This window comes from Oryctolagus cuniculus, chromosome 8 (genome assembly GCF_051225735.1).
Source record: "Oryctolagus cuniculus isolate XC-2025 breed Fujian yellow rabbit chromosome 8, ASM5122573v1, whole genome shotgun sequence".
In the NCBI taxonomy this organism is placed as follows: domain Eukaryota; kingdom Metazoa; phylum Chordata; class Mammalia; order Lagomorpha; family Leporidae; genus Oryctolagus; species Oryctolagus cuniculus.
The window spans coordinates 28,907,875-29,151,667 of NC_142874.1; the positions used below are offsets into that span (position 1 = coordinate 28,907,875).

At 43.2% G+C, this 243,793-nt stretch overlaps 1 protein-coding gene, 3 long non-coding RNA genes and 4 pseudogenes across 6 annotated transcripts; 3 read left to right on the forward strand and 5 right to left on the reverse strand.

Moving 5' to 3' along the window:
- Positions 1 to 7,300: 7,300 nt before the first annotated feature.
- On the forward strand, positions 7,301 to 8,597 carry LOC127490015 (cyclin-dependent kinase 14 pseudogene; annotated as a pseudogene).
- Positions 8,598 to 36,715: 28,118 nt separating this feature from the next.
- On the forward strand, positions 36,716 to 188,403 carry LOC103346233 (protein transport protein Sec24B). Its single transcript, XM_089302220.1, has 10 exons — positions 36,716 to 36,939; positions 38,649 to 38,718; positions 161,772 to 161,862; positions 165,740 to 165,885; positions 172,339 to 172,449; positions 176,092 to 176,267; positions 177,175 to 177,312; positions 178,100 to 178,191; positions 179,956 to 180,048; positions 185,372 to 188,403. The coding sequence occupies exons 2-9, from the start codon at positions 38,664 to 38,666 to the stop codon at positions 179,999 to 180,001; spliced, it is 855 nt and encodes a 284-aa protein (XP_089158346.1). The 5' UTR covers positions 36,716 to 36,939; positions 38,649 to 38,663; the 3' UTR covers positions 180,002 to 180,048; positions 185,372 to 188,403.
- Positions 108,634 to 110,643, forward strand: LOC127490000 (lysosomal dipeptide transporter MFSD1 pseudogene; annotated as a pseudogene).
- On the reverse strand, positions 121,000 to 123,030 carry LOC149124949 (structure-specific endonuclease subunit MUS81 pseudogene; annotated as a pseudogene).
- Positions 141,140 to 143,388, reverse strand: LOC127489981 (coiled-coil domain-containing protein 8-like; annotated as a pseudogene).
- LOC103346232 (uncharacterized) lies at positions 148,373 to 190,487 on the reverse strand. Its single transcript, XR_016211783.1, has 5 exons — positions 190,250 to 190,487; positions 153,518 to 153,640; positions 152,765 to 152,961; positions 149,877 to 149,994; positions 148,373 to 148,525 (listed from the first exon to the last, which is right to left on the reverse strand). It is a non-coding gene; the product is annotated as an uncharacterized LOC103346232 (long non-coding RNA).
- Positions 190,488 to 214,627: 24,140 nt separating this feature from the next.
- LOC149124950 (uncharacterized) lies at positions 214,628 to 220,581 on the reverse strand. Its single transcript, XR_016211784.1, has 3 exons — positions 219,704 to 220,581; positions 217,248 to 217,288; positions 214,628 to 216,396 (listed from the first exon to the last, which is right to left on the reverse strand). It is a non-coding gene; the product is annotated as an uncharacterized LOC149124950 (long non-coding RNA).
- Positions 220,582 to 221,267: 686 nt separating this feature from the next.
- Positions 221,268 to 235,668, reverse strand: LOC103346930 (uncharacterized). 3 transcript variants are annotated; one of them, XR_016211787.1, is made up of 4 exons: positions 235,533 to 235,668; positions 225,848 to 225,885; positions 223,454 to 223,491; positions 221,268 to 221,702 (listed from the first exon to the last, which is right to left on the reverse strand). It is a non-coding gene; the product is annotated as an uncharacterized LOC103346930 (long non-coding RNA). The 3 variants fall into 3 exon arrangements; XR_016211786.1 differs by lacking the exon at positions 235,533 to 235,668 and adding an exon at positions 232,217 to 232,328; XR_016211785.1 differs by lacking the exon at positions 235,533 to 235,668 and adding an exon at positions 233,875 to 233,992 and having other exon boundaries at positions 221,270 to 221,702.
- Positions 235,669 to 243,793: the final 8,125 nt, after the last annotated feature.

Sequence of the window (243,793 nt, forward strand, 5' to 3'; positions counted from 1 at the left end):
TATTACTGTTTCAATTTCTGTCTCAGTTATGGGTCTGTTTAGGTTTTCGATGTCTTCCTGGTTCAATTTAGGTAGGTTGCATGTGTCCAGGAATCTATCCATTTCTGATAGGTTTCCCTGTTTGCTGGCATACAAGTCCTTGTAGTAATTTCTGATGATTCTTTTTATTTCTGTGGTGTCTGTTGTTACATTTCCTTTTTCATCTCTGATTTTATTAATTTGGGTCTTTTCTCTTCTTTTTTTAGTTAGTTGGGCCAATGGGGTGTCAATTTTGTTTATTTTTTCAAAAAACCAGCTCCTCGTTTGGCTGATTTTTTGTATAATCATTCTCTTTAGTTCAAAAATCTGTCAATTGCACACCTGGTCTTCAAATATATCACTCTAAGGGGAGTAAGTTTGTGTTCTGTTAAGTATCTGCTCCTCACAGTGCTGTGCAGTATTTGTTCTGGGTGAGAATTTGTGGTATATTTTGCTTACTCTTTCTATTAGCTGTTTTTGTTCTCTTAATCCTAATGGCATGTGAAAATCCTTGTTAAATGTGAATTGAGCACTGCTAATAAATGTGAAAAGGATTTCCTTTAGGGAATCCTTTTATTTATGATTATAGTTAATAAAGTGCGGATACACAGTACCTAACTCAATGTCCCCCTCTGCTCCTAAATAAGAGCCTTATGGCCTTGTGAAACAGAAATCAATTTTCTTCTCTTATCTCTTAGAATTCCTTATTGAAAAGGCTTGAACAGAGAACTCTTTGGCAAGGCTGTTAAAAACAAACAAACAAATAGCCTTTGTTGGCAAAAAGGGCAACACCACAACAGAGAAAGTACCCCCAAAGTACATGGATGGCTTTTGCTAACTGTGTCCTCCCCTTGACCCAGTGGGATCCTTGGATTGCCCTGTTCCTGTCAGCTGCATAGCGGCACTGCATATAATCCAGAATGGGAGCCAGGTTGCTTCTTCAATCCCCAGCGACACATATTAGACCTCAAAAGAATTTCCTATTATGAATTTAACTACCCTCCCTCTTCAATTTAATATAATGCTTGAAATGATATAAAATATCTTTATAATATTTTCTTCCAGACAGTTAGTTCATTTTTTCACAGTAATATAATTATTTCTTCCTTTTAATAATCTGTTGGAAAGCTAGACATGTTTTCATATACAATTTCAAAATTGAAGCAAAATCCACTAAGGATTTGTAGATTTTTAAAATAATTAGATATTAAAATAATGATATATTACTATGGTTGCTATGTATGTAACAGCATTTTCCTAGTATAAAACAAATATATCCTCATGTACAATTATACATGCTAACTTTTTACTTATAATAAATAATTATTGATACAAGTTTCTATAAATTACAACTGTGAATTTCTCTTTCCTTTTATCATTCTCTCTTTTGGCTTTCTTGAAATATAAAATCTCTCCTCAATGAGTGAGTAAGCAAACAATTCCCCAGGAATATGTGTCATGGCAGTTCCAAGTACTGCACAGCTGTTAATTTTATTTAAATACCACAATCTTAAGGAGACACTGTCATTCTGGGATATACGATGTGTGCATAGTGTAGAGCTGTTCTAGAAAGAGTTAAAGCAAATCCCATTTTTATGGCTTCAGTTTTTAAATCCCAGGAAGATTTTTCAAAAACAGACTGACAAGAGGGACAGGTGGATATTGGCTCCAACTTGGTGACAAGTTTTCAACCTCAGCTGCATTCTTACAACAGGGGAGTAAAGAGCAGCTGGCAACCTGCAAGCCACTGTTCTAGGGCTGGAATTCCTGTGGCAGAGCAGAGAATGTTCTATCTGGCTCCTCAAGCTTTATGAACTAAGCTCCTGTCAGATCTCAGGGGTGGGGCTCTCCTCCCCCTTCCCTGTCATCTTTTGTATTCCTGTTCTGATGATTGATGTTTGAAAAAGAATGTGAATTTCCCCAATTAATTCTTAGTCTCTGATGTCTTTCAGCTCAATATGTTCTCCTTAGGCCCACTCTTCACAATTGTGAGATTTGTAACAAGAAAATAGAGGTGCACCCATCATATCCCTAAATGTGTTTACAGGTTATAAGTAAGCTAAACAAACTGTAAAATAAGAGAGGTTCTTCCTCTTAACCTGAAATTCCTACTAGAACATGGAGCTATGAAAGGAGCCAGTCCCCTTCTTCTCACAGCGCTGGCTGCCTCTCGTGCTGCACAGGGTTTCACGTGTGTATGTGTGGACCCTCAACTGATATATCCAGGTTCCACCCACATTCCCTTGGTGGTAGTTATCCTTTGGTCATCCTTAGGTCTAGAAATTCTGAAAGCACATTGAGGACTATTTGAGAAAGGACTTCTGAAGTCCTGAAATGCAGAAAGGGGTCCAGAAGGAAGAAATGGCACAGGCTCCAAGTGGGTACCTCCCCTTTGCACAGCAGACAACTTGCAATGTGGGGAAGGGAAGGGCTGGGGTAAAGGGGGCCAGAGTGAAACCTTCTACAGCCTGGCCTCAGGACAAGGGATAATTTACTTGGGTTTAAGAACAATACAGTATTTTTCTTTTTAACCTCAAAGTAGTATCTTTACCTCCATAATCAGATAAGGAGACCTTGGAGGTCAACTCAAAGTTTGCCATTTAATTATGATAGGTTAATGCCAGTAATAGTTTCTTTACTGTTTATGCCCCATATGCTCTCAGGCTAGGAATGATTTCAGTAAGCATCAGGCAAATTCCTTACTGCTGCACATAAAATATGAAACCTCATGGTTCCACATGAAAACCACTCTTTCCTTGCTTTTCTATAGCATTTGGAAGGGTAACTGCATCTGTGGAATGAGCTCTTCTGAGTTAGTTATATTTGACAGAATTTGGGTCTGAAAATTAAATGTAAATGTGGGAACTTAGAAGTAAGAGAAATTGAAAAACTTTTTACTTTATGGTTACTGCAAAAACACAATAAAGTAAGTAGCCAGTAGGAGATGCAAGAGTTCCACCTGTGCTTAGAAGGCAATGAAATATGGTTGAGGTAGAACACAGAACCAAAAAGGTCTGAATAGCATCGCCTCCATGTACATCACATAGAAATTCAACGGCAAGGAAAGAGGAAAGAATCCCTATTTGCATTACTCAACTATTACCCAAAATTAGTGGCATGAGGTAAGTAGAATGGGTAAAATGTTAGTGGGAAAGCTAATGTTGCATGGATTTTTACTGTATGGTCTGGGGGACTCAGACAAGTGGACAGATATCTGTTATGGTGGAAAACAGTCACCTTGTTAAAACCGAATAACCACGTGTTTAGGAAAAGAACAGCATGAGACTGTTTGCCTTCGCAGTCATCCCCTGTGAACACAGAGAAAAGAGATGTCTGTTACAAGTAGAGAGGAAGACAAAGGCGCCTATTTGCCTATTTATAAACCAACCTGTGTCACAAGCCCACTTCGGATTTCACAATATAACCAAAGAAAGCTACTTTTTGAGCTATAGTTATGCTATATGCTCTGCAATATCCTTCATAATTTGAACTGGGATAAGTTTATATGTGAGTGTAGCATATATTTGCTCACACGTTTCTGTGTGATTTTTGTCCTAAAGAAAAGTGAATTTCACAGAAATTTATGGGCACAGATCATTCTTATTTCCAAATGAAGCCTTGATGAATATATTATGATAGTGAATGAGATGTAGAAGATCATAGGTCTTGGATTTTTAAAAAATATCATTGCCAAAGAAAGATACTAAAAAATTTCACTTGAAAATATAAAGAATATTTATATTTCTTAATATAGAATAAACACTCTTCAGTGGCTTCTTGTTGCTTTTGGCAAGGAAGAGCTGCATGATCTAACCCCTTCCTGCCTATGCAGTCTCATTTTTCAAATCCCTCTCCACTCTTCTCTAGCCACATTGACCTTCTTTTTGTTCCCTCAAAACCTATCTCCCTTATGTCCCATGCACAATGACTTATTCTGCCTCAGCTGATCCCTACGAATTCCAGTCTCAAGTAAAGTGTTATTTTGCAGGGACTTTTCATTTGACCACACAGTTAGCTCTTCTTACTGAGCACTCCTGTTAAATCTTGTAGTTTCTTTCTGTACAGTAATGAAAATTAATATCATAGGGTAATCACAACCTTTTCTTTCACAACTGCTAAAAAGTGTACTGGTTTTCTTATTCCACTTCTACCTCCAAGGAGGATTTTGGTCTATTTTGTTGAAAAAATGATACAGAGAAGATATCAGGGAGAGGGAAATGGGATACATAGAAGTAAAGAGGTGATGAGGCTAGAAGTCGAGATGCTTCATGGGTCAAAGGACTAAAGCGAGCAGCAGAAGAGGGGACTTTTGGAAGTGTTGCTTGCTTAAGGATAGGTATTGGTTTCCATTGTTCGATTGGAATTACCCATCAGCTCCAGGACTGCTTTCTTTGTAAGAATGCTGACACTGGATCACATTTGTGCTTGTGTAGCAGTTCTCGAGGTACATCGTGTTTATAATTATACAGCAGTTTGTGTAATTGTCTCCCTCCACTCCCCACAAGGCCACAGAGGCAGGAATCATGTCTGTCATGTTCTGAGCTCCAGCTCCAGCACATAGGGCAGGTAAACACTCAAGAAGTGATGACTGACTACATGAATGACTGGATGAGTAAATGATTTTTTTTTGACAGGCAGAGTGGACAGTGAGAGAGAGACAGAGAGAAAGGTCTTCCTTTGCCACTGGTTCACCCTCCAATGGCTGCTGTGGCCAGCACGCTGCAGCCAGTGCACTGTGCTGATCCGAAGGCAGGAGCCAGGTGCTTCTCCTGGTCTCCCATGGGGTGCAGGGCCCAAGCACTTGGGCCATCCTCCACTGCACTCCCTGGCCACAGCAGAGAGCTGGCCTGGAAGAGGGGCAACTGGGACAGAATCCGGAGCCCCGACCGGGACTAGAACCTCATGTGCCAGTGCTGCAGGTGGAGGATTAGCCTAGTGAGCTGTGGTGCCAGCCGAGTAAATGATTTCTAATCTCTTCATATCAGCCTTGGGCTCAGTGATGAAATTATCCTCAGTGAAAGGTCTCTAGAGGAAGGTGTTCTGAGCTGGTTTCCAAATGCCTGTAATTAAAAACTTTTAAAATATTGTTGTTTTTCTCACCACATTCCTGAGCTGTTAAGAGGTGCAGGGGTTGAGTACTGATATGATTTATGTAATCGAAGTGAAACTGCCCATATACTTACATTCTTTTCGAAGTATTTTAAGATCTTTGCTAAAATAATTTTATCTTGGTATAATGTTCATTCAGAGTTTCTTCAAATTGAAGAGAAAACTAAAGCCTGGGAGTATGTATAATTCCTGTCCCTTACTGAGAACTGACTTTAAGCCTAGCAGTGTAGTGCTTGTCATATTAAACACCTAAACAACATTTTGAGACAGGCATTACTCCCTAATTTTATCAACTAGGAACCTAAGGTTGGGTGACTTGCCTATGGCTTTCATGTTAGGAAAGAGTGGAGCTGGGATTCAAACTTGAGTCTGCTGATGTTAATGCTGTTGAGACACAGATTTTGTTTTAATTTTGAGGAATAAAGCACCTGATACATTAAGAGTTTATAATATCAGATATGATCTGACAGTCTTGCTCTGCCCTCTCTTTTCCAGAGATTACCTCTAACCCTTGTCTCCTGTCTACACTGCCAATTCTAGAGCTAAATTCTTTTTTTCTTTTTGACAGGTAGAATTAGTGAGAGAGAGAGAGAGAGAGAGAGAAAGGTCTTTCTTCCGTTGGTTAACCCCCCAAATGGCCGCTATGGCCAGTGCTGCGCTGATCCGAAGCCAGGAGCCAGGTGTGTCTTCCTTGTCTCCCATGCGGGTGCTGGGGCCCAAGCACTTGGGCCATCCTCTACTGCCTTCCCAGGCCACAGCAGAGAGCTGGACTGGAAGAGGAGCAACCGGACTAGAACTCAGTGCCCATATGGGATGCTGGCGCTGCAGGTGGAGGATTAACCAAGTGAGCCACAGCGCTGGCCCCCAGAGCTAAAATCTTAATTACTACAGTGCCAGATGTAGAAAATTTGCATAGTTAATACACTTCCCAAGTAGTTGTGTTAGTTGAGTAACTTGGTAGAAGTTTATTTTTTACCTTTTTAAATTTTTCATGTATTTATTTGGGGAGGAGGGGACTAGCACACTCATCTGCTGGTTCACTCCCCAAATGCGTGCATGGGTGGATTGGGGCTGGGACTGAAGTTTGGAGCTGCGAAGTCAATACAGAACCCAACTACCTTGAGACATTGCTGCTGCTTCCCAGGGTCTGCATTAGCAGGAAGCTGGAATCCGGAGACCAAGCCAGGAATAAGCCCAGGTACTGTCATATGAAAAATGGGCATCCTAAGCAGTGCTTTAACTGCTCACCCAGAGGCTTGCTCCTGACATAACTTAAAGCAGCACAAACAATGTCATCCAGGAGTTCTTGATTTTCATTTCACGCTCTCTTCTAATCATCTGGTTCACCAACTGCCTGTTTTCACAAAAAATCCATTTTGACTTTTGAAATTTACTCCTTTGTGTTATTAGCCCTCCAGGTTCATCTTCAAATCTCCCTCCTCAAGGAAAGGATCACCAATTAATCTATAACAAAAACATTTAAGTGTAAGGCAGCCATAAATTGGTCCTAGGAGATGCCATATTGCTTTATGTACACATGTGTGCATGCGCGCACACACACACACACAATGTCAATCCTCATTTGTGCTGCTTTTTATATTCTATGATATTGGTGCAAACTCTAAGTTATTGAATACAGAACCTAAGAGAAATACAGAAGAAGGTTCCTTTGAGCTTCTGGTAACATTTTTGTCCACTGCTTTTGTTTCTTTCTGTGTTGTTGATTTATTAACATTGAACTCAGGGTCAACAGAACTATGACGCATGGCCAAACAATGCTTACCTAGCACATGCACTTTGTAAGGCATATCATAGCTTTTGTGCACTTAGTAGTTGGCACTTTAACACTTTATTTGAGGGCCATTTTAAACAATGTAATCGCCCAACAAGAAGCACACAAATGTAAAATTAAGAAGACTGAGAAAAGAACATTTGTTCACAATTTGACAACTGAGGAATGAAGGCAGGATGTCACTAGTTCAACTCAGTGGTGGGTGTGTGCATCAGGCAACTCAAATTTTTCACTATTTTGTGCGTGCCCCAAAATGGCCACAGAAGCCCTTGAATAATCATTGTGGAGTAGAAATAAATTTTGATGAGCAGGTGAATTTGTAAATATAAGCTGTACAATTAAATATGATTGATTGGCGGCAGAGCCTGCCCGGGCCGCTCGCCTCCCGAGCCCTGCGCGTCGCCGCCGGCCGGGGAGGCGGCAGTGAGGAGGATGAGCCGAGGCGCCCCCTTCCCGCGCCACGCGCCCTCGCCGTTGTCTGCGCTCCGCTCTGGACCAGTTTGAGGGAAGTTGCCCGGGCCCCGCGTCGTCCAGATGTGCGACCTCATTGAGCCGCAGCTGGCTGAAAAGATAGGCAAGATGAAGAAGTTGCGGAGAACTTTGTCGGAGAGTTTCAGCCACATCGCTTTGAAGAAAGACGATACTGCCTTTGATGAGATATGTGTCACCAAGATGTCCACACGGAACTGCCAGGGGATGGACTCAGTGATCAAATCCCTGGATACAATGCCTGAGGATAAAAAAGTCAGGGTTCAGAGGACACAGAGCACTTTTGACCCATTTGAGAAGCCGACGAATCAAGTAAAGAGGGTGCATTCTGAGAACAATGCATGCATTAATTTTAAGTCCTCCTCTGCTGGCAAGGAGTCTCCAAAAGTTAGGCGGCACTCTAGCCCCAGCTCGCCGACAAGCCCCAAATTTGGAAAAGCTGACTCATATGAAAAACTGGAAAAGCTAGGGGAGGGATCCTATGCTACCGTGTACAAAGGGAAAAGCAAAGTAAATGGGAAGTTGGTAGCCCTGAAGGTGATCAGGCTGCAGGAAGAAGGTACACCTTTCACGGCTATCAGGGAAGTGTCTCTGTTAAAAGGACTAAAACATGCTAACATAGTGCTGCTTCATGACATCATCCACACCAAGGAGACACTGACACTTGTGTTTGAATATGTGTTTCAGGATTCATACTCAAAACATCAACTACATCTGCCAATTACGTCAAGCTTCTAGCACACTGATTTATGTCAGTACATGGACAAGCACCCTGGGGGGCTGCATCCAGAGAATGTGAAGTTATTTTTATTTCAGTTGCTGCGAGGGCTGTCTTACATCCACCAGCATTATATTTTGCACAGAGACCTGAAACCACAGAACCTTCTGATAAGTGACACGGGGGAGTTAAAGCTGGCAGATTTTGGTCTTGCACAAGCAAAGTCCGTCCCCAGCCACACATACTCCAACGAAGTGGCTGCCCTGTGGTACAGGCCTCCGGATGAGCTCCTGGGCTCCACAGAATATCCCACCTGCCTTGACATGTGAGGAGTAGGCTGCCTCTTTGTTGAAATGATCCAAGGAGTTGCTGCTTTTCGGGGAATGAAAGACATTCAGGATCAACTTGAGCGAATATTTCTGGTTCTTGGAACCCTGAATGAGGACACGTGGCCTGGAGTCCGTTCTTTGCTGCATTTTAAGCCAGGTATGTTTCACTGACTGCAAATCGCCTGTACGCAAGGGTGGATGCACAGGTGTTCCGCTCGAGTCACACACTGCCTGGGGAAACCCTGGCTACTTGTGCCACTGTGTATCGCATCCATGCGTGGAGCTGCCCTTTCCATTTTCACAGTTCATTCGTGAGTCAGTAAGACAGACTCACTGACATCCCTCCAAGACGGTGTCAGCATGTCTACTTGGATTTGACTGCTCATGCAGGAATTCTGTGTCGTCATCAGTTAGCTTAGCATCCACGTCTGTCACGAATGATAAATTGGGGTACTACAATCTATCTCTGTCATGTCTGATAATAATATACTAGGAGAAGTTTCAAATTGTAAAAAAGGAAACCACATTTTATTGGAGTTTGTACAGCGTTTGATGCTTTTTAAGGTAAAATATGTAAACCTCTAAACTGGCAATCTGAGAGAAAACGTGAAACTTTAAAAAAAAAGTATGACTGATTGTATATGTTTGCTACTAGTTAATACTTGTTGAGCATGTGCTAATGGAATCTCCTTGTGTGTGTGTGCGTGGTTTTTTTTTTTTTTTTTTTTTTTTAAGAATCTAGAGTTTTCATTGGCTTTTTCAGTAACTAAAAGTTTTCATGATTCATGTCCATCTCCTCTGATGTATTTTGGGAAGAAGAAAGCTAGGTGCCTTCATACATCTTTTATCTAAAATTTTTTAGGTAATGGGTCCCTGTTTTACTCTGGAGTTTCAGCAGCAAATTATGGTAATAAAAAGCAAATCCATGCAGTGTTCTCTTTTGGCGTTATGCCACAATGAAATCTTCCAAAATGCTGCCAAAAGGTGAAAACAATTTTTGGAAGATAGTTAACATTTTAATATTATTATAATTAAGACTTTTATTAACCTGTATAATACCCTGGAAAAAGGAAACTGTTCTGAAAGAAATTGGTTCTTGCACTGATTACATGGAAAAGGATTAAGTATTGTAGTACTTTATGTGAAATTTTTAGATAAAAAATAATTCTTTTCACGATGCTTTTAAAAAATCTATGTAACCCAAAGTTTTCCCCAATTTTAATTTTATCATCTATACATGAATCAGTGAAACATCCTGGCAGGAAGCAGATAAGTACACATGAGTTAAATGGAGCTAAATGAAGAGACTGTTTAGAAAGACATGAGTATGCTTATGGGAACCAACAAGAAATGGTAACCCCCTAAGGACTGGCATCACTGGCAAACTGTCGCAACCCTGAGGTCCGAAGTACAAATGGAGGAAGCAGCTTTGTAGGAGCTGGTGAGAGCTGTCGCCATGGCACAGGACCACTCAGCGGAAGTTCAGCCATATGTGGAGTAACACATGCATTTTCAAGCCAGAGCCTGACAGGGAGGAGGAGGAAGTTAGATAGAAAGACATACAGAATGCTCCCCCCGATTTCTTCCTCCTTTAGCTCTTTCTGATCTGCTGACTGTGCTTCCTGTAAGGGAATAGGTCTGTAAGAATAATAATCAGTGCCGTGTATAAAAGTGATTACAGTCATTTGAACAGGTCCATATCTCAGTCTTCTTTGCTGATTAATTAATGCCTGTTGCAATCATTAGAATTATGATTGTGTTATGCATTAATATTCATAACCTGGATGCAGTTTAGTTTTCAAATGAAAATTTCAGATACATATTTCTAGTTTTAGAATATATTATCTACTTTTGGTTTTTGTTGTTTACTTATCCCTGAAAATGATGATAGTTTTAAATAGCCATGTTAGTATTAAACATAGCAGAGGTAGAAGAAAATTCTCCTAGTCTCCATGACTTGGCCACTAGGATGAATCTGTTGGGTTTCTAGCTTTGATCCCTTATCCTCCCACTTCAGGATGTTAACTAGAGATTGGTGGAATTAGTAATGGATGAGTGTTGCTATTTCAGGAAATTTTCCACAATTTCTCTGTCCTCAAATCATTCTGTCATCTGGTTTTTGCCATCACTTCCTACATGAAGTGAAATTCCCACCACTAGAGAACACTCTTTCGAATGAGAAATGAATGAGAAAATTGTATGCCCTCTTTCTAGAAGGAAGCCCATGGTGTGAACTAGGATGAGAGTGAGACCTATTTACCTTCTGTTATTATCCAAGAGTTTTATTTCCTTTCATAGGACTTGGTTTTCTTTTGGCAGGCACTGCACGATGAAGCAAATGTTTAGGGATCTTGGACAGGCAAGTTTTAATGCTTGAGACAGAGAGAATAAACACATATGACTAAGCCAAAATGAGTTGGCAGTGTGAGTGGCCCAAAGAGTTATAGAAAAGAAGACTGAGTATGATTTTTTTCACATGCATTATTACATTTTTCTTCCTTGATCCTTATCACCACCCAATGGATTAGACAGAAAATAGATTATTTCTTTGTTAAAGGGTCAAAGAATAAAAAACAAACCATACACAGCAGAGGTCCATGTAGGCCTTAATAAAAAAAAAAAAAAAAAAAAAAAAAAAAAAAAACAAGAAAAATAGCCCAGTAGGGTAGGCCAAGAACAAGAAACAGTAGATCTTCCACATCATGTTTGTGTGGCTAAAGGTAGACCATTTTGCTTTTGTGGTTCATTTCCTTTTCCTCCTTGTAGAGTGAAAACTCTGAGAAATATGCAGTGAAAAGTCCTGGAAATCCTTTTTTAAGAATTTGTGTAAAATATTTGTAACCCAGCTTTCTTGTCCTTTGAATTAAGACTCATCTAATGCTTATGTTTCTTTCTCTCACTTACCCAAAGTAAAAGCAACAAGAAAAGCCAGGGGAGTACTGGGAAAGAGTGTCACTGAGGAGAGTTGGAACCCAGGCTGGGGTGTGCTCAGGACCAGCCTAACACTCCAAGAGCCTCTGTTTCTTTATGCCTGGATTTTATTACTCTGAGCTCTCCAGAGGAACAGAACCAAAAAATAGGTAGGTAGGTAGGTAGGTAGGTAGATAGATATAGATAGATAGATAGATAAATCAGAAGAGATGTGCTATGGGGATTGGCTCACCCAATTGCTGAGTTTGGGAAGTCCAATAATATGCCAGAAATACCAGCAGTATAATTCAGTTACAGTGTGAAGGCCTGAGAGCTAAGTGAGTCAATGATTTAACTCCCAATCAGAGACCAGACACCTGAAAACTGGGGACACAGTGGAAATCCTGTAGTCCTAAGGCTCAAGAGCTAGGAGCTCTGATGGGCAGGGCAATAGAGGATGGATGTTCTAGGTCAGGAAGACTGAACAAATTCATGCTTCCTCTGCCTTTTTGTTCCATTTGGGCCCTCAGTGAACTGGTTGATGTTAGTGCCTACACACATTGGGGAGGACAAATATTTGTACAATAAGTCACTTTATTGATTCCAATTCTAATCTCAAAGACCCTCACAGGCACAGCCAGAAATAATCTGGGCCCTACTAGTGGGGTGATCAACCACTCTGGTTTTCCCACTCTGGTTTTTCACTCTGGTTACCTGAAGAGCTTCCCAGAATGTGGGAGTTCTCACACTAACACCAGGAAAGTCCTGAGCAAGGCAGGATGAGTTGGTCACCCTGTTCTTCTATGTTCTCTCTTCCCACAAGCTAATTTCCAGCTTCCCATCTGTCTTTAGAAAGGATGAGTGTTTCTTCAGTAAGAACAATGTGCATTTCAGCTTTCATTGGGGGCCTTTTGCATGGAAAACGTGTATCTTTACACAATAGCTGTAGGTGAGGTGAGATGCTCATAGTGTGAGACCATATCAGGAACCGAATATGTTCTAGGAAATAGCAGATCCTACTTGAGGTTCAGGATGACAAATACATCAAGAGGCATGGTGATGGAACTGCAGGTATTGTGTAAACTGCTATCTTCTTAATACCCCTAATCTTCACTCTACAGGCATGAAAATCTAAATTCACATAAGTTAACTCCCTCCACTGAAAGAGGCAGCAGGGTATAGGAAAGACTGACCCAGCAAAGACTTCAGTGAATGAGGAGAGCGCTTTGGAAGTGAGCAGTTGTTTGGAATAAGCATAACACAAAATAAGATCAGTTTTGGCTGAGCCTCCAAAGCTGAGAATAAAGTGGGGACTGCTCAGTCACTGCCACATACTAAAGGAGATACTGAGTTTCCTGTCCAGGACATGCTACATGGAGGTCAGGGAAGCTAGGAGTGAAGATTGCTTTGGGGTGATTGTGAGGTGAGTAACCAGTCTTTCCACAAGAGAAAGGTTGTACAGTTCACATTGTGGTCTAGGTGAGAGAGGTTTTAACAAGCCCACCTGGGTCATATGTCCCCTGGGGATGCATGCATAATGACACTAACCCACAACTGACAAGGCTAAAATAAAGAGCCATGTACTTACAATCACTTTAAGGCAAAGATGCATGAGTTTTCCTGTGAAGCAACTGAAACCATTGAGCTTAGTACAGGAGGGTAGACTCAGTGTGGAGTGAACTTAGAAGTCTTTCTGCCAATTGGGCTGGATGGTGATGGAACCCCTACAGAGTCTGAGGTGAATTGCCAAGTGCCCAGGGGGGTAGAGTTGTGGTTATTAGTGACTAGCCATAGCAAAAGGCTCCTTCATGTAAAAACTGTAAACTCCTGAGAAAACTCCAAGACCACTCTGTTAGAGAAAGTGCCAGTTCTAGCTAACTGCCAAGCCCAGAGCACTCCAATGCCAGAGCACAACTGTATGAGCCAGGAAGATCATTATTGGATACTCTTCTCTAGTGCAGGTCTTGGAAGGGACAGGGCTGCTGACACACAGGCTGGGACAGAAGGAGATGAAGTTAGGAGGGGGGTAGGGTAAAGGCTGATCATTCAGTCCCCTCCTGCCCTGTCCACCACACAAAGCCTTCTCAAGACTTTTAAGCTGGGATGGAGGAAAGTTCTAAGATGAAAGTTGGAATTGATAATTTTTATACTGTTGGACATTTTATTTGTTCAAATTTAATTTGTTGCAACAGAGGATATTTGGAGTTATCAAGAAAATTATGAAAAATGTATAGGTCTAGTTTAAAATTTCATCCAAGGGATAGGAAAAAGCATGTTCTTAAGAGAGAGGGACAGAGAGAGAGAGAGGGAGGAAAAGAGAGAGTGAGCACGCATACCTATTGAGTTCATTCTATTTCAGTAAGAGCTGGCATTTGCAAAGTACTTACCACATGCCTGGCACTGTAGTGATATACATATGATATACCAATTATATTCATAGAAATTTTTATCAAATAGGTACTATCATTACCCTCATTTCTAGATAAGGAAACTAGGGCCCAGAGATGTTAAATAATTTTCAAGTTCTTACATGCAAACTGTCTAAAGCCTGAGGTTTAAATCCAGGGACATAGCTCAGGAGTTTGTCTTCTTCATCATGCTATGCTTCACTTATTCTAAGTGGGGACTGCTCAGTCACTGCCACATACTAAAGGAGATACTTTACTGTGTCTTCAAAAAATATTTTTGGACACACAAGAAAAGCATTTTGGAAAAAGCAGGCTAGAACAGTGATCTGGAAGCAGGGTTGTATAGACAGAAGCCCATGACAATGCTTTGGAACCCCCCACTGGAACCTGGATGCAAAGGGTTTTCTGGGGCTCTATAGGTTTCATTCTCAGAGGACCTGGTTGACCCAGTAGGGTGCACTTCCATTCCTGACAAACAAGTAAAACATCCTAGAAAATGGGGCCACTTAGGGGTGGGTATTGTGACTCAGTGAGTTACGCCACAGCTTGGGGTGTGTGTGTCCCATATCAGAGTGCCTAGGATGGAGTCAGGCCTCTGATTCCCATCCAACTTTCTGGTGATGCACCTAGGAGGTAGTAGTGATGGCCCAAGTACTTGGGTCCTACTACTTATGCAGGAAATTTGGATGGAGTTCCTAGATTCTGACTCCAACTTGACCTAGCTCCAGACATTGAGGGCATTTGGAGAGTGAGCCAGCCGATGAAGGATCTCTCTCTTTCTCTCCCTGTCTCTCTCTGCTACAGTGACTTTCAATTAAAAAAAAAAGAAAAAGAAGAAGAAATAAATGGGTCCATCTAGTGTCTTTCTTTTTGAAAAGTACCTAATCTATCTTTCTTCCCTTATAAATTATTTTGCTTCTGCTCTGGCCTCTATTATTTGTGCACCTACCTCTCCTGCTTCATCAAGGGGCTAATGTTAAAAGCCATTATTTAACTAAACTCTGTCAACTCCAAGATGACAGTGTCTTGAACCTTAAAGTTTTTCTAAGTGGCTACTAAATGCCATATTTTATGCATAATGCTCACTTTGTATGCAAGAACTCCAGACATCACAGTTCCAGAATGAATCCCAAATTATTTGATCTGATTAATTATTCTGATAAAGACTTTATTTCCATTATAAATTAGACATAACAGAGAATTCATTAATGAAAAAAATATGTAGATACATTATTGCACAGAGTTAAAATTGTCCTACCTTGAAAGAGAACACAAAGTCAGTTTTCATGAAGTCTATTACACTCTTACACTTTTTATATCACTACAAAATAATGAAAGTGATTTCATTGCATTCACATAAAATTTAAAGTCAAAATAATGAGGTTACATTGAGGCTTACAGCAAAAAAGCTAAGGAATTTGAACACTGTTCTCTTTTCCCATTCATCCTGACCAAAACACTAGAGTGCCCCATTCCCTCCTTCCAGGAAGCTGTGAGGAAAAGGAGGCTGGAAGTGGTGAGGGGCCAGAGAAGGAAAGGCAAGATTGAGAAACTGAGTTAAAGTCACCCAGGAGGAACTTGGCTTTCCTTTCTTACTCTTCTTTGCCTTTCACTTTCCAGACTGCAGTTGAGTTATTTTATTCACATCTCTAACAGGTTTATTTATTTTATTTGAAAGGCAAGGTTCAGAAAAAGAAAGAGAGAGTGAGCATGCTCCCATCCACTGGCTTCCTCCCCAAATGGAGGGTAACAGCCAGGGCTGGACCAGTCCAAAGCCAAGAACCAGGAGATTCATCTGGTCTCCCACATGAGTGACAGGAGCCTAAGGACATAGGTCATCTTCCATTGCTTTCCCAGGCACATTATCAGGGAGCTGGATCAGAAGTGGAGCAGCTGGGACTCGAACTGGCACCCACAGGGAATGCTGGCTTCACAGGCCGTGGCTTTACCTGCTATGCCACAATGCTAGCCTCAGAGTTATTTTTTAAAGGAATGACTTGAGAGGGAAAAACTGGGCAGGCAATTGTGGAATAGAAAATAAATATAAATGTATGCTGTTTGACTCATTATTTTATAGCCACAACTAGTAAAGAGAATGCCCTGTACAAAACACAGTAATGATTCAGAGGCTGAGGTCTTCCCCTAGCAAGGCTGAAGATTCAGGTTCTGGGTTTTGGAATGCAGGCAGCAGTCCTTGTTTTCCCTTGTTTCAGTGGGTCTGCAGCAGAATCCATGCTTCCAACCAGGTAATAGCCTCTATGTTTAAAAAAATGAAAAGGAGGAGGGGGAAACAGTAACCAAATTGGTTTAGGGGTATGGTCAATCAGATTTTGAAAAACTCTGTTGGGGCCGGCACAGTGGCTTAGTAGGTTAAGCCCCTGCCTATGGTGCCATCACACAGGCACCGGTTCAAGTCCTGGCTGCTCCACTTTTAATCCAGCTCCCTACTTCTGCCCTGGGGTAACAGTGGAAGATGGCCGAATGCTTGGGCCCCTGTAGCCATGTAGAAAACCCAAAATAAGTTCCTGGCTCCTGGCTTTGTTACTGGAGAAATTGCAGGGTTCTTGTCTTTGCGCAAGAAAGAATTCAGGCGTGAGACAGAAAGTAGTGGGAGGTAAAATAGCAAGGTTTATTAGGGAAGGGACATCCGTAAGGATGGATGGGCACCTCCAGACAGAGCCTGAGAGACTGGGGGTGGGGAGGTGAGGTTACATGATTGAGTGGAGAGATAACACCTGGCCAGACCAGGCGGGTGACTCAGCAGAGAGGGCTGAGCATGCAGTCTGGTTGAGGCTGCGGGTTTTTAAGGAGATGAGTCTTGCTTCCCCACCTCTGCTCCTCTAGGAACAAAGTGCTTTTTGGATGTAAATAGAAAAACTTCTCTCTTGGAGGTCTGAAACAAAGGACTTTATGGATGCAAATGTTATCAGACAGGAGGAATGGTGGGCAGGACCCCCTAGAGAATGGGGATCCAGAGCAGGGTGTTTGAAATGCAGATACTGGGCTGCACCTGGGAGATTGTGGAAAATTTGTCAGGTAGAAGGGGTGGGGACCCCCACCTGGCAGGTTATCAGGTAGAAGGGGGCAGGGCAGGGCAGGATGTGAATACTGGGCTGCCCCTGAAACACCATCAGGATGACTTTGAGATGCAGCATATGCTGGACATAGATGTCTTCTCTTTAGGCTTTATGTCACACACACATAAGCTCATAACTGACTTCCTACCTAACAGCTTCGGATTGGCCCAGCTCCTGCCATTGTGGACATTTGAAGAGTGAACCAGCAGATGGAAGACCTCTCTGTCTCTCTCTCTGTCTCCCCCCCACCCCGCATCTATAACTCTGCCTCTGAAATAAATAAATAAATCTTCACCAAAAAAAAGTACTTATTCAGTTTTTCATATATTTATCTTGAATTCTTTCCACATGCACCATCGTATTTCTCATCTATCAATTTTATTTTCCAAATGCTCAAATACATCAGAATGTCATCTGCTAATAATGTATATTTAAGTTTATCTCCAGGGTGGTATTTGATCAATACTGGGTATGCTGTACTCTGTTGCTATACCAAAAATGAATGAGAAAACAAGACTGCTTACTCACATTAACACATTTCTAAACAAAAATATTATTGTTAGCATATCCATTGGAAGTTCACTCCTGCAGATTGAAGGAAGAGTTGGTCTTCCTATTCCTTTACTGTTCTAAATTTTTATTTATTTATTTGACAGATAGAGTTATAGACAGTGAGAGAGAAAGAGAGAAAGGTCTTCCTTCTGTTGGTTCACTCCCCAAATGGCCGCTACGGCTGGCGCTGGCTGATCCGAAGCCAGGAGCCACGTGCTTCTTCCTGGTCTTTCATGTGGGTGCAGAAGCCCTCCCAGGGCACAGCAGAGAGCTGGACTGGAAGAGGAGCAACTGGGACTAGAACCCAGCACCCATATGGGATGCAGGCACTGCAGGTGGTGGATTAACCAAATGAGCTTTGGCACCAGCCCCCTACTATTCTAAATTTGATTCTGGGGCCGGCACCGCAGCTCACTAGGCTAATCCTCTGCCTTGTGGCACCAGCACACCGGGTTCTAGTCCCAGTCGGGGAGCCAGATTCTGTCCCGGTTGCCCCTCTTCCAGGCCAGCTCTCTGATGTGGCCTGGGAGTGCAGTGAAGGATGGCCCAAGTGCTTGGGCCCTGCACCCACATGGGAGACCAGGAGAAGTACCTGGCTCCTGCCATCGGATCAGCGCGGTGTGCCGGCTGTAGTGCACTGGCCGCAGCGGCCATTGGAGGGTGAACCAACGGCAAAGGAAGACTTTTCTCTCTGTCTCTCTCTCTCACTGTCCACTCTGCCTGTCAAAAAAAAAATTTGATTCTGATGCTGAAGCCCTTTAAGATAGGTACTTTAAAAATGAAAGAAACCTCTCTTAAGTGTAAACAAATAAAAATATTACAAAATGAAAGAGTCTGAAAACTTGCCTATTTATTTTCAGGCAACGTGCAGAAATGTTTAGCCTACTAGATAAATACACATTCATTGCTTAATTTGCTTGTGGCTTGCAAGTCTTCAGGAGAATAAAAAATAGCCTGTGAGTTATACATATTTGGTGGAAAGTAAAAGACTGGAATGAAAGCAACATCTGAATTTCACCGTGAAGCCAGAAAATCTAATACAGTAGTAATGATTTACTCATGCTGTTTCCCCAGGAAGGATCAATAAAAGAGGGGAAGTCAAATTCTACTTTGAGCACTGTGTTCATAACGAATAAAGTGTAAGAGCTGAAAAAGAAATCAGAACTACATGATTTGGAAACACAAATTGATAAGAGAAGGTTCAAACAGAGGAGTGTGAAGAGGAATGGAAAGAAAGAAACTGTTCCATTAAAAAGGTGTTTAAGGGACTTATTCTCCCTTGGTGTGCAAGTGTATAAATTCCATTAGTGTTAATAGGACCTAAATACATGACTCAAGGGGAGAATAGAGTGACTTGTGTATCTATGGTTAAATGAAGTCTAGGAAAAGTCAGTTAAAAACCACAGAGTCATTTAGGAGTCTAATGGACTTATAGGAATCTATGAGAGACATATTTAAGTTTAACTGCATAACATGTTTTTCTTTCACTAAAGACAATGATAAAAAATGGCTAAGCAAAAATAACTTGAAATAAGCCCAAACTTGGCTCTTAAAATTGTGGCTTGAATTTGACGGTTTAAAATCATATTTGAGGGTTTAAAATCATACTCTTGCACTCCAGATGGTGAAACTGACTCTTTATGCAAGGCTCATAATTCGAATTCAAATTAAAATATTGAGTTATACAGTTAAAATCCACTGCCCATTTTTCCTAGTATGTGTGCATACGCGCGCGCACACACACACACACAGAAAGAGAGAGAGGGATTGATTCATTTTAATAAAAACAAAACTCTAGCCTTTGGTTATTTACAAAAAGGAACACAATCAGGCTGGATAAAATGAATACTAGAGGAAATATACTGAGGGAGAAATCAATTTTTGAAAGAATACTTTGAAATTGCTTAGCTGTAGATACTATAGAATTTTTAGTGAACATTTCTTTCTTTTTAAAGATTTTTTTTTATTTATTTGAGAGGTGGAGTTACAGACAGTGAGAGGGAGAAACAGAGAGAAAGGTCTTCCTTCCATTGGTTCACTCCCCAAATGGCCACAACGGCTGGAGCTGTGCCGATCTGAAGCCAACAACCAGGAGCTTCTTCCCAGTCTCCCATGAGGATGCAGAGGCCCAAGGACTTGGGCCATCTTTTACTGCTTTCCCAGGCCATGGCAGACAGCTGGATTGGAAGAGGAGCAGCCAAGACTAGAACCGGCACCCACATGGGATGCCGGTGCCTCAGGTGAAGGATTAACCTTCTGTGCTAGGGTACCAGCCCCTTGAGTGAAGAATAAAGTTTTTTATCCAAAAGATTTAGAAAACTAAGGATGATTTTCTTCATAGAGAAAAGTTGAGGTTACAAATAAAGGTTTTTGTTGTATTTATTATTATTTATTTGTTGTATTTATTATTCTTGTAAGCTGTAAGTTATTTGAAAACAGGTATATTGTGATCCTCTGCTTCATTCTTCATAATTCTACACATATTAAGTAGGTGCTCAAACATTTAGGTAAAGAAGAACACATGAACATAAGGGCAGATTTGAAGAAAACATAAGGTTTTTCCTGAATTGCTTTCTTTGAAGTGTCTCATCTGTCCTCTACTTTTGGACGAAGTTGAGTTTAGCACTGAGCAATGCCTCAGAGGGAAACTGAATACCTCAGAATTTATGTGATCTCTTTTCTAGTACAAGAAACTACATTTAGGAAAGAAAATATGAGTGAATTCTCTTCTGGACAAGTTTAATAAGAAGCAGATCTTTGAGAGACTTGATATCATACACTTGTATCACGCTTTAATCTTCACTCTATGATGTTTCTAATAGTGTGGTGCTGAAGTCATCCTTCTTGCTACAAAGAACTAAGCATCTAATATTGCTATCTTAACTCCATTCATCATTTTAAAAATGTCCTTTATAGTTCAGGATGGAATCTAGCAGGATTTTAAGAGAAGAGAGTTCATAAAATTTGCACATTCAGAGACTAGCATTAAGTATAAATACATGTGTGTAAGTACTTACACATGCCTGCAAATATCAAAAAGCTCCAGGTGAGGAAAAATTAATAACTACATATAGGAACTCTAAGGAGAATATCATAGTGTGCAGTGCCAGTTCTTTGCTGATAGTCTATAAAAGGTGATACCAGACAGGTGAATTTAATTTGATATAAATACTTATTAATGCATTAATGTATGTAAATACTTATTAATACAGGTATGTATTAATTTACATCAAAGGACTCTTGCCTACGAGTGAGAAGTTGGAAAACTTGTAGGGTTTCTATAAAAGGCTGGAGGAAAACCTGCATGACTTACCATTTTATTTATGACCAATGGGGTCATGTTTAAATTGCCTTGTTTTTCAAACTGCTCTGATTTCTGCATGTAGCACATGGTGTATCAAATACACCAGCTTTTATTGATTCCTTGAAATCCTAGTTTCTCATTAACATAAAGGTATGATTAAAACTGAAAAATAGGGACCAGTGCTGTGGTATAGCAGGTAAAGCCACCGCCTGCAGTGCCAGCATCCCACATGGGCACTGGTTTGAGTCCTGGCTGCTCTACTTCCAATTCAACTCTCTACTGTGGCCTGGGAAAGCAGTAGAACATGGCCCAAATCCTTGGGCCCCTGCACCCACAAGGGAGACCTGAAGGAAGCTCCTGGCTCCTGGCTTGGATGGGCTCAGTCATGGCCATTGCAGCCTTTTGGGGAGTGAACCAGCAGATGGAAGACACTCGTTTTCTCCCTTTCTCTCTCTCTTTCTCTCTCTCTACCTCTCTGTAACTTTGACTTTCCAATAAATAAAATAAATCTTTTAAAAGAATAAAGACTGACAAAAAACTGACTAATACACCGTGTGAACACGGAGAACCCAGAAGTAGACCCGCACATGTTGTTGGCTGACTTTTGACAAGGTTGTCAAGGTAATTTCACAAAATGAAAGGATAGCCTTTTCAACACATGTGCTGGAATAGCAGGATATCTACACAGCAAAAAATGGGATCTGGATCCTTATTTCATATCATACACTAAATTGAACTAGAATGAGTCATAGGCCTACATACTTAGAAAACTATATCTACAAAATTTCCAGAGGAAAACCTAAGAGAAAATCTTCATATTCTTGGGTTAAGAAAAGATTTCTGAGAACACTTAAGGTAGAAATCATACAGGGAAACATTGATAAATTGAATTTCATTGAATGAACCTTTTCTAATCTTTAAAAGACACTTTCCTGGCTGGCGCCATGGCTCACTAGGCTAATCCTCCGCCTTGCGGCGCCGGCACACCAGGTTCTAGTCCCGGTCGGGGCGCCGGATTCTGTCCCGGTTGCCCCTCTTCCAGGCCAGCTCTCTGCTGTGGCCAGGGAGTGCAGTGGAGGATGGCCCAGGTGCTTGGGCCCTGCACCCCATGGGAGACCAGGAGAAGCACCTGGCTCCTGCCATCAGATCAGCGTGGTGCGCCGGCTGCAGCGCACCAGCCGTGGCAGCCATTGGAGGGTGAACTAACGGCAAAGGAAGACCTTTCTCTCTGTCTCTCTCACTGTTCACTCTGCCTGTCAAAAAAAAAAAAAAGACACTTTCTAATATTCAAAAGGCAAGTTAAAGATGCAGAGACACAAAATTGAAATTCACATGTCTGACAAAGAACTTGGATGGAGAACTTGTGAAAAACCTCTTACAGCTCAACAAGGAGAAATGAAAAAAATCCACTTAAAAATGGGCAAAGAATATTTTCAACAGCTTTTTTGAGATTCGGTGGCAAACATCTGATTCCTCTCCACTCTAGGGTGTTGACTTAAACCAAAGCTGCTTGAGTGTTTTGGTCCATTTGTTCCCAGTGCTAATGTTGCCTGAGCCTGACTCTGTTCCACGGGCATCTGATTGATGTACTTCCTTTAGCACAGTTCTGTTTGGTTCTTTAAACCTATAGATACTTTGCATTTCCAGTCACTGTGCTTCTTGCTCCTTAGTTCTTCCTTACAGTGTGAGAGCTTAGAAATTTGCTACTTTTACTTAAATCCTCTGTGTTGGAGACAATCTTACTCATCAATTAGATTTACTATACATGTCCTGATGAGCCCACTGTAAGGGACAGCTCTTGATGGAGATGCCCAACTTTGTTTGACTAGAGGCCCCTCACAGAGAAAACAACAGGAGTTGATTGCTAGAATCGAACAAACTTTCATAAGTACATGGAATAGCACTGTCCTTAACTATGGTCACAAATTACAAATATGTACTTTATCTCTTCCACATTTTTCCTCCTCATAATTTCACCAGTTAACTAATGCTCCAGGAGTGTGTTCACAGTTGGTGTGACGCTATAGCTAAACTCTCCGATCTCCTACAGCTGGGTGTCTATTCCTCCTCCACCTCTGGGCTAGACTACAACTCTCCCTCTAGTTAGGAGTGATCAGATGACTATGGATGCCCTAAGGACTGATGGAGGGATACTGGGCTGTGATACTCAAAACTCCACATGCGTCATAATAGCAAGGACACAATCCCTATACCTCACCTTGAATCAGATCCCTTGGTGGCTTCCCCTGAGAAGTCTCTGGCAATAAAACTGTGGGGAAGGAACTTTGTCAAGGGCTGCCACCTTCCCCTGCCTTCTGACCATGGTGCAGAAACAGGAGAGACACACAGAGGTCATGAACTTAAGTGTCTACAGGAAGGGTATTTAAATGACTGAAAGGTGGTGGTGAAGTCTTGTGGTCTAGATTTTCCATATTTAAACAATGGGGTTAACAAAGTATGTTTTAGGGATGGGTGGATTGAAGGTCTAAATTAACTCCCCGCTCCAAAGGGAGGGACTGGAGGCTGCATTTTACAGGACTTTTCATTAGGCTGAGAAAGTGGCACTTGCAGGGTGTGAAGCATGATGGTTGGAAGGTGGCTGGGAAATGTGGTAAATGGAAGAAAATAGGCCGCCCCTAAGGGGGCAGCCCCTACTCAGCTCCAGCTGACGCTTGCCAGCGGTCATGAAGACAGTTGCCAGGTCTATGAAATTTTCAGAAGATGGAAATTCAGAATTTTTTAATGGGAAATCTTATTTTTAAAACATGGTGTGGGCCAAACAAAACACATTTGTGGGCTGAATTCAGTCTGTGGCCTACCATTTTGAGACCTTTGACTTATAGTTCTTATAAAACACGACATTTCTGTTCCAGGTTGAAATCTTGATGCTTGTTTTTTCCAGACTCAGTTAATTTTCTGCACTTCACCTTCTTCCTTTATTCCTTTATTATTTACACACATCCGACACACCCTCGAGATTATATATTTTTTAAGGGCATAAATTGCATCTTTCTCATTTCTGAACCTTCTTGTGGTTCACTACAGAGCTTTTAAATAGTAAAACACACCGTAGGTGCTGATTAAACAACTGTTTGTTAAATAACGTGATTTCAAAGCTGTTCAAAGAAAACTTGGATCTCTACTTGGGGTCCATTCACTGAAACTTAACTTGCCAAAAACCAAAAGTCCAAAAGCCAATTTGGGGCTTTAATTTTGAGAAAAAGTTGACTTTGGTTCAAAATTTTAAAGACCCCTAGACAAATTATAGAAAACATCTTATTATTAGCATGAAAGACCTAATGAGTCAGGGAAGAATTAACTGGGAGAGAACAGGGAGAGTGTAAGAGCACACACTGCTGAACTGCTAAGTGCTTTCTCCTGGGGACATTTTCATCACTAGGAAGTGACAGAGAAGAGAAGGGGAATCACAAGTGGGGTGGGGCTGGAGGCAAAGTGGAAAAGTTGGAGGCCCCCCGCTCCCCTTGCTGGGACTCTCCCTTTCTCCTCAAGTTCCTGCCGGCCTCCTCCCCACCACATCTTCCACCCTTAATGTTAGACATTTGACCTTTTGGGGAAAACACGTGAGCAGTGTTTTAGCATTTTAGAATGACAAGAGAAGCCCAGAAATATCTGGAGTCAGAAACCTTGTGTAACAAACTTTTGTCCCTGGAACAGGTTGGTGACCTGTCTTTCCTAAGTCAACTTTCTCGCCTTGTAATTCACTCAGGTAAGGCCAATACCAAGTGGTAGGATTCTTGAGCCTTCCATTGATGAAGCTGTTTAAAGCTATATGAAGTGCACCAGACATTAGCTTGAGGCAGTACCATTTTTATTCTCTAAGCCTGACCTTTCAAGGTTTCCTGTTTTGCCAGCTATTTTTCTCATAGAGTGAAGCTTACTGTCTATCCAGTTCCAGTGCTGCCCCCCCTCCTCTTCCCCCAACCATGCTCAGGGTAGTGGACAGTGGAATGCCCTACCAAATGGTGCCAAGCCCATTTCCCGGGCTTCCACAGGCTTTTTCCTCAGGCCTGCTCTCCAAACGTTGTGCTTTAGCATTGATGTGTGCATCCTAGGCCCCAAGGGGGTGCCATCGGGCAGTTGTGGGCGTATGTGAAGGGGGAGTGTGTGAACAGGTATAGCCAGAGTTTGGCTGTGAGATTGGTTGCCCACAAAACCTCACATGGTGCTTGATAATACAACCCAAATCATGTTACAGAAAGGAAACAAACTATCAGTTGTTCTAGGAACTTTGTATAACTAAGGCTGTGTGAGGTTGCCTGGACTGGACTTGTTACTGTGGTAAGGAAAGCACTAAACCATAATGACCAAATGGTACCTAAACCAAGTCTTGTAAGACTTGGATACCAAATTAGAAAATTTCTGTTTCAACACCTATGTAACGGGTGGGCTGGAAGACTTAATTAATTAAGTGATTAAAATAGGTAGCCTGCCTGCAGATGTGCAAACTTTGTTCACTGTGTCCTGTACCAGACCCTCCTGATGCCTGGTCTACCTACCTACAAGATTTCAGTCCATTGCTATCTTCTAGGAGTTTATGTAATCATGTTTCATAGACAAGGCATGTTAGTGACAACAGTAAGAATATATACACCATGTCGCCAATGAGCTAAATAGTCTGTTAATTGTAGTAAAAACATCTCAGCCAGCGCCGCGGCTCACTAGGCTAATCCTCCGCCTTGCGGCGCTGGCACACCGGGTTCTAGTCCTGGTCAGGGTGCCGGTTCTGTCCCGGTTGCCCCTCTTCCAGGCCAGCTCTCTGCTGTGGCCAGGGAGTGCAGTGGAGGATGGCCCAAGTCCTTGGGCCCTGCACCAGATGGGAGACCAGGATAAGTACCTGGCTCCTGCCATCAGATTAGCACGGTGCGCCGGCAGCAGCGTGCCGGCTGCAGCGGCCATTGGAGGGTGAACCAACGGCAAAGGAAGACCTTTCTGTCTCTCTCTCTCTCTCACTGTCCACTCTGCCTGTCAAAAAAAATCTCAAAAACTGAGACCTCAAATATTTCAGGAAAAGGCGTATGCTTTTCACAAGCACTTCTGACTTTCATAAAATTTTTAGGGATGTTGGAACACCGTGCCAAACACATTGAGTTGGGAGGTCTGAGTAACACTTGTAAAAAATTTTGTTCCCTGAATATCTAAGAGCTCTAACTGCATATATTCTATTTCAGTTTGAATACATGTCTGTATGGGTGAGATGCTAAATCTTGATGATTTTTTAAATGCACTGAATTTGTAGGATATGTGGTATAACACAAAGACATTTAATAAGATTTTTGAGGTAAAATTCACATCACATATATTTAATTAATATAAAGTTTACAATTCAGTGTCATTTAGTGTCCTCGCAACACTGAGAAGCAACTACCTCTCTCAAGTTTCAAAACTTTTTTATCACCCCAGATAATTAGCTCCATATGCACTAAGTAATCATTCACCATTCTGTCTTTCCCCCATCTCTTGGTAACTGCTAACCTGTTTTCTATATCTGTTTGTGGATTTGCCTAGTCAGGATATATCCATAAAAAGAAGCCAAACAATATACGACCTTTTGTATTTGACTCTGTAAACTTAGCATGATGTCTTTAATGTTTATCCAAGTTGTTGTACTTGGTTCATTTTTATAGCTGAATAATATTTCACATGTACCATTTATGTGGTATCATAATTTGTTTATCTAGTAGTACATTAATAGGCATTTGGATTGTTTTTCTCCTTTGGCTAATATAAATGGTGCGATGAGATTTATGTGCAAGTTTCTTTGTGGCCATATTTTATTTACTTTTTAAAAAAGATTTATAGATTTATTTATTTGAAAAGCATAGTGACAGAGACAGAGGGAGAGAAAGAGCTTCCATTCACTGGTTTACTCCCCAAATGGCCACAACAACTAAGGCTGGGCCAGACTGAATCCAGGAGTCAGGAACTTAATCTGGGTCTCCCACATGAGTGGCAGGGGCCCAAGCACTTGGAATTGCTGGGTCATATATTAACCCTAGGCTTAATCTTTTGAAGAATTACTCCAGGTGATTGTTTTAGGAAGTGGGTCCTTTGGGGGAGACAATTAAGTCCTGAGAGAACAGCCTCATGATTGGATTAGTGTCCTTATAAAAGAGACCTCAGGTGGAGTCCCCACCCCTTCTGCTAAGTAAAATTACGGAAGATGGTCATGTTGGTGCAAATTTTGTTTATAAAACATCTAGACCATTGAATATTGTTATAGCAGCCCAAGCACACTAAGAAATTTGATAATGCTTATTTTTTTAACTTTTACTTAGTAAATATAAATTTCCAAAGTACAGTTTATGGATTACAATGGCTTCCCCCCCAAAAAAACTTCCCTCCACCCACAATCCTCCCATCTCCCGCTCCCTCTCCCCTTCCATTCACATCAAGATTCATTTTCAATTCTTTTTATATACAGAAGATCAGTTTAGTATATATTGAGTAAAGATTTCATCAGTTTGCACCCACACAGAACATAAAGTGTAAAATACTGTTTGAATATGAGTTATAGCATTAACTCACATTGGACAACACATTGACAGAGATCCTACATAAGGAGTAAGTGCACAGTGACTCCTGTTGTTGACTTAACAATTTGACACTCTTGTTTATGGCATCAGTAATCTCCTTAGGCTCTTGTCATGAGTTGCCAAGGCTGTGGAAGCCTTTTGAGTTCGTGACTTTGATCTTATTTAGACAGGGTCATAGTCAAGTGGAAGTGTGGAAGTTCTCTCCTCCCTTCAGAGAAAGGTACCTCCTTCTTTGATGGCCCTTTCTTTCTACTGGGATCTCACTCGCAGAGATCTTTCATTTAGGTGGTCGTCTTCTTCTTCTTCTTTTTTTTCTTGCCAGAGTGTCTTGGCTTTCCATGCCTAAAATACTCTCATGGGCTCCTCAGCCAGATCCGAATGCCTTAAGGGCTGATTCTGAGGCCAGAGTGCTGTTTAGGACATCCGCCATTCTATGAGTCTGCTGTGTATCCTGCTTCCCATGGTGGATCATTCTCTCCCTTTTTTATTCTATTAGTATTAGCAGACACTAGTCTTGTTTGTGTGATCCCTTTGATTCTTAGACCTATCAGTGTGATCAATTGTGAACTGAAATTGATCACTTGGACTAGTGAGATGGCATTGGTACATGCCACCTTGATGGGATTGTATTAGAATCCCCAGGCACGTTTCTAACTCCACCATTTGGGGCAAGTCTGATTGAGCATGTCCCAAATTGTACATCTCCTCCCTTTCTTATTCATCACACCAAACATCTGATTTTCAGACATGGAAAGCAGGAGCAGGCCAGTGGCAGGAGTCAGTTACAGTCAAGAGTCTCATGATTGCTTGACTGGAAAAGTAATCATCTGGAGACCATTCCAGGGTTTGGAGGATTCTTCCCTGTTCTTATACTTTCATTCAGTCTGCATCAGATTACAAGGTGCTTCTTCCTTATGGGGAGTATGAGCTATGCTTTTAAGGGTATGCTTCATTTTAAGGTTCACCAATGTTGCATGTGTGCTAAGGTGGTCTTAACTCCTGAAATCTTGGGGCCACAGTGAGAAATCTCCAGGCCAGTTTGCATCACACACAAAATGACATGTAGTGTCCATTCTGAGAGATGTTTGCGTCAGTTTTATGGCTATCATTAATCTTATAGCCATGATACATCTCTTACAATATACCACAAAATCAAAAATTTCATCATCTAAGCAGATCTAGCTGTGAATGAGGCTCTTCACATATGGCTCCTTGATTAGGAGCCTCAAGTCCCCCTTAAGAACCATTACTCTCCATGTAAAGACTTGTGAACTGAAGAGACAAGTTATATGCGCCACATCTGCCCAGTACACAGCAGTTGGACAAATGTAGAATAATGGTTATAGTCATCGCTGTTTAAAAATTGGGAGGAACGCCGGCGCTGTGGCTCAATAGGCTAATCCTCTGCCTAGCGGCGCCAGCACACCAGGTTCTAGTCCCGGTCGGGGCGCCAGATTCTGTCCCAGTTGCCCCTCTTCCAGGCCAGCTCTCTGCTGTGGCCCAGGAGTGCAGTGGAGGATGGCCCAAGTGCTTGGGCCCTGCACCCCATGGGAGACCAGGAGAAGCACCTGGCTCCTGCCATCGGATCAGCGTGGTGCGCTGGCCGCAGCCTGCTGGCCGCGGTGGCCATTGGAGGGTGAACCAACAGCAAAAGGAAGACCTTTCTCTCTGTTTCTCTCTCTCTCTCACTGTCTACTCTGCCTGTCAAAAAAAAAAATTGGGAGGAAAAGACCATGGGAGTAATAGTTTACAGAACTTCTGATACTCAGTTGGGCAAGTGTCGGAAGTTCTTTGATTAGGATTCAGGCCTTCTCCTTCTGAGAATGATTTTCTGTGGCTCTTGGCTCTGTCTTCAGATCTCTTTTTTCTCATGCTCTAAGTTTTTCTTCTTTTCTACAAAACAACTCCAGTGCATGCAGCTCTGTGGTTTCTCAGCCTGATTCCTGCCTAGAGAGGTTTCTGAGGTTCAAAGGCCTCTTCTGTTTTATTGTCACCACTCCTTTCAGTGCTTGTGTGTTTGCTAACAGGATTTTCCTGAAACAGTTTTTGGATTCCCGTAAATCTTATTGGCGTTTACTTTACTGAGATATAACATACACCACTTAACTTTTTGTGGGGATCACTGAGGGACAGCATCCTGAAGCTTCTTAGATGCTCTGTTGTTTGATGAAACAATTTTATATGATGTCACTTTAGGTATTTTGAGGTCTTAACAAAAGATTTTCTAGTCATACTCAGTTTCTCCGTTTTCTTGAGAGGCTCTTGATGCAGTCCAAAAGTAATTTCTTAATGTTTGTATCAATTGTTATTTGGTAAAGTTGAGAATTTTTAATCCTAAGAATTCTTGGTTTCTTTTTTTTTTTTTGTAGTCATTCTTTTATCTTATCTCCTTTTGCATTTTATTAAACACAGAAGGAAGAAACGTGTTGGCAGCATCAAGATTCTGAATGCAGTCTTCTTAGGTAGGGTGGGCCACACAGCTTATTAAGAACATGCTAATCTTTTCATGTGAACACTGGCAACTGTGTTACATCTGCCTCAGCACAGCACAAATCTCTCCTTACAGTTTTCTCCTTACAGTTTTCCTCACTAGTCTTTACCTCTCACCCAAGGCACTTCTCCTGTGAGGCCAGCAGGCATCTATAACATACTTTGCAGAGCTCCCAGTCCTTGGCCATTGCTCTTTTCAAAGTCCTTCTACAAAAGTTTTGCATATGTTTAGTTTACAATTTTCTAAAAAACTTATGGAACTTTTTTTTCCATCCAGCACTGTGTTCCAGTTGCTCTATGTTTGCATATGAGCACAAACATTCTTGCTTACGTTTTTTATTGTCTGTCTCTCATTTTAGCCAATTTGGTGGGTGAGTAGTGGGATCACATACTCACCATAGTGGTTATAATGTGCATTTTTCTGATTAATTATGAGGTTGAGCATGTTTAAATATTCACTAGCTATTTTTAGTTTTCCACTTTGAAAAGTGCTTATTCAAGATTTTGTTCGCTCTTCTCACTGTTACAAGAATTTTTATATATTCTCCACAACAGTCTTTTTTCATTTTTGTGTTTTATAAATATCTTTTTCTATTTTGTGGATTGCCTTTTCACTCCTTTTAGGTTTTTTAATAGATAATGCATTCCAATTGATCTATCATTTCCTAGTAACTATTTCTTCATTCATCTGTCTTATGTAAGACAATATACCTTAACCTAAGGTCACAAAGATATTTTCCTGTATTATTATCTAAATGCTTTAAGTTATTACCTTTTAAAGTTAGGATTAAACCATCTCCCTTTAACTTTTGTGTCCTCTGTGAGAAAGGATTCCACTTCATCTTTTCCCGTGTGAATGAATGCACTGCATCATTGACTGAAAAGTCCATGCTTTCTGCCCCACTCTGCAGTGTCATTTCTTTGCCACTTTCAGTGCCTGTACAGGTGTGGGCCTGCTTCTAGGCTTTTTATTTTGTTTTGTGGCTTAGTGTCTGTCCTGAAAAATATCTAACTGCATTGATTATGATGTCTTTACAATATGTCTCACTATCTGATAGTTACATCTTTTTTTTTTTTTTTTTTTTGGTAAAAAAAAGTATGCTGGGGACCTGCACTGTGGTGTAGCAGGTAAAGCTGTTGACCGTAGTGCCAGCATCCCATATGGCTGCCGGTTCAAGTCCTGGCTGCTCCTCTTACAATCCAGCTCCCTGTTAATGTGCCCGGGAAATCAGCAGAGGATGGTTCAAGTCCTTTGGCCCCTGCACTGACATGGGAGACCCGGAAGAAGCTCTTGGCTCCTGACTTCATATCCACCCACTTCTAACCATTGTGGCCTTTTGGGAGTGAACCAGTGATGGAAGATTAGGGTCAAGATTAGGATATACAGGTGCTCCATGGTATAGGAGCACACTATTGTTGCCTTTCGGTGTCTGTGGATCAATACTTTAAAAATAATAACAACAACAATTAGAGCTAAACTATATATTTAACTTAATATCTACCAGGCATTCTATGCTTTCACATGCTGTCCCATGTATTCACAGCAAAAGATGCTAATGGATAAATGTTATTATCCTTGTTTCATAGATGAGACAACGGAGTTAAGCAATTTCCCCAAAGTCCTATAACTATTCATTGACAAAGTTGGATAATGAACCCAGGCAGTCTGGCCTTGGAGGCCATGTTCTTCACCATGAGCGGACTGAATGACACAAACATACTCTCACTACACAGCCTCACACGGAGGCTCAGCTGGAACTTCAAAGAAAAGTCACCACTTGTTTGAGTTAGCAATGTAATTGGGAAATTTGGAGAAAACCCTATTAGGTAGAGCTATTACCTTGTTATTTAAGGTTCGAGGGAGATTTTTACCTCTCCCCTCCAAATAAAACAAAGCAACAAACATAAAACTCACTGCATAGAGGACTGGGGTTTTGGAGGGTCTGTATTATCCAGATTATTGGATTCATACAGTTATAAGTCCTTTGCTTAACCAGGCTTGTGTAAATAGGATCAGTCCCTTGATCTGAGAGAATTTTTTAACTTGTCACTAAGAGCCAAATCCTTTTCTGCTCTGAAAGATATTTATAATTTGTTTGTGATTTATTGAAATTTGCTTGTCTGTGAGCATCTGAAAACTTTAGTTCACTTAACTCCTTGCTGCCCACTTCACACTCCTGGAAAATTCTTCAGAGACGTATCTATGAGATATTATTCTTTGAAGTTCATAAAATGGCATGCTTAATAGGACACACAATTCATGTGGCCACTAAAAACCATTTATTTATTTGAGAGGCAGAGAGACAGAGTTCACATCTCCTGGTTCACTCTGAAAATGCCTTCAAGGGCTGGAGTTGAGCCAGGCTGAAACCAGGAACCAAGAACCCAATTCAGACCTCCTGTATAGGTGGCAAGGGCCCAATTACTTGAACCACCCCTACTGCCTCCTAAAGTCTGCCTTAACAGGAATCTGGAGTCAGGAGTACAACCCAGGCACTGAATCCAGGCACAGTGACGTGGGACATGAACATCTCAACAGTTATCTTCATCACTAAGCTAAATACCACCGACTCCTTTTTCTTTATTAAGGTCCTTAGTGACCACAACAGGTGGTTATGGATTACAAAGATGGCCACAAGTCCCCCATACATTTGCCTCTTTTTGGTAACTTTGGTCAGGGAACTTTGGTTAACATTGCAGTTTTAGGAAATTTATTAGCCTCAAAAATTAATGATGCTCAAAGACATTTTCTATCTGAAGTATCTTTTATGATTAATATCTAAAAACAGCATAACATGACTACCCCAGCTACTTCCTTTGGTCAGATAATCTTTCTAATGTACATTAAATGTCAACACTTCAAATACATTTTAGTTTTTCACCTCTGTACTTTATATCCTTTATTAATCCATCTCTTAGAGGTAGATAGGAAATTATGCCTTGTAACAAAAATTACCACTTCTCACTTAGATATCTTAGATGTGGGGAGCAACTGGAAGCAACTCGGACTAGACTAAGTTACTGGAATTAAGACTTATTCTATGCATCTGCTCTCCCACAATATGGCGCTGGAGAGGAGGAAACAGCTTCTACACAGCTGCCTCCAGTTTAACCAATAAACTGTAGGACCTGCTCCTGATTGGAGGAGAGCAGCGTACTCGGCGTGTGGGTAGCAGAGTTGGGATTGGTGGAACAGGACTATAAAGGAGGAGAGAGACAACATGCACCAGGAACATCTAAGAGGAACACCTGTGCAGCCCCCGAGAGAGCCGGCCGATGGTGTGCCGCTCCCCCGTGGAAGTGGGGAAAGTGGCAGGGGGAACCGCCCTTCCACGGAGGTGGAAGAGACAGTAGCCAACCCGGGAAGAACCAGCAGCAAACCTGGGGAGGGCCGAGCAGACAAAAGAACAGCGCAGGGTCCTGTGTCGTTCCTCCGCGAAGAGGGGGAGCGACATAATGGTGCCGTGACTCGGATATGAAGCCTAGGCAGGGTTTAGTGTCATTCCTCCACAAAGAGGGGGAGTGACATAATGGTGCCGTGACTCGGATATGAAGCCTAGGCAGGGCTTAGTGTCGTTCCTCCATGAAGAGGGGGAGCGACACTTAGATATCTTGTTTCCCCTATTATCCCCTGCTTATCTTTGTTTGTCTTACTTTTCTCACAGGCATCTTCTTTCTTATTTTAACTTCCAGCCATACTTCTCAGTAGTAAAAGTAAAAGTAGTAAAAGGTAGCCTGCCCCAGGTATTGTTATAGTAACAGAAAGCTGACGCCATTGGTCCCCCTAACAAAGTTGGAGAGTGTCTCGCCATCTCAAGATCCCTAACTGAATAATGTGCTAGAACACAGTCACAGGTTTTGGAGATTAGAATGTGGCCCTCTTCAGGGATCTATTATTCTTCCTACCTCAAAGCTGTTCTATGGCCAGCTGCTTGTCTTTTACGGCTATCAGTATCAGTCTTAGGCAAATTGGAGTCAGCTGGACTATTGCGATTTGAGTTCTATTTTTACCTTTTTTGAATCCTTCTCTGCATGCAAACCCAAATAACAACTGTGCACTGATGAATCTACAGAACAACACGGGTTCAAACCCTCGGGGCTTTGTTGGTCCATGCATTCTTTGTGCTTGATGCAGAGAAGCTACTGGGTTTTGAAATCTTAGCACTAATGGCTGGTGCATTTCTGAGGTATTGTGGCCACCAAACACATGAGGCAAATGTAATCCTCTGGATAAAGGCTCCAAATCCACACAATCCCTATGCTCTCTCGCCACTAAGATCTGATAGTTCTGAGAGCTTGTAAGAGTTGTTAATGTTCCTTTTCATGGCCAATTTACACAAAGCATGCTATAAGAACATCACGTCATCCACATTGAATGTGTAACCAACCATCAGTGTCAGCCACAGCAGAAAATGACTTTTCTACTGACATTTTAAGACAGGGTGCCTTGTCACCATACTTATAGAAACCAGCGTGGAGAATAAGAAGGACGGGCTGCTGAGATGACAGACTCCAGGCAGTGGAGTTGGGCAAAGAGGGTTGTAAGACATAAGGCTAAACACGGTGTAAAAAGTATCAAAGGAATTCAGAGAGATGAGGAGAGAAGAACAAGGGAGAAGTCAGGGCTTGCTACTCCATAGTTTGGCCTGAGGACACTGGATGGATGGCAGTTTCATTCATTGAGCTGGGAAACCAAAAGACTAGCCAAGTATGGAGGTAAGAAGGCAGGGGGTGGGGGCTGGCTGGATTTACTAGCAGGGCATTCAAGTGGAAATGGGGAACAGGGAATTGAATATGAGGCTCCAGAGGGAGGTCTGGGCTTGGAACCCTTGTTTGATGACTCTTCAGTATCAGTGTGGTAATTGGGAACTCTACAGGTGAGAGTATACCGGCTTCAAAGAGAAGACTGAGATCCTAGGAGCAAGCGGAAGAAAAGCTTGCAAGACAGACTGAGGAATAGTTAGAGAGGTGACTGGAAAATCAGAAAGAGCTGACTCCACAACAAAAATCTGTAGTTATGGTTTTGGTCCTGATCTTTGAAACCCCTTTAGTCACAGTTAAAGGTGCCTTGAAAACAGTTTCTTTGTATATAAAACTGGGGCCATAATTCCTCACTTGCAATACAGTGTTCTGAGGTTTGGATAAAAAAGAAAAAGTCTTTGAAGTGTGACACCAGTGGTTTCCAAACTTGGATGTGCATGAAATGAACAGACGGCTTGTATAAATACAGATCGGTATGTATTTGTTTAAAAATTCAGGTTTTTTTTAAAGATTTATTTATTTATTTGAAAGAGTTACACAGAGAAGGAGAGGCAGAGAGGGCCTCCATGCACTGGTTCACTCTCGAATTGGCTGCAACAGCCGGAGCTGTGCTTGCACTGCTTTCCCAGGCCATAGCAGAGAGCCAGATCAGAAGTGGGGCAGCCAGGTCTCAAACCGGTGTCCATATGGGATGCTGGCACTGCAGGTGGCTGCCTTATCTGCTGCGCCCCAGCGTATTTGATTCAGTATTGGTAGTTTCTGATTCAGAAGATCTGTGCTGGGATCCTGGCATTTGAATTTCTGTGTCTCAGGTGATACTGATGTTACCTGTGAGCACGACTATGTAACATGAATGTAAGGAATTCAGTCTTATTTTATTTTTTATTTATTTATTTTTTGACAGGCAGAGTGGACAGTGAGAGAGAGAGACAGAGAGAAAGGTCTTCCTTTTGCCGTTGGTTCACCTTCCAATGGCCGCTGCGGCCGGCGTGCTGCAGCCGGCGTACCGCGCAGATCCGATGGCAGGAGCCAGGTACTTATCCTGGTCTCCCATGGGGTGCAGGGCCCAAGCACTTGGGCCATCCTCCACTGCACTCCCTGGCCACAGCAGAGAGCTGGCCTGGAGGAGGGGCAACCGGGACAGAATCCAGCGCCCCGACCGGGACTAGAACCCGGTGTGCCGGCGCCGCAAGGTGGAGGATTAGCCTAGTGAGCCCCGGCGCTGGCCCAGGAATTTAGTCTTGATTTGACAAAATTCCCTGCTTCCCTCCAATGTGACTCCTGTTCCGTCCCCTAATGATGCTGCCACCCTGCTTCTTACCAGCAATCATCCTTTCACCATTGTGAACCATTCGCTTAGTGCAGTAGCCAGCAACCGCCCGAGGGTAGCCTGCTTAGAAAGCAAACATTTATTTCTCATGGGGAAAAGGAGGTGAGAGCTCTTAGGGTAAAAGATGGGATCCCAGGCCCCTCTCTGCCCCAAAAGTCAGTCCCATGTGAAATGTTACTTGTTACCAACTTTCAGAATTCTCACTAGAGACCTTGTAATTTGAGCCAGATGAACTGCAGGAGAGTCAAAGAGAAAAAATTGACCGCGTGCTTCAGTCCAACACTTCCCTTTCCAAACCCGCAAAGCAGGGACTCAGGAAAACGTCGTCAGCACCCCAGTATAGGGCAGGAACGCGGGGCTGGAGCAGACGCAGCCCCGTGGAGACAGGCCAATCGGGGCTGGGGGTGCGAAGCGCGCCCTGGGCAGAGACGGGAGTGAGGACCTGGACGCCCCAGACAGGGACAGAGCTTTGCCTTGGGGCGCGCGGGTAGATGAGGGAGGACAGGAAACGCCGCGCCAGAGCGCGGGCGGTGAGCTTCATCGCAGCCCTCCCGGAGGCCATTTCTCCATTTTCAACGGGATAAAGATGGTGCGCTGGGCTAGGCTGGTCGCAAGCCGCAGCAGGCGCCTCCTCCACCGCCAACCTCGCTCCGGCCCCAGGCCCTGGAGAGCGAGGTGGCCTTCGCGGACGCCTAAGTTACTCGGCAAAGGGGGCGGGGTCTCCCAGCTGCCACCCAATCACGGCGTTCGCTCTCGCTATCTGCATATATTATGCTAATACGGACCTCCCACTCGGAGGCTCCGGCGCCCCGCCCCGCTCGCGTTGCGCGAAGGTGAATATATTATAATGAGGCGGGCTCCCGCGGGGGGTGCTCTGCGGCGGGAGCTGCTGGGCGGGGGTCGGGGGAGGGCCCAGGCGCTCGCCGCGTGCGCACTCACACCGGAGCATCCCGAAGGGTATTTAAGGCTGGCAGCCAAAGGAGCCGCGGAGAGACTGTGGGTAGTGGCAGCTCGCGCCCTTTGGCTCTCCTCTTGCCTGACCGCCCTCTGGCGCCCCTCTCGTGGTCTCTCGGCCTCCCAGCCTCCAGCCCAGTCCAGGTGGGAAGCAAGCCGGCGTGCGGAAAGACACCAAATAGGTGGAAATAAGGCCAAGTAGTGGGAACGCAACAGCTCCGCGCTCCGCGGCGGGGCGAGCGGCAGCCCCTCATCCGCTGTCCCTCGGACCCGGCGCGGCCGCTCCCGGGGACCTCGGAGGAGGTGTCCGGTGGACTTCCTTTCGGTTTTGACGCGGTCGCCACCCAGTCCCCCGACGGAGGTGCTCTTCACGCCTTTCTGGGAGGAGGGGAGTAGGCGGAGGATGGTCCTCGCCCGCGGCCCGGACGCTGAGCCACGCCGAGGTCCCTCTCCGCGTCCCGCTCCCGCGCCAGCTAGCTGTGCGGCCACCGGGACTGAACTGCGGAGGACTCTCCCCGTTTACTTCTTTTCACAATTATTGGAGGTGGTCGAGGGTGGAAGGTGAAGCTGAGGCAGCCGACCCCGCCACGATGCTGGTGAAGAAGCACACGGGGAAAGGAGGAGGCCGGGAGCCCAGACCGGCGGACGCGAGCCCCGCAGGGCAGCGCTGCGCTGCGGCCGGACCCCAGTGCGCGGTCCTGGCAGCCCTCCTGTCAGTGGTGGCCATCCTGTCTTGTCTGTACTGGGGGTGAAAACCAACGACCTCCAGGCGCGGATAGCCGCTCTGGAATCGACGAAAGGGGCCCCTTCCATTCCTCTGCTGTCTGATACCGAGGATCAGCTCAAGGCCATGGTGCAGGAGAAAGTGGAGCGCCTTCTGGCTCAGGGGTGAGAGGCTGGGGTGTTCTGTGCGTGGGTAACATCTTGCAAAGGGGGCATTCTGTGTGCTTGGCTGTGTGTGCGGTGTTAGGCGCCCATCTGCGCTCCTTGTGGCTTGTGTTTGTGTCTGCACATCCCTGGATAAGGCCGCCTCCGTCTCTGTCATCTTCACTCACTTTTCCTCAATGTTGGCTAAACATGCATGGAGATCTAAAAGGGCAAGGTTCTAGTTTTGTAGCCTAATGAAATGCGTTGCTAACTGTGTGGAGACTTCCTTGTCTAGCTAACATCTGATAACCTTCACCTGTGGTAAGAAGGTTGGGGTTATAGGTGTTAGTAATACACAAAAAAGGTCATCACTCTTAAAAGTGAGATTATTCTGATTAAACATTTTACAATTGAACGTTCTCATATTAAGAGTTTAAACTTTATTTTTTTAAAAATAGCTTTATTTTTGGTTATGGGTACAGAGCTTGGCGTACTTAGGAATTCGCAGTCCTTTCAGTTGGGAGTTGAAAAGAACCTATGTTGTGTTTAATGATGGCTTTAGAGTTTGCAGGTTTTCTAAAACTTTTCCAGCAGAGAGGCTGTGTGGCAGTGGTTGCCACACAACACCTTAATGCCTTTGACATTCATATATAAAAGACTAGCTATTCCTGATAAGCTACAGCTTACCTGGAACTGCAGCATGTGAGTGCTGGGTTTATGCATTGAGTGTGTATGCTTGAGCCAAGGGAGAAGGGTGGTAGCAGTTGAAGAGTGGAGAAAAATGTTGTACAAATCCAGCAATCCTGATACCATGTCAATGACCATTTTGTTTTTTTTAGGGCTTGGGTACTGTTACCTTTTGACTAAAGTCCAAGTACCTGTAATGTTATGCAGGCTATGAAATGCTGATCAATCAGGCATACAGCCAGAGAGTACCTAATTCTCTACAATGCTACTGATGATTGTTAATACTTCTCTTCTTACAGAAATCCTATGAAGATATGGCTAAAATAAGAACTGCAAGAGAAGCACCTTCAGAGTGCAACTGCCCAGCAGGTAAAATGGAACTTATTTAACGAGGTTGTCTCCAGAGCAGAGCATTTTAAAACAAAGGTCTTGAGTCTGCCAAGTCTACCTGTAATAGTAGTAAAGAAAGAATGCAGACCCAACTTGCTTTAATAAAATCAACATGTCTCGGGCAAAAGGATGGCAAAGAGGGCCTCAAATATTATTTTAAGAAGCATGCTAAAGTCTGTTGTGGTATAGCAAAGGACACAGATAATCATGAAGGAAAAATATAGGCAAAAGGATGTATACAGAGAAAAGTTCTTAGATTCACAAATTGAAAAATATTCTTTGAGTTGTATGAACTTTTTTAAATATCTGTGGTAAAGCGGGCTGTAGAACTGTTGGATTTAAATGCTTTGGTGGCTAATGTTGCGTTAAATGCAGGTTTCTTTTATGTGCCCAGTGGCATGTGATTATATTGGGAATCCCCTCCTACTTTTCATGTCCACATTTTTCTAGTCTACAGAAAAGTTCTCTATCCTATAACTAAAGCTAAGGACTAAAAGCAAATTAATTCTTTATCTGGAGCTTCTCACTACAAACCATTTCATTCACAGTGACTTCTCTGAAGAGCTTCTTGTGTGTTTACCGTTTTTCTGTGTAGCTTCAGGGAACTGTATAAAGACAGCATGTGAGAAGGACAGAGACCTATCAGTCAATAATACCCATGAAATCTTCCTTCATAGACCTTTGAAGTTTGGTGGTCATCTGTCAAACTAACATTTAAAAACTCTTGGAATACGGCCATTGGGAAAATCTAGTGAAGTCAACAGAGACAAGACATTAACTAACACTCCTATGAGATGTCTTGAGATGTTTATTTCAGATAAATGCTGTTGGTTTATTTATGGACAATTCAGTTTCTTTTATCACACATGTAAAGTGTTTCTTTTAATGTTAGGAACATGATAGATATTTAAAATGCCATGAATTATATAGTGATGTTTCAGTGAATGCTGGACCACATATACCATAAGGGTACATTGCCTAGTGACAACGACCAGCCATCCTGGTTTGTCTACGTACACTCTGATGTTGGTAGAACAATGCTTAACAGTGTAATTCTCAGAATGTATCCCTGTCTTTAAGCCATGCATGGGTGTGTATGGAAAGGCTAGTTCCTGTAGTTTTTTCATAGTCTGAGATTGTTTTCTTTCCCCTTAATAACTTGTTTTGATATAGCCCAACCAAGCACCATGTTAAATTTTAAGTGCCAACTCCAGCTTGTACATCATAAAATTTTTTACTGTGTATATTCTACTATGTTGTTAATCATAATGGAGCTGTAATTTTTAAGTAAGACTTTTGATCAGAAGACATGCACCAAGTAACAGGAAAACAAAGAGTTAACACTTGACATTGTAGGATTCATTCTTACTTGTTTTAAGTTGGAAAAGACCTCAGAAGTCAGATATTCAAGGAAGGCACTTTTCTAGTGCAGGAATTAACTCACAACAGCCTCATCAGCCTGTGGGGATTATTTAAATTCCCAGGACAGTTGGTAGAGGACTTCACTGATCACACCAATTAGAGTCCAGCATTGTGTGTGTGTGTGTGTGTATGGTAGCTTTTACTAGCTGTATGAAAAGTAGCTAGTGTTTATAATTGTTATAATTCTTAGTGAACTTGGTATAAAGTAGAATAGTGAGACCCCTAACACTGACTTCAATTTTCTGAAAAAGATGTAAATGCTGCACAATGTTTAGTTAGGCTAGTTATTGAAGACGAGCTTGTGATCTGGAAGAAAGCTGTTACATTTAGAATTTACTTTATCATGGAAGATTATTTTGAACTAGTTTTCACATCAACACGTCAACATAATAATGAAGGGTGACTTTCTTGGCTTTTTTTGTTGGCTCTCACTAGCAGCTGCTTTACTTTCTTGCTACCACTAGAGGCCCACATTGCATCAGGGTTTACTTGGCAAGTTGCGAGGTAACCTTTGGAAGGTGTGCATTCCGTGACACAGAATCAAACCAATTTGTTGCTGACAAACCTCTATTGCATAAACACTTCCTTTGGCCTGTGGAATAATCTGAATCATGCAAATAAAGGCATTTTGTTGAAAATAGTATACTGGGGGAAACTAGTTATTTTAAGTTATGGTCAGTCAGTAAGGCATTGTCTTAGAGAATGAATGGCTGGCCAAGAGGATTAGAAAGGAGACTGGGCACTTCCCCCTAGGTTTACTGTAACCTTGGTTTGCAGCAACTGAGTCGTCACCCAGACATCTGTTTGTAGGGCAGAGAGAGACAAGTCTGTGACCTCAGCTCAGTTCCTGTGGACAGATGCCCACCCCTTGAAGTTGACACTCTTGTTGACAGTCTGCATCACAAAGCCAGAGACCAATTCTGAAGAAATAGCACTGTGTGTTTATGTTTGTTACAATTGCTTTTGATAGAATTCAACTCCAGTGAGGTTTATGCAGGTAGGCTGTAAGGGAATCATAGATTTTATAAATAAAAAAAAATACACAGGAAGGTAGCTCTGCAGCAGGGGGATGAGAAAGACACTTTACTGGATGTCTTCTATTTACAGGAGACACTATAATTTTCCCAACTGCTAAATGAGTAAAGTATTGATAATGTCATTTCACAGATGAGGAAACTGGTACTTGAAGGAAGTGATTAACTTAACATACTAAAGGCAAGGATTCATGCCCATATCTGACAAACTCAAAAGCCCAAAGTTTAATGAGAATAAGAGTGAAGGGCCAGCGCTGAGGCATAGCAGGTAAAGCATCCACCCATGACGCTGGCATTCCATATGGGCACCAGTTCATGTCCCTGCTGCTACACTTTTTTTTTTTTAATTTTTTATTTGAAAGTCAGAGTGTGAGAGAGAGATCGAGAGTGAGAGAGAGCGAGAGATACCAAGATCTTCCATCAGCTGGTTCACTCCCCAATTGGTTGCAATGACCAGAGCTGGGTCAATCTGGAGCCAGGAGCTTCTTCCAGGTCTCTTACCTGAGTGCAGGGACCCAAGGACTTGGGCCATCTTCCACTGCTTTCCCAGGCCATAGTAGAGAGCTGGATCAGAAGTGGAGAAGCCAGGACTTGAACTGGTGCCCATATGGGATGCCGGCACTTCAGGTGGTGGCTTTACCCACTATGCCACAGTGCCGGCCCCTGCTGCCCCACTTCTGATCTGGCTCTCTGCTAATGGCCTGGGAAAGCAGCAGCAGATGGCCCAAATGTTGGGTGCCTGCTGCCCACTTAGGAAACCTGGAAGAAGCTCCTGGCTCTTGGCTTTGACCTGGTCAAGCCCTGACCATATGTGGCCATCTGGAGAGTGAACCAGCAGATGAAAAAGCTTTCTGTAACTCTGACTTTCAAATTAGCAAATCTTTAAAAAAAACAAAGCAATAAAGGTATGTTTTAGAGCTGGTAATCTTGGATTGGAATTCCACATCTGCTCCTAAATAACTGATCCTGCCCAAACTAGTGAGATTCTCTATTTTCCAGTTTCTTCATTTGCAAAAAATGGCCAATAATACTTTGCTTATAAGGTGATAATACTTGGACAATCTAACATATTACTAGCTGTTCATTAGATAACCATTGGTATTCTGGTACTGTGTACCATTTAATTCTAATCTAGTCCACAGAGACACATGATATAAATGGGAACAATGAGACTTGAGATGTTATAAAACTTGTTCAAAACCCAGTGGCTTATTAATGGTAGGTTTTGGACTAAAACACTATGGTTAATTAAACTAGTACATCTGTAGTTCATTTATGCAGATAATCATACATGTCAGTATCTCTCTTGCTGCTATCTCAGTGAAATTTGGTTCTTTACAGGTATTTCTGTTAGTTCCTACATTATTTTTTGCCAAAATCACATAGAAGAATTTTGACCTTTTAAATATAGCATCTGAAGTAGCATGGGGATAGTAAAGAATGTCTTTACAGTTTTTCATATGAGATGTTTACAAGACATTATGTATCTACCTCATTGTCAGACCTAGGTTTTAACAGCTTTATTGAAGTATAACATAATATTTATCCATTTTAAGTAAATTTATAGTTGGACAACTATCCCCACAACATAGTTGTAGATCTTCTGTGTCACCCCCAAAATATTCCCATTTTCTTTTTTCATGTGCCCAGGAGAAGCTCTATTTTTAAATGTGTTTGCCTTTAGGAAACTCCCACATAATTTTTGAAGATACAAATTGAAGCTCTGTTTAGCAGAATATTTGATTTAGCAGTAGCTGAGCCATAGAAATTCCATTGGCATTGGTGGCTTGGCTGATGTAAAATTTGACTCTGATGTGAGAGAATGACTCTTTGCTATGGCTGTAGAATTCTGTTTTGGGTTCTGTGTTTTGAGTCCTGCATAAAGTATGTATAACCCAGGCATATTTCTGGAAGAGTTCACATGTTCCAACTGATAAAGAGCAGTGGGAGCCAGGCAGCCTACCAAATGGAGTTTAGACCACAAAGGTCTGTACGGTATTTATCAGTCATGTTGCTGTCCAGGGTATTAGATGTAAGACCCTCTGTTGTGTAATAGAGAATGGGAATGGGGACTAAAGAATCCAAAGTTCTGATCCTGGCTTTGTCATTAATATGCTATACAATCTTGGGTGGATTATTTCCAAGAACAACTTTTTGAGACTATTTTCATATCTCCAGAATAGGAATGATGTACAGTAATGGTCTGTGAAGCACATTTGTCAGTTCTCTATAGCTGAAAAGCCTACCATAAATATACCAAGTACTGCACTAGAAAATAAGGAAAGTGCTGATGTTCAAGGTCAACTCAATATCTGCCCTCATGGAGTTGCATATCAAAGAGGATTATGGTTATTTTGAAGTGACATGAATATACAGGTGTGACAAGTACAGCTCAGAAAAAGCATAATATAATTTGAAGCACATGACAAGTTAGCATTTTTATTTTGTAAATACTACAGATTTTTTTTCCATTGGGAGGAAAAAGAAATGTATACTTCTCTTTTGAAATTCATAGTAGTGGGAAATCTGGCTTCTGATGAAAAATAAAAGCTCTAGTAACTAATAAAATGTTGACTTGCATAGCCTCACTTGGCTTTTGGCTTTCCAAGAATTTATGGGTGGATAAAGGTACAGTGAATCTTGTTCTACTTATAATGATACTGCAACTAAAACAAGTGCACACACACACACATACAGAAAAAAAAAAAACTTTTGCTATGGAGAAGGTTGTTGAGACAGAAATGATGAGAAGGATGCATTCTACTTTTCTCCTGAAAATAGATTTATGTTGAATGTCTGTGGTGTGGAACAGAACTGCCGGACCTGCACATTGCATGATAACTGTCAAATTGACATAGCTGTGTCCTCTGGAAAGTTTAGTTAGAGACAACAAAAGATACACTAGAGAACTTGGGATATCCTTGTATGCCCTCCAAGTCTATGCAAATGATTGTATGTAAAATACAAGTAAATGCAGGCAAACAAAAGTACCTCCCATTCATAAATGTGAGTGATAGAGCCCCTGAGTACTGACTTTATGGCATCTTCTCGGTTTTTGGAAATCATTGTTAATGATAGCTCTAAGATTGTCCATTATGTCCCATCATTTAAGAAGAACCTTTAAATTACCTCACTGATATAAATTTATCATAGAATACCTGTATTTCCTAACATGATTTTTATTTACCCTGCATTTTTTCCCCTAACAAATTGCACAATGAATACAAAAAGTATATCAAGTAAAAGGATAATAATGTATAGATTTCACTTATATGAGGTAAAGAATAATCAGAAACAGTTTGCAGAAATAAGGCAAATTAAATATTGTGAATGTTACTTAAATGAGAATAGCAGGTGTTCTTCTCTTGTAAGGCCAAATGCTACAGTGTAACATCCCAGTACCTCCAAGCATTCATATTAAATTGTGTAGGTCCCAATGAGTAAAGACATTGGGATGTAACACTCAGGTGATCCAGTAGTGATGGCTGGCAAAATACCCTGTTCCCTGAAGGACAAATTGCCTCTTGAAACCATGTATTTATTTCTTAGCTTTTCTTATCTGTAAGTAATTAAGAAACTAATTCTTCAGATACGTTTCCCTCTCTCAGCCTAGTAGTTCTATTCTTCCATGAGCTGGAAATTATTTAAGAGAAGCCTATAAATTCTGCACAGCATTAGATTCCTTCTAGCTCATTTGAAGAATGTGTAGGTACAAGTAGCCTCTGGGAGTCCTGATAAACTACTCTGCTTCCAATTGTTATGTAATTGTGCAAAATCAACTACATGGCTTTAAAAACCCAGTGTCTTGGGCAAACATTTGGTGCAGCATTTAGGGTGTCACTTGAGATACCTACATCTCATATCCGAGTGACCAGGTTTGGGTACTGGCTCCTCTGCTTCCAGTACAACTTCCTGAGACCGTCCATCCTGCAAAGCAGCAGATGATGGTTCAACTACTTGGGTCTCTGCCCCTATATAGGAGACCTGGATTGAGTTCCAGGTTCCTTGCTTTGCCTAGACCTAATTCTCGGTATTGCAAATAATTGGAGGATGAATCAGCTGATGCAAGATCTGTTGCAGGCATTTGGGGTTGAACCAGTGGGTGGGAGTTATCTCTTTGACTCTGTATTTCTCTTTCCCTCTGCCTTTCAAATAGATAATTAAAATAAAAAAGAAAGTAATACAGAAGAGTAAAATACTAAAGTGGAAATCACAAATTAAAATTGAGTATTATTTAGCATCATCTCTGTCTTCTTCAGTGACCATTTTGTGAGTCATCTAAATGCTAAGATTCCCTGAGAAAATACCATGAGATGGCAGGTGCCTCTACTTTGTGCCCACAAAGAGGAAGAACTGAGCTGAATGGCAGGACTTTCCCTATTCTTGCAGCTCCTTCCCAGCTGAATCCCTACTTGACTTCTATGTCTTGACCTGTCTTTGCAATTGAAGAGATTAATGGTAGAAGCAAATTTCTTCAACATATTTGAAAACTAGAGTGTCCTATCAGCTTTAAGACATTTAAAAGAATCTAGTAAGTTTTACATTCAAACTACTTGAAGACATTTGTTATTTAGTAGATAAATTTACAGATCTGAATTTTGGATAGAATTCCAAAAGCCAGAATAAATGAACTAAATGTAATTGAATTTACAAGTTCAGGATTGGGTGCTTCCCTTTTATAATTTCTGAGTATATAGAGTCACTTCAAATTGCTAACGTGCTTTTGATATCATTTCATCTGGGGTCTCCCTTTCACCTTCAGCTGGTACCTAATATGATAGTTAAATTGCTTTCTTTGTTTCATCTCTTACTGCTTTTCGTAGTCCTATTTCTAAATTTTTCTTTTTGCCGTAAAGACATGTTTAGTGGGGGTAGATCTTATTTGCCAAGAAGGCAAAAATGGTGTCTGTTTATTTGCATATTGATTTTAGAAGCATTGGTCTCTTGGATTATGTGTGCAACATTTTCATTTTTGGAATTTAAATGTGGCTGACACATTTTTTAAACACAATTTTCACATTTAGAATAAGTGGCTGAGTAAATTGTGTGAGTTGTAGCCAGCTCTTGTTTGTACATTTAGGTATATAGAAAGTAATGATGTAGTTAACTAAAAGCAGTCAGGTAAGGTGGAAGAAGGGCCTATTGTTTCCTCTTTTTATAACCAAAGAGTTAACATATTAGAAGAGTAAAAGAGGGGAGGAAAATGTCACCTGTATTTCTTAGTCTCTCAGAATTATATCTCCTGTACTACCATGCTTAAAAAGCCTGGTATTTTAGAATTTTTATAATAATGTAATTCTGAACAATAGGGAGCCAGAGAAATTCTCCATTAAAACTGCATTGTGGCTCCCTTTTTAGCCTTAATTTGCTATGATTAAATGTGTCATGAAAGTGGACAAGTTCCTTACCTGGCATTCCTGTATCTTAGGTCAGCTCTGAGAGTTGTCAAAGGTGAGTTTTTTGTCATTCCAGTAATTCCAAAACTCTCAATTTGTGGCCTCATAGGCTCTAGAATCTTGCTGGAATTTTTTAGATATATATTATGTGATCATAAGATAAAAGTGATTTTTACAAACAATACATAAAAACGAACCTTTAACTTAGAGTCATGCCAAAAATGCTTGTAAGTTCTGGGACTCCTAAGTGAACTTTCTAAAACAATTATAGCACAAGATCAGAGAAGGGAAAGTTGGAATGGAAACAAGATTCTTAAATAACTGTCTTTCTGAAGATAGTTGTCTATGTGATTGGGGGTCAAGTGGGTTAAGAGGGTCAAAGAATGCATGACTTTCATGGGCAGATCCTGATACCTGCTAAGTGGTAAGAAGTCCCATGATATAATTGTATTCTACTTGCCAAGGGAGTGGGTTGAGTCTACCAGTCACAGTTTGGAGCTCTTTGGCTTGACTCTGGTTTGTATTTGTGTATATTTGGGGCTCATTGTAGACCTCTCTATGGAAGATTCTCTATAAAAGTTGATGATCAATGATGATGATGATGATGATGATGAAGGTCTGAAGCCTTGGCTTTGTTGAGGACTTTTCCTGTGGTTCCTCTCTTTACATGCACTGCTGCCCTGAGCTGCATGTATTTTAACTATTTCCTTTGAGGACCTTGTGAATCAGCATGCATAGAGAAGCCCAGACACATCCTGTAGATCAAGCAGGTCAGGGGTTTTACAACATTTTCCTTAGAAGTTGAATCTTTGGACAAGTGAAGTCTTATGAGAAACCCCGGTAGATGAAATTGGACACAATGTTAGGTTGCTACACTTGTTGACCTAGGAGGACGGAAGCCAAAACCCTACAACTCTTCCTTTCTGCTGCCCATTCCTTTATGTCATGGTGGCCCATAAGTCATCTCCATTGGGCCTTAGGATTCTATGGGACACTGTGAGAAAATTCCTATGAGTCCAGTTCCCACTGTCATCCAAGTTGCTATGTCTAGAGGAACCTTCCACTTGTTAACACAGACCTTATCTTCAAACTTCTGCCCTAGAAATATTGCTAAAAATCAGTGACAGAGTCCAGAAATGACTATTAGTTTATTATCTCTCTAAAGCAGGGGTGGGGAATTTCTGGCTTGTGGGCAGTATAAGGCCTGCAGATTCATTTATTCTGGCCCTGCCAAGGCAACCACAGGGAGCATTCAAAATTCAATACATCTCTAGCAGGCTGATTTTTAAGTTGACACTTTTGTATGACTTGTGAGTGATGTTATAAATATCCAAATGGCCCTTGCCAGGAGAAAGTTTCCCTACTCCTGCACTAAAAGGTTGTAGTGTTTCGGCAAAAAGGACATGTGGTCACAATGGTAGTGCTGGAAAGCTGGGACTTGTATCATGTAGCTGAGCATGGTAGTGTTCATGAGAAAATTGACACTTCGTTCATCCTTTTTCTTAAAGGCACTTTTTTTAAAGAGATTTTTTTTGTTGTTTATGTGAAAGGCAGAGTGATGGAGATCTTCCAGTGCTGGTTCACTCCCCAAATGGCTGCAACAGGCATAGCTGGGCCAGACTGAAGACAGGAGCTGCCAGGACTCTTTCCTGGTTTCCCTCATCAGTAGCAGGGTCCCAAGTACTTCTGGCAGCTGAAGCCTTCCCAGGCACATTATTAGGGAGTTATATTGGAAGCAGAGCAACTGGAACTTGAACAGGTACTCCAATATGGGATGCTGGAGTCATAAGCTGCATCTTTACGTGCTGCACCACATTGCTGGCCCCAAACCACTTTTTCTTTTTTTAAGCCTTCTAGTTACAATATCGTTCTTTGATTCCAGATCCTCATATGAGGCTTTTTTTTTAAATAAAGAATTACTTATTTGAAAGGCAAAATTAGAGGGGGAAGGAGAAAGAAGAAGAGGGAGATCTTCCATCTGCTGGTTCTTTCCCTAGATGGCTGTGATGGCAAGGGCTGGGACAGGTGGAGGCCAGGAGTTGGGAGCTTCTTCAGGGTTTCCCACATGGGTGCAGGGGCCCAAGAACTTAGGGCATCTTCTGCTGCTTTCCCAGGCACTTTACTAGGGAGCTGGAGTGGAAGTGGAGTAGCTAGGTCTCAAACTAGTACCCATGTGGGATGCCAGCATCACAGGTGGCAGCATTTTATCTGCTATGCCACAATGCCAGCTCCCATATGTGGCTTTGTCACCAAATTACAGCAATCTATTGCCTTTTAAATTTATCCATATTTATTTAAAGCACTTGATTTTTTGACTGATAGCTAATACTTGTTCACAAGGTATTATTTGAAGAATAACTTGCCTGTCGCTCCCCGTCTTCAGAGAAATGACACAGGACCCTGCGTTGTTCTTTCATCTGCTCGGCCCTCCCCGGGTTTGCTGCTGGTTCTTCCCGGGTTGGCTGCTGGTCCTTCCCGGGTTGGCTGCTGGTCCTTCCCGGGTTGGCTACCGTCCCTCCCTCCTCCGTGGAAGGGCGGTTCCCCCTGCCACATTCCCCACTTCCGCGGGGGAGCGGCACACCGCCGGCCGGCTCTCTCGGGGGCTGCACAGGTGTTCCTCTTAGATGTTCCCCTTAGATGTTCCTGGTGCATGTTGTCTCTCTCCTCCTTTATAGTCCTTTTCCACCAATCCCAACTCTGCTACCCACACACCGAATATGCTGCTCTCCTCCAATCAGGAGCAGGTCCTACAGTTTATTGGTTGAACTGGAGGCAGCTGCATAGAAGCTGTTTCTCCCTTCTCAGCGCCATATTGTGGGAGAGCAGATGCATAGAATAAGTCTTAATTCCAGTAACTTAGTCTAGTCCGGGTTGCTCCCCACACTTGCCCCCAAATTAGAGTTGTCTGTCAGTATCTGAGGGGGGAATTGGTTCAAGCCGGAACTCCTTGTGGATGCCCCAATCTGCAGATGCTCAAGAACCTTATAGAAAGTGATATATTGGGGCCAGCATGGTGGCGCACTAGGTTAATCCTCCATCTGCAGCACTGGCATCCCATATGGGCGCCAGGTTCTAGTCCCAGTTGCTCTCTTCCAGTCCAGCTCTCTGCTGTGCCCCGGAAGGGCAGTGGAGGATGGCCCAAGTGTTCGGGCCCCTGCACCTGCATGGGAGACCAGGAAGAGGCTCCTGGCTCCTGGCTCCTGGCTTTGGATTGGCATAGCTCCAGCTGTTGCGGCCATTTGGGGAGTGAACCAATGGAAGGAAGACCTTTCTCTCTGTCTCTCTCTCTCACTGTCTGTAACTCTACCTGTCAAATAAAAAAAAAAGAAAGTGATATATTTTTATATAACCTAGGCATATTCTTTTATATACTTTAAGTCATCTCTAGATTACTGGTAATGCCTTCCAATAAACTCTCTGTAAATAGTATTTTTAAAAAATTTCTTTGATTGATATAGGTTCCTATCTGCCAGACATTCCCCAAATACCTGCAAAGCCCAAAATAGGGGAGCTGGGAACTCAATCCTGGTCTCCTGCATGGGAGGCAGTAACCCAATAATGATCCATCACCTGCAATTTCTCAGGAACTGCATTAGCAAGAAGCTGAAATTGGGAGCTGGAGGCCAGTATTAAACCAAGGTACTCCAGTATGCAATACAGGCATCTTTTTAAAAAATATTATTTAAGTAATGCAGTTTTCATGTATTTCATGTGTACAGGTTTAGGAACATAGCAATACTTCCTCCCTCACCCTCCCTCCTACCCACTCTCCAACCCTTCCTCCTCCTCTTTCTCACATTCTTAAGTTTTACAGATTTATTTGTAGTTAACTTAATAATCATATAGTTAACCCTACACTAAGTAAAAGAGTTCAACAAATAGTACAAACAGAAAAAGAACTGTTCATCAACAGAAGAGGCAAGGGCTATAAATAATCATTGAATCTCAAAATGCCTATTTTACACCAATACCTTACATTTGAGATACTCTATTAGTTACCTGGAATGAGGGAAAACATGATTTCTGTCTTTTTGGGACTGGCTTACACTAAATATAATGGTTTCCAGTTGCATCAATCTTGTTGCAAAATACAATATTTCTTTTTTTTTTCTTAAACAAGTAGTACTCCGTAGTATATATACACCATAATTTCTTTTTCTAGTCAACAGTTGATAGACATCTGGGTTGATCCCATATCTTAGCTATTGTGAACTTTGCTGCTATGAAAATGGGGGTACAGCTAATTCTTTAAGATGCTGATTTCTTTTGGTTTGGGTAAATTCCCAGGAGTAGGATGGCTGGGTCGTATGATAGGTCTATATTTAGATTTCTGAGGTACCTCCATAGTGTTTTCCACAGTGGCTGTACCAGTTTACATTCCCACCAACAGTGGACCAGGTACCTTTTTCCACCACATCCTCACCAGCACTACTATGAGAGCCATTCTAACTGGAGTGAGGTGAAAGCTCATTGTGGTTTTGCTTTTCATTTTCCTGATGACTAGTGCTCCTGAACGTTTTCTCAAGTGTCTGTTGGCCATTTGAATGTCCTCTCTTGAAAAATGCCTGTTCATGTCATTTGCCCATTTCTTAACTGGATTATTTGTTTTGTTGTTGTATTTCTTGAGCTCTTATATTCTGGATGTTAACCCTTTATCAGTTGTGTAGTTTGCAAATATTTTCTCCCATTCCATCAGTTGCATCTTTACTTTGCTGAGTATTTCTTTTGCAGAGCAGAAGCTTATCAGCTTGATGTAATCCCATTTGTCAATTTTGGCTTTGATTCCATGTGCTTCTGGGGTCTTTTTCAATAAGTCTTTGCCTATGCCAATGTCTTGCAGAGTTTTTCCATAGTAATTTGATGGTATCAGGTCATAGATTTAGGTCTGTGATTCATTTTGCGTGAATTTTTGTGTAAGATGTAATGTGTCAGTCTAGTTTCATACTTATGCATGTAGAGTTCCAGTTCCTGCAGTACCATTTGTTAAAGAGACTGTTCTTGCTCCAGGGATTGATATTAGCTCCTTTTTCAAAGATAAATTGGTTGTAGATGCTTGTATTGATTTCTGGAGTTTCTATTCTGTTCCATTGGTCTATAATTCTGTTTTGGTGCTGGTACCAGGATGTTTTGATTATAATTGCCCTGTAGGATGTCTTGAAATCAGATATTGTAATGCCTCCAGCTTTTTGTTGTATAAGATAGCTTTAGCTACTCAGGGTCTCTTGTTTTTCGATATGAATTTTAGTATCATTTTTTCTAGATATGCGAAGAATGTTATTGGTATTTTGAATGGGATCATATTAATCTGTAAATTGCTTTTGGACATTTTGATGATGTTGATTATTCCAATCTGTGAACATGGAAGATTTTCCATTTTTTAGTGTCTTCTATTTCTTTTAGTGTTTTGTAATTTTGATCATAGATATCTTTGATATCCTTGGTTACATTTATTCCAAGGTATTTCATTCTTTTTGGAGCTATTGTGGAAGGGACTGATCTTAAAATCTGTTTCTTAGCCATGACATTGTTTGTATATACAAAGGCTATTGATTTTTCTGTGTTTATTTTAAATCCTGCCACTTTACCAAACTTTTTTATGAGATCCAATAGTCTCTCGTTGAGTCTTTTAGATCCCCTATATAGAATCATGTCATCTGCAAATAGGGATAGTTTGATTTCCTCCTTTCCAATTTGTATACCATTGATTTCTTTTTATTGCCTGATGGCTCTGGCTAAAACTTCCAGGACTAGATTAACTAGCAATGAGAGAATGGGCATCGTTGTCTGGTTCCAGATCTCAGGGGGAATGCATCCAGTTTTTTCCTATTCAATAGGGTGCTGGCCATGGGTTTGTCATAGTTTTGATTATGGTCAGAAATGTTCCTGCACTCAATTTGCTTATGGTTTTCATCATGAAAGGATGTGTATTTTATTGAATCGTTTCTGTGCATCTATTAGGAATATGGTTTTTGTTCTTCAATTTGTTGATGTGATGTATCTCATTCATTGATTTGCAAATGTTGAACTACCCCTGGGATAAATCCTACTTGGTCCAGGTGAATTATCTTTCTGATGTGTTATTGGATTTGATTAGCCAATATTTTATTGAGGATTTTTGCATCTATGTTCATCAGGGACATTGGTCTGTAGTTCTCTCTCATATCTTTTTCTGGCTTAAGAATTAAGGTAATACAGGCTTCATAGAAGGAGTTTGTGAGGATTCCTTCCCTTTCAATTCTTTTGAATAGCTTGAGAAGAATTTGAATTAGTTCTTTTTAAAATGTCTGGTAGAATTCAGAAGTGAAGCCATCCTGTTCTGGGCTTTTCTTTGACGAGGGTGTCTTTATTACTGATTCAATGTCTGTCTTTGTTATTGGTCTGTTTAGGTTTTCTATATCTTCATGACTCAATTTTAGTAGATTGTATGTGTCTAGGAATATATCCATTTCTTCTAGGTTTCCCAATTTGTTGGCATACAAGTCTTTGTAGTAATTACTGATGATGATTCTTATTTCTGGAGTATCTGTTCTTACATTTCCTTTTTCATTTCTGATTTTATTATTTTGGGTCTTCTCTCTCTCTCTCTTTTTTTTTGGTTGGGCCCATGGTGTACCAATTTTGTTTATTTTTTCAAAAAACTCTTAATTTTGCTTATCTTTTTATTTATTTCAATTTTGTTCTCTATCTTTCCTCCTAATTTTGTGTTTGGTATGTTGCTCTTTTTACAGGTCCTTGAGGTGCACTGATAGCTCATTTTTTTTGATACTCTTCCAATTTCTTCACATAGGCACCATTAAACTTCCCTCTTAACACTGTTTTTGCTGTATCCCATAATATATGACCTATTGTCATCTTCATTTGTTTCCAGAAATTTTTTAATTTCTTTTATAGTTTCTTCTGTGACCCACTGTTCATTCAAGACCATGTTGTTGAGTCTCCATGTGTTTGCATATGTTCTAGAGATTCCTGAGTTGTTGATTTCCAACATCACTCCAATGGGGTTAGAGAAGATGCATTGTATGATTTTGATTTTTTTGAATGTGCTGACACTTGCTTTACAGCCTAACATATGGTCTATTCTAGAGAAAGCTCGATGCACTGATGAGAAGAATGTGTATTCTGCAACTGTGGGGTGAACAGTTCTATAGATATCAGTTCTCTTTCTGTGTTTCTGTTTGTAGCACATCCTTCAGCACCTTTTGTAAGGCCAGACAAATGGTGACAAATTGTTTCAATTTGTGTTATGGAAGGTCTTTATTTCACCTTCATTCATAAATGAGAGCTTTACAGGGTACAGTATTCTGGGTTGACAGTTTTTTCTTTTAAGGCTTGGACTATATCTAGCCATTCTCTTTTAGCTGGTAGGGTTTCTGATGAGAAGTCAGATTTGAGTCCGACTGGAGATCCTCTGAAAGTAATCTGGTGTTTTTATAGTGTACATTTTAGAATCTTTTCTTTATGTTTTACTGTACAAAGTTTTACTACAATATGCCATGGTAACAATCTTTTCTGGTCATGTCTGTTAGGACTTCTATGTGCTTCCTCTACTTGGACATCCCCTCTTCCTCCAAATTGAGAAAGTTTTCTGTAATTATTTCCTTAAGTAGGCTTTCTAGTCCATTCTCTATTTCCACACTTTTAGGAACTCCTATGACCAGTATTTGATAATGTCCCATAATTCTCCAACACTGATTTTAAGTTTTATATTTTCTTTGGTCTGACTGTAAGATTTCCACAGATTTGTCTTCTTGCTTGGATGTTCTTTCTTCTGCCTTGTCATGTCTGCTCTTAAGGCTGTCCATCACATTTTTTATTTGCTCTATTGAATTGTTCATTTCTAATATTTCATTTTAATTTCTCATTAAAATCTGAATTGCATGGAAAAATGTTTGATTCATGTCACATAGTGTTTTCTTTAGCTTGTGGATTTGTTTCTGATTGCTTTTGAGTAATCCTGGGATTAAGTTTTTTTTTTTAACTTTTATTTAATGAATATAAATTTCCAAAGTACGGCTTATGGATTACAATGTCTTCCCCCCCATAACGTCCCTCCCATCCGCAACCCTCCCCTTTCCCATTCCCTCTCCCCTTCCATTCACATGAGGATTCATTTTCAATTCTCTTTATATACAGAAGATCAGTTTAGCATACATTAAGTAAAGATTTCAACAGTTTGCTCCCACACAGAAACATAAGGTGAAAAATAATAGATGATTTTTTAAATGATGATGAAATCAGATCAGACCTATTGTCATGTTTAATCCCAGTGAGAGTCAAGTTGGGAATTGATAATTTTTTTTTTTTAACAGAAGATCAGTTTCGTATGCATTAAGTAAAGATTTCAGCAGTTTGCACCCACATAGAAACACAAAGTGAAATAAACTGTTTGAGTACTCGTTATAGCTTTAAGCCTCAATGTTCAGCACATTAAGGACAGAGATCCTACATGAGGAGTAAGTGCACAGTGACTCCTGTTGTTGACTTTGCAACTTGACACTCCTGTTTATGGCATCAGTAATCTCCCTATGCACCAGTCATGAGTTTCCAAGGCTATGGAAGCCCCTTCAGTTCTCCAACTCTTATCTTGTTTAGACAAGGTCATAGTCAAAGTGGAGGTTCTCTCCTCCCTTCAGAGAAAGGTACCTCCTTCTTTGAAGACCTGTTCTTTCCACTGGGATCTCACTCACAGAGATCTTTCATTTAGGTGTTTTTTTTTTTTTCCAGAGTGTCCTGGCTTTCCATGCCTGAAATACTCTCATGGGCATTTCAGCCAGATCGGAATGCCTTTAGGGCTGATTCTGAGGCCAGAGTGCTGTTTAGGACATCCGCCATTCTATGAGTCTGCTATGTATTCCACTTCTCATGTTGGATCACTCTCCCCTTTATTTATTCTATCGGTTAGCATTAGCAGGTACTAGACTTGTTTATGTGCTCCATTTGACTCTTAGTCCTTTCATTATGATCAATTGTGAACTGAAATTGATCACTTGGACTAGTGAGATGGCATTGGTACATGCCACCTTGATGGGATTAAATTGGAGTCCCCTGGTATGTTTCTAACTCTACCATTTGGGGCAAGTCAGCTTGAGCATGTCCCAAATTGTACATCTCTTCCCTCTCTTATTCCCACTCTTATGTTTAACAGGGATCACATTTCAGTTAAATTTCAACACTTAAGAATAACTGTGTATTAATTACAGAATTAAACCAGTCATATTAAGTAGAACAGACAAAATAACTACTAAGAGGGATAATGTATTAAGTTGTTCATTAACAGTCAGGGCTATGCTGATCAAGTCACCGTTTCTCATAGTGTCGATTTCACTTCAACAGGTTTCCTTTTTTGTGTTCAGTCAGTTGTCACTGGTCAGGGAGAACATATGGTATTTGTCCCTTTGGAACTGGCTTATTTCACTCGGCATGAAGTGTTCCAGATTCCTCCATTGTGTTGCAAATGACTGGATTTCATTGTTTCTTACTGTGGTATAGTATTCTTTTTTTTTTAACTTTTATTTAATGAGTATAAATTTCCAAAGTACGACTCATGGGTTACAATGGCTTCCCCCCCCATACCGTCCCTCCCACCCACAACCCTCCCCTTTCCCACTCCCTCTCCCCTTCCATTCACATCGAGATTAGTTTTTGATTATCTTAATATACAGAAGATCAGCTTAGTATACATTAAGTAAGGATTTCAACAGTTTGCTCCCACACAGAAACATAAAGTGAAAAATAATAGATGATTTTTTAAATGATGATGAAATCAGATCAGTCCTATTGTCATGTTTAATCCCAGTGAGAGTCAAGTTGGGAATTGATAATTTCTTTTTTTTTTTTTTTTACAGAAGATCAGTTTAGTGTACATTAAGTAAAGATTTCAATCGTTTGCACCCCCATAGAAACACAAAGTGAAATATACTGTTTGAGTACTCGTTATAGCATTAAGCCTCAGTGTACAGCACATTAAGGACAGAGATCCTACATGAGGAGTAAGTGCACAGTGACTCCTGTTGTTGACTTTACAAATTGACACTCCTGTTTATGGCATCAGTAATCTCCCTATGCACCAGTCATGAGTTTCCAAGGCTATGGAAGCCCCTTGAGTTCTCCGACTCTTATCTTGTTTAGACACGGTCATAGTCAAAGTGGAGGTTCTCTCCTCCCTTCAGAGAAAGGCACCTCCCTCTTTGAAGACCTGTTCTTTCCACTGGGATCTCACTCACAGAGATCTTTTTGCCAGAGTGTCTTGGCTTTCCATGCCTGAAATACTCTCATGGGCTTTTCAGCCAGATCCGAGTGCCTTTAGGGCTGATTCTGAGGCCAGAGTGCTATTTAGGACATCCGCCATTCTATGAGTCTGCTGAGTATCTAACTTCCCATGTTGGATCACTCTCCCCTTTATTTATTCTATCGGTTAGTGTTAGCAGATACTAGACTTGTTTATGTGCTCCCTTTGACTCTTAGTCCTTTCATTATGATCAATTGTGAACTGAAATTGATCACTTGGAATAGTGAGATGGCATTGGTACATGCCACCTTGATGGGATTGAATTGGAATCCCCTGGTATGTTTCCAACTCTACCAATTGGGGCAAGTCAGCCGAGCATGCCCCAAATTATACATCTCTTCCCTCTCTTATTCCCACTCTTATGTTTAACAGGGATCACATTTCAGTTAATTTTCAACACTTAAGAATAACTGTGTGATAATTATAGAATTAAACCAGTCATATTAAGTAGAACAGACAAAAAAAAACTACTAAGAGGGATAATGTATTAAGTTGTCCATTAGCAGTCAGGGCTATGCTGATCAAGTCACCATTTCTCATAGTGTCCATTTCACTTCAGGAGGTTTCCCTCTTGGTGTTCAGCCAGTTGTCACCGATCAGGGAGAACATATGGTATTTGTCCCTTTGGGACTGGCTTACTTCACTCAGCATGATGTGTTCCAGATTCCTCCATTTTGTTGCAAATGACTGGATTTCATTGTTTCTTACTGTGGTATAGTATTCTAAAGAGTACATATCCCATAATTTCTTTATCCAGTCTACCGTTGATGGGCATTTAGGTTGGTTCCAGGTCTTGGCTATTGTGAATTGTGCTGCAATAAACATTAGGGTGCAGACCGCTTTTTTGTTTGCCAATTTAAATTCCTTTGGGTAAATTCCAAGGAGTGGGATGGCTGGGTCAAACGGTAGGGTTATCTTCAGGTTTCTGAGGAATCTCCAGACTGACTTCCATAGTGGCTTGACCAGTTTGCATTCCCACCAACAGTGGGTTAGTGTCCCTTTTTCCCCACATCCTCGCCAGCATCTGTTGTTGGTAGATTTCTGTATGTGAGCCATTCTAACCGGGGTGAGGTGACACCTCATTGTGGTTTTGTTTTGCATTTCCCTGATTGCTAGTGACCTTGAACATTTTTTCATGTGCCTGTTGGCCATTTGGATGTCCTCTTTTGAAAAATGTCTATTGAGGTCCTTGGCCCATCTCTTAAGTGGGTTGTTGGTTTTGTTTTTGTGGAGTTTCTTGATCTCTTTGTAGATTCTGGTTATTAACCCTTTATCTGTTGCATAGTTTGCAAATATTTTTTCCCATTCTGTCGGTTGTCTCTTCACTCTCCTGTTTCTTTTGAAGCACAGAAACTTCTCAATTTGATGCAATCCCAATAGTTGATTTTGGCTTTGACTGCCTGTGCCTCCCGGGTCTTTTCCAGAAACTCTTTGCCTGTGCCAATATCTTGAAGGGTTTCTCCAATGTTCTCTAATAACTTGATGGTGTCAGGTCATAGATTTAGGTCTTTAATCCATGTTGAGTGGATTTTTGTGTAAGGTGTAAGGTAGGGGTCTTGCTTCATGATTCTGCACGTGGAAATCCAGTTTTCCCAGCACCATTTATTGAATAGACTGTCCTTGCTCCAGGAATTGGTTTTAGATCCTTGATCAAATATAAGTTGGCTGTACATGTTTGTGTTGATTTCTGGTGTTTCAATTCTGTTCCATTGGTCTAAACATCTGTTTCTGTACTAGTACCATGCTGTTTTGATTACAACTGCCCTGTAGTATGTCCTGAAATCTGGTATTGTGTTGCCTCTGGCTTTGTTTTTGTTGTACAAGATTGCTTTAGCTATTCGAGGTCTCTTGTGCCTCCATATGAATTTCAGCACCATTTTTTCCAGATCTGAGAAGAAGGTCTTTGGTATCTTGATTGGGATTGCATTGAATCTATAAATTGCTTTTGGGAGAATGGACATTTTGATGATATTGATTCTTCCAATGCATGAGCATGGAAGATTTTGCCAGTTCTTGGTATCCTTTTCTATTTCTTTCTTTAAGATTTTGTAATTCTCATTGTAGAGATCGTTAACGTCCTTGGTTAAGTTTATTCCAAGGTATTTGATTGTTTTTGTAGCTATTGTGAATGGGATTGATCTTAGAAGTTCTTTCTCAGCCATGGCATTGCTTGTGTATACAAAGGCTGTTGATTTTTGTGCATTGATTTTATACCCTGCTACTTTGCCAAAATTTTCTATGAGTTCCAATAGTCTCTTAGAGTTCTTTGGGTCCCCTAAATAAAGAATCATGTCATCTGCAAAGAGGGATAGTTTGAGTTCTTCCTTCCCAATTTGTATCCCTTTAATTTCTTTTTCTTGCCTAATAGCTCTGGCTAGAGCTTCCAGAACTATATTGAATAGCAGTGGTGAGAGTGGGCATCCCTGTCTGGTACCAGATCTCAGTGGAAATGCTTCCAACTTTTCCCCATTCAATAGGATGTTGGCTGTGGGTTTTTCATAGATTGCTTTGATTGTATTGAGGAATGTTCCTTCCAAACCCAGTTTGCTTAGAGTTTTCATCATGAACGGGTGTTGTATTTTATCAAATGCTTTCTCGGCATCTATTGAGATAATCATATGGCTTTTCTTCTGCAGTCTGTTAATGTGGTGTATCACATTGATTGTCTTGTGCACATTAAACCATCCCTGCATACCAGGGATAAATCCCACTTGGTCTGGGTGGATGATCTTTCTGATGTGTTGTTGCATTCTATTGGCCAGAATTTTATTGAGGATTTTTGCTTCTATGTTCATCAGGGATATTGGTCTGTAATTCTCTTTCAGTGCTGCATCTTTTTCCGGCTTAGGAATTAAGGTGATGCTGGCTTCATGGAAAGAATTTGGGAGGATTCCCTCTTCTTTGATTGTTCTGAATAGTTTGAGAAGAATTGGAGTTAGTTCTTCTTTAAATGTCTGGTAGAATTCAGCAGTGAATCCATCTGGTCCTGGGCTTTTCTTTGTTGGGAGGGCCTTTATTACTGTTTCAATTTCTGTCTCAGTTATGGGTCTGTTTAGGTTTTCGATGTCTTCCTGGTTCAATTTAGGTAGGTTGCATGTGTCCAGGAATCTATCCATTTCTGATAGGTTTCCCTGTTTGCTGGCATACAAGTCCTTGTAGTAATTTCTGATGATTCTTTTTATTTCTGTGGTGTCTGTTGTTACATTTCCCTTTTCATCTCTGATTTTATTAATTTGGGTCTTTTCTCTTCTTTTTTTAGTTAGTTGGGCCAATGGGGTGTCAATTTTGTTTATTTTTTCAAAAAACCAGCTCCTCGTTTGGCTGTTTTTTTGTAATGTTTTTCTTGATTCAATCCTGTTAATTTCTTCTCTGGTTTTAATTATTTCTCTTCTCCTACTAGATTTGGGTCTGGTTTGCTGTAGGGTTTCTAGATCCTTGAGGTGAATTGAAAGCTCATCTATTTGGTGCCTTTCCAATTTCTTGATGTAGGCACCTATTGATATAAACTTTCCTCTTAACACTGCTTTTGCTGCATCCCATAAGTTTTGGTATGTTGTGCTGTTATCCTCGTTTACTTTCAGAAAATTTTTGATTTCTCTTTTAATTTCTTCTATGACCCATTGTTCATTCATGAGCATGTTGTTCAATCTCCATGTGTTTGTGTATGATCTAGGGATTCCTGAGTTGCTAATTTCCACCTTCATTCCTTTATGGTCTGAGAAGCTGCATGGTATGATTCTAATTCTTTTGAATTTGCTGAGACTTGCTTTATGGCCTAGTATGTGGTCAATCCTAGAGAAGGTTCCATGTACTGCTGAGAAGAATGTAAAATCTTTAGCTGTAGGATTGAAAGTTCTGTATATATCTGTTAGATCCATTTGGGCTATAGTGTCATTTAAATCTACTGTATCCTTGTTGATCTTCTGTCCTGTTGATCTGTCTATTTCTGAGAGTGGAGTATTCAAGTCCCCCAGTACTATTGTATTGGGGTCTAAGTCTCCCTTTAAGTCCCTTAACAAATCTTTTAGATAAACTGGTGCCCTGTAGTTAGGTGCATATACATTGATAATTGTTATATCTTCTTGTTGTATTGATCCCTTAATCATTATACAGTGTCCCTCTTTGTCTTTGCCTAACAGTTTTTGTGGTAAAGTTTATGTTGTCTGATATTAAGATGGCTACGCCCACTCTTTTTTCATTTCTGTTGGCATGGTATATCTTTTTCCAGCCTTTCACTTTCAGTCTGTATGGATCTTTGTTGGACAGATGTGTTTCTTGTAAGCAGCAAATAGATGGGTTTTGTTCCTTAACCCAATCAGCCAATCGGTGTCTTTTAACTGGACAGTTCAGGCCATTAATGTTCAATGTGACTAATGAGAAGTGGCAACTTTGCCCTGCCATTTGCCAAAGATAAGTTCTAATATATGCTTTGAATTCCCTGTGATCTTTTACTGTGAGGTTTCCTTCCTTTACCTTCTTTCATATTGATGACCGTGTTTCTGTGTTTCTGTGTGTAACACATCTTTAAGCATCTTTTGCAGGGCTGGATGAGTGGCAACAAATTCTTTCAATTTCTGTTTGCTATGGAAAGTCTTTATTTCACCTTCATTCACAAATGAGAGCTTTGCAGGATATAATATTCTGGGCTGGCAGTTGTTCTCTCTTAGTACCTGGGCTATATCTCGCCATTCCCTCCTAGCTTGTAGGGTTTCTGATGAGAAGTCAGTTGTGAGTCTGATTGGAGATCCTCTGAGAGTAATCTGATGTTTCTCTCTTGTACATTTTAGGATCTTTATGTTTCACTGTGGAGAGTTTAATTACAACGTGTCGTGGTGAGATCTCTTTTGGTCGTGTTTATTAGGGGTTCTGTGAGCTTCCTGTACTAGGATTTCTCTGTCCTTCTCCAAACCTGGGAAATTTTCTGCTACTATCTCACTAAAAAGGCCTTCTAATCCTTTCTCCTTCTCCATGCCTTCAGGAACTCCTAGAACGCGAATGTTGGGTTTTTTAATAGTATCCTGAAGATTCCTGACAATAATTTTTAGATTTCTAATTTCCTCTTCTTTTCTTTGGTCTGACTGTATCCTTTCCTGTTCTCTGTCTTCTAAGTCTGATATTCTCTCTTCTGCTTCACCCATTCTGTTTGTAAGGCTCTCTATTGTGTTTTTCATTTGATCTATTGAATTCTGCTGCAGTCTGGTCTTCCCTCCATCTCAAAGCTGCTACCTGCTCTGGCTCTCGGTTGCTTTGGTTATGTGTTGTATTCATGTTCATGCTCTGTGTCTGCACCTTCCACACAGGTCCACGGCATTCCTCTTCCTCTTGTAGGATTTCCAGTGTGGTTTTCTTTCCTGTTCTCCTCTGAGAGTGCACTTCCTACTTTTTTTTTTTAACTGTTTATCCCTAGGTTAGCTCAGTATGTGGTTCCCTAATCTGCTATCTTGGAATCCCTTGTGATATAGACATCTTAACTGCTAGGGCAAACACCTGTGTCTTTGTAAATAATTGATGTCCTGTATTCTTTAGAGAATAATGACAGGAAAAAAAAGTTTGTACATGTTAAGAATAGATGCAGGGTTTTTTTCCCCCAAATATTTTCCATTGAGATTGGCTGAATCTACAGATATAGAACCCATGGAGGGCCATATAACATTTTTTTTTGACAGGCAGAGTGGATAGTGAGAGAGAGAGAGAGAGACAGAGAGAAAGGTCTTCCTTTGCTGTTGGTTCACCCTCCAATGGCTGCCACGGCCGTCGCACCGCACTGATCCGATGGCAGGAGCCAGGTACTTATCCTGGTCTCCCATGGGGTGCGGGGCCCAAGCACTTGGGCCATCCTCCACTGCATTCCCTGGCCACAGCAGAGAGCTGGCCTGGATGAGGGACAACCGGGACAGAATCCGGCGCCCCAACTGGGACTAGAACCCGGTGTGCCGGCGCCACAAGGCGGAGGATTAGCCTAGTGAGCCGCGGCGCCACCACCATATAACATTTATTTATAGAAAAATCTATATTGTGATAAAGCTGTTATTAAGGATGTGTCTAAGATCTTAGAGACTTATTTGATTAGGTTTTTGGTTGTGTGTAAAATGAGGATGTTTATATATTGAAATTTAAATTGACAGCATAATGAGAGTATATGAATTGCATGTATATTAAGATAATAAGAAAGATCTTTGGCAATTTACATTACTTGGATGAATAGTGAATGAAACATACATTTCACAGAGAAAGTTGAAGTCTAGCTACAACCATACTGTGATAAATACTTCGGAAGGAAATTTGAAAGCTAATATTGTACTTCCCGTTGAAGTCCATGTCCACTGTCATCAGCAGTGCTATTTACTATTTGAGTAGCTAGTTGTGGACAGTTGTTTGGCTGAGTGGAGTCCCTTCACCAATTGTCTTGTAGGGTGTACAACACAATGAGTCAGCAACTGTCCAAGTTCTTGAGCTTTGGTGAGCAATTCAGTTCCTGTTTACACAGTCTTTTTCTATAGATTTCAAGGAAGAGAAAATGACTTTATTCTTTTACCTAGTTACTTAATGTCTGAGAGATGTCAGTTGTCAGTAAAGAAACAAAGATAGGAAAGGAGGCCAAATGATAAAGATTGGAAGAATCATCCATGGCAACTAAACCTACGTAAACTACAAAAAAGATTTCACCAAATGAATTGTGTCCCCTAAATTTACCCTGTAGACACCACAGATATGCTAACAGTTTTCCAGGCATTTAGGTAGCAAGCCTGACATTGGACTCAGTACTGCTATGTGTGTTAGGCATCTGGAAGTTTTTAATAAAGCAAAAACTCTAGCATTGAGAAATTACTTCCGTAAGGAAACCAGGGCTTTTATGTTCTTGTATATGGTTTCCTTCTGTGCAAAGTTATTTAATGCTCTAAATTTCAGCTATTTCTGAGGATTCTTTCCTTAATATTGGTTTGGTTCTACAATCAAGTTCTCTATGAGGAATGCAATGTGTTGGCGGTAGAATTTATGTCACCATTTTTGGAATATTAAAGGAAAGGTTAATTTATTTTACAGCAAAAAGTAACCTTGACATGAGAGGTCCAAGGAGTATGTTGTGTTTTCTCCATGTGAGCCCATGTTATATTAGACTTAGAATGTGTTTTACTCTTTTAAATCTTCATCTTTTTGAGCAGCAAACCCTTGCTTCCATCATCAATCCTTGAGAAGAAATCCTAGACCAAGGAATTTTATAATCAGTCACATATCCCATTTTCAATTTATTACAAATCTCCATTTTGCTTAGTTGTAATCATATGCTGCTAGCATTTTAAACATTCACACTGTTTTCATCTTTATAGGATGTGAGGAGATTAATAATGTTCATTCCATTCCTGAAAACCTGGGGTAAATCCCGCAGACCCAAGGCAATGATGCTACCAGACCCTTGGTTGATAAGCCCTCCCTCACATGAGCCAGTGTTGGCAGAGTGGGCAAGATTGTCTTTGGGCCGTAGCCATACAAGTATGACACCATAAAAATAGAGGATCTTCTGTATTCCTAAATAAGAACCCTGTGTTCCAGTTAGGCCACTCTCCTGTCTGTTCTTCCTTTTTTTGTATGAATATAAACTCTGGCTTCCATTCTATTGATGGATACTTTTCCTGTGCTCACACAGGACTTCAGTAGCCATGGGTCCCAAAACCTCTGGATGTTTCCTGGACAACAGCTGTAATGGGAGAAAATATTTGCAGACTATGAAAATGATAAGGTATTATATCCAGAATCTATAAAGAGCTCAAAAAACTCAACAACAACAAAACAAACAATCCAGTTAAGAAATGCTCAAAGGACTTGAACAGGCATTTTTCAAAAGAGGAAATTGAAATGGCCAACAGACATGAAAAAATCTCAGGCTCACTAGCCATCAGGGAAATGTAAGTCAAAAACATAATGAGGTTTCACCTCACCCCAGTTAGAATGGCTTTCATACAGAAATCAACGAACAACAAATGCTGCAGATGTTGTGTGCATGTGGTGGGGAAGTTACCCTAATCCACTGTTGGTGGGAACGTAAACTAGTACAGCCATTGTGGGAGACAGTATGGAGATTTCTCAGAAATCTGAAAATAGATCTACCAAATGGCCCAGCAATTCCACTCCTGGGTATTTATCCAAGGCAATTAAAACAGCATATCAAAGAGTTATCTACCCCCTGTTTATTGCAGCTAAATGCATGTGATCTACATATATATATATAGATATAGATAATAGATATAGATAGATATCTGATATAGATATATCTATCATATATGATGTATAGATACCTATATATCTATATGTCATAGATACATAGATGATGGTCTGAGTACTTGGGTTCCTGGCTGCTGGCTTCAGCCTTGGCCTATCCCTCACGGCCCAAGCAGTGGGGAGAGTGAGCCAGTGGCTAAAAGATTCTCATATTCTCTCTCTTCTCTCTCCTTCCCTCCCTTCTTTTTTTTTTCTTTTCTTTTTTCTTTTCTTTTTTTTTTTTTTGACAGGCAGAGTGGACAGTGAGAGAGAGAGACAGAGAGAAAGGTCTTCCTTTGCTGTTGGTTCACCCTCCAATGGCTGCCACGGCTGGTGCGCTGCGGCCAGTGCACCACACTGATCTGAAGCCAGGAGCTAGGTGCTTCTCCTGGTCTCCCATCCTCCCTCCCTTCTTGTCTACCTCCCTCCCTACCTCTCTGTCAATCTGTGATTCAAATAAATAAACTTAAAACATAAAAAATTTGCTTGCATAGATACAAGTTGAAGAGAGAATTTAAAGAAAGAGACTTTTATCATTGAGGAGAGTTGAAACTCATGTGAATTATATCAGAATTTGCATGGCTACAGTTATAAACCAGCTACTGAAGACTCAGAATCATGTACGCATGCAGATGTGATTTAGACAATACATAGCTTTCCTTTGGAGTACAAACTTCTCCCTACATCACTAGAACTACACAAAAAAACAGCTCTTTACACAATATTTTTCTTTGTTCCCTTCCTATGGGTTATATTGTATTTGATTTTTCTTATGGTTGTTAAAATTAGTTAAGGAACAATTGCTTCTAGTTTGGGCTTTAAATACTTTATATGCTAGGCCAGTAGGGGTAGTGCTTATTGTTTTGCCTGCCTTAACAGCATTATTCTTGTGAATGGCCTTTGAAATTGTAACACTCACAGGTTGTTACAGGCAAAGACATTTTGGAAGTCTCAGGTTCCTGCATGTAGGTACCAATGAGTAGTTTCACTAATATTAAAAGTTGCTGACTTTTTGCCCTTGTGTTTTGGGAAAATTATGTCCAGGGAATTACATTTTGTTTTTCCCCTTTTCTGCATGTCCATGGAACCACCCTGATTAATAATAGTGGTCATTATAAATGTTGAATATAAAATAACCTGAAAAGTACAATATAATAAGGAGCTAAAGAGATTGTTTAATCATAACAGATGTTGCAAGGGATTGTTTTAAAATTTGAGGAAAAAGTTGTGAATATATCAATTCTATACTCAAGTTTTATATTTTTCACTACGTTTACTTAGCAACAGAGCATGTTCTACCAGTTCTGTTACTGTATTTAAATTTTTGGTTCATAATGGTATTTGTTCTGTAATCTACAAGAATATCTCCTGTTTTCCTCTATCAGGGAATATAGAGGAACTAAACTAGTTATTTCTAGATAAGCCTGCTTAAAGCTGGTGAAGGGAGGCTTGAGGGGCCTTTATCTTAGGAGGAACCATTCTCTCACAGGTCCCGCTGGCCTAATGTGGGCCTGTTTGACTCTGGGATTTTTGTGCCACTATTTTGCAGCATCCTGGCTTGGGACTTTAGGTATCTCATGTACTAGTCTGACTTGTCTTTGGACATTTCCATACAGTTCCCCTCCTGTTCATTCGTGTGTTGCTGCTTTAGATGACTTTGCATTTAGTCCATACTTCTGAAGATTTATCTGCCCATTCTTGGCCAGCTAGTGCTCCTGTTGGCCCTGCCTCTACCTCTGCATGTACGTGCTCTTCACTTTCTCAGTACCACAAGCAGCTTGGCCCCCAGCTCTTGCCTGTCTCAGTTGCTGCCACCTTCTTGCTTAATCTGCTCGGCTTTTGGAGAAGAATGACTAAACTAGATAATGGTATTATCCATGAATTCTAGGAAGAAAATATGGCAAAGGGAGCTGAGGGTGCGTGAGGCTGTGCTGAAATCATGTGGTAATTTGGTGGTTTTTGAAGGGAAATACTTACCTTCATTTAGAAGCAGCTTATGTTCTAGTAGGCTCATAATACTAGGAGAATATTAATTATAAGCATGAAATATTTTAGATATATGTATCCATGTATGATTTATTGTAGGTAGCATCAGATCTCTTGTATTCCCTAACTCCACTTAACTGGCCAAGGTGAAAATGTCATGTGCATAGTAGTCTGAAAATTTTTTAATTCAATTAACTAATTGAATATTTAATGTAACTTACTAAGCTCTTGTGAAAGACTAATGTATCAGATGAGAAGGTTGAAAGAGAATTAAAGTTACAAAAGTGTATTCTGTAGCCAAGTGTATCCAGTATTAATGGATTTAAACTATAATTAACTGGTATTCAAAAGCAATATCAGTCTACTTTCCACATATTTAAAAATAGAACATTTGATTGGCTTTTGGTATTTGGAATTTGATTTTTTTTATTGTTTTCTATGAAACTTAAAAAGTATAATACTTTGCAGAAATGTGGTGGCATAGCAGTGGCATAACAATGAGATAGCTTCTCTGAAGATAAACTGTCTCTGTTGGTTGCTGGGTCAAGTGCTGATTTTTTTGACCCCTCCCCTAGGCCACCTTCTGTAAATTATTTTAGTACTCTTATACATTGGTTCAGGTTCCAAGTCAAGTTTTCTAGTACAGACCACATCTCTGGGTCTTGGTTAGACTCTCTTGAGTAGTTAAGAATGGGGAATAGCTAGGTAGCCTTACATAACAGCTCAACTTTACCATTACTGTTATCTTGGGTGGGATAATTTCTTTGTTCAGGGTGGGGTGCTATCTTGTGTATTGTAAGATGTTTAGCAGCAAACCTGACTTCTGTTCACTAGAAACTCTTGAATCACTTGGTTTCCATAACTAAAAATTTGTGCAGACATTGTCAAATGTCCCAGAGGGATTAAAATTGCCCTCCATGGAAGAGCCTCCTTGTAAGCAAACCCGGTAGATAAGGAAGACAGGAATCACAACTCTGCAGTTAGTTCTTCTGGAAGAACAAAATGAGGAGTGTGAGTGGTCAGAACAAAATGGTCTGTGTTCTTCCCCTAAACAGGAGACATCCATTGTAGTGTATGTGGGAGAAGTGGCAGTGGGGCACGGCTTTAGAATTCTGTTTCTGTTGCATTTGTCAAAGCTGCCTTTTTCTCCTCCCAGCCATGTGGACTGCTCCTGTTGCCTTACAGACAAGCTGTAGCTCATGGTCAACCTCTTTCTTTGTGTTTGATTACAGCATTTGTCGCTCCCCCTCTTCGTGGAGGAACGACACAGGACCCTGCGCTGTTCTTTCGTCTGCTCAGCCCTCCCCGGGTTTGCTGCTGGTTCTTCCCGGGTTGGCTACTATCCCTTCCACCTCCGTGGAAGGGCAGTTCCCCCTGGCCACATTCCCCACTTCCGCAGGGGAGCGGCACACCGCCGGCCGGCTCTTCTCGGGGGCTGCACGGGTGTTCCTTCATATAGATGTTCCCCCTAGATGTTCCTGGTGCATGTTGTCTCTCTCCTCCTTTATAGTCCTGTTCCACCAATCCCAACTCTGCTACCCACACGCCGAGTACGCTGCTCTCCTCCAATCAGGAGCAGGTCCTACAGTTTATTGGTTGAACTGGAGGCAGCTGTGTAGAAGCTGTTTCTCCCTTCTCAGTGTCGTATTGTGGGAGAGCAGATGCATAGAATAAGTCTTAATTCCAGTAACTTAGTCTAGTCCGAGTTGCTCCCCACAGCATTGTTGTATGTATTACTAAGTCATGAATGCATGTGCCAAAAATAGAAACACATGAATGAAAAATGGTACATAGCACCCTCTCTTTCCAGAGCATCTACAGTTATGAGTTTGTTGTGTAACTTCCCAATACAAAGTGATTTTCATTATTCTTTGTAAAGGCTGCAGAATATTCTATTGTATAAATATCCACATTCTAATGAGAAAGCTGGTCTCTTTTTAAAGTGCTTCCTCTTTCTGATTTTCCTGTTTTCTGAAGAGTACTTTGATTCCAACTTTTATCCCACCCAGCCTCAGGCTGTATTTGTGGGAGCTTAGTAAATATTTCTTGACTGACTGCTAATGTGTGTGCTTCTGCTGAATGTTTCAGCAACCACTTTCAAAAACAAACAAACAAAAAACCATTCATAGTACTTGTAGATTTTTAGAGTATAAAAATATACCAAGAGGGTCAATTTTAGTTAACACAGTGATATAAGTGATGGTTGAGTATTTATTAGCTTTGTTTTTAATTTACTCTAAGCTTATGTAATTTAAGTTTTAATAATCACAGGTATTATGAATTAGATGTTTTTGTTATAAAAGGAGTACACATTCACTGTAAAACATTGCTAAAGCTTTGTATATTTAATCAATAGCAACTTTTTTTTAAAAAAATTATTATTTGAAAGTCAGAGTTTTACAGAGAAAGAGCGAGAGAGAGGTCTTCCATCTGCTGGTTCACAATGGCTGGAGCTGTGCTGATCCAAAGCCAGGAGCTTTTTCTGGGTCTCCTATGTGGGTGCAGGGGCCCAAGGACTTGGGCCATCTTCTGCTGCTTTCCCAAGCCATAGCAGATCTGGATAGGAAGAGGAGCAGCTGGGACTTGAACTGGTGCCCATAAAGGATGCTGGCACTGCAGGCAGTAGCTTTACTGGCTGTGCCACAGCATCAGCCTCGCAACTTTTTTTTTTTTTTTTTTACACATTTGGGTCATTTTCAATACTTTTGTAAGTAATTTTTCAGAGAATAACCTAACATATGGGTCTGTGTGTATTGCTGACACATGTGGAAATCCTAATTCAGATGTTTCAGACATTATACAGCTCACAGTGCAAACAGCCAAAGTGTGCTTATAAAGTGAATGACCATGCTAGTGCGTGGCATTGTCACTGACATTGCAGTGAACTTTGGAGGGGAGCGAACATAGCCATGCTTTAAAAGAGTACCAAATGAATGATATTGAAGAATAGTTTTTGCAGATCTTCATTCTATAAATAGTTACGTGAAATGCAGAACTCCTAAAATCTGTTCATTTTTTTCACTGTTTACCTCAAATCAGTGATGTTTTGTGGGTACAGTCTTTCCATTGTTTTTCTCCTTGTTTTACTTTTTTTCTCATTCATATGCAGCAACTTTTATCTACTTTCTACTTCTAGCTTCTGGTTTAACTTTTATGCTATAGAGAGAAGAAATGTGGTCCTCTAACTACAAAAGTGTATTTTAATTTCAGTAATCATTGTTGAGGTTTTGTCTGGAAGGCTTTGTAGGAACTTTGGTTTCTGCTGTTTTTACTCTTTGGGGAACTGGATTTAAAACCCAGCCAAAAATCCATCAGCAGTCTACTGTGCTTTTTGGAGTAGCTGAAGAATTGCTTAATACAAACTTTACTGTTCACATTAAAAAAAAAAGGAAAACGATTTCATTGAGAGATGAACTAGCTTTAAAAACAAACTCAAAACAAAAATGTGGTTTAACTGTGTGAATCATCAGTTTTCCCTATTAGGTGGTTTTCTGCTGCCTACAGGATGTCATGCTGACATACCCCTTAGGCTCAGCAAGGAGAATTTATGATTGTATTAATGATAGCACATTTGACCATAAATTTTAAAAGAAAATTCACTGTTGTAGGAGGCAAAGTATTTTTAAGGAAGAAAGTTTAGTAGAGTGACTAACAAAAGTGCTTATCTTGCTATAAAATAAAGTAATAATTACAAAAAGAAAACATCTTCTATAGCTGTCTTTGCTTTGCCATTGTTGCATATTAACTAGCTAGGTATAATCTTTTAAATCAGGTTAGTAACTATAAATAAACCTGGAAGTGGTTTTTCCTATTCTTGAATACTACTTAGCTTTCTGCATGTAAAATATGTTTTGGGGTAGATTATCAGCTAACAACTACTAAGTTGTCTTTTAGGTCACAACCAGCTCACATCCAGATACTACCTAGAAGAGACCATCTAGTCACTTAAAAATTCTAAAAGTAGTTTGGAGTCATGAATAGTTTACTGTAATAAAGAAATATAAATAAAGAAATCCCAGATTAAGTATATGGAAAATAAGGACAGGCTCTAGAATGTACCAAGTTCTCAAGTTTATCTATTTATTTATGCATGGTATTGTTTCATCTGTTCCACTATTTCTTGTGTTACCTGTTAGCTTGGTAAGACTTAGGTTAAACATTTTTTGGAATTAATATTTTATAGGTGATGCAAATTGCATATCTCATACCTTATTGATATATATAACTTAGTAGAATTCCATTGAATATATGTGTAAATTAAAAAATTATTTCAAAGGATGAGTATTGGGCCTGGGTTTTGGCTTAAACCCTCTCTTGAACATATCGTAGTGTATATTGGCAACCCAGAGAAGGGAGCACTCAAAATGTGCTCCAGGAACTCCAGTTTCCTCATAAGACAATGTGAACCCTTTGCCAGGTCTTAGAGCCTGTCCTATTTTTCAGTATCTTTAGATTGAGACTACTAGAGCAGACTCTTCATGTTCATACTCTTACGTGTGGGATTTTCAGAACTGATTTGGTCTGTGAAAGACAGATGTACAAAATAAATGCCCAGAATACTGGAGTCAGAGAAGATTTAGATGCAAACCAAGACAAAGAACAAAGGTTCACACTGTCATTCTGTATGTCAACAAAAAATAATACACACATTTTAAGAGTTTCCTTTCTTTATAAGATGTATTGATTATTTGAAAGGTAGAGTTACAGCAGTCTTCCATCGACTGGTTCACTCCCCAGATGGCCACAATGGTCAGGGCTGGGCTGTACCAGGCCAAAGCCAGGAGCCAGGAGATTCATCAGAATCTGCCATATAGGGTCCAAGTATATAGGCCATCTTTTGCCTTCACAGGTGCATGAGCAGGGAGCTAGACCAGTGGTCCTCATGTGGGATGCTGGTGTGAGAGGTGGCAGTTTAACCCACTATACCACAATGCTGACCCTTTGATAAAAGTTTTGGTGTGTGTGTATGTATGTGTGTGTTTATATATGCATGTATGTTTATCTTTTACGTTAGGTTGGTTATTTGCTTTTGTAAACATTTTATCTTGAAAAAACTGTTTCTCGTTATAAAGTATATTTCTAAAAATTCATTAAATTCCCTTCTTTTGAGTTAAAAACTAAAGCTGTTGCATTCATTGGTGTTTATGAAAATCTTACAATGAGTTTTACAGTTAAGACAGACATTGAAATAGTTTTAAATCATTTACAACAAATTGGAGGAATAATTTACATTCTGCTATGGTTTGAATATTTTCAGTCCCCCCATTCATTTGTTGAAATCTAATCCTCCAAGGGATAGTATTATGGGGTGGGGCCTTTGGGATTAATGTCCTTACAAAAGAGGCCCCATGGAGTTACATTGCTCCTTCGTTAAGGTGGTGGAAGAAGGCCCTCCTCAGTTGAGTCTGTCAGGACCTTGGTCTTGGGACTCCCCAGCCCTAGAACTATAAGAAATACATATTTAATAAGATTTATTTTCTGGTATTTTTGTTATAACAACTTAAATGGACTAAGACAACGTTCTTTAGAAATTTAAACTCAGGTGTCTGCTCTGGGGCGTAATGGATAAAGCTGCTGCCTATTATGTCAGCATCCCATATGGGTTCTGGGTGGTGGTGCTGATGCTCCATTTGTGATCTGACTGCCTACTAATGGCCTGAGAAAAGCAGCAGAAGATAGCCTGAGTTTGGGCCCCTGCTACCCACATGGAAGGCCCAGAAGAAGCTCCTGTCTTAAGCATGGCAAAGCCCTGGCTGTTGCAGTTATTTAGGAAGTGAACCAACAAATGGAAGTTCTCTCTGTCTCTCCCTCTCTCTGTAACTCTTGCAAATCAATAAATCTTTAAAAGAAAGAAAATCAAGCCTACCAAAAATTTAAATGGCCAAGAAGCATATGAGGAAATTCTCAGTGTCTTTAGCCATCAGAGAAATTGGATCAAAATCATAATGAGGTAATACCTCATTCCAGTTAGAATGGCTATTATAAAAATGCCAAGAAATGAAAAATGCTGGTGAGGAACTGAGAATAGAGAACATTTTATACATTGCTGGTGGGAGTATCTGTTAGTGTAATCTTTATGGAGAACAGAATGTAGATTTATCAGAAAACTAATAATGGATCTACCATATGACCCAACTCTCCCCCTTTTTGGTTTTATATCCAAAGGAAATGCAATCAGAATATGAAAGCACTCCCATGTTCCTTGCAGCACGATTCACAGTCAAGATATGAAATCAACCTAAGTGTCTGTAAGTGGATGAATAGATATAGAAAATAATGGTATATATACACAGTGGAATATTATTTGTCTATAAAAAAGGGTGAAATCCTGACATTTGTAGCAAAATGGCTAGAACTGGGGAATCACTATGTTAACTGAAATAAGCCAGACACAAAGACAAATACCACATGTTCTCTCTCATATGTGGAAGTTAAAGTCTGATTTTAGAATAGTGATTATTGGAGGCACGGAAGATTTAGGGGAATAGGGGTAGAGGAATATTGGATAAGCAGAAGTAGTAAGTTTTCACATTCCACAGCACAGAGGAGTGACTGCAGTTCACAATAGTGCACTATATATTGTGTAAAGAACTGGAAGAGAGGGGGAAAGATCATGCAATGGAAATACTGGTTGCCTGATTTGATCATTTTATGCTGTATGCATGTGTTGAAATATTGTACAGTACCTTATAAAAATGCAAGTATTGCATGTTAATAACAATTTTAAAAAGTTTTCAAGAGAGTCCTCCAAGGAATGTGAACATCATGTACAGTCACTAAATTTCATGAATAGAATTGAAATGATATGAAAGGTTCTGGAGTAGGAAGACATCATTAAAGGAAGATGATTTCTCACAATTAGTCATATATTATAAATTTTTCTCCTATATTTGATAGTGTATCTTATTCTTCATAATGTTCTAGGCACTGGTAAAGGGCCCTTCAGCTTTAAAAATTAAACTTTCATAGAAAAAACTAAAATATTTCCCAGAGACTTATAGGACTACTTTCAGTAAGAATTGATAGGTTGAAACATCCAGCATTTTCTTAGCTGAAGTTGCCAAACATTTCTTATTTTAATATGCAAGTTCAATATATAAGAAATAGGAATGCTAGAGTGTGTATGTAATCATTGTACATTTATAAAGCTACAGAGTTGCATGCTTGGGCTGACATTGTGGTATAGTAGGAAAACTGCCACCTGCAACATTGGCATTCCATATGGGTGTTGGCTAAAGTCCTGGATGCTCCACTTTCTATCCAGCTCCCTGCTAATGCACCTGGGAAAGCAGCAGAAGATAGCCCAAGTGCTAAGGCTCCTGAACCCACATGGGTCTTGGTTCCTGGCTTTAGCCTAGCCCAGCCCAGGAAATTGAGGACATTTGGGGAGTGACCAATGGATGGAAGATTTCTCTCTCTCCCTCCCTCCCTTCCTCCCTTTCTCTCTCTCTCTCTCTCTCTGCCTTCCTTGGTGTAACTCTGCCTTTCAAATAAATACCAAAAATCTTTTTTTTAAGTTGCATGCTGTATGACTAGTAGATTATACTGAATTTGAAATTGTGTAGATGAAGTGCTGTCACTGTACTGGAGAGCAGTAGCTGGAACAGGTGTGTTGATTCTCCTTATTCTCATTTAAAATTATAGCACCTATTGTTCATGGAAATGAGAAATAGTATTTAGATGTAACTCATAGTATAATATAATGAAATATATCAATTTGTCCAGAAAACTCAAATATTGGGCTGTGGAATCAGAAGTAGGTGTATGGAAATGTTGTCAAATCTAAGTTTTCTGAAAGGTTCTGAGTTATCCAAAGTATTTGCTTTTGAGAGAAATTCCTGGGATCTATTTTTTTTTCAAGGAAAACTGTTACTTGTTTGAAAACAGATTGTCTTAGGATTGTTCTGACACCATAAAGAATGCATTCAAATTAGTTACTATATACTTTCAGTATCTAAAAAAAATTTTAAAAATTGAAATTTGAAGAATGCAGTTAAGATTGCTCCTTGGCTCCCCACATTACCCCACTTCTACTTCTTGTCTTTCAACTAGGCTAACTGCTTGAAGCAACTGCTTGTAATCTTGAGATTTTAAATAAAGCTCTGAATTAGTATGAATATGTAGATGGTGATGGACTTTATACATGGTTCCTCTGTGGTTAGATAGGTTGGCCCTTGAGAAAATATTGAGATCAGCCCTCATCCTTTTCAGAGCATGTGTGGAGAGACATGAAGAAGGTGGCTAATTGCTGCTTATATTAATAAGCCTTATTCCTAGATCACAGTAGGTAGAGTTCTGTGTGATGCACAGTTTGAATCATGAATGAGGCATTTGGTTTAGTTGTAAAGAAAATAAGGAACTAGAGCAGTTCTAGAGTAAGGAATCAGGATGAAAAGCACCTAAAGTTTATCTTACAGGTATTACAGCAGGAAAAAATGGGATCATTTAGCTCAAGAAAGAGAAAAGCTAGAGGGGATGGCAGTGATGCTAAGGAAAGTATGGTGGTTGTCTTCCAATTTCAGTGTGTAGTGAGCCATTTCTACTGAGGGCAGCTGTTCAGAAGTTAATGGGCAACAAAGAGCAGAAATTAATGGGCAGCAAAACTCTATTGAAAATAGAGGAACTCTCCCCTCCCCCGTGGTTGATTCATGGACTTACCACCACTGGAAGAGTTCAAGAATTACAGTATAGACCAATTCCTACCTAGACTACACTTACTAACTTTCACCCTATCATTAACATCATTCCTTAGAGTTCTGAGTGTTTCCTTCCCTGACCTCCTCCATTTTGGAGACTTTGCTAAGATGTCCCCCAGGTGGCACCCTCTTTACAAGTTTGAGAGAGCCCAGTTTTGTAAAATACCCCTTTAAAAAAGAATTATACTACAAATAGTTATATTAAGAGCCTGATCTTTACCAAGTGCTGAATTATATGTACAGAAAATATCATTGAGAGCTTTTTATCTAGTAAGAACATACTAACAAGTCAAATGTATCAGTTCTTTAAGAGCTGTATTCTGGAGAAGAGTAAGCTGGGAAGACCCTGTAGAAGGGTTTGAGTTGAACATTAAGCAGGGGTAGCAGCTTGACCGTGAATTGAATGGCTGTAGTGGAGGAGGGGAGGGTGAGAGGTGGGAAAAGCCTCACATGAATTCTTGGTATAGATGCTGTGGAAATACTCTGGCCATTTTGGCATCCTGGTGGTAGCTGGACAAGCCCTGGGGTGTATTATAACTTTACAAGCCCACCAAGTCATTGGCTTCTACCAAAACTTGTCAGAGAGAAACTTAACATTTCATTCTATTCTTAATTTTTCCTAGGACCCACTAGAATTGGCTATTACTATGGATATTTCTCATAGAAGTAGTGAAAGCAACAGGACCATTACAACAGTAAGAGAAAATGCTCTTTGGCATTAAGGAGCACTGGTTTCCAAGGGAAGATAGTTCCCCTCATCAATCTTGACTTTTCCTTCAGGCATTTCTGTATGGTTTATCCTTGACTACATTGACTGCTCTCCATTCTGTGTGGCAAGATATTACAAAGGCAGTCACTCACATCTCTCTCTTTGTGCCTAGACACACAAACTTATCTTTTTGATAGGACACACTTGGGATTTGGGGTGCGATGAAAAGTTTTTAAACTATACCCTTAGAAGTAAGTCTGTAGGAATATATGCAAAACTATACAGCTTTACAATTACAAACCTCATACACTTCATAATTACAACTTTAGGAACATGGTGATTCTTCTCACAGTGCCCACCCTCCTACCCATATTCCCAACCCCTCTTCCTCCTCCCTGTCTTATTCCCACTCTTATTTTTTACTGAGATCTATTTTCAGTTGACTTTATACAAATGTTTTACTCTATTATACTAATAGCATATAGTATTTAAAAAAAACTGTTTCTCAACAATCAAAACAGGGGCTGTTCAAGTCACTGCCTCTTGAAGTGTCAATTTCATGTCTACAGATTGCTTTTTAGGTGCTCTACTGGTTATCACAGGGCAGGGAGAAAATGTGGCATTTGTCCCTTTGGGACTGGCTTATTTAATTAATCTGTTTTCCAGAGTCATGCATTTTGTCGTAAATGACCAGATTTATTTTTTATTGCTGTGTAGTATTCCATAATGTACATAACCCATAATTTCAAAAAGGAATTTTGGTAAAACACTGACTTCACAAAGAGGGCCATTGTATATACATGAATTTTCTGTGTAAAAACTAATTCTGTATTTTAAACACGATCAAAGGGAAGTTCAACAACCAGTAACTCAAAGTCTTGATTATTTATTATATGATCAGTGGTTTTTATTGTGCTAATGCATGCTGAAAATTTTCTTAGAAGGGCCAGTGCTGTGGCTCACTTGGTTAATCCTCCGCCTGTGGCGCCAGCATCCCATATGGGCACCAAGTTCTAATCCTGGTTGCTCCTCTTCCAGTCCAGCTCTCTGCTATGGCCTGGGAGGGCAGTGGAGGATGGCCCAAGTGTTTGGGCTCCTGCACCTGCATGGGAGACCAGGAGGAAGCACCTTGCTCTTGGCTTTGGATTGGTGCAGAGCCAGCCTTGGCGGCCACTTGGGGTATGAACCAACAGAAGGAAGACCTTTCTCTCTGTCTCTCTCTCTCACTGTCCATAACACTACCTGTCAAAGAAAAAGAAAATTTTCTTCGAGAAATTAATGTGTGTTATGTAAGAATATATACAGTATAATGTACCATTGTTCCTAAACAATTTGTATTGTAGTTGTACCTTTTATACCAATCTACTTAAATCATTATGTCAGTTCACTTATTTAATTTGGTAATCACTTTCTGGTTACATATAAAATGTGATTTTCTCATTCATATTTTCAATTCTTTTTTTTTTTTTTTTGGACAGGCAGAGTTAGACAGTGAGGAGAGAGAAAGAGTGAAAGGTCTTCCTTCTGTTGGTTCACCCCCCAAATCCCAAATGGCCGCTATGGCAGGCACGCTGCACCCATCTGAAGCCAGGAGCCAGGTGCTTCCTCCTGGTCTCCCATGCGGGTGCAGGGCCCCAGACTTGGGCCATCCTCCACTGCCTTCCTGGGCCACAGCAGAAAGCTGGCCTGGAAGAGGAGCAACAATCAAGATTCTTAATTACTTAGTTTACATTATATATTTCTCTGGATCCTTAAATTATTTAAAAAATAACAAGTAATTTTTAGTATTTTGAAGTGCCTCTTTACCTTAGGACATTTTAGCATATTTTTCAGCTATTCAGTGATATTAATGTAGAATATTAGATAAAAGAAGCCGTATTTTTTATTACATGGAAGAAAATAATATGCTGTCTTTTTTGTTAACTGATATATGGAAATGACTTCTTCTGTAAACCAGTCTAAAGCTAAAAATAGTAGTTATCTATTCATTAAGAGCTTATTAAAACAAAATTTTTTCTCTATCTTTTGGTTATGTCTCATATTACTTGAAAATTTTGAGATGAAAGTAATTGTGAACAGCAAATTAGAATATTTCAATTACAGAATTAGAAAGGTAGATTTTGAATTTTTAAGATTTTTTTTAAATCAAAAAGGTGGATGCAACGCCTATTGAGAGAAAATACAAGATACTTTAAAATATTTGGGATAGTGCAATGTATATATAAGGAAACCTAACCTAGTGCACAATTGGTTTTCAAGCTGGTTCTGACTCTACGTGTTATAAATTTGGAGGAAAGAAGATTGATGGCTTGTGTGTTAGGGAATCTTGATTTTTGCCTAATATAGAAGAAATGACTTTTAAAGTATTCCTTAATTTATTTTAATTTTAAAATTTATAACTAATTTCATACTATTTCATTTGTTGCCTATATCAACCTAGACAAAAAATCTGATGGACATTACTTTTATAATGTGCATCTAAGGTAATACCATTTTCAACAGGTGTTGGTCTCTTCTTTTTCTAACTTTATAATGATGGGTTTTATGTTGATTCACAGGGATATTATTAGCCTGGAAATAAGGTTTGAGACCAACTGGGAAAGAAACCTTTAGTGTTTGATAATAATTGGAAAACATTGGGATGGGTGAAATGCAATTACTTTCAGTGAACTAATATCTCTATTCAGAAGTAATCATATGCAAACATAATATTTTGACAACTTGGCATTTTATTATCTTCTGGGAAACAAGAACTATAAATGATGCATTAATTTTATACGTACTAATTATTATTCAACAGCCCAGTTTGCTGGTGTAGTTCAGGGACAGTTTGGTCCTTCCACAGAAATATATGAAGCTCTACATAGCACTTAGCTGATTTGAGTTCAATTTAAAATTTCAATTTTAAGCATCTAGTTTAATAAAAAAATTTCTTAGAGAATTGTTTTAACTTAAAAATCTCATTGTGTTTTGGAAGACATCTACTTAGTAATTCGGATAATGACTTTTTGATAACCCATGCACACTGGCTTTCTCAGTTTATTTTAGAGGAACTATGACTGTAGGAGCCTATAAAATAATACTGCACTTAGCATTTGATCTCTTCATACTCTGTCATGGACGTAGTTCAGACATCTTTCTTTCCTTTCCTTTTCTTTCTTCCCCTGTTGATTCTTCACAGAACATACATTTCTGATTTATTTTATTTAGTTGAAAGGCAAAGTTACAGAGAGTGTGGAACAGAGAGACAATCAATCTTCCATCTGCTGGTTCATTCCCCAAATAGCTGTAATGTCAGGACTTGGCTGGGCCAGGCCCACAGCCAGGAGCCAGGAGCTTCATCCATGTCTTTTTTTTTTTTTTTTTTTGACAGGCAGAGTGGACAAAGAGAGAGAGACAGAGAGAACGGTCTTCCTTTGCCGTTGGTTCACCCTCCAATGGCCGCTGTGGCCACCGCACTGTGGCTGGTGTATTGCACTGATCCGAAGCCAGGAGCCAGGTTTTTCTCCTGGTCTCCCAAGCAGGTGAAGGGCCCAAGGACTTGGGCCATCCTCCACTGCACTCCCGGGCCATAGCAGAGAGGTGGCCTGGAAGAGGGGCAACTGGGACAGAATCCGGCACCCCGACCGGGACTAGAACCCAGTGTGCTGGTGCCACAGGCAGAGGATTAGCCTATTGAGCTTTGGCGCTGGCCCATCCATGTCTTTCACATCAGTGCAGAGCCCCAAGGACTTGGGCCATCTTCTGTTTTCCCAGGCACATTAACAGGGAACTGGATTGGAAGTGGGGCAGCCAGGACTTGAACTGGGCTCATATGAGATGCCGGGGTGATGCAGGCAGATGCCTAACTCATTGAGCCTCAACTCCAGCCTCTAAGACATTTCTAAAATATACTTTTATATCATGCTTGTATGCCTCTATTTCTTCCCTACTGCTTTTTGAATAAAGCCCAAATTGATACCACACAAACATTTGAGTCCTGCTTGAGGCATCTCTTAGTTCCTTTCCATTGGAAGCCTCCCAATCCCTCAGATTGGCTTTGTTCATGTCCCTGTCTCCTCCACTTTTGTGCTCTACCTGGTAAATGCCTATGTATTTATGACCTAATGAAATGGGAGTTGAGATGATAAACCTATATCTGCCAGGCAGAGTTAGCTCTGTTAGAACTGACCTCCACAGTACTACCTCTTCGCAGTTCTGTTGCTAATTTCTGGCCCTGTCTGGCCTATACAGTGCCTCACCCATAGTACATACTTCATATCCACTTGATTGACAAATTCTGTTTTCAGAGCTTCATAAAGAGTTGGGGAACAAGTGAACACTTATTTGCCTAAGCCTTGCCAAAATTCTCATAATTGCCTGTGTTCAGCACTCAGTCATGGAGTTGGGTTAAGTGATGATTTTCAAAGTGTATTCTTTTTTTAAAATTTGGCCATATAAGGGCAGGAACAGTTTGATGTGTTTTAATGATTACATGTGGCTGTTGGTATTTAATTTACACACTGGGTTGTACAAGTTAATGAAAAATTTCACCCTTTATGCTGGAAAGATAAGGCTTAGTTCTTAATTTTATATATCAAGTTGAATGAGAATTTCCTGAAGATAGATAGAATTTACAATGAAAACATTGTTAGAACATCAAGAGGATTTGGCAGTGTTTTCCCTATAAATTCTTTGAAAAAGTTCAGTATGAGTACTATAAATGTTACATACTCTCCCTAGGTTCTCAACTTCCATTTTAACATTCAAAATATAAAGGAAATCAGGATGAAAAATAACTATGGTGCCCAGGGTTGAATGTTTATATGTATATGTGTGTGTGTGTGTGTATATGTATGTATGTATGTATGTCTATAAAGATCTCCCTGGAAAGATGGTCAAATTTCTCTTCTACATACTTCCTAGAGTCTGACTGACACTCAGTAATATTTAATATAACAGATTGCAGAGGCTTTGAAAAGTTAGGCCTCTGAAGAGCAAATTCAAGATGGTAGATGGGATTTTCACATTACTGTGAAGACAAGGTAGAAGTTGACATAGTTTGTCCCCTGGGGGTGCTTCATCATGTAAGTGCAAGAACTATAATCTCCTAATTTATTTTAGCAAAGGAAGGACTATTCTCTTTAATAGTCTCTTTATTTTAGGTCAAAGAGAAAAGAAGGGAAAAAGAAATGATATAATTTTCAGCTAGGTAAGGAAGAATTTGGTTCACTATAAAGTTGGGAATTTTTTATTTAAACTTCTTTCAACAGCTAAGATTATTTCTTGATGATTAAATCTACATTTTAGCTTTGCTTCTGTATATTATTAGGAGTTTTCCATCTAAGCATTTTAAGTAACAATAGTAATGAAAAGTGGTTATGTTCAAAATTGATGCAAAAAAGAAGTTAACTATTTTCAGTTGAGGTGGGAGCAGGGAGCCAGTGGAAGACACTGAGGCTTTGGATCCAGACAGAACTGGCCTTAATTCTGCCTCATCCACTTAGTCACTGTTTGGACATAACAAATTACTTTTCCTTATTAATATTTGTTATGAATTAAAAATAATGTGTAGTAAGCATTGAGAACAAGGCTGTCACCTAGGTAGTCCAATAAAGGAAATAGAATAATTATGTTGGTTAAGTATTAGATAATTATGGTCTTCAGATTCCAGGTTTATAAAAGAATTATATGCTGCAGGTTTTATAATGCCTAACAAAGGCCCTAACACATGGTAGAATTCAATGAATATTTACTGAATAAATGAATTGGTATGGATTTGTGCAAAGCGGGCTTGATTAACTAGACCATTAGCGTCTCATGGTATAAATGTGAGACTGAGCTATTGAGAGCAAAACTTGAGAGGGAAGAGGTAGCCACATGTGCTGGAATCTCTAAATTGCCCTGATGCATTATCCGACTACATTCTCCTGAAGGTCCTAGCAGAGACATGCCCCTCTAGGCTCCATCAATTTATAGGGATGGGGAGAAGGGTGGCACCCTTGAAAGTGGGAACTAAGGGAAGCCTCCTGGTTGACAAAGTGGTCTCCTTACAGAGGAAGAGTCTATGAATCTGAGGCTGGCCAAGTTGTCCTTTGGTTGAACCAACTCACACTTAGCTGTAGGGCCATCTCTTTGCTGAGTGCCAAGGAATCTGGGTTTGTCTCCCTTGAGCAGTGAAAGAGAAGTATAGGTGGATACCTCAAATCTGAAAATCAAAATCTGAAATACGTAAAAATTTGGAACTTTTTGAGTGCTGACATGTGGTGCTCCAAGTAGAAAATTCTACAATGGAATTAGTAAGTATCTGAGCCAGAATTAGGGTCATGAGGTCAGTTGCCACAGGTTGCAGTCAAAATGCAGGTACACTAAAAATATTGTATAAAACTAGCTTCCAGTTTAAGGATGATGGAATTTCATGTTTTGACTTGGAGCTCATCCTCATGAAATCTGATTTTGTATATGCAGATATCCTCAATCTGGAAAGAAATCCCAAATCTGATCCCAGCATTTCAGATAAAGGATACTCAACTTGTGCTTCTCAACATTACTCTTTTAAAAAGATTTTTAAATATATTTTAAAGATTTATTTGAGAGGCAGAAACAGAATGGTTTCGCATCCACTGATTCACTCCCCAAATGGCTGCAAAGGCCAGAGCTAGGCTGATTGTAGCCAGGAGCTTCTTCTGGGTCTACCATGTAGGTGCAGGGACCCAAGCACTTGGGCCATCTTCCATTCCTTTCCCAGGGCATCAGCAGGGAGCTGGATTGGAAGTGGAACAGCCGGAACTCGAACCAGTGCCCATATGGGATACTGGCACCACAGGTAGAAACTTAACCTACCACACCATGGCACCAGTCCTTTTGTTACTCTTTATGATTTATACATATTAGATTATCATGATTAATCCATAATCATTGTCTAACAATTGATAGTATTCAATTTGGTGTATGTCATTGGCTATATATACTTTATTTTAGAAGATTCTGGGGTCGGCTTTGTGATGTAGTGGGTAAAGCTGCCACCTGTGGTGCCAGCATCCTATATAGGCTCCAGGTCAAGTCCTGGCTGCTTGACTTCCAATCCAGCTCCCCTGGGACAGCAGCAGAAGATGGCCCAAGTGCTTGGGCCCCTGCCACCCACGTGGGAGACCCAGATGAAGTACCTGGCTTCAGTCTGGCCCAGGGCTGCCTATTGCTGCCATCTGGGAAGTGAACCAGCTGATGACAGATATCTCTCTCTCACCCTCTTCTTCCTCCCTCCCTCCCCCCTTTCTCTCTCTCTGTCTCTCTCCTTATTCCCCTCTTCCCTTGTAGCTCTGATTTTCAAAATAAATTTTTTTTAAAAAAAGGAATGTTTTGTCTCCTCCCTTCAGAGAAAGGTACTGTCTTCTTTGATGGCTCGTTCTTTCCGCTGGGATCTCACAGAGATCTTTCATTTAGGACCTCTGTCCTTAATGTGTTGTGCAAATTAATGGTAAAACTACTATCCAAACAGTACTCTATACTTTGTGTGTCTTTGTGGATACAGTCTGTTGAAATCTTTACTTAGTGTATACTAAGTTGATCTTCTATATATAAAGATAATTGAAAATGAATCGTGATGAAGAATGGGATGGGAGAGGGAGTGGGAAATGGGATGGTTGTGGGTGGGAGGGAGGTTATGGGGGGAAAAGCCACTATAATTCAAAAGTTGTACTTTGGAAATTTATATTTATTAAATAAAAGTTAAAAAAGGAATGTTTTGTTATTTCTGAGTAGGTTACATGTGTTCATTGCTTAAGAACAAAAAGCTAGAAGAAATCTTTCTCACACCCAACCCCTAAGCCAAACTTCTCACTTACCCAGTAGAAATCTTAGTAACTGATGGCTCCTATATCTTTCTAGAAGTGGGCTATGCATACTAGGGCTATGTTCCATGTGCTTTGTAAACTTGAACAGTGGTCATTTCTTTCCAATCTCAAACAGCATTAATTCTCAACATTAAATATTAAAAGGAGAAAAATACTTTCTGTAATTTTCACTGGGAAAAAGAGTGTAACATAAAGAAAAATGCTTGATAATAAACATACTTTAGTCACCCAAATCTCTGAAGCTTATGACACTATGTGTGTCAAAAGTAATCATGTTTTGGCTGGCGCCGTGGCTCAATAGGCTAATCCTCCACCTTGCAGCGCCGGCACACCGGATTCTAGTCCCGGTCGGGGCGCCGGATTCTGTCCCGGTTGCCCCTCTTCCAGGCCAGCTCTCTGCTATGGCCAGGGAGTGCAGTGGAGGATGGCCCAGGTGCTTGGGCCCTGCACCCCATGGGAGACCAGGAAAAGCACCTGGATTCTGGCTCCTGCCATCGGATCAGCGTGGTGCGCCGGCTGCAGCGGCAGCCATTGGAGGGTGAACCAATGGCAAAGGAAGACCTTTCTCTCTCTGTCTCTCTCTCTCACTGTCCACTCTGCCTGTCAAAAAAAAAAAAGTAATCATGTTTTGTTCACTGTTTTCTTTGTAATATTGCAGAGATTCACACCTTTTTTTTTAAAAATTAAAAAGTGAATTTTTAATGAGCATGATGATTACTTGAAGTCCAGATTTTTTTTTTATTTGACAGGTAGAGTCACAGACAATAAGAGAGAGAGACTGAGAGAAAAGTCTTCCTTTCCATTGGTTCATTCCCCAAATGGCTGCTACGGCCGGTGCATCACGCTGATCCAAAGCCAGGAGCCAGGTGCTTCTTCCTGTTCTCCCAAGCAGGGGCCCAAGCACTTGGGCCATCCTCCTCTGCCCTCCCAGGCCACAGCAGAGAGCTGGACTGGAAGAGGAGCAAACCGGGACTAGAACCCAGTGCCCATATGGGATGCTGGCATGGCAGGCAGAGGACTAACCAAGTGAGCCACAGAGCCACCTCCTGAAGTCCAGATTTTATGTAAATTATGTTCAACATTTAAAAGCATTATACTTCTCCCCAAATAATTTCTTCTACAATGCACAAATTTTCCATATTAATGAAATGATCTTGATGAATGTGTGTTATAACTAAGGAAAGACAATAAAATGAACTAGATCCAAACCTCAAATGAAGCCAGATTTGATGAATGCTGTTTTAGGTTATTTATTTAGTTTTATTAGACAGTTACAGACAGTGAGAGAGAGAGACAGAGAGAAAGGTCTTCCTTCCATTGGTTCACTCCCCAAGTGGCTGCTATGGCCAGCGCTGCATTGATCCAAAGCTAGGAGCCAGGTGCTTCTTCCTGGTCTTTCATGTGGGTGCAGGGGCCCAAGCACTTGGGCTATCCTCCACTGCCTTCCCGGGCCACAGCAGAGAGCTGGCCTGGGAGAGCAGCAATTGGGACTAGAACCCGCTGCCCATATGGGATGCCGGGGCCTCAGGCGGAGGATTAGCCATGTGAGCCATGGCGCTGGCTCCTGTTTTAGGTTATTTTATACTGTGTTATTCACATGTGAGCTATACAAAGTTGTAGTAACTAAAGAAAAAAGTGGAGAATTCAAATGTTTTGTTCAACTATTCTCAAAATTTGTGATGAAATTTTGTTTAGTTCAAGGTGTAATGAACATTCTCTTTTTTTTTCTGATTACAAACTTTATTTCTTAGATAGTAGATGTTAATATTGATTTTTCACCATCTGTTGAAAGATAATATTCTCTTTTAATTGTATTTTCTATTTTTTTTTTGATTCCTGGATCCTTATAAATACAATTGAATATGAAAGAGTATTTAATGCCATGGATTTAAAATGTTTTATGTACCATGCATTTTGAAAGTCCTTATTTAGACAATATATATGGGGATTTAACTAATTTATTAGCTTTTTTAAGTTTAGTAGTGAAGGAATGAAATTTACATGTGTATTTTCACTAGTAGTGCTAGATGAATGAGACTTGCTGATTGTGTATTTGGAAAGGTAACTAAATTGACCATTTTTCACAATTTCTCTCCATCTCTGTGTGTCGGTGGGGAAGCGGCTTTCCCCATTTGTTTTTTTTTTTTTTTAATTTTTTTTGACAGGTGGAGTGGACAGTGAGAGAGAGAGACAGACAGGGCTTCCTTTGCTGTTGGTTCACCCTCCAATGGCCACTGCGGCTGGCGCGTTGTGGCCGGCGCACCGCACTGATCCGATGGCAGGAGCCAGGTGCTTCTCCTGGTCTCCCATGGGGTGCAGGGACCAAGCACTTGGGCCATCCTCCACTGCACTCCCAGGCCACAGCAGAGAGCTGTCCTGGAAGAGGGGCAACTGGGACAGAATCCGGCACCCCGGCCAGGACTAGAACCCGGTGTGCTGGCGCCACAAGGTGGAGGATTAGCCTAGTGAGCCACAGCACTGGCCCCCTACTTGGTTTTAAGAACTGTAGCTCAGCATTTGGGTTCATTAGCTTCTCTACTTGTGATTTAGTATGATCTCAGACTCAAGTGATGCAGTTTAATCTAATTAAGACATAAGGCAAAATAAGCTGGGAGTGCAGTAGTGAAGGCTGTCAGAGAACTCCTAAAAATCTGACAGCCCAAAAGTAATGGGCTGAGTTTAGAACTATAATTGCTACTTGATTTTTGCTTAAAGAAACCATGTAATTCAACTGTACAGAAAATTATGTGCACATTTTTCTATCCTCTTTTCTATAGTTGAGAATAAACTTCATCCTCTCTTCCTACAGTGAAAACTTTATTAGATGGTGATAGTGCACACACAACACAAACCAATGATGTCATGCTGGCTGCTCAGGAGGCAGCTGTTTGTTTATGAAGCCAGTCCCAGATTATTAGCACATCATCCCCTAGCCCTCATCTCTTGATAAAGTTAGTCCCAACAAATAAATAATCCAGAAAGTATATTTTGAGGTCAGTGGAATCTTCCTAGGATGCTGAAAGTTACCTTGCTGAAGACATAAGCTTAATATGGGCATCCTTTCTTCAAGCCATTGCACTGTCATGAGAAGATTTATGAAGGTCATTCTTCCTCATAATGATGGGCAACTGTAGTGTGTCCTTCCTAATTTGCTCACTCATAGACTTCCAAGGAGATGATATAATGAGAGCTGACAGTCATTGTTCTACCTACCAAGCACTGTTTTAAGTCTTTCTTTTGTATTAGCTTAGTTAATTCTTATAACAGCTTTTTATTTCAGATATATGGGTAGAATAAATGAACCTTAAAGAGTTTAAATCACTTCCATTTAACACATAATTTACACCTATTACTCCTGAAGAAGAACAACTTATTTAAAACAAATACTTTAGCAAAGGAAATGTTTGAAGGCAGTGATATAAACAGGAAGGATGAGTAGGGAGTAGGAAAATGCTTAAGAGAAGGTCTAGGCCAAAGTATTAGATTAATACCAGAAGAACCCAGATAAAGGATTGTATGCACTGATAAGATGTGGTTTTAGCTTCTGTTTTAAAAAATATATACCAGTAAGGTTTTTTATAGTCTTTATTTTTTCTCCTATTTTCTAAATATTTATCCTCTTAATGTCTTAGGTTTTAAAAAACCATTTTGTAGGTACCTAATAAGAAACAGGAAATCAACTATTTTGAAAGTATAATGTAGTGAGTACTTATGGCTCAGGACCACAACAGTGGCTGTTGTGGAAGAAGCTGCTGACATTGATGTTCTTAGGTTGTTAGATCTTTACAATTTCTTATGCAATTCAAATGACAAAAAGGACAAATGCTTTTTATTTTCTTCAGTAATGCTGTTGTTATAGAAAGAAAATATAGAGTATGCATTTATTGCCTTAATATGTTTATTTTAATGGGAATTATAAGAATAATTTCACTGTTAACTAAAAACAAATACGGAAGATTCATGTAAACGAAGCAGCACCATTTACATTGTCCTTTGTCTACAGTTTTGAATATTTACTGCATATGTGAGCATTCATCCAAATGATTTAGCCTCTGATGAATATGTTGCGGTGTTTCTGTTCCCTAACGTTAATAGATGGGACTAATAGTGTTCCCTGAAAACTTGAGAATTTTCTAATTAAATATTGGAAGATCAGTGAGCTTTGCTTGACTTACTAAATCATGAACTTTTTCCATCTAATGACATGGTTAAAATTGGAAATGTCAAATATGTCTGAACAAGAGCATGATTCATGGGGTTGAACCTGAACTTTCAATTTTCCTTATTAAAAAATATTAGAAATAGATTAACTGGCAATTATGATGCATACCTGTTAATGTTTCTTTTAGCAAGATTGTTTCTAAGTTGAAAAACTTTTACTTCTTTCAGCAAAGGTTGATGTTGGTCTCTATAAGATTAATTATCTAACAACATGGGCAAAAAACAACATAGTTCAAAATATCAGAGGCCAGAATCATTCCTGTGAAAAAGTGAGGTTGCTGAAGATGGTTGGGAATCATTGGTACTACTAATTGTGGATTTCATTTGAAATATACTTAGGGGAACTCTAGGAACTAGGGCCTGATCTCAAGTTGAGCATCTGAATCTAAAACTGGGTCAGACTGAATTTATTACTCCTCCATACCCACTCAATCTGTTCCTCCCCTTGACCTCTTTCAGAGAATGGTGGTCATTGTTCAACACAGACACAGGACCACTAGCCATCAGGATAATGCAAATAAAAACCACAATGAGGCTTCACCTCACCCCAATTACAATAGCTGTAATCCAAAAATTAAAAAGTAATAAATGCTGACGAGGATGTTGGGGGAAAGGCACCCTAATACATTGTTGGTGGGAATAGAAACTAGTAAAACCATTATGGAAGACAGCATGGAGCTTCCTTAGAAATCTGAAAATAGATCTACCATATAACCTAGCCATCCCACTCCTGGGAATTTACCCAAATGAAATGAAATCAGCATATCCAAGAGTTATCTATACCCCCTTGTTTGTTGCAGCTCAATTCACTTTTTCCTATTCCTTTGGCTACTGCTGTAGTCCTACTAATATCTTCCCTTGGGTGATAATAATGATAGTCTACTGGTGGGTTTCCCCTATTCCTCTATGCTGTTCTCCATCCCAAGGCCAGAACAATCATTCTGAAATGAAAACTGTTAAATCTTGAATCAACACAAATGTGGATGTGTCTAATATGATCTTTGACAAAGGCTTTGTTAGGTGTGCAGGTTTCTCTCTCACATCTCCCTCTCTTGGTTGCCCTTTGGCCACATTTCATGTTTTCCTGTTCTTTCCCATCCTTTTCTATAACTAGGGTTTTACCTGCGGTGTCCTGGGATACTGTTTATCCTCTCAGCCTTCAATTCCTAGCTTAAACTGCTCCCCTCAAGCTTTTGCTCTCCTGCTCATGTGCTGCTATAGAAAGCTGGATTCCATCGTATCAATGACTTATCATCCTTTATTTCTTATTTCTCATTGGATGGTTCATCTCTTCTAGGACGGTCTATGTTACATGAAGGAAAGGAAGGGATTCTCTTGCTCACCATTGTATGTTGACAGTTTCTCATGGCATCTGGTCCACATAGCAAATATGTATTTAGGGAAAGTGAGCAGTGGAGAGCTAGAGGACTCAGTGACAACAGGTAGGGCAGGAACCTGGTATAAAGTTCCAGAGAGGGTTTTTTTATGAAAATTTTTTTTATTTGACAGATAGAGACAGAGAGAGACAGAGAAAGGTCTTCCTTCTGTTGGTTCACTCCCCAAATGGCCGCCACGGCCAGAACTACGTCAATCTGAAGCCAGGAGCCAGGTGCTTCCTCCCAGTCTCCCATGTGGGTGCAGGGCCCAAGCACTTGGGCCATCCTCCACTGCCTTCCCGGGCCACAGCAGAGAGCTGGACTGGAAGAGGAGCAGCTGGGACTAGAACCCGGCACCCATATGGGATGCCGGCGTTGCAGGCGGAGCATTAACCAAGTGAGCCACAACACCAGCCCCCGAGAGAGGGCTTTTTTTTTTTTTTTTAACAGTGTTCAGATTATCAGTTTGTACATCATCTTCATAACAATTTGCAGTGAAGCAGAGTCTTTCACACAGCAGTGGGTTGGAGGAACCTACAAGCTTTAAATTGGATAGTTCTTTCTATTAAAAAAAGTTAAAGTTTTTATTTATTGGATTTTCTTAAAAGCTTTGTGTGTTTGAAAAGGCAGAGTTAGAGATCTTTCATCTGATGGCTCATTCCCCAAATGGCCACAATGGCTGATTCTGGTCTAGGCTAAAGCCAGGTGCCTGGAACTCCCTCTGGATTTCCCATTTGGGTGACACGGGATAAATACTTGGGTCATCTTCTGCTTTCTCATGTACTTTTGCATGAGCAGGTAGCTGGATTGGAAGCAAATCACCCAGATCATGAACCATTGCTCAAATGGGAGCCTAATGTCACAGTCTGTGGCCTAACCTACTGTGTCACAATACTGACCCCAGGTTTATTTATTTTTTCTTTCCCCAAAAGGTGAAGAGACAGAGTCAAAAATCTCTCATCAACTGTTTCACTCCCCACTCTGCAAATGCCTACAACTGCCTGGGCTAGGTCAGGCTGAAGCCAGGATCCTGGAACTTCATCTAGGCCTCCCAAGTGGGTGCCAGGGACCCAACTACTTGAGCCATTACCTGCTGCCTGCCAGGGTATGCATTAGGAGGAAACTAGAATTAGAAGTGGATATGGAAACTAAGGCACTCAGATACAGGATGCAATGGTGTCTTAATTCCTGTGTCAAATGCCTGGCCCTAGCTGGTTCTTTCTAATTTCTAGCCTGGACTTATTATCTGTGCTATCATGAAGTCCTTACTGATCTTTCCTAGCTGATATCAAGAGCCCTGTGGGTTTATATTGTCACATGTTTTTCCTGTATCCTTCCAATTTTTCTCCCCTTTTATATCAATCTAATTTTCTAATCTTTTAATAATTCATATTGCTAGTATTTGAATCTTAGTATTAGCACCCTTCTAGTCATAAGCCTGCACAATCAAAACCTGATCAGTAGTAAGTACAGTGAAATAATTGCCTTTCTTTTAAAGACTAATTATTCCATTCTTTTGAAATATATCTGAAGCAACTCTCTAGTAAGACATATTATAAAGGACTTCATAGTTTGCCATTAAAACAAATTATTACCCTTAGTCTGAGAGATTTTGATAGACAAATTGCCAGAAAATCATTCCTTTTAATAAAACACTATTGTGCATAAGGAATGTAAAATCACCTTTTGTAGTCCATGGGGATGTTAATATGTTAACTATTTCAGGATTTTGTCTAGCTAATGATAATTTTTGTCAAAAAAATTCTAAAGAAAGGAATATGCACTTGCAAAATGGTTGGCATTCTTTTTTTTTTTTGAAATGAATAGCTTTTGCTGATGAACTGAAAGGAATGACTCTTTGGGTCCTACAGTAGGTACAAATACATAGTATAATGCTGATTCTTTAAAAAAAAATTTGTTGAACTCTTTACTTAACATAGGATAATCATAGGTGTATTAAGTCAATTGAAAAATAGATCCCAGGTAAAAATAAGAGGGGGAATGAGAGAGGGAGGAGATGTACAGATCAGTCCACATACCCACAGACTTACCCCTAAGGGTGAAGCTAAATCTTGCCATGGGACTCCAAATCCCATTTAGCTGGGTCCCTTTTTATGTGAGAAAGTAATCATATTAAGTATGGAATTGATCATATAGATAGAACCTTAAGTCAAACCATAGGTCAAATAAATAAGACCAAGTACCTAATAATAACCTTAGATAGAATTACAAAGGAGAGAAAGTTCCAACATGGGAAGCTGTCCACACAGCAGATTCATAGAATGACAAACACCCTAAACCACATTCTGACCTCAGAATCAACCCCTAAGGCATTCAGATCTGGCTGAAAAGCCCATGAGAGCATTTCAGGCATGGAAAGCCAAGACATAGTGGCAAAAACTCTTCTGCATGGAAGATCTCTGTGAGTGAGACCCCAGTGAAAAGAAGGGGCCATGAACGAAGGATGTACTTTTCTCTCAAGGGAGGAGAGAACTTCCACATTGCTTATGGGCTGTCTAAATACCAACAGAGTTTGTGGACCCAAAAGTCTTCCATAACCTTGGTAACTAATGTCAAAGAGCCTAGGATGATCACTGATGTCATAAAAAAGAATGTCAGTTGTTAAATCAACAGGAGTCACTGTGCACTTGTTCCCCATATTGGACCTCTGTCCTTAATGGGTTGTACTATGAGAATTAATGATAAAACTTGTCTTCCAACTGTACTTTATACTTTGTGTTTCTGTGTGGGTGCAAATAATTGAAATTTCTACTTAGTGTAGAGTTGGTCTTCTGTATATGAGTCAACTAAAAATTAATCTTAATGGAATATGGAATAGGAGAGGGAGTGGAGGTGGATGGGAGTGGGGATGGAGGGTTGGCAATGGGGGGAAGAAACACTATATCCCTAAAAGCTGTGCATATGAAAATTTGTATTCATTAAATAAATACCTAATTTTTTTGTTGAAGGTTATCTTACTTATGGATGGCTAAAATAGAGTTTTAGAGCTTGCATTATACCATATCTTTAAGAATATAGTTGGTACATATGTGGGAGGATGGGGAAATGTCCTAAAAATGTACATGTTAGGGTTCATGGTCTTGATGGCCACGATGATGTGTTCTCTTATAGCTTCTTACATTGATCAAAAATGTCCTGATGTAGGGGGGAAATAGCATGGGCCAATTTACTGCATACCAGATTATTGGATTATTAGTCTCTGTGTAAGTTAATAATGATTTGCTATGGGAGAACTTTGATAGATTTTTTACAGAGATGCTCAAGTGGACCAACTTTGTGAAGAAGCAAAATTTATTTCTATGTATTTAAAAGTTGACTTAGGGACAGGTGTTTGTCCTGGTGGTTGACTTGGGTTGTGATGGCTGCATTTGATATTGGAGTACCTGGATTCAGCCCTTGTCTGCTCTCAATTACAGCTTCTCCCACACCCTGGGAAGCAGCAGGTGAAACTGTACTATGGGGAATGCTGTTTTTGACTTTAAGAAGTAAAATACAACCAAATTTCAAAAAACATACTTTGAAATATGGTTTAAAATAGTTGTTTAAACACTTTATGGTTTTTTATTGCTGCCAAGCTTTTATATGAATTATCCCTTCATTGCTTTAATTTAAAATGATAGCAAATCAACAGTAATTTAAATGATTCTTCATAATTTACAGATTGTGTTTATTACATATAGAAATAAGCTGGGTTAGTACTTTCCTCTTGAACTAAATTTTGAAAATCTTTTTCTTTTAATTATGATTTCTTTTTTCCCTGACTATGAGGATAATAAAAGCTTTTTGGGAGAAAATATAGAATATAAGAACTTACAGAAAAGAAAGTCATGAGAACACGCTTCTGGAATTGCTCAACTGTGAAATGAGGGGTCTGAGATTGGGTGGGAGCCAGAAAAATAGAAAGGAAGATTCAGTTGGGTTCTGGTAACTGATGGGGGAGAAGAAGGCATCACTGATGATTTATTGGTGTTTATTTAGGTTAATGATGATCTCATTAACAAGTGGTCAGTCTGTTCTGTTTTAAGCAGCTTTCTGATGCTTAACATTTTCGTTCTTTCTTTTGAAATTTTCTTTTCTTTGTGTTGGTAATTGTAGGAACTCTTGATTCTCCCCTTAACTAATTCTGCCTCTTGTGTTGTTTTCTGAGGTTGAGTCTCTAAGCCCTCAATTTCTTTTACTTTTACATGCTCACTTTTCCAGAGTGGATCCGTTGTCCAATTACCTTGAATATCAGGGCTGCATAACCTCACGAAGTGAGACAGAGCTGGGCCTGAATCCCAACTCCACCATTTTTAGTTGTGAAATAACAAAGTCTTTGATATTAGTTGGCTTCATTCATAAATGGAATGATGCCTACCTAATGGAGTTATTATAAATACTAGCTGAGTCTAGGGAAAAGGCTCCAAGCGTAGTCATAGTCTCTTGGCAAGTTTTGCTTGCTCCTTTTTTCCCTTTTTCTCCTGTCCAAGAATTTCTGTTAGGCAAGTTGCTTCCCTGATACTCTTTCTACCATAAGTGAAGTAGTCATGACTTTATTTTGCTCACCAGATGTTAAAATGTCCCTTACCATATTTTCATAGATAAATAACACAGTGCTTATCTGTTTTAAACATGGAATGAGTTAATATTCTAAAAATATATGATATCAACTACAAAGAAATATAGTGATGAACTAGTTTTATGTCAAATTATATTTCAGACTGAGTGAAAATTTATCTTCAAATTGGATTCTTCAGCACAGCATGAGGACAAGCTGTGGGAACATGATAAATGATATAAAATTTTTCAAACCTCATACATATCTAGAAATTTTATTTGTACAGATGTTATGATATAATGATCTTTTATGTAGCAACTAGAGTAGGAATTTCATTTGATTAAACAGATGCTATTGTGTAAATAGTGTAAAGCAACAAAATACTGACTCATATAGAATGAAATGAACCATGTTTTCTCTTTTGTAGATAAAGGGGCTTGGGTAAAATTGCTAAGGGGAACTAGTCAACATGGTCATGTTATCTCAGTTCATGAATTCAGAAATGATCCACAGGATAATTTCCTCTGATTCAATTAACTTCTTTAAACTCCACTCTTTACTGTAAATATTTTACTCAGAAGAAACTGAGATTTAGTTTTTTTTTTTTTACTCAGAAATCTTTTATTTAAGGTATTCAAACTTCATGCATTTTATAAATACAACTTTAGGAACATAGTCATTTTTTAAAATTTTTAATTTTTTTTTTATTTTTTGACAGGCAGAGTGGACAGAGAGAGAGAGACAGAGAGAAAGGTCTTCCTTTGCTGTTGGTTCACCTTCCAATGGCCGCCACAGCTGGTGCGCTGCGGCTGGCACACTGCGCTGATCCGAAGGCAAGGAGTCAGGTACTTCTCCTGGTCTCCCATGGGGTGCAGGGCCCAAGGACTTGGGCCATCCTTCACTGCACTCCCTGGCCACAGCAGAGAGCTGGCCTGGAAGAGGGGCAACCGGGACAGAATCCAGCACCCCGACCGGGACTAGAACCCGGTGTGCCGGCTCCGCAAGGCGGAGGATTAGCCTAGTGAGCCGCGGCGCCGGCCGGAACATAGTCATTCTTCCAACCCTACCCTTCCTCCCACCTGCACTCCCACCCTTCTTCCTCCTCCCTCTCTTATTCTCATTCTTAGTTTTTTTACTAAGATATATTTTCCATTAACTTTATACACATAAGATTAACTTTATTCTAAATAAAGAGTTCAGCAAATAGTATGAAAAAATAATCTGTTTCTCAACAATTGATACAGGGCTGTTCAAAGTCTCCCATCTCAAAGTGTCAATTTCACTTCTATAGATTACCTTTTAGATGCTCTATTAGTTACCACATCTCACCATGCAACCATTAATGAAATCTCCTTTCAAAACTATTCAAAATATAACACCAGAAAGATACTTTACAACAATTTGATAAAATTCTTTTACTTTTCTTGCTAGGCTAAATCAATATCCAAATACATACACACATTTACCAAAATAGTGCATAAAATGTTCATATCTGTGTGATTCTCTAAATGGCTCCTTTCTGAAAGGTTTCAAGGAGGAGGTGTGATGTGCAAACTAGGTATGCTGTGTCTTCATCTGTAATTGTGATTTCTGGACTGTCATTTAAAATCTGTCGAATACCTTTTTTTTCTTAGGTAAGGGTACAAGAGCAGAATGGAATTGAAACTTTAGTGTGGTCTAAACACAGACCAGATTTTGTTAGTGTGTGTAATGGATACATCATTCACTGTGAGCTAAATATATGTGATTGTCAGAAAACATCCCCTATTTTGAAGTTACTAAATGTTTTAATGGAAGCAATTTATGTGTTGGTGCTATTTTAATTTTTCAGCAACTTCTCCTATCCTGGTTTAGGAAAAAAACAAAAAGAATTAAGAGGCTTTTAAAGCAGCCTAAAATAATAATAATAATAATAGATTGAATGAGCAGTGATCCTCATTTGGGAAGGAGATATCTATTCTCTAGATAGTCTTTCCAACCACAGATATGCACCCTCTTTCCCATTCTGAGACACTCTGGTGGGAAACCATGACCTTGGAGCAACAGTGGAAATAAATTTGGAAAGCACCCAAACCATGAGGCCTGTGAGCTTTGCACTAAATTTTTAATTTTGATGGGCTCTGTGCTTGCTTGAGCAATGCAGAGTTTGTTGGGGCTTTTGTTACTCAGTTTATATTCAAGCTTTATTTTCAAATTAATTTGAAGTATAGAGTGAAGTTAGTACCTTTGAAAGATGAGTTTAAATATTACCCGGATACAATTTATGAGTAAAATAATTTTTATGACTAAGCTCAGACTTTTGGAAAAACTGCAGAGGTTATATCCTTTTTTTAAAGATACATATTTATTTATTTGATAGGAGAGTTACAGAGGGAGACACAGAGAAAGGTCTTCCATCCACTGGTTCACTCGCAAAATGGCCTCAGCTGCCAGACTTGGGCCAATCTGAAGCCAGGAGCTTCTTCTGGGGCTCCCACGTGGATGCAGGGGCCCAAGCACTTAGGCCATCTTCTGCTGCTTTCCCAGGACCTAGCAGTTAGCTGGATCAGAAAAGGAGCAGCTGGAATACAAATTGGTGCCCATATGAGATGTCGGTGCCACAGGCAGAGAGACTTAGCCCACTATGCCACGGCACTGGCCCCAGAATTTATATTCTTTTTGCACTCAGTGCTCAAAGCTCTCCCATGTAATAAACATTCTATTTTTATTCTTAAAAGATTTGTTATTTATTTATTTGAAAGGCAAAGTTGAAGAGAGATATTGCATCCACTGGTTCACTACCCAAATTGCCATACCAGCCAGGGCTGGACCAGACTGAAGCCAGGAGAAATACGCATTATGAAAAAACTAGACATGGATTTAAAACATTTTTGTGTAATAAGTTCACTTTTTAATTCCATTTTCCATGAAATTTCTGAATATCCTTGTGTAATATGTAGTCTTTCTTTGCTGTATTGGTATAAAATCACTGTACTACACTTTGTGGAGGGGGATTCATTTGAGATTTTGGTTTCTTTCTTTGAACATAAATTCCTAAAAATCCTATAGAAAGAAATCTGTTCTTTTAGGTTTGTTGCTATTTGGTGTTTAAAGGGTGGATTTTAGAATGATTCTAGGTACAAAAACACCTTAGATTGTTTGAATAAAGGTAAATATTCTGGCATTTTCAACTGCGGTATGATGGCTAATTTTGTGTATGTCAGTTTGACTTGGCCATAGCATAGGTAAATATTCAGCTAAACATTCTGGATGTGTCTGTGATGGTGGTTCTGGATGAGGTTAAGATTTAAAATCAGTAGACTGAGTAAACCACATTGCTCTTCCCAATATGGGTGGGCCTGAGCCAATCTATTGAAGGCCTGAATAGGACAAAAATAATTTGGGAGAATTTCCACTCTCTTTGTTTGACTGTCTTTAAGCTGGGAGATCTCCTGCCTTGAAACTTGAAACTTGATTTGTCCTGGTGCTAATTGTGGTTCAAGAGAGAGAGAATGTTAAGGATAAGTTTTATGAACCTATTCTTGGGATTCTATGATAGTCTCTAAACCAGTTACATTTAAAGAATCTGATGCAACTATTTCCAGTAGTAAAGAGAAGGCACAAGTAAGTTTCATGAAGTAGAGACCTAAATGCCTATGGTCCTAACCCTTCCTAAACTGCCTCTCTCTGCTAGTCTGCCCCTGTGGCCTCATGATGAGCTCCCAATGGTCAGTTGAGAAAGGAGTGGAAGACTTGAGCCTGCTTTGTAGATAATTTTGCATAGTATGCAGCTACTGTCCAAGAATGGACAGCTATAACACACTGCCTCCATTTTGGGACATCCCTGAAGGTCAGAGGTAATGAGAAATCCTCTCTCTGGGCAGAACTTTGAGCAGAGCCTCTGCCTATAAACTTTGCTTGGAAAGAGAAATGGCTAGACATGATACAATGTTTTGAGGGTTCTATACATTTGGTTTGGCTGGATGTTCCAGGATTTAGCAGGAACAGGATCTGAAAATTTGTGACAAGAGAATTTGGAGAAGAGGTATGTGGGTAGATCTATCTGAAAGGGCAAAAAATCATGAAGGTAGCCAGCGCCATGGTTCACTTGGCTAATCCTCTGCCTGCAGCACCAGCACCTGGGTTCTAGTCCCGGTTAGGGCACCAGATTCTGTCCAGTTGCCCCTCTTCCAGTCCAGCTCTCTGCTGTGGCCTGGGAGTGCAGTGGAGGATGGCCCAAGTGCTTGGGCCCTGCACCCGCATGGGAGACCAGAAGGAAGCACCTGGCTCCTGGCTTCGGATCGGCACAGCGCACCGGCCGCAGCGCACCAGCAGTAGCGGCCATTTGGGGAGTGAACCAATGGAAGGAAGACCTTTCTCTCTATCTCTCTCTGTCACTTCTAACTCTGCCTGTCAAAAAAAAATCATGAAGGTATTAGTGTCTTATGTGAATGCTCAACAGAGATCGACCTCAGAATTTTAATAAGTGGATTTGGTGGGCATTTTTGTCAATACTAGTCATCCTCTTTCTCCAGTCACACCTGTTCTTGCACAATGAGCTCATGAACAAAGTGACCATGTTGACAGTGCTAAAGAGTCAGCAACCTGGAATTACTGAAGCCAATATAGCTATAAATATTGCCAATTTCCCACTTTTCATGCATCATAGAGAAGAACTAAGTCTGTAATATGCCACCATACCTCAGGGTAAAATCAGCCAATTTCTTGGTCACTTACTATTACATAGGACCCTTCTATGGAAGGAGCAGCATTTTGTTTTTATTGGAATACATACTCTGGATATGGACTTGCCTTTATTGAATGCAGTGCTTCTGCTAAACTATCATCCACTGACTTGCAGAATGCCTTATGGACTGTTATGCTATTCACATAGCATTGCTACTGACCAAGGCTCTCTTCATAGTAAAAGGAAATGGGGATAAAAGGCTCGTGCTCATGGAATTCACTTTTCTTACTATGGACTCTGCCATACAGAAGCTGATGGCCTGCTAGAACAGTGGAATGGCCTTTTGAAGAATCAGTTACAGTGCCAGCCAGGTGACAATATCTTGAAAGGCTGGAGCAAAGTTCTCTAGAAGGCTGCATGTCTTCTGAATCAGCATCCAATATATGGGGCTCTTTATCTCACAGCCAGAATCCATAGGTCCAAGAATAAAAGAGTAGGAATGAAAATGACACCATTCATCGTTACTCCTAGTGGTCCACTAGCAAAATTTTTGTTTCCTGTTCCCATGACCTTATGCTCTGGTGGCCTAGAGGTCTTATTTCCAAAGGGAGGAATGTTTATCAGTAGAGACAACAATGAATACATTGAAATGGAGGTTAATAATTCTATCTGGCCACTTTGGAATCCTCATGCCTTTGAATCAACAGGCAAATAAGGGAATTGCTGTGCTGGCTGGAGTGATAGATCTGAGTATCGGTAGCCAATTGAACTACTGCTCCCCAGTGGTGGTAAGGAAGACCATGTCTGGAATTACAAGAGATCCATTAGGACATCTCTTATTACCATGTCCTGTAATTAAGGTCAATAGCAAACTAGAACAACTCAATCCAGGTGGAATTACTAATGGCTCAGACCCTTCAGGATTGAAGATTGGGGCCAGTGTACCAGGTAAAGAATCGTAACCAGCTGAGGTGCCTGCTAAAGGCAAGAAGGATAAAGAATTGGCAGCAGAAGAAGGTAATTATGAGTACCACATGATCAGCTATAAAAATAAGTACTGTAGTCACTGGACTGTTCATTTTGTTGCAAATATGTTTGTGTGTTTTTATGTAAATAGATTATACAAATGTTGTTCCTACTGAATTCCCTGATCATGTAACATGAGAATATGTTGATTCTATATCATAGCATTACACATGATTACTTTAGCACCATAATATTATTTACATTATGGGATCTCAAGAAGAAGATATAGATACCACTCAAGGACTTTACCTTCTCTTGTGGGAAAATGGCAAGTGTGCTTTTGGTTGTAATATAGGGCAATTGTCTGCTAAGTGGAATTATGAACTTGTTCATCAACTTTATTTATAGATTTAGTATGGTTTAAGCTAGGATATGGATTGACAGGGATGGAATTGTGATGGTTAATTTTGTTTGTCAACTTGACTGGGCCACAGGGTACACAGATATTTGGTTAAACACTCTGAGTGTGTCTGTGAAGGAATTTCTGGATGAGCTTTATATTTAAAAATTGATAGACTGAGCCGGCGCCGCGGCTCACTAGGCTAATCCTCCGCCTAGCGGCGCCGGCACACCGGGTTCTAGTCCCGGTCGGGGCGCCGGATTCTGTCCCGGTTGCCCCTCTTCCAGGCCAGCTCTCTGCTGTGGCCAGGGAGTGCAGTGGAGGATGGCCCAGGTGCTTGGGCCCTGCACCCCATGGGAGACCAGGAAAAGCACCTGGCTCCTGGCTCCTGCCATTGGATCAGCGCTGTGCGCCGGCCGCGGCGGCCATTGGAGGGTGAACCAACGGCAAAGGAAGACCTTTCTCTCTGTCTCTCTCTCTCACTGTCCACTCTGCCTGTCAAAAAAAAAAAAAATTGATAGACTGAGTAAATCCCCAGCATGGGTGAGCCTTATCTAAACCATTGAAAGGACTGAATAATAAAAAAAAAATACAGAGAAATAGAATTGATTCTTTCTGCCTATTTTAAAGTCAGAAGATAGGTCTTCTGCCTTTGGGTTCTGATTCAGACTGGAGTTTCTATCATCAACTGCCCTAGTTCTCAGTCCTTAGGATTAGAATTTTATCTGAACCATTGACTCTTTTGGTTCTATATTGGTTCACTTTACATTTGGAGCTTGGAACTTTTCATTCTCTGTAATCATGTAGGTCAATTCCTTATAACTAACCTCTCATATACCTATATGTCTATACATCAGTATTTCTTATTGGTTGTGTTTGTCTGGAGAATCTTGACTAGTACACATGACTAGCAACTTTACTTCCTCCAAAACATTGATCCTTAAAACTTTTATGTTGTTTTTCCATACTAATTCTCTCTAGAGTTCATATGGGCCTTGTCTCATTTTCTAGCAAACATTTCATGTAGGTAGCTGATTTTTACAAAAAAGTGAACAGATCTGGGAAGTTTAATTTACTTGCCCCAGAACATAGAGGTCATTCATACCAGTATGGAGCCTAGAATCCAGGTTGCTAAACTTGTAACCCATAAATGTTCCCCAATACTATACTACATCCCCTCTACTACTGTTGCCAAACCATCTCCTCCAGAATGAAAGTAGGTTTTGGGGCTGGTGCCGTGGCTCACTTGGTTAATCTTCCACCTGCAGTAACAGCATCCCATATGGGTGCCAGGTTCTAGGCCCAGTTGCTCCTCTTCCAGTCCAGCTCTCTGCTGTGGGTCGGGAAGGCAGTGGAGGATGACCCAAGGGCTTGGGCCCCTGCACCCACATGGGAGACCGGGAGGAAGCACATGGCTCCTGGCTTTGGATTGGCGCAGCGCTGGCCGGCGACCATTTGGGGAGTGAACCAACGGAAAGGAAGACCTTTCTCTCTGTCTCTCTCTCACTGTCTGTGACTCTACCTGTCAAATAAAAAAAAAAGTGCATGTGGTTGTTCATTTAAAACAAAACAAAAAAAGTAGGTTTTGATTTACAGCTTCCATTTACTAAGGTAGCCAAAAGTACTTCAGTATATCGCCAACATATTGTGTTTTCTCTTGCTAAAATAGAGCATTTGATGCAAGTAGGGTTGAAATTGCATAGTGTATGAGTAATAGATTGCTTATTAAGTAAGCATAAGTAGCAAATGACTTCAAATACATATAGTAATCCAATTTCTGCCTAACATTGTTGGTAAAGGAAAGTAGAAATCTTACTGGGCTTGTTTTTAATGAATATATAAGATTTAAGTGTAATTGAGGTTTGAAACACCTAAAAACAGTTCACCTAGAAAGCTGAAGCCATGAATATTCTTCTGCTGTTCTTTCTTTTTGTAAGTGCCTTTAATATATGCAAAGATAGTTAAACCATGTCTATTTTTTAACTTTTATTTAATAAATATAAATTTCCAAAGTACAACTTTAGGATTATAGTGGCTTTTTCCCCCATAACCTCCCTCCCACCCACAACCATCCCATCTCCCACTTCCTCTCCCATCTCATTCTTCATCAAGATTCATTTTCAATTATCTTTTTTTTTAACTTTTATTTAATAAATGTAAATTTCCAAAGTACAACTTTTGGATTATAGCAGCTTTTTCCCCCCATAACCTTCCTCCCACCCACAACCATCCCATCTCCCACTCGCTCTTCCATCCCATTCACATCAGGATTCATTTTCAATTATCTTTATATACAGAAGATCAATTTAGTATATACTAAGTAAAGATTTCAACAGTTTGCACCCACACAGAAACACAAAGCATAAAGTATTGTTTGAGTACTTGTTGTACCATTAATTCACAGAGTACAACACATTAAGGACAGAGATCCTACATGGGGAGTAAGTGCACAGTGACTCCTGTTGTTGATTTAACAATTGACACTCTTGTTTATGGTGCCAGTAATCACCTGAGGCTCTTGTCATGAGCTGCCAAGGCTATGGAAGCCTTTTGAGTTCACCAACTCCAATCTTACTTAGCCAAAGCCATAGTCAAAGTGGAAGTTCTCTCCTCCCTTCAGAGAAAAATACCTTTTTCTTTGATGGCCTGGTTAAACCGTGTCTTAATCAAAGCTTACTAGATTCAGTATTATTGACATTGGAATTGTAATTTACTGTATTGGCACTCATATGTAGAAACTTTTTGTCTCCCCTTTTAGATTTTAAATTGATTTTTGTTCTAGAGAATAAGACAACTGTCTCTTCCACCCCTAGCATCTAATCTGTGTTGGGCCAAGAGAGCCAATAGGCAGTACATTAACATTTTTATTCAAAGATTGCTCAGGTGAATATGAAAATGAGAAAATTCAGATGACCTGAATCTTGGCTTCCAAATTAGTCTATTAGGAGATGGCACATACAAAGAATTACATTGTGGGATAATCACCATATTCCAGTAGAGAGATCCAAAGAGAGGGCTGTGAGGATTTAGAGAAGAATAGTTATTTTTTATCTGGGGAAACTTGGGTAACCCTTCCTAGAGGAGTTGGCATTTCAGCTGGTTTGTTAAAGACCAGAGTTAATTTGAATACAAGTAGATATCACTGACTGGTTTCTACCATGTGAGTTAATTAAGATGATTAAAATAGCTAGTTGTCAGGGCACCAGATTCTGTCCTGGTTGCCCCTCTTCCAGGCCAGCTCTCTGCTGTGGTCAGGGAGTGCAGTGAGGATGGCCCAAGTGCTTGGGCCCTGCACCCTATGGGAGACCAGCAGAAGTACCTGGCTCCTGCCATTGGATCAGCGCGGTGCGCCGGCCACAGTGCACTGGCCGTGGCGGCCATTGGAGGGTGAACCAACGGCAAAGGAAGACCTTTCTCTCTGTCTCTCTCTCTCACTGTCCACTCTGCCCATCAAAAAATTTAAAAAAAAAAAGAGCTAGTTGTCATTGCAATGTCTAGTACATAGTAGGTATTCAAGAAATGTTGCTGGTTGCATACATAAAGCACATGGTTAATTGTATGTCACTAGTCAACTGTCTTCATTTTAAGAGTGATGTTAGAAAAGTCATTGTAAAATGTTTGCCCAGGAGCTGACTTGAACAGTACTTCTTCAGTTATCAAGTCCTTTAGCTGTTTAGCTGCCTACATTCATCTTATAAACATTGACCATCATGCTTTGTTCTTGTAAAATGGTGCAGCTGCTTTGTGGCTATTTTGTCTACTCCTCACTAATCAGCTTTTCTCCAGAGAATTTTCACTGATGTCTAATAGATGATCTTCTGCAAGGATGGCAGGAAAGCCTGACACTTGGAAGTTTCCCAGTGCTCTTGCTCAGCTCTATTCATTGCATGGATGAATATAGATGCTTACTCTTGAGCCAGTTACAAAGAAAGGGAGATGCTGATACGTGGGTGATCTGGTTCTGAAGGGTTGTATTCATGGAGGCAAGCTGAGGGTAGAACTTCATATAGCCCCATTCTGAATTCATGTGTTTTTACTGCTGCTAATGATCCTAATGATAGGATTAAGAGTCAAATATTCAATGAGGCAGCACATTACCTTGACACCTAAGTGTCTCTAACTGTATATGTTTATTTAATTAAGCTCTTTTAGGGATCACATTGCAAGTATTGCAGTTATTTAGTCACTCAGCTAAAGAATGGTTAAAGTTCCAAAAATATATCATCTTGGGGTATTAAAATGCTCAGATGCCTTTCACGTGTAGCACATAAGAAAATGGCAAGATCCTGGTAATTATTCTTAGGGCTATTGTCTGAATTAAGGCACAAAAATGCCTTGAACTGCATGTGCTTTAACTCCTTTTTATCCAATTAGAAAAAGGAGAAAGATAATCCTCAATATGGACACCATACTTTTCTATTGCACCTGTCCAGTTTACCTTGACTTAGGTGATTAGATGTCTATTCTGGGGCTATTTTTCCCAATGAAGAAAATGTGCTTCTGTTTCTGTATTCCTCTGCTTATTCCAGGGTAGATAAAAGGGATAGCGTTTTTTTGTATGATTGTAAAATCAGCAAAGGTGGTCTACTGTAGTCGAGGACTGCTTTGTGTGAGGTCTAAGAAACCTTTGTATAGAAAAAAGTATCTTCAAAACCTTTGAAATCTTTGATGCTTAACTTTACTGCTTCTGGGACTTTCTTATGTAAGTAATTGTATATTAAAATAGCAGTAGGAGAATGACTCAAATCATAGATTTTATAGGTAGAGAAGGGGACAGTGAACAAATTTGCCCTTTTAACTTCATTTGGTACCACAAGTCCCTACCACAGAAAAATAGTTACCTGTGTTAGATTTAGAGACTTTAGAGCAGATATTCCATTCCAATATCAAACAGCATGACTCAGAGAAATCTTTCTTAGGTCTAACCTAAGTTCTTCATCTTGGAATTTAAAGCTATTTTCCTTAGTTAATGTGCTTATTGTAGATAGAGAACATTGGAATAACTGATCAAATACCTTAAGAATGTTGGTACATCATCCATCAGTCTTCCCCTTCACCAGGCAGAATAATCCCAGTTCCTTTAATCTTTCCCAATTGATAGTACTTTTCAACTCTTTAATCATCTTTGTGGCTCTTCTGCACTTTAGTAGAGTTAAATTTGAACCCTCCAAATTGGGTACAGGTTTTAAAAAATTGTTCTGCTAGAATAAGAGTAACTATGCGGTCCTATGGAGTTTTTGGCATAGTTAGAGCTGCACCAGAGACTCCTCTCATCCCAGAAGCAGAACTACTTCATTGACCTTTTTCCTCCAAGCTCACAGAACAATTTCTTTCCTATGTGTTGATGTTATGAAGACTCAGAAGGTAAAAATAAAAAAGAGGTGAAGGCTCAATGTTAAGGTGATCACCATCTAGCTCCAATTTTCTTTCCCATACTACATAAAAAATTTATTTAGTTTGTGAATATAACATTAGTTGGAAGACTTTTTAAAGTAGAATAGTTAGTATAATAAAATTAAGTTATTAAAAATTCTTGGGGTGGAAGGAATTTAAATTGGCAAACAAAAAAGCGGTCTGCACCCTAATGTTTATTGCAGCTCAATTCACAATAGCTAAGACCTGGAACCAACCTAAATGCCCATCAACGGTAGACTGGATCAAGAAATTATGGGATATGTACTCTTTAGAATACTATACCGCAGTAAGAAACAACGAAATCCAGTCATTTGCAACAAAATGGAGGAATCTGGAACACATCATGCCGAGTGAAATAAGCCAGTTCCAAAGGGACAAATACCATATGTTCTCCCTGATCGGTGACAACTGACTGAACACCAAAAAGGAAACCTGTTGAAGTGAAATGGACACTATGGGAAATGGTGACTTGATCAGCATAGCCCTGACTGTTAATGAACAACTTAATACATTATCCCTCTTAGTAGTTTTTTTGTCTGTTCTACTTAATATGACTGGTTTAATTCTGTAATTAATACACAGTTATTCTTAAGTGTTGAAACTTAACTGAAATGTGATCCCTGTTAAACATAAGAGTGGGAATAAGAGAGGGAAGAGATGTATAATTTGGGACATGCTCAAGCTGACTTGCCCCAAATGGTAGAGTTAGAAACATACCAGGGGACTCCAATTCAATCCCATCAAGGTGGCATGTACCAATGCCATCTCACTATTCCAAGTGATCAATTTCAGTTCACAATTGATCATAACGAAAGGACTAAGAGTCAAAGGAAGCACATAAACAAGTCTAGTACCTGCTAACACTAACTGATAGAATAAATAAAGGGGAGAGTGATCCAACATGGGAAGTGAGATACTCAGCAGACTCATAGAATGGCAGATGTCCTAAATAGCACTCTGGCCTCAGAATCAGCCCTAAAGGCATTCGGATCTGGCTGAAAAGCCCATGAGAGTATTTCAGGCATGGAAAGCCAAGACACTCTGGCAAAAGATCTCTGTGAGATCCCAGTGGAAAGAACAGGTCATCAAAGAAGGAGGTACCTTTCTCTGAAGGGAGGAGAGAACCTCCACTTTGAATATGACCTTTTCTAACCAAGATAAGAGTCGGTGAACTCAGAGGGCTTCCATAGCCTTGGAAACTCATGACTGGAGCATAGGGAGATTACTGATGCCATAGACAGGAGTGTCAATTGGTAAAGTCAACAGCAGGAGTCACTGTGCACTTACTCCTCATGTAGGATCTCTGTCCTTAATGTGCTGTGCATTGAGATTTAATGCTATAACGAGCACTCAAACAATATATTTCACTTTGTATTTCTATGGGGATGCAAACTGTTGAAATCTTTACTTAATGCATACTAAACTGATCTTCTGTAAAAAAAAAAAAAAAAAAGAAAAATAAAAAGAAATTATCAATTCCCAACTTGACTCTCACTGGGATTAAACATGACAATAGGTCTGATCTGATTTCATCATCATTTAAAAATATCATCTATTATTTTTCACTTTATGTTTCTGTGTGAGAGCAAACTGTTGAAATCCTTACTTAATGTATACTAAGCTGATCTTCTGTATATTAAGATAATCAAAAACTAATCTCGATGTGAATGGAAGGGGAGAGGGAGTGGGAAAGGGGAGGGTTGTGGGTGGGAGAGACGGTATAGGGGGGAAGCCATTGTAATCCATAAGTCGTACTTTGGAAATTTATATTCATTAAATAAAAGTTAAAAAAAAAAAGAAAAAAAATTCTTGGGGTGGGAGAGCAAGTATGGGGGAAGAACCACTAAAATCCAAAAGTTGTACTTACTAAATTTATATTCATTAAATAAAAGCTTTCTATGATAATAAAAAAAACCAAAAAGTTCTAAAAAGATTTATTTATTTTATATGACAGAGTAAGAGAGGGAGGGAAGGATGTATATGCTAAGAGCTAGTCCAAGCCAAAGCCTGGAGCTTGATTAGGGTCTGCCTCATGAGTGGTAGTGGCCCAAACCATTCAGACATCTTTTTTTGTTTGTTTGTTTTTGTTTTTGACAGGCAGAGTGGACAGTGAGAGAGAGACTGAGAGAAAAGTCTTCCTTTGCTGTTGGTTCACCCTCCAACGTGCCAGGTGCTTACCCTGGTCTCCCATGGGGTGCAGGGCCCAAGCACTTGGGCCATCCTCCACTGCACTCCCGGGCCACAGCAGAGAGCTGGCCTGGAAGAGGGGCAACCGGGACAGAATCTGGTGACCTGACCGGGACTAGAACCCGGTGTGCCAGTGCCGCAAGGCGGAGGATTAGCCTAGTGAGCCGCGGCGCCGGCCCAGACGTCTTTTAATGCTTTCCCTAGAGAAAGATTTTATTTATTTTTTCTGTTGATTTTATTTTTTCCCAAAAAAACTTTTATTTAAGGAATAGACATTTTGATCGCGGTCTGTGCCGGCCTCTGGTGGCTGAGCTTCCTGCGGGTTTCGGAGTCTCCCACGAGGCCGTGGATGAGGAGGATGAGGAAGCAAGGGCGCTGCTGGTGGGCGGCACCGATGAGGCCAACCCAGGGGCCCCCGCTGCCTCATGGGCACTGCCAGCCCTCTGCGACCCCAGTCACCTGGTGCACTGGCTTTTGGTGCTGCTGCCAATGTGCTTCTTGGGCTTTGGCAGTTATTTTTGCTATGATAATCCTGCTGCCCTTCAGACTCAGATTAAACAGGATATGCAGGTGAATACCACGAAATCCATGCGGCTGTATATCTGGTATTCTTGGTTTTGTGTTTCTTTGGTGGCTTTTTGATAGACCGAGTATTTGGAATATGGTGGGGCACAATAATTTTTAGCTGCTTTGTTTGCATTGGACAGGTTATCTTTGCTCTGGGGGGAATATTTAATGCTTTTTGGCTGATGGAATTTGGAAGGTTTGTGTTTAGGATTGGTGGGAAGTCTTTAGCTGTTGCCCAGAATACATATGCTGTAAATTGGTTTAAAGGCAAAGAACTAAACCTGGTGTTTGGGCTCCAACTTAGCATGGCTAGAATTGGCAGCACAGTAAACATGAACCTCATGGGCTGGCTGTATTCTAAGGTTGAAGCTTCATTGGGTTCTGCTGGTCATACAACCCTTGGGGTGACACTTATGATTGGAGGCTTAACGTGTGTTCTTTCCCTAATCTGTGCCTTGGTCCTTGCCTATTTGGATCAGAGAGCAGAGAGAATCCTTCATAAAGAGCAAGGGAAAACAGGGGAGGTTATCAAATTAACAAATGTGAAGGACTTCTCCTTGCCGCTGTGGCTCATCTTTGTCATCTGTGTCTGCTATTATGTCGTGGTCTTCCCTTTCACTGGACTTGGAAAAGTTTTCTTTACAGAGAAATTTGGATTTTCTTCCCAGGCAGGAAGAGCAATTAACAGTATCGTGTATGTCATATCAGCACCCATGTCTCCAGTGTTCGGGCTCCTAGTGGATAAAACAGGCAAGAACATCATCTGGGTCCTGTGTGCGGTAGCAGCTGCTCTGTGTCCCACATGATGCTGGCCTTCACGAAGTGGAACCCGTGGATTGCCATGTGCCTGCTGGGACTGTCGTATTCGCTGCTGGCCTGTGCGCTGTGGCCCATGGTGGCGTTTGTAGTTCCTGAGCATCAGCTGGGAACTGCATATGGCTTCATGCAGTCCATTCAGAATCTCGGGCTGGCGGTCATCTCCATCATTGCTGGCATGATACTGGATACTCAGGGATACTTGTTTTTAGTTTACTTCATAGCCTGTGTTTCTTTGTCACTTTTATCTGTGGTCTTACTCTATTTCGTGGATCATGCCCGAGGAGGGAATCTAAATTATTATGCAAGACAAAGGGAAGAAATGAAAATGTCCCATACTGAATGAGAAATTTAAAGGGCTGTGTTGAGAGAATGGATTGCACACATCTTTGGTTTCAAAACCTCCTTTTTGTATTAAGTTCTTCATTAACAGTCAGGGTATGGCAGATCAAGTCACCGTTTCCCATAGTGTCCATTTCACTTCAACAGGTTTCCTTTTTGGTGTTCAGTCAGTTGTCACCAATCAGGGAGAACATATGGTATTTGTCCCTTTGGGACTGGCTTATTTCACTCAGCAACTTAATACATTATCCCTCTTAGTAGTTTTTTTTGTCTGTTCTACTTAATATGACTGGTTTAATTCTGTAATTAATACACAGTTATTCTTAAGTGTTGAAAGTTAACTGAAATGTGATCCCTGTTAAACATAAGAGTAGGAATAAGAGAGGAAAGAGATGTACAATTTGGGACATGCTCAAGCTGACTTGCCCCAAATGGTAGAGTTAGAAACATACCAGGGGACTCCAATTTAATCCCATCAAGGTGGCATGTACCAATGCCATCTCACCAGTCCAAGTGATCAATTTCAGTTCACAATTGATCATAATGAAAGGACTAAGAGTCAAAGGAAGCACATAAACAAGTCTAGTACCTGCTAATACTAACCGATAGAATAAATAAAGGGGAGAGTGATCCAACATGGGAAGTGAGATACTCAGCAGACTCAAAGAATGGTGGATGTCCTAAACAGCACTCTGGCCTCAGAATCAGCCCTAAAGGCATTCGGATCTGGCTGAAAAGCCCATGAGAGTATTTCAGGCATGGAAAGCCAAGACACTCTGGCAAAAAAAAAAAAAAAAAAAAACCCTAAATGAAAGATCTCTGTGAGTGAGATCCCAGTGGAAAGAACAGGTCTTCAAAGAAGGAGGTACCTTTCTCTGAAGGGAGGAGAGAACCTCCACTTTGAATATGACCTTTTCTAAACAAGATAAGAGTCGGTGAACTCAGAGGGCTTCCATAGCCTTGGAAACTCATGACTGGTGCATAGGAAGATTACTGATGCCATAGACAGGAGTGTCAATTGGTAAAGTCAACAACAGGAGTCACTGTGCACTTACTCCTCATGTAGGATCTCTGCCCTTAATGTGCTGTACATTGAGACTTAATGCTATAATGAGTACTCAAACAGTATATTTTGCTTTGTGTTTCTATGGGGGTGCAAACTGTTGAAATCTTTACTTAATGTATACTAAACTGATCTTCTGTAAAAAAAAAAAAAAAAAAGAAAAGAAATTATCAATTCCCAACTTGACTCTCACTGGGATTAAACATGACAATAGGTCTGATCTGATTTCATCATCATTTAAAAAATCATCTATTATTTTTCACTTTATGTTTGTGTGGGAGCAAACTGTTGAAATCTTTACTTAATGTATGCTAAACTGATCTTCTGTATATAAAGAGAATCGAAAATGAATCTTCATGTGAATGGAAGGGGAGAGGGAGTGGGAAAGGGGAGGAATGCAGGTGGGAGAGACGATATGGGGGGGAAGCCATTGTAATCCATAAGCTGTACTTTGGAAATTTATATTCATTAAATAAAAGTTAAAAACCGCCTTTTTTTTTTAAGGTTAGAGCTTAGTCATTAGGAAAAATGAGGGACTGACAAGTTGTATTTCAGATGTACCTATTGCAAAGTGAATCTGCTGGCTTGTGTCTTTGTGCTGTCTGCTGCTGAAGAATTCGCCTTTAGAGCAGGCTGTCGACAGGGAGCACTTTGGAAAACTGCTCTGCAACATCCCAGGGAACTTCAGGAAGTAAATGATGGAAAATACTGGGATTTTCATTAGATACCTTAGGGATGTGATCTTTCCTCTATCTTACAGCAGGAAAGAAAACTTCTGAGGGGGACAGCAAGGCCGTTTTGCACGGCCTTGTTACAAACGTTCCCTTTTGCGAAGGGGAATGTGAGCAAGTCCTCTTTCTGAAGCCTCTCCCCAACCATCACTTGCAGGTGGCGCTCTGCTCTCCGTTGGGTTTGAAGGCTGCTGAGTTGTGACCCTTTTGGGTTTCTTACCTGTTACTGAGACCCTGCTCACTAAGAGACATAATTTTATAGTACAAACTTTCTGTAGCTTTGCCTCATGCTCTGATAACTCAAAAGTGTTCATTTATGGTGATGATTTCTTATCTAGATGGATAAATAAAATTACTGCACAGAAGGAATACCTGATATCTTTTAACTTTTGGTTTTTAAAATATACTGAAACACCGATTGTAATTACTCATGTGGAAGATTATCTGTAAGAAAACAGAAGTTGGCATAAAGAAAACTTGTCTGTTACTGTCCCTGAAAAGTCACAAGTGGCTTTTTCTCCAGTGTAGGACTTTTAAGTTACCATTTTGTTGATTTTGTTAAATAAAACGGGAATATGACACTTCTCTGACAGACCTTAAGACTTTGCACAATATTAATGAAAGTCAAGGACTTTTCCATGTGTTTTGCTCTCTGTAGGCTTGCAGATATTTTAGACAGCATAAATGAAATCACTGTGTTTAGCTGAGTGTCTTATGTAAGATGTGTGGCATGACATTGTTATGATTCGGAATGCAATCCTTATGCAGGGTGACTTCATGGACATCACGTTTTCCTGACTTAGAGTTTCTGGTGTCATTATTCATGCATATGTTCTGTGGACTCTGTGCTAACGTGGCAGCTACACCAGCAAGCCAGAGTGCAGGCAGTGGGCGTTGCTGATGCATGGCTCCTGTGGCCTAACCCCTGCCTCACTCCACTGCCTCTGTGCTGCAGCCACAGGGAGCTGTTTCCATGTTTTCAAGCAACCTCTCAGGGGCTTTGTACAAGCTGTTCCCTTTGTTTAGAAGGTTTTTCTCTAGGGTTCTCTACAACCTGATGGCACCTGATTTACAACAGAAAACCTTAGCCCCAGCCCAGAACCATTGTTCTTTGTGGAAACTCTTCCAGACCCTTCAGGCTAAATGAGGTTCTTCTAAATGTCCCCGGTCTTTGAAAAACCCTGTACTTCTTTTTGGCTTACCTCAGTTTATAATAAAGAATTTATGATGGTGCGAGTGTCTCTGTCTTCCTTAGATTGTAAGCTCCATGAGGGCAGGGGCTGTGTCTGTTTTACTAATAATGATTGTATCCATTGTGCCTAGCACAAAAAGGCACAAAATAAATATTTTTGAATAATGCAAAAAAAGAATAGACATTTTATAAGTACAACTTTAGGAATATAGTTATTCTTCCCATCATACTCGCCCTCCCACCCCTCCACTTCCTCTCTCTCCCATTCCCAGTGCCATTCACAATAAGATTCATTTTCAATTAACTTTGTACACAGAAGACCAACTCTATACTAAGTAAAGAGTTTAACAATTTGTGCGTACACACACACACACACACACACTCACAAACTGAGAAAAAAGTTTTACAGTTAACTCATAATACAACTCATTGAGGACAGAGGTCCTGCATCAAAGTTAGTGAACAGTGATGCCTGTTGTTAATTTAACAATTCACACTCTTGTGTATGACATCATTGATCACCTGAGGCTCTTGATATGAGATGCCTAGGCTATGGAAGCCTTTTGAATCCACATACTCTATCAGTATTTAGACAAGGCCATAAGTAAAATGAAAGGTGTCTCCTCCCTTCAGAGAAAAGTACATCCTTCTTTGATGGCCACTTCTTTCTACTGAGGTCTCACTCACAGAGATCCTTTATGTAGAACATTTTTTGCCACAATGTTTTGGCTTTCCATGCTGAAATTCTCGCATGCGCCTTTCAGCCAGACCAGGATGCCTTAAGGGCTGATTCTGAGGTCAGAGTGTTAACTTAAAGCGATTATCATTCTATGAGTTTGCTGTGTGGACTGCTTCCCATGTTGAAACATTCTCCTTTTTAATTCTATTATTATTACCAGACACTTGATTCTATTTATATGATTCCTTTAACACTCAATGCTACTATATGTTCACTTTAACACTTAATATGGTCACTTCGGCACTCAAGATGGCATTTTTACCATCCAGCTTAATGGGATTTAGGATCTCCCTGGCAAGTTGTTAAATTGTATCCTTAGAAGTAAGTCCATAGACATGTATGCAGAACTATACAGCTTTATGGTTACAAACTTCCTCCTCCCTCTCTTATTCCCACTCTCATATTTTACTGAGATCTCTTTTCCATTGACTTTATATACACATATGATTAACTTTATGCTAAGTAAAGAGTTCAAAAAATAGTATGAAGGAAAAAAAGTGTTCCTCAACAGTCAGGACAAGGGATATTCAAATCATTGGTTCTTGAAGTGTCAATTTCACTTCTACAATTTTTTTTTTTTTTTTAGGTGCCCTATTATCACAGATCAGGGAGAACATATGGTATTTGTCCCTTCAGGACTGGCTTATTTCATGCAGCATGATGTTTTCCAGATTCCTCCATTTTGGATTTCATTTTTTTGACCACTGTGTAGTATTCCATATTGTACATATCCCATAATTTATCCAGTCTTTAGTTGACAGGCATTAAGTTGATTCTATGTTTTAGCTATTGTGAATTGAGCTACAATAAACATGGAGCAAGCAGATATCTCTTTTATTTACTGATTTCATTTCCTTTAGATAAATTCCCAGGAGTGGGAAGGCTGGGTCATACGGTAGGTCTATATTCAGGTTTCTGAGGTATCTCCATACTGTCTTCCATAGTGGCTTTGTCTCTAGGCTCTTCCTACAGCCTTATCACTGGTGATTTGAGCTGCTGCAGTCTGCTCTCACCTCAATCCCCAGTGCTGGTATGGAGGCTCTAGGCTGCTGGGGTCCCAGGTTGTGGGCACCCACTACCTCCATGTTGGTCTATTGTGTTCCTCTAATTTGTGTAGAGTTTCCCTGACATTTTCTCCCTAACTCTTCCTTTAGACTGTCTCCACTTTTTAAAACTATCTTCTCCTAGACTAGAGCAGTAAACTCCCTCCCTACTCCACCATCTTAATCCCCAATGAAAGATTTTAAAATGTCATAAAAATAATACAAAGGAGGTGATAAAGGTCAAAGAACATAAAGTAGCAGCTATATTGGAAGAAAAGGTCTAGAGATCTAATGTACAGCATGAAGATTTTAGTTAAGAATGTTATGTGCTGAGTTTTACTGAGTTTTAGTGCTCTTACCACGCATAACACATGCACACACATGCCTACTCCTCCCCCCAACACAGAGACACACAAAGGTAACTAAGTAACTGCAAGATAAAACCATGATTATAGTTATTTAAGTATGTATGTGTGCATTAAAACATCATGTTGGTCACCTTAAATATGTACAACAAAATGTAAAATAGAAGTACATACTCTAAGTTAATCATGAATGTTAAAGTCCTTAAACTCTGGAAATAAGAGTTAAGTAAACTTTAGTGAAATAAAAAGCCAGTCACTTCTATTTACTTTCATAACAGTGTTGGTGCCTAAATGCAAATAATGTCATTACCAAGGCACCTTTTACAGAGAATGTGAATTTTAAGTAACAGGAAATATAAGATTGTTATACTATAAAAACTACATTGAAAATGTGTAACTTTTGGTCTATTGGGATTATACCATAAGACTTATCCAGTTGATGCTTCATCTTATGAAAACTAATGTTGGCTACTCTCCCAGACCATAAAACTACCATATTTATTTTGACCTTTAACCCACCCCCTCACTTCTTGAAAAACTTTGACAAATTGTGTGTTGGCGTGTGAGTTTATTGCCAAGCAGTATGCTGGAGTTTGTATGGGTTAAGGACATTTCAATATTCCAATGTTAGTGTTTCCCTTAAAAAATTAGGTTAAATACTTTCAAGTAGAATAGGCTTCTAGAAGAATTGTTGGTGGACTTCTTGTTAAACAAATGGTGAAAAGTGGAGGAAGTATGGCTGTGAAACATAGCAAGTGGAATCATTGTAGGAAAAACTGAATGCCAAGCATACAAGCATTTGCAAATCAGGCAGTATTCTACTGTTTTTTAGATTTATTTACTTATTTATTTGATAGAGTTACACAGAGAGAAAAGGAGAGGCAGAGAGGTCTTCATCCGCTAGTTTGCTCCCCAGTTGGCCTCAATGGCCAGAGCTGTGCCGATCTGAAGCCAGGAGTCAGGAGCTTCTTCCGGATCACCCAAGCAGATGCAGGGGCCCAAGGACTTGTGCCATCTTCTACTGCTTTCCCAGGCTATAGCAGAGAGCTGGATAGGAAGTGCAGCAGCCGGGATTCGAACCGGCGCCCATATGGGATGCCGGCATTGCAGGCGGTGGCTTTAGCCGCTACGCCACAGCACCAGCCCAGTGTTCCACTTTTTAAAGGTTCAGGATACTGATGTCATGATTAGAGAATGTAGTTTATATGAAAGGTGAGGGCCATCAACCATTTGCATTACAGACCCAGGCCTCTTGGTTTTTTGTAATCAGCTCCCACTACAAGTTTGATACAACTGAAGGAAACAGGTAGAAAAAAAGTCAAGACTTGATATGGTGCCTTTCTGTCAAAGTTTCTTTTGTTTATTTTCATTGCATCAGAAGGGCATTATACTTGTAATATAAGCCTTATGAACACATCAGTCATCTTAACCAATGTATTAAAGTCATCGAAGTAGTTGTCTGGGTTACTAGGTTCCACTAACTCTGCTTCAGCAACAAATGCTAAATGCTTCCTGGGCTGTAAATTAAAACTATTTGTTGTTAATTAAGACCATCTGTAAGCTGAAAAGGACTTGGGGATGAAAGGAGTGGTAAGGTGAAAACTCGTGGTGTCTAGATACCGGAGTCATTGATCCCTGGAGTAAATTGTTTTGTGAATTTTTTATTTTTTATTTTTTTTGGCTAGGCAAGTGTTTCCTAGGTTTGAATTAGCACATGACTTGTTTCCTCTGTGGGTCACCCATTAACTGACTAACAGGTGATTTAATGATGTATTTAGAAACCACCTAGAAAACAAGACCACACTCCCTGGTGTATATGTGACTTAACAGAACTTCTAGCAATAGATCTTGATTATTAAAACAAGGTTTCTAGCTGGCGCCACAGCTCACTAGGCTAATCCTCCACCTAGCAGCACCAGCACACCGGGTTCTAGTCCTCGTTGGGGTGCCAGATTCTGTCCTGGTTGCCCCTCTTCCAGGCCAGCTCTCTGCTGTGGCCAGGGAGTGCAGTGGAGGATGGCCCAAGTGCTTGGGCCCTGCACCCCATGGGAGACCAGGAGAAGCACCTGGCTCCTGCCATTGGATCAGCGCGGTGCGCCGGCCGCAGTGTGCCAGCCGAGGTGGCCATTGGATGGTGAACCAACGGCAAAAGGAAGACCTTTCTCTCTGACAGGCAGAGTGGACAGTGAGAGAGAGAAACACACACACACACACACACACACACAAGGTTTCTATTATTTCAGAGGTGGGACAAAGAAGGTGAAAGTGAAATGATATGCCACTCCAGAAAGCACCAGATAGATGGCATTTTGGGAAACAAAGACAGCATTTAAGGTAGTAGGCAAGAAATGTTGGCAAAGTTAAAATAGTTCCACAATACAGCAAAAATGATTGGACTCCAATACACGTGACTCTAATACATACTACAGGTTTCTAGAGTACAAGCAGACACCTTAAAGATTGTATAACCCCATCTTTTAACTTTAAAGTTAAAACTGGGGGCTGGTGCTGTGGTGTAGAAAATAAAGCCTCCACTTACAGTGCCGGCATCCCCTATGGTTGCAGTTTGAGTCCCGGCTGCTCCAGCTCCCTGCTTCTGTACCTGGGAAAGCAGCGGAGGATGGCCCGAGTTCTGGGGCCCCTGTACCCACATGGGAGACCTGGAAGAGACTCCTGGCTTTGGCCTAGCCCAGCTCTGGCCATTGTGGCCATTTGGGGAGATGGAAGATTCTCTCTGTCTCCCTGCCCCCATTCCTCTCTGTATTTCTGCCTTTCAAATAAATAAATAGATCTTAAAACAATTCATAAGTAAAATACTAAAAAATACCCAAACTGAAAACAAGCAAGCAAAAACACTGAGTTCTCAAAAGTTGTTCTTTTCTTTTGTCTGTGTATTCTTCTGTTGATAAGCTGGTAGGATGGATACTAAAATAATGAACAAGTAATTCAACAAATAGATATTATGTAGTATTCTGGAAGAAAGACTCTCCATTCAAATTAACAAATTAACTTTAGGGAAACCAAATAAGTACTCTCAAGGAATTATTTATTATACCCCACCTTGTTTCACAGAGAATTACACTTTAATATGGGATAAAAAGATGTGTACGTGATTGCAGTAACTCACTGAATTTAATGGAGCTGCCAAACTGCTGGACAAACGAGTGACATGTATTACCTCATTCAAATCTTCCAGCGACCTTCTAAGGTGCTGTTATTGTTGCTGTCCTTATCTTATAGCTTAGAAAACAGGCACCGAGAGGCTCAATCACTAGCTCAAGTGGCAACAGCAGAGTGTGAGCCCAGGCCTTTCTATGTGCATGGAATCTGTTGATAACTGTGACAACACTGTGTCCCATGCTATGCAAGACAAAATACTAATACACTGTAAGAAAGATGGATTTATATGGGGCATTCAAATGGAGAAGATCACTCAGGCCAGGGTAGAGGGCAGGCTTGAAAGTATGTCTACTGGAGATGGTAGCCTAGTGATGGGCCTTTGAAGAATGGTGGATTTTAGACAGATTTTTAATTAGATGTATATTCCTGAAAGTTTAGAGAAGCCATGTTATTCTTTCAGCGATGATAGAATCGATTCAAGAAAAGTTGATTTAAAGATTGCCATCAAACCATTCCTTTATGAGTATATATTCTGTGCACTAGTATAGTGGAAATTTGCCAATCTTGGCTTGAAAATGACCCTTAGGGCACCTTTCTTGTTTGTTCATATAATTTTTATTTCTCTTTTTACTGCCCTGGTTGAAGAGTTATACCCTTGTAAATTTTGCATCTGAGAAGTTCCATCTGGGTGAACCCTAATCCAAACTACATTGAGCTCTGAAAGAGAACTTTACAGAATACCTCATGTATAAGATGTTCTATCCATCTCCCTTCATGGATAAATTGCTCTAGCTTTGTATTTCCTTACTTGTACCATTTATTTTAGCAGTCATATACCTCAGCACTTTTTGTAATGTGTACGTCACATTAGAAATGGTTTTATACAAGTATTTCTTTTCTGGTCACCTTTGAAAGACAGCTAAGTACTGCTACTAAGATGCTGACATAATATCTATCATTTTTATGAAATAGAGCATGTTGTAACTTTTGTCTCTTGTACATAAGTGATTCAGGTCACACCCAACGAGTGTAGTTGCTAGTTACAATTTTTCTTTATCAGAGTTTAAATTTACATATTTACAAACTATTTAGAATCCTTTATTTCTTTTTCAGTAATGTTTCTATACAAGTTAAAACTAAATTACTATTTTTCCCAGAAACTTTTCCTTCTAAACTATTTTTCTAGAGGAGCAAAAAGATTATTGCAGTCTCTTCTGGGTCTCCCACGTGGGTGCAGGGGCCCAAGGACTTGGGCCATCTTCCACTGCTTTCCCACACCATAGCAGAGAGCTGGATTGGAGGTGGAGCAGCCAGGACTCGAACCAGTGCCCATATGGGATGCTGGCACTACAGGCAGTGGCTTTACCCACTATGCCACACAGCGCTGGCCCCTACCCATTAAGGTTTTTTGTAATGCAGTAAGGTTTGAATGGAGTAGCTCCCAGAAATTGTGTGGGATTATGGATTGACCATTGAGAACAGGTTTGTATGGAATAGATCAATAAGAAATTGGAATATATTTGAAGCTAAGAAGTATACTATTGCAGTCAGTTAACCAAGTTGGGTACTTTGTCAAGTGCATTGCTATGTTTGGTGGAAGTATTAGCTGTGTTCAGCTAAGCATGAAATTATCAGTAGCTGGAAAAGAGTGACAGAGTTGTACCTATCAGTGGTATTAACTCAGATTCATTGTGTACTGTAACCCCTGGGGGCTTATAATTACCCACTACAGAACATCATAGCATGATTAATGGGGCCTCATTTACTATATAGTAATGTCAGATGGCTCATTTATTAGTCATGCCTCACAATATCTTTGTGAAGTGGATCAATATTATTATAATCATTACTTTTCTCCTAGTAAGATCATTAAATTGCATCTTAAGATGATAAATCATACTATGAAAGGTCACACACATAGCTTATATTATAGTTGGGTTTTTGAATCAGTTTCCCCATGCTCATTCAATGAGATTCCTCAAGCAAATGGAATTAAATATGATTTTTACAATAGGAAAAGGGAAAAAACACAATACCATTTTTCAGTGCCTCCTTCCTGACATTCATAAGGTAAGATAATTTTGTACTAGTTAAAACCAGAATGAAAATGGCAACTAAGGTACTATGGCAGGAAACCCAAGGATAATTAACTTGCAGGGACAAAGAAGAAGAAAGAGAACACAAATTCAACAACCTCAATATAAAATGGAAACTATAAGTACTTCATTTACTCATTAATTATAAGAGTGATTATATTTTCATTAGGCAGCACATTCTTCTGTCCTGCTAAGTGAGTTGGAATGCTATACAAATGAATTAGCATTAAAGCTCTATGCCTCTCAAAGAAATAAAACCGACCCCAGATCACTGAATTCATAATAAGTAGCTGAGCCTTCTTTGGAAGGAAGAGAGAAGGAGAAATCTGTAAGTACCCCCAAAATGTTGTTGCTAACATTTGGTCTACTTCCAGCATTTCAGACGTCCGCTTTCTACTCTACTCTAGATAGCAATTATCACTTTTTAATGTGGCTTTGAGATTTTAGAATAGAATCCTTGTGAAGTGCATCAAACATTCTTGAACTGTTTTCAGAACATTCTTTTCATGGAGCCATGGAGCCAGCTGCTCCTCTGCCTTCATCAGTTAGTGTTTTGTCATTGATGCTTTTGAGAATGTGGGTGCGATGAAGGAGCATCTGAGACATTGATCCACTTGCAGCTATTTTAAGATGATTTTAGCAAAACGAGACACTGATTTATAATGCACTGTTCCTTTAGTCTAGCCCAAATCATATGATTTGTCACAGAGGTTACTTATATATATTTTGCAGGGGAAAGAAAGCCTCTCTGGATGTAACTGCAGAACAATTGAATGGATTTTTTTTTTTTTGGCTGCAGACTTCATTTTTATTGTGGCCCGAGGCCCTGGTTAAAAGGCCTGGGAGGGAGGGAGGGAGGGAGGGAGCCGGGGTTCTGCCTCCCGGAATAGCTCAGGTCAGCGGGCCGCAGCTGCAGTAGAGCTGGGATAAGGTCCTGCTCAGAACAGGCCCCAGGTTCCTCTGCAGACGCCCGCACTTGACGGTGCTGAGCAACATCTCCTGCTCCTCGGGGCTGCCACAGGCATCATAGGCGGCCAAGAGGCTGGACGGGGTGCTGTATCGATCCACCAGCGCCGCTGCCTTCTCCCCACTCACTCCACGCACCTGCATCAGCTGCCGCGCAAAGACCTCTCGCACGGACTGGGCCTTGTTCTTGATGGCTCCCGCGTTGAAGTCACTGAAGGTGAGGAGTGAGCACAGGGGGTTCGGGCTGGGCCTGGTCTCAGATCCCGGGTCCCCAGGGGGCTCCCAGGGGCGGCTGCGTAGGGTGTGGCCCTGATAGAGACTCTGCAGGCCCCGAGTCATGAGGGGCCCGGTAGGCCACCGACTCCTTGATATCCGCCGTGTGCTTCACGAAGAAGCCGTCGATGACCTGGGTGTTGGTGACGGCCTGCAGCAGCGTGCTCTCTGGGAGGCTGAGGTTCTGGGCCGGGCCGTGCTCCTCCACCAGGTACACTCGGCGCCCCAGGCCGCAGCGCTTTAGCCGGAACTTCTGCTCCCGGAAGCGGCCGTCCACGATGCTGCTGCACAGGTCGTCCAGCCGCTTGCGCTCCACGATGTGGTCCAGCACCAGCTCCCCTGGCCTTGCTGGGTCCCTGGGCTGGGTCTCCTGGGCCACCCACACAAAGTCCCCGACGTGCAGCTTGCGCACCGTGTGGCTCACACGCAGCCGCTGGAGTTCTCGGAGTAGCTCGGGCCTGTGCCCCGCCCCCCTGGTCTCACCAACGTCCACACACAACAGCACCCTGTACTCCCCGGGCCCCAGCTCCAGCGCTGCCTGCTGGACACTCCCCGCGCTGGCGCCAAGCTCAGCCGGGGCCGCCCCTGGCACTGCCGACTCCTCCCCGGGAGGCTGCTCAGGCCCCACGCCCGCGTCCACCGAGCGCGGTCCTGATTCAGCCAGCTTCTGGGCCAGCTCCAGGCCCTCCGCGGTGAGCGAGTACCTGGCTGGCTGGTGCGCCCTGAGCACCAGGTTCTTGTGGAGCAGGGAGCGGAGCGCTGGCCAGGACCGCGAGCTCCCGGGAGTGACCCTGGCGGCCATCTGAGCGCACCGCTGCAGCAGCTCCTCCTTGGTCAGGAAGCCTCGCCCTCGGGGTTCAGGTGCTCCTGGTACAGCAGCAGCAGCACCGCCCGGGCCCCTGAGTGCCGAGCCGGCCAGTAGCCACCGGAGCCGCCGGCCTGGGGCTGCGCGGAGGCTGCCACGGGAGGGGCCTGGGCCTGGGCGGGCGGCCCTTCGCCGGGGGCACTCCTCGCTCCGGAAGGTGAGCCCTGGCCATCGCCATCGCCATCGCCGCCGCCGCCGGACGCTCCGTGCTGGCGCAGCCGCTCCTCCAGCATCCTGCAGAGCCCGTCTCCGAAGTGCTGCAGGATCTTAGCTTCCTTCCCGCTGCGCAGGGGCAGTGGGTACCGCCGGAGGGAGCGCAGGGCCTTCTGAAACACGAAGCGCGTGCGGCGCCCCCTGCTGGCCGCCTCGTCGCGCCACTCGGTGAGCCAGCGCACGAAGAGCGGGTTCGGGCACTCGGGCAGCGGGCGCTTCCGGCCCAGGCGGACCGGCGCCGCCATGAGCCCCGGCGCCCGCGGGGCCGGGCCGCCGCCAGGTCTGTGGCTGGATTCGAACACCTGGCCGGGGTAGGGACTGAGGGCGGGAACCTCTGCAGTCACGTGGCCCAGCCCGACAGGCGCCTCCCGCCGCCCTCCCCGCCCCCGCGCGGCCCTCAGTGGCCAGAGCCCAGCGCAGCCGCGGCCACCTCTCGCCTCGGTGTCCCCGCCCGGCCGCGGTCGGCTTTTCTGGCGCCGGATTTTTTTCTTTTTTGTAGTAAAAGAGAATGCAGCCTTACATCAGGACATTATTATGGGGCTAAGACTCTTGGTATCTTTCTTGGGAGTTACACAAGTGCATTACAAGGCTGAAACATTATTAGGATAATTCAGTCTGAAAATCTATCTGTTGAAGACAAAGGCTTGTTTTTTTTTACTCTATACGTTCAAAAGGCAAATCAATATTTCAGCCAGAATTTACAGAAATGTTCCTTAGCATCAACATTTTCGGATTCAGTATCTAAAGTCATCCTGTAACTTTTATTGAATGATACTGTAATATTTAACTGCATCACTTATTTTTTCATCATGGCATGTTATAAAATCAGTTCATATAATGAATTTGGATTATATTGTGACAAAGACTTGGAGGGAAAAACTGTCAGCATAGATTATGATATGTCCTCACGTTTATGGTGTGGCTTTATTGATAAAGTATCGATGTTTTGTGCTTCTGATTTGAAGGTACATTTTTCTCTTATTAACTTACTCTGTAAATTGTATACAGAACTGGATGATTTGTGAAATTAACAGCAATCATAATCATAATCAGATTTTTTGGTGACATCTAGGCTAACCCAAGAAACTGAGATAATAACTTCAAAATTCTTTGACATTGCCCAGTGCCAAAGAATTATCGTGTGTTGAATATTATACATACTGTATATAGCTAAGTTCTACCTCAGATGCTGTTTATACTTTAACCGGTTTAGTTTCATAACACAAGCATTTTATGTAAGAATTTTATTTTCCTATTCTGCACATTAGGAAACAAGGTTAGAAAGTTTCTAATTTCCTAAGATCACACCTTTAGTAACTGGGAAGGCTTGGGTTTAAATCAGGTCTGTCTGATGTCCAAGGCCATGCTTTTCTGTTGTTCTGGGTTGCATCTTAACATTAAAGAAACATCTCTTTGAATACATAACATGAATAACTGCATTTATAAAATTCTATTTAGTGGCCGGCGCCGCGGCTCACTAGGCTAATCCTTCACCTTGTGGCGCCGGCACACCGGGTTCTAGTCCTGGTCGGGGCTCCGGATTCTGTCCCGGTTGCCCCTCTTCCAGGCCAGCTCTCTGCTGTGGCCAGGGAGTGCAGTGGAGGATGGCCCAAGTGCTTGGGCCCTGCACCCCATGGGAGACCAGGATAAGTACCTGGCTCCTGCCATCGGATCAGCGCGGTGCACTGGCCACAGCGTGCCAGCTGCGGCAGCCATTGGAGGGTGAACCAACGGCAAAAGGAAGACCTTTCTCTCTGTCCACTCTGCCTGTCAAAAAAAAAATTATATTTAGTGTGGATGATCAGGAAGGAATTCATAGTAGTCAAAAAATGATAAAGTAAGCATAGCTACAGTGTTCATCTTTTATCACATCCCTTACCTCATGTCATGTAAAAAGAACCCTGCCTTCCTGCAGTTGTCTTTCCTGGATTTCTCTCTGATATTTTGCCCTCTTTGATATATAATATCATACACTACCTACAAGAATGTGGTGTAGTTTGAGGTTAGTGTAAGCTGAGCTGAGGAGTCATGAAAATCATACATGTAAAATGGGGAATGTGAACTAAATAATAACTACATCTTAGAACTTCTACAATATAGAATTCTAAAATATATAGATTAGTTTGTCACAAAAAATGAGGCTCAAGTAGGGGTATTCAGCTCTAGGATACTAGAATGTATTCAGTGTGGAATAACAGTAGTTATGTGTCACAATTATATTGAGTAACTTTGGCCATGAATACTTTTACTTCAGTTTTTAGCAACAGTTTTGGATTTCTGTTTTGGGTAATAATATTTCTATACTACCTAACTCCATTTCTCCTCTGTGTCAGTGATTTAAGGAATCTATTTGAATGTTCTTTTTCCATTAATTTTTTTTAATAACTGCTTTTGAAGTAGGACCTTTGGATTGATATCCTGACCTTGGCATAAATTATCTGCTTTTTAACAATTTAAATAGGCTTCATATGACTCTTAACATATCTTTGATAAATTTTATATCATCTTCTGACACGCAAAGATACCCTAACTAAGGCAACACTAGGAGTATGACATGTCATGAGGTAGAAGAGAGAAAAATAACTGAAAATGTTATACACTATACTATTAATGGGACAGTCATATATTGTATTACATCATTGAAAAAGGACCTTAGAAAACACAGCCCTGTGTGTATGAAATCAGATAGGGATTTCACCTTGATGGTATGGCTTTAATGATCTTGATGCTGAAAGGACAGTTGATCTCTATGATTCAGTGATTCTGTATTTGCAACTTATCTACTGGCAACCTTTCATTCTAACCCTCAAGTGAGTATCATGGCATGGTCACAGTCATGTGTAGAGTGACAAAATTTGTGTTGGCCAATACTCCAATAAGTGATGCTCTGCCTTCTTGGTTCAACTCTATTAATGTAAACAAGTGTCTCTTTCCCAGTCTGTTCAGTGCCATTGCTCTTTAAAATGACCCCCAAACATAGTGCTGAAGTGCCGTCAACCCCTCCTTAGTGTGAGAAGGCAGAGATGTACCTTACCAGAGAAGTTACATGTGATAGATAAGCTTTGCATAGGCCTGAGTTAACTGCTGCTGGTGAGCTCAGTGTTCTTGAATCAACAAAATATACTACTTAAGGTGTCTAAACAGAACTTGCATAATGCAAGGTTATCTATTAAATGATTGGTGAAAATACCACCCAAAGGCTTACAGGAATTTAACCCTGTATTTCATCTCAGAACAATAGTTCAGAACTTGCAAATTCATGTTTGTACCATCTTTTTATAAACCACACTTGTGCAGATAACAAGGCAAAATTGTGGTTAAAGTCACAACAAAATGCCTCAATCGGGAAGGCCTTTCAAATTTAGCTTTTTAGGAATCCAGTTTTCCTTAGGGAAGGCTAGGGAAACCTCTCCCAACCTTCAAGGTATTCTATATTTTTTCCAGATGTCTCTACTGGAATTTTTCCTGAGGTATTAAAATGTCTGTTGTGTGTTTTCATTCATTCTCACTTCCCAATTTAATACTACCTTAGACCTATACTGTAAATTAATTTTACAACAATGATCATTGTAGTCAGTCTTGCACTTGGGCTTTTAAGGAGACAGTTTGTTTAAAGAATGATGCATGTTACCCCAAGGCTGTTCATAAATCAGCAAAGATGAAACACATTTGCCTCACTTGACCACTGCACTGCCAGGGAACCCATGGTCATGCCAGAAACTTAGTGCACCCTGCCTGTCAAGGGAGGGTGGTCCTTGTATATTTTGCTTCTGGATCTGGAGAGTGCTATAGCATAGTTTCAGTTGCAGAACAAGCCATCATAAAATTCACTTTTGCCTGCTCTAATAGCTAAGAAAGAAGGGAAACACTGAGACTTTTCCTTGAGATTAATAGATTACCCTTGGTTAATATTGAACATAGTATAGCTGAAAATGTTATATATGAATTAAATGATTCTTCTCAAAATTTCTTCTATTTAGTAAGGACAAGTCAATATTAAATATTTACTGAGAACTACTCGATATAGATTATTTTCAGCAGCTGTTGTCAGATAGCTGTTGAAGTGACTATGTAATTGTAGACTAACCTTCGTGAGAGCTGACTGCCATGATTCTCAAAGTGTGGGTCCAAGGCCACCTGCATCATGATCAGCTGGAGAATCATGAATAGTTCAGACTTCCCAGAGGCTCGCTGCAGGCTGATTAGATCAGATTTTCTGGAAGCGTGGGTCAAATATCTGTATTTTAAAAAATACTCCAGTTACACGACACTCTGACTCATTTTTCTACTGAATTGGTGGAAGCATGAATTTCTAACATATTTTATAACTTTATTTTCATTTTTTGGCTGAGATTTAGTTCTTTTAGTCTCTAAGAAGTACAGATGAAATAAGTAAACCTAGTATGTGAAAATCTATGCAAACTCAAGGATGAGGTTTTTAGATAAGGTAAGTGATATTTAAACATACTTGTAAGCTTTGACATGTATGAGTAGTCTTGTTTCTTTCAATGCAGTCACTGAAGAGACCTCAGTATATGATTCTCTAAATGACCCAGAAAGATTCCACACATATTTTAGGGGTCAATTCCAATCATTCCTTTTTTTATATTTCATGACCACTACTCTTTACATTTTATTTATTTGAGAAGTAGAGTTACAGAGAGGGAGAGACAGAGAGGTCTTAGAACATCCATTGGTTCACTTTCTTTTTTTTTAACTTTTATTTAATGAATATAAATTTCCAAAGTACAGCTTATGGATTACAATGGCTTCCCCCCCCATAACTTCCCTCCCACCCGCAAACCTCCCCTTTCTCTCTCCCTCCCCGCTTCCATTCACATCAAGATTCATTTTTGATTCTCTTTATATACAGAAGATCAGTTTAGCATATATTAAGTAAAGATTTCAACAGTTTGTACCCACATAGAAACACAAAGTGAAAAATACTGTTTGAGTACTAGTTATAGCATTAAATCACAATGTACAGCACATTAAGTACAGAGATCCTACATGAGGAGTAAGTGCATTGGTTCACTTTCTAAATGGTCTCAATGGCCAGAGCTAGGCCTATCCAGAGCCAGGAGCTTCTTCCCAGTCTCCCACATGGGTGAAGGGGCCCAAGCACTTAGGCCATCTTCCACTGCTTTCCTAGGTCATTAGCAGGGGTTGGAAGTAGAGCAGATAGGACTAGAACTGGTGCCCTTATGGGATGCCAGCACTGCAGGTGGAAGTTAAACCTACTATGCCATAGCACGGGGCCCAACAGAGTTGTTCAAAACCTGAATGACATATCCCTAAGCCAATTTGGTCATTTTTCCCCCTTGTCTTCCTTTTCCTTTCTTTTTAAACAGAGGATATTATCTGTTTATTACTGTTATCACCTAGCCTGCAAAAACTGTGATTATTTATAAAAGGCATATGTATTCTTTTTTTTTTTTTAGTAAATTTAAACTTCCAAAGTACAGTTTATGGATTACAATGGCTTCCCCCCCATAATTTCCCTCCCACTCGCACCCCCTCCATCTCCTGCTCCCTCTCCCCTTCCATTCACATCAAGATTCATCTTCAATCATATTTATATACAGAAGGTCGATTTAGTATATATTAAGTAAAGATTTCATCAGTTTGCACCCACACAGAGACACAAAGTGTAAAATACTGTTTGAGTACTAGTTATAGCATTATTTCACATTGGACAACACATTAAGGACAAATCCCACATGAGTAAACAGTGACTCCTGTTGTTGACTTAACATTTGACGCTCTTGTTTATGGCGTCAGTAATCTCCCTAGGCTCTAGTCATGAGTTGCCATGGCTACGGAAGCCTTATGGGTTCGCCTATTTCGATCTTATTCAGACAGGGTCATAGTCAAAGTGGAAGTTCTCTCCTCCCTTCAGAGAAAGGTACCTCCGTCTTTGATGTCCCCGTTCTTTCCACCGGGATCTCACTCACAGAGATCTTTCATTTAGGTGGTCGTCATCGTCTTCTTTTTTTTTTTTCCAGAGTGTCTTGGCTTTCCATGCCTAAAATACTCCCATGGGCTCTTCAGCCATATCCAAATACCTTAAGGGCTGATTCTGAGGCCAGAGTACTATTTAGGACATCTGCCATTCTATGAGTCTGCTGTGTATCCCGCTTCCCGTGCTGGATTGTTCTATCCCTTTTTGATTCTATCAGCTAGTATTAGCAGACACTAGTCTTGTTTGTGTGATCTCTTTGACTCTTAGACCTATCAGTGTGATCAATTGTGAACTGAAATTGATCACTTGGACTAGTGAGATGGCATTGGTACATGCCACCTTGATGGGATTGTATTGGAATTCCCAGGCACTTTTCTAACTCCACCATTTGGGACAAGTCTGATTGAGCATGTCCCAAATTGTACATCTCCTCCCTCTCTTATTCCCACTCTTATATTTAACAGGGATCACTTTTCAGTTAAAATTTAAACACCTAAGAATAATTGTGTGTTAATTACAGAGTTCAACCAATAGTACTAGAACAAAAAAAAATACTAAAATGGATAAAGTATTACATTGTACATCAACAGTCAGGACAAGAGCTGATAAAGTCATTGTTTCTCATGTGGCATATGTATTCTTAAAGGATAAAAGAAGCATTGAGAATATTTAAAGCAATTAAAAATTTCAGAACAGAAGTTGAGTGTATATAAAGCCATAAAATAAATTTTAATTTAGCATCTTAAGGTATTTACTTGGAAGTATTGTATAAATTCTGAGATTTATATTTCAAAATCAGTAGATACAGACATACTTCTTAGATATATAATCTGTATATTTTTATGTATAGATGTCACTGTCTTAGCATCTGTCATATACTAGTTGGTACGCTATCTGTGGTTGAAAAGACAATTTCCTAGTGAATATGGGACTCTCATCATTTAACACTTTGAGGCCCTGCTAGAAAAAAGACATTTTCTTAGACAGTAGGCTGATTAATAAGCCCTAACTGATAAATACAGTAGAGAGGATAGTTTGCAAAACACAGTTTATTTTATGATCAAAAACACAATGAAATTTCTCTCTTAAGATCAAGGTTGGGGGGATGTGCCTCATACTCTTTCAGGAATCTTTTCTGACTTGTTTTTTGGTGTTAGCAGTTGTTAGAAACTCTCACCCACTACTTACCTACATCCTCAAGCTTTGGGAATTTCAGGTTCTAAAGTCAGTATTCAGGACATAGAACCATCATAAGTAGTTCAGTAGGTTAAGTTGGAATGTAATAAGTTCTAATGTTCTCTAGTAAAAATGTACCCCCAAATTTCTGTGCTCTTAAATTATGCTCTTAAATATATCCCAAATTTCCATATTCTTTTTAAAAATGGTATTATTTGAGAGCGATCAGGGAGAAATAGAGGGAGAGACCTCCAGTGCATTGTTCATTCCCCAGAGGCCCAGGAACCAGGAACCCAATTCAGGGTTCAATTAGCAGTAAGGTTGAATTAGGAGTGAAGATGGCATCACAACTCAGGCACTGTGATATGGGATATGGATATCCCAAGTGGCATCTTAACTGCTGTGCCAAATGCCCACCCCTGTAGTATGGCTTCTTAAGAGCAGAATTAAGAATAAGATTGAGGCCTAAGGAGCTGGTGTTGTGGCAAAGTGGGTTATGTTGCCTGAGACAGCAGCATCCCATATGAGCACCTGCTGGAGTCCTGGCTGCTCTACTTCTGATGCAGGTCCCTGCTAATGTGCCTGGGAAAGTGATGGAAGATGGCCCAAGTGCCTAAAACCCTGCCACACGTGGCAGACCTACATGGAGTTCGTGGCTCCTGGCTTTGGCCTGGTTGAGCCACAGCCTTTGTGACCATTTGGGGAATGAACCAGTGGATACAAGATCTCTCTCTCTGGGGCTGACACTGTAGCATAGTGGATAAAGCCAACACCTGCAGCACCGGGATCCCATATGGGCACCAGTTCATATCCTGGCTACTCCTCTTCTGATCCAGTGCTGTGCTAATGGGAAAGCAGTGGAAGATGGCCCAAGTGCTTGGGCCCCTGTACCCATGTGGGAGACCCAGAAGAAACACCTGGTTCTTGGCTTCAGATCAGCTCAACTCAGGCTGTTATGGCCATTTGGGGAGTGAACCAGTAGATACAAGACCTTTCTCTCTGCCTCTCCCTCTCTCTAACTCTACCTCTCAAATAAATAAATGTCTTTAAAAATAAAATCTCTCCCCCCTTCTCTCCCTTCCTCCTTCTATTTTCCCTCTTCTCTCTCCCCTCACCCCAACTCTGCCTTTCAAATAAAAAGGTTTGAAGACTTCCTGGTTATAGTAGATGTATTAGAATAGCTATCATTATTTTGGGGTAAGATTGCATTTGTGTCCTAATGGCTAATATAGATTTGAAAGATGTAAATATTTATGATAGAATCATTTTAGTTTTCATCTCTTTTAGATACCAGAAAATTAAAAATTAAGTTTCAGCATGAGATTTATCCTGGCAATAAAGGAACAGTTGCTGATAATGTTATAGACTTACATCATCCTTCAGAAAAGATGCTACAATCCACTTCTCAGGATGGATTCTTGGCCTCTTTGAGTTTGTTGTGATACAGCTAAAGGAATAGGATCGACTTTCCTGATCCCATCCATACCTCTAAAAAAAACCAAACTTTTGGACTCATACCACTCACAGTTACTGTTAGGGAATCAATTTGATTTGGACATTTAAAAGAAAAAAAAAAACACAGTGAAACTCAGCACATTTTCTTCCAGATGTATATAAGACAGAATTATTGGAGACAATAGTGTAGGTTTGTAGTTATTTAAAACAATGCATTTTTTCCATTTGGTAATATAGATTTACTTATCTCGAGCCCAGGACTGACACACCCTCCTTTGAGAATATGTCTGGTTTATAGCTGTGAAGTCAATACGACCTCCTGGGTCACTGAGGAAACAGTTGACTTGGTGTGTGAAATAAGAATTTTAAATCCCATGTTGAGCATTAAAGTAAAGGGAGATGGAACATAGAAGCTAAAAATACAGAAATATAGTAATTATTAAGTTGATTATGAGAATTAAATAGCTTATTATTGTCACTATAACTTCTTACAAATATTTACTAGGGGCCCAAAAGATGATTAGCATTAAACTTAGTTTATCAAGTGCCTTTGTCCAGTTTCTGCTGCCATACCAATACTACAGGCTGTGGGAATTACAAAGAAAACCTTATTTGGCTCCCAGTTCTGGAGGCTGGGAAGGCCAACATCAGGGCAGCCGCATCTGGTGAGGGCCCTCTGCTGTATATAATATGGTGAAAGCTCTCAGGTGGTGAGAGTACATGCACCCAAAGAAGAGAGTAGGGCTGAGTTTATTCTTTTTATCAAGAGCCAATGGCATTGATCCATTCACAGGGCCTATCATTAGTCATCTCTTGAAGGCCCCACCATTTAACACTATTGCAGTGGCAATGAAATCTCACCATAGCATCAAGTTTCTCTGAAAACCAGATTCTAAAAAAATATAATTCTTCAACTGTTACAAAGTATTAGAATTGAGCTTAAAGAAAAAAGTTATTTGGAACACACTATTTGAATTATAAGACATAATTATAATTACAAAAACATTTAATGATTAATTTTATTTCAATATTTTATTAGTTTTTCTTGAAGCACTTGGGCCTCTTATGCTGACATTTGCAGCCCCTTTTTTCCTGTATCACATTCAGGCTATAATAGCAGCAGTTGTAGCTCATACTTGCATCCTTATAAAATTTGAGATTTTTGTTTGTTTTTGACTTACAAAATTTTTAACATTTATAACATCAAGATATTAGATACATTAAGATATAGTTATTGAATAACAAGGTATTTGCATTTCACATATCGTGAGCCTGTCCATTTTGTAGGTTGGTCAGTGAAAGGAAGGCTGCAATAGATACATCTTTAGTAGCACGGGCATGGATCGCTGAACCTGCAAGGTATGAACTGGTTTCTTTACTGCCAGCATTGCCAATGCCCTCACGAATCTGAGAGGCAGAAACCGTATCATTTAAAATTACAGCAGTGTTAAAATGGTTGTGTCTCAATTGCTTTCTAATCTTTTTTGTTGAAATAAGTATGAGTAAGTTTTGTGATTATTGAAAATGTGTTTTAAGTTCAGCAAAAGCTTGCTGGGTTAGATGTGTTTCCATAGACTCTTGAAAACAATGATTTCACCCATTGCTGTTTCAAACCAGCTTAGTGCTTAGATATGGCCCCTAGAAGTACTGATTGTATGAGCTGAAGGGACATGTCCAGAATGCATTTGAGGGAAAATGCATGAATTATCATCCTGTGATTTAATGGTGATTAGGCAAATATGAAAAATTTTGAACCTACCTTGATTTTTCAGGGAAAACTGGTGTGTAATATAAGGTTGTATTTTTTTTTGGTTTTTATCAATTATTAGTAAATTATTTAGTACTTGATATGGGTAAAATACTGTACTGGGTTGAGTAATGCATGGTTCCTGGGAAGTTTGAGGTTTAAAGACTTACCTACATGTGTAGCTTGCACATTACTTAGTCTTAATTCCATATTTCAATCATAAAATTTTCTGGAAAAATATTCACATCTACCAGTAAGATATTTGTCCACCTATTCTTTCCAGGGAATTATAAATGCAGAAACCTCACAAATAATGTAACACTGAAAGTGGTGAAATGATATTATAGGGAACAAATCATGTTTGATTACTCAAAGGAAAGGAAGTTGTTCCCACGGGCTTTAAAACAATTTGCATTTAGTTTCCAAACTTTAGGTTCAATAAAGGACTTCTGAACTTTTTTCTGTTGTCATAATCTTGGTAACATTATCTGTTTGAGGTTTATTTGATCTTAGTAATAAAATACATTTCTGTGCATTTATGAAAAGACAGTCCACTCACCACAGTAGTACTATGTGTATGATAGTAAAGATATTATTACCATACTTGATGCATGAGAGAATTTATCCAGTCTTCAAATCTTCATGAAAAACTGACATTAAAATTTTCTACATTCCATGAGGGGAACCACAGGATGTCTGGTGTAAAATCTTTTGGATAGTTTTCTGTCTAGTTTGAATTGCTTTTCTTCATGAAATCATGTTATGTAGAATTATATCTGAATATCTCATCAGTTGAGATAAACCACAAGTACCTAAAGTGAACTAGATGTCTGCTTAATCTCAAGAAATCTTCAGATACAGAAATATGGGTTCACTGAAGAGCAAAATCAGTTAATCTTTAAAATGAAGTGTAATGAACCAATAAAAGAACCACAGTTCAAATGTCTGACATCATCCTAAATGTCTTCCAGAGAAGAGAGATTTTCTCATAGTGCGTGTGGGGCGTGGTTTTTTTTTTTCTTTTTTGACTGCATTTTCTCCATATAGAATAAACAAAGACTCAATTGATTGATGACACAAAACAATTGATGGCTGTGAGTTGGATTTATTGCCTTTATTAGATTAGAAGGAAGGCGATAAATGATATCCTCCTACCCTGTTCTCTGATTAGCATATCTATATATTATTTATTTTCTATCATTATTGAACAAATAAGTATGACCAAATATTGCTCAGGAGATTATAATATAATAACAAAAATGTACTATTTTTATTTAACATGACTTTGTTTACTAGATTGCCAAAAATTGATTTATCGGAAGCTGACTTGGCATTTTATGGTTTCATTTTGTCATATAGAAGGTGGCCTCAAAAAGGAACTAGAGTTATCTCTACTAGGACTTTAGGGAAACCTCGGCTTTTTCCTTCAGGCATTGGTAAACTAAAGATAAGAGGCTACTTGTGCTAGGATGGATCATTTCCTCTTTAACTTATGGAGAATGACAGCAAGAGTTAATGGAAATAAGAGCATGGCATAGGAGAAATAAAATGGGCAACTGAAAACCGCGCCCACCTTTCTGTCTCTTTTGAGGAGGCAAGGAGTAGAGATGATGGAGAGGAGAAGGAGGAAGAAGCCAGTAATATGGACTGGAGACTGAACAGTGTTTTGTTTTGTTTTGTTTTGTTTTGTTTTGTTTTGTTTTGTTTCATACTATTTGTTGAATTCTTTAATTAGTGTAGGGTTAACCTTACAGTATTAAGCAAATTGAAAATAGATCTTTGTAACAATTAAGAGTGGGAATAGGAGAGGGAGGATGAAGAAGGGTTGGTGTGTGGGAGGGAGGAAGTGAAGGGTGGGGAAGTATCTCTATGTTCTGAATCTGCATATGGGAAATACATGGAATTTGCATACCTTAAATACAATTTTAAAAATATATAAAAATACTAGTATTTAAAGACTTAAAATATTTATTTTTACTCTTTTCTTGTACCTTTTAAAAATGTATTTTCTGTGTGACCATTGACAGAAACTACAGCATACAGGCTTCTGAAAAGTGAGAAACTGCATTAGTGGAAAGTACGCTGGACTAGAAAAATCGAGTCATGTCAACAGCTTCTGTGCCCTTCGTTCTAACACCTGTAAAACAACAGATTTATAGGTTATCTGCTTAGTTCCTTCTAGTTTTAGTTTATTATGATCTGATATTTCTATAAATTCAGGGGCTAGCACTGTGGCATAGGGGGTAAAACTGCCTCCTGTGGCACTGGCATCCCATATGGGTGCCGGTTCACTTCTCAGCTGCTCCACTTCCAATCTAGCTCTCTACTAACAGCCAGGAAAACCAGCAGAGGATGGCCCAAGTCCTTGGGCCTTTGCACCCATGTGGGAGACCCAGAAGAAGTTCCTGGCTTCAGAATGGCCCAGCTCTGGCCCTTGGGGCCGTTTGGGGAGTGAAAGAGCAAATAGAAGATTCACTCTCATTCATTCTCTCTTTCCTCCACCCCCTTCAAATAATATATATATGTCTTCCAGACTGGCTTACATGTTTTTATACCTACAGCATTCCAACTGAATATCAGAGACTATTTCCCCAGGGAGGGAAAGTTTATGTTAACTCAGTTTAACATAGTTTGCCACTAGTTCCCAGAAACTTAGAAGTGGTGAGTCAGATTCTACTTAGAACCAGGTGGACATTACTGAAGACCATTAAATATATCCAGTCCAGAGAACAGAAATGGTGAGTCATCTGGAGTCTGACAGAGGGATTAGAACTAGGAACCTATGTTGGCTGTGAATATTATAAAGGACAAAAAAACTATCACTTTAATACTAAACCAAGATCTATTTTAGATTTAAATCGTAGAGCTTATTATGATCTCATTAGATAAAACTCCCATAAAAATTGTGGTGCCAGTTTGGCCATTAGGCTTACATATCTGGATAAGAGGTGATTTTTTTTTTTAATGAAGAGGATGAAATTTAGTGACGTACATATCAAATTCAAACCATTAAAAGTTCAGAAACAGTTCATTGAGTAAGAGTGTATACCAACATTTCCCTGAAGTTAGGAGACATATGTGGCTTCTGGCATAAGAGCTGAGAGAATACAGACTGCATTAATTTGAACAAGGATATGACAGAGTGACAAATTATATCAAAATCTAAAATGCATGGAGGCAACAGAGGATGGATTGTCTTGAATTTGGATAGAGTTTAGAACGTTCACAGGGCTTCCCTTTTTTGAACTGCCGTGGAGAGCAAGTTTAGCTAAAAAACAAAAACAAACAAACAAAAGGCACCAACCGATTCTGCGGAATTGAATCTTAGTATTTAGTCACATATTTTACTAATGCCCCCAACAATAAGTTACATTTTAAATCAACAAAATACTGAAGAGGTCCCAAATCAAAATCTTGTCAAACACAACAAACCTTATTACAAAATTTATCCTAAAGAGTTGAGTGTTCCTCAATTCTCTTACTGGCAATTGAGAAAAGATTTTGCTGCATGTCTTAACAAACCTGACTCTACTACCTTACTAGCTATGGCAATGCAGATACTATGTGATTTGCACATAACTAGATTTCTGGCTGTCAGAGCCCATCTGTAACCAAGCTGACATTCTGGAGACTCATTGCATTATTTTTCATTTCTTTTTTATTATTATTTATTCATTTATTTGAAAGGCAGAATTAGAGAGAGAGAGAGAGAGAGAGAGAGAGAGAGAGAGAGAGAATCTTCCCCAGATGGCTGCAATGGCCAGAACTGCCCCCATCCAGAGCCAGGAGCTTCTTCCTGGTCTCCCACGTGGGTGCAGGGGCCCAAGTGTTTGGGCCATCTTCTGCTTTCCCAAATCATAGCAGAGGGCTGGATTGGAAGTGGAAAAGCTGGGATTCTAACCTGCGTCCATATGGAATGCCGGCACTGCAGGTGGTAGCTTTACTTGCTACACCATAGCTGTGGCCTGCATTCTGTTTCAAAGCTTTAATGTCTCTACAGGCCAAATTTGGATATTAATAATAGTATTTTGGGGGGGCTGGCACCGTGGCTTACTTGATTAATCCTCTGCCTGAGGTGCCAGCATCCCATATGGGCGCCGGGTTCTAGTCTTAGTTGCTCCTCTTTCAGTCCAGCTCTCTGCTGTGGCCCAAGTGTTTGGGCTCCTGCACCCGCATGGGAGACCAGGAGGAAGCACCTGGCTCCTGGCTTCAGATCGGCGCAATGCCAGCCATGGCAGCCATTTGGAGAGTGAACCAATGGAGGGCAGGCCTTTCTCTCTGTCTCTCCCTCTTACTTTCTGTAACTCTGTCAAATTTTTTTTTAAAAATTTTAAAAAATAGTATTTTTCCCTTTGGGATATTTTGGGACTTAAAATACAAAAATCCACATAAAAAGGGTTTACCAATGTGTCTAACATACAGTATTTGAAAACAATATTATTGTATCTACTGTTATATTTCAGGTAAGTATTGTTAATGGTTAGAAAAACAAAGTAATAAACAGGATTAGTCTCAAAATATGGTCAAAACAAAATCTAAATCTTATATCAAAAAAATGTAAAGGGGACTGCTAGAATCATAGAAAAGCCATAGTAAATATTACATTAAAAAATCATGGTGACAACGTACAGCAAGAAAAGCTGCTTCCAAGCACAAAGAGAACTCCAAATCATTGTGGTGTCATCACTTGCAAGGAAATTGAGTTCTTTGTTGCAGTGAGCATCTTTTGAGGTACTTTTTGGCTTATCTGTATACCTTGGGGAAGTGTCTATTCAAATTTTTTGCCCATTTTTAAATTGGATTATCTATCTTTTTTATTATTGAGTGTTAGGAGTTCTTTATATATTTTGGGTTCAAGTCCCTTTACGGATAAATGATTAACAAATATTTTCTTCCATTCTGTGGGCTGTGTTTTCATTTTCTTTTTTTTTTTTAAGATTTATTTATTGGCTGGCACCGCAGCTCATGTGGCTAATCCTCTGCCTTGCAGCACCGGCACACCGGGTTCTAGTCCCGGTTGGGGTGCCGGATTCTGTACCAGTTGCCCCTCTTCCTGTCCAGCTCTCTGCTGTGGCCCGGGAAGGCAGTGGAGGATGGCCCAAGTGTTTGGTCCCTGCACCCACATGGGAGACCAGGAGGAAGCACCTGGCTCCTGGCTTCAGATCGGCACAGTGCGCCAGCCCTAGCAGCCATTTAGGGGGTGAACCAATGGAAGGAAGACCTTTCTCTCTGTCTCTCTCTCTCTCACTGTCTAACTTTGCCTGTCAAAAAAAATGATTTATTTATTTGAAAGAGTTACATAAAGAGGAGGGAGAGAGAGACAGACAGACAGACAGACAGATCTTCCAGTCTGCTTGTTCACTCCCCAGTTGGCCGCAAGGGCTGGAGGTTCAACCATCTGAAGCCAGGCGCTTCCTCCGGCTCTCCCATGCAGGTGTGGGGCCCAAGGACTAGGACCATCTTCTACTGCTTTCCCAGGCCATAGCAGAGAGCTGGATCAGAAGTGGAGCAGCTGGGACTTGAACCAGTGCCCATTTGGGATGCTGGCACTTCAGGCAGCTTTACCTACTACACCACAACATCAGCCTGCTGTTTTCACTTTCTAGTGATGGTTTTGATGATGTCTAGTTTGTCTATTTTCCCCTTTGTTGCATCTGGTTCTGGTTTTATATCTTTTTTTTTTCTGAATCCATGGCCATGAAGCTTTGTTCTTTTTTTTTCTTCTTTAAAGTTATGTAGTTTTAGCTATTACACTTAGATCTATGAGACATTTTGAATTTCTTCTTACATTGTAAAAGATGAAGTGTTTTTGTTGTTGTTGTGTGTGTGGTTTTTTTTTTTTTTTTTGCTTGTGAATCATCAGTTGTCTCAGAAATGTTTGTTGATACTCTGATTTCCTCATGAGTGGCTGGCACTGTCGCCTAGTGGGTAAAGCCACCGCCTCAGTGCCGGCATCCCACATGGGTGCTAGTTCAAGTCCTGGCTGCTCCACTTCCGATCCAACTCTCTGCTATGGCCTGGGAAAGCAGTGGAAGATGGCCCCTGCACCTGCATGGGAGACCTGAAAGAAGCTACTGGCTCCTGGTTTCAGATCAGCACAGCTCTGGCCATTGTGGCCAGTTGGTGAATGAACTAGCGGATGGAAGACCTCTTTCTCTCTCTCTGTCTCTCTGTCTCTGTTTCTCTGTCTCTCTCTCTCTGCTTCTCCTTTTCTCTCTTTAAAAAAAAATCTTGATACCTTGTCAAAAATTGGTTGACCATAAATGTAAGCCTAATACTTCTTTTAAAATCTACACTTTATCTAACTTGTTACAGTTAAACAGAAAACTTTTTTTCTTAAAGATAATTTGTAATAAATTCTCATTTCATTCAGATGTTTCAGCTGAAATGAATTTTCTTTTATTTCCATCAGTTAAATACATTTTGTCTTTCTTATGGTATATTACTAAATTAGACTATTTTAATGTTAACTATTCAGAGGAAAACTATTAATTTGAATGGAAGTTGTTTATAGCTAACAAGAAAATACTTGAATTTCAAATCATTATATTTTCATTTTTTTCTTTTATTTAATACAAATTTTGAAAGTATAACTTTTCAATTATAGTGGTTATATTTTTATTACTTTAACTCATTTAACTTCAGATTTCCAAAAGTATATTCATTTGAAGTAGGGTAGCTTTTTATTATTTGGATCCGTGTATTCTTTTTATGGAATCTATCCATCCAGTGTAATTTTTTGACTAGTATGTCATTTAAATAGATTATAGCTTGAATGCCATGCTTTTTAAATTGAAGAACTAAAATACAGGACAAAATATATCTCATAAGTTTAAAAATTGAGATGTTAAAGTTTATCAAATAAGAATGAGCAATTGCTTTTACAAATAGTATCAATAAAACCTCAACATATAACATTAAGACAAAAACCCGTAGGTGTTTTTATTAGCCAGGAAAATAAATATTGTATAGGGAGCAAGTATTTGGCTTAATGGTTAAGATGGTATTTAAGATATTCGTCCTGCAGATTAGGGCGCCTGGGTTCAAGTTCTGACTCTACTCACAATTCTAGCTTTGTACTGATGCATACTCTGGGAGGCAATCGTGATGGCTCAAATAATTGGGTTCTTGCCACCCTCCTGGGAAACTTGGATTGTTTCTGGCTCTCTGGTTTTTACATCTGTTGCCTCTCTGGGAAGTGAATCGGTGGATGGAAAATTTCTCTCTGCCTCTTCCTCCTTTTCTCTTTGATGTTCTGCCTTTCAAACAAATAAAATTATTTAATTAAAAATAATTTTAAGCTGATATATCCTGAGATCAGAATCTACTTTGAAAAATTCATAACAGCAAAGTAGTGAAATTTGGGGCTGGCATAATGGCATAGCGGGTTAAGCCGCTGCCTGAGACAGCTGCATCCCACATGGGCACTGGTTTGGGTGCCGGCTGCTCCACTTCTGATCCAGCTTTCTGCTAATGTACCTAAAAAAGCAGCTTGAACCCCTACAGCTACGTGGGAGACCTGGATGAAGCTCCAGGCTCCTGGCTTTGGTCTGGCCCAGCCCTGGCCTTTGCAGCCATTTGTATAGTGAACCAGAGGATGGAAGATCCCTCTCTTCATTTTTTTTTTTAAAGATTTATTTGTTTATTGGAAAGTCAGAGCCAGGCAGAGAGAGAGAGAGGTCTTCCATCCACTGGTTCACTTCCCAGATGGCTGCAATGGCCAGAGCTGCACTGATCTGAAGCCAGGAGCTTCTTCCGTGTCTCCTATATGAGTGCAGGGGCCCAAGGACCTGGGCCATCCTCCTCTGCTTTCCCAGGCCACAGCAGAGAGCTAGATCAGAAGTGGAGCAGCTGGAACTTGAACTGGTGCCCATATGGGATGCTGGCACTGCAGGCGGTGGCTTTACCTGTTATGCCACAGCGCCGGCCCCGATCTCTCTCTTCTATTTATGTTGTCTTCTCTGTGTATAACTCTTTTTTTTCTTTCTTTCTTTTCTTTTTCTTTTTTTTTTTTTTTTTTTTGGACTCATAAGCATTTTTATTTGCTTGTTGGCTCAAAGCCTCGGTTCAAGTTCAAGGAGGCTGCCCACGTGACACAGGCGGGCGAGAGGGAACCAGGGAAAGGAGCGAATTCGCTCCGTCTGCGGCTGAGCACCTAGAACCGCATTGAGGACGCCATGAGACATGGGCGAGGCAGCCCCACAGTCTGGGCTTCTTTACATTCCCTGGGTTGCTACACGGAGTTGTTTTTTTTTTTTTTTTTAAACCAATGCATGAGAGAAAGGGAAGCGGCTCAGGGGCGGAGGGCGGGCGCGAGGGGGCCCTCCGCCAGGCTCCCCGAGGTGCCCGCCTGAGCCCCCCTCACAGCTGGGCTTCCTGCTCTCGCTCCCCCGCCCCCCCACCGCCCTGGCCCCCGCCCTCAGCACCCGGAGGCTCCTGGCCTCCCCTGCCCGGGGGCCTCTCTTGGGCAGGACTGACAGCCGGGGGCTGTTCCAGAAGCCTCTCCAGCGCTTGCGAAACCGGGAGAAGCGTCCAGGGGTCTGGAATCTCACGGTCTTGACCGGTTTGCCGGCCCTGGCTCCTGGCACGGACCCTGTGGCTCCCAGGGAAGGTGGAGTTTCAGCTTCCTGGATGGCTGAGGCCTCCGCCCTCTGACTACCTACAGCCCCTGCCCTTGGATTAGCTGAGGCCTCTGCTCCCTGACTATCTGCACCTTCTTCCCCTGGATCAGCTGAGGCCTCTGCCCTCTGGTTATCTAAAGCCCTGCCCCCTGGTCAGCTACAGCCTCTGCCCTCTGATTATCTGCAGCTGCCACCCCCTGGTCAGCCATGGCCTCTGCCCTCTGATTATCTGCACCTTCTTCCCCTGGTCAGCTATGGCCTCTGCCCTCTGATTATCTGCAGCTGCCACTCCCTGGTCAGCTACGGCCTCTACCCTCTGGTTATCTAAAACCCCTGCTGCCTGGTCAGCCATGGCCTCTGCCCTCTGATTTTCTGCAGCCCCTGCCCCCTGGTCAGCCAGGACGCCTGCCCCCGCCCTCCGAAGGAGGCGGAAGGAGGCCCAGGTGATCCTGGGCCTCCACCGCCTGGGCCTGGGCGCCCCTCCACGATGCCCGCCTCCCCATGGCCGCCGCCGCCACCAGCGCACTCTGGCTCCACACCCTCAGTGGAGGCCCTCCTGGCCTCGCCCAGCCTGGGGCTGGCCCTGGGCGCCCAGCCCTTCACCCTCTGCTTCAGCCTCCCCCAGGACACGCAGCCGACATACTCTCGCCACCGGTCGGCCCTGGACAGCGGCGGCCCCGGGTTGTCCTCCACCACGGGCACGGGCACGGGCACGGGCACAGCGACGCGGCGGCGCGCGGGCTGCGCGCTGGGCTGCTTCTCCCCGCGCCGCAGGAAGGCCTCCACCAGCTCCTCGTCGTCCTCGCTCTCTGCGTCGCTGCCCAGGAACTTGCTGCCTAGGCAGCTGACCGGCATCCTGCGCACCCTCCGGCCGCGGCGCGCCCCTGGCGGCCTGGGCTCTGCACGCCTCGACGTCGCTGAAGTCGCTGTCGCTGGCGTTGCTGCTGTCGTAGGTGCCCACGACCAGCCGCGGCGGCGGCGTGGCCATCTGCGGGACGCGCATCCTCACTCGGGGCTCCTTGGGCCTTTTGGGGGGCTGCGGCGGGTGCGGGGTGCTCTTCTCGATGAGACGCGCCAACGTCCTCCAGGGTGCGACCCTCCTCCTCCAGGAACTGGGTCAGCCGCTCCCGGAATTCCGCCTCCTTGGTGGCCGGCTTGGAGATGACCCTCCAGACGGCCCCGGCCAGCCGGATCTCCCGGGGGATGAGCAGGTGGTCCACATGCTCCCCGATCTGCAGCATCCCCACCATGGAGTCCTCCTCGCGGCGGAACACCTTGCAGATCTTCTTAAAGGTTCCCACCGGCTTCAGGGCCTCCACCAGCAGGTCCAAGTCCACATCCTTGCAGGAGTCTGGGACGCTCCAGAGGATCAGGCTGTCGGGGGACAGCAGGAAGCCCCAGGGGAACCAGCCCCCCACGTGGCTCTTCTCCAGGGTCTTTAAGATATCCAGGGTGGTCTCGGGCCTGCGGGCCAAGAGCCCGAACAAACTACCAGCAGCCTCGGGTCTTGGAGCAGAGGTAGGGGAGCCAGGGACCAGGCGGGCTCCTCGCCCACAGCAAGCCCAGGGCGTGCCCAGATCCTGCTCACCCCGACGCTGGGGAGGAGGCAGCGCACAGGCCGCTCGCGGGAGCCAGAGAGACGTGGGTCCGGAGCCTCGAGCCTCGAAGGCTACGCCAAGTCGGCCGGGGCGCACCGGCTCCCTCCCGCCCCAGGCACCAGGGATGTGGCTGGGAACTGGAGAGCGGACTCGGCGGACAAAGACGGCCAGGCCGAGGCTATTCAATGTGGCCCAGCGCCCGCGGGAGGGTCTCCCGTTCCCAAGGCTGGCTGCCGCCAGGCTCCGCCTGACCTTGCTGCACCTCCCACCTCCCAGCCCTGTGTATAACTCTTAAATAAATTAATCTTAAAGTGAAATTTAACAGAATAAAGCAATAAAAGTAGTTATCTGTAGTCTGAAAATTTATATTTTTGTCATCTGAGAAAAAATATCAGCCCCTTGATAAGAAGTGGAATTTTGCTGACAGGTGTTTCTGTTTCTTTATTTGTTAGAAACCTAAAAGAGCATTTATAAGGTAAATATGTATAGTGAAAATGAGGCAAAATAACTAGTTTTTTAAAAGAATAATCTGGGGTTAACATTTAGCATAGCGGTGAAGAGGTTGCTTGGAATGCCTGTGTCCTGTGTCTGAGTGCCTCGGTTTCAGTGTTGCTACAGTCGTTCAGCAGGTGATGGTTCAAGACCTTGGCCTAGCCTAGTCCTGGCTTTTGGGAGATTTTGGAAATGAACCAGTGGATGCATGATCCGTCTCTCTGCCTTTCAATTTAAAACTCACATGTATAAAACAATTTAAATATATACTAGATTTAAAAGGAATAATATACTCTATTGGTCCAAGAATTTCTTTTTTTTTTCTTTTTAAGAATTTCCTTTTTAAAGCTCCTAGTATGTATTTATTGTTTTACAGCCAGCTTTGGGTCAATATAATGGTGAGTGTTTATAGTTAGGCAAAGTTTGCCTTATTATCTTTTACTCTGTTTTTTGAGATGCTTCTTTTTTTTAATAAACATAAATTTCCAAAGTACAACTTTTGGATTATAGCAGCTTTTTCCTCCCATAACCACCATCTGACCCGTAACCATCCCATCTCCCACTTCCTCTTCTATCCCATTCACATCAAGATTCATTTTCAATTATCTTTATATACAGAAGATCAATTTAGTATATACTAAGTAAAGATTTCAACAGTTTGCACCCACACAGAAACACAAAGTATAAAGTACTGTTTGAGTACTAGTTATACCATTAATTCACATAGTACAATACATTAAGGACAGAGATCCTACATGGGGAGTAAGTGCACAGTGACTCCTGTTGACTTAACAAATTAACACTCTTGTTTATGGCATCAGTAATCACCTGAGGCTCTTGTCATAAGCTGCCAAGGCTATGGAAGTCTCTTGAGTTTGCCAACTCATATCTTATTTAGCCAAGGCCATAGTCAAAGTGGAAGCTCTCTCCTTCCTTCAGAAAAAGGTACCTCCTTCTTTGATGGCCCGTTCTTTCTGCTGGGATCTCACTTGCAGAGATCTTTCATTTAGGTCTTTTTTTTTCCCACAGTGTCTTGACTTTCCACTGAGATGCTTCTCTTAACATGCCAAGTTTTGTAAGTTTCCTATGGCTTTTGTAACAGAAGTGCCATAACTTGTGGCCTAAGACAACAGAAATTTATTCTCCCACAATTCTTGGCAGTTAGGAATCAAGAGGGTGACAGGACCATGGTTCCTCTGAAGACTTAAAGGGAGGAGTCTTTCCCTCTTCCAGGTTATGGTAGCCACAGGCATGTTATGTTGATTTGTAGATTCCTAACTCCTGTCTCCACCTGTCTTCACCTGGCCATCTTCCTTTTGTGTGTGTGCCTATGTCTCTTATAAAGACAGATTAAATTAGTCTATTCTAATCCAGCATGACCTCATCTTGATTTGAATATACATGCAAAGGCTATTTCCAAGTAAGGTAATGTTCACTGGTACCCCTGGTTAACACTTGGACATATCTTTTTAGAGGACCACAATTCAACCCCACAGTACTCACGTGGTATCTTTAATTTTAAAGTGCTTCTTTTATGGTGACCCACTCAGTTTCTTTTTCTGTTATCTTTGAATTTCCTCCTTCCTTCCCTCCCACCTCCTTCCTTGCCTTCCTTCATTCCTCCCATCAATCCATTCAATAAATGAAATGAACATCTGATATGTGCTGCACATTGTCTAAAGGTATAAGGACACAGGATAACATTAAATAAAAGATGTGACCTCATGCATATACATTTATTAGTAGTTGATAATCCAGAGATTAAATGTATAACACATCTTTAATAATTGTTACAATGATAAATAAGAAACAGATAATCAAGAGATGTGGGGACAGATAGGCTTGGCATATAGACGGGAGTTACATTTCAGACAGGATGGTCAGGGCCACCAAGCTACCTCATCTGAATCTTATCTGAATCTGTTGCTGGTTACCAGGAGTTTAATATGTTGACTGCTTCATGTAATTTATTGAAAAAGTCTTTCTAGAAATAATTTTTTAAAATCTGATGAGTGGTGCTAATAGAGATTTTATTTTAGGAAGTAGTAAATTGGGCCGGCACCGTGGCTCACTAGGCTAATCCTCCGCCTTGTGGCGCCGGCACCCCGGGTTCTAGTCCTGGTCAGGGCGCCAGATTCTGTCCTGGTTGCCCCTCTTCCAGGCCAGCTCTCTGCTGTGGCCAGGGAGTGCAGTGGAGGGTGGCCTGGGTGCTTGGGCCCTGCACCTCATGGGAGACCAGGAGAAGCACCTGGCTCCTGCCTTCAGATCAGCGTGGTGTGCAGGTCGCGGCGGCCATTGGAGGGTGAACCAATGGCAATGGAAGACCTTTCTCTCTGTCTCTCTCACTGTCCACTCTGCCTGTCAAAAAATAAAAAATAAAAATATTACAATGGTGTGTTATTTTATAGATGAGGAAACTGAGACTCAAGAGTTAATTTCTCCAAGAGCAAACAATCAGGAAAGATAAGGATTATAATTCAAAATGCAAGTCTTATGGTTATGAAAGCCCACATTCTGAATATGAACAGCATTGTTGTGGATCAGCTATAGTGCAATACTGAATATTGTTCAGAACGGTTGTCAGAGGTGCTGAACAGAATAGGGCAAATGAGAGCTCCAGTCAGATCCTTGGGGTCCTTGGGACTTAGGAAGAGGTGGAATGAAGAGCTATACTGGGAATAAAATTTGGCAAGGTCAAAGATTCCACAGCAATGGTAATGTCTCCTAAACTTCCCAGGGACACTGTACAGCAGAAAGAGCTTTGTTTTTTCTTTATACATGTTTAACATTTTAAAAATATTTTTTCCATAGCATCTTCCAGGTTCATAGAATGGGATGCCTTCCTACCAACCACAATGCTAGTTAAGAACACTCTTGTTCGTGTAGTTCTTCCGCAGTTTTTTCCTCCCATCTCCCACCCACATTAAAAACATCCTGAAGGATTAGAATGAGCAGAGGGCTAAGAAGTTTTAAGGTGATTCAGAAACAAAAAATATCACTCATTCCCTTCTGAGGTGGTGGGCTCTACCTGGGGCTAGGTGAAGTAGCTGGAACGTAGAGGGATGTTGCACTCTTAAATTGTAATAGGGACTGACTTTCTAGGCATCTATATTTTGCAACTTAAGGAAATCATGGCATTTTTGTTTACCTAAGAGTAATCAAAATTTTCATGAATGAGTTTTCTACCATGGTAGGGGAAGAATTTAATTCACTCTAAGTTATAAAGAGATAGAGAATTTTAAATTTTTTATAGCTCCTGTTCTTAACTGATACATGAAACTATACATGTTTATGGGGTACCATATGAGGTTTCAACGTATGTGAACACTGTGCAATATCTAATCTGGGTAAACATCTATCTCAAGCATTTGTCATCACTGTGTGGTAAAACAATGAAATCTTTTTTTTATCTTTTTTTTTATTTAGTAAATATAAATTTCCGAAGTACAGTTTATGGATTACAATGGCTTCCCCCCCCCCATAATTTCCCTCCCACTCGCACCCCTCCCATCTCCCACTCCCTCTCCCATTCCATTCACATCAAGATTCATTTTCAATTATCTTAATATACAGAAGATCAATTTAGTATATATTAAGTAAAGATTTCATCAGTTTGCAACCATACAGAAACACAAAGTGTAAAATACTGTTTTAGTACAAGTTATAGCATTACTTCACATTGGACAACACATTAAGGACAGATCCCACATGAGAAGTAAGTACACAGTGACTCAAAACATTGAAATCTTTCTTCTAGCTTTTTTTTTTTTTTCAAGAAAATACATACTACATTTCTGTTTGTGTTCACCTTACTATGTAGTAGAACCACAGGAACTTCTTACTCCTATGTAACTGTAATTTAGTATCCATTTCATAGCCTTCCCCCATCCCTACTCTTTCCAGCCTTTGGTGACCACCATTCTGCTCTTATAAGCTGGATTTTACTGGTTCAACGTGGCTGCTATCTAAGCTTCCATCTTGTGGCTAAACTGTGTTCTGCACTGTTTCATAGGGTGGACAGAATCCTAAAAGAGCTACAATCATGAATTCAGGTAGATCATGATCTCCTTTTGAAGAGAAATGAATTTTAAAGTTTTAATCAAAAGAAGATTGCTTTGTTGAACAAACAGACACTCAGAAGTTCCAGGCCACTTTATTGTTAAAATTTCTGTACAAAATATTATTCAACACAAAATGAAGTTTTCTGATGACATTATATGACTTGTTTTCATAATTATACTAATAGGAGCCTTTCAGCTTTTAACATTTTTTGAAGCTTCTTCTCTCTATATTGCATCCTCCATTTTTCCTTCCTAAAATTGATCCATAATAGGATTCTTTGTAGTGTCCTAAACGCTCAATAGTCTTTCAACAAAACAATATATTAGAATTTCAAAAAAAAAAAAAAAAACAAACCTGGAAATCACCATGTTGATTAACTTTTGAGAAAAAATTCCTGCTGTTAAATTATCTGAATGAGATGCAAAAGTATAAATTTTTCTTATTAACATTTTCTTAGAAAAAAATTTTTCTTGCAGGGGTCTTCATCTTCTGGATGGAGTGGGAGGCTATATCTTCAGGGGATAATAGTAATAAAAAAAACCTTTAGTACATGTTTGAACAAATGAATGCAGATGGAAAGAACATGGTATAAAAGTGATTACATAATTTTTTTGTATACTGGAGTACTTCTATTTAGAAGCATTAAGAGCTAGCTTGTAAATTGAACTCATTCATCCAAAGTAGTTTTGTCCAGATTGATGCATGGGAAAAATGATGCAAGACTCACTTTTGAGTTGTCTGTTGTATTATAGCTGTTTCAATGGTGTGATGTTCATATTATTACGTATTATAACTTCATCAGCAGAGGGCACTCTGTTAAGTGGCAGAAAACTCTGGTTTATGATCACCAGGAAAAGTGATGATTACATTGGACCTAGTATAAAACACACACACACACACACAATCTTTTAATAATTTTGGAAGGAGTTTCGGAGTGTCTTAGCAACCATTGTCATAGTATCACAAGGAAAAGCAGTTTTTTAATAGAGCATGCACATATCTGGTTATTGATAGGTAACTAGGACTGACCTGCAAAGCATAACTTCAAGTATATGTTTGGATGAATGAATTCTGAATGAAATATTCACTTTCTTTTGTTTCTAACTTTGTCTAACATCTTCAGTATTGATCGTCTTTGAGCAATAACAAATGCAATTAGTAGTCATTAGCTTGTAAATAGAATTAGCAGACATTAGAAGTTACAGAGTCATGTCTAGTGTTTATTTCAAACAATGGTTAACACATAATTTCTCTTTTCTTCCACATCATCTGAACAGATCAGCAACTGTCTTCTAACATCTGTTTAAGAGAAAACTATGCAATAGAAAATTAGCATTTTGAGAAATCTCAATGAAAACTGATATCAACACCTGAGCTCTATACGAAGTTTTGTCAGTGGATGAAGCCTCAGGGATGAGCCATCAGGAGAGGATCTGGAATGATCTTACAATTCACCCAGGCTCTGATATTTCTTTACATCACTGTAACTGTGCTTCAGGAAGATTGCCAAGTTGTTAAAGCCGCCCCTCGCCCAACCTCTACAGCTAATTGATGATCTGATATGGGATGCCTTGACTCGGTCCTGTCACATATATACGCAGTGAGATCCAGGGGCAGCTGGCATGCTCCCTGTTAATTTCTTTGCTTGGCAGTATTCTAAAGGAGCATGGGGTGTGCAGAAACACTTGGCACTTCACCTAAAAGCAAATGAGGATAAACAGGATGTTAATCAGGGTCACTAATGTGTTAGCTTTCAGGTTAAGAGCTGTAATTTATGGGCCGGGGGTAAAATTCTTACTTTCTTGTTTACAACCATAAATTCATAGTTCTAAATTCTGGGCTGAAGTTAGGTACCTAGAGCAGATTTCTGTACAAAACTAAGGAATGTCAATGTAAAGAACATCATTTGGTGAAGTTTGAGGCCAAGTTCAGCAGATTGGATGGGGCCTTGGGGGTCACTGATGTATGATGGCAGACAGTAGACATGAGGGAGTTGTCAGACTGCCACCAGGGCTTTCCTTTCCCACTCATCCCCTCCTTGATTCTTGCCAGATCTGCTTTGCATTTGAGGTTGATTGAAGTGGGTCTCACTGTTAACCTGTCAACTGAACCCCCTGTGATTTAGGGAGCTTTTTGCTCACTTGATGCAAACAAAAATTGGAGTAAAAAATCTGGATCCTTTTAGAGCACTGGAGATGACCAAACAGAACAGCATCTGGACTTACCCTCCAATTAATGGAAAAGTGTTGTCAGGTGCAAGAGATGAAATCTTGTGAGAAAGGTGGTCCTGCAGTGCCAAAGTTTGCTGTGGGTAATGACCTCTGTGGAGTCGTTCAGAAAGCCCTGGAAAGCATTATAAAGAATTATACCATCTTGAATTTAGGTGGATTTATTCTTCCTAAGAGCACAAAATGCTTTCACATATAGATTATCTCATTTATCTTCATAACATCAGTGTGAAATAGTTTGTGGCAGGTATAATTATCTTGTTTTTATGAAGAGAAAATGAGGTGCCAGGGAGAGCCAGTGAGCCATGGAATGTTTAGTGTTTTTCTTTGCAAATAGGTGAAAATACTTCATAGGTATCTGAACCAATCTTTATTACATGCAAGCCTTTTTTATGGGTGAGTTGAAGGATATTAACTATCTTGTGCCATAAGATAACTCCAGCAAAAAGCCCTAAGTTGCCATCTGTTAACTATTGTATTTTTGGTGAATTGAAAGGACAATGAATGGGAAGAAATTTGCTCTGAAAAATGAGTTAAAGTAATCTCGTTCTTAGTACCTGAAAACTGGAACTTTACATTGTCTAGCAGGGTGAAACAGAACCAGATGTTGATTTTTCCAGGGCAAAAAGCCTGATGTGAGCACTTTGGTCATGGTATCTGGGGGTTGATCCAGACTTGAAGCATTGTTATGAGATTACATCAGAGACACAGTGAAGAAAAATGATGTAAAATTATGAAATGTGAATTGGACTCTTTAGAAAAAAGATGCTGGGTAAATTAAGTAGAGTCTCAAGAGCCCTTGAATTACATTGGAGGAAAGTGTTAGGTGAAACTTTATTAGATAGCGTACAGGGCTCTCTGAGGCAATAGCATATCTAAAATGCAATGACAATCAACATAGAAGATGATATCCTCCCTTTCATGTCTGGGTAAGTGATCAGTGGCCTGGCAGCTTGAAGGTGTCGGAACCCAGGATCCTTCTGTCTTCTGTATTTGAGCTGAGGCTTTCATTTTATGATCTAATATTACTGTTCTTTCTTTTTTTTTCTAGTCAGTGGGGACAGGGAGAGGGAGGTGGTAGAAAACATATTCCTTAAAAAATAAATCACTTATTTGACTGGCAGCCATGAAACAGAGCTCACCAGTTCCTAGTTGATGGTTTATTTTCCAAATGCCTGCAACATCTTGGGCCAAGCTAGGCAAAAACCACGATCCAGGAACTCAATCTACGGGTCTCACATGAGTACAGGAACCCAACTACTGGAGTCACCATTGCCCCTTTCTAGGGTTTCCACTGTCAGGAACAGGAGCTGGATATCGATCCTAGGTATTAGATGTGGCACATGGGCATCTTAACTGATGCTAGACCAAATACTTGGCTCTGCTCCTTATATTTGAGTACAAAAACCGGAAGTCCTACATGTCAGTATTTGTCTGTGATCTGCTGGCCAAAATTCAGTCTGATGGCAATATCTAGCTTCAGAAGATCCTGAGAAATGTAGTAGTCGCTAGCCAAGCAGCCATATTTCTAACAAAAATGTGAAAGGCTGACTATTAAAACAAAAAGGAGAGGATGGATATTGTAAAACCAGCAACTTCAAGAACAAACCAGAACATTTTGCAGCAGATTTTTAATCTATTTAAGATATATCATTGCAGCTAGCGCTGTGGCACAGTGGGTTAATGCCCTGGTCTGCAGCACCAGCAACCCACATGAGTGCCAGTTTGAGTCCTGGCTGCTCCACTTCTGATCCAGCTCTCTGCTATCGCCTGGGAAAGCAGTAGAAGATGGCCCAAGTCCTTGGAACCCTGCACCTGTGTGGAAGACCTAGAAGAAGCTCCCAGCTCCTGGCTTCAGATCAGCTCAGCTCTGGCCATTGGGGTCATTTGAGGAGTAAACCAGTGGATGGAAGACCTCTCTCTCTGCCTCTTTCTGTAACTCTGTCTTTCAAATAAATAAAGTAATTCTTGTAAAAAATGATATGTCATCAACTCTGCTTTGGAGCTATATGCTATGTAACCAGCATTCTGGATAATGTTGCTAATGAGTGCATGTTGCCTAATATATTTGTATTTATTTGAGACTCTGATATAGCTGACCCATTTGGATAATGAATTATGTCTGCCTCATAAGGGCAAAATTAAGTTCATCACTTTTTACCATGCTCCATGTAGTCATATTGCAGTCATATTGTGGTAAAGAAATTCCTTTGGGATAGACGTTTGATGCAGTAGTTAAGATGCCTCTTGAGGTGCCTACATCAAGTGCTTTGGTGAGTTCTGCCTCCACTCTGAATTTTAGTTTCCTGTAAATGTGCATCCTAAGAGGCAGTAGGTGATGGCTCACATAGTTGTGTCTGTGCAACCCATGTGGGAGATTCAGGTTGAGTCTTTAGCTTCCATCTTGAGCCTGACCTATCTCTGGCTGTTGTGGATATCTAGAGAGTGGATTGGAGCATATTCTCTCTCAATCTCTCTCTCTAACACACATACACATACACACACACACACAAACACACACACACATGCACATTCCCTCTCCCTCCCTCACCTCTCTCTATCCTTCTCTTTGCCTCTCAACTACATACACTCTTAAAAATTAAAGAAATTTCTTTAATGCACACGTACACACTAAGATAGTAAAGGTTGGACAACATTTTAAGAGTTATTACAAAATCAAAATATCAGGGTAGAGTAGGAGGTACCATTTAACTGCAAGAGAGGGTAATGAAAAAATTCCCACTGACTATAGAGTGCTGGGAATATCTTTTCATGAGCCTGGGTGTGAATTTTCCTTCTGTTGTTTTTATAGGTATTGTAATACATTTTTAAAAGTTTCCTCAACATATTTTACAAAATGCTTTAATTTCAAAGGTAGAACTCACAAAGTATCAAGCTTCTTCCTGCTTGAAGTGACGCAAAGAGAGATCTTGTCTGTGCTGGTTCACTATCTGAATGGCCACAGGAGCCAGTTCTGTGCCAGGCCAGAGCCAGGTACTCCCTCCTGGTCTTCTGTGTGGGTGGCCGCAGCCAAAGCACTTGGGCCATCTTCTCATCTCTTCTCAGGTGCCTTCTCAGGAAGCTGGATAGGAAGCATAGTCTAGATGTCAGTGTGGCAGGTATTGGCTTAATCTGCTTTGCTACAACACCAGCCCCTCCAATTCTATATTTTTAACTTTAAAAAGACTGTGTACCTTTTTTATTTGTTAACTAGGAGGAAGATTGTATTCTACAATGTCTGCGACAGCTCCCCTACAACACACATCTTTCTCCCACTCTGCCAATACAGCTGTTCTATTATGTGAGACTCAATCCATATTCAGTGCATATTATGAGTATTAGAAATGCCACAGCTGGACCATTGGTGTTTTATGATTACCCTTTTCTCCTGCAATTAAACATTGTTCTGCTTTATTTGCTTATCTTTCTTTGTATTCCTGTTTACTTCGCCTTAAGATACTTGACTAAAACTTTCAAAATCCATGTCTGTGGTAAATTTCAGACAAACCTGTAGGATACTTTTGTTTGTTTTCTTTGTGACATCCCTGCTGGCACTCAGAATCTTCCTCCCTTCTGCATTAATATTCTCTGGCCTGAGAGACTGTTTTCCCGAGTTTCACAGCCCACCAGCCACTCACTCCACCACCTCTTTCTTCAGCTTCATCCTGGGATTCCTTCTGCTTCCTCTCTTTCCTTCCTGGATCCCATTTCTTCTTCCCTGGGGGGTCCTGGATTGGGTGGTCAATGTCAGCCAATAATTCCTGAGAAAGTTCAGATAGGAGGTAAATTTTCTGAGAGTTTTCATTTCTGAAAATTTCTTTATTCAATCAACATATTTTAATTGAATTAGTAAAGAAGTCTGCATTGGAAATCATTTTAATTGGGAAATTTGAGGGTATAATCTCATTTGTCTTCTAGTTTCCATTATTATAGCTGATGATTCTGATGCCATTTTGATTCTTTTTAAACATGTCCCTTTTTTTATGTCTGTAAGCTTGTTATGTTTCCATTATTTATATGGGTACTTCTCAAAGTCTGTGGAAAGTAGAATTGAACGATAAATTTAGTTTGGTGCAAAAAATTTTGAAATCCACATGCAAAATTCTTCATAAAATTTGTGCTTTATGAACTTTTTGAAGACCCCTCATAGGCATGGATTTCAACTGGGTATCAAAATAAACTTGTCTTGTAATCTCATTTTCCATAAAGTTTTTGAAGTACCCTCATTTGATTTTCTGAAATTTCAGTAGTGTATGCTTTAAGTCCTTCTTTAGTCATTAAAGTGTGTTTTGGGTGTAGGATGGCTTTTCAATATACAATTTCCTATAATTCTTGGCTTGTTCTTAATGTGGAGAAGATATTTGATTCTTCTCACCCCTGTACTGCCATTATTCATTCTGTCTCTCAACTCCCTTATCTCTTTCCCATCTCTGCCTCACAAATATATCTATATCTATAGACATATATAGATCTCTTTATATATATCTGTATTATGTAGGTCTCCTTGTATCAATGATGATGGAAATACCCATATAATTCTATAGATAGGAGTATACACACACCTGTATACAAGGACATAGAAAGATATATTAGTGGATAGATTGTGTAATTTTATAAATATTTTCTCCCAGTTTGTAGTTTGTCTTTTCATTCTCTTACCAATATCTTAAGATTTGTTTACGTATTTAATTGGAAGTCAGAGTTAAAAAGAGGTAAAAAAAAAAAAAGAGATGTTTCTTCTACTAGTTAATTCCCCAAATGGCCACAACATCCTGGGCTGGTCCAGGCTCAAACCAGGAGCCAGGAAATTCATCGTGGTCTCCTGCACATGGACCATCTTCTGCTGCTTTCCCAGGCCATCAGCAGGGAGCTGGATCAGAAGTGGAGCAGCCAGGAATCCAATTGTCACCTGTATGAGATACTGGTGTTGCAGGTGGTGGCTTTTACCCTCTGTGTCACAGCGAGGGCCCCAACAATGTCATTTGAGGAGCATATATTTTTAATTCTTATGAAGTCCAACTGTTTAGTTTTCTTCCATGGTAGTTCTTTTTGTCACTATCAAATCCAAGATCACATGGGATTTTCTCTATTTTCTAGGAGTTTTATAGTTTTGCATTTTATATTTATGTCTGTGATCCATTTTTTAAATTATTTATTGTGAAAAGTATAAGATTTATGTTTGGATTTTTTAACAGGTAGATATACAGTTATACTAGCACTCTTGTTGAAAAACTATTCTTCCAACATTGAATTACCTTCCCTCCTCTGTCAATAGTCAGTTGATTATATTTGTGTGAGGCTATTTCTGTGCTGATCTGTTTGCTTATTATTTTGCCAAGACCAACCATTATATATTTTTTTTATTTTTATTTATTTGAAAGAGTTACAGAGAGGAGTAGAGGCAGAAAGAGAGAGAGAGAGAGAGAGAGAGAGAGGTCTTCCATCCACTGGTTCACTCCCCAGTTGGCTGTAATGACTGGAGCTGCACCAATCCAAAGCCAGGAGCTACTTCTGGGTCTCCCATGCAGGTGCAGGGGCCTAAGGAGTTGGGCCATCTTCCACTGTTTTCCCAGGCCATAGCACAGAGCTGGATCAGAAAAGGAGCAGCCAGGACTTGAACCAGTGTGCATATGGAATGCTGGCAGTAGCTTACTTTAAGTTTTCAAGTTTGGTAGTACCAATCTTCTGAATTTGTTTTTTTTTTTTTTTTTTTGACAGGCAGAGTGGACAGTGAGAGAGACAGAGAGAAAGGTTTTCCTTTGCCGTTGTTTCACCTTCCAATGGCCGCCACAGCCAGCGCACCGTGCTGATCCAAAGCCAGGAGCCAGGTGCTTCTCCTGGTCTCCCATGGGGTGCAGGGCCCAAGCACTTGGGCCATCCTCCACTGCACTCCCTGGCCACAGCAGAGAGCTGGCCTGGAAGAGGGGCAACCGGGACAGAATCCGGCGCCCTGACCAGGACTAGAACCTGGTGTGCCGGCGCCGCAAGGTGGAGGATTAGCCTAGTGAGCCACAGCACTGGCCCTGAATTTGTTCTTAGTTTTCAACTTTTTGCCTTTTATTTAAGTCATACTAATTTTTTGGTGCTAATATCAGTAGTGTTTTTTCCCTATTTCCAGTTATTCATTGCTGGCATATCATAAAGTAATTTATTTTCCATATTACCATTTTAAAAAAAAAGATTTATTTATATTTGAAAGTCAGAGTTACAGAGAGAAGAGGCAGAGAGAGAGAGAGAGGTCTTCCATCTGATGGTTCACTCCCTAATTGGCCACAATGGCTGGAGCTGTGCCAATCCAAAGGCAGGAGCCAGGAGCTTCTTCCGGGTCTCCCACATGGGTCAGGTCTTGAGCCATTCTCCACTGATTTCCCAGGCCATAGCAGTGAGCTGGATCAGAAGTGGAGCACCCAGGTCTTGAACCTGAATTGGCGCCCAAATGGGATGCCAGCACCTCAGGCCAGGGTGTTAACTCACTGCGCCACAGCGCTGGCCCCTGCATGTTAAATTTCTATCCTATAACCTTGCTAACTGTTATATAACCTTGCTGTTAAAAACAATAACTGTTTTTATTTCAGGAGTTTTTGGTTGATTCTTTGAGATTTTTTATATCAACAATCATATCACCTGTGGAAAAGACATTTGTTTCTTCCCAATTTATGTCTTTTATATCCTTCCTTCCTCATATTAATATATATTAACTATATATTATTGATATATATTTTCTTAGTATAGTACTATATCTCTTATACATAAAGACATCTTGCCTGTGTTCTATGAGAGAGCTTCTGGTTTCTCACCCTTAGATGTGTTTGATTTTTGTAGATGTTCTTTCTGTAATTGAGGAAGTTCCCCTCTACTATTAGTTTGCTGTGGGATTCTTTAATGAATAAATGTTGGATTTTATCAAATGTTCTTCTATACCCATTTATGTAATCATATAGTTTTTCTTTCTTAGCCTGTTGATATGTTGGATTGTATTAGCTGATTTTCAAATGTTGAACCTAACTTGCATACTCGGAAGAAATCTTAGTTGTTGTGGCATGTAATTTCTTATTGGATCCAGTATCTTTATTATTTTCAAACCTGTTTTATGATAAATTAATGGACCAAGTACTTAAGGAAACGTAGGGTTTTTCCATACTTAGGTTAATAGCGAATACAGATAGGATTTTGGAACTGATTGAATGTGGTTAGTGAGGAATAGGAAATTATTTAAACTGTTGAGACCTCTTGGGAATATTAATGGACAAAAAAAGGGGAAAATAAATATTCAAAACTGTAAATTTATTTTTGTGGTTCTTATAGTATAGTCAGGAGGATATATATATCAAGTAACTGAATAAGCAGGAAGCAAATTGAGGAAAGAGAGTTTGGGGAATCATATATTTGACAGCAATAGTTGAAGCTAAACAGGGGAATGAGATAGTTAAGAAGTGGCAAAGGGATGAAAGATCTGAAAAAGAGTTTTAAGAATACTGATACTTGGAGATACAAGAACCAACGAAGATGCTGAAAAGACACATGTTGAGAACAAAAATATAGTATTAGCAGTAAAAGGAAGAATTGAAAGGATCAGGCATGTTAATCAGCATTGAATACAAAAGAAAAAAGAAAAGTTGGTAACACAGCCAAAACCATGGAACTGACCATTAGATTTTTGCTAAATTCTAATCAATAGAATTGTTTCCAAAAAAGTGAATAGAGAGGAGGCTGGAATATGAAGGGTAAAAGGAAAGTAGAAGGCAGTCATTGTGGACTGTGTTTTCACAGATGTTAGCAGTGATAAGAGAGAGGAGAAGGTAATGCAAATGTGTTACAAGATAGGGGCTAGTATTGTGGCACAGTGGTTTAAGCATTGCCTGTGATGCTGGCATCCCAGAAGAGCAACTGTTCAAGTCCCAGCTGCTCTACTTTTAATCCAGCTCCCAGCTAATGTGCTTGGGAAAGCATTCCCAGTAGATGGTCCAAATACTTGGGCCCCTACCACCCATGTGGGAAACCTAGATTAAGTTCTTGGCTCCTGGTTTTGGCCTGGCCCAGTTCTGGCCATGGAAGCTAGTTGATGAGTGAACCACCAGATGGAGGTTCTCTGTGTGTCCCTCTCTGATTGTAATTCTGCCTTTCAAAAAAAAAAGAGGTCTTTTAATTTAAAACAAAAAGACTGAAAAGTGTGTTTTAGCAGCAATGAGGCTTTAGCATGCCAACTGCTGTGTGAAAAGGACCAGTGGAGAGAGATATAGATGTGTTAGATAGAAAGCAAATGATAGGATGAAGTTTCTGTCTGTAAATTACTGCCTCAAAGGAAACCAACAATCATGTGACTGGTTACTGAATGATTTAGCTACCTTCTAGAAAATTTTATATATTAATATATAAGGATGCATATCAGTTTAGGCTAAGTTTTTCTGCAATAATTTATAGTCCCCAAATATTTGTAACTTAAAATAATGAAGCTGACTTGTTGCTGCCACAGACACGGCATTTGCATTATGTAATGGGCCAGCTGGGTGTTTTGCTGTCATTTATTCTCATTCTAGGACCTTAGTTAGCAAAGCTGTCCTCCTGCTGAGCATTCAAGTCACCATGCCACAGGCAAGGACTCCTGGTAAATTGCATATTGGCTTCTAAAGCTTCTAATCCTGAATGACTTTCAGTTACTTTAATGCCCATCTCACTGGCCAAATCAAATCACATGACCATGCTGCCTTCCAAGGGGTGGGAAAGCAGCATACAAATATGTACCAGGGAAGAGAGCTCATTAAAGTGTTTGTAAACACTCCTAATAGGTATCATAAGTAGTGTGCTTGTTTGTATTGTACATTGATTCACAGTTATCAAAATAGTTGTGCTAATTTCTATAAAAGTTAGACATTAGTTGTATCTTTTGGAGAGCAATTCCATACAAAACTTTGCTTCTAAGGAGAAAATAAGATTAAATATAATCTCACCTGCATTTACAATGCTATTTTCAGAAATGTATAGTGGTACCCCCTAATCTATGGGAGATCTGTTTTAGGACCACCAGTAGAAGCCTGAAACTTTTGATAGTACTGAACCAAATATAAACTATGTTTTTCCCTTTATATGTATGTCTGCAATAAACTTAGTCTCTTACAGTTGCCTAATTTAGAAATGAACAATCACATTAATAGAATAGTTATAACAATATTCTCTAAAAATATTCTCTAAAAAAGTTGCCAATGTCACTACTCTTACATTTGGGTGCTTTAAGTAAAATAAGAGTTGTTTGAGTACAACCACTGTAAAACTGCTACAGTGGATCTGATAGCTGAAATGGCTGGTAGGTGGCTAGTAAGTGGGTAGTGTGTACATTGTTCATATTCTAGGCTGGACGATATGAGGTTCCATCGCTGCACTTGATTTAAATCTTATGAATTGTTTATTTCTAAACTTTTCCACTTAGTTATTTCAGACTGTAGTTGACATCAGGAAACTGAAATCCTAGAAATTGAAAATGCAGGGGCCAGTGCTATGACCCAGCAGTTTAAAGCCCTGGCCTATAGCACCGGCATTCCATATGGGTGCTGGTTCAAGTCCTGGCTGCTCCACTTCCAATCATGCTCTCTGCTATAGCCAGGAAAAGCAGTAGAAGACAGCTCAAGTCCTTGGGCCCCTGTATCCATGTAGTAGACATGGAAGAAACTCCTGACTTCGGATTGACCCAGCTCTGGCCATTGCAATTATTTAGGGAGTGAACCAGTGGATGGAAGACCTCTCTCTCTGTGTCTCTGTGTCTCTCTACTTCTCTCTGTAACTCTGTCTTTAAAATAAACAAAAAATAAAGTTTTTTTAAATGAAAATGCAGATAAGGGGAGACTTCTGTAATTACAGTCATGTACCAGAAATACACAGGATGATAATAGAGACACAAAATGAGTATATTGGATCTTACACATCATCCCTTTAAAATTAAAGTAGGAAGGAAATTGGTGAAGTATAACTATTAAGCAATTTTTAGAGAAATAGTTGGCTAAAGATATTTTACATTCTTTTACAATTCTAAGGAATTCCTGTAATAGCTGTCAAGTGCAATAAGGATGGAGCTAGAAGGTGAAGCTCTTTTAAGATCTGAACTTGACTGCATGGATCAGATTCTCCTTCCCATTATCAATTCACCATGTAAGACATTCCCTGTTATCTCATCAGGCTATATTTTTCTCAGTATAGATTCAGGCCCAAATTGCAATTATAAATGCTCAACAGGGAAGTGTTAAAGGTTCAGAGCAAGAACTGTGCTTTATTATCCTTATTTTTTTTTTGACAGGCAGAGTGGACAGTGAGAGAGAGAGAGAGAGAGAGAAAGGTCTTCCTTTTACCATTGGTTCACCCTACAATGGCCGCCGCGCTGCAACTGGTGCACCGCGCTGATCCGAAGGCAGGAGCCAAGTACTTATCCTGGTCTCCCATGGGGTGCAGGGCCCAAGCACTTGGGCCATCCTCTACTGCACTCCCTGGCCACAGCAGAGAGCTGGCCTGGAAGAGGGGCAACCGGAACAGAATCCAGTGCCCCGACCAGGACTAGAACCCGGGGTGCCAGCGCCGCAAGGTGGAGGATTAGCCTACTGAGCCACAGCGCCAGCCCTGTCCCTTCCTTTCTTCTTCTAGTATTCCTGCTTTGTGTGTGTCATACCTTTGTAATTGTCCCATAATCTTAGGCATTCCATTAGCGTTTTCCCCATTTCTTTCTTTGGCTTTTAGTTGAGGAAGTTTTTATTGATACATACCCAGCTCACGGATTGTCTTCTCTCTAGTGTCTAGTCTGATAATGAGCCCCTCCAAGACATTCTTCGTTTCTGTCTCAGTGGTTGTTTTGATCTGGCAGTCCCTTTTGATTCTTTGAGAGTTTCCATCTATCTGTGTGCATTGTTCACATGGTCCTGTATATCGTCCAATTTTTCGATCACAGTTGTTTTAATAACCCAGTCAGACAGCTCCAGAATCTTTGCCATGGTAGGGCCTGGTTTTGATGTTTGCTTTGTCTCTTCAGACTGTGCATTTTTCTTGCTTTAACTTTTTTTTTTTTTCTGAAAGCTGGACACAATGTATCAGGTAATAGAAAGCAAAGTAAGCAGGTCACTTAGTGTGAGGTTTATGTTCCTCTAGGTAGGAGTTAGGCTATTTAATGTTTGCTTTGCTGTAGGTATCAGAGGTTTCATTTTCCTTTTGGGCCTTTATTGTGGTCTCTCACACTCTTTTTTGGGGTTTCCCTAGAAATTGCTTCTTAAATAGAACCTGTGTCTGGTATAGATCTGGAGCCCGGGTGATGTGCTAAAGTATTGAAGGAAGAAAGCATGTATAATCTTAGGATTGAATATTTGGTTTCATTGGCCTACATCCCTAGCCTGTAGCTTTCACAATACTTTTCTAGCCTTTTTCTTTGCTCTTTTATCCCCTGTGCAAGACAGCAAGACTTCCAGGGGCAGGAGTTGGCTAATTGCCCTTCCCCAAGGTCAATTAGGCTCTAGGGTAGAGAGGTCTCCTTGTTCTCAAGTGGAGAACATATAGGCAGGGCTATTTCAAAATGATGGCCTTTCCTCTCCCCTGCAGTCTGTATATGTATGTGTGGTGTACATAGCCCGTAATTTCTTTCTTCCGTCTTCAGGAGAGCGGCATTTTGGGAGGGGGAGCATGACAGGAGTGCCGGTGGGCAGGTGGAGGCGTGGGTTGGGAGAGGAAGAACTTTTCCCATGGCCTGGATTCCATTTTGGGGATTTTCTGGCCTTGGCCGGAAGCAGTCTTGGCCGTGTCCGTGAGAAGCGGCCTTGACTCCCGGCCTCTCTTCTCTGGGTGGTTCTGAACCGTAATGTGTGTGCGGGAAAACTGGCCTGGGGCACTCTCATGAATTGCACATAATCCGGTGAATTTTCACAGACCGCACACAAGGACTAGAAAGAAGCTTAGAGAAACCCCAGGAATTCCTCTGTGCTCTGTTCCAGCCTGTCCAAGGTTCTGACACCTCATGGTAAGTACTGGATTTTTTTTCTTTTTAAAGACTGGTGTGAAAGGCAGAGTTATAGATGAGGCAGTGGTGGAGAAAGATTCAGTGTATGGGTTCACACCCCAGGTGGCTACGATGTCCTGGGGCTGGGCCAGGCTGAAGCAGAAGCCAGGTACTTTATCTAGGACTCCAGTGTGGGTTCAGGTGCCCAAGTCCTTGGGCCTCTTGCTCTGCTTTCCTAGGCTTGTTAGCCAGCTGGATCACGAGTGGAACAACCTGGGCATTTGGGGGTGGGGGTGGGCCGAGCCGTGGCAGAGTGGATGAAGCTGCTGCCTGCAGTACCAGCATCCCATAGGGGTGGTGGTTCAAGTCCTAGCACCTCCACTTCCGTCCCAGCTCTGCTGTGGCCTGGCCCAGCAGTAGAAGAGTGCCCAAGTCCTTAGTCTCCTGCAACTGTTTGGGAATCCTGGAGGAAGCTGCAGGCTCCTGCTTCAAATCTGCTTAGCTCACATCTGCTCAGGCTGAAAATGGAGAGAAGTGGAGAAAGTTTACAGGTGGCACTGATGGCTTGATGGAAATGAAGGCGTGAGAATGATGCTAGGGTTTGACTTGAGCTGCTGGTGAAATGGTGGGTCAGTTATTGCAGGGGCAGATAGGGGGCCAGAGCAAGTGGTTTCATGGGGAAATCAGCAGTTTGGTTTTGGATACCTTGAGTTTCCTGTGTGTGTGGTTGTGGTTGTGTAAGGACAGATGTTGATGGAATGGTATGACTTTTTATTTTAGATGATTGGGATAGATTTACATCCAGAGTGAATTTCTGGGAGCAGCTGTTACAGTTATGTAGGTGACACGATGAGACTCTGAACTGGGACAGTGGCTGTGCAGGGGGAGGATGTGCAAGGTCTGTGTGAAATAGGACCAGTTGGCCTTAGTGACAGTTCAGTTGTAGCTACTGGTACAACTTAACCAATTGAACTTAGGTAACATTGGTGGTTCAGGATAACTCTTAGTTCTAATGCTTGGTGATTAGTGGTGCTGGCCTGTCAGGAGAAGGAAGAAGGGAGTGAGTGAGCTCAGCCCAGGAGGTGTGGAGTTTTCCGCCTGTGGGCTCTCGCAGGGAAGACACCTGGCAGCCTGCCTGGGCTGTGAGCATGGAAAGGGAGACTCACTGCTCCTAGGATGTCAGATGTGTGTATGATTGCTTTGGAACCTTAAGAGTTGCTTGTTTAGCTTCAGACTCTTAGTAATCTGGGGTTGCATTGAGAAAAACAGCATTGAAAGAAATGCTCCCAAAGGAAATTAGATATTACATTCTAGGATCACAAAACAGTTAGTGCTTTATGATCCACTTATTCTGCAATCTTCTACTCTGAAGAAATAAAAATGCAAACATTCACGTGCAAAGATGTTTAAAGTCACCTTAGTTGTAATGAAGAATGGGATAAATGCACAGAAGGTAATCCTCCATGTTAGCATGCTCATTCTAGTGAAGGGGTTATGGTGGCTTTTATCCTCTCCTTTTTGAATGATTGTGATTTACAGTTTTTCAAAACTGAGCATGTCTTCCTTTCTGATGAGGGAGGAAAAATGAAGTTAGGAATAATATATACATGGAAAAGAATAATATATAAGTAGCAAATTCTGCTGCATCCACAGAGTAAAATGGTAGAAAGCTATTTATTTTTTAGATTGTATGTATGTATGTATTTACTTGAGAGACAGAGTTACAGACAGCGAGAGAGAGAGAGACAGAGAGAAAGGCCTTCCATCCACTGGTTCACTCCCCAGATGGCCGCAATGGCTGGAGCTGTGCTGATCTGAAGCCAGGAGCCAGGAGCTTCTTCCTGGCTCCCGCATGACTGCAGGGGCCCAAGGACTTGAGCCATCTTCCCCTGCTTTCCCAGGCCATAGCAGAGAGCTGGATCAGAAGAGGAGCAGCTGGGACTAGAACCGGCACCCATATGGGATACAGGTGCTGCAGGCAGAGGATTAACCTACTGACCCACAACGGTGGCCCCGAAAGCTATTTATTTTGTTATGAAAAGTTTTTAGGTAGGTGGTTGAATGCTTATAAAGTGTTAAGAGTACCTAGGGTCACCAAATTCTTGTGCCTTAGTGTTTCCATAGTGTTCTTTTATATATATATATATATATATATACACACACACACATATATATATATATATATATTATGTTTTTGGTAAGGTTGGTAGTAGTGTACTCTCTGTCATTTCTGTGGTTAAGTCCCTTGAGTCTTTTCTTTTTTTTTTTCCTTGTTTCCTGGGGATACATGTTTTGTCAGGTCCACTGAGTTTTCAAGAGTTGTATTTTAGTCTCCCTGATCTTCTGTTGGCCACAGGTCCCGGCCACATGTCAGGGACACTCGGGCCTTTAGGACCTAGATGGAAGGAAGTACAAATCGTATATTATATTGTATCTTACCAATGAAATGCTATATTTTGTTATAAATTGTTTTTGTAAGTATTATACATTGTATTTTGTATGTTATAAGTGTACTTCAAATTGTATATTGTAAAAGGTATAGGGGCTGGCACTGTGGCATAGTGGGTTACTGCCCTGGTCTAAAGTGCCGGCAACCCATATGGGCGCTGGTTTGATACCTGGCTGCTCCATTCTGATCCAGCTCACTGCTGTGGCCTAGGAAAGCAGTAAGAAGATAGCCCAAGTCCTTGGGCCCCTGCACCTGTGTGGGAGACCTGGAAGAAGCTACTGGCTTCGGATTGGTGAAGTTCCAGCCGTTGCGGCCAATTCAGGAGTGAACCAGAGGATGGAAGACCTCTCTGTGCTTCTCCTCTCTCTGTGTCACTCTGACTTACAAATAAATAAATCTTGACAAAAAGAAGTATATGTGCTCGGAGGTATCACGTACAGTCCCAGGAGTCACGAGCGTAGCTGGCTGAATTCTGATTCTAGGATGGGTGAACCACCAGGTGGGTATCTCCCGTTAGGTGAGCGATTAAGATGCCTAGCCAATGTGTTAATTTTCAGGTTTCTTATTATTTTCTGGATTTTGTGGCTAGGAGATGGGAAATGGATCAAGTCATCCAGAAAGGATGTTTCTGCTCGCAGTTCTTTGACTCCTGTTTTACCTGATTTTCTAGTTTATCTCAGCTTGTCTTGGAGGTTCTCCAGCACAGCAGTGATAGCATCGACTGGGAAACCAAATAGATGGTTGGGTGTGTGCTATTGCCCCACTGAATTCTGATTCTGCCTCCGTGATACACAGTGTTTCCCTAATTGTGGGAGAAAGTTCCTGAGGAATGTATTTTGTTACATTGTCTTGCTCCAGATAGAACAAAGCCCTCATGACACTTGTTGTACTTATTTTTTTCTTTACCAAAGGTGGATCTTGGAAAACTTACATTTCAGCTTTGCAAAACAATGTATCCAGGACTGTTCACCAGGGGAGGCCAAGCAGCCTCTTTCAAGAAACTGAGATGTTTTGTCTACTATTGCTTTGGAAAGGATAGGGCCCCAGGCACGAGCTATGCAGACATCCTGCAGAAGCTCTGGGGTTCCAGTCTTTGAGCATGTGCGCTAAGCTTGATCAAGGGGCTGGCCTCCCACAGCTGGTGAGCCAGGGCTGCAAGTCCCAGTGGCCCCCAGGTGAGGAGGGAGGGGCCAAGGGACTGCGGCTCTTGGCTGTCAGGCATGTGAGTATCTGTGAGCCTTCTGTGGGCACCTGGCCTTCCTTGGTCAGCCAGTGTCTTGAAGACAAACCCACACAGGAGCGTGTCTGCCAGAGGGTCTGCAGCTTGGCTGGTGGAGAGGCGTGCTACCATGGGAGCATAGGGATGTGCAGGGTAGCAAGGGGCACAGCGGGGCCGAGCTGGGACACAGACCCTCTGCCCCATTCCTGACTCTTTCAAACTTTGTTCAGGCTCCAGGTACATCGCAGCAGCTGCTGGAGAGGAGGCATCCCACCTGTACACAGTGTCATCAGCTGCTCCACATGCCTGGCCAGAGCTGGATGCCCAGTTGCCGTGTCGTGCTTGGCCCTGAGGGCACAAGGCAGCTGCATGATCGGTGAGTGAGTGTGGGGCACAGGGGAGGGTCCTGGAGCCTCGACTGGCCTGGGTGCATGTGTCTCTGCTGGGCCCAAGCCTAGACCTTTAGGGATTGCCCGATTTTCAGCTTGGCCCCAACTCCACTGGGCAATCTGGAGTTGGGACTCTGAAGGCAGGACTGTGGCACATCTTGCCAGTTTCCTCAGTTCCTTCTCTGAGCAAAAATGTAGTGGAGATATGGGCTGAGGGCCACGTGAGTCTGTGCCGTGTGAGGGTAGACACGATGGGTGTGATGGGTGGGCTGTGCTTGCTGGCACAGGTGCTTCTCTCTGTCACACTTGATCTTGTGGTAGTTGTGGTGATTAGGAAAGTGGGTTCTCTGCAGACCCCAGGGAGGTGACATTTCTCAGCCTCCCAGTTCCACCTGCGGTGTGATGGAATGCCCCTGCAGGAACAGTTGGAACCATGCACAGGCATCTAAAGACAGGAGAAAATAGTGATTGCTTACTCACTAGCCACAGGGTGGTGGCTGTGCTGGGTGAGTGAGGAGTCCCCAGCAAACCCCACAGCACCTGCAGGCAGAATCACTTTGTTAGTTGCAATATTACTTTATTGCTTTTTTTTTTTTTTTTTTACAGACAGAGTGGACAGTGAGAAAGAGAGAGAGAAAGAGAGAGAGAGAGAGAAAGGTCTTCCTTTTGCCATTGGTTCACCCTCCAATGGCCACCGCAGCCAGCGCACTGCTGCCGGCACACCGCGCTGATCGAAGGCAGGAGCCAGGTGCTTCTCCTGGTCTCCCATGGGGTGCAGGGCCCAAGCACCTGGGCCATCCTCCACTGCACTCCCTGGCCACAGCAGAGAGCTGGCCTGGAAGAGGGGCAACCGGGCCAGAATCTGGCGCCCCGACGGGGACTAGAACCCGGTGTGCCGGCGCCCCTAGGCGGAGGATTAGCCTAGTGAGCCGCGGCACCGGCCCCATTCTGTTTCTTAACCCTGACATTTCAAAGAACACAGGCTAGGTTTTTTTTTGGGGGGGGGGGGCACACTATCCTGCAAATTGGGTGTATCTGATGTTTCCTTGTGATTGGATTCAGATTATGCCCTTTAGGGTAGTGTTATCATTGGCATTGCCCGAGTATCCTTTCTGAGGCACAAAATAACAGCTTTTTTTCCCATCTTGATGAGAATACTGTTGATCATTTGATAAATAAGGTGTTACCTGCCAGGTTTCTCCACCATTTCTCCTCCTTGAAATTAATAACTAATTGCAGAGAAGGGTTTAAGACTTTGTAAGTAATATTGTTCTTTCCTAAAATATCACCCATTAGGTTTGATTTTTAACCTCTGATATTCTATATTGATGAGTTGGGGTTTTATTGTAACAAATTCTTTTCCTTCTCTTTTGTTGATTTCTTTAGGTGCAAATTGATTGATTACTTTTTGTTTTATTCAGTGGATTATAATTCATTACTGACATGAGTTATTTTAATATTTGGCCATATTTGGCCAGTAGTAGCTCCTTCACACTAGCTCCATTATCTTAAGATAGTTCCATGAATCGTTCAGCCTTTGCTTTACGTTCTTTTAGGCTACCATAATGCCCCTAGCTCATTTGCTACTTAACCTTTGCTTCAACCTTGGAGTGAGCATTTCTCTAAGTCTTGGTTGCTTTAGAGGGGAAGGGTACTTTAGGAACCAAGATTTGAGTGCAGTGAGTGTTCAATGCTACTGAGGGGTTATTGCTCCCAGGCCCTGATTTTTTTTTTACATTTAACACTATTGTTTATTCAGTTCCTATGTACACTTTTCTATCTCCTGGTCCTTATTTTGCAGATTTCAAAAATGTGTTATTTCATCTAATGTTAATTTGTTCTACTTTTTGTTCTACTTTCAGGAAGGTGCAGTTGTTGAAATTTTTATTCGCTTAGATTGAGAAAAGGGAGATGAAAATAGATGCGGCATTTATGGCTTTTCTCCTATCATCTTGTTTAATTTTTTATTAAATATAGTATAGTCTAAAAAATTCCCGAGTTTTCAAGTAAGTGCAGTTACATTTTAATAATTCCTGACATGCCTGAGCACCTGCTGTGTGCCAATAAGCACAAAAGAGCTGTCTCTCTGGGTTTTTGGTTGGTTTTTCTAGCTTCTTTCTTTGTTTTGTTTTGTTTCAAATTCTGACTTTGTCATTTACCAGCTTTGTGCCCTTAGGCAAGTTTCTCAACTGAGTCTCAGTTTACTCTTTTGTAAGAAGAAAGTAATAGTAGTGACAATTCTATGTACTTGTTTTGAAGGTTCAAGATATTCATCATAAATTTAGAATAGTGTCTAGCAAATGGTACATGGAAAAATACTAGTGCTCATTACCAACATGAGATTGTGTTCTTAGCTCAATTGATCCTTCTCAGCAATCCTGCAAAGCAGAGATAATCAGTCCATTTTACTGATTAACTGTGTCCTGCACAAGTGAAATATCATTTACCTGTGATCACAGAAACTGCTAAATTTAGCAGAGTGGGGATTCAAACTGAGGTCTCTGCTGCAGAAGGTCTGACAAAGAAGGTATCTCCTTCTCTGAGAAAATGGAAAGCACTGTAGCAGTCAGGACCTAAAAGGGCACAGGACAGCAGTCACTGTGGAGTCTACTGCTTGCATGTGTTCTCACTGTGCTGTTTTCACTAGGCACCAGAATCCTGAGAGTGCTGTTGCTGTTTTCACCAGAATCCTGGTGTTCTGTATTCATGGCTTTTGGAAATGCTTTTTCAGTTGCTGATTCCAAATTGAAGGAATATTCTGGAGCGGGGGTGAAAAAAACTTAGCTGTAAAAGGGATTTCAGTTGTTTAAAAAAAAAAAACTGGTTACACTGATTTTTTAAATATGTACTATAATAATATTCCTCTAAATACAGTAGAAGTAACTAGTGTTTTAGCTTTTCATTTACTAAATATTATAATTTTTTCACCATTGAATATTCATTTTAAATTCTCAGTTTCAAACCTATTTGATTTTAGTGCTAACTTTTATGTCAAACCATCTAACATTTTAAAAAATTATGTGCTACAAACAGGCTTCCTTTTAAAAATTTCTTCATTAAATATATACTTTGAAACCAACATAAAATTTTGTGCAGAATACTGGTTGAGGCCGGCGCTGCAGCTCACTAGGCTAATCCTCTGCCTGCGGCGCCGGCACCCTGGGTTCTAGTCCCAGTTGGGGCTCCGGTCCTGTCCCAGTTGCTCCTTTTCCAGTCCAGCTCTCTGCTGTTGCCCGGGACTGCAGTGGAGGATGGCCCAGGTCCTTGGGCCCTGCACCTGCATGGGAGACCAGGAGGAAGTTCCTGGCTCCTGGCTTTGGATCGGCACAGTGTGCCGGCCGTAGCGGCCATTGGAGTTTGAACCAATAGAAAAGGAAGACCTTTCTCTCTGTCTCTCTCTCTCTCTCACTGTCTAACTCTGCCTGTCAAAAAATAAAAAAATAAAAAATAAAAAAAAAATACCGGTTGAAAGTACTATCTTGCAAATGAAATGAAAAGTAAAAGAATAAAAATAAACTAAAAAAGTAGGAAAAAAAGAAAGCCAATTCAGACTCCAGGCTGTGATCAGCCTTAGCCCTAGAAGATATTGTTAGCTAATGTTCTGTATATGCTGTATATGCGCCAAATAGCCTTGCCTCTGAGGAATTTTTAATTTGAAAAGAAGCCAGAGGATAGCACAATGCTGTCCTGTGGTTCAGAGACTGTGACAATGTGATGCTATATTTTGCAAGTGATGTGGCAGGACCCTTTTTTGATTTTTCATGAGTTTCAGTGAACTAGTTTTTGTTGGACAATCTTACAAGCTAAGAGTAACTATTAAGTGCCTGGTGCTACATCGGAAATAATGATTCATATTTTTTGATTATTTTTATTTATTTATTTATTTATTTATTTATTTGAAATGCAGCGTGAGACAGAGATCTTCCCTATGTTGATTCATTCTCCAGATGCCCACAATAGCTAGTTTTGGGCCAGGCCAAAGCCAGGAGCCTAGAACTGAAACCATGTCTCCTCCGTGGGTGCCAGGTACACAACTACTTGAGCCATCATCTGCGATCTTCTAACATTTAAATTATAGGAAGTTGTATATGAAGTGGAGCCAAAACTCAAACACAGAGCCTCTGATGTGGGGTTTATGTATCCCAAGCAGTGACTTGACCACTGTGCCAGACCACAACCTTCTTTGATTATTTTAAAAAGTAATGTATTTTGATACAGAAAAAGTTGACTACTGTAGATAATCAGGCAATATTGTTCTGCTTAGCTCTGGCTTTCCAAAATGTGCAAATCTCTTTTCTTTTAATTGATGTATTCCCGTTATTTTAATTTAATTTAACACATGTCCTGGGTCTAAGAAAAGTAAAAGAATGAGAGTTTTTGATATTCATATACATTAAAAACTGTGGCAGCTTACTTACATGTTACCTGTCGCTTGAATATCCATGGCAAATATCTTGTGTATATTGCTGCTATTGCTGGAATCAATCTCTCTCCATCTCTCCCTCTCTCTCTCTCTCTATGGGGTCAGGGAACAAGTTGACAGTATAGTGGGAAGAGACTTGATACCAGTGTCCAGAGTTGGTATTCAAAGAATATTTTCAAATGGAAATGGTGTTCAAATGGTAACTGGATATCTATGCTAGACCCAAATCTAATTAACTCAAATATTAAAAATTTACTAATGCTTTATTTTTCCCATTTTATTGTGAACATATAGTGGTTAATCAATAAAAGATAGATGGTGGACTTTCTAAGTGCCTGTAAACTAACATAATACTAACTTAATTAGTATTTTGGAACCTTCTGCCTACACTCTAACTTTACTCTCCTGAGATTCTTTTGGTTCAAAGTGAGAAGCATCTTTGACTTTAGAAAGTAAATTTAGGAGCCAGTGTTGTGGCACAGCAAACCGAGCTGCTGCTCGTGAGGCCGGCGTTCTGTCTTGCAGTGCTGGTTTGAGTCATGACCGCTCTGCTTCTCTTCAGCTCTCTGCTAATGCTCCTGAGAAAGTAGCAGAAGGTGGCCCAAGTACTTAGGCCCCTGCCACTCATGTGGGAAACCCAGATGGAGTTCTAGGCTCCTGACTTTGCCCTGGCCCAGCCCTAACTATTGCAGCCATTTGGGAAATGAACCAGCATATAGAAGATCTCTCTGACTCTGTCCTTCTCTCTCTCTCTCTCTCTCTCTCTCTCTCTCTCTCTGTGTGTGTGTGTGTGTGTATTTGACTCTCCCTTTCAAATAAAGAAATCTTTTTTAAAAAAATCTTCAGGGGGCTGGTATTTGGAGCCGTGGTTAAGATGCCACTTGGGTTGCTAGCATCACGTATTGGAAATCCTGGGTTGAATTCCAGCTCCACTTCTGATTCTGGCTTCCTGCTGATTTACACTATGGGAGGCAGCAGATCATGGCTCGGGTATTTTGATCCCTGACACCCATATGGGCTACCAGATTTGAATTCTGGGTTTCTGGCTTCTGCTTGGCCCAACCCTGGCCATTGCAGGCATATGGGGAGTGAACCAGCAGGTGGAAGATCTGTTTCTGTCTCTATCTCTGCCTTTCAACTGAAGTGAAACTAATAATTTTTTTTAAAAAAGTAACTTTAGCTTAGGTGAAATGTTGTTACTTTCTCTTTCATATTGAGCTTTCTCCTCCTAAGTCTTTCAATGCACACTTTTCATGGAAACTTCTTTGTCCGAGCCACTGACTTGTTATCCCTTGCCAACATCAGTCCTGATGCTGAGTTTGCAGTGCAGTTGTCAATTGAAGAAAGTTTGACAGATACTTCCTTAGTGTGCTTTCAAACAGCCCTATTGTATACATCAAGCAAAGGTAATGTTAACAGAAATGAAATATAGCCTGCACAGGAATAGACACACACTCTTTCGGGTGTGGAAAAAAATGAATGCACAGTACCAAGTAATGGCATTTGCATTAATCAAATATAAGTTCTGCTAGTTTCTTCTGTCCTTTCTTAATGCTCACTTTTGAGTCTTTAGTAACATACTCTTTTCATTTGTAGAAGACTTGCATTCTCTAGGATCAATTATTTCTGGTTGAAACTTGTGGTAAATCCAGCTGTGCCATCCTTTGCAATATTTCTTGCTCCCTATAAAATAGAAAACTATAGCAATTCAGGTCTTCATCTGCTATTTGACAGTCTAAAATGTCTGTTGGGTATAATTATTATGAAATTAAAATAAAAACTAGAACCTAATGCCCAGCTAGAAATGAAATACAGTATAGATTCATCATGTGTCTTCAGATATTGAGAGAGTTCATTTTTCTTTAAAACATATTAGTTGTAAACTTTTTTACATTTCAAAATCCTGTGGGTGAACTCATCTAGTCAGAATAACTTGAGTAAAATTTTGATCTGTTCTTTTTGTCCCTCTCTTGGTTTAATATATTGTGCAATGGCATCTGTTCATCATTTTGTTTAGGTGAGCAGAGAATTAGAGTGCATATGCTTTGTTTGCCAGTGGTAAGTTCACTAGCAGATGTATATGCAGGAGTGGATGTTCAAGCTGCCATCTGCCTTCTAGCAAATATGGGTGAGTAAAACATAACGGAACAGGTGAAATAAATTTTTCTGTCCTAAAAACTGAAACACAGCTGATTTTTTCATCCTATAAACTCCTTATTTAAAAAGTATGTTTTACATTTTCCTTTTAATGTTATGAATTAAGCTGTTCTCTTTTTTAAAAAAAATTATTTATTTATTTGAGAGGCCAAGTTACAGAGAAGTCTTCCATCCACTGGTTCAATCCCCAAATGGCTGCAACTGCTGGAGCTGGGTCGAGCTGAAGCCAGGAGCCAGGAGCTTCTTTCTGGTCTCCCACATGGATGCAGGGGCCCAACCATGTGGGCCATCTTCCATTTATTTCCCAGGCTGTTAGCAGGGAGCTGGATGGGAAGTGGGGCAGCCAAGACTAGAAACAGTGCCCCTGTGGGTTACCAGTGCTACAGGCCAAGGCTTAGCCCACAATGCCACGGCACCAGTCCCCTAAACTGTTCTTATATTTTATGTTCATTCTTAATGTAAAAATCTTTTAGGGGATTCAGAATAATTGAAAACTGGTGAAAACCTGATGGACTCAACTAATGAGAGTATTTTTTAGCCATAGAATGGAATACTCAGCAATGAAAAGAAATGAACCAGGGAAGAGCATTTGATATTGTGGTTAAGATGCTTGCATCCTGAGCCGGTGCCGCAGCTCACTAGGCTAATCATCCGCCTTGCAGCACCAGCACACCAGGTTCTAGTCCCAATTGGGGCACCGGATTCTGTCCCAGTTGCCCCTCTTCCAGGCCAGCTCTCTGCTGTAGCCAGGGAATGCAGTGGAGGATGGCCCAAGTGCTTGGGCCCTGCACCCCATGGGAGACCAGGAGAAGCACCTGGCTCCTGCCATTGGATCAGCGCGGTGTGCCGGTGGCAGCGTGCCAGCCGTGGCGGCCATTGGAGGGTGAACCAACGGCAAAGGAAGACCTTTCTCTCTGTCTCTCTCACTGTCCACTCTGCCTGTCAAAAAAAAAAAAAAAAAACCGCCTGCATCCCATCCCACATTGGAACACCTGGCTCCAGTTTCTGACTCTGCCTGCCTGCTAATACAGATGCTGGGAGGCAGCAGTGATGGCCTAAGTCATTGCGTACCTGCCACTTAGGTGGAAGACTCAGTGAGTTTCTGGCTCCTGCTTGGGCCCTGGCCCACCCTGTCTGCTGTGTGCATTTGCAGAGTAAAGCAGCATATGGGAGCTCTTTGTCTCTGTTTTTCGCCTGTTACTAATACATTTATTTAATTAATTCATTATTAGATTTATTTATTTGAAGGGGAGAGTGACAGAGGCAGAGAGACTGAGCAGGAGATCATCCATCTGCTGTTTTACTTCCCAAATGGCCACCACAGCCAGGGCTGGTCTGCACTGAAGCCAGGAGCCCAAAGCTACTTCCAGATCTGCCACATGGGTAGTAGGAGTCCAAGTACCTGGGTCATCTGCTGCTGCTTTATTTCCCAGGCACATTAGTAGGTAGCTGCAGGGAAGCAGAGCAGTCAGGACTGAAACCAGCACTCCAGTATTGGACGTTGGCACTGTAGGCAGCAGCTTAGCTTGTTGTGCCACAGTGCCAGCCCCTCAAGCAATATTTTTATTTTTATTTTTTGACAGGCAGAGTAAGACAGTGAGAGAGAGACAGAGACAGAGAGACAGAGAGAAAGGTCTTCCTTTTTCCGTTGGTTCATCCCCCAAATGGCCGCTATGGCCGGCGCACTGGGCCGAACCAAAGCCAGGAGCCAGGTGCTTCCTCCTGGCCTCCTATGCAGGTGCAGGGTGCAACCACCTGGGCCATTCTCCACTGCCCTCCTGGGCCACAGCAGAGAGCTGGGCTGGAAGAGGAGCAACCGGGACAGAATCCGGCACCCCAACCGGGACTAGAACCCAGGGTGCTGGCGCTGCAACAGGTGGAGAATTAGCCAAGTGAGCCGCAGCACCCACCTCAAGCAATATTTTTTAAAACAAGAATGAACTATCAATATCTAAACATGGATGACTCTCAAAGGCATTGTGCTAAGTGTAAAGAAGCAGTACTCTCCAAGGACTATGTATATATGATACCATTTATCTAACATTCAGGAAACGAGACGATTGGACGGAGATTATGTTAGTGATTTCCAGGGTTGGGGACATGGGGAGGGTTTTGCTGTGAAGAGGCACTACAGAGGGATATTTTTGGGGTGATGAAACTGTTGTGTATCTTGATGGTAGTAATTACATGGCTATGCATTTTACGTATAACCACCATGGAACTGTAGTCAAAAACGTGTCACTATATGCAAGATAGAAAAATCCTTTGGAAAGTTAATACTTAACAACACTGAGTGTTTTGTTTTTAATGAATTTACCTTATATATGAATTTAGACATGAACGAAGTAAAATTTTTTCCCAAGTAGTCCTGGAGAAAAACAGCAATTAAATCTAGATTTTGAATTATACCATAACTGATTATTTTAGTACTGGATTTTTATATAGATTGTCTCTGTTTTAATAAGAGGATTTTAGAGAAAAATAATTTTCCCATTGATACCTATTTCTTCAATGACTGCATGAAAACCTGTGTTCTTCAGTTTGCTCTTTTTTTTTTTTATTTGGTTTTGATTTCTTTGGCCGAGGAACAGATGGAGAGGGAGAGGCAGACAAAGAGATGCTGCATCCACTTAATCTCTCTTTAAATGGCTGCAAAAGCCAGGTGTGGGCCAGGTGGCAACCAGAAGCCAGAACTCCACCCTGGTCTCCTATGTGGTTGGCAGAGGCCCAAATACTTGGGTCATCTTCCTGTGCTTTTCAAGGCACATAGGCAGGAAGCTAGATCAGAAGTGGCAAATCCAGGACTTGAACTGGCACTTTTATATAGAATTCCAGGACTGCAAATGATGGCTTTACTTGTGATACCACAATGTCAGCCCCATGTTCTCATGTTTTATTTGTTGATCTGGATTGCTTTGTAAAGAAAATTTAGAGAATCACAAGGGATAACTTAGGTTGGAGAATGTACATTGATTGTGATTATTCAATGATGTATTTATTATACATGTGATTTCCATTTGAGTAATAGAAACATCCCCAGGGCTTTCTCAGAAGTATATGAATCTACCCTTAATATGAATAGTGGCTAACTGGTTTTATGCTTAACAGATTAAATCAAAAAGACTCCGAAAGAATCTAAACTTACTGTGATTTTCAGATTTACTCAGATTTGGTTTAGAAAAATGGGGCCAGCACTGTGACACAGTGGGTTAAAGCCGCAGTCTGCAGCGCCGGCATTCCATATGGGTGCCGGTTTGAGTCCTGGCTGCTCCTGTTCTGATCCAGCTCTCTGCTATGGCCTGGGAAAGCAGTAGAAGGTGGCCCAAGCCCTTGAGCCGCTGCATCCAGGTGGGAGACCAGGAGGAAGCTCCTGGCTCCTGGCTTCGGATAAGCTCAGCTTTGGCCATTGTGGTCATTTGGGGAGTGAATCAGGAATGGAAGACTTCTTTCTCTCTCTGCCTCTCCTCTTTCTGTGTAACTCTGACTTTCAAATAAATAAAATAATACTTCAAATGAGGGAGCAGACGACTTATTAAATAATGCATATTCTGTCTTTTACAGAGCTTATTGGAATGTGATATTTAAACCTTTGTCCATTTTCATTCCTTTACAGCTGTGGATCGATCAGTGTCATCAAGTCTGTCAGATGCAAGAGACGCCTTAGTGAATGCAGTAGTGGATTCATTGTCTGCATATGGCTCAATTGTTTCAAATTTTCAGCACTCTGCACTGATTGCACCCAACTTCCTCAAATTGTTTCCACTCTATGTTTTGGTACTTCTCAAACAGGTAGCTCTGTTATATTTGATAAAGATTTTCTGTCTCAGATACATATGTTAAATAAAATCTGTATTGCTATTTTTTAATACTAAAGGATAATGGACTTTAGCATTGGAAGTTTTGAAGAGTAGCCAAAAAATTCAGTGGAAAATGATTGTATATGGGTATACAGTGACCTCGTGAAACCATATCCTCTGCCTCTTTAACATGTGTGAGCAGTTTGAATAATGTTACGGTCATACCCACTTGTGTTTTTTTTTATTTTTTTATTTTTTGACAGGCAGAGTAAGACAGTGAGAGAAAGAGAGAGTGTGTGTGTGTGTTATAGACAGTGAGAGAGAGACAGAGAGAAAGGTTTTCCTTCCGTTGGTTCACTCCCCTAATGGCCGTGCCACTATAGCCGGTGCTGTGCCGATCCAAAGCCTGGAGCCGGGTGCTTCCTCCCGGTCTCCCATGCGGGTGCAGGGACCCAAGCACTTGGGCCATCCTCCGCTGCCCTCCTGTGCCACAGCAGAGAGCTGGACTGGAAGAGGAGCAACTGGGACTAGTACCTGGCGCCCCAACCAGGACTAGAACCCGGGGTGCCAGCACCATGGGTGGAGGATTAGCCAAGTGAGCCATCATAACCCACTTGTGCCATTTGCTTCTGGAGAGAGGCACTAAGAAAAGGATCTAACATTTACAGAGCATCCTTCTTTTGTCTCGGGCACTTTTAATAGATACTCTTAGTTAATCCTTACAGCCGCCTAGAGAGGTGAGCATTATTATCTTGTTCTTCTGATGATTTCAGAGCTAAGAATAGTATCCAAGTCTGTCTGATGTGAAGGACATGCTTTTCCCATGATTAATGGTACTTATTTTAATATTTTCCCACTATGTTTTTGTTTTACTTGAAAACATGTCTTTTTCCTTGCAGAAAGCCTTTAGAACATGTACAAGCACACGCCTAGATGATCGTGTGTATGCCATGTGTCAGATAAAGTCTCAGCCACTTGTTCATCTAATGAAAATGATTCATCCCAACTTATACAGGATAGACAGATTGACAGATGAGGTATGCATTTCAGTGTGCATTTGAAAAATTTGAACGTGTTCGAGTATCTCTGTTTTACAGCAAAGGTAATAATAATTTATTTTCAATAGTTTTTTCTATTCCTGTCCCCTCCACGGTAGTAATGTATTAAGTAAGGACACTAGCTATGGATCTGATTGGCTGATAACACTCTCTGGTAATATCAATAGTTACTGAGGTTTCAAAAATAGTTTCATTTGGGAAATAATTTATTTTGTGGGTTTGGTTTTAATACTTATTACACACCTAAGTTGTAGAGTGTTAATTTCCATTTATATTTTGTAGATAATGATTGTCTGACATCAGATTGTAATTTTGATTTTAAAGTAAAAAATCCGGTATCCAATAATACTTTTCAGGTACAAACATGTAGTGTCTTTTTTCTTCCTTGGGTTAAAACTATATTCTTTGAAATTAGTATTAACTTCAAACATAGCCTTTTGTTACTAGATAAACGTAAGAAGCAATTTGATATGCAGCAGAGTATTATTCATATTTCTAATTCAGCAATTATATTACTACTTCCCCAAAAGGGGATACATTATACCCCAAAAAGGAAGGAAATAAATAACAGATCATTTTATATACTCATGCTTTTACTTTTTTAGGTTGAGTATGTTTGAGCCAATGTGGTAATGTATAATATTTTTGCATGCCATCAAGTTCTCAAGTAGCATGTTCCCATATTTAATAAAGAGAGTTAGTGGGCATTAGCACACAAACTATTGATAGTAATGTAAACGCATTCACATTGTTATTTTTCTTTCAGGGTGCAATTCATGTTAATGACAGGGTTGTACCTCAGCCACCTCTTCAAAAACTGTCTGCAGAGAAGGTGCTTTCCTCATGGACTGTGGCTCTGTAAGCACCCTATTAACAAAGCTCAACACTGTTCCACCTGGCAAAAAGAGAAACATAAAATCCAGCTCTGTGACCACAGAGCTGACCGTGAAAGTTGGATTAGGAATTGAGAGGCACTAAGTAACTGGCACAAGAGATTATTTAACTTTAGATTTTCCCAGATGCACATCATATTATCATAAATAAATAAATCTCATTAAAATGGAGTGCTCAGTGTCCTGGATTACATGTATGCAGAGAAGTGTTACAAAGTTAAATTCCTGTCTTCAAGGTTGCTACCATGTAGAGTCATAAAATTCACAGGAACTTCAAGAGATTATAACTTGAGCGAGAAAGTCCTGTTAATGATTGGAGTTCAGGAGTTTAGGACAAGTCACAGGGCACGGGTAGTGATGAAGGGTGTCGGAGTGGTCAAGATGGCTTCGAGACAGAGCAGCCAAAGGATTTGCATCACCACACAAGGATGGCATGCAACAATTGAAAGAATGACTGGGAAATAGAGTGAGTCAATCATCTTGATTATTGTCCCATCCCGCAGGACAGCAACTGGGGCCAAGCACCTAGAAGGAGAAATGAAAGGGACAGGAGACACAAAGATGGCAGCAAGACAAGTCCTGATCAAGCTGCGATTTTTATTTTTCAAGCACACACTTATATATCATAAAGGCTGGGTGTCGGGCGGGGGAAGGAGGGGCGTTTAGGAGGGCAAGACGTCGGGTGGGGGAAGGAGGGAGAGCTTATCTTGTAGCTGCAATGCTTGTGCAAGTAGGGGAAAGGTTACAAGGTCTTAAGGCATAAGGTCACACAAGGTTGGGCTATCAGTATTATCTGGTCTGGGCTGTCTAGTCCTGTCTTTCTACTAAGAGGCCACATGCTGCGTGCTCCCCGACATATCCCCCTTTCTTATCAATTAAACAGAAATGGCTGCCAGTTAGGCCAAATGTGATGAACGAGCAGTGCCTGTCTTAGGAATCAACCCGGAGCTCCAGCACCTCTTACCCATCATTGGATATCCTTGCCAGTCCCCAAGGACTCCTGTCTTACGTGGGTGAGGTTCCGGGAAGGTGCCCGTCATTGGCTTACTGCTCGTTTTATTGATAGGCCTGGGGCCTTTCCTTGGCTCCCGACTGGGGCAGCAGCAGACCGAAGGGGAGAGTCAGTTGTTGGAGGGACCATGATCTCACCGGTAGGGGAGGAGGAAGTTATAATAAATTTTCTGGGAATCCTTAAAATTGAAGCAAAAACAATAGAAACCACTCTAGATCCTTGGATGCACATTCATAATGAACTAAGTACAGTTTCCATGTTACTTTTATGTTGTGCCTACTTTGAGATCGTATACTTTTCTTATGCATGATTAGTTTGAGAAAATTAGCTATTTATGTTTTTTTTTTTTTTTTTTTTTTTTGACAGGCAGAGTGGACAGTGAGAGAGAGACAGAGAAAGGTCTTCCTTTGCCGTTGGTTCACCCTCCAATGGCCGCCACGGCCGGCGCGCTGATCAGAAGGCAGGAGCCATGTACTTATCCTGGTCTCCCATGGGGTGCAGGGCCCAAGCACTTGGGCCATCCTCCACTGCACCCCCTGGCCACAGCAGAGAGCTGGCCTGGAAGAGGGGCAACCGGGACAGAATCCGGCGCCCCAACTGGGACTAGAACCCAGTGTGCCGGTGCCGCAAGGCGGAGGATTAGCCTAGTGAGCCGCGGCGCCGGCCGGTTTTCTTAAATATTAGGGGATTTTTGATACTTTGTTGTCTTGTTTGTAGGTTTTTTACATTTGGATTGGAAAAGGCTGTGAAAATAACTTCATAGAGGATGTACTGGGGTGCCCTAATTTTGCATCAATTCCACAGAAAATGGTCAGTGGATTTTTATACTTTAACTTTTTGTTTGCATGTTTTAGTTTTTTTTTTATTAACATAAGATTTATTTAAGGTTCACTATGTTATCTGTTTTAAAAGTGTGCAATTCAGTGTTTTTGTTTTGTTTTTCAGTATATTTATACAGTTACACAGTTCTCACCACTATATTGATTTCAGAACACTTCTATCACCCCAGAAAAGAAACCCCATATCTCCCAATCCTCCCTGATCCTTCTTGCCCTGGAAATACCTATCTACTTTCTATCTACAGATTTGCCCATTGGGCATGGCATATAAATGAAGGCGTACGATATGTGGCTATTTGTTTTGCTTCTTTCACTCCCCATGTCTCTCTCTCTCTCTCCCCCTCTTTTTTTTTAAGATTTATTTTTTTTGATAGGCAGAGTTAGAGAGAGAGAGAGAGAGAGATCTTCCATCCACTGGTTCACTCCCCAAATGGCCCCAATGGCTGGAGCTGGGCTGATCCAAAGCCAGGATCCAGGAGCTTCTTCCAGGTCTTCCATATGGGTGCAGGGGCTCAAGCAATTGAGCCATCTTCTACTGCTTTCCTAGGCCATAGCAGAACGCTGGATTGAAAATGGAGCAGCTGGGTCCCGGAACTGGTGCCCGTATGGGATGCCGGCACTGCAGGCAGCAGCTTTACCTGCTATGCTGCTGTGCCAGCTCCATTTTCTTCCCTAATATTTATTTATTTGAAAGGTAGAGAGACAGAGATTTCCATCCTCTGATTCACTTCCAAAATGGCCACATCAGCCTGGGCTGGGACATGCCAAGCCAGGAACCAGGAACTCCATCTGGGTCTCCTACATTGCTGGCAGAGGCCCAAGTACTTGGGCCATCATATGCTGCCTTCCCAGACACATTAGCAGGAAGCTGGATTAAAAACCAAACAGCTCAGACTGGGACTGGCACTCTGGTATTAGATGCCAGCATTGCAAGCAGCAAATTAACCAACTGCACAACACTAGACTGTTTCCCATGTTATCAAAATTTGCTCATTTGGTGGCATATATAGGAGTACTTTAAAAAGCCCATGGAAAATGTAAAGTTATTTTTATAGCAAAAAAGTTTGAGATCCAATGCATACCAAGGTCTTCAAAAAGTTAATGAAAAGTTATGCATGGATCTCAAAGTTGCTTTGCACCAAAATAAATAAATCTTTCAGTTTTATTTTCCACACTTTTTTGAAGTACATGCATATTACTACTTTATTCATTTTTATGACTGAAAATAGTCTATTTTATGGGTATAACACATTTTGGTTATTGTTTATCCTTTTATGGACATGTTCACTTGTTTCTGCTTTGGGGCTGTTGTGACTATTGCTACCACATAATTTATATATATATATATATATATATATATATATATAAACTATATATATATTTTTTTTTTTTTTTTAATTCTCTTGGCTTTGTAGCCAGTAGTGGAGTTGCTAGGGCATGAGGTAACCCTACGTTTAACTTTGTGATGAACCATAGAATTATTTTCCAACAACCATAGGGGTTTTTTTAAATTAGGAGTTTATTTTGTTGCAAAAAATTTGAAATCCATGTTTAGTTTACATTTTAAGACAAAGGCTTAATGTTCTTTTTTGTTGTTGTTTTTAAGATTTACTTATTTATTTGAAAGTCAGAGTTACACAGAGAGAGGAGAGGCAGAGAGAGAGGTCTTCCATCTGCTGGTTCACTCCTCAATTGGCTACAACAGCTGGAGCTGCGCTGATCCAAAGCCAGGAGCCAGGAGCTGCTTCTGGGTCTCCCACACAGGTGCAGGGGCCCAAGTGGAACAGCTGGGTCTCAAATCAGCACCCATATGGGATGCCGGACCCTCAGGCCAGGGCATTAACCCTCTGCACCACAGCACTGGCCCCAGGAAAAGAGGAAAGCAACCATAGTTTTTGACTTAGATTATTTTTCTTACAGCTTTTCCAGTTGCCTTTTACCAAATATGTGTTAACTAATACCAAAGAAATACGATTCTGAAAGCAGTTCTATATATTCAATTAATTGCAAAAAAAAGGCCTACCTTATTCTTGTATATTGTAGACTTCCTCTTTTTCCCAAAGTTAATATAAATTCGATGTAATCTTAGTTGTTTGTTTCTAAGTTGGCAAGTGAATGCCAGAGTTCCTTATTAAGACTCAACAGATAAGAACAAGGAAACATTTGAAAAGGGAGGCTGGTGTCCACACAAAGGAAAACTATGAAAAATACATTCTACTAAATAAAATAAGAACTCTTATTGTAAAGTTGTAGTTAAATGTACTATGATATGGGTACAACATACAGGTCAGTCAGTAAAACTAAATAGGTTTCAGAAATGGATCCAGTTCATGAAAAACAAAATGTGGTAAAGACTGCATTTCAAGTCACTCCGGAGGAAATGGAATTAGAAAGAAAATGATGGGACTATGGATTAGACACTGGGAAGAAAACAAAGCTGGATATTTATCTTGTTCTGTACATCAAATAACTTTCAAATGAATCAGGTGTTTAAACATGAAACAGCAAACCATTACAAGTCACTGCATTTATTACAATTATTTATATAATATAGAAACAGGTAAAGCTTTTGTAAGTTAGTAATTGAAAAGATTAATAAACCCAAGAGCATAGAAATAAAATGTTTATACTTGGTAAAAATAAAGCCCAAAGATAGACAACAAAATTATAAAATTATCTATAATCTATAAGACTGGAAAAGAGCTATCTTCTCTAATATAAAAAGTACATTACAAATCTCTAAGAGAGACACCCTGTGATCCCTAAGGGAAAAAGAAGAAAAATGGACATAGGATTTTGAACATGCAATCCATAGGAGAACATAATATTGGCCGTGTGGAATAAGATCAGCCTCACTCATAGTTCAGGAAAACGAGATAAAATAACCACAGAGCATTTCTTTCATATACCAGATTGACAGAGTTTAAAATTTGGTGATGGGCAATCACATAGAGGGTACAAGGCATCAGTCACTGTAGTGTCCATTTATGCAAACCTTTTGGAAGTGCCATTTAACAGTGTTAAAATTCAAAATCAAATGCTGTGACACAGTTAATTATTTTACTCCTAGCAATGTATCCCATAGCTGTTTTCATAGATGTATGCATGGATGCCCATAGAATTACAGTAGTAATATTTATACACATAAGAAAAAGATTACAGTCTGACATGATACAAAAGTGCATAGTATGATCCCATTTGTATGGGGCTTCTTCAGAAAGTTCATAGAAAATGAGATGCACAGGTAAATGTGTTTTGGAGTAAAACAATTTGAAATTCCTGCAGGTTTTTTTCATAGTAGGCATTTTCATGAACTTTTTTTGAAGCTCTCTCATATTCATGGATTTCAAAACTTTTCACCAGAATAAACTATTATTTTGATTCCATTCTTCCACAAAATATTTGAAGTACACCTTGAGGGAGGAAAAGATTTATTTATTTGAAAGGCAAAGTGACAGAAAGAGGGGAACAGGGGTTGGGGGAAACAGATAGAGAGATCTTCCATTTGTTGGCTCATTCCCAAATGGCTTCAGTAGCCGGTACTGGACCAAGCCAAAGCTAAGAGTCTCTGACTCCATCTGGGTCTCCCTTTGGGTAGCTGAGACTCAAGCACTTGGACCATCTGCAGTTGCCTTCTCAGGCACATTACCAGGAAGCTGGATTGGAAGAGGAGCAGGTGATACTAGAATGCTGATAATGGTGTGGTGGCCTTAACTGCTGCACTACAATGCTTTTCTGGTCGCTGGTTTTTTTTTTCCCAAAAAATATGCTTGTGTATGTGATTTTTAAATGTTTATTTAAAAAAAAAAGTTGAAAAAATTCCCATGAAAATAGACATTTTTTCCTATTGACAAGGATTACAAATACAATTAATCTATCTTTTTAATTTTAATTTTATTTACATTCCAATGAGTATTTTGCAACTATATGCAAGGCTATTTTAGAAAGACCTAAAAGTCTATTCTTTTCATAAGTACATAAAAATTACAAGGTTTTTTTTTCTTTTTCAAGGTCAGCTTATCAGTAAGCTAATTAAATTCAAAGTATGCTCATATAAACAGATTTGTCAACAATTTAAATTTCATTTATTTGATTGCTACTCTTGGGGCTGGGGAATAGAGTGCTGCAGTTGGTGGTACTGAACACTAAGATTTAGTTTTAATACTGGTGATGAGTACTGAATAGGAAATAGTTTCCTAATTATATTTTTTCCCAGACACATCTTCCAGAACTAGATACACTTTCATCAGAAAGAACCAGATCTTTTGGCCGGCGCCGTGGCTCAATAGGCTAATCCTCCACCTTGCGGCGCCGGCACACCGGGTTCTAGTCCCGGTTGGGGCGCCGGATTCTGTCCCGGTTGCCCCTCTTCCAGGCCAGCTCTCTGCTATGGCCAGGGAGTGCAGTGGAGGATGGCCCAGGTGCTTGGGCCCTGCACCCCATGGGAGACCAGGAAAAAGCACCTGGCTCCTGGCTCCTGCCAGGATCAGCGCGGTGCGCCGGCTGCAGCGGCGGCCATTGGAGGGTGAACCAGCGGCAAAGGAAGACCTTTCTCTCTCTCTGTCTCTCTCTCACTGTCCACTCTGCCTGTCAAAAAAAAAAAAAAAAAAAAAAAAAAAAAAAAAAAAAAAAAAAAAAAAAGAACCAGATCTTTTATAACTTGGCTAAGAGACAACAGACCACTAAGCCCAGTCCTTCATGTGGTGAAGTAAGAACTTATGTGACTGAATTATGAAGTTATCTCTTCCTGTGCAATATATGTGAAATAACATGTCTTTTAAGCACACTTTAAATAATGTCAAAATAGATTCTGGTGGTAGAATATTGCTCCTTGATTAATATCTCCTGTGTTCCATTTTCTATAGTCTCCACTTATTAACAGCTTTGTTAATGAATAATTATTCTTTTTAACAACATGCACTTTTAGACAAATGTCCTTTTCTGTTTTTTTGTTTTTGTTTTTTGTGTTTTGACAGGCAGAGTGGATAGTGAGAGAGAGACAGAGAGAAAGGTCTTCCTTTGCCGTTGGTTCACCCTCCAATGGTCACTGCAGCCAGTGCACTGTGCTGATCCAAAGGCAGGAGCCAGGTGCTTATCCTGGTCTCCCATGGGGTTCAGGGGCCATCCTCCACTGCACTCCCAGGCCACAGCAGAGAGCTGGCCTGGAAGAGGGGCAACCGGGACAGAATCCGGTGCCCTGACTGGGACTAGAACCCGGTGTGCTGGCGCCGCTAGGCAGAGGATTAGCCTGTTGAGCTGCAGCGCCGGCCTACAAATGTCCTTTTCTGTTTCAGAGATGAGAGTCCTGCCAAAACAGAATTTTTTCTGCATTTGATTGAAGACCAGACAGAAGCTGCATTCTCTTATTATGAATTTTTGCTTCACGTTCAGCAGCAAATTTGTAAGTGAAGTAGAATAAAATGGAATAAGAAAAAGGTTTATTATCTAGGTAAAGCATTATCTGTTGACGAAGCACACAAGAAATGTGGAATGCAGGAGCTTGCTGTTACATGATTCAATGCACTGTACTCTGAGGTCGTGGCAAAAGATAAAGGCGAAAAGAGAACTTGACAGATTTTCTTCAGCCTGAAATAATGGTAGGGATGATGCCGTTTTGCCCAGTATGTTTTGAATTGGTTTCTATACATTTCCAGTAGTGCAGCAGTATAGTGTTCTCTTTGTTGCCAACGGGCAAATTGATACAACTGTGTGGAATGATATGTCCTAATATAAAATTAGATAAATTCTTTTGTCTTACTATTAATATAACATTTTTGGCGTGAATTCTGACAAAAGATTCCAAAAAGGCAGCAGGTACCATGTTATTTGTTTATATGAATTACTTTTTAACAAGGAATGATTCCTATTCATTAAATAAATTCAGCATTTTCCCTGTAAAAACAATAGTTTCAGAACACGAACTATAGAGAAGCATATGTATATATGTATAATGTACATAACTGTTACATTTGTAAAGAAAGTATAAAAATGTAGCTACAGAACAGGAATTGCTTATACTGCTGATGACATCTCTTTTTGTCACGGTTAGAGAATGTGATTGACCAATGCATATTCTGCATTGAGTCCACAAATGGGACACAAACTCTTTGTAATTCTGCTAAATCTTTTATGAGGATTTATTTATGATCAGCCTATTAATTAAAAATATTTTGCTTGACAATATGGTTTGGTTGTTTTTTTAATTTTTGGTGTGGACTTTTTTTTTTGTATATAGTATATACTGAATTTACTTCTTGGGGGAGTGTAGTGATACTGCACTTTACTTAGTTATATAGATGAATCAATAAATTTTCATTAGTTTGTGGATATTACCAAGTACTTAATTCCATTTGTATCCTAAAGTGATGCTTTCAAAGTACATTAGTAAATATAACCTTGTTTTCATTTTTAAAAAAATATATTTATAAGAAAATTTTATAAGCATATCAACTATGCTTTTTATTTAATTGACTTCAAGATTACCATCTTGAACTTTGCGAATGATTTTGTTGTGGTCCAAAAATCACTCATTCAATAATAGCATATTTCCCCAAAAACTGTATATCCACTAGAATATAAAAACAAATATTCATCCACATTACATAGAGAGAGCAAAAAAGCTCAAACAATATTATACTGAATGAGGCCGGCGCCGCAGCTCACTAGGCTAATCTCCACCTTGCGGCGCCGGCACACTGGGTTCTAGTCCCGGTCGGGGCGCCGGATTCTGGCCCGGTTGCCCCTCTTCCAGGCCAGCTCTCTGCTGTGGCCTGGGAGTGCAGTGGAGGATGGCCCAAGTCCTTGGGCCCTGCACCCCATGGGAGACCAGGATAAGTACCTGGCTCTTGCCATCGGATCAGCGCGGGGCACCGGCCGTGGCGGCCATTGGAGAGTGAACCAACGGCAAAGGAAGACCTTTCTCTCTGTCTCTCTCTCACTGTCCACTCTGCCTGTCAAAAAAAAAAAATATTATACTGAATGAAAAATAAAATAATGTTTTAAAATAAAAAAAGGAATATAAAATGTAATTTTATGTTCTATACTGCAAAAGTCCCAATTAATGAACTTTGAAAGGAAAAGGACTCTTTGTGCGGTAAATAATTTTTACTGATTTTGTGAATCTATTTTCTTGGGATAAAGAAAAGTACTATCTCACACACCCTGATGGAAATGAGAATGACTCATCTTAAGTGACATTACTTACTATATAGAATCATGTCATCTGCCAATAGGCATAGTTTGACTTCCTCCCTCCCAATTTGTATCTAACATTGAAAAAGGAGAGAAAAAGTACCAACGTGATAATGTGCACGTAGAAAATGCCAAGAGGGACCTCAGACGCTACCTTTACGTATTCTATCGTGCTCTGTAGAAGACACAGTTTGTCCTAGTTCAAGCATGCTCCATCCGTTAAATGCAGGCCTAGACTGTGGAGGGCGGAGGTTGGGGAGCAGACCTGTGTTCAGTGGAGAACTCTGTAGATCACAGGTGTCTCAAATCCCTGTGCGAGTGGGTACCCAAGTGTCTGAATGAATAAACTACATTGATTTCCTCATACGTAAGTCATAGATAATACCACACGGAACGTTTCTAAGGCAGAAGAGAAAGAATGGGTACCAACACCTTTTCTAAGAGTGAGTTAAATTTCTTTTCAAATTCTGTGTTAATAGGGTAGGGTAATGCATAGAATATAAAATTCTAAATGAATTGTAGTAGTTGGCCTTGATGTAGTATTTTATTTATAGCTATGTCTTCCTTTTCTTAATTTTTTATTTTTTGTGAAGATCTTATTTATTTGAAATTCAGAGAGAGAGAGAGAGAGAGAATATCAAGATCGAGAGGTCTTCCATCTGCTGGTCTGCTACCCAATTGGCTGCAATGGGCGGGCCTGAGCAGATCTGAAGCCAGGAGCCAGGAGCCTCCCCCGGGGTCTCCTGCATGGGTGCAGGGGCCCAACCTTGGCCCCTCTTCTACTGCATTCCCAGACCACAGCAGAGAGCTGCACTGGAAGTGGAGCAGCTGGGACTCGAACCGGTGCCCATGTGGCTGCAGGTGCTGCGGGCAGTGGCTTTACCCACTCCCCCACAGCACCGGCCCCTCCTGGGAGCCTTTCCCCGTGGGATCCAGCTGTCTGCTGACATGCCTGGGAAAGCAGAGGGAGACGGCCCAAGGACTCAGGCCCCTGAACCCACAGTAGAGCACCGGATACAGTCCCCGGCTTCTGCTTCGGCCTGGGCCAGCCCCGGCCTTAGTAGCCACCTGGGGGTTGAACCCCCAGATGGACGATCCGTGAGAGAGAGCAAGAGGCAAGAGGGCTCGCGATGCCTGGTGCTCTGCTTCTCTCCCCAAGCGGCTTCAACGGCCAGCGCCGGGCCAGGCAGAAGCCAGGAGGCTTGACCTCCATTCAGGGTGCCCAGGAGGCAAGGAGGTGTGGTAGTCTTTCGGAAGCTGCCGAAGAAGTGGACCGTGCCTAAAAATTTCCAGAAGGGCAAGGTAACTGATGCAGCTGTCTCGGACTGCAGTGTCTCTGATTCAGGCCTGACCCCGGAGGCACTGGGTCTCACTCAGGCTCCGCCAGCAGCATCGAGGACGGCTCCTCAAGGCTTGAACAGGCTTTTGGGCAGGAACAGATGAGAAGCAGACTTCCATCTGAGGATGGCTGAGCAGGAGATGTACCTACGGGTACAATTCCTGGTCACAGTGCAGGGCGCAAATTCACTCCCCACAGGCGGCCGCCATGGGACGGATCTGCATGCTGCTACGTCCAGTGTGGGGCACCCAAGAGCCGATTCCAGTCCCGCTACTCCAGGTTGGGAACCAGGGAGGCAGCCGCTGATGGCCCAGGTACTTGGATCCTGCCTCCTTCCCTCCTGGGAGTCCTGAATGGAGTTCTTGCCTCCTGGCTTCTGCCTGGCCCAGCGCTGGCCTTTGAAGCCGCTTGGGGAGAGAAGCAGTGCATGGGGCATCGCAAGCACTCTTGCTCTCTCTGTGATCGCCCATCTGGTGGTTCACCCCCCTCCCAGGTGGCTACAAGGGCCAGGGCTGGGCCAGGCTGAAACAGAAGCCAGGGACTTTATCTGGTGCCCCATTCTGAGAACCTGCCACCGGGCCCCTGGCTCCTGGATACTGGCTCCGGATCTGCTCAGCTCCCATCATTGCACCAATTTGGAGAGGACCTGCAGATGAAAGACTTACTTTCTCTTTCTCTCTCTCTCTGCATGTAACTCTGAATTTCAAATAAATGAATAAGAACTTTATAAGAAAAAAGGAAGGCATAGCTATAAATAAAATACTACATCACGGCCAACTACTAGAGTTTATATCGAACTTGATACTATATGCATCACCTGGCCTATTAACACAGAACTCCTGTGTGAAGGATAGTTAAAACCCGTGATTTGCAAACCCTTCCAAAAAGGAGACAAAGGGGAAAAATCTTCCATCTTATCCCATTGGACCAACTTTTTCCCAACATCCAAAAAAAATGCATCAAAAAGAAAACGGCACATACGTATCTGTCATGACTGCGCTGTCACATTCCTCAACAAAATATTACCAAACGCGCTCCTGAAGCACAACCAAAGCTTAGCACGCTGGGTGCAACTGAGAGGTACTCCAGGAATGCAAGGATGGCTACCATACACAATCAATATATCACAGAACAGAATAAACATGGGGAAAGCCCACAAAGTATCCCTATAGACACAGAAAACCTAGTTCACAAAAACTCCCACCACTTTGGCCATATCAAAATAAAAAGGAATCATCAAATCAGGAACAGAAGGTAAACCTCGGCTTGACAATGGCCTCTCACTGAAAACCCACAGAGCGCTAACATCACACCAAATGCCGGTTAACCAGAAACTGTCCGCCTAGACCAGGAAACAGACGAGCGTTTTCACTCTTATTCCTCCCCGTCAACAGTCTCAGGGGTCTCGAGCAGGGCAGCTGGGCCATCAAAACGCAAACAGATGGGAACGCGGGGTCGCTCCGGGAGGAGACGGAGCCCCCTCTGCTCTGGTACAGCTGCTCGCACACTGGGGAAAGTTCCAGACCGACCGTCCACACAGCAAGACCACGACTCCACCCGCGCCTTCGGGACCCGAGAGCAACAGGCACGCCGGCAGCGAAGACTCGCAGCGGGAAACCCCAACAGCCCCCGCATCACTCACCGCCAAGGGGGCCCGGTCTGCTGGCGGCACAGGGGCCCGCGAAGGCCGCTGCTTCCACGAGGGGCCGAAGAAGAGAACCGCGCCCGGGAAATGGCGCGGCAGCCTCGGGCCGCAGCCTCTCTGAGCCCGGCCTGACCCCGGGGGCGCTGGGTCTCCCGCAGGCTCCGCCGGCAGCGTCCAGGAGGGCTCCCGACAGCTCGCGCGGGCTCTCTGGCAGCAGCGGACGGGACCCGCGAGGACTCCTACCTGAGCGCCGCGGGCCACAAGGGGCCACTTCCGGGGCACAAGGGGCCACTTCCGGGGCACAGCGCCGGGCGCAGGCGCACTCCCCGTGGGCGGCCGCCGTGGCGCCACGGGACGCACCTGCGCGCTGCCTGCCGCGTCCAGCGTCCGACGCCCCAGGGCCGCTGGCAGTGCAGCCTCTCCAGGCTGTGACCTAGGGACGCCGGTTCGAGTCCCGGCTGCTCCACTGGCGATGCTTCTCCACAGCCGCCGTCTGTCCTGTAGGGTGCCTGGTGAAGCTGAGCTCAGCTCCAGTCTCCTCGCCCCAGAGGGAAGGGACTCGGCAGCCTGGGCCATGGCATAGCTGGGGACACCTCTGGCTCCTCCTGCATAGCCCCACGGGCTGCACAGGCCCTGATGCCTGCCTCACTCTCCCATCTCTGGGGACCACTGGCACCAACTCCGGGTCCCATGCTGTTCCTGTCACCTACCCCACCTGACTTCCTGACCCTAATGGTGCATTGGCTGGAGCCGGCGCTGTGGCACAGTAGGCTAATCCTCTGCCTGCGCTGCCCGATCCCATGTGGGTGCCGGCTCTAGTCCTGGAGGCTCCTCTTCCAATCCAGCTCTCTGCTGTCGGCTTGGAAAGCAGTAGAAGATGGCCCAAGTGCTTGGGTCCCTCATCTGCATGGGGAACCAGGAAGAAGCACCTGGCTCCTGGCTTCTGATCACTGTAGCTTCGGCCATTGTGGCCATTTGGGGAAATGAACCAATGGATGGAAGACCTTTCTCTCTGTCTCTCCCTCTCACCCTAACTCTACTCTCAAATAAATAAATAATAAAATAAAATAAAAAATAGTGCATTGGCTGATTACCAGCATCTTAGTCCCTCCTTAATGGCTGGAATGGATCCTCACCTAAGGTGATGGTGAGGGCTGGGGCTGTGGGGCAGACATGAAGTCTGGGCCAGGCACTCGGGGACAAGGAGTGCTGTTTCTAAAGAGGTGGCAGGGGTGCCCTGTGTTTCCTGTCCCTGGGCCACTGGCCCCTTCCCCATGAGATTCGGCTGTCCCGATTCTGTCCCATGAGCATCCAGGGGAGGCAGCAGCTGGAAGCACAGTGCAGCCTCCCCAGAGCTTGAACAGCCTGCACCTGGGCCTCCACTGCGAGCCTCTAGAGCTGAGACAAACCCATCTCTGCTCTGCATGGGGACCCAGGTGCTCATGTATGGCAGTCACAGCAGGGGATGAGAACAGGACCCCCCCCCACCAGAGCCCACAGGTAACAATGCTCTGGGTCCTGCTGCCCCTCTGTTGGCCCGAGGCTAGGACTGCAAAACCCCACACTCACTTGCACTTGAGTTCTGCCCCTGGGACCTCCAGAACCTGCCTCTGCACCCACCCCTACTCACAGGAGTCAACCCGGCCCCCACAAATGGGCTCAGGGCACCTGGGCCTTCCAGGTGTCCTCAGATCCAATGCCCGGCTGGCTTTGGCCTTCACTGTGCAGGGTCTCCCACAGCCCCACCTCCCTATAGCCCTGCCCTTATACAGGTGGGAGCCCCGCCCCCCAGTCCTATGAGGGTCTTGTCTGAAGACAGCTGTGGTCATCAGGCCAGGAGCCTGTGTGGGGTCATTCAGGGAGAGGCCCCCTGGGCAGGCAGGGATGCAGCTCATCTTGCCAGAGTGGGGGGGTCCAGCTGTGCTCCGGGCTCCTGGAGCCAGAGCCACATGCAGGGCCCTGAGGACAGCTCCACAGCCTGGCCCAAGAGTCATGGCGGTTGAGCCAACACCCGCCCCCATCCCACAGGAGGATTTAAGGAAGCTCCAGTCGGCTGGTGCCGTGGCTCACTAAGCTAATCCTCCACCTGCGGTGCTGGCATGCCGGGTTCTAGTCCCGGTCGGGTTGCCAGATTCTGTCCTGGTTGCACCTCTCCCAGTCCAGCTCTCTGCTGTGGCCCAGGAAAGCAGTGGAGGATGGCCCAAGTGCTTGGGCCCTACACCTGCATGGAAAGCCCAGGGGGAAGCACCTGGCTCCCAGCTTCAGATCAGCACAGCGCGCCGACCGTGACAGCCATTTAGGGGGCAAACCAAAGGAAGGAAGACCTTTCTCTCTGTCTCTCTCTCTCTCTCACTAACTCTGCCTGTCAAAAAAATAAAAAAATTAAATATGGCCAAATGAGCCACTGGGCCAGAGCATTTCCCAACCCTAGAGACCCACCGGCTCTTTCCCCTAAATGTTGCCAGAAGGGCCATTGAGGAATGGACTGTCCTCTTGCCCATCCTAATTGAGTCAGTAGGCCATCCACCCCACCTATGCCCTGGGTTGACCTTTTAGGGCTAGCTGTTGAGGACTGAAGGAGCCTGGACTCCTACCACCAAACTATGGCCATCACTCCATGGGAGGAAGCCCAGGTTAACTGTGATGTCCTCTGTTAACTGAGCTGTCCTCAGAGCCCTGAGGTAGGCCAATTACATTTTTATTGACATGGGGGCAACCTTCTCAGTCCTGACCCAGTATTGGGGACCCACCTCTGTTGCCTCAACCTCCATGGCTTCAGCATGGCCCAGCCTGACATTGTGGCAATATGGTGAGTGAACCAGTTGGTAAAAGATTCTCTTTCTCCCCATCTCCCTCCCGCTCCCTCCTGCTCTGTTCCTCTCCCTCCCTCTCTCCCTCTCCCTCTCTCCCTCTCCCTCTCTCCCTCTCTCTCACTCTTAACTCTGCCTGTTAAATAAATAATCTTTTTGAAAATATTAAAGCAGTCAAATAATTGCCACATATTTGTTATATACCAGGTAGTTCCATTTTCAAAAAATTATGAAATAAATGGGGATTAATGGAGAGAGTCAATGATTTGCTGTGCGAACATAAGACAGAGAATTCAGAAACCTAGCAAGGAGCAGAGGTGTGTTGGTGTCATCAACTGATTCTCTAGGGTTAACAAAAAGTTCTGACTTGTGGCATTTAGCAACTTACGTGGCATGAATATGAACAGATGGATGTGGTTTGAAGCTACCAACTGGACACATGGAATTGCCCACAACTATTGCTCTTGATGCTTGTGAGCCCCCTCTGGCATGTCATTGTTAAGTCCCTGCCAAACAATGACTTTCTAGGGCCACCCTAAAAGCCTTTTTATGATTCCACAGGAAGAAGCATGGGGGCTTGAATAGCTGTGCAGTGGCTTATAGTTCCCACAGATACCTTTATCTATTTCTCCAGTAACTGCATCTCACGTGTATGGATGGCAAGCATCCACCCCCACACCCTGTCTCACTTCAGCACCTGCCCTCTGCTACCAGAGAGAGAAAAACAGCTTCCACCGCAGGAAACTGACACTGAGCTGCTTCAGCAAAAGGTTTCACCGTTTCGTTACACACAGTGTTGAAAAGATGCAGACTCAGAGATGAAATTTAGTAAAGTTAATGACTATTTCTACTTTGTAGAGGATATACTTTTGTTTTTTAGCTCTTGTTTATACTCCTGTGGAACTGTGGTCTTTCTACTTTTTACTTGTTCTATATTATGGTTAGTGGTGCATTAAGCCTGTGATTATAAAATGTATTAAAATTATGTTTTTGCAAAAATTAGCAAAAAAGGAAGAAAGGAAGAGGATTGAGGGAGGGAGGAAGGGAGGGAAGCAAATCCCCAGAACCATGACTCCTGTGCCATCAGTGTACCTGTGAAAACAATGTAAAGGGCACCTAATGTCTTAGTATTATGAGGGAAGTAATTTTTACCTGTAGACCCTATTAAAGGATCTATACAACCATTAGGGCCCACAGGCAGCACTCTAAGAACTATTGCCCTAGTCCAAAGTCACAAGTGTTCTTTTTCTGGTTATTGCAAACTGTTCAAATCTTTACTGAGTATATACTAAGTTGATGTTCTGTATATAAAGATCATTGAAAATGAATATTAATGTTTAAAAAAGATGTATTTATGTATTTATTTATTAGACAGACAGAGTTACAGAGAGAGAGAGAGAGAGACATCTTCCATCTGCTGGTTCGCTCCCCCAGGGGCCACAATGGCCGGAGCTGGGCCAATCTGAAACCAGGAGCTTCTTCCAGGTTTCCCATGAAAGTGCAGAGGCCCAAACACTTGGGCCATCTTCTGCTGCTTTCCCAAGTCATAGCAGAGAGCTGGATTGGAAGTGGAGCAGCCAGGTCTCAAACCGGCATCCATATGGGATGCTGGTACTGTAGGAGGCAGCTTTACTGCTATGCCACAGTGCCAGCCCCCAGATGCTCCACTTCTGAACCAGCTCCCTGCTAATGGCCTGGAAAGCAGCGGAAGATGGCCCAAGTATTTGGGCCCATGCACCCACATAGGAAACTTGGAAGAAGTTCTTGGCTCCTGGCTTTGGCCTGGCCCAACACCAAGCATTGTAGCCATCTGGGGAGTTAATCAGTGGATGGAAGTGCGCTCTCTCTCTCTCTCTCTTTTTCTCTTTCTCTCTCTCCCTCCCTCACTCCTTCCCTCTCTCTGTAACTCTGACTCTCAAATAAATAAATATTTTTTAAAATTAAAAAAAGATAATTAAAGCCAGACCTGCATGGCTACCTTAAAATTAGAATTCAGGGCCAGAATTATGGGTCAATGGGTTAAGCTACTGCCTGTGACAACGATGCCCCATGCATGAGTGACCATTCAAATGCCAACTGCTCTCTTTGATCGAGCTCCTTGGTAGTGTGACTGCAAAAGCCACTGGAGGATGACCAAAGTGCTTGGGCCCCTGCCAACTACTTGGGAGACTGGATGGATCTCCTTGCTCCTGGCTTCAGCCTGGTCCAGCTCTTGCCCCTGCAGCCATTTGGGGATTGAAGGAGCAGATGTCTCCCTGTCTCTGTCTCCCTGTCTCTGTCACACTGACTTCCTAATAAGTAAGATAAATCTTTTGATACTTGATGATAATAATCAAGGCTTTCTTACAGTGATAATTTTGTTGTGCCCAAATCTCTCTTTTCTGTAAGAGGACAACAGTAGCAGGTGGTTCCTAAATTCTTCATTCAAAGAGATTTCAGACAATCTATAGTCATGTCCAACAAATAACTGAAATCAGGCACTAGGCAGAGTTAGTCTTAAGCACTGCCTTCCACTACCCTTTGCTCACTCCTTTTATTCTGTCATTTATTCCTGCATCCCAGTAAAAAACATGGAATTCTTACTCAAGCTTGAGTCAAGTCTGTAACTTATTGATTTTCTGGGAAAAAAATTATTATGCTCCCAAGTTCAATGACATAGTAAGTCTCTCATCTCCAGAAAATAATGTGACACTCTTTCTGTTCAAGAAAAATGAGCCAGAAATTAAGTAAAACCAGGAAAGCTTAGTGCTCTTCTTTAGATTATAGCCATTACAGCTTGCATGTGCCTACTGTCAAATGACAACCTGCTGGTGACTGGCACAGTAGCCTAAAATGGAATCGTTGGAAAGTATAACCCTTAGTATTAATTTCTTACTCAGTTCAATCAAAGACACAAATGTTCCAAGACTTCCTGAAATATGCTTATAGATATTCTCCGTTAGTTTTTTTCAGGATAAAACTGGTGCATCTTACATGATTATGTGTATGGACAATTCATAGAAAGTTACGGAGCTCAGGATCGGTTGGTACTGAAAACTGAAAGTTTTGGCTAAATTGCTAAATATTTGGTCTTCAATGCCTCACCTACATTTATAAACAAATATGAGACATTGTTTCCTGCAATATTTCTTTCTAAGCCAGAGTTTATTTAAAACAAAACAAAACAAACAAAAAAAAAAGGGTAACCACTGCAGTGAAGTATGTCTGCACTGATGTGCAAATACGTTTTTTCTTTGTACTCATCTTTGTGAATGTATGAAACCTAACATTTATTATATTGTGCTTGAAAAGAAGACAGATTGAAATGCAGCTTTAGAAAGAAAAGATGGTGCTGAGGCAAGCTCTAATTTCACTGATGTACCGCAACTGCATCAGCAAGAGGATGAGACTAAATGCATTCTCAGCGGAAGTGAGAAACGGCCTGGACACCGCCGGTACTGTGCCGTCGCATTCAGGTGGAAGCAGTCATTGATTCAGACTGCGATTGAGAAAGGAATCCCAGATGGAACCATCCGGAGCCGGAGGCTCCTATCTGAGAGTCGGCAGTCGTGTGTGTAAACCAAGAAATCAGGAGACGGCTGAATGCTGAAAGGAAGCAAGCACCGGAGTCCCAGCTCTCTCAACGTGAGACCATCACGGGAATCTCAGTCCTCTGCAGCAGCTAAGGGACATGGCTATGTAAGGGCTTGCTAGTTAGCTACATCCATCCATGTTTCCTGTTTCTAGGTTTCCTTTGTATGTGTATTACTTAATTTCTGGTTAACCACTCAACTGATGAGTCACATAGTTCACAGGGCCATCCTAGTGCCTTCAAGGAAACTTATATTCACCAAAGCTGTACAATGGAATCACTCGTCCATAGGGTGTCCTGGGCCACTTCCTTAGTCACCTGGATGTGGGCTGCATGATTTTTGGATGTCTTTGGTTTAGCTGTCCTTCCTTCCATTAGCCTTGACCTATCAATAATCAGTACCTTCTCTGGAACTAGGGGAAGGGGAAGGTAAGACCTCAGATTTATTGCAGTCATGGTAGTGATTACTGAAAGATTTTGCAAAGGATACAGAAAATAAGAAATTGCTGCCAAAAGTGAGTGTTGCACATTGCTAATTAATTTTTCATATTATAAGTTATCATTTTCTTTAGAACAATGCTGTAATGGAACTTTGTGTTTCTGAAAACATGCTGTAGGTGTACAATTGAGTAACTGAGTTTTCAATTCTCTATCATTTTAATCAATTTAAATTTAAACTCAACTGATCACCTGTAGCTAAACACCATCACACTGGTCAGCCCAGACCAGCAACATAGCTCCTCAGTTAGTATATCTTGCTGTACAATATAATTTCATTAACTCCAAATCCATGAATTCAGAAATTATGAGCACCTGACATAGATTGAATGACTCTGCCATTGACTTTTGCACTGTGATGAAAATATCAACTAATCTCATTCATAAGGTTAAAAGGATTATAGATCAACAGTTTGACTCTCCTAGTGGCACAAACTAGTTATGAGAACTAGTTTAGAATTATTTAGCCACTAATATATTGAAAATAAATGTGTTAGATGATGAATTATTTTTTAATTGTTTCTTATTTTTAAATTAGTTATGACAAGCAAGTCTAAAGAAAACTTTACTAGGAAACAAGTGCTCACAAGGTGTACCAGACACTGGACTGGTCCTGGAGACTATTTTAAAATGAGTTTTGGACCTGCACCCCACATCAGAGTCCCTGGGTACACTGTCTACTCTGGCTCCAGACTCCAGTTCTGCCCACATAAATAGATTCAGCTTGTGATACAGAGAGGGAGATGAATGTAGCCAGGTTTTGCTCTCTTTGTCCCATCTGATAACCTTCCTTGAAGGGTACACCTGGGTTCGGGGTTGGCACATACTTTTTTTTTTTTTTTTGACAGGCAGAGTGGACAGTGAGAGAGAGAGACAGAGAGAAAGGTCTTCCTTTGCCGTTGGTTCACCCTCCAATGGCCACCGCGGCCGGCATGCTGCCGCCGGCGCACCGCGCTGATCCGATGGCAGGAGCCAGGTGCTTCTCCTGGTCTCCCATGGGGTGCAGGGCCCAAGCACTTGAGCCATCCTCCACTGCACTCCCTGGCCACAGCAGAGAGCTGGCCTGGAAGAGGGGCAACCAGGACAGAATCCGACGCCCCGACCAGGACTAGAAAAACATGAGTGTTTTTGAACGGAGGGTCCAATCTTCCTACTGAGGTGTGTGAATGCTGATCTTGCTTCTTAAAAAAAAAAAAAAAGTTGTCTGTTGTCTTCCTTTGCTTTGTCCTCAGCCTCATGACCCTGTCATGCAGGAAGTTGTAATTTTCATATGGCATTTTTGCAATGTCCTTATTTTGAGAGCAGAAGTACATCTGCAGTTGTATGTTGCACAACGTGTTCATTGACAACATATCAAAAGTGATTCGAGTGCCACACTTTAAGCAAATTCCCACTTGGCAAAATGTAAGGCATTCCTCACTGCATAGAAGCACAGAAGTCCTAGGTCCACGTTGTCACACAGCTGGTTAAGCCACCACCTGTGGTGCAGACATCCCATATGGGCACCTGTTCGAGTCCCTGCTGCTCCACTTCCTATCCAGATCCAAGCTAATGTGCCTCCAACAGTGGAAGATGGTCCAGTTGTTTGGGCCCCTGCATCCACATCTCCTGGGGATTGAACCAGCTAAGGGAGGATCTCTCCCTTTCTCTCTCTAACTCTACCTTTTAAATAACTAAATAAATCTTTTTTTTTTTTTTTGGACAGGCAGAGTGGACAGTGAGAGAGAGAGAGAGAGAGAGAGAAAGGTCCTCCTTTTCCATTGGTTCACCCTCCAATGGCTGCTGTGGCCTGCACGCTGCAGCCGGTGCACTGTGCTGATCTGAAGGCAGGAGCCAGGTGCTTCTCCTGGTCTCCCATGGGGTGCAGGGCCCAAGTACTTGGGCCATCCTCCACTGCACTCCTGGGCCATAGCAGAGAGCTGGACTGGAAGAGGGGCAACCGGGACAGAATCCGGTGCCCCGACCAGGACTAGAACCCAGGGTGCTGGTGCTGCAGGTGGAGGATTAGCCTAGTGAGCCGCGGCGCTGGCCAATAAATCTTTTTAAAAAGGAAAAAAATTGGGGCAGCACTGTTGTTTGGCAGGTGAAGCTGCTGCCTGTAGCACTGGCTTCTCACGTGGGTGTTGGTTCCAGTCCCGGCTGCTCCCTGCTAATGTACCTGGAAAAGCAGCAGAAGATGGTCCCTGTCCATGGGTCTCTGCACCAATGTGGGAGACCTGGAAGAAGCTCCTTGCTCCTAGCTTTGAATCTGCCCAGCTCCAGCTGTTGTGGCTATTTGGGAAGTGGACCAGCAGATGGAAGATCTCTCTTTCTGTCTGTCTCTTTTTCTCTCTCTGTCTTTCAAAATATAAAAAATTTAAAAAAAGTTTTCCTATCCCCTACTGTAAGAGTTTATCTTGCCTGCACTGAACAATTGCCCTACTGTAGGAACTTCAGTTTCTCCAGAATGTTACATTTGTATGCAAATAACTACAACCAATAAAAAGCAACCAATAAAAGAGAATGTGAAACAACTTATTAAATTCTATCAGATTTCTTTAAATGATTTATTTTATTTATTTGAAAGGCAGAGTGACAGAGAAAGAGGAAGAGAGAGATCTTGGTTCACTTGGCACATGATCACATTGGTCAGAGTTGGGTCAGGCTGAAGCCAGGTGCCTGGGACTCTATCCAGGTCTCCCATGGGGGTGCAGGGTCCCTAGTACTTGAACCATTTTCTGCTGTTTTCCTAGACTCATTAGCGGGGAGCTGGATCAGAGGCAGAGCAGACAGGACACAAACAGATGCTGTGCTATTGGGTGCTGCCTGACAGATGGTGGCCTAACTCGCTGCACCACAACACCCACCTGGTATCAGGTTTTGTTTTGTTTTGTTTTTTGTTTTTTGACAGGCAGAGTGGACAGTGAGAGAGAGAGACAGAGAGAAAGGTCTTCCTTTGCCATTGGTTCACCCTCCAATGGCCGCCGCGGCCGGCACGCTGCAGCCGGCACACCATGCTGATCTGATGGCGGGAGCCAGGTGCTTCCTCCTGGTCTCCCATGGGGTGCAGGGCCCAAGCACTTGGGCCATCCCTCACTGCACTCCCGGGCCACAGCAGAGAGCTGGCCTGGAAGAGGGGCAACTAGGATAGAATCCGGCGCCCTGACCGGGACTAGAACCCGGTGTGCCCATGCCACTAGGCGGAGGATTAGCCTAGTGAGCTGCGACTCCGGTCTGGTATCAGGTTTTAAAATGACCATTTTGTTTCCTGATTTGCTACCGGTATGGTGATTACTAGTCTCCTGAAACACAGACTTTTTTTTTCGGGTGCTAATTAAAGAAAAAAAAAGATTTATTTATTTGAAAGGCAGAGTTAGAGAAAGAGAGGTAGCCTGATATAAATTATTTCCATTTTTAATGAAGAATGGGATGGGAGAGGGAGTAGGAGGTGGGGTGGGAGTGCGGGTGGGAGCGCAGGTGTGAGGGGAAGAACCACTATGTTCCTAAAGTTGTACCTATGAAATCTGCATTCATTAAATAAAAGCTTTTTAAAAAATGATTGTTAACTCCCAAGCAATAGATTAAAGTAATGTGCATAAATCTCATAACTTCCTCATCTTAAGGTCTCCAAAGAAAGGGGTAATTGGTGTTGATGTTTTATTTCAACATAATATATTTCCTGCCCTCCATAAATTACAAGACCATATAAACTCTTCTGAGAACTAAGGTATGCAAAATACACAAGAATGACTCTATTCAAATGATAAAATCCACCTGGATGGAAACTCTGCCAGTGTTTTCCCACAGTCTTTTTTCTAATCTTTTCTTTGCTATGCAAATACTGTTGCTAGTTTTTTATTTTATTTTATTTATTTATTTATTTATTCATTTTTGACAGGCAGAGTGGACAGTGAGAGACAGAGAGAAAGGTCCTCCTTTTTGCCATTGATTCACCCACCAATGGCCGCCACGCCACAGCCAGCGCACCACGCTGATCCGAAGCCAGGAGCCAGGTGCTTCTCCTGGTCTCCCATGCAGGTGCAGGGCCCAAGTACTTGGGCCATCCTCCACTGCACTCCCGGGCCACAGCAGAGAGCTGGCCTGGAAGAGGGGAACCGGGACAGAATCTGGTGCCCTGACCGGGACTAGAACCCGGGGTGCCGGCACCACAGGTGGAGGATTAGCCTAGTGAGCCGCAGTGCCGGCCCTGTTGCTAGTGTTTAAATCATTACTTATCTATGCTCCAAAATTTAAATCTGTTGGTTACCCTGTTATCTTCTTCTTGGTTATTTTTACTTGTGCAAAGATAATTTTCTTACCTGTACAAAATTAATTTGATTTCTATAACTGACAATCAGACAAATGAATATCAAGGACATTAATGAGAGGGAAAACAAAAAGGCAAATTTCAGAAAATATTTCAGTTTCATAAGATTCTAAATTCTAGATAGTTTGAACTTTGCTGAAAACTCTACTGAAAGCAACCCATCAGAAAATGTGATAGGAAAACAAATTAATGATAAGTTCAAGGCTGGTGCCGCGGCTCACTAGGCTAATCCTCTGCTTTGCAGCGCCAGCACACCAGGTTCTAGTCCCGGTCGGGGCGCCAAATTCTGTCCCGGTTGCCCCTCTTCCAGGCCAGCTTTCTGTTGTGGCCAGGGAGTGCAGTGGAGGATGGCCCAAGTGCTTGGGCCCTGCACCCCATGGGAGACCAGGAGAAGCACCTGGCTCCTGCCATCGGATCAGCGCACGGTGTGCCAGCTGCAGCGCACTGGCCGCGGCGGCCATTGGAGGGTGAACCAACGGCAAAGGAAGATCTTTCTCTCTGTGTCTCTCTCTCACTGTCCACTCTGCCTGTCAAAAAAAATAAAAAATAAAAAAAAATCCAACTGAGCCTTATAATGGCATAAAGATGATAATAATAAAACACTATTTCCTGGGGCCAGCACTGTGGCATAACAGGTAAAGCCACCGCCTGCAGTGCCAGTATCCCATATGGGCACCAGTTCAAGTCCTGGCTGCTTCACTTCCAGTCCAGCTCTCTGCTGTGGCCTGGGAAAGCAGTAGAAGATGGCCCAAGTCCTTGGGCCTCTGCACCCACATGGGAAACCTGGAAGAAACTCCTGGCTCCTGGCTTCAGATTGGCACACCTCCAGCCGTTGCAGCCAATGGGAAGTACAGCAGAAGATGGAAGACACCTATCTCTCTCTCTTTCTCTCTCTCTCTGCCTCTCCTTCTCTTGGTGTGTAACTCTGACATTCAAATAAATAAATAAATCTTTTTTGTTTGGTGTTTGTTTTTTAATGACAGATAGAGTTAGACAGTGAGAGAGAGAGAGAGAGAGAGAGAGGTCTTCCTGGTTTCCCATGCAGGTGCAGGGCCCAAGCACTTGGGCCATCCTCCTATGCCTTCCCCGACCACAGCAGAGAGCTGGACTGGAAGAGGAGCAACCAGGACAGAATCCAGCGCCCCGACCAGGACTAGAACCTGGGGTGCCGGAGCCGCAGGTGGATGATTAGTCTAATGAACCACGGAGCTGGCCAACAGTATTTTTTTTTTAAGATTTATTTATTTATGGGCCTGCGCCATGGCTCACTTGGTTAATCCTCTGCCTGTGGTGCCAGCATCCCATATGGGCGCTCTTTCTAGTCCCAGGTGCTCCTCTTCCAGTCCAGCTCTCTGCATGGGAGACTAGGAAGAAGCACCTGGCTCCTGGCTTCGGATCGGCTGAGTTCTGAGTGTAGCAGCCATTTGTGGAGTGAACCTGTAGGACCCCAAAAGCGGTGTCCTCTTGTGACGACCCCAGAAACACAGATTCCGGACCAGACGATGCAATAGAACAGGAGGTAATTTATTTCATTTGTACAAATGGGCCCTCTACTGCTGCAAGCAGCAAGCAAGCGAGAGGAGCCCCGAGCAGCTATCTCACACAGCTTTTAAAGGGCAAAACCACAAAATTAACATATTATAGGCTGGCGTAAGTTCATTGGATAATTTTCAGTAGCGGGCCTTGTATGGCAGTCTAAAAGTGGTAATGTCGGTGGAAAAGTACTAGGTCAAAGGGATACATTAGGGGAGGGGGTCTCTAGGAGAGAGGAATAGGTTGCTACGTGCCTTGCAGCTTTCTTTGTTAACCTTGAGCAAGCGTAGGGAAGGGGCTTATCTACAAGGCAGGTGTTCTGTGTATCTCTGGTTAGTAGCTGACTGCTTTCTCTGTGAACCAGTTTACTCCCCATTTTCCAAGGCCGTCTCTGGAACAGTTTGTCTCAGGAGTCTTATTATTTTATTTTTAAGAGGCTATTTTTATGGTGGCTCACAGCCGCCTCTTTCAAACCAACGGAAAGGAAGACCTCTCTCTCTCTCTCTCTCTCTCTCTCTCTAACTCTGCCTATCAAAAAAAAATACTGTTTCCTGTTAAAGGCTTTGGTGTCTCATCTCTGTTCATGAATTCTGCTACAGTAAGACACTGAGGGACATTCTCTGTCTCTTTGAGTTTTAGATGTCTCATCTACAGAATTATTTGCCAGTTTTATACATGGAAATAATAAAAAAAATATAGCATGGAGTACATGCTAAGTGCTCCAGAAATAGGAACAATTATTATTTTTACCACAGGATTTCTCCTTATTTTGAAAGGAAACATGTGCTACTAATTATGGTGGTTTGTGTAGTTTTTTCTTTTGTGCCTAATGCTCACATAGCAGAACTATAGCTATGCCTGTTGTGTCTATATTATATGTGCGTGTTGTTTGCAGACACGAGGAGTCCATCTCCAGCTTCAAGCTGGATTTTCTCAAAGGAAAACTTAATTCGATTCACTTCACTTCAATTACCACTTTACCTGGTAAAGGCCAGGTAAAGGGGACAGCTAAGGGACAGTGCCCTAAAGAAACTTTACCCCTGAGAAGCAGTTTGCCAGGGTTTTTACAGCAAAGGTTAGGAAAGAGTCCAGGAGGTAGAAAAAGGAACCAGGAGGGCCCTTCCTGCTGAAGCAATTTCCATCTCCATGGATGCTATCATTACAACTCAGACTCAGCCTGGTTTCTTGCAGCTTTCCTTCTTTGTGGTGGTCTGGCCCACTGTGAGTACAATGTTGCAAAATCGGCTTGCCTGCACACCAGTGAAAAACAACCTCTGCTGACTAAATGTTTCAGGAATTCTGGCTCCTCTACTTGTGCCTCCCTCTTGCCTAAGACAAATTCTTCCTTGGAATATCAACTCTCAGAATGTCTGCATTGGGAAGGCCAGTGTTGTGGTGCAGTGGGTTAAACCACTGCCTGTGATGCCAGCATCCCATTTTGGAACACCTGTTGGAGTCCCAGCTGCTCTGTTTCTGATACAGCTTCTTGCTAATGTGCCTGGGAAAGAAGCAGAGGATGGCCCAAGTACTTTCACTCCTACCACCCATATGGCAGACTCAGATGGAGTTCCTGGCTCCTGGCTCCAGCCCGGCTCAGCACCAGCCATTGTGGCCATCTGAGTGAACCAGCAGATGGAAGATCTCTCTCTCTCTAACTGCCTTTCAAATAAATACATCTTTTTTTAAAGTCTGTATTTTGTGCTTAGAAAGAACTCATATACTTTCAGCCACTATAATTTTTTGTTGTTTTATCCTGATTGACCAATTACAACAGCACCACAATGCGGAGCATACATGTGAACATGCACACACATGTGCACACCCTCAGGCATGCACACACAGAAGAAATGGTACCTAAGGTTAGTGCAAATTTTTTTTTCTTTTGACAGGCAGAGTTAGCGAGAGAGAGAGAGAGAGAGAGAAAGGTCTTCCTTCCATTGGTTCACCCCCCAAATGGCTGCTATGGCCAGTGCTGCACTGATCCGAAGCCAGGAGCCAGGTGCTTCCTCCTGCTCTCCCATGCTGGTGCAGGGCCCAAGCACTCAGGCCATCCTCCACTGCACTCCCGGCACACAGCAGAGAGCTGGCCTGGAAGAGGAGCAACCGAGACAGAATCCGGCGCCCCAACTGGGACTAGAACCCGGTGTGCCGGCACCACAGGTGGAGGATTAGCCTATTGAGCCACCACGCCAGCCCCTAGCTTTTTTATTAGCTTAGAACAATGGAAGTGTTTACGTGGTACCACCCCCACATCCCAGGTGAGAGGAGGTACTTCCTGGGGAGGGGTCTCCTGATTGACAAGTAGGTGAACATGGCAGCACATAGCAAAGGAGGTGCAGATTCCAGCTCATGAACTTAAAATGATCTCTCTAAGTTGTTCTACATCATAACAGTTTAAGGGAGTCAAAGAGACTAAAACCATATACAAAGAAGTACCTCTCTTTTTGGGGCTCAGGATTCTGGCTAAGAAATTCCACATGGGCCTTATGCCAGTATAAAAGACTATTTCCTGGCCAGCGCCGTAGCTCACTAGGCTAATCCTCCGCTTTGCAGCGCCGGCACACCGGGTCCTAATCCCGGTCGGGGCGCCGGATTCTGGCCTGGTTGCCCCTCTTCCAGGCCAGCTCTCTGCTGTGGCTAGGGAAGGGAGTGCAGTGGAGGATGGCCCAAGTGCTTGGGCCCTGCACCCCATGGGAGACCAGGAGAACTGCCTGGCTCCTGGCGGCAGCCATTGGAGGGTGATCCAACGGCAAAAAGGAAGACCTTTCTCTCTGTCTCTCTCTCTCACTGTCCACTCTGCCTGTCAAAAAAAAAAAAAAAAGACTATTTCCTGTTAAAAGTACCTTGTCTTGATACACAAATCTTGCTACAACCTAGGTTCAGGAATATGAGCAGTTAGGAATAGAGATGGCATTTGGATTAAATTTGCACAGTATAGAACTGGGATTCCGCATGATACAGTTTCTGAAAGGAATCGCAAAGATAATGAGACTGATTTTGATAAATAATACGTTGCTATTATGAGCTTCCTATAATTCCTCTCCATATATCTTCTGTCTCCAAAGTTACCTACTCATAATAGCTGCTGAAATCCTCCTTCTCTTCTTTGAATCCCATAGCTCTCTGCGTTGTTCTTTCCTGGTTTGGCTTCTGCCTGTTCTCTCCCTTCCCCTCACACGGTATGTGAGATCTTCTTTTACCCCTGCCTCAAAACCACACATAACATTATAGAACTTGAGCTCCATGAAACTTGAGGTGGGAAAGCGTTATTTTTTTTTTTAAGAAGCTCCCAGTTCCATCCCTCTTCTTGTGACCCATTAGAATGTTTATTTCTTACTTCCTGAATGTTTTTCTCATGATACATTTTATCACAGAGAATTCCTGGGGAATAACATTCTCTACTTTGTTATATTTAAAATTAAAGGAGAAAAAAAATTACATGAGTTTATGTCCCTCTCTACTTCTGATTGCAGCTTCCTGTTATTGCACATCCTTCAGGAGGCATGTAACAGCCCAAGTACTTGGGTCCCTGCTACCCCCATAGAAGACCCAGAGTTGAGTTCTGGTTTTCTGGCATTGGCTTGGACCAGCCCCGGCTGCTGTGGGCATTTGGGGAGTAAACCAGATTTGCTAAATGGGGGTGGGATCTCATAGGAAAAAGTTCTCTCTAAAATAATGTTTTCTGGGAGCCAGATTTGTGGCAGAGAGTGTGAGCTGCTGCTTGTAATACCAGCATCACTATTGGAGTGCTGGTTTGAGTCGCTGGTGCTCACGCTAATGCTCCTGGGAAAGCAGTGGAAGATGGCCTAAGTACTTGGGCCCCTGCCACCCATGTGGGAGACTCAGATGGAGTTCCAGGCTCCTGCTTCTATCTGGCCCAGCCCTGGTCATTGGGGCAGTTTGGGGACTGAACCAGCAAATAGCAGATCTCTCTATCTGTCCCTCCCTCTCTCCCTCTCTAACTCTGTCTTTCAAATATATATATAAAATCCTTTTTTGAAAAAGAAAAAGTGTTTTTCAAAGACATGGTGAATCAACCAGCAAAATAGAGAAAATCAAATTCCATATTTGAGTTTAACACAGAGAAAATGAAAGACCACACAGGAAAGATATTTAAAATTATAATGCCAGAAAAGTTGGATATTCCTTTAAAAACTTTGAGGCCATTGATAAAAATGTTTATAATTACTCAACATATCAAACTAAATGAAATCCAAATATCAAGTAGAATCACTGATTATAGAAAATGTAACTGAAGGAAACTCTGAGAGCATGCTGTGGAACTTCCCTCTCACTGTGGGATGCCTTTTCCAGTAATCCCAGCATAAGTAAATCCATCTTATGCTTCAACATATCTCATGTGTCAAAAAACAATAGACTTGGCCGGCGCCGTGGCTCACTAGGCTAATCCTCCACCTGTGGTCCTGGCATCCCGGGTTCTAGTCCCGGTTGGGGTGCCAGTTCTGTCCCGGTTGCCCCTCTTCCAGTCCAGCTCTCTGCTGTGGCCCGGGAAGGCAGTGGAGGATGGCCCAAGTGCTTGGGCCCTGCACCCACATGGGAGACCAGGAGGAAGCACCTGGCTCCTGGCTTCGGATCAGCGCAGCGCCAGCCATAGCGGCCATTGGAGGGTGAACCAACAGTAAAGGAAGACCTTTCTCTCTGTCTCTCTCTCACACTGTTCACTCTGCCTGTCCAAAAAACAAAAATAGACTTCACCACCACTCCTCAGTAGATAAGATTCCAAAATTTAAAGACATTTATCATTTTCCAGTGGTTTTCTCTTTAATACAAATTCCCCAATTTCTTAACACCTCTCAGATCACAAGCTTATTCTTAAAATATGTTTAAACTTTAAAAAACATGTATTTCAGAGACAGACTAAGAGAGGTGGAGATGGGGGGCAGAAAGAGAAATCTCCCATCTGCTGGTTAACTCCCCAATTGCCCACAGCATCCAGAACTGGGCCAAGCCAGAGCTAGGAGCCCAGAACTCAATCTAGGTTTCCTGTGTAGGTGGCAAGGACCCGACCACCTGAGCCATTCTCTGGCTATATCTTAGAGTATGCTTTAGCACAAGGCTATAATCAGAAGCAGAACCAAAACTTGAACTCAGGCAGTCTGATATGGTATGTACATGTCCTAAGAGGTATCTTAAGTGCTACACCAAATGCCTGCCCCTATTCTATTTTTAACTGATGAATAATACTTGTATGCATTTATGGGGACAATGTGATGTTTTCATATATGTTTACATGTAATCTTACTAAGGCAAGCTAATTAACAAATCTTTCACCTCACAGGCTTGTCATTTTTTGTAGTAAAATTATGTGGACAAAGGTGTATTAATTTTGCTCAAGGTTCTTTTTTTTTAAAAAAAGATTTATTTTATTTATTTGACAGGTAGAGCTACAGAAAGAGGTAGAGACAGAGAGAGAGGTCTTCCATCTGCTGGTTTACTCCCCAGATGGCTGCAATGGCCAGAGCTGCACCGATCCAAAGCCAGGAGCCAAGAGCTTCCTCCGGGTCTCCCACATGGGTGGAGGGGCCCACAGACTTGTGCCATCTTCTACTGCTATCCCAGGCCATAACAGAGAGCTGGATCAGAAGAGGAGCAGCCGGGACTAGAACTGGCACCCATACGGGATGCCAGTGCTTCAGGCCAGGGTGATAACCCCCTGCACCACAGCGCCAGCCCCTGCTCAAGGTTCTTGTCTCACACACAGACAAGCATTCTAAGTGCAGACACATATAAAGTGCACAAAGTGGTAACAAAATGTATTCAAAAGTTGAGAAAATGAATACACATACACACGAGTGTGGATTGCCCCATTTGGAAAAATACTCATCATGAGTGACCAGGGGATTTCCGGAAGGGAAGAGGGGTGGGGAAGGGGAGAGAGAAAAAGCAACTGTGTAGCACCTCTAGATGTGGTCATGGCCAAAGAAGACAGAGAGGGAGATCCTCATATTGGCCCCTTGTATGGCAGCGGGTAAGGAGCGGCACCTCTACAGACATGAAGTCACTTGGGAATGTTGTGATACCTACACAAGTTCCTCATGGAGCTTGATCTTCATAGTGGCCCCCCTTAGGTCCCAGATGAAGCCAGGGCATCCTAAGAAAGGGGCTTTCGGATTGACAAGTAGAAGGATAGAATTACATTTGGAGCCTTACAGCAACTTCCAGCTCTTGTGGGCCTATCTAGCTGCCTCTCTATTCACCCCACCTCAAAACAATTACACTTTACTGTTTTGGCCAGTGCCGTGGCTCAATAGGCTAATCCTCCACCTGTGGCACTGGCACCCCAGGTTCTAGTCCCGGTCGGGGCGCCAGATTCTGGCCCGGTCACTCCTCTTCCAGGCCAGCTCTCTGCTGTGGCCCGGGAGTGCAGTGGAGGATGGCCCAAGTCCTTGGGCCCTGCACCCCATGGGAGACCAGGGGAAGCACCTGGCTCCTGCCTTCGGATCAGCTCAGCGTGCTGGCCGCAGCGGCCACTGGGGGGTGAACCAACAGTAAAGGAAGACCTTCCTCTCTGTCTCTCTCTCACTGTCCACTCTGCCTATCAAAAAAAAAAATCTACTGTTTTATCAACTTGGATATATACAATACATTGTTCCTTATTAGTCCCTAAGCTTACTCCTCCTAACTGAAACTTTGCACCCCTGACCAACACTTCCTCTCTCCTCCATTCACCTCCTTCCCCCAGCCTTCTGTTCTCTACTCCTATGAGTTTGACACATGTGAGATCATACAATACTTGTCTTCCTGTGTGGCTTACCTCTTTTAACATAATGTCCTGCTGTCCTATTCACATTGCTGCAAATCACAGAAATGCGCTTCCTTTTTAAGGTTGAATCACATTCCATTATCACATGTGATAATGGGCTCTTAGGTTGGTTTCCTGCCTTAACTATTGTGAACAAGGCTGTAATAAACTTGAGAACGCAGGTCTCTCTTTGACAGACTGATTTTAGTTTTTGGATATATACCAGTAGTGGAATTGCTGGGTCATGTGCTAATTTTATTTTTAATTTCTGTGGATTCTCCACACTGTTTTCCATAATGGCTGTGTGAATTTACATTCTCAACCACAGGCATAAGAATTCCCTTTTCTCTGCACTCTTACCAACAGTTGCTATCTTTCATCTTTTTGCTAACTGCCACTAGAACAGGTGTGTGATGCTATCTCATTGTGGTTTTAATTTGCATTTCTCTGGTGATTAGTGGTGGTGCGAATTTTTTCATACATCGGTTGGCCATTTGGATGTCTTGTTTTGATAAATGCCTATTTAGTTCCTTTGCCCATTTCAAGATTGGATTATTTGTTTTCAGGCTATAGAGTTGATTGAGTTCCTTACGTACTTTGGATAGTAACCCTCTATCAGATGTGTAGTTCGCATGTATCTTCTGCAAGCCTGTGGCTTGTCTCTTCACTCTATTAATTGCTTCCTTTGTAGCACAGATGCCCTTTAGTTTAATGCAATCCCATTTGCTTATTGTTGCTTTTGTTGCCATATCCCAAAAAAACCTTTCCCAAATTATTATGGAGCTTTCTCCTTGTGTTCCAGCTGTAGGTCTTACTTCTGTCTTTAACCCCCTTTGTCTGACTTGTGTACATGAAGCACCACAAGGTTTTTTTTTTTGTTTTTTTTTTTTGTTTGTTTTGTTTTGTTTTTTTTTTTTGACAGGCAGAGTGGACAGTGAGAGAGAGAGAGAGACAGAGAGAAAGCTCTTCCTTTACCGTTGGTTCACCCTCCAATGGCCACCGCAGCTGGCGCACCGCACTGACCCGATGGCAGGAGCCAGGTACTTCTCCTGGTCTCCCATGGGGTGGGTGCAGGGCCCAAGCACTTAGGCCATCCTCCACTGCACTCCCGGGCCACAGCAGAGAGCTGGCCTGGAAGAGGGGCAACCGGGACAGAATCCGGCGCCCTGACCAGGACTAGAATCTGGTGTGCCAGCGCCGCAAGGCGGAGGATTAGCCTAGTGAGCTGCGGCGCCGGCCACCACAAGGTTTTTAAACAGCTTACTTCCTAGCAGGGCTCCAGCTTCTCAGTATCAGTTCAAACTTGTCCTAACTGAAGCAGTATGCTAATTTATTTTTTAGTTTGGGTTTTTTTTTTTTTTTTGAGGATCTGTGCTTCACAATTCACAATTTTTAATTTTGAAGTTTCTCAGGTAGTAAAATAAAAAATTAACCAAGTCCTGTTATACAGGACTTTTAGCATACATAGCTTTGTCAGTAAAAATGGTGACTTTCTGGAGCAACTTCTCCTGCTTCCAGCAGATGGCACTGGAGATCACGCACAGTAATTTAATCTACGCGGCCGCTTTCCATCTCCTCAATGTCATAGCATAGCCAGAAAATAGGGGCATTTTTAAGGGGCCAAAACATAAGAATGCTTATCTGAGGATGGTGTAAGGACCCCTTCCTTCAGCTGTCCTGAGGCCCAAAGGAGCTTGCCAGTTTGCCACGTCTTCCAGAGAATTATCTACACCGTGCCCTGGGAGGGTGCTGCCCCAATCTCGGGCACTTCTGATTCACTTGGAGCCTATTGTAAATGTACATTTTGAAAATATATTTCACAAACATTGGTCCCAACATCTGTGTCAGTGAAAGAGCATCGAGAACGTTTGTGGCAACAAGAACAGTGATTTGAAGAAGATGAAAAAAGCAGAGATTTCAACACAGAAATTTATACTAAATATGCAGTAAAATGAGATACACCACCCAGGGTGAGGTAGCAACAATTCTGAAGGCATAGAGGGAATCATGCTCTTTGTGAAAATGTTTTGGACTGAACTGCTCCCCCTCCCCCTGAAATTCAAATGGAAAAGTCCTAAGTCCCCAAGTAACTCTATTGGAGGAGATAAGGCCTTTGAGGAGCTGATTAAGGACAAACGGAGACAGAAGAGTGAAGACCTGATCCAACAGCATGGACTCCCTTACACAAACGACACCAGAAACCTTGCTGTCTCTTTTGCCCTGCCATATGAGGACTGTCTGCAAGCTCTCACGAGAACCCCAACCATCCTGAAACTCTAACCTTGGGCTTCCAGCCTCTCGAATTGTGGGAAAATCCATTTCTACGGTTTATGCCACCCAGTCTATAGCAGTCCTAGCAGATGAATTTACCATTTTCCTATAGCACATCATAATAGGCAGAAAAGTAACTGACAAAGTGGAAGCACTGTAAAATATGTGACTAGAAGATCAATGTTAATACCAGGCACCCATTAACCCTTAGGACAAGTTCAAGTATATTAAAGGCATATGAAAATACTGTTGCGTAAAAAGCCAGGGAAATGGTAGGTACATTTTTTTTTCTTTTTGACAGGCAGAGTTGGACAGTGAGAGAGAGACAGAGAGAAAGGACAGGTCTTCCTTCTGTTGGTTCACCACCCCCCCCAAATGGCCTCCAGAGCCAGCACGCTGCGCGGATCCGAAGCCAGGAGCCAGGCACTTCACCCTGGTCTGCCATGCGGGTGCAGGGCTCAAGCACCTGGGCCATCCTCCACTGCCTTCCCAGGCCACAACAGAGAGCTGGACTGGAAGAGGAGCAACCGGGACAGAATCCGGCGCCCCGACCAGGACTAGAACCCAGGGTGCCGGTGCTGCAGGCGGAGGATTAGCCCAGCGAGCTGCGGCACCGGCTGGGAAGTACATTTTATTTATTTGAGAGGCAGTGTGACAGAGAAAAGGGGGAGGTGACATCTCCCGTCCTCTGGTTCACTCTCCAAATGCCTGTGACAACTGGGGTGGGGCAGGCTGAAATTAGCAGCAAGGAACTCATCTAGGTCTCCTAAAGGTGTCAGGAATCCAAGTACTTACGCTATCACCTGCTGCCTCCCACGGTGCAGATCAACAGGAAATGGAATAAGGAACAGAACCAGGGCTTGAATTTAGGTGTGTGTGTGTGTGTGTTGCTTACTCTCTGTACATAACTGTGCCTTTCAAATAGAAAAATCAATCTTTTTTAAAAAGAGATAATCTAAATTCACTTCTCCCAAATAACCTCAGAAGCCAGAGAAAACACACAAAACCTGAAGAATACAGGAAACATATTTGCTCTTTATGATGTCACTGGTGCTCAGGTGCACAAATATGTATCTACGTGCTTAAACAACACTGCTGATCACCACTCCTACTCGCCAGTGTATGGAGCTTAGAAGAAGCTCTTATTCATGCTAACAATCCGCTTTTCCGGAATGTGTGGTCCAACACTGTTACCATGATTATATTCATTTTACAAAGTGAAAATATGTTGCTGTGGGTGCTTTATTTTACATTTGGTTTCAAGATGATTTTCCATCTTGATTCCCTCATTTTTTATTATTAAGTATTTTATTATTAAGCATTGAGTATTAAGTATTAAGTATTATATTATTAAGTATTAAGTAGTTTATTATTACGTATTTTACTATTAAGTATTAGGTATTTATTATTAAGTATTCACATACTTGTATTTCACATACAGTATATCAAACAACGTATAATTCACTTTACCAAATGTAAGATTTATTTCTATAAGCAATTCATGCAACATGTTAAAATGAGACACTGTTTAAAAATCAAACCAAATTCACTTTGTTAGATGTATTCATACTGAAGTTTTGACAATAGAAAAATTTCAGCTTATGTCTGTATTTAAATTAAGGAAATTATCTAAGTAAGACATATTTATAATCTGAAATCATGTTTAAAGCACAATGAAAATAAAACAAGAAAAAACAGTCTCACCATGGGAAAAACTGCATGTGACAGCAGCTGCTATCTGTGAGGACACGACCCACCCTGTCAGACGTCTTTCTCACAAAACAGTGTATGTTCTTCATCTCCACAGCAATGGAAAGTGCTCCAATGAATGGGAATGGGGCACAGCCCAGAAACTGTCATGTTTTGTTATTCCTTTTGCTCAGAATTTTGGTGATATAGATTATATTTATTAGGCAAAGTTTCACATCAAAACAATTGCACCTTGAAAGATAAAATAATAAAGACGAATGTGAAAAAGCAGCACAGAGGACCACCTGAGTTTCAAGAAAATCAAACATCGGTTCAGAACTCGAGTTTACTTGTGGCAATCATTTTATCCCTGACATACCTTTAAAAGTTGTCGCTGATTTGAAGAAAATGGGCATGTACCACAGACATAAAAGTGCGTCTGTGTGGACTTGAGCAACAAAATGTTATGAGGCCCAGCGAACCTGAGATTCTGATTTGGACTCAGCTAGAAGTCTCTCTGAGCTACAAGTCTCTGAAAGTTTCTGCCTTCTAATGTGGGAACCAAGAAGTTTAGATACTTAAAGATTCTTCCAATGCCAATTTTCTGGACTAGCATATTCAATATTATTGTTTTTCCAATTTGTGTGCAATGTCAAAACAGCCAGCTCATTTAAAATTCTTAAATCTAGCATTTGCTAACAAGATCCGGAAACCAATTAGTAAAATCACCTGCAGATGGGCTCTGCTTTTAGCTCATCTAAGGTCATAATTTTAGAGATAAGCTTTGATGTATACAAACTGGTAGTGAATTTTAAAAAGATTCAGCACTCATCTGATTAGCATGGTAATCTCTACAGTTGTCCCCATGGCTACAGCTACCATCAAGCAAATCGTGAACAGCTGGAATGTATCTAAAATATGAAGTCCTTACACAATAAAGCTGCGTGGCTCTGCTTTACTGTGTAATATTTTAATGGACTATTGAGAGATGATATAAGCAGTATCACTGATGTACCTGATTTTCATCTACAGAATAGTAGTGCACATTCCCTCATCAATCAAGATTAGCAAACACACTGTAGTTCACAGGTCTACTTGAGTATGCTTGCTCTCTTTATGTATCATAGCAAGTGTTATTTTTCATTTTTTAAACTTTTATTTAATAACTAAATTTTGAAAGTACAACTTCTGGATTACAGCGGACCCTCCCCTCACAACCTCCCTCCCACCCACAACCACCCCATCTCCCACTCCCTCTCCCATCCCATTCTTCATCAAGATTCATTTTCCATTATCTTTATATACAGGAGATCAACTTGGTATATACTAAGTACAGGTAGGTATGGATGTAAAGGGAGACACTTTCCCCACATCCAAAGATTTTACACTTCCTATTCCTCAAAGGAAAATCATCAAATCAGCATTCTTTATGATCTGCCCACCTGCTAATGCCTAAAAGTCAATTCAACATTGATGGGGCCAGCGCTGTGGTGCAGTGGCTAAAGCCTCCACCTGCAGTGCTGGCATCCCATATGGGTGCTGGTTCACTTCTGATCTGGCTCCGCTTTGGCCTAGGAAAGCAGTAGAAGATGGCCCAAGTCCTTGGTCCCCTGCACCAGCATGGGAGACCCAGAAGAAGCTCCTGGCTTCAGATCGGTGAGGCTCTGGCCATTGCGGCCATCTGGGGAGTGAACCAGAGGATAGAAGATCTCTCTATACCTCTGTCAGTCTCTCTCTCTCTCTCTCTCTCTGCCTCTGCCTCTCTGTAACTCTGCCTTTCAAATAAATAATAAATCTTTTAAAAAAACATACATTGATAATATCAGTAATTAGGACTGGCATTGTGACACATGGATAAAGCTGCCACCTGTGATGCTGGCATCCCATATGGGCACCAGCTTGAGTCCCAGCTGTTCCACTTCCAACCCTGCTCCCTGCTGATGGGCCTATGGAAACCTATGGCACAAGGCATAAAGATGCTCAAAATGGTGGGAGTCAGTAGACACTAAATCATTGTTCTTTTTTTTTTTTAAATTTATTTGACAGGTGGTGTTATAGACAGAGAGAGACAGAGAGAAAGGTCTTCCTTCCATTGGTTCACTCCCCAAATGGCCACTACGGCCGGTGCTATGCTGATCCGAAGCCAGGAGCCAGGTGCTTCCTCCTGGTCTCCCATGCGGGTGCAGGAGCCCAAGCACTTGGGCCACCCTCCACTGCATACACTCCATACACTCTTAGTGACCAGAGAAAAACCATATCCTGGAATCCAGAGCCCAGCACCTTGCATAGAAACTGTCACCTGACAACTCCACAATCAAGCAGCTGTGCTAACTGAAATCACAGTACCCATACAGTTTACTCATAACTCTTTGGCAGCCCCATCACACCCCTCAGGGCAAATCCAAGCCCCTCATCTGTCCCTCTCCAAGACACCCCCACGCCCACCCATGACAGGCTGGCCTCCCGGCAGCCCCAACCTGCCGCCACCGCTGACCGGAGGCCCTCACCTTGTCGGCAGTCTCAGCAGCCTTGGTCAACGTTGCAGGGGTATCCCCATGGAGAAAACAGGGGCTGTTCCCACAGTCCAGGCTCCATTAAAAATTGTGGCAGTATCCTCCCAGTGCCGGGGGCGTGACCACTCTAGGCAAGGTGTTCTCTCTGTTCAGCACAGACATGGGGTGCAGATGCCCATCAAGTTGAACCCTGGGGATGACAGGGCAGACCCTGGGATGCAGCCAAGATGTGTGGCCAGCCGGGGTGGGGGGGAGACATGTAGGTACAGGACAGGAGGGAGCGGCCACCATCATGAGGGAAGGGTCGACCAGGGGTGGCAGAGGCGCCCTCTGTTGCTGCTGCAGGTCAAGAAGACAATATTGATCCTGTGGCTCCAGAGAGGGCTGATGGCAGTGGCAGCAGTGGAGGGGTTACCTGAGGACCAAAGCTGGTCACTGCCGGGAAGAGCACTAAAACCTATTGTCCAGGCTATCGTCCAGGTGCCAGCGCTGCAAGGTTTCAGCCGTGCTCCACAGACCCTTGGGCTCGGGAGAAGGGGGGTGGTGGATTCTGGACTGCAGCCTCAACTGGCATGCACAGCTCTCCCTGCCTCACTGCGCCTCCGCCCTGCTTGCCCAGGTGGCCAGGTCATTGCAATCCTGTTTGGCCAAGATCCAGGTCGCAGAGTGGACCCAAAAGAGTGTGCTGCCCAGGCCAGAGCGTTGGCCCAACCTGGGGCATGGCACTGCAACTCTGCCCTCTGGTGGCGGGTGCCAGGCATGCAGTGCCCTAATGGGACCTGGGCTCTGTCCCTGCAAGGCTCCTGCCTCCCAACCTCCCCCTGTAAGGCACGGGACTGCCCTGGCTCTGGATGCAAGAGGCAATCCCTATGGTGCCAGTGCAGGGGCCTGGCTTGGCAGCCTCTTGCCCACAGGCAGCACCACTACTGCCCGAGGTCTGGCTACTCCCACGTCTTCACAGGTCCTGCGTCATCCCTCCTGCATCACCAACCCATGCCTTTTTTTCTGTGTTGCACCCTTCAAGATTCAAGAAAGGATTACCAATTTCAGTCTCTGCTAATTTCTTCTTACCATCACTCGGGCTGCAGACAAGTAAAACACAAAACAAAAATTAGAAAAGAGGGTCACTATCTACTACAGATCTTCAGAATACTGGCTCATTTGCCTAGCATGGAAGGAGCTGAAGAAAAATATCCAAGACATTGTCCACTGCTCTGTAAAGACGTTGTTTTTTCACTAACATATCATCCATTCCCCAAATTCTAACACGGTGCTTGTGTGGAGCAGGAAGTGAATGAATGTGCTTGTGTAAATACAAGGGTACTTCAAAAAGCTCATGGAAATGAATTCCTTGGGGCAAATAATTTTGAAATCCATGCACAGTTTTTTTTTTTTTTTTAAAGCTATATGTTCATGAGTAAACCTTGTATACATGGATTCAGAATTTCGGTGCTGGTAGCATGGGTGTGTTTTCTTTCCGGAATAGCATAATTCATCCCAAGGGCCTTTATTTTGTTGATGGAAATGTTTAATCTTATCACATCACTAAGCATAGACTGCTGATTATACTATCTTTCTCACAGCTACCATAAAGATGATAAACTGAAAAACTCATTGCCTTCTAGTCACTGTAAGTCAGTACAAGAGTTGTGCCCTTTTACAGTTGTTCAGGCCCTAGGATCTTTCTCCAAAATGAAGATGTAAGTTACTTTCCTCAAGTCTCTACTGTGTGAGTGCTGAGAGAAAACTATTAACTGTTTCCCTATAGCAAGAATCGTGCCCATGAGTTGCATTTGACAAATTCCTTGAATCTCAGATTTTCTTTACCTCCTTTTCTGTCCCTTCTTTTGCAACTGGAAGGATTGACTTTAGGGTATTTCTTTCCTGATTCAAAACCTACATGCATTGTGAAGGCATATATTTTTGTCCCTTTTATCCTGCAATTGTTGTCGTCTCAGATTTTTCACACAACCATGCAGTCATCTCTAATGAGAAGAGATCCCATTAGTATCCTTCACTTTAGCATCATGAATGGAAATGCTTCATGTATTTCAGAATTTCAAAATAATGCTGCAATTAATCTAAAACATCATGCATCAAATGGATGTCTTACTGCTACCCTCTGAAATCACATATGTGCTCTCTTATCTCTCCAACTTTCAAATGTAAAGATATTACCAACACATATGAAATCCTTTTATTCCAAGAACTATGCACATCTTCATTCCCCCATAGATAGCTGTCCCTCAGCATCTGTGGGGAATTGATTCCATGATCCCAAAAGATAACAAAATCCACAGATGCTCCTACCCCAATATCAAGTAGAACTGTATTTGCATATAATTTATGCCACCCTCACATATCCTTTTAAGTGACCTCTACATCTCCTACACTACCTCCTACAAATTAACTGTTCTGTAAGGAATGGAACTTATACTTCAGAGAATAATGATAACGAGAAACTTTGCATCTTATATTCTCTTTCTGGATTTGGCTGAAACCACAGGATATGAAGAGCTGCCTGTACATTTTAGTGGGCATTAAGCAGAATAGAACTACCACAAAACATGATCATTTACCACAGAATTTAAAATTTTCCAGAGAATACTGAAAGCACCAGTGTAATTCCTGGTAGTGGAAAAAATATAGGAGCCAAGGTCTAGTGAGCCCAAGTGTTTATCTGTAATAGGGAATAATCAGATGGAGCTGCAATATAGGAAAACTTTATGAAATTTGTGTGAGAAAAGATTTCCAATCTCCCCCCTGGTATATGGCTATGTAGCAATCAAAGGAAGCTGAGAAATACACAGTTGTCTTCTGGCCCCCGAGTGACCCAGTGAGACCAGAAGAATGACCCAACTGAGCTGGGCCTCCCTCAAAGCCTTAATCATGTACAAATGACTATCGAAGCCAAGAAGTCACAGCGTAATTCTTTAGGTGAACAAAGATAGAAGTGCACAGATCACTGGGTATGTCTTCTATAAACTAAGCAAAGTAATGTGCTCTGCGTGTGAGAACAAGATTTTACATCATTCACTGGATTTACAGATTCACTAATATGGGCCATCAGTAAAATATGTTTAAAACAATAGAGATTTCCAATGAGAGACCTGAGCCTGGATCAAGGTGCAGCTAGTTTAGAGTAGGCCTCCATCTCGTAACTCGGGCCTGAACCCTAAGCCAAAAGCTCCTGAAAAGAAAATAAACTTCCCCTGCGATAAACTCCCCTAGCAACAGCCAATCAGCAGATAGCAGGGAAATGCCTAAAGTTCCAGGTGTCTTTTCAGGCAGTTAAGGTGCTTGATGACATCCTGAAACCCTGTGGTTTGCCACCTACACCCAAGCGGCTCAGACCCTATACTTTAGCCAATCATTTTAAAAAGCATCAACCCCAAAGCCATCTTACCACCTTTACTAGGTCCATTCCCACCCTTGGATGCACTAATCAATCAGAGAATTTATGGTGACTTAAGAATATTTCAGATGATTTTGCTTACAAAATTGTTGATGGAGCTCAGATGTTCTGAAAATTCCCATTGAGTTCTGGAATGTGATTTGCATATTGAAGGTTTATGGGCATCATTCGAAGGACTGTAGTACTGAATTTTTCCTAAATGACTTCGCATTGATGAAAATAAGATAGGAATTAAAATCGAGAAGACATATATGGAAAGATGCTATGATTCACGTTTTGCTCTGGACACAGTATAATGCCAAATTTTCCTACATAACAAATTAGTGGAGTGTGATCATGGCACTCTACAGTCAGGTAACTGAGCTTACTCTCTTTTAAAAGTGGGTGGGAACTGAGAATCACTTATGTTCTTTATGTCTTCAAGTTATAATATTTCATTATTAATGTATGATTTTCTGAAGATTCTTATAAAAGTAATATATGGTATAATGAACATCATCTTCAGGATATCCAGAATATTTTTTTTTATTTTTTTTTATTTTTGACAGGCAGAGTGGACAGTGAGAGAGAGAGACAGAGAGAGAAAGGTCTTCCTTTGCCGTTGGTTCACCCTCCAATGGCCGCCGCTGCAGCCGGCGCACCGCACTGATCCGATGGCAGGAGCCAGGAGCCAGGTGCTTTTCCTGGTCTCCCATGGGGTGCAGGGCCCAAGCACCTGGGCCATCCTCCACTGCACTCCCTGGCCATAGCAGAGAGCTGGCCTGGAAGAGGGGCAACCGGGACAGAATCCGGTGCCCTGACCGGGACTAGAACCCGGTGTGCCGGCGCCGCAAGGTGGAGGATTAGCCTATTGAGCCACGGCGCCGGCTCAGGATATCCAGAATATTGAAAATAGTTATTTGCCCAGGAGACATCAACCATTTCATAAATGGTATAAAAACATAAATGTCAAAATAGGAAAAAAATGAATAATTACAAAACAAAAAATAAAAAGATATAAAAAGAACAAAAGCCCCTCAAAATGAAAAATGAGAACATAAAACTCAAAAAACATAGGGACTGGCACTGTGATCCAGTGGGTTAACACCCTGGCCTGAAGTGCCAGCATCCCAAATGGGCACCAGTTCAAGACCTGGCTGCTCCACTTTTGATCCAGCTCTCCACCATGGCCTGGGAAAGCAGTAGAAGATGGCCCAAGTGCTTGGGCCCTGCACCTGCGTGGGAGACACAGGAAAAGCTCCTGGCTTCAGATCAGCACAGCTCCGGCCATTGCAGCCAATTGGGGAGCGAACCACCAGATGGAAGACCTCTCTCTGCCTCTCCTCTCTCTGTGTAACTCTGACTTTCAAGTAAATAAATAAATCTTTAAAAAACTCAAAAAAATAGATAGAATTAAAATGTGATTTGGTATGAACACGATTTTAAATCCATTCAAAGGATTTTATGGTATGCATCTTTATCAAATTTTGATGAGATTTCAGAATATGCGCTTTCATGAACTTTCTGTGACTTCATGATGGAAAAAAAAATGTATGAAAATGCTACCATGAAAAAAACTATGTGTGGGTTTAAATTTTTTGTGTCAATATCAGCTCATATTTTCATTCTGTTTTTATATATTTCACTGTATTCTTAAATACTGATTTTATAGTAACTGTTGCATGTCCCCTTGAACAATGGAATTGGAAATTCAAGACTGAAATGGGTTGAGCTGAAATTTTGGAATCAGATCATTCCATATTCCTTTTTGAATAATTTTGTGAAGTGTGAAGTGTACAACATGATTTCCCCCAGTCAGAAAACATGACATGACTCCTTTGAAGTCAGTTGCAAGCCAATTTGTTTATTTCTGGACAGAAAGAAAAATCTGTCAATTTTTTTTCTAAAAACACTCTTAGCTTCATGGTGGAGTGTAGGGAAATTAGTGATGTCCAGCTGTGAATATGCTACCACTAAATGAAATAAAATGATTCATTTTGGAGAGTTGGGTGGCCCCCTACTAGATGTGAGTTTTGCAGCTTGCTTTATAGGGTCGATTACTGTTGTTCCAAAGCACCAGATATAATGAGATGGTTCCATTTCTGTTGAAAAAAAAAAAGTGAAATAATATTCTCAGATTCTGGAAATATCCCAATTCCTGATTAAAGAACTGCCCTCAAGATTTCCCCTAAGAAATGAGGTAAACATCATTAAACCAAAAGACACACATGGGAAGGAACTGATAATACATGTCTCCAGGTTATGAACCAAACTTCACCCTGTAAAAAAATTGCCTTTTGCCAATAATAACCTAGGTTTGCAGAGTGCTTGCTGGCACTACTGAGGAGAAGTTAAGAGGAAGCCCTGAGAAACCATGCCAATGGAGCTCTTGAGTAACAGCGGACAGAGGACACAGCTGTGCCCTGGAATCCTCTTCCAATGCAGGATTCCGGTCAATCGCCCTACTTGACATGGGGTCAGATTCCAGGAGTGGCATTATTTATTTCACTGAAGATAAAACCTAAGTTTTCTTAGGACATATTCATAAAGTAAACTCAGTATGAGAGAGAGAGTGGCAAAAAAAGTACTTTAAAGCCAAGTGTCACACACTCATAAAGGAGTGTTTTCATGAGGTTTCTGAGACTTCATGCAGACAATTTAAGGAAAATATGTGTTATGAAAAAACCATAGATATTATACTTTCTGAACCCAACAAATCCCCACTCTTCATTTTTAGAAGATTTACCTTTATCTTTGAATACTCTTTGTGTACAAAGCATTGGAATTAACCCCTGATGAAGCAAAAGAATAAGGGCAGGTAAACTGAAAGGACCTGGTAGCTTGGAAAGTGTCCATTCAGTGTGCAACTGCGAACACACATGGAACCACTTGATCCACAATGGTTGTCTTGGTGTAGGTGCCTCTTGGGCAATTTTCTACTCAGGAATTCCATCCATTCTTGGACAGAAATTGAATGTGTCAAGCAAAAACAGAAAACTTGTGCAAGCAGTCCTTCCTGTGAGGTTAAATGAAGTGCATGGGGAAAAAAATCCTAAGCAGTCATGGTAACTGTGCTCTTCTGTAACTCAGAAGTCAGAGGACAGTGCACTGGGTGGGCCCATACCAAGCGCAGGCTTGGCATCATCTCCGGCTGGAGAATTCACTTGGTCATTATAGTGGACACTGGTCTGGTCTGCAGTAGCAGGGTAATTTGTTCTGCTGAAGAAACACCAGGGAGCAGGAAAAATAATGTTAGGTGAGAGCATGATACACTCATGGTGTGGATTTCAGGAGGTTTGAGACAGCTTAGAGATAAGCTTATGAGAAGATACAACTGATGAGCAAATTGATACCTAGAGTAATTGCTTTGTTGGACCAAAACAACTTCCTATTGTACCTTGATTCTTATATTTTAGTTTTTGTCTTTGAATACCAAATTGTCTTGCAGCATTAGAACTACTTTTAATGAAGGCAAAGAAAAAAATGAAACAAACTTGTAGCTTGGAAAATGTGAATTCAGTGTTGTACTGCCAACAAGTGTGAAGAAAACATGAAGACTATGTGGTCTTAGTTTATGGGCCTCATGGGCAATTCTCTACCAAGGAACTTCACCCACCAGGGGAAGAAACTGAAGATATTTCAAGCAAAGTTTAAAAACAAACATTTTGAAACAGTAGTCCTTAGTCTTATGTTAAGTAAAATACAGAGAAAAGAAAAGAAAATCTTAAGGAAAAGAGATCCTAACTCAGCTTTCCAGCCACTTGGAATGCAGAGGACAGAAGACATAGGTGGGCCCATCTAGGCTCAGACGTGGCATCCTGTGCCATTTCGAGATTTTGGCCATTCACCCTACCTGGTATTGTGTCAACAGCAGCGGTAGCATCAAAGCACCTGTAGAATGACAAACAAAAGTTGTCAAGATATTTCAGACAACAGACCCATCTCAACATCTGATGGCAGCAAAAAAATTTGAAATCCAAGCAAATTGGCTCCTATTGTGGACTTGAATGAGTTTTCTGATACATCATTAAAATCAGTTTCTTAAAGTATGGATAATGAAAAAAAGCTCATAGTTTAATAATTTTAGAACAAAATTCTTGTTTAAATTCATTTTTAGTTTTTTTCCCCTTTTATCCTTGACTATTATTTGTATCTTAACAATCGCAACTACTCTTTCAGAAGACAAAAAGATTATGATAAAAATCAAAGGTCTGGTAATTTGGAAAGTGCCCATTTGGTGTTTCTCTAGGAGTCAAGGATAGAATAGGAGGAATACAAAATGGAGTAGATGAGGTTAAGTGCCCCACGGGAAATTCCCTGGCAAGGAACTCCATGCTTCCTGCACAGGATATGAAGAGTCCAAGCCAAGTTAGAAAACTTCTACAAACATTTCTGCACAATAGTTCTTAGTGTAAAGTTTAAAGATTTGTACCGAAAGATAAAATCCTGGTGCTTTGGCACAGTAGGTTAACCCTCCACCTGCGGCACCAGCATCTCATATAGGTACCGGTCCTAGTCCCAGTTGCTTCTCTTCTGGTCCAGCCCTCCACCATGGCCTGGGAAAGCAGTAGAAGTTGGCCCAAGTGCTCTAGCCCCTGCACCCATGTGGAAGGCCTGGAAGAAGCTCTTGTCTGCTGGCTTTGGACCGGTGCAGCTCTGGCTAGTGTGGTCATTTGGGGAGTGAACCAACAGATGGAAGACCTTTCTCTGTCTCTCACTGTCTGTAATTCTACCTCTCAAATAAATTTAAAAAATCTTTAAAATAAATAGAGAAAACCCCAAGGAATCAGGCCAGCTGTCCTCATAAGTAAGAAAAAGAGGAGAGAAAACATCAGTAGGCCCACTGCAAGGTTAGGCCTGATATCCTCTCCCAGTGGAAGATTTTTGTCAGTCACCATATTTGACACTGGGTGGGCTTCCCCTGGAGTGTCATTCATTCCATTGCAGAAAAAAATAAAGCTCTCCTAAAACATTTTCATAAGAGACTCATCTCAGTATCAGATAGTAATAACAAATTACTTTAAATACCAGCATCCTACACTTACAGTGGGGATTTTCATGAGGTTTCTGAGACTTCATGTAGAAAAGCTAAGGAAAATATATGTTCTGGATTCATTTTTAGGTGTCTAATTTTACCTTTGAACACTATTTGTGTAGAAAGCACTGAAATCACCCTGCATTATGGCAAAGGCATAAGGAGATACTGATACTATCTGGTAACACGAAAAGTGTCCATGCAGCGTGCAACTGTGAGGCAACGATAGAATAACAATGCAAAACACTTTTCTTATTTTAGGTGCCTCTTGGGCAGTTCTCTACCCAGGAATTCCATCCATTCTTCATGCACAGAAACTGAGGATGTCAAACAACATTAGAAAACATGCACAAGCATTCTAGAAAATGTAGTTCATACTGTGAGGTGAAATGAAGTTTATCGGGAAAAAATATCCTAAGGGATCATGTCAACTGTGCTCTCCAGTAACTCAGAAGACAGAGTACAGTAGACACGGGTGGTCCCATAGAAGGTCAGACTTCTCACCTTCTACCACTGGAGGATTTTGGTCAGTGAATATACGTGACACTGTTCTGGTTTGGAGTGGTGGGGGAAATTTCTTATGTTGAAGAAAAACCAGGAGTTATCTTAGTATATTTGAAGACAACATATTCATTTCAACATGGAGCAACAGTAAAAGAAAAAATATACTGAAACATAATACACCCATGATGTGGACTTCATGAGGCTTCTAAGAGGTAAGTTTATGTAAATACAATGAATGAAAACTTGATGCACAGGTTTAACAATCTGGGGGAGCAAAACAAGTCCTCATGCTAACTTCCTTCTTACATTGTTTAATTTTTGCCTTTGAATGCATTGTGTACTGACCGTTACACTACCCCTTGGTAAAGCCAAAGGAAAAGGATGGAAAAAAATGAAAGCAACTGGCAAGTTGGAACATTCCCACTCAGTGTACTCCAGCAAGCAAATGATAGAAAAACATGAAGCAAAACACTAGTCTTAGTTTAGATACCTCAATGACAATTCTCTACTAAAGTACTCCTTCCTGTGAGGAAACTAAGGTTTTCAAGCAAAGTGAGAAAACTCAAACAGATATTTTTGAAAAGTAGCCCCTAGTGTTAGGTTAAAGGAAGTGCATAGAAATGAAGAAAAATACTCTCAGTAACTCAGAATGCAGAGGACAGAAGGCTTCAGCTGCCATTGAAAATTTTTTTTACTCTGTCATCATACCTTACACTGATTCGTACTCCAGGGTAGCATTAAATCACCTGTGGAAGATAAATCAAAAGTTTTCTTAGGATATTTTCAGAACACAATCATTTTATCAACTGACAACAGGAAAACATTATTTGAACCCATAGAAATACATGCTCATAATGTGGATTTTCATGAGTTTTCTGACACAAGATAAACATAGGTTTATTTTTGTTTATTTATTTATATATTTTTGACAGGCAGAGTGGACAGTGAGAGAGAGGCAGAGAAAGGTCTTCCCTTGCCGTTGGTTCACCCTCCAACGGCTGCTGCGGCCGGCGCACCTCAGTGATCCTATGGCAGGAGCCAGGTACTTCTCCTGGTCTCCCAAGGAGTGCAGGGCCCAAGCACTTGGGCCATCCTCCACTGCACTCCCTTCCCTAGCCACAGCAGAGAGCTGGCCTGGAAGAGGGGCAACCGGGACAGAATCCGGCACCCTGACCAGGACTAGAACCCGGTGTGCCGGCACTGCAAGGGGGAGGATTAGCCTAGGGAGCCGCGGCGCCGGCCAGACATAGGTTTATAAAGATAGGTACAATGAGAAAGCGGCTCATAGATTTAATAATTCAGCGACAAAAATGCCAATTTCAAATATATCCTTAGATTCCTTATTTTTATCCTTAAATATCGTTTGTGACTTACCAATTGCAAACACCCCTCAATAAAGAAAAAGCCAGGTATAGACAAAAGGAAAGGATACGGTAACTTGGAAAGTGCCCATTCCGTGTTCTGCTGGGAGCCACACAGAGAACAACATGAAACAAAAGCTTTGCCTTAGATTAGAGCCCTCAAGGACAATCTCTGCTGAGCAATTCCATCCTTCCTGGAGAACAACCGAAGAGACCGAGTCAAGTTAGTGGTCACATGAACATTTTGAAAATGGATTCTTTGTGTAAACTTAAAGAAACTGTATGGAAGTAAGAAGAAATCCTAAGGAAATACACCAAAGTGCTTTTCAGTAACTAAGAAGATAAAGTGCAAAAGGAAAGTGTGGTCCCACTCTAGATTCGGGCTGAATATTCACACAGTGAAGATCATGGTCAGTCACACACCTTGACACTGATTGGATTTCCATTGTGGTGTTACTTATTCTGTTGATGGAAAGAACTAAGGCTGTCTAATGATGTTTTCAGAAAACAGACCCATATCAATACGCACATGGTGTAAAATAAATTATTTTACATCCCACCATGTTTAATTCATAATGATGATTGTCATGAACTTTATGGTACCCCAAAACAGAAGTAAAGGAAAATGCATGAGAACAAAACAGATAGATAGGAGAGTTGTTAAACAATTCCTATTTTAAATTTCTTCAAGATGTTTTATTTGTATTTGAACAGCAGCTGAGAACAAAGCATCAGATGACCTTAGGCTATAGCAAAGGGGTAAAGATAGACAATCGCAAAGTTTCTGGTAACTTGCAAAGTGCCCATAGAATGTGCAGCTGTTGGCCAGTGAGAGATGATGCGCTTCCACATGACGGTCTTGTACAGGTGTCACATGGGCAAATCTCTATCGAGGAAATACGTCCTTCCGTGGCAGAAACTAAAGGTTTCAGGAACATTAAGAAAACATAGCCAAACGTTCTGGGAAAAGCAGCTCTCAGTATTATCTTGAAAGCATGGCAGACACACTGAAGAGGAGTTCTCAGAACTTATGCCACGTGAAATCTTCAGCATCTCATAGATCAGAGGACATAAAACATATGGACCCCTACTGAGCTGAGGCATGGTATCATTTGCCACTGGAAGGCTCTGCTCAGTCACCATGCCTGATTCTGGGTTTGACTCCAGTGAGACTATCATACTTCCTGTGGAAGAAAAAACAAAAGTTGCCTAAGCAGATTTTCAGATGCAGATCCAACTCCATGTCAGAAAGCAGGAACAGAAGTGATCTCCAACCCAAACAACACATTCTCATAATGTGGATGTGCACAAGTTTTCTGAGACATAATAAGGGTAAGTCTACAAAAATCCAAATTAGGAGAAAATGGGGAGATGTTGTCATGTTTTGAGAGAAAAACAACTGGCAAGGTGAAAATCATTCTTAGAGGTTTATGTCCTTGCCAATCATTTGAGTTTAAAGAATTTCCCTTCCACTTGGAGAAAATGAGACAACAGTCATAGATGAAAAGAAAGGATCCAGTAATTCAGGAAGTGCTCTCTCCATGTCCCAGTGGGAGCCACGAAAGAACAATATGATGCACAACCCACTGTCCTAGTACAGGAGCCACATGGATAACTCCATCAGGGATCGGGTCCCTCCTGGACAGCAACTGAAGACTTAAATTCAACATGACAAAGTCATGCAAATATTTAGGCAAGTTTATCCTTCATGGAGGGCTCCAGAAATGTAGATAGGATGCGACAAGCTACTAAGCAACCATGCCGACTCTTCAGTAAAGCAATAGACAGAATACAAATGACACGGCTGACACATGCCAAGCTCAGGCATGCCCTTCTCTTCGCATGGAGGATTTGGACCAGGTATATGTGTGGCAATGGTTAGGATTTCCAAGTTGGTTAGATTGACTCCGCTGCAGATATACCTAAAAGTGTCTTCGGATAGGTTGAGAAAACACACTCAACCTGCTATTACAAGCAAATCAATGATTTGACATCCCAGCAAATGGCACTCAAAATCAACACTTTCTGGAGGTTTCTGAGACATCATAAACTAAGAATCAACTACATATCAGAAGTACCAAATGCAAAGCTAGAATACTACAAGGAAAAAAGTGTGTGGCACGTGGTGGTATAGAACTTGTGTACCAAGCATTGCAGTGACCATAAACAGCTGCAAAAGCATAAGGAGAGAGAAACTGAACATCTTTGTGATCTTGGGAAGCGCATACTGAGTGTAGAGCCACAGGAAGCAAACTGGCTGTCTCAGTAAATGTGCCCCAGGGGCAGTGTTGTACCTAGGAACTCTATCCTTCCAGGCCAGAACATCAAAGGTTTCCAGCAACCTAAGAAACACAAAGGAAAAATTGAAAAAGCAACCCCTAGTGTTCAGAGAAAGGATCAGCAGAGAATATCAAAGGAACTTGTAAGGCATTCTGGTATTTGAGCACATCAAGTGCTCAAGAGAACAGAGGTTAGAACAGAAGTGTACCCAAAGGGAGACTGGTGCTAGCATCATTGGACACATTTGGAGTTTGATCAGTTATCAGACCATCCTAAATGTCAGATTCCCATGTAATCATCAGGTCTTTCGGTAAGGGAAAGAAAATAAGTCCTCGGTGATTTTTCACATCAGAGAGGAATAAAATCAGTATTTCTGAAACACAGAGATGAACACACTCACAATGGATGTTCCTGACAATTCTGACTCATGTTCCTGTACATGCAAACATGCATTATGGGAAATGGCTCATGGATTTCAAACAGCTAGAGTAAAATCATTTCCTGCGCTCCACTCATTCTTAAAGGTTTTCTTTCTGTCCAGGGACATATCTTGATACTCCTAATTGCAAAGACAATTCCAGACAGCCAAAGAATAGAGAAAGATGTAATGAGAGATCTGGTAACATACAAATGGCACAAATGGTGTCTACCTGGGAGACAAGTAAAGTCACAGGTAGTCCAAGAGTGTTTTTTAGTTTGGTACCATCTCAGACAATATCTGAAAAATTTTCTACTATATTTACAAATGTTCGAATGGGGAACACAGGAATGGAACAACATGCAAATATAGGTGCAGGTTGGCTCCACTGCACACTGGAGCATTAGGTTCAGCGAGAAGACTTGACACTTGATTAGAGTTCTGCTATTATTTCATCCATGGAAGGATCCAGGCATACTGAACTGAGTGACTGAGAAGACAGATTTCATTCAGCATTAGTATAGAGTAACAAAAAATAACTTCCTAACTAAAGAGTAAGGAAGAAAAACTAAAAGGCTCTGCGAACATTCAAAAATGCCGAGTCGTTATGCAGCAGTGTTCAGCCAATGATAGGACTCACGAGGACAAAAGGCAGTCATGGAGGACACGACTTGCACACGAGCACTTCTACACTGAAGAAACGCATCCATGTTAAGCAGAAGGATGAAGATTCCAAAACAGGTAGAAAACACAGACATATTTTCAGAAAAGGAGACACTTAGCAATAACATTCCACCACAAAAATGTCACGTCAAAAAGGAACAACAGCAGTAACTCTAAAGCACAAACCACACATGAGCCAAACAGATTGTTCCTAAGTTCAAATGGGGGCGCTACAAGTTTGGGGACAACGATCTGTAACAAGATTAGAGACCACAGAACCTACAAAAAACCAGAATGAAACAGAAAATCTTGGATTCACAGAAAGAGGTCACTGAGAAAAATGTCCTGAATCATGGCAAATTACAGGAAACAAAGTACATATTACAGTGCAAAGGCAAAATGGGCACAGAGAGTCAGAGAAAACTGTACCACTCAGAGACAAAAAAAAAAAAAAGGGAAACCTTTAAGGAAGGTGAGGAAAATCGAAGCAAAACAGACTGAAAAAGCAGCGTTAAAGGCAGTACAAACACTGGAGGAAAAAATGAAAGATCTATGTAAGCAAAAGACAGAGAAATCCTAGGTCACAGGACACCTTCTGGTAACAAGGAAGCACTTTGCAGAAGCTTCCCAGTCCCGGAGGCAATAGGAAAGCCCGTTCTCGCTCAAGGAGCCCCGGCAACCCAGCGGGCTCCCAGGGGCAGAGGACACAAGGCACACGGGCCCCTACCGTGGTCGTGGTCAGCCTCCTCGGTGCTGGGAGTCATGGTTGGGAGCGGCACGTCCGGAACAGGCTCCCGGGTGCCGGGCTCGGCGTCTGCGGAAGAAGAAGAGACATCACGCACTTGGCCTGAGTGAGGGTCTCTGCCGACAACACACCTGCCTCCGCCTAGGAAACCAGGCAGAGCAATGTTCTCCCGGCCCCACACCTCCCGACGCCTCATGTGGGTGGGTGCCTAGGTCAGAGTGGAGACAGCACGGGCGCCTGCCTGCCTAGGCCACAAAGAATCCCGGCCAAGGGAAACTGGTGGCACCGGGGCCAGGGCGAGGGCCCGCAGCAGGGCGCGCCGTCCCCCCTTGTGCGTTGGGCCGCGCAAGGCCTTGGTGCCACCCCACCCTCCGAGTGGGTTCCCCTCCTTGGCCAGGGCTGGCGGGCTAAGAGCGGCCCTTCCCTTCCACACGGCAAGGCGACGAGGAAGGGGAAGTGAAAGGATCCAGGAACCAGGCAAGGGCCACCTCCGGGTTCCAGGGGCAGCCAAGAAAGAACCTGACGGCACCCAGCCCCCTGTCTCAGGGGAGGGGCCTGGTGGGCACACCTCGAGCAATCCTCTGGGCCCTCCAGGACGGCAACGGAGCACCGTGTCCGGCACGGGCTCAGTCCAGCCAGGCCTCGCTGGACGGCTCCCCGCATGGGGGCGAGAGGGGAGAAAAGCGGACGGAGCAACCGCGCCCTCTCTCATCTGCGCCCACTCAGGGCACGCAGGACAGACGGGCCCGCGTGGCTGGCTCCACACACCAGCCCGGGTCTGGTCTGGGCCACGAGCGCACGACTGGGAACTGGCCCATCCAGGACACTGGGTCAGATTCTCCTGGTGGCCCGCCGCACTACAAGGCAGACAACTCCCCAGCTGCCTGGGGGCACGGCACGGGTCCAGAACACGCTCGTGCCAGCGTCAGAGGGCACATCGAGGACTTGTCCTCAGGCAGCGGCCACGCCTCCTGGACGCTGTCCCGGGAGCTCGGAGACCAGCCAACGCCAAGAGGAAGGCAAGGACGTCTCAGGAGAGGCAGAGGCACAGAGCACCACCCTCGCGGAGCCCAGCGTGCCCGCGCCTAAGTCTGCTGCGCACACTGGGCCACCAGGGGCAGTGGGGCACTCCACGCCGGGTCCCATGAGGCTTCTGCACTCGCAGCCTCCGTGGCGACGCCAGGCATGCGGGCTGGGAGTGCTGCACCAGACCCCCGGGGTGGGTCATGGCGGGAGCAGACGTGGGGGGCGGGGAAGCCTACGCCCCTCCCGCACGGGTTAGCAGACCACCACGCAGAGAAACGGACAACCTGCGGACAGGCCCAGGCAGCGTGCAGCCAACCAGAGCACCCGGGAGGACACACGGCCCCGTCTCGGAGCGCCTGACTCGCACCGCGGCCCCTCTCTCCCCAGGGAGCACATCCTTCCCGGGCAGAGCCCCGAGGACGTCCCCGCAGCTCCAGAGCACAGGCCAGCGTTTCGGGACAAGGAATCGCATGGCGACACCTTCCCGGTCCCGGAGGCAATAGGAAAGCCCGTTCTCGCTCAAGGAGCCCCGGCAACCCAGCGGGCTCCCAGGGGCAGAGGACACAAGGCACACGGGCCCCTACCGTGGTCGTGGTCGTGGTCGTGGTCGTGGTCGTGGTCGTGGTCAGCCTCCTCGGTGCTGGGAGTCATGGTTGGGAGCGGCACGTCCGGAACAGGTTCCCGGGTGCCGGGCTCGGCGTCTGCGGAAGAAGAAGAGACATCACGCACTTGGCCTGAGTGAGGGTCTCTGCCGACAACACACCTGCCTCCGCCTAGGAAACCAGGCAGAGCAATGTTCTCCCGGCCCCACACCTCCCGACGCCTCATGTGGGTGGGTGCCTAGGTCAGAGTGGAGACAGCACGGGCGCCTGCCTGCCTAGGCCACAAAGAATCCCGGCCAAGGGAAACTGGTGGCACCGGGGCCAGGGCGAGGGCCCGCAGCAGGGCGCGCCGTCCCCCCTTGTGCGTTGGGCCGCGCAAGGCCTTGGTGCCACCCCACCCTCCGAGTGGGTTCCCCTCCTTGGCCAGGGCTGGCGGGCTAAGAGCGGCCCTTCCCTTCCACACGGCAAGGCGACGAGGAAGGGGAAGTGAAAGGATCCAGGAACCAGGCAAGGGCCACCTCCGGGTTCCAGGGGCAGCCAAGAAAGAACCTGACGGCACCCAGCCCCCTGTCTCAGGGGAGGGGCCTGGTGGGCACACCTCGAGCAATCCTCTGGGCCCTCCAGGACGGCAACGGAGCACCGTGTCCGGCACGGGCTCAGTCCAGCCAGGCCTCGCTGGACGGCTCCCCGCATGGGGGCGAGAGGGGAGAAAAGCGGACGGAGCAACCGCGCCCTCTCTCATCTGCGCCCACTCAGGGCACGCAGGACAGACGGGCCCGCGTGGCTGGCTCCACACACCAGCCCGGGTCTGGTCTGGGCCACGAGCGCACGACTGGGAACTGGCCCATCCAGGACACTGGGTCAGATTCTCCTGGTGGCCCGCCGCACTACAAGGCAGACAACTCCCCAGCTGCCTGGGGGCACGGCACGGGTCCAGAACACGCTCGTGCCAGCGTCAGAGGGCACATCGAGGACTTGTCCTCAGGCAGCGGCCACGCCTCCTGGACGCTGTCCCGGGAGCTCGGAGACCAGCCAACGCCAAGAGGAAGGCAAGGACGTCTCAGGAGAGGCAGAGGCACAGAGCACCACCCTCGCGGAGCCCAGCGTGCCCGCGCCTAAGTCCGCTGCGCACACTGGGCCACCAGGGGCAGTGGGGCACTCCACGCCGGGTCCCATGAGGCTTCTGCACTCGCAGCCTCCGTGGCGAAGCCAGGCATGCGGGCTGGGAGTGCTGCACCAGACCCCCGGGGTGGGTCATGGCGGGAGCAGACGTGGGGGGCGGGGAAGCCTACGCCCCTCCCGCACGGGTTAGCAGACCACCACGCAGAGAAACGGACAACCTGCGGACAGGCCCAGGCAGCGTGCAGCCAACCAGAGCACCCGGGAGGACACACGGCCCCGTCTCGGAGCGCCTGACTCGCACCGCGGCCCCTCTCTCCCCAGGGAGCACATCCTTCCCGGGCAGAGCCCCGAGGACGTCCCCGCAGCTCCAGAGCACAGGCCAGCGTTTCGGGACAAGGAATCGCATGGCGACACCTTCCCGGTCCCGGAGGCAATAGGAAAGCCCGTTCTCGCTCAAGGAGCCCCGGCAACCCAGCGGGCTCCCAGGGGCAGAGGACACAAGGCACACGGGCCCCTACCGTGGTCGTGGTCGTGGTCGGGGTCGTGGTCGTGGTCGTGGTCAGCCTCCTCGGTGCTGGGAGTCATGGTTGGGAGCGGCACGTCCGGAACAGGTTCCCGGGTGCCGGGCTCGGCGTCTGCGGAAGAAGAAGAGACATCACGCACTTGGCCTGAGTGAGGGTCTCTGCCGACAACACACCTGCCTCCGCCTAGGAAACCAGGCAGAGCAATGTTCTCCCGGCCCCACACCTCCCGACGCCTCATGTGGGTGGGTGCCTAGGTCAGAGTGGAGACAGCACGGGCGCCTGCCTGCCTAGGCCACAAAGAATCCCGGCCAAGGGAAAGTGGTGGCACCGGGGCCAGGGCGAGGGCCCGCAGCAGGGTGCGCCGTCCCCCCTTGTGCGTTGGGCCGCGCAAGGCCTTGGTGCCACCCCACCCTCCGAGTGGGTTCCCCTCCTTGGCCAGGGCTGGCGGGCTAAGAGCGGCCCTTCCCTTCCACACGGCAAGGCGACGAGGAAGGGGAAGTGAAAGGATCCAGGAACCAGGCAAGGGCCACCTCCGGGTTCCAGGGGCAGCCAAGAAAGAACCTGACGGCACCCAGCCCCCTGTCTCAGGGGAGGGGCCTGGTGGGCACACCTCGAGCAATCCTCTGGGCCCTCCAGGACGGCAACGGAGCACCGTGTCCGGCACGGGCTCAGTCCAGCCAGGCCTCGCTGGACGGCTCCCCGCATGGGGGCGAGAGGGGAGAAAAGCGGACGGAGCAACCGCGCCCTCTCTCATCTGCGCCCACTCAGGGCACGCAGGACAGACGGGCCCGCGTGGCTGGCTCCACACACCAGCCCGGGTCTGGTCTGGGCCACGAGCGCACGACTGGGAACTGGCCCATCCAGGACACTGGGTCAGATTCTCCTGGTGGCCCGCCGCACTACAAGGCAGACAACTCCCCAGCTGCCTGGGGGCACGGCACGGGTCCAGAACACGCTCGTGCCAGCGTCAGAGGGCACATCGAGGACTTGTCCTCAGGCAGCGGCCACGCCTCCTGGACGCTGTCCCGGGAGCTCGGAGACCAGCCAACGCCAAGAGGAAGGCAAGGACGTCTCAGGAGAGGCAGAGGCACAGAGCACCACCCTCGCGGAGCCCAGCGTGCCCGCGCCTAAGTCCGCTGCGCACACTGGGCCACCAGGGGCAGTGGGGCACTCCACGCCGGGTCCCATGAGGCTTCTGCACTCGCAGCCTCCGTGGCGACGCCAGGCATGCGGGCTGGGAGTGCTGCACCAGACCCCCGGGGTGGGTCATGGCGGGAGCAGACGTGGGGGGCGGGGAAGCCTACGCCCCTCCCGCACGGGTTAGCAGACCACCACGCAGAGAAACGGACAACCTGCGGACAGGCCCAGGCAGCGTGCAGCCAACCAGAGCACCCGGGAGGACACACGGCCCCGTCTCGGAGCGCCTGACTCGCACCGCGGCCCCTCTCTCCCCAGGGAGCACATCCTTCCCGGGCAGAGCCCCGAGGACGTCCCCGCAGCTCCAGAGCACAGGCCAGCGTTTCGGGACAAGGAATCGCATGGCGACACCTTCCCGGTCCCGGAGGCAATAGGAAAGCCCGTTCTCGCTCAAGGAGCCCCGGCAACCCAGCGGGCTCCCAGGGGCAGAGGACACAAGGCACACGGGCCCCTACCGTGGTCGTGGTCGTGGTCGGGGTCGGGGTCGGGGTCGGGGTCGTGGTCGTGGTCGTGGTCGTGGTCAGCCTCCTCGGTGCTGGGAGTCATGGTTGGGAGCGGCACGTCCGGAACAGGTTCCCGGGTGCCGGGCTCGGCGTCTGCGGAAGAAGAAGAGACATCACGCACTTGGCCTGAGTGAGGGTCTCTGCCGACAACACACCTGCCTCCGCCTAGGAAACCAGGCAGAGCAATGTTCTCCCGGCCCCACACCTCCCGACGCCTCATGTGGGTGGGTGCCTAGGTCAGAGTGGAGACAGCACGGGCGCCTGCCTGCCTAGGCCACAAAGAATCCCGGCCAAGGGAAACTGGTGGCACCGGGGCCAGGGCGAGGGCCCGCAGCAGGGCGCGCCGTCCCCCCTTGTGCGTTGGGCCGCGCAAGGCCTTGGTGCCACCCCACCCTCCGAGTGGGTTCCCCTCCTTGGCCAGGGCTGGCGGGCTAAGAGCGGCCCTTCCCTTCCACACGGCAAGGCGACGAGGAAGGGGAAGTGAAAGGATCCAGGAACCAGGCAAGGGCCACCTCCGGGTTCCAGGGGCAGCCAAGAAAGAACCTGACGGCACCCAGCCCCCTGTCTCAGGGGAGGGGCCTGGTGGGCACACCTCGAGCAATCCTCTGGGCCCTCCAGGACGGCAACGGAGCACCGTGTCCGGCACGGGCTCAGTCCAGCCAGGCCTCGCTGGACGGCTCCCCGCATGGGGGCGAGAGGGGAGAAAAGCGGACGGAGCAACCGCGCCCTCTCTCATCTGCGCCCACTCAGGGCACGCAGGACAGACGGGCCCGCGTGGCTGGCTCCACACACCAGCCCGGGTCTGGTCTGGGCCACGAGCGCACGACTGGGAACTGGCCCATCCAGGACACTGGGTCAGATTCTCCTGGTGGCCCGCCGCACTACAAGGCAGACAACTCCCCAGCTGCCTGGGGGCACGGCACGGGTCCAGAACACGCTCGTGCCAGCGTCAGAGGGCACATCGAGGACTTGTCCTCAGGCAGCGGCCACGCCTCCTGGACGCTGTCCCGGGAGCTCGGAGACCAGCCAACGCCAAGAGGAAGGCAAGGACGTCTCAGGAGAGGCAGAGGCACAGAGCACCACCCTCGCGGAGCCCAGCGTGCCCGCGCCTAAGTCCGCTGCGCACACTGGGCCACCAGGGGCAGTGGGGCACTCCACGCCGGGTCCCATGAGGCTTCTGCACTCGCAGCCTCCGTGGCGAAGCCAGGCATGCGGGCTGGGAGTGCTGCACCAGACCCCCGGGGTGGGTCATGGCGGGAGCAGACGTGGGGGGCGGGGAAGCCTACGCCCCTCCCGCACGGGTTAGCAGACCACCACGCAGAGAAACGGACAACCTGCGGACAGGCCCAGGCAGCGTGCAGCCAACCAGAGCACCCGGGAGGACACACGGCCCCGTCTCGGAGCGCCTGACTCGCACCGCGGCCCCTCTCTCCCCAGGGAGCACATCCTTCCCGGGCAGAGCCCCGAGGACGTCCCCGCAGCTCCAGAGCACAGGCCAGCGTTTCGGGACAAGGAATCGCATGGCGACACCTTCCCGGTCCCGGAGGCAATAGGAAAGCCCGTTCTCGCTCAAGGAGCCCCGGCAACCCAGCGGGCTCCCAGGGGCAGAGGACACAAGGCACACGGGCCCCTACCGTGGTCGTGGTCGTGGTCGGGGTCGTGGTCGTGGTCGTGGTCAGCCTCCTCGGTGCTGGGAGTCATGGTTGGGAGCGGCACGTCCGGAACAGGTTCCCGGGTGCCGGGCTCGGCGTCTGCGGAAGAAGAAGAGACATCACGCACTTGGCCTGAGTGAGGGTCTCTGCCGACAACACACCTGCCTCCGCCTAGGAAACCAGGCAGAGCAATGTTCTCCCGGCCCCACACCTCCCGACGCCTCATGTGGGTGGGTGCCTAGGTCAGAGTGGAGACAGCACGGGCGCCTGCCTGCCTAGGCCACAAAGAATCCCGGCCAAGGGAAAGTGGTGGCACCGGGGCCAGGGCGAGGGCCCGCAGCAGGGCGCGCCGTCCCCCCTTGTGCGTTGGGCCGCGCAAGGCCTTGGTGCCACCCCACCCTCCGAGTGGGTTCCCCTCCTTGGCCAGGGCTGGCGGGCTAAGAGCGGCCCTTCCCTTCCACACGGCAAGGCGACGAGGAAGGGGAAGTGAAAGGATCCAGGAACCAGGCAAGGGCCACCTCCGGGTTCCAGGGGCAGCCAAGAAAGAACCTGACGGCACCCAGCCCCCTGTCTCAGGGGAGGGGCCTGGTGGGCACACCTCGAGCAATCCTCTGGGCCCTCCAGGACGGCAACGGAGCACCGTGTCCGGCACGGGCTCAGTCCAGCCAGGCCTCGCTGGACGGCTCCCCGCATGGGGGCGAGAGGGGAGAAAAGCGGACGGAGCAACCGCGCCCTCTCTCATCTGCGCCCACTCAGGGCACGCAGGACAGACGGGCCCGCGTGGCTGGCTCCACACACCAGCCCGGGTCTGGTCTGGGCCACGAGCGCACGACTGGGAACTGGCCCATCCAGGACACTGGGTCAGATTCTCCTGGTGGCCCGCCGCACTACAAGGCAGACAACTCCCCAGCTGCCTGGGGGCACGGCACGGGTCCAGAACACGCTCGTGCCAGCGTCAGAGGGCACATCGAGGACTTGTCCTCAGGCAGCGGCCACGCCTCCTGGACGCTGTCCCGGGAGCTCGGAGACCAGCCAACGCCAAGAGGAAGGCAAGGACGTCTCAGGAGAGGCAGAGGCACAGAGCACCACCCTCGCGGAGCCCAGCGTGCCCGCGCCTAAGTCCGCTGCGCACACTGGGCCACCAGGGGCAGTGGGGCACTCCACGCCGGGTCCCATGAGGCTTCTGCACTCGCAGCCTCCGTGGCCACGCCAGGCATGCGGGCTGGGAGTGCTGCACCAGACCCCCGGGGTGGGTCATGGCGGGAGCAGACGTGGGGGGCGGGGAAGCCTACGCCCCTCCCGCACGGGTTAGCAGACCACCACGCAGAGAAACGGACAACCTGCGGACAGGCCCAGGCAGCGTGCAGCCAACCAGAGCACCCGGGAGGACACACGGCCCCGTCTCGGAGCGCCTGACTCGCACCGCGGCCCCTCTCTCCCCAGGGAGCACATCCTTCCCGGGCAGAGCCCCGAGGACGTCCCCGCAGCTCCAGAGCACAGGCCAGCGTTTCGGGACAAGGAATCGCATGGCGACACCTTCCCGGTCCCGGAGGCAATAGGAAAGCCCGTTCTCGCTCAAGGAGCCCCGGCAACCCAGCGGGCTCCCAGGGGCAGAGGACACAAGGCACACGGGCCCCTACCGTGGTCGTGGTCGGGGTCGGGGTCGGGGTCGTGGTCGTGGTCGTGGTCGTGGTCGTGGTCAGCCTCCTCGGTGCTGGGAGTCATGGTTGGGAGCGGCACGTCCGGAACAGGTTCCCGGGTGCCGGGCTCGGCGTCTGCGGAAGAAGAAGAGACATCACGCACTTGGCCTGAGTGAGGGTCTCTGCCGACAACACACCTGCCTCCGCCTAGGAAACCAGGCAGAGCAATGTTCTCCCGGCCCCACACCTCCCGATGCCTCATGTGGGTGGGTGCCTAGGTCAGAGTGGAGACAGCACGGGCGCCTGCCTGCCTAGGCCACAAAGAATCCCGGCCAAGGGAAACTGGTGGCACCGGGGCCAGGGCGAGGGCCCGCAGCAGGGCGCGCCGTCCCCCCTTGTGCGTTGGGCCGCGCAAGGCCTTGGTGCCACCCCACCCTCCGAGTGGGTTCCCCTCCTTGGCCAGGGCTGGCGGGCTAAGAGCGGCCCTTCCCTTCCACACGGCAAGGCGACGAGGAAGGGGAAGTGAAAGGATCCAGGAACCAGGCAAGGGCCACCTCCGGGTTCCAGGGGCAGCCAAGAAAGAACCTGACGGCACCCAGCCCCCTGTCTCAGGGGAGGGGCCTGGTGGGCACACCTCGAGCAATCCTCTGGGCCCTCCAGGACGGCAACGGAGCACCGTGTCCGGCACGGGCTCAGTCCAGCCAGGCCTCGCTGGACGGCTCCCCGCATGGGGGCGAGAGGGGAGAAAAGCGGACGGAGCAACCGCGCCCTCTCTCATCTGCGCCCACTCAGGGCACGCAGGACAGACGGGCCCGCGTGGCTGGCTCCACACACCAGCCCGGGTCTGGTCTGGGCCACGAGCGCACGACTGGGAACTGGCCCATCCAGGACACTGGGTCAGATTCTCCTGGTGGCCCGCCGCACTACAAGGCAGACAACTCCCCAGCTGCCTGGGGGCACGGCACGGGTCCAGAACACGCTCGTGCCAGCGTCAGAGGGCACATCGAGGACTTGTCCTCAGGCAGCGGCCACGCCTCCTGGACACTGTCCCGGGAGCTCGGAGACCAGCCAACGCCAAGAGGAAGGCAAGGACGTCTCAGGAGAGGCAGAGGCACAGAGCACCACCCTCGCGGAGCCCAGCGTGCCCGCGCCTAAGTCCGCTGCGCACACTGGGCCACCAGGGGCAGTGGGGCACTCCACGCCGGGTCCCATGAGGCTTCTGCACTCGCAGCCTCCGTGGCCACGCCAGGCATGCGGGCTGGGAGTGCTGCACCAGACCCCCGGGGTGGGTCATGGCGGGAGCAGACGTGGGGGGCGGGGAAGCCTACGCCCCTCCCGCACGGGTTAGCAGACCACCACGCAGAGAAACGGACAACCTGCGGACAGGCCCAGGCAGCGTGCAGCCAACCAGAGCACCCGGGAGGACACACGGCCCCGTCTCGGAGCGCCTGACTCGCACCGTGGCCCCTCTCTCCCCAGGGAGCACATCCTTCCCGGGCAGAGCCCCGAGGACGTCCCCGCAGCTCCAGAGCACAGGCCAGCGTTTCGGGACAAGGAATCGCATGGCGACACCTTCCCGGTCCCGGAGGCAATAGGAAAGCCCGTTCTCACTCAAGGAGCCCCGGCAACCCAGCGGGCTCCCAGGGGCAGAGGACACAAGGCACACGGGCCCCTACCGTGGTCGTGGTCGTGGTCGTGGTCGTGGTCGTGGTCGTGGTCAGCCTCCTCGGTGCTGGGAGTCATGGTTGGGAGCGGCACGTCCGGAACAGGTTCCCGGGTGCCGGGCTCGGCGTCTGCGGAAGAAGAAGAGACATCACGCACTTGGCCTGAGTGAGGGTCTCTGCCGACAACACACCTGCCTCCGCCTAGGAAACCAGGCAGAGCAATGTTCTCCCGGCCCCACACCTCCCGACGCCTCATGTGGGTGGGTGCCTAGGTCAGAGTGGAGACAGCACGGGCGCCTGCCTGCCTAGGCCACAAAGAATCCCGGCCAAGGGAAACTGGTGGCACCGGGGCCAGGGCGAGGGCCCGCAGCAGGGCGCGCCGTCCCCCCTTGTGCGTTGGGCCGCGCAAGGCCTTGGTGCCACCCCACCCTCCGAGTGGGTTCCCCTCCTTGGCCAGGGCTGGCGGGCTAAGAGCGGCCCTTCCCTTCCACACGGCAAGGCGACGAGGAAGGGGAAGTGAAAGGATCCAGGAACCAGGCAAGGGCCACCTCCGGGTTCCAGGGGCAGCCAAGAAAGAACCTGACGGCACCCAGCCCCCTGTCTCAGGGGAGGGGCCTGGTGGGCACACCTCGAGCAATCCTCTGGGCCCTCCAGGACGGCAACGGAGCACCGTGTCCGGCACGGGCTCAGTCCAGCCAGGCCTCGCTGGACGGCTCCCCGCATGGGGGCGAGAGGGGAGAAAAGCGGACGGAGCAACCGCGCCCTCTCTCATCTGCGCCCACTCAGGGCACGCAGGACAGACGGGCCCGCGTGGCTGGCTCCACACACCAGCCCGGGTCTGGTCTGGGCCACGAGCGCACGACTGGGAACTGGCCCATCCAGGACACTGGGTCAGATTCTCCTGGTGGCCCGCCGCACTACAAGGCAGACAACTCCCCAGCTGCCTGGGGGCACGGCACGGGTCCAGAACACGCTCGTGCCAGCGTCAGAGGGCACATCGAGGACTTGTCCTCAGGCAGCGGCCACGCCTCCTGGACGCTGTCCCGGGAGCTCGGAGACCAGCCAACGCCAAGAGGAAGGCAAGGACGTCTCAGGAGAGGCAGAGGCACAGAGCACCACCCTCGCGGAGCCCAGCGTGCCCGCGCCAAAGTCCGCTGCGCACACTGGGCCACCAGGGGCAGTGGGGCACTCCACGCCGGGTCCCATGAGGCTTCTGCACTCGCAGCCTCCGTGGCGACGCCAGGCATGCGGGCTGGGAGTGCTGCACCAGACCCCCGGGGTGGGTCATGGCGGGAGCAGACGTGGGGGGCGGGGAAGCCTACGCCCCTCCCGCACGGGTTAGCAGACCACCACGCAGAGAAACGGACAACCTGCGGACAGGCCCAGGCAGCGTGCAGCCAACCAGAGCACCCGGGAGGACACACGGCCCCGTCTCGGAGCGCCTGACTCGCACCGCGGCCCCTCTCTCCCCAGGGAGCACATCCTTCCCGGGCAGAGCCCCGAGGACGTCCCCGCAGCTCCAGAGCACAGGCCAGCGTTTCGGGACAAGGAATCGCATGGCGACACCTTCCCGGTCCCGGAGGCAATAGGAAAGCCCGTTCTCGCTCAAGGAGCCCCGGCAACCCAGCGGGCTCCCAGGGGCAGAGGACACAAGGCACACGGGCCCCTACCGTGGTCGTGGTCGGGGTCGGGGTCGGGGTCGGGGTCGTGGTCGTGGTCGTGGTCGTGGTCGTGGTCAGCCTCCTCGGTGCTGGGAGTCATGGTTGGGAGCGGCACGTCCGGAACAGGTTCCCGGGTGCCGGGCTCGGCGTCTGCGGAAGAAGAAGAGACATCACGCACTTGGCCTGAGTGAGGGTCTCTGCCGACAACACACCTGCCTCCGCCTAGGAAACCAGGCAGAGCAATGTTCTCCCGGCCCCACACCTCCCGACGCCTCATGTGGGTGGGTGCCTAGGTCAGAGTGGAGACAGCACGGGCGCCTGCCTGCCTAGGCCACAAAGAATCCCGGCCAAGGGAAAGTGGTGGCACCGGGGCCAGGGCGAGGGCCCGCAGCAGGGCGCGCCGTCCCCCCTTGTGCGTTGGGCCGCGCAAGGCCTTGGTGCCACCCCACCCTCCGAGTGGGTTCCCCTCCTTGGCCAGGGCTGGCGGGCTAAGAGCGGCCCTTGCCTTCCACACGGCAAGGCGACGAGGAAGGGGAAGTGAAAGGATCCAGGAACCAGGCAAGGGCCACCTCCGGGTTCCAGGGGCAGCCAAGAAAGAACCTGACGGCACCCAGCCCCCTGTCTCAGGGGAGGGGCCTGGTGGGCACACCTCGAGCAATCCTCTGGGCCCTCCAGGACGGCAACGGAGCACCGTGTCCGGCACGGGCTCAGTCCAGCCAGGCCTCGCTGGACGGCTCCCCGCATGGGGGCGAGAGGGGAGAAAAGCGGACGGAGCAACCGCGCCCTCTCTCATCTGCGCCCACTCAGGGCACGCAGGACAGACGGGCCCGCGTGGCTGGCTCCACACACCAGCCCGGGTCTGGTCTGGGCCACGAGCGCACGACTGGGAACTGGCCCATCCAGGACACTGGGTCAGATTCTCCTGGTGGCCCGCCGCACTACAAGGCAGACAACTCCCCAGCTGCCTGGGGGCACGGCACGGGTCCAGAACACGCTCGTGCCAGCGTCAGAGGGCACATCGAGGACTTGTCCTCAGGCAGCGGCCACGCCTCCTGGACGCTGTCCCGGGAGCTCGGAGACCAGCCAACGCCAAGAGGAAGGCAAGGACGTCTCAGGAGAGGCAGAGGCACAGAGCACCACCCTCGCGGAGCCCAGCGTGCCCGCGCCTAAGTCCGCTGCGCACACTGGGCCACCAGGGGCAGTGGGGCACTCCACGCCGGGTCCCATGAGGCTTCTGCACTCGCAGCCTCCGTGGCGACGCCAGGCATGCGGGCTGGGAGTGCTGCACCAGACCCCCGGGGTGGGTCATGGCGGGAGCAGACGTGGGGGGCGGGGAAGCCTACGCCCCTCCCGCACGGGTTAGCAGACCACCACGCAGAGAAACGGACAACCTGCGGACAGGCCCAGGCAGCGTGCAGCCAACCAGAGCACCCGGGAGGACACACGGCCCCGTCTCGGAGCGCCTGACTCGCACCGCGGCCCCTCTCTCCCCAGGGAGCACATCCTTCCCGGGCAGAGCCCCGAGGATGTCCCCGCAGCTCCAGAGCACAGGCCAGCGTTTCGGGACAAGGAATCGCATGGCGACACCTTCCCGGT

Coding starts and splice junctions, on each gene's coding strand:
- LOC103346233 (XM_089302220.1), top strand. CDS start 38,664: ATGGCTAAAATAAGAACTGCAAGAGAAGCACCTTCAGAGTGCAACTGC. Junction 176,268..177,174: donor TTTTGGTACTTCTCAAACAG/GTAGCTCTGTTA, acceptor TTTTCCTTGCAG/AAAGCCTTTAGAACATGTAC. Junction 178,192..179,955: donor TCCTCATGGACTGTGGCTCT/GTAAGCACCCTA, acceptor TCTTGTTTGTAG/GTTTTTTACATTTGGATTGG.